The sequence below is a fragment of the Equus caballus genome, chromosome 1 (genome assembly GCF_041296265.1).
Source record: "Equus caballus isolate H_3958 breed thoroughbred chromosome 1, TB-T2T, whole genome shotgun sequence".
In the NCBI taxonomy this organism is placed as follows: Eukaryota; Metazoa; Chordata; class Mammalia; order Perissodactyla; family Equidae; genus Equus; species Equus caballus.
In genome coordinates, this window is record NC_091684.1 from 32841244 (window position 1) to 33129601 (window position 288358).

At 46.4% G+C, this 288358-nt stretch overlaps 2 protein-coding genes across 36 annotated transcripts in view; one reads left to right on the forward strand and one right to left on the reverse strand.

Annotated features, from left to right (window-relative positions):
• The first annotated feature begins 710 nt into the window (after positions 1–710).
• SLIT1 (slit guidance ligand 1) lies at positions 711–183204 on the forward strand. 2 transcript variants are annotated; one of them, XM_070223435.1, is made up of 38 exons: positions 711–1520; positions 22092–22163; positions 24331–24402; positions 29551–29622; positions 119512–119583; positions 120645–120716; positions 121371–121442; positions 121963–122126; positions 125239–125386; positions 125865–125936; positions 126485–126556; positions 128808–128879; positions 129619–129762; positions 135624–135787; positions 136505–136528; positions 136681–136825; positions 137394–137468; positions 137637–137780; positions 140500–140643; positions 140961–141127; positions 143916–144048; positions 146196–146264; positions 149039–149110; positions 151680–151751; positions 152617–152688; positions 167743–167906; positions 169750–169874; positions 170154–170251; positions 172940–173079; positions 173258–173351; positions 175863–176000; positions 177348–177585; positions 179196–179326; positions 179783–179937; positions 181036–181324; positions 181647–181858; positions 182705–182818; positions 183011–183204. In XM_070223435.1, the coding sequence occupies exons 1-38, from the start codon at positions 1324–1326 to the stop codon at positions 183175–183177; spliced, it is 4647 nt and encodes a 1548-aa protein (XP_070079536.1). In that variant the 5' UTR covers positions 711–1323; the 3' UTR covers positions 183178–183204. The 2 variants fall into 2 exon arrangements, with proteins under 2 accessions (XP_070079536.1, XP_023497469.2); XM_023641701.2 differs by having other exon boundaries at positions 182705–183204.
• Positions 183205–195576: 12372 nt separating this feature from the next.
• Positions 195577–288358, reverse strand: part of LCOR (ligand dependent nuclear receptor corepressor) — a 123680-nt gene continuing 30898 nt past the window's right edge. For 6 of the 34 annotated variants that reach the window (XM_023641625.2, XM_023641654.2, XM_023641668.2 and 3 more), the window contains 6 exons: positions 263841–263906; positions 263411–263490; positions 237035–237167; positions 232154–232441; positions 228960–229053; positions 195577–202440 (listed from right to left, as the gene is read on the reverse strand). In XM_023641625.2, the coding sequence (XP_023497393.2) occupies positions 197775–202440; positions 228960–229053; positions 232154–232441; positions 237035–237167; positions 263411–263490; positions 263841–263906 (5327 nt within the window). In that variant the 3' untranslated portion in view covers positions 195577–197774. Of the gene's footprint in view, positions 202441–216945; positions 226446–228959; positions 229054–232153; positions 232442–237034; positions 237168–263410; positions 263491–263840; positions 263907–287872; positions 287927–288358 lie in introns of those variants that run through there. The other 28 variants (XM_070223556.1, XM_070223530.1, XM_070223535.1 and 25 more) reach the window with 7 other exon arrangements.

Genomic DNA, 288358 nt, shown 5'->3' on the forward strand with positions numbered 1-288358 from the left:
TGTAAGTTCAGGGTCTGATGTGGGGACCCGGGGTGCTTCTCTCCCCAGCGGACCACCCAGCCCTTTTGCAGCCCTCTCTGCAGTCCTTTGATAACAGGACGGAATAGTCGTTTTCTTCTGTTTGCACCTGTCAGAAACGGAAGACTGCTGGTGAGAGAGGGGGAAGAGTGGCTGTATTTGCAACTTCCACTGATACCCTGCTCACCACCTCCTGGGAAGCCAGCAGAGCCCAACGGTTAGAAATAACATCTCCCACTGTGCAAATGGCCAAATCAGGGCCATTCTCATTCTGGGTGCAGCTAGCTTCGTCGTTCCCCTCGGAGGAGTGGGGTTGCTGCCATCTTGGTGGACACTGTATTGAGGGAGGGGAGGAGAAATACTTGGCCTAGGACTTTCATGTTCCCCACCCCGCCACCCCCGGCTCCAACCTCGAGGTCCCAGGCTAAGTAAGGTAGGTGGCTTGGAGACAGCCACCCGGGGCACGGAGCTTCCTTTCATCAAGAATTGACAAAACAAGTCTGATGGGGCTTGGTAGCTGGTTCTGCCGTCGGAGAGAGCCTGTCTGTGACCAGCGGTCCAAGCGGCAAAATAAGATGCCGTCCTCCTTCTGGACCAGCAGCTGAGGCTGCGGGTACCGGGTGCGTGCGTCTAAGTGTGCGCATCCTCGCCGTGTGTGTGTGTGTGTGTGTGTGTGTGTGTGTGTGTGTGTGTCTCGCTGGGACACGGCAGGCCGAACCTTGCCCCCCCTCCCCCCTGCGGCAGCCCCCTGACCGCAGCCCCCTGCTCCTCGGAGGTTCCACCTTTGAAACTGTACTCTGCTCCCAGCAGCCGCCAAGTGGTGGTCGGGAGGCGGGGGCGGGGGCGGGGGCGGAGGGGTGTGTGTGGGGAGGAGGGCGGGGAGGAGTCTGGCCCTGGATGTGTGCTTTTCGATTGATGGATGACTGCCGGGTGGGAGTGAGCGTGCGGGTGTGAGAGTGTGTGATTGTACGTGTGTGTGTGCGCGCGGGGTGCGTGCGTGCGCGGGGCCTGCCCATTTTCCTCCTCGCAGCAGTCAGTTGGGAGCTGGAGGGAGGGAGGGAGACGCAGCCGGAGAGAAACCGGAGAGGAGCCGAGCGCCCTCAGCCTAAGGCGCCCTCCCTGCGTCCGCGCATAGGCGCCGTCGCTTGGAGGAGCAAGGTGCCTCCCAGCCCGCAAGGGCGCAGCGCGCAAGCCCGCGGTCTCTTCGGTGGCTCTGCCCCGGGACCGCACCTGGAGGCCTCCCCGGACGGGGATGGTAAGCGGCTGCCGCCGTCTGGCACGCGAGCGGGACGCGGTGAGGGCACCATGGCGCTGACGCCCCGGAGGGGGCCCTCGGCGGGGCTGGCTCGGCCCGAGCTCTGGCTGCTGCTGTGGGCAGCCGCGTGGCGCCTGGGTGCCACGGCGTGCCCCGCCCTCTGCACCTGCACTGGCACCACGGTGGATTGCCACGGCACGGGGCTGCAGGCCATCCCCAAGAACATCCCACGGAACACCGAGCGCCTGTGAGTATGGCCCCCAACCTCGGCCCACAGGGGGCCCCAGGTTGCCCTCCCACCCCGACGCAATTCAGGGCTGGGGGTGGAGGGGGCAGGACCGTGGGGTCCGGGCTCGGCAGCCAAGAGACGCGTCAGTGCCTGCCAGGGTCCTTGTCGAGCCAGGAGCCAGAAGCGCGACTGTTTCCCTTTCCCGGGATTCAAAGGGCCCTCGGTGGGGCTGTCAGCTCCCATCCTCACACCTGCACCCTGCGCTCAGCACCGGCAGGCCCTTCCCACTGCGCCAGCACTTTATTCCTCCAGGGTGCCTGTGAATTGGTGCCAGCAAGCCTTCCTGGCACCCGAGGGGGAAGCTCCTCGCACTCGCCAGGCGCTGTCTCCTTCTGGGCCCACGAGGCTGGGGCTGTGTTCCGCGTGGGAGGTGTGGATTTGGCTCTGAGGGCTTGCAGGCTGGCGATGGGCAGCAGGATGGGATGGAGTTGAAGTTTCTAGTCTCCTGCTTCCTCCCCATTGTTTGCCCCAGAGCCTTAAGAATTCTTCCCCTGCGGATGCCACGCATTGGTCCTCTGCCTCACATCCAGCCATCCCCAACCCAGGCAGACAATGGGACCTGAGGGAGTTGGGTTTGGGGCTTGGGGTATGTTACAGTCAGCGTCCAGAGAGGGGTAGGTGTGACCTGGACCCGGAGCTCCAGGAATAATGCCAAGAAGTCAGGAGCTTGGAGTGGGAGACAGTAAGTTAAAGATATTGACCATGAAAAGTCATAAAAAACATCATTTCTCTTCCCCTGTTCTCTCTCACTTCTAAATTGGGTAAGGAAACTTGGCCCTTTCTAGACCCGCTGAGCTTTGGAGGGTGTGTGTGGGGATGGTTAGCGTGTGTTTATAGACCTATATAATTTGTTTTCCGAGATTCTCCTGCAGAATGTGTGTCTGTGAATTTCTAGTATCTGTGGTGTCATCTCAGCAGTGCGAGGCCGTGAGTCCCCGTGCATGGGCAGAGTGTGTAGATTTTTGGTCACATGCAGGGCCTTTGTGCTGCTTGCAGAGGTGGCTGCCTCCGGAGATTTTTGAACTGAACTTTGGAAAAGGCTGCTGGCTCCTTTGAAACCTGCCTCCTCCTCCCCACACTCCTGGGCCACTGCAGTGGCTCTCGGGAAAGGTGTACATATTTTGATAACTTTTGAGTACATTTCCATGGCTCCTAGCTGGTCAGAGGCAGAAATCTGACCCTGGGGAGAGCTGTCTCCTGGATCAAACTCTGTACCAAGGTCGGCAATTAGTGAGCATACATTTGCCCCAGACTATTCTTGGCTGAGTCTGGAAAAATTCCCATGGAGGTTTCAGAGAATTTGCAATCTAGACGCAATCTAGATGGCAATTGGTGTGTGTGTGTGAGCGTGTGTGAGCGCGTGTGTGTTGTGGGGCTGGGGAAAGATGCTGGCATGGGGACAGGTTGGACGGCACCATGTTTCCTTGGGGCAGCCTGTGCATTATCCTGTGTGGCCCTGGAGAGGGCCTGAGTGTCAGGATCCATCCAGAGAGCCCCTGTTGCAGGTCACCCTCCACACCTGTTCCTCCTCTCTGTTCCTTTGCCTGTGCACTGGGCATTTCTCCTGCAGCTGCTGCCCTAGGAGCAGCCTGGGTCTGAGACGCATTAGCCCCTCTCCTTTGCTTTTGGATCTGAATCTTGAAGTCACGTCATTCCTTGTTCTCTCTCCACCTTTAGTTTTGAGAACAGTGTCTGTTTGACTTTCGTGAACTCTTGAGCTCTTTTGCAATCACGGTGAGGTGGGAGTGTAATTTCCTACTGCAGAGGAAAGAGTTAGGGCTCTGGTTGCCTAGACTGGAGGCTCAGCTCAGTTAGTTATTTGCTGTGTGACTTTGGGCAAGTTACTTAACTTCTCTGAGCCTTAGTTGCTTTCCATCAGGGGCTGTTGATAGGTCAGTTCTCTGGTTCTTGTGAGGACCGAAGATAACAGAAAGGAAGTGTCTGGTACATTATGATGCTTGCTAAATGAGAGCTATTGTTGTGATACGATCAGGAGAAGAGTCTCGTTATTGCAAATGTTACAGAGCCTGGAACTGCCCTGGGTGCTGATGCTCCAGCCGGGAGTGAGCGAGTCCCTGCGCTCAGGGATGTACAGTTGAGAGGACCGGCAGGGGATACCTAACCGTAAGCTCTTAGGAGAGGGCCAGGCCGGCAGTGTGATGGGGCTGTGGGGGGCACAGTGGGCTAAGAAGCCCTTTTCTGGAGTAAAGGGGCTTCTCAGAGGATGGACCATTGTATCAGGCACTTTGGGACCCGACAGTGGTTGGGTCGGATTTTGCCAAGCAGAGAGGGCAGGCAGCCCAGACAGAGGGGACGCAGGAGCAAAAGGCCTGTGGGTACGAGCATGCCTGTCCTCATGGGCAGCTGGCCCAGCTTGGCCCCAGGCTGGAACATGCTGGTCCAGTGGGAGGTGACAGGACGCGAGGCTGGGAAGGTGGGAAGGGTCAGGAAGCCCTTTCTCTCTCTGATTCTTCCTTTGGGGGTTTCAGGGTTGGACTCCAGGGGGGAGTTATCACGGGCAGAGCGGGGGGACGTCCGATCTTTGCTGTGTGCACAACTTCTCGGATTGGCAATGATGTAGAGAGACGAGGGAGCCTGCCTTTTCAGCAGGCAGGCCTCGAAAGAGCCATTTGAAGACGAAAAGAACATCCTGAAAAGCGGCCTTGGTGAGAGCCGGGCGGGGTCAGAATAACGGTGGCAAACGCTCTCTCTAATCAATATGGGTGTCGTGCAGCATCAGAGCCTGGACCGGCGGCTCCTTCTGAGGCTGTGAAATTTTTATGGACTGCAGCTGTGCAGCCGCCTTTTGTCCTCTGGGCAGTTTCTGCAGCAGCCCGTGAGCCCCGGCAACTTTATGATCATGTGTTCCATAACTCTGGGTCCAGCCCTGTCCCCTCAAGTGGGAAGAAATTGTCATTGGTTTGCTGCGGATCTTCTGGGAATGGGCTGTGCAGGCCCCAGAGCTGGTGAGGAAATTGGTTCAGCCAGACGGGCTGTGGGGCTGGTGGGCCAGGTGGGGAAGGGATGCTGAATAATTCACGGCAATGGAAGGCCTCTGGAAGCTTCCTCTCTTCATAGGGCCAGGCTCAGAGGGATCCGGCCATGGCCACTATTAATTGGCTTTTCTCCCACTCAAGGACATTGACTTTCAGTTGGATTTTTTTTTAAATTAAAAAATTCTTTTGGACTAGAGTGTCCAGGAGAGAGTGATGACACAGTGCAGGATGTGGGGACACTGCTTCTGCCCTCCGCCCTGGGCACTTGTATTCTAGGCCTGCTGCAGATTCCCCTTTGGGTGCAGGTGCAGAGAGGGGAGAGGCCGGAGGATGGAGAGGCGGGGAAGGGCCCTGAGAAGGCCCATGGCTTCCGTTTGTCCCCAGGCCCACCTAGCACGTTCTGCTGCTCGTCAGGCCATGGGGTTCCGCTCTCTTGTGTTCCTCGATATGTCCCCTTGCCTCCTGGCCAGTGTGCCCACTGCCCTACCTCCCTGGCCCCTGCAGGGGCCTGAGGGGCCTGTGTCTTCTCCTGGCTTGGCTCCCTGAGTCTGGAGGCTGCATTCCACAGGGCTGGGTGGTCGTGCCCAAGGAAGACTGCCCAGGGCACCCTGGGCTGATTGGGAGCCTGTTTGGAATTCCAAATAACAATTAGATGGTGGCTGTGGTGAGAAGGGTCAGGGGGCCAGACCGAAGCCATGTCTGCCAGCGGGGCTTGGCCAGCCTGAGCTCTCTGAGCAGGGCACTGTGGTCACCTACAGTGGAGACCTGCACGCTGCAGGGAGCGTTGCCCCCTGGCGGGGCTGGGTCTCCAGTATCAGGTGCACGGGGCTTATTGCTGGGCTCTGAATGACTGGTGGTAGGGCCCCAGCGCTGTCACTCCATCTGCTCTGAGACCGTGTCCCCATGGATAAAAGGGCACAATGACAGCTTTGCAGGTTGATGGCAAGGATTAAGTGAGTGAATGCGTATAGAGGGTCTGGTGGCATGCTTGGCGCATGGCTGGTGTTCTCCTGTCCCATGGCCTCTGGGGATAGTCACACTTACTACTGTATAGGGCCTTTGCCAGGATTCACTCACGCTATGTGTGTGAAAACGCTATGCTTTCTGATTCAATTAGATGATGTTATTATTATTTTTATTTGAGGAGGTGGAGTTAAGGGTTTAGGGGTTCAAGCAGGGCAGGAGAGTAAGCATTTGAGTGGTGGCCACGATGCAGGCTGCTCTCCTGGGTCTGGCTGCTCAGGGGGGCTCCTTCCCTGTACCTGGGCATCTTGGCACCACATCCTGGGGTTTGGAGACAGAGCAGGGCGGTGCTGTGCAGGGTCTTTCTGCAAGGGGGACCGCATGATGGCATGGCTCTGGAGCCAGACGGCCTGGGTTTTGTGCCCCGCTCTGCCACTCAGCAGCTGGGAGGACCTGGGGCCAGTTCTGGGGTTTCATTCACTCATTCAACAGATAGCTATCTATTGAACATCTGCATCATGTGGAATGAATAGTGCCAGACGGAACCTGAAACCCCCTCCCTGAGTGTTAGTCCAGCAGGGGAGATAGCAATGAATGACAATATGAACATAAACGCATAATTGCAACTGGGATAAGTGCTCTGGAGGCAAGTGTGACTTTTCGGACCCCATTTCTTTGCCTGTAAAGTGGGGATGATGACAGGACCTGCTTCCAAGTGTGGTGGTGAAGATTAAATGCGGTAATGCTGGGAGAGGCACTCTGGGCCTGGCACACAGCAAGTGACCAAGAAATGGTAGTGTTATTATGGTTATTAAGGTGACAGAATTGCAGGGATGTGAAAGGAGCTTGGGCACCACTCAGTGCTGGATCCCAGGGTGGCCCTGCTCTCTCCTCCATCACCGGCAGCCACCGGTGCTCCGCATCCCCTGGGCACCCTGGAGCCCGCGGAGTCGGGGCTGCCCCTTCCCGGTGCCCCCTCGCCGGGCCGGGGGCTGGCTGTGGCGGCCCAGGCTGCGCGAGGCTGCCGGCAGGGGCGCCGTGCTCCTTTGGGGCCGGGAGAGGGGCGGCGGGGCCACGCAGCTCCTGCCTTGCTGGGAGCAGACGGGAGCTTGGCGGAGTTGCCGCCTCCAGTTCTGTGCCGGCTTAGCAGCTCGGCGGGGCTCTCGCTTAATGGGATTTTCTTCCCAAATGCTGTAATTATCGCCATACAAATACTTATTACCCGGAGCAGATGACGGCCGGGCCTTGGGCGGCAGCCAGGGAGCTGGGCTGTGGTGGGCGGGGGCGGAATTGGCTCTCTTTTCGATGGCGCTCGAGCCCCCCTCCTCCTCCCTCTGGAAGCCAGCCTGTGGCGGACAAACAGCTGTTGGGCACCTGCCGCGGGCGGAGTGTCGAGAAAGGTCCTCGGGGAGCTCGCGGCCTGGTCGGAGAGAAAGGTCCGCCTGCAAAGGAACAGATGTGTGAGGACGTCTGTGGGGCCGGAGACACCCCGGCAGCCGGCGCAGGCTTTGGTGTGAGAACGGCGCCGTTTGAATCCTGGCTCCATCCACTCCCACCTGAGAGATCTGGGCCGGCTCACTTGTGACTCGATTTCCTTGTCTGTCAAATGGGGCCACCGATAGGACTTACCTGCACCTACCTCAGAGGGCTGTGAGTGCAAATGAAATACAGAAGTTTGCGCCTTATCCGCGGTTTCGCTTTCCTCGGTTTCAGTGGTAATCAACCAGTCTGAAAATATTAAATAGAAAATTCCAGAAATAAACAATTCCTACGTTTTAAATTGCTTGCCATTCTGAGCAGCATGAAGAAATCTCCTGCTGTCTCACTCTGTCCTGCCCTGGACGTGAGTCATCCCTTTGTCCAGCGTATCCACGCTGTATTCGCTATCTGCCCATTAGTCCCTCTGCCCACTCCATTATCAGATCGACGGTCACGATATCGCAGTGCTTGTGTTCAAGTCACCCTTATTTTACTTACTAATGGCCCCAAAGTGCAAGAGCAGTGATGCTGGCAATTCTCATAAACCAAAGAGAAGCCTTAAAGTGCTTCCTTTAAGTTGAAAAGGTGGAAGTTTTTGACTTAACAAGAAGAGAAAAAAAATCGTATGCTGAGTTTACTAAGATGTACGGTAAGAACAAATCTCCTGTCTGTGAAATTTGAAGGAAAAAGAAATTCGTGCTAGTTTTGCTGTTGCATCTCAAATATGTATGTATAGGAAAAAAACGTAGTGAATTTAGGATTTGGTACTGTCTTCAGTTTCAGGCCTCCACTGGGGGGTCTTGGAACACATCCCTTGGATGAGGGGGACTGCTGTATTCCGTGTAACGCAGTATGTACATATGTAAGTGTAACACGTATTCCATTTGTAATACATATTCCAAGTGCCTGGACTAATGTCTGGCAGGTAGGAAGTGCCCCATTGTCCTTAGAGAGGAGGAGATGGGAGTAAAGATCAGGAGTCGGATCCCTGCGGTGACTGGGGAGGTGGGTTTACACCGGGCCTTGACGTTGTGCGTGGCTTAGGTAAGGAGAGAGGTCAAGCGAGGGTAAGGGGACCTGAGGACCTTCAGAAGGGGGTGCCGTATGTTTGGGAAAAAGAGTGAGGAGTAGACCCAGCTGAGGGGTGAACATCTGTGTTGCTGAGTTCTGAGAGGCGATTGCAGAAATGGCTGGACATTGGGCCGTGGGGCTGGGAAATGGGGAGCCATCAGAGGGGGTGTGTGTAAAACTTTTTATTATTATTCAATGATGTTTACTAAATCTACATCGCCACAATCCAATTTTAGAATATTTTCGTCATCCAAAAAGATCTCTTGTGCTTATTATAACTTTTTATTTTGTTGTAATTTCAAACTTACAGGAAAGTTGCAACAAAAATATAAGGAACTCCTGTATATCTGTTATCCAGATTTAATTGTTTATATTTTGCTCCATTTGCTTTCTCATATATTACACACATACACACACACGTGCACACACACTTTTTTCTGAACCATTTAAGAATAAGATGGAGACATTATCACTTTTTCTCCCTAAATGCTTTGGTGTGTACTTTTTTTTTTTTTTAAGATTTTTAAATTTTTTCCTTTTTCTCCCCAAAGCCCCCCAGTACATAGTTGTATATTCTTCGTTGTGGGTCCTTCTAGTTGTGGTATGTGGGACGCTGCCTCAGCGTGGTTTGATGAGCAGTGCCATGTCCGCGCCCAGGATTCGAACCAACGAAACACTGGGTCGCCTGCAGCGGAGCGCGTGAACTTAACCACTCGGCCACGGGGCCAGCCCTTGGTGTGTACTTTTAAGAACAATAAGGCTATCAAAATCAGAAAATTTAACATTGATACAACACTATTATCTCCTCCGTGGTTCATAGTGAAATTTCATCAATTGTCCCAATAATGTCTTTTGTGGCTATCTTTTTTCCAGGTCCAGAAGCCTGTCCAGGATCACACATGGCATCTACTTGTCATGGCTCTTATTCTCCCTTAATTTGGACTAGTTCCTTGGCATTTCTTTGTTTTTCTTGACCTTAACATTTGTAGAGAATACAGACCAGGTAATTTGTAGAATCTCCCTCAATTTGGCTTCATCTGCTCTTTCCTCATGACTCCATTCAGGTTATGCATTTGGGCAGGAATGCTAATAGATGATGTTGTGGCCTCTCAGTGGGTCATGTCAGAAGACACGGGACGTCAACTTGTCCCAATATTGGTGATTTTAGCTTTGATTACTTGCTAAGTTGGTGTCTGCCAGGCTTCTTTGCTGAAAAGTTACTGTTTTCCCCTTTGTTATTAATAAGTAATTTGTAGGGAGATGTTTTGAGGCTCCGTGAATATCCTATTCCTCATTGAACTGTCACCCACTAGTTTTAGTGCCCACTGATGGGAAATTTTTAACTCCATTATCTCTTCTCTATTTATTAGTTGGCATTCTACCTTAAGAAAGATCTTTCCGTTCTCCTCCATCTGTTTGTCTGTTTATTACAGCATGGACTCCTGGATTATTATTGTGTTCTTTGGGTTATAATTTGTTGCTATCGTTATTTATTAAGATGTTCAGAGCATCCCGCATTTGGCCAGTGGGAGCCCCTTCAAGCTGCTCCTGTGTCCTTTTGACAAGACCATTCGAGCACATGCCCCCTGGGGTTCTGAGTGGAGAGTGACAAGTGCAAGATGGTGTTTAAGACATTCTGTCGCCTGGCTTTGGTGTGGAGAATGAATGGAGGGAGAGACCAACTAGCGGTGAGGAGACCAGTTGGTTATGGTGACTGGTTTCTGGCTTTTCTGTGACAGTGGTTTTGCTGTCCTTGTTTTATTTTTATCCTTTTTTAAAAAATTTAAAACTTCTATTTTAAAATAATTTTAGGCTTACAGAAAAGTTGTAAAAAGAGTAGAGAGAGAGTTCCCATACACTCTTCACCCAGCTTCCCCTCGTGTTAACATCTTACTTAACCATAGACGATGATCAAAACTAAGAAACCTAGTTTTCTATTAGCCAGGCTACAGCCTTTATTCGAATTTCACCAGTTTTTCCACTCACGTCCTTTCTGTGTTCCAGGATCCAATCCAGGATTCCGCATTGTGTTTAGTTGTCATTTCTCCTCCGTCTCCTTCAATCTGTGACAGTTTCTTCGTCTTCCTTTGTCTTTTACAACCTCGACACTTTTGAAAAGGACTGGTCAGTTATTTTGTAGAATGTTCTTCAGTTTGGCTTTGTCTGCTGTTTTTCATGATTGGATTGAGGTTACACATTTTTGACAAGAATGACACAGAGGCGATGTGTCCTTCTCAGAACATCCTATCGGGGGGTCGATGACGTCGACACGTCTCATTGCTGGTGATGTTAACCTTGATCTCTTGGTTAAGGTGGTGTTTGGCGGGTTTCTCCACTGTAACGTTATTGTCCTTCCATTTGCCTTTGGAATTGCAAATTGCAATTGCAGTATTTGGAGGGAGAGACTTTGAGACTGTGTAAGGTCCTTTTTGTCCTCAAATTCTCACCTACTAATTTTAGCATCCATTAATGGATCTTGCCTGCAACCATTATTATCCAATTTTGACTTTCTGTTTCCCTCATTTCTTCTACATTCATTAATTGGAATTCTTCTGGAGGGAAGAGACTTTTAATCCTTTTTAAGCAGGGAGTTTGTTTGATGGGCACCTTGGGTTTTGAGTTTCCTGAGGGCAGGGACTGTGTCCTCCTGGTCTTTAGTAGGTGCGCAAAAGATGTGTTTGATGAGTTTTTTTTTTAACTTTTGGTAAGAGGTTTCATAGTTCTGATCTTTGCTTTAGAAAATAGGGTCATTGTAGTAGTGTGAATAATGGTCCCCAAAGATGTCCACATCATAATCCCTGGAAGAATATGTTACCTCACAGGGTGAAAAGGACTTTGCAGATGTGATTGAATTAAGGCTCTTGAGGTGGGAGATGATCCTGGATTATCTGGGTGGGCCCAATGTTGTCACAGGGTCCCTATAGGCAGGAGGTCAGTGTCAGTAGTAGGAAATACGTGAGGACAGAAGCAAGAGGTTGCAGTGATGCAGAGAAGGGGCCACAAGCCAAAGAATGCAGGCGACCTCTGGAAGCTGGAAAGGCAAGAAATGGGTTCTCTCCTGGAGCCTCCGGAAAGGAATGCAACCCTGCCCATACCTTGACTTGAACCTTGTGAGACTGATTTTGGATATTTCATCTCTGGAACTATGAGAGCATAAGTCTGTGTTGTTTTAAGCCACTGAGCGTGTAGCAATATGTTATAGCAGCAGCAGGAAATGCTACAGTCCTTGTAGAATTAGGAGGCTGCTGCAGAGGCCACAGCATGAGGGGAAGCAGACCTGGAGCAAGGCAGAGGGCGCAGAGGGCGCAAGGTCATGGGGGACCCTCTGGCTCGAGCCTGGGAGAACGAGCTTGTAAATGGAGCGAAGCTGGGAGGGAGACTGATGCTGGAGGAGAAGCCATGAACTTGGGTTTTGCCTGTCTTATTTGAATCGCCAATAAACAGCCACGTGGAAAAGATGACCCTCGAGGTAGGAATGGGGGATGGTTACTCTGCAGAGCGTTCAGGCTGGAGAGACAGTTGGAGAGACGGTGGCGGGGGCCTCCTGGGGAAATGGTTGAGGACAGTGGAACAGACGCTTCAATGGTAATAAGAATCTCCTGGGAAGTTGCTATAAAATGCAGATTTCCAGGCCTGTCTGAGAGATGCTGAGTCAGCTGGTTTTTGGCAAAGACAATTGAGGTGATTCGGATGTGGCAGGTGCCCAGGACACAATCTGAGAGACACTGCTTGGTGCTGGGGTTTCCTGGTGAGGCAAGCACATCCTTCCAAGACTCCTGAGGATTGCCTTCAGCTCCCGCCCACAGTAAGAGGGCAGGAGGAAGGGAAGGTGACACAGGAGGAGATGGTGGAGAGGCGAGAGGGGCTCCTGCCCTGTTTTGCACAGGGGAGCACCAGCTGAACATTTGTGGATTGGAACCTGGGCGAGCAGTTACTGCCGAAGCCAAAGGAGGAGTCTCGGGTTGGGGAGGAAGGCCGACAGTGTGGAGGGCAGCCAGTCTGTCTGAGGCTGAGGGCCAAGGAAAGCTTCTGGAACTGTGATGGGGGTCACTGGTGAAGCAGGGCAGAATGGTTTCCTGGGAGAATGGCAGGCGGAAGGCAGATGGTCGGGGAGTGAGTAGGTGGTGAGGAAGTTTTGGGGAGGAGAGAACAAGCACAGGCGCTCAGAGGCGGGTGGGCTCGGGACCGAGTTGTTTGCAGCGTAGGGGCCGGGGCCGGTGAACTGGAGACCCCTTTGGGGCAGAGGGAGTCGAGGGCGATTGTGGAAGGGAGGAACCAGAGCCCTTGGGGATAGGGGGAGACAGAGAAGATGTCCTGTGACAGGTCAGAGAAGAACTGAGGAGGACAGCAGTGAAGGGGGAGTTTTGATGGTGTTGGTGGTCACCATTTAGAGCCCCCCAACCCTGTGCCAGGCCCGGAGTGGGATGCTTTACCCACGTCCGCCCTTTTTCTCCTCCTTCATCTTGGGATGAAGGTATTACTTACTGCTACTTTGCAGATGAGGAGAAAGTTCAGAGAGGTGGAGTCATCTGCTCTGGGTCAAACAGCTGGCTAGTAAGTGGTGCGCTGAGGGTCCTTGAATCTTGAGGCTCTGAGATGTGTTTGTGTTTAGTTCTTAAACTTAACTACCACTCCACACGTCTTAATAAGGCCTGACTTCTTTCACTCATTCATTCATTTACTCATTCATTCATTCATTCATCAGACATTCATTGAGCATCTACAAAACCCCTGTCAGGCTTAGCACTGGGGCCATAAAGGCAAACTGGCCACAACTGATTCCCGCTTGCACGTTTTTACAGGGTGGACCCCAGTTGCAGGCTGGCATAGGGAGGGGTGTCCAGCCTGAGGGTGGGATGGTGAGCAGCAATGAGGGGATGCAGGGAGGTGGTGGTGCAGGTGGAGGTCAGTGGTCAGTGTCAGGGAGCTGGCTGCCAGACGGCCTCTCAGGGGCCTGGGGTGGGCAGTGAGTGGATTGCTGGCAGGCAATGGACGTGGAGGCTTGGTGGCTGGCAGTGGGGTCCTGGCTGCAGGGTTGTGGTTTTGGGGTGGGCCCCAGACCTGGGAAGGGGATTGGCACGGGCAAAGCTGGGCCTCAGTGATGAAGGGACTGGGGTGCAGTCTGGGCCTCAGAACAGAATCCACCATCAAGTTGGGGTTAAGAGCTGGGGTCTGACCACCTTACACCCATTAGGATGGCTACTGTAAAAAAAATGGGTAATGACAAGGGTAGGCGAGGATGTGGAGAAATTGGAACCCCTGTGCACTGTTTCTGGGAATGTAAGATGGTGCAGCCACTATGGAAAACAGTATGATGATTCCTTAAAAAATTAAACATAGAATTACCATATGATCCAGCAATTCCACTTCTAGGTATGTGCCCAAAAGAAGTGAAAGTAGGATCTCAAAGATATTGTTACTGTGCCAAGGGCACAATCTGCTTACCGCTAGACAAAAGTCAATCCGTCAATAGGCAAGATGGTGGCAGAGAAAGGGCGTTTTGTTAAGCCATAAGCTGGCAAATCGGAAGATGGTCAATTAGCATCCTAAAGAACCGTCTTAAGGAGCCGCAAATCTTGAAGCCGTTAGTCTTGAACCCAGACCCGTGCGTTACAGGGGAGGGATTAGGAATGTTGACCCTCTGGTGTTACAGACTGGGAGTTGCCATGCTAGATCTTTCAGTTGTCATGGATATCAGCACATCCATGATGACCCCTCCATCTAAGGGTTGTCACATTCCTAGAGACTCAAACGAGCAACGTTATCAACTTCTGGCAGCTAGGAGGGGCCGTTAAATCTACAGAGCATGCACGTCTCCTGGAGGGTGCACGTCCAGCTGTGCTACTTAATCAGAGGTCATTCAAAGTTACAATATGGTCTCTTTTCTACAATATGGCTTCCCTTATGTCAACCTTGTGTTGAGCCAGTGTCAATATTTGTACAACCATGTTCACGACATAATTCACAATAGCTAAAGGGTGGAAGCAACCCAAGTATCCGTCGATGGATGAATGGATAAACAAATATGGTACATACATACAATGGAATATTATTCACCCTTAAAAAGGAGGAGAATTCTGACACATGCTACAGCATGAATGAAACTTGAGGACATTATGCTAAATAAAAATAAGCCAGTCACAAAAGGACGAATACTGTATAATTTTGCTATGTGAGGTACCTGGGGTAATCAAAATCATAGAGACAGAAAGCAGAATGCTGGTTGCCCGGGTCAAGGGGGAAGGAGGAAAGGGGAGTCATTGTTTAATGGGTACAGAGTTTCAGTTTTGCAAGATGTAAAAGTTCTGGAGATCTGCTGTACAACAATATGAATATACGTAACACTGCTGAACCGTGCACTTAAAAATGATTAAAATGGTAAATTTTATATTTGTGTATTTTAGCGCAATTAAGAATTAAAATTTAAAAAAAAGAGCTCGGCCTTGGAGTCAGACTGGCTAGGGTTCAAGTCTTAACCTCCTCAATGTACTTACCAGCTGGTTGGTCTTGAATAAGTTACTGAAATTCTTTGTGCCTCAGTTTCCTCCTCTGTAAGTGGAGACTGATAATGAACCTTTGAGCCAGGTGCTACTATGAGGCTGAAACGAGCTGGTTTGGTTGTGACAGTTTGTATGGATATTGCTGTTACTCAAGCCAAGGAGACAAGATGGGTTCCTGGGAGGCCAGGCAGAGTGGGATCCGGAGCAAATCTGCCCTGATGCGGGCCCCTGACTACTGAGCCCTGGGGCTTCTTGACTTGTCACATGGAGGGCGGTCCCAGCACTGGGGTTGGGGCCAGGCCTGTGGGCTCTGCTGGGGGGCTGGAGGAGCCTTCGGATCAGGACCCGCGGAGGCGTGAAGACCGTGGGAAAGGCTTGGTTGGCTGACGGGAGCATGTCCCTGCAGCAGCCGGGCTCAGCGGGCAGGACTGCTCATTCAGCTTCTATTTAGTGAGCACCTAGTGTGTGCCAGGCCCCCTCCCACGTGCCGGGCATCCAGCAGTGAGCAAACTAGATGTGGCCTCTGCCCCTCCCAGCCTGGCAGGGGAGACTGGCCTTTAACAAAGGACCTCACACAACTCCGAATCAAAATCCTGGCTCTGGAGGAGAGCTAAGTGGACATCTGCTTGGGGAGGCTGGTTTAGAGGGTGGGGGACATTTACATTGAGGCCTGAAGGATGCTAGGAGTGAGCCAGCTGCATGTGTTGGTGGGCAGGTGAGGAGGAGAGGCTGTTCAGAGCTGAGGGAGCAACATGGGCAAAGGCCCTGAGGCAGCGGAAGTGGAGGAGCAGAGCCGCTGAAGCCCTGGGGGCTGGTATTTTCCTACGAAAGGAGCTGAGGAGAAATTAGTCTTTTAACCCGCGCGCTGCGAAGGGGTTGTCCATACAGCAGCAGCGTCCTCTGTGTGTGGAGCTTCTCTTGGCTGATGTCCATTGGGGGAGAGCATTTCTTAATGAGTGTAGGTGTTTTTAAAATTTTTTTATTTTTTTGAGTTGGGGAGCCGGGAAGCATGGAAAACCCTCAACCCAATGCTATTTGGAATGTGTCGGGTTTAATAGAAATTTATTCATGCATTCAGGAAATGCTTCCTGAAACATCTATCAGGTGCCATGTACGGTGTTAGGCTCCGGGGCTACAATAATGAGAAAAACTGCCCCTTTCCATGCCCTCAAGGAGTTTATAATCTCACGTTGGGTAAGGGGCTGAGACATCTGTCAAGGAAGCCCCCACATGCATATAAAACTGCCCCCTGCTCTGTGCTGCCGAGGAGAGGGCTGGGGTGGTGGGGAGGTTTGATCACTGGAAGGAAAAGTTGAAATTATTAGGCAAAGAGGAAGGAGGGTGCGTTCAAAGACCCCATGGCAGGAGGGAGCGGATCAGAACAGGGAGGAGGGGGCAGGCCAGCGGGCCTTGTAGCTCCTGTTAAGCAGAGTTTTGTGTTGATTCCAAGGGCGATGGGGATTCATGGAAGGGCTTAAGTGGGGAGCAACATGATCAGATTTGCATCTTGAAAAGATCACTCTGGCTGTGACTTGGAGAGCAGATTGGAGGGGAGCCAGAGTGAACGTGGGGTGCCTGGTTAGGTGGCTCTGCGGGCCGCCCTGGCGGAGAGTCGTGGGGTTCAGCATGGCAGCTTCTCTACTGCTGTTGGGTGGCGGCCGGGCAGGGCAATTCTTCCCTCATGCAGCTCCCCGTCTGCCTCTGCAGACGCTCAGCGCTGTGGGTTTGGCGAGGGGAGGATTTCAAAGGCCAGCACGGAGGCGTGCAGCTCCCCAGCCGGAGGCCTGGCTCGGCCACAGTCAGAGTGGGCGTGTGTACTTTTTGGAGACTGGGCAGGAAGGGGTTCGGAGGGCAGCCCGGGTCTCTGCATCGCCGCTGCAGGCTTGGGGTGCCACGGGAATGTCTGGGTCCTCTGGGAACCAGCACCAGGAGCGACTGGAGCTCTGGCTGAGAAATGCTTGCAGAGCGCGTGGAGCCCCCAGAACACCCCTTGAGGGGCCCAGGCTGTTTATTCCTGAAGCTCTAGGAAATCGAGGGTTTCTTTCGGTTTATCACAAACACTTAGATGCTGAGGATCAGATTCTTGTTTCCTGAGAGGATTCAAGAAATCCTGGTGTGTTTTTGTTTTTTCCTTGGTAACTTTGCTTCAGAGGATTTTCTCCAAGGTCTTTTACCACCAAGGTTTTCCTTTCAGGTTAGGACCACACAGGAACGGATGGAAATCAGGGCCATTTGCTGCTGGCCTGTGTTTCCTCCTGCGGGAGAAGGGTGGTGCAGACTCATCGCTTTGGAAGAGAGAGAATGGTCTCAGGGTGTCTTCCCTGGGCCTTGGCATCCTGGGACCTGCAGGGCGTGAGTAGCTGACTCCTGTCGCTCAGCGTGGCCCAGCCAGTCCAGCACCAGCCTGAGCTGAGCCTGGGACACCACCTTCCTGGTGGAGCCATGGTTTTTGAGGAAAACAACAACAACAACAGCAGCAGTAGTAGTAAAAATAATCGCGGCAGATAATGCTGAAATAGAGAGCACTTATGTGTGCCAAGCACTGCTTTTGGTGCCCCACTGTGTCCTATCCAGAGCATCCAGGTTGTTCCTCAGCTCTGTCCAAGGCATGACCCTCAGGGTGAGGGGTGCACTCGACAGGGTCCAGTGACATGAGGCTTTGTGATGTAGGGGAAAGAACGTGGAATCACATGGCCTGGTCTCGTCCCCCCCCCCACCACTTATTAGCTGTGTGGCATTGGACAAATTGCTTCACCAGTCCGTGCCTTGGTTTCCTCATCAGCAAGGTGGGGAGAATGTGACTCACTTCATAGGTTGCTGGGAGGGTGAAATGAGATGAAGCATTGCTGGGAGTTAGGCTTGGAGCCTGCACACAGTAGGTGCTCAATAAGGAGAAGTGGTGGATGTGGGCTTTGGTGGCAAGAGCCTCAGGGAGGCCAGGGTAGCTCTGTATCCTGGGTTCTTCCTGAGAAACGGAGGCTGGGAACTGCCCCAGAAGGCCCACCCCGCTTGGCTGCTCCAGCTGCAAAGGTCTTAAGGTGGAAGCAGCTTCTGCCATTTATCCCAGGTGGCTTGCTGGGCAGGGGGGTCTCCATGGCAACACTCGGGGACTACCTGATGGAGGAAACAGGTGCTGGAGAAAAATGACCTCCGTGCCTCGTTCCAGCAGCCTCCGGTGAGGGTTCGGAGGGAAGTGGCTGGGCCAGGTTGGACACTCCATCCTAGTGGGCCGCCCTGCTAAGGGGGAGGGGGCCGGCTACCCACAGGAGGTCATTCTCTCGGCCTGAGTGGCGATAATGCCTCCTTAAACTGCAGCCTCAGACCCGGGCGCCTGATGAGGGCTGCCTCTGCCTCCCAGGCTGCCTTCTTGAGGGCTCTCCCCCAGAGGAGGCACTTAGCTCCGGGCTTAGAGAGCAGGGCTGATGGGGGAGGTTGGGGGCTGGTGGGGCTTGGGCCTCCATGGACATTCTTGCCTGGAAGCCACCAGCAGGGCCTCCGGAAAGAGAGAGGCTGTGTCTGCTCCAGTGCCTGCACCATCGTCCTCTTCTACCTGCCTGTCCCGGGTCTTGTCTTGAGCAGGGGTGGGGTGGGGTGTGGGAATCGAGGAGGAGGGGTTGGAATCGACTGAGGACGGGCTAAGGAATGTCCTGGAGTCTGCACAGTGGAGCCTGCTGCACAAGGGTAAGAAGAGAGGCAGGTAAATGTGAGCCCTCCACCCACCCCTCCCCACCCTGTGGGAATTCCATCCTAAGGGATTCCCGACTTCCACATTGGGCCCTGCCTTGTCCAGACAAGTCTTCATGTTTGTTTTTGCCTCAGTTTTGCTGTCTGTGAAATGGATAATTGGAGTCAATTGCCTTGTAAACCATGTTTACCATGAGAAGGCATGAGTGAACGATTGTAAAATTCATCAGATTTTTTGTGACCTCTGACTGAGTCATTCCGTTTCTAGGAACGTATGCCCCCCGCATGCCCACCAAGCTTTATGGAGTACTGTTTATAAATGAACAGTATCAAAACAGCCCAGCTCTTCCAGCAGCAGGGAACTGGGGACTGCCCCCGTAGCTGGCCAGTCAGAATCCTGGGTGGAGAGCAAACAGGCTGTCACATTCTAGAAGGAGAGCATGCCATTTATGTCTCATTCAGCCTCGGATCTTCAGAACCTTGCAAAATGCTTTGCAAATAGTAAGTCTTCAATAAATATTTGTTGAATTATCCCAACTATATAAAAATTGTATCTAAAGGAAAGAGGCTTGAGAGAAAGTATTCCAGAATATTAACGAGGGTTCCTTCTGATCATGAGTTTATGTGTGATTTTTTTTTCTTTATTCTTCGGGAAACTGAAAAAATTCAATAATGTGCATATATTACTTTTATTTCTAAATCAATAACTTGAATATTATGTTGGCTTATAAAAATATAGATGTCCATAAAAAAACAATTCAAACAAGGGCCGGCCCTGTGGCGTAGTGAAGTTTGGCGCTCTCTGCTTCAGTGGCTGGGGCTCACGGCTTCAGATACTGGGCAGGACCTATCCCACTCGTCAGCCATGCTGAGGCAGCAACTCACATACGACGTGGAAGAAGAATGGCACAGAGGTTGGCTCAGGGCTAATCTTCCTCAAGCGAAAAAAAAAAAAAGAGGAAGATTGGCAGTGAATGTTAGCTCAGGGTGAATCTTCCTCACTCATACACAAAAATTCAAACAATGCAGAAAAGTATCAAAAAGAAACTAAAATCACTTCAAGTCCCACCACTCAGCAGTTACAGGCATTAACATTCATCGAACAGCCGTAGTGAGCTCTTTCTGCTCATGTACCTGTGTGGATGTGCGTGTGAGTTTTCACATAAGCTGGCTCATAGAATATGAGCTGTCTGTCAACCCTTTTCCCACATCCTGTGTCTTGAACAGCTTTCCTTGTCAAGACAAACGGATGATTTCAAATGGCTGCATGTGTTCAGTTTCATGGATGTGCTGAAAGTCAATGCTCTGTTGATGTCCATTTAACGTTTTTGCTCTTATAATCAGTGCTGACGTATCTTTATACAGTCATATGCTGCATAACAACGTTTTGGTCAACAATGGACCGCATATAGGATGGTGGTCTCTTCAGATGAGCGCCATATAGCGTAAGTGTGTAGCAGGCTGTGCCATCCGGGTTTGTGTTAGTGACCCCTATGACGTTCGCACAGTGAGGAAATCGCCTAACGATATGTTTATCAGAATGTGTCCCCGTCATTAAGCAACACATGACAGTAATGAAAAAATAAGACAACCGAAGTTTCCTTGGGGCTTTAGTTTTGGGATGAAAACTTCAGTAGGATAGCCCAAGGGAAACCAGCCCTGCTCGCGGAGGAACCAGTTTTAGGGGCTTCGTGTTGACGTTCTCAGTGTTTGAAGAGCGGTCGTGTTGCACAAGGAGCACATTGGGGTGCAACACGAGCGAGGCTCAGAGGTGGCTGCTGCAGGGAAGAATAGTTCAACGAAAAAAGACCTTTACTTGAAAGGGGCCTGTCTACGCGGAGAAGGCATCCTCACAGCGTTTAGACCGGGAAGTGGTTCAGTCTGGGGCTGTCACCAATGCCCTGTTACCTTGGGGCGACCTCAGGCCCCTCTGAGAGATCCTGTTAGGAAAGAGATGGGGAGCAGGGAGTGAGTTTTCCCAGCTGCTCTGAGGATCAGAAGCCAGGCCCAGAGGAAGGGCAGAGAGAGAGTTGAATGGATTATTGTCAACTTGGGGAGACAGCCTGGCCTGGTGGAAGAGGGATCAGACGGCCACGGTCCAGATCCCTGCTCTGTCATTTACCGACTGGTGACCCCAGGAAGGCGTCTAACCTTGTCCAACCACTCTTTCCTCGTCTGTAAGGTGGGCACAGTAACTACTTTCCAGCGTCTCTCGAGGACGGACGCAAAGCCCAGTTCCCAGAGTGTGTGAAAACTGACAACAAGTTGTTCTTGGTGGAAGCAACTCAAGAGCATCATCAGGCCAAACACGCTTCTGAAACACTTTTAGGAAAGGGAACTTGCTGTTTTTCAAAGTAACTTGGACTTGGGTCTGGCTGGTGCCTGTACCTGGAACCTTTGACCCAAGTTGGTCAGTGAGGAGACTGGGCTGCAGTTGAACATGGTGTGTGTGTGTGTGTGTGTGTTGGGATGGGAGCACTTAGGTTGTTGCCAAACACTCGGGTGACTGTGACAGTGGTGAGAAAGAGGAGGAGGCCGTGTGGCTGTGAACGCGGAGCTGCTACATGGAGACAGGTTGGATGCGGTGGTGACAGCTGAGTTTGGAGCTGGGCCCGAGTGAGATTCTGCCATGTGTGGCTCAATGGAGAAACTTTCTGGGGATGGAGTGCCTGCCTCCTGGTGTGGCCCACCTTTCTGAGGCTGCGCTGGCCCCCTGTGAGGAGGAGCTGCCCCGTAGAGGCTGAGGGAGCTTGCCTGAGAGGCTAGGCAGGGAGCGGGGGCCAGACGCCCTCTAGGATGGTGTCTTTCTAAGGTGGTGTCCACGTCTACGGTGCCCAGGGATGATTGGGAGGGCTGAGGGAGAAGCACATGTGGCCTTGGAAGGGAGGAAGGGCCAGAGGCAGGGGTGGTGTGAGGGGAGGAGCCACTGTAGTTGTAGGCCTGGCCCTGGGTTGGATGTGGACAGTGGGCTCGGCCTCCCCTCCTCGGCTCTGCCCTGCTGCCCCCTGCAGGACTGACCTCATGGCAGGCTCCTGCCGGAGGCCTCACTGGCTCCCTGCCTCTCCTCGCTTGCTTTCTCAGGCCCTCTGTGATCTGGACCCACCTTCCCCGACCCTGTTTACCATGACTTCTGACGGTCAGCTTGTCTCCCCCGACCCCATCCTCCAGGGGGTTCTCCTTCCCTGGATCGTCTGCTCCATGCCACTTGCTGCAGATCTGCCTTGTCTTTTGGGCCTCAGCTTGAGTCCCACTTCCTCAGTTCCCTGAAATGGCATGGCCCTCCCTGTTCTCTCCTGCTCAGGATACGGACAGCTCGTTGGCACCAGTGGCACCAGATGATAGCATGTGTAACTCCAAGGGGGGCTTTTCCGAGCGCAGGCCCTGCTCCTTACTTGTTGATGCCTCATACTAACCGTATGAAGTAGACACAGTTATTACTCCCATTATATAGATGAGGAAACTGAGGCTCAGTGAGGATTCCACCTGAATAGCCTCTCCAATTGGCTAGTTTCCAAATTCTTTCCTGTGTGAATGTCTTATCTCTCCAACAAGACTGAGCTCTTTTAGGGCAAAGCCGTATTTCAGGTTTCCACAGCTTTCCCAGCAGTGAATCCATGCCCTGTGAGTTCTTGCTGGTGGACATCTGCTGCAAAGACGCCTCGGCTTATTGGGTCTTGACACAGACTTGGGGGTCCAGGGCTTGGCTGGGAGGCTTGCAGCCCCGTTGGTGAGATGACTGGCTTGAGCCAGGTGGAGAGGGAGCCTGGAGCTGAGCCGCTGGCCTGGGGGCCCACCCCGGGCCTCTCACCATCTCCTTCTCTGCTTTCCTCCACCAGGGAGCTCAATGGCAACAACATCACTCGGATCCATAAGAATGACTTTGCGGGGCTCAAGCAGCTACGAGTGCTGTGAGTATGGGATTCTGCCTCCTCATAACCTCCCTCCTGCCCCCACCGTCAGCAACGGCTTTGTGGGTCCCAGGCAGAGCCCCGGCTGTGGTGTGTATGGTTGTAGGCCAGCTGGGCCCCTCCCCTATGGAGTCAGTTTGGGATGCCCTGAGTGGGGTAGGGTGGAAGTGATGGTGAGTTCTGACCTGGAGTGGCCACTGCTTCCTGCATGGCTGGAGAATTGGATGAAGAATTGGGCATGGCGTGGGCACCAGTTGTCGCTGCCTTGCAGGGCCTGGGCTGGGCACATGGGGCTGTCTCGTCCATTGGCTCTCTCCTGGGGTGGGGGAAGCCCGGGTCTGCTCAGGCTGCTGTAACCAAAGACCACAGACTGAATGGCTCAAACAACAGAAATTTATTTCTCCCAGTTCTGGAGGCTGGAAGTCCAAAATCAAGGTGCTGGCAGGGCAGGTTTTGGCGAGGCCTCTCTTCCTGGCTTGCAGATGGCCACCTCCTTGCATGTGTCCTCATGTGGCCTTTTCTCTGTGTGCACAGGGAGAGATCTCTGGGGTCCCTGTCTCTTATAAAGACACCAGTCCCGTCAGATTAGGGCCTCACCCTTATGACCCCATTTCACCTTAATCACTTCCCTAAAGGCCCCCTCTCCAAATACAGTCACAATGGAGGGGGGTAGAGCTTCAACAGATGAATTCTGGGGGGACACAAGTCAGTCCATAACAGCCTCCACAGTTCTTTTGAACCTGAAAGACTCCCCAGCAAGGCCCCAGCCCCCCTGACTTGAGAGGGAGGAGAGTCTGGGCAGTTGAGGACGGAAGTGACTCCTCTTGGGTGCCTGACAGATGCGATATTGGAAGTGCTGGGTGTGGCTCTGTTGGGCTTGGCCACTAGCTAGCAAAGGAGCCATCGTCAGAAGTACCCATGAGGCTGGGCAGGGGTGAGGAGTGAGGGGCAGGTTAGATCCCTTCATCCCCTCCTACTCTCCGGGTATCTACTCACTTTTGACTCTGAGCCCGCATCCCACCTGGCTGGCAGGAAATTCAACATCAGACAATCATAGGATTCCCAGGGTAGTGCAAGGGTCCTGGGGCCTCAGTTCTTTCAGAACTACTGACTTTGTAGCTCTGAAAGTCTTTGAGGGATCTGGGGGAGCTTGTGGCTGCTCTTTTCTCTGGTCATAACTGTCAACTGCTGGGCAGAGGTCTCTGCTGCTCCAGAACTCACTGACCTCTGACCCCTTCCCAGGCTCTAGGAACCTCTTCTGAGTCTGGGGAAGCCCTCCCTCCTGGCATTCCTTGCCCCCACCCCGCCCCCAGGCCTCCAGCAGGAGATCCTCAACAGTGCAGACTTTTGGAAACAAAGCAGAGGAAGAGAAGTGTCTAGTGGCAGCTTCTGCCCCCTGCCCTGCCCGCAACCTCATCTGAGGCCCTTGCGGGAGCACATAAGCCACTTGCTTCAGCGGGGAGAGGGGAAAACGCAGGGAGAAAAACATACTTGATGATCTCAAAAATTAGCATGCAAAAAGTGATCTGTCGGTGAACAGTGCTGCCTGCCCGCCGGACGCCCTGGGTTTCGGGGCATGTTGGTGGTGAAGAGGTGCAGAGTTCCACGGAGCCAGGTGGTTCTGTGGGCAGCAGATGGGGGCAGGCGGAGTGGGGTGCAGGCAGGGTGGTGTTGTCTGCCAACTGTAGCATGGGTTTGCTGCATGTGTGGGCTTTGCCCAGTTGGCACGGGTTCCCCTCCCCCAACTACTGGCCAACTCCCCTTGCTCTGCCCCTTGGACACCTGCCCTCCGGGTCAAAGCAGGGCATGTGCGCCAGCAGCCCATAGCCAGCCCCTGCTGCCTGCTGCCTGGGTCTGGGCTTCCCCGAGCATGCCTTTGGAGCGATGATCTGGTGCTCTGGTGCCCCCTGGCCTTCTGCCATGCAGGCGGCTTCAGACGGGTCAGCATGGGGCTGGGGCCAGAAGCGCATCTTACTGTTGGGCTGGGTGTGCTGTGGAGTCCATGCCAGGAAATTTGCAAAGTTGCAAGAAAATTTTGTTGGCTCAGGCCAGGACGTGGGTCTGTGTGCATCACTGGCACTGCTCCTGTTTCACTCCCCCGTGCCAGCTGTTTCTACGAGTCCTTGTCCAACATCCTGTAGCTGTCCTCGTCTCTTTGCTTCCCCAGGCAGCTGATGGAGAACCAGATTGGAGTGGTGGAACGAGGGGCTTTCGACGACATGAAGGAGCTGGAGCGGCTGTGAGTATCCATAGGTGCAGGCTCAGGAGGGCGGTGGGGTCTCATGCTGAGGGGACATCAAGGAGGGGCTGCTCAGGGACAGGCCTGCACGCCCAGCCTGCCTCCTGCCCACTGATGGGAGCCAGGGGCAGCTGTGGCCCTGGAATCGGTCACAGAGTCATCGTGGGATGATGGCGAAGAGGAAGCTGGAGAGTGTCCTCCCCCCACATTCTAAATGCAGCTGTCTTTGTTGTTTTCCCCTGAAAATACATTATGGCAAAAAATCCACACAGAACAGAGGAAGTGAAATTTCCTCCTATAATCTCATACCCCAGGCGTAACCACTATGCATCGATTTGTGTGGCCTCAAAAGAAGCACTGGCATTCCGAGGGGACCGTCAGGGACGCCCCAGCAGAGGCCTGTCTTGGGTGGCCGGGGCCACAGCACATCCAGGCCTTAAAGTGGTGGCATGTTTCTGATTTGCATGGTTTGTATGGTTTGTTCCTTACAGGGCTTTCGAGTTTGAAAATAGATCTTGGTCAATTTTTGCATTACAGATTGGCAATAATGAAAAAAAGAGGAATGAGGTTTAAATGAGGTGGGGCTGGACACTCACATTCACCGTGGTCACTAATCTCATTTCTCTGCTTTGGTTTGGCTGTAGGTGTCAAGACTCCTAAAGTTCATGCCCTTCGAACCAGGAAGTCCATTTTATTTTAAGGAAATAATCAGAGACATGGCTAAAAATTTATATATCAGGATATTCATTGCACATTATTTAAATACAATAAAGTTGGAAACAGCCATTCTGATGGAGACATAAGATATAAAATCACATTTTTGATGAACAATTAAGGCCATGGGAATGTGCTCATAATGTAATAAGTGGAAAAGGCAGGAAGTGACATTTGTGTAAATAAAGTCGACTGATATGTGTACAGAATACAGGGGGAGAAAAATAACTGAGAATACTAACTCTCATTACATTGAGTGGTGGGATAATAGGTAACTTTAATTTTATTCTTTGTGCTTTTCATTTTTGTAGATTTTCTTACAGCGAGTTTGTAATCATGATTATAGTTTCTATTGACTGCCTTACTCTGCTGGGCACTGAGATAAGCTCTCTGCCCGCCAATATCTCATTTACTCCTTAAAGCAACACTATGGTCAGTGATATCTTCCAGAGGAGAAGCGGAGGTGGACAGAAGTTAAGGCACTTGCCTTATTAAGTGATTATTAAGTGATTAAGTGCAGAAGAGGGGATTAGAGCCTGAATCATTTTGCCTCCACAGCCTGAGCTTTTAATGACTATGACTTAATACTTCACGTTTCTCTGTTATATCAAAGAAAATAAGGTATTAAATAAAAGGGAAAGAATGTGGTTGTCTCATTGCCTTCCTGCAGCCTGGAGGAAAATCAAGGTGATCTTTCTTTGGCATTCCCCATCCAGGCCTAAAATGGAGCGATGAGGGGCCCCATTAGTCTTGTTTGTTTTCTTTAAAAGGCTCAGAACAAAATACATATTCATGACCTGGCTTTGAGAGGCCAATGTGGATCCAACCCATTCCCACTCCTGCTCTGGTGCTGCCATGCCCTGGGGGAGGAGAAGAGCTGGGTGGGGGTCTAGACACCACCCAGACCCAGGTGGCCCCCGTCACACCTGCTGCTGCCAGTCAAGGCGGGGCAGGGCCCTCTGTTTTGAGTCACTCCTTGTCCCTGCAGACTTTGTCCCTTCTCCAGTCTGTCTCTTTTCCAGTTTCTTTCTTCCGGGGTGGGTCACCAGTAACTTCACAGGGGGCAGTTATTTTTGGGGCGTGGGACTGCTCTGTCCCTGGGGGCGTCTGCTGCTCGCTGTGGATGGCCAGCACACTCTCCTCTGGCTGGTCAGAGCCCAGGGGTGGATCAGTTAATCGTAAAAGTTGGATACAATGGGGAGTCATAAACACCATATGTACCCTAAACATTTCATCTTAAGTTAAAATATATAAACATGTGTTTGTTGATCTTCTCTCTCCCCTCCCCATCCCTTTTTTTTTTGCCAAGGGCTAGCTTTTTGGTATGAGATGCTGCTTGGAGTCCTGTTTTTTGTCCTTGCCTAAACCGCACGCATACTTTGTCTATGATTCTTGGTTTTGTTTTCTGTAGGGTGGAGGGAGATTTTGAAAGGCCCTTGGAAGCAATCTGGGTGGAGAATTCTGAATTTCTTTCATGACCCTCCTGTGCTCCAGTCTTATTTAATCCAATGGCTCTTTACTTACCAGCTTTTGAAAAATTTTTAAATTTTTTGAAATTTGTTTTTTAAGATTGGCTCCTAAGCTAACAACTGTTGCCAATCTTTGTTTTTTTCTGCCTTTTTCCCCCAAAGCCCCCCGGTATATAGTTGTATATTTTAGTTGTGGGTCCTTCTAGTTGTGGCATGTGGGAGGCCATCTCAACGTGGCCTGACGAGCGGTGCCATGTCCGCGCCCAGGATCTGAACCAGTGAAACCCTGGCCCGCCAAAGCGGAGTGGGCGAACTTAACCGCTCAGCCACGGGGCTGGCCCCTCCACCAGTTTTTTTTAATGGACCCTTTCCAAAACATTCAACTTAGTTTTCAAAGAGACGACTCTCTCTTTTCACACATGTTTCGTTCATTTCTGTAATAGTTAATTACATTATATAATTATAATTATAAGTACCTCTGGCATAAACCGGTTTGGGAACAGACTTAACTGGTTCTTGTAAGCAGTTGCAAACGAGGGCAGAAGCAGAAGTGTGCTGTCCTGCCGGCTGTGAGGACTGGCGTGCCCTGGGTGTCAGTCGGTCTGATATCGGGAGGGAGTGGAGCACTCAGTCACCCTGGGCTGGTGGAGTGGGGGTCGATGTGTCGCGTGGAGGCAGCCAGGATGGGGAGTCGGGCAAGGCAGGCTTCCCAAGCCCGCCTCTATCACCTGGCAGTGACTTGGGTGAGTTGCTCACCTGTAGGCATCCCAGTTCCCTCAACTATCAAAGCGACAACCCCACAAAGTCAACACACGTATCCCGAGCCAAGCCGTGTGTAGGATGGTGGTGGTAAAGCTTCCCTGTGGGCTTGTTGCCAGGAGGAGATGGGAGGGGGTGTGCGTGGATGCAAGGCCTTGTTGTCAGGCCCAAGAGAAAGAAACTAGCCTTTTCCTTCTGCTTCCCTCCGATGGTGAGGTATCCTGGCGCCTGGCCCCTGGTAAGGCTAACAGGGACTGCTAGCCGCTACTGCTCCTCCTCCTAGCCGCCTGCAGGTCCCTCACCGTGCTGGGTCCCTCCTTCGCTGTCCTGTGGTTTTCCACTTTAAAATTGCTATCAACTCCTTTTTCCCCTTAAGAGTTTTTCAGAAGTTGAAGCTGGAAAATTGAGAAAGTCTGGGGGGGAAAACAAAACAGAACCCAAACCAATGATTACCAGGCAGTGTAAATACAGCCTTGAGGTACTGGATGAGGTTAGGGACTTGGAGCGATCTTGCGTCCGCTCCTGTGGCTTGAAGGATTGTATTGGTGGCCCCTGTTATTCGGAGGCAACAGTGCATTGCCCCAGAGCCTGCCCTTTGGAGTGAACTTCTCCCAGCTGGTCTAGAGTTGCAGCTCTGACTGTCTGCACCGCGCTAGAGAAGGGAACCTTTCTCACATATCAGCGAAGGCGACCTCCAGGAGGGAACCACAGGCCGGTTACTGCTGGCCACATAGAATTATGTTTCCTCCCTTCCCCTGCAAAGGAAAGCATTTGCCGAGCTGGTTTATCGTTGTCTAGAACCATTAAAGGAGATCCTTGTGTGAAGCTCAAACTGTGCTGTGGACCGGAGACCAGGGGCTGCATTTTACACCGGTGCTTCTCCCACCTTGAGGTGCACAGGTCCTCCGGGGACCCTTGTTGAATCGCAGATTCTGTGCCAGGTCTGGGGTAGAGCCTGCAATATTGCAGCTCTTACCAACTTCCAGGTGATGCCCCTGCAGGTGGTCACGGACACCGTGTGGGTGCCAAGCTTCCACACTTTATTAGTTCACATCCCCTGCTGGGCTGGAGCCCTACACTCCAGTGTCAGAGAGTTGGTGGCCTCAGGTGGCAAGCTGAGTCTGGTTACACTTCGCTGCCTTCCTAGGACAAGTCCAAGTGCTTCCCTTGTTGTCTCCTTGTCAGGCCACATTCCAGAACCAGACTTTCCACTCCTGCCTGTGTTTATAGTACTGAAACGTTATCTGTCCATCAGTAGAGGAATTAAAAATGACAGAGGCCGGCCCTGTGGCCAGGTGGTTAAGTTCAGTGTGCTCTGCTTTGGTGGCCCAGTTTCAGTTCCCAGGTGAGGACCTATGCCACTTGTTGGTGGCCATGCTGTGGTGGTAACCCACATACAAAATAGAGGAGGATTGGCATGGATGTTAGCTCAGGGTGAATCTTCCTCAAGCAATAAGAAGAAGAGTGGCAACAGATGTTAGCTCAGGATGAATCTTCCTCAGCAAAAACAAAACAAAACAAAAGACACATGTACTATTCAGTCATTAAAAATAAAAGGGTCGTTCTCTCTTGTTTGGCATGGAAGGACATCCACAAATTGTTGACTGAGAACAATGCAGGTAGCTGAATACATTTTCTTCTATTATTTGAGGCTTTTTTTTTTTTTACTAAGCATGCATTTTCATCAATAATAAAAAAAATCAATAGAACTATTTTCATTTTGAAAAAAGACCTAAAGCAAACAATAAAAAAAGTAAGTTGCCACTGAGCCAAATGTGGATGAAAGCAGTGAAGAATCAGAACTTACAGCGATGGAGTATATTTCACAAACTGAGACATTTGAATCAGTGCCTTATGTATTATTAAGGGTCTGCACATGTAAAGTGCTGATGACAATGGGTGTGGGAGGAGATGAGGGAAGGAAAGACCCTCTGTTTACTGACTGCCCAGTGCACATCAGGTCCTCAGGGAGGGGCTTTCACAGATATTCTGTTCTTATCCTTCCCAAGTGTTAGATGGCAAAATTCCCACTTTATAGATGAAGAAACTGAGGCCCAGAGAAGGTGATTTCCCTGGGGTTACAGAGTGACCCTGTTAGGATTTGAACCCCAGGCCCTCTGACGCTGAATCCAGTGCTTTCTAAAAAGTCTGTTGATCTCCTGGATAGCTGGGCGATTTCCAACTCTTCCTCTCTTCTCTTTTTCAGACGACTGAACCGGAACCTGCTGCACACGTTACCAGAGCTGCTGTTCCAGAATAACCAGGCTCTGTCGAGGCTGTGAGTGATGCTCCCTGCCCAGGAAGCTCCCTGTGGTCCTATCCTCACCCTGTGAGAGGGGTGTGTTTGGTCACTGGGGCCTGGACTTTCCTCTGACCGTGACTCCCATGCTGCTCACCTGGCAGGAATCGTTCAGGAGGTCAAAGGCCAGGCCCTTTCTGTAGGAGGGAGCTGTGGGGGGCATTTCTCCACGGCAAGCGCTTGACAGAATCCACAGTTCATCCAGCTCCCTGCACTGCCTCTGACAGTCCTGGTGTGAGGACGTTCTGGGGTTGGAGGGGGGTGCTTGTTACCGTGTTGCCGGACTTTAGGGGAGAACTGTTCTGAGGCCTCTCTCGCTGCCTTTGGGAACTCGTCTGGGGTCGAGTATTTACTCATTCAGCTAAGCCCTTCTCAAACTGCTTCTATTTTCAGTTTGGAGTAACGAGGTCTGTAAGCTTATTCACCGTGGCATAAAGTCACACTTTGATTTGCTGTAAATGTACTTCTTTCATGTTTAAAGGGTAGTGGCCAATTCTGCTGCTCAGCGATTTACCAAATGTGTCTGTAATTGTTCCACTGTATATTTCATCTTGTGGGATCTTGGGTTGGACAGGACCTTAGAGATTATCTAAGGAATCTCTCCTGCAGCTCCTTGGCATATGGTCCTTCAGTCTTTGCTTGGCTACCTCTAGTGGTGGGGAGTTCACCACCTCCCCGGCTAATCAGCTCCATTATTGGACAGATCTGCATGTTAGAAACATTTTCTTAACTTTGAGCTCTAAGTCTGCTTTTTAATGATTTATGATTTTCTAGCTCTGCTTTCTGTAAGGCCCTAGAAGAACCATGTCCTCTTGTTAGATTTTTGAAGGGCTGTCTGGTTTTTGAATTTTGAGTTGGGAGGGAGGTTTGGTTGTCATTAACAACCTGAAAACCGTTGGTTGGGACCTTCTGCGGGCCCAGCAAAGCGCTGTGTGAGCCTCTGGGGCTGGTTCTCCCCTAAAGAAGCTCAGAGGACAGCACCTAGGTGGAGGTGCGGGTAAGACGGAGGGGTGGGGGCACGGAGGGAGACGGCACCCGGGGCTGCCTGAGTGCTGAGGGGCCTGCCTGCGGCCTCCTGGCGTCTGGAGCTTGATCTCTTCCCCTCTGATTAAACAGGGCCAGTTCTTTCCACCTCTGCCGTGATTTCCAGACCTCTTGGTTAGCCCAGGGGTCCCAGGCCGCTCCAGGATTTGTGTGGATCCTGCTGTCAAGTTTTTGTCTTTAAGGTGGAACTCTAATTTTTGTCCTCCTCCTGGCCTGGAGGCCTCTCTGCAGTGACTCTCAGTGACGTTCCCTCCTGCTGGCCTTTGCCACCTTGGGCTGGAGCTGGGCCTTCTCCTTCAGTCCCCTGTAACCCACCCGTCATTTGGTGCCAGGTGCAAATTCATCCTGAACATCTCTCTTGGTTTCCTTCTGTCCTTTTCTTTTCCTTCTCCTAAGCCCTCTGAGCCTTTCAAGCTCTTGCCCGCCCTCTCCCTGCAGTATTGACCTGCTCGAGTTCCCTTCCCCTTGGCTGTGTTGATCCTCTGCCCTCCAGTACCCAGGGCTCAGAGCGTGGGTGCAGTGGACGGCTGCCTTCAAGCTCTGGATGCCCACTTTGACCCTCCCTCATTTATTTTATGTTATTAAAATTTATGTGTTTATTTTTAAATTTCAGTTTTATTGAGGTATAATTGACAAATAAAATTGGAAGATATTTAAAGTGTGCATTGTGGTGAACTGATAAACATATACATTGTGAATGGATCCCTCTATCAGGGTAATTAACACATCCATCACCTTGTATATTTGTCTTTTTTCTTGGTGAGAACATTTAAGTTCTACTCTCTTAGCAAATTTCCATTATACAATACAGTCTTATCAACTTCGGTCAGCATGTTATACATCAGATCCTCAGACCTTACTCATCTTATAGCTGAAAGTTTGTGCCCTTTACCAGCCTGTCCCCCAGCCCCCAGTTCTTGGCAGCCACTTTTCCACTCTCTGTTTCTATGAGTTTGATTTTTTTTTAGATTGCACGTACAAGTGACGCCATGCAGCGTTTGTCTTTCTTTGTTTGGCTTACTTCACTTAGCTTAATGCCCTCTAGATCCATCCATGTTTTCACAAATGGCGGGATTTCCTTCTCTGTCATGGCTGAGTAGTACTCCATTCTTTATCTTCTTTATCTATGGATGGACACTTTGGTTGTTTCCATCTGTCATTTATTTTAAAATGTCCAAGACCCTCATGTGAATCTAAATGCACAACCTCCAGCCTTTTGCTTGAGGTCACCTCCAGCCCTGTTCGCTTTTTTGGGGGCTGACATCTTTTGCCATAGCCTTCCACCAGCTCTGGGGCCTGAAGGGGAGAGATCAGCTCTACAGGGGTCTCTGTCTCCCTCCAGCACTTAAGTGTACCTTCCGCCAGCAGCACTGGTGCCCCCATGTCCCTGGGCTCCCTCTTGAGAGCAGTGACAGTGTGGAGCCAGCTTGGCTGCCTTCCTGGCCTGTGTCTGAGGAGCTTGGATCCCTAGTGCAATCGGAAGTATCCTGGAGGAGTAGAAAATCAAGAGTCAGGTGGTCCTGGGTTTTTCAGGGTCCCACTCTGGCTGGTCTGACTTCTCAGAGCCTCTTTGTCTTCCCTGTACACTGTTGGGCTATCATGAGGCTGAAATGAGATTGTGTACATAAAGCATCCAGGCCCGCGGTTGGCCCGCAACAGATGTTCGTTGTGTCCATGACAACGTGGGTGACTGAACGGCCCTGCAGTGGGGCTGGCGCTCCTGTGTGCGCTGTCTCGTCTGATGCCTGTGACCCTGTGAGGCAGGCGGTGTCTCCCGATTTTACTACTGATGGGAGTTAAAATGAAAGTCAAGGTTGGAGAGGTGAAGTGACCTCCTCAGGGTCAGTACTGATGCCCCTTTGGACTCCCCACCCAGCGCTCTTCATGGCTCATAATTTAACAGGAGTCCTGGAGAAAAGGACTTCTATGCTTTAAGGAATATTAAATAACTGGGGTCTGTAGCCAAAGGCTGGCACACGGAACTCCATTCAAGGAATGGCAGAGCCATTGAAGAAGACAGGAGTCTGCCTGACTCCTGCTCTTGGCGCCCTGTGGGGCGGGGAGCCTTGGGGGGACAGTGGCCTCCAGAAACATTGGATGTTCTCACCCCAGCGACCTTGGGCTGGCTGCCTTGGGGAGAGGAGCAGTCAGCGGTCAACAGAGTGGCTTCCAGAAGAAGGCCCCTCCTGATGGAAGGCTTCTAGCCCTTTGGGGAATTTTCCAGGCTCTAGAGCCAGAACCTTTCCCGAACACTTACTGCCTTTTCTTTCCAGGCATTGGGTCCCTAACTTGGCAGGAGAGGTTTCTCATCCAGGAGTGTGGCCGCACCCAGGTGAAGGGAGGTTCTTTTCTTTAGCTCTCCTCTTGAGATCTCCTAAGCTCATCTATAAGCACAGATGGGTGAGCCGGCAGGACTTTGAGGAGGACTCCCGTGCAGCGTGCCCCTGCTTAGGTCAGCCTAGGACTTGAGTTCATGACTAGGGCCAGTGCAACCTGGTGTCCTTCCAATTCAGGCCATTCAAAAAGGACCCGTTCTGGGGGAGATGATTAAACAGGGCTTTTTATTCACCTGGTTGTTTGTGCCTGGTGTCTGGGCTCGCTGAGTTTTTCATCTTGGTGATGATTTTAGGGAGAGATACAAGAGCAAGTGCTTAAAGACTTATTTGCTAATATCCTTTGCCCCACCTCCATCCCTAATCGATTGACCTGAGCATCTGTCATTCCAGAACATCTCTGTTAACTCTCCCAGTTGACCTGGCCAAGGAGCACTTGGGCACTCTTGGTTCCAGGAACAGAAACCCCCACAGGCAGGTGACGGGAAGCACAGGGTGGGATATTGTAAGGGCACAACCAGCAGACTCCAGGGCTCCCCAAGGCAGGAAGTGAGGCACAGCTAGGACCAAGACTGAGATGTGAAGGGCATTTCTAGTTCTTTCTAAATATCTACCTTATTGTCCTTCTCCTCCTTGCAAACCAGTGTCCTGGGCTCCTCGGCGACGTCTCAGTTCCACCACGACTTTGGTTAGCCGCAGTGCTGACTCCCTGCTACTTCCTGCACCTCTGGAGCTCAGATCCCCCCAGTGTCTCAGATCCCAACTCCAGATGTCTGGGGAAACGACCTGATTGGCCCACTTAGTTCAGGAGATCACCCCTGGGCCTCGGGGCTGTGTTGGGGGCTTTGTGGGGTCCCCTGGTACCATCATACTCGGGAGCCCGCCCTCCTCCAGCAGCCGGAGCGGGGCCGCATTCCCCCAGGAGGCGGGTGAGAGGGGAGGCAGAGCCTGGCGTTCTGATCTCTCACCTGTTGACCTCCCCTCAGCTTTGAGGGATCCGTTACTAATTCTTTTCATCTGGAGCAGATCACGGACTTTCATGCAGCGGCCGTTATGCTAAATCAGCATGAAAACGAGTTTGAGAGAGACCACATGTGCCGGGCAAGGTGCGGGCACACAGCGAGTCAGGCGGTGCCTTTCAGTCTATTTTGTCTGTGTAGCTTCCAGGAGTTAAATCCTGTTATTGGTTATTCTTTGCTAATCTGTCCCCCGGTGTTGGAGTACTCCGTCCATTTCTTTTCACATGTGGGGACTGTGGCCCAGAGAGGTGATTTGCCTTGGACCACAGAGCAGTTTGGTGATAGGGCTGGAATTAAGACACCAGGCCTTCAAGCGGCCATGAAGAGCCTGAAAATAGGCTTAAACCTTGACCTAGAAATTGCATGTTTGGGGATCTACCCTAAGGAAATAATAAAACACGAGTGCGGGGCCTGGCTTGTGATATAGTGGTTAAGTTCATGTGCTCTGCTTTGGTGGCCCAGGGTTCAGGGGTTTGGATCCTGAGCACCGACTTACACACCACTTATCAAGCCACACTGTGGCAGCATCCCACATACAAAATAGGGGAGAATTGGCATAGATGTTACCTCTGCAGCAGTCTTCCTTAAGCAAAAGGAGGAAGGTTGGTAACAGATGTGAGCTCAGGGCCAATCTTCCTCACCAAAAACACACACAAAAATCCCCTTGAAGTAAACACATGAGCACAAACATGTTCATTGCAGCATTACTTAGAATATTGAAGTATCAAATATTAAAAAGAATATAGAAATAATCAGCATTGGGGGAATGGTTAAGTAAATTATGGTATGTTTACTCAATGGAATATTTGTTGTCATCAAAAGCGGCCTTTGTGTCCCAGTGGCATAGTGGCTAAGTTCACATACTCTGCTTTGGTGGCCCCAGGTTCATGGATTTGGATCCTGAGCATGGACATACACACTGCTCATTAAGCCATGCTGTGGTGGCATCTCACATACAAAATAGAAGAAGACTGGCATGGATGTTAGCTCAGGGCCAATCTTCCTCACCAAAAAAAAAAAAAAAAAAAAGGTGGCCTTTATGAAAGACATAAAGTAATACAGACACATGTTTGTGATATAAAAAGCCAGGATGCAAACTTGTATTGATAACGTGATCACTAAATAAATAACTTTAGATAAGGCACAGAAAAAATGACTGCCAAATGCCAACAGGGTTTGTCTTGGGTGACCTTTTTCTGTTCTATGTTTCCCAGATGTATAAGAAGCTTGTATTATTTTCATGGTAGGAAACCTTCCAGTGTTTAAAAGCAATGAAAAGCCTCTATAGTAGGAGTTGAAATGAATGCTGGATAGGTGATGTTGGAGCCCTTCCTTCAACCCTCCTGGGCCTTGTTTGCTCTTCTGTCAGATAAGGATGCTAACATCTACCTCACAGGCTGTGGTGGGGATTAAAGAGAGGTGTAACCACTCTCGCGTCAGGTATAAACTTCACGGCACATAGTAGGTGCTCAGGGAACACTAGGTGACTCCACATGCGAATTGCTTCAGAGGCACCACAGTCCCCAAGTTGACGCTGCCCTCGAGCCTTTGTGCACTGCCGTCATTGGTCCCCCACCCCTGTGGTGATTCGGCCTCACCTCTCTTAATTCAGAATCAGCCCCTGCCTTTCAGGGACTTCCTCTATCAGGCATCCGACTGGCTGGCCGCGGAGAAAGGCTGGTGTGCTGTCCTGCAGAAGGGGCCCTGCAGGCAGCAGCTGGAGTTGGGTTTGGGACAATGGTTGCGTAGGTTCAGGAAGTTGACAAAGGGAATCTGCCTTTTGTACTCTGGGGTACTTTCCTGAGTACCTGGAGCAAGAAGGTGAGGCTGCCCCTGGAAGTGCTTCTGAGTGCCCTGAAGTTCCAGTGTGTTCTCTGCCTCCTTGGGGATGCCCCCGTTTCGGGTAGGCCTGGAGTTCCTGCTCAGTACCCACCCCCATCTCTTTAGAAGATAGCACCCGCCACTCCTTGTCTACAGTGAGAGGGAGTCAGAGCCTCTGCAGAAACGCCCCTGTCCTGAGACATCCTCTCAGTGCCTCAGTCTCCCAGGACCGTTGTGTAAGGTCTCAGAAACTGTAGTTGTTAGGGTACTGGTTAGGACGAACGGAAGGTTATTCTGCCCCAGGCTCATGCTGAACAACCTGAAAAATGATCTGATTTCATCATCAGAATGTCTTTCTGAGGTCAGCATTTTCCCCATTTTACAGATGAAGATTTGCAAGCTCAGGGGGTTTGTGACATGCCCAAGGGGCTGAGCCCAATTTGAACCCTGGTCTGTCTGATGCTAAAGCTCATCCTTACATATCGTCCATCCACCTGCCTCACCCATTCGTCCTCTACCCACCACCTATCCACCTTCTACACTCATCTTCCTACCCACCTACCTGTCTCCCCCTCCCCATCCACCCCTCTATCACCTAGCTACCACCCAGCCAGCCTCCCACTCATCTGTGCTCCTAGTTACCCGTCTACCAACCCACCAGTCAATCCATCCATCCACCCGTCTATCTCCCACTCCTTACCCATCCTTCCATCCTTCATCTCTTCCCACCCGTTCTCCCACCTAACACCCTCCCACCCACCTGTCCATGTGCCCACCTGTCCACTCTTGCACTCATTTACCCACCAACCCCCCATCCAGTCTCCATCCATTCACCCTCCACTTTCCCATCTACTAACCCCCTATAAACCTATCCATATACCCATCCTTTCCCCGACTCCTTACCCATCCTCCCGTCCCCTATCCCTTCCCCACATCCAGCCACCCCCTCACCTTCTGTCTGCCTTCCCATCCACCCTCCCACCCATTTATCCAACAGTTACCGAGGGACTCCTGTGGGCAGGTACTGTTCTAGGTGCTGAGAACACTGGGAGTGGCAGACAAGCGGGGCACTGTCTCCCCAGGAGGTGAAGGGGGTTACCATTCGTGCTTTCAGAGAGCAGTCTGCCCTCCTCTGATGGACCAGCAGGTTGGAGTAGGAGGGGGAGATGCTTCACTGGCTGGCCCTTGTCCCCTGCCAGGGGCAGTTATAACCTAGTGGCAGCTTACCTGGATTTGGGGTCAGCTCCATCACCTGACAGTCAGCCACCAGAGGCTGTGGAGATGTTGCCCCATGGATGCACACAGGGATCACACATGTTTGAACCTGCCTGCTTCTCTTACAGCAGTAAAACCCAGTCCTCACCCACGTTCGGGTGGGGAGCACAGTGAGTGTCAGCTCCCCTCGTCTCTGTCCACCCGGGTCTGGGGAGAGGTCTCTCCCGCTGCCTTCAATCCATCCTCTTACTGGTTGCCTTTCCTTCCTCATCTGGAAGCCGCTTCTGATACCTAGTTCCTCTGGGCTGCTTTTTAGCCTTGAAACCAATATGTGTCCTGACAAGATCGACCTTTTGTGTCTCTGTTGGGCGTGGGAGGGGAGGGGGTGGGGGATTAAGGGCAGCCCAGGGCGTTTATTTCCCCTCATTTATATCCCTGCTGTAAGGACCAGGATAACTCATTACCAGGGCCCTGGTGGCCATAGGCTGGGATGTGATGTTCTGCAGGAGCCCTGTTGGAGAATGCCTGACCCTGCCGACCCCGTCTCGAGCTGAGTTTAATTAAACTGTCAGCACTGGTCAGAAGAACAAAGCCCCCCTTGCTGTCCTAGTCCCAAGCCCCCATCAGAGGCAGGAGGGCGTTCTCTGCTGAAATGAAGAGCTGTTAAAAATGCATCTGTCTTGCCTCTAAGGGAAATTATCCGAAGCTGGAAGGTGACCTCGCTTTTGTGACGCGTCCACTCCTGGCAGCAGATCTGTGGAACTGAACCAGCCTTGCCGTCACCGAGGCCCCTGAGCACGGGGAATGGGGCTCCCGTGGCCGCCCCTCTCCCAGATTGGGGCTAGGGGCTCCTTCCCGCCAGAACAACCTCGAGCGGCTTTAAAATGCCGTCCCTCACTCCCTAGACTTCCCTCTTCCCAGGAAAGAATTTCACGAGCTTTGAGAGATATTAAGTCTGTGAGAGGTTTTGGCATTAATGATAGACAGCAGCTTCCTTGTTAGATGGTTCAGGGAAGTGCTGGGTCAAGCAGGGTTCTTTGTGGAGGGCTTTTTAGCCCCTTTAATCTGCTCATGTGCATAATAAAGCCCCCAGGGGACACGTAGGGTGAGGCATCCTCCAAACTGATTTGACGGAAACTCTTGAAAATTTCTTTTTAGGGAATACCTGGATCTTTTGGGTCCAATGTTGGGTAACTTGCTAAGGTCTCAGACAATAAGGATCAGAGCTGAGACTGGAAGCCAGGTCCCCTGGACCTCAAACCCATGCACCTACCTCTAAACCATCAGCATTCAAATTAGTGTGCGTGAGAGTCGGCTAGGGGAGTTCATTACAGTGCAGATTCCCGGGGCACTGTCATCAGAGCTCCTAAGCATCTGCATTCTTGTCAAGCCCCTCTTGGCCTGGGCCACATTTTGGGAAGCCCTGCTCCCCAGCACGCTTGCTGAGTCTTACATGGGTGCTCCTCTCTGGTCAGAGCCCCTGTTTGTCTCTGCCCGGCCTGCTTCTGGTGTGAGAGCCACACTAACAAGGACCCTCCCAAGGGCAGACGCCTCACCTCCCACGGCTGAGCAGGGAACAATTTGGGGATTATGAGTTGGCAATTATGGAGCACTCTGGATTCTCAAAGTGCCTTCCAGTCATTAAATCTGCCTGCTGTCAGGGCTCAAGTGGAAAGGCCAGTGTCCCACTGGGCCCAGGAGCCTCTGCCGGAGAGGGCAGCCAGCCCGAGATTGACAGCCGCGTGCCAGGGTGGGCTGACATGCCCAGCATGGATTAGTGTCCTAAACACAGCCCCGGCCCCTGGCTCTGCCCTCACTGTCTCAGAACCACACAGGCCTTCACAAATGCGAACAGCCGAGGGAACCCAGGGCTGGAGGAGGGCTGGAGGAAGAGCAGTCTCTGGGTCACCTGCTGGGGACGTTTTCCAGGGGCTCAAAGGAATGAAAAGCCGCTGGTCCTCTCCTACAGCATTACAAAAATCAGCATGGAACAAACTGAGTTTCTAAGCATCAAGAAGATTCTGAAAAGAGAGGAGTGCACACAGGAGGGGGCTGTTGTGAATAACTTTTAAGGGGGTGAGGATTTTTTTTAAACCATTTCAAAATTATATAAATAATTTTGCTATGATATCAAACATTTGGAAAATAGAGAAAAGCAAAGAAAGACAAGAGATAAGGGGTTTAGTTTTTTTCCAATTAAATAAGGTATTTAAAAGTGTTTGAGCTATCATTCAAATATTTTCTTTTTAAATAAAGGTTAGGGCTATCCCTGTGGACTAGCAGTTAAGTTTGGCGCACTCCACTTTGGCGGCCCAGGGTTGGTTTCCAGGCATGGACCCACACCACTTAGTGGTGGCCATGCTGTGGCGGCAACCCACATACAAAATAGAAGAAGGTTGACACAGATGCTAGCTCAGGGTGAATCTTCCTCAGCAAAAAAATAAATAAAATAAAGTTTAATACCAAAGTGATATGTAATTGTTACAATAATAATTACCTTTGTTAAGCACTTATATGCCACATATTTTATGTGCGTTTTCTCATTTTGTTACAGTCCTATGCGATGGGTGCTATTATTATCCCCATTTTACAGTTGGGAGAATTGAGGCACAGAGAGTTAAGTAAATTGGTCACATAGCTAGTGGTTGGCAGATCCAGGCTTTGAATGCAGGACATATGCTTGCCCACCATGCTGTAGGGCCTTTTGTTATAGAAAATAGAGAAACTTGGAAGAAGAAGGCGATTGCCCAGGAGTCTTCCAGGGAAGTGGGTTCCAAGTTAGGTGTTGAAGGATGTGGGAGACACAGGTGGATGGAGAGGATGTGGTTGCCCCATGAGCAGGGTCCCACAGTTCTAGAGTATTGAGTGGATCCCGGCCCAGAGGGAGGTAAAGACTGGCTCTGTCTTTTAGAAAGGGGATCCTGGAATGGGTGATAGGCAGAGGGGGCCAGTGACAGAGGGTTCTTGAAGAGCAGAGTGACTGAGCAGGGGTGAAAGCCGTCCTTCCCCAACCCCTGCTCCCCCCAAGACCTCCTCTCCTTCCTCCTGCTCTCTGTACCTGAGATGTGAGCAGCAGGGACAGATGGCCCCACGTGTCTCCCTTGGTTGCCAGAAAGGCTTCCTCCCCGTCACAGCTCCTCAGTTCCTCCCTAACAGGCAGAATTAACTGTTGCCGCCTCAGTGCCCTCTTTTCTTTATAACTATTTTTTATTGTGGTAAAATATACATAGCCTACTATTTCTCATTTTAACCATTCGTAAGTGTACAATTCAGAGGCGTTAACTCCATTCACAGTGTTGGGTCACCATCAGCACCATCTTATGCCCAAAACTTTTTCATCGTCCCAGCAGAAACTCTGTACCCCTTAAACACCAACTCCCCATCTCTCCCTCTCCCCCAGCCCTGGTAATCATTCTGTCTCTATGAATTTGCCTATTCTAAGTGCCTCATATACATGGAATCATACAATATTTGCCATTCTGTGACTGGCTCATTTCACTCAGTATTTTCCAGGTCTATCTGTGTTGCAGTATATATCAAAGTTTCACTCTCTTTTATGACTGAGTAATATTCCATTATATGGATATACCACATTTTTTCTACCCATTCAGCTGGGATGGATGCTTGGGTTGTTTCTGCCTCTCAGTGGTTGCTCACATGTCTGTCAGAGCCCCCACAGCATTCCTCATCACCTTTTCCCTGCTTCCCCTACCAGACTGCGCAGGGACCCAGGCCTGCCCATTCTTGTTTCCCCAGCATGAGTGGGTTTAGTCGGTAAGTTGTGTCTTTCTGGTGGCAGAGATTGTTCCGAAGGCTGAGGGAGGAGAGTAAACCTTCTGCTGTTCATATGGGGCTCCCCAGTTCCTCCCTCCTGTCTCTGATTTCAGGGCTTTGCAGGTCTGTGTGGGGCCTCGGCTTCACGGATTTGGTGGACTCAGTACTTGCTGGCTGCCCCTATTCTACTTGACCTGTGGTTGGCCTTGACTCGTGGCCTAGAAACATGAAGCCAGTTGTTCAAGAGCTCAGTGCTGCTTCATAGGACAAATAAAATCTGTTGGGGGTGGGTTAGCTGGAGTCTCTGGAGAGGTGGGCAGGGTCCCCTGGGGTGTGGAGGGTGGTTACAGGGAGTCCTTGCTTCCTGGGAGGCCAGAAGAGCTTGAGCTGGGAGTGATGGGAGGAGAGAATCAAGGAGGAGACACGGACCTTTAGTTGGTGGAAATGGATGTGAGTAGGCGAGAGGCTGACTCAGGTGATGCGATGGTGACTTGCATACAGTGAGGTTTGACTGACTCCGTTTTTGCTTAGGGTGGGCCAGGACGCCGTCTCTCCTAGTCAGACCTTCCCCTCAGGCTGAACACTATGGCGCAGGTTTTTCTATTTTCTACTTGGGATTACCAGCTAGGTGTCCATAGGTCTTGAGAAGCTCAAAGAAGATATGATGGTTCTCCTCAAGCCCTTTGCAGTGTGTGTGGTAAAGGCCAAACGTGCTAACTCAACTGTGTTTTCTTTGTTTTTTGGGGTGGAATCATCTATCAGTTTGGTGGTGCAACACTGGCTTTCTGATGCGAATGAGAAGCTCCACCTGGCAGTTGATTCATTGACTCTTTAATAGTAAAAATGTGGAAAGATATATTACTAATAGAGGTGTGTTAATGGCTCAGATCTTTCAAATGTTAGGTTTGGGGGGTATCATCGGGGAGATATCAAAATCCATCTTTTTGGTGAAATGGCCGGGAACCGTTGCCTTGTGCGTTTGGACGTGTTCCTGTGTCCCACCCCTCCCCCCTGTGCTGTAGGGCAAGGAGCCCTGGCTGTTTGCCTCCATGGTAGTCTGGCTTTGCTCCCAGTGTGAATGTGGGGAGTCTGCGCTGGGTCTCCTGCTCCTGCGGAGGTCCTTGGAGTGGGGTGGGTGAAGGAGAGGTAAGGAGCTGATAAACCTGTCCCTAAGTCTTTCCCAAATCTCTAGCTCTTTTCCCCATAATTCTGTGGGGTCCAGACCTTTGCTGAGGAGATGCAGGCCTCCATCTGGCCAGGTGTTGGTGCCGACAAGTGGCCCCGTGTGAGCTGATCCTCATGCAGGTCCTGGATGAGAGATCTCCTGCCCAGCCAAGAGAGGTCGGGCTTCTCACATCCAGAATTGGGGCTGACCAGAGCTTGCTGAGGTGGGCACTAACCTGAAAGGAAGTTCTTGTCTTTTAGGGAAAAAGGGCAGCATAAAAATAATACTGCACATCCTTAGACGACTTAAAAGTTTGCAAAAAACTTCTGCGAAAAACTCTTGGAGTTTGGTATATGGTGTATTTTTTCACATTTTAATGAGGCAGCTTAAGATTTGCTAATGTCTGCTGTCTCCCCTGAGCTGATGGAGAACATGTACCCCATTTTTCCACACTGCCTTGTCACAGTTTAACGGACCAGGAACCATTTTTGCCTTCAAGGATGCTGACTCACTGATTTTCCTCCTCTGGCCGGGATCCCGTGCTGGGCCGTGGGCGTGCCTGCCGTCAGGGTTGTCCTTGCTGACTGTATTCGTTTCCTATTGATGCAGTGAGAAACTGTCACAAACTTGGTGGCTTAAAACCACATAAATATGTTTTCCGACAGTTCTGGAGAGCAGAAGTCTGAAATAGGTCTCACAGGGCTTAAATCAAGGTTCCTTAAATCTGTGCCTTCCCTTTTCCAGCTTCTAGGGGCTGCCCGCATTCCTTGGCCTGTGGCCGCATCACTCACGCCAACTTCTACTTCGGCGGCTACATCTGCTTCTCTGACTCTGTGTCTCATGCCTCCTTCTTTCCCTGATAAGGGCACCTTGTGATTATGTTGTGCTCACCTAAATAATCTAGGTTAACCTCCTCATCTCAAGATTGTCGATGTAATCACGTCTGTAAAACTCCTTTTGCCATGTAAGGTAATATTCATAGGTTCCAGGGGTTAGGATGTGGATGTCTTTGGGGGACCTTATTCTGTCTGCCACATTATGTCTTCCCTGTGGAGGACAGCAACCCTCAGTGACCAGCAGCCCAGCCCAGCCCCTCCCCGGTTGGGGTTATGGAGTTATGTACACACACCATCCTAGCTCCAGGAGCCCACCCAGGAAGAGCCCCTCTGGGCTGCTCTCCCGGCTCTTCCATGTTGTAGTTAAGCTTCTCAGAATTGAGTCCTCTCTTTTCCTCCACTGATCATGGGGGCTGATTAGCTGTGGGACTCTGGGCAAGTTACTTAACCCCTCTATATCTCTTTCTTTGTCTGTAAAATGAGGGGCAGGGAACCAGCCCTGCTGGCCCAGTGGTTCATTGGTGCTTTCACCACCGTGGCCCAGGTTCATTTCCTGGTGAGGGAACCACACCACCTGTCTGTCGGGTGTTATACTGTGGCAGTTGCGTATTGCTGTGATGCTGAAAGCTATGCCATTGTTGTTTCAAATACCAGGAGGGTCACCTATGGTGGACAGATTTCAGTGAAGCTTCCAGATTAAGACAGTCTAGGAAGAAGGACCTGGCCACCCACTTCTGAAAAAATTGGCCCTGAAAACCCTATGAAAAGCAGCAGAGCGTTGTCTGATGTAGTGATCCGAAAGGTGAGAGGATGGCACAAAAAGACCGGGCAGGGTTCTGCTCTTCTGCACACAGAGTCGCTAGGAGTCAAAATGGACTTGATGGCACTAACAACAAAAAATGAGGGGATGTTGTGAGGATTAGGGGTGATTTGTATGGACCAGTACAGGTGCTCTGGGTACCATTATCACCCAAACCATCATTCTGGAAGTGAGGGAGGGAGGTGGGTGGGCACGCCCCATCCAGCTGCTTTTGGACATAGAGGACAATCTGCTACCTTGGAAGTCTTCATGGGCCGCCCCAGGCTGGTGGGCTTGTCTGGCTCCTCTGTCATCATGGTCTCAGCAGGAGGTCCCAGGTTAGCCCCAGTTGATCGCCTCCTTGTCTCGAGCAGGGCCTGCCCTGTTCCACCGCCCATCTTCTCTGTGGGGGACAGAGCTTCTTACCTCCCGGTGCATCTTGCCTCAGCTCGCTCTGGATTCGGCAGCTTAGCTGCTGCCTGAGAGTTTTACTCATGCGGTCTCTTCCTCTTTGGTTTTATAGACTGGAAATGAGACAGTGACTTCAGACAAATGGAAGAAGAATTTCTACAGCTCTTTCTTGAATGCTTTCCCGGGAGATGACTATAATGTAGAGCTCTCTATTAGATTAACTTGGCGGGAATATTCACACATATTGCCACTCATTACATTTAAATTTGTGATCTATAATAGTCCAAGATTTAAAGAAATAAACACCTGGATACGGTGCATTCCCTTTTTCATTAATTCTTGACTGGTATTGACCTTTGCTTAATCTAATCTTCACTCTAATGTTGAGCCTCTTAGCATCAAAAGTCCTTCCTAGAACATACACATGGGTTTGGTTACTTTGGGACTTTATTACTTTGGCATCAAAAGTCCACAGGGGCAGCGGAGGTTGTCACATGTAAATAAAGGGTAGGTATTAATATTCTAAAAGGCTCCTTGGCTTTCACTAATGTACCTGTAGCTCAGTTCTGCTTCTTTGAAACCCAAGTTTCTATTTGTCCTTCCCAGTTTAACGCTGTCCTGCCGCTCGTCATTGATGGCTTTTAAAAAAAATTGTGATTAAAAACACGTAACGTAAAATTTACTGTATTAACCATTTAAGTGTGCAGTTCAGTAGTGTGAAGTGTATTTACATTGTCGTGAAACAGATCTCCAGACACTTTCACCTTGCAGATCTGAAACTCTCTACATGGTGAACAACTCTCCATTCTCCCTTCCCCCCAGTCCCTGGTAACCACCTTTCCTTTCTACTTTCTGTCTCTATGAATTTGACTACTATAGGTACCTCATAAGTGGAATCATACCGTATCTGTCTTTTTGTCACTGGCGTATTTCACTTAGCATAATGTCCTCAAGGTTCATCTATGTTGTAGCATCTGTCAGAATTTCCTTCCTTTTTAAGGCTGAATAATATTCCATGTGTATGCATATATGGTGTGTGTATACCACATTTGGTTTATCCATTTATATGTTGATGGACACTTGGGTTGCTTCCACTTCTTGGCTATTCTGAATAACGCTGCTCTGAACATGGATGTACAAATATCTGTTCAAGACTCTGCTTTCAGTTCTTTTGGACATATCCCCCGGAGTGGGACTGCTGGATCATATGGTAGTTCTGTTTATAGTTTTTTGAGGAATCATCATACTGTTTTCCATAGTGGTTGCATCCTTTCACCATCGTTTGTTGTTTTTTGGTGGTAGCCATCCTAATGGGTGTGAGGTGACATGTCACTGTGTATTTGACTTGCATTTCTCTGATAATTAGTGATGTTGAACATCTTTTCATATGCTTGTTGGCCATTTGCATATCATCTTTGGAGAAATGCCCATTCAAGTCCTTTGTCCCTTTTTACCCCGTTGGGTGATGTGAAGTCCTCTCCCTCGGGTTTGGATGTGGCAGAGGATACCAAAGTAAAAGTTCCCATTCAGAAACAGGAGAATGCTAAATTCCACATCCTAACCAGTATCAAGTCATTCTGAACAGGAAGAGTGAAGCTTCCTTGCCTTGGCTGTAGAGTAAATTCCTTGCTTAGCCCATCTGGCAGCCCTTGAAATCTTTGAAATCGTCTGGGAGGACTTCCCTTGTCCACTGCTCTCTGTTTTACCTGATTCTGCTTTCGCATAGTTCTTCCTTGTCCATTATCCTCCTGGTTACATCTGAGCTCAGCTTTGTCGAGGATGTCCTTTCTGGAAGCCACATAGCTTTGGGCAACTTGCTTCTTTTTGATGCAGGATGATTGAGTTTAACAGTCACAGACTGTTCCAGTCAGGCTTGGGATATTTTTGGCAATATATTGCCTCAAAGTTTAGTAGATTTTTAACATATTTCTTTCTAATCAGTCCATGTGTGAGTAGCCTCAGCCAAGGATCTTTTCTAGACCAATTCTACTTAGAGTTCCAGACTGTGACAAGACAAGATGTTTGCACCAGAATGCAAATGAACATACTACTTCCTTCACTGGAAAAGTCTTGACATAAAAAAATCAGCTGAACTAAATGGTGATCTTAGTGTCAAAGTTGATTCACATTTTAGCTCAAGCATCTCTTCTCAGACCAGTGCCAAAAATTCATGAACCGACAGCCAATCAGTGGACCACACTTTGAGTACCACTGGTTCAGACAAACTTTCCAAACCTGAGAATTTTGGGCTTTTAGCTGCTTTTCTTTGCACTCTATCCGTTCTCCTCTTCTTTAACTTAATGGCCACCACCTTCAGGACATTTGAAACAATCAGCTTTGTCAAGAGGAAAACACTATTAATTTGACCAGAGAATTTTTCCAACAAAGCATCAATCTTATTTCCTACTAAGGCTGCAGCTTTGTTCTCACCACTGTCAGTGGCTTCCTTTGGAGTACAGAAGCCTTTAGCTTTCTCAAGCCTAAAAGGCTGCAAATTACAGGAATCTCAGTAAACTTAATTGTAAGCCAAAGGCTGAAAGCACTTCTCTTAGTACATATATCTTTCCTTCTGTTCTGCAGCCTGAGTTCATCACTTTTTTTTTTTTTTTTACTTATTTTCACCAACTTTAAAAAAAGTATTTTGTTTCTTCTGTCTCCACCCTGCTACCCTGGCAACCACCAGTCTATTTTCTGTATCTATGAACTTGATTTTTTTTTCTTTTAGGTTCCACATATAAGAGACATCATATGGTATTTGTCTTTCTCTGACTTATTTCTCTTAGCTTAATGCCCTCGGGGTCCATCCATCTTGTCACAAATGGCAAGATTTCATTCTTTTTTATGGCTGAATAATATTTCATTACGTATAGATATACCGCAATTTCTTTATCCATTCATCCATCGAAGGACACTTAGGCCACTTCTACGTCTTGGCTGTTGTAAATAATGCTGCAGTGAACATGAGGGTGCACATATCTTTTTGAGTTGGTATTTTCATTTTCTTCAGATAAATACCCAGATGTGGAATTGCTGGATCATATGGTAGTTGTAGTTTTAATTTTGGGGGAACTTCCATACCGTTTTCCATAGTGGCTGCACCAAACTACATTCCCACAACAGTGCACAAGGGTTCCCTTTTCTCCGCATCCTTGCAAACACTTGTTATTTCTTATCTTTTTGATAATGGCCATTCTGACGGGTGTGAGGTGACAACTCAGTGTGGTTTTGATTTGCATTTCCCTGATGATTAGTGATGTTAAGCATCTTTACATGTACCTGTTGGTCCTCTGTATGTCTTGTTTGGAAAAGTGTCTATTCAGATCTTCTGCCCATTTTTTAATCATTTTTTTTTTTTTGCCATTGAGTTGTATGAGTTCTTTATATATTTTGCATATTAGACTCTTATCAGATATATGGTTTGCAAATGTTTTCTCCTATTCAATAGGTTGCTTTTCATTTTGTTGATGATTTCCTTTGCTGTGCAGAAGCTTTTCAGAATGAGGTAGTCCTACTTATTTATTTTTGCTTTTATTGCTTTTGTTTTTGGTGTCAGATTAAAAAACTCATGACCAAGACCTATGTTAAGGAGCTTACCACCTATAAAACTCTTCTAGGAGTTTTATGGTTTCAGGTCTTATGTTCAAGTCTAATCCATTTTGAGTTAATTTTTGTATATGGCGTAAGACAGTGGTTGAGTTTCATTCTTTTGCATGTGGCTGTCCGTTTTCCCCAGCACCATTTATTTATTTTTCTCCCCAAAGCCCCAGTACATAGTTGTATATTTTAGTTGTAAGTCCTTCTAGTTCTTCTATGTGAGCCACTACCACAGTATGGCTACTGACAGACAAGTAGTGTGATTCTGTGCCTGGGAACCGAACCCAGGCCACCAAAGTGGAGTGTGCCAAATTTTAACTGCTAGGTCATCAGGGCTGGCTCCTGGCACCACTTATTGAAGAGACTTTCTTTTCCCCATTGTCTATTTTTGGCTCCTTTGTCATAAATTAATTGACCATATATGCATGGGTTTATTTCTGAGCTCTCTATTGTCTTCCATTGATCTATGTGTTTTTCTGTTAGTTTATTTGTTTTGGTGAGGAAGATTGGCCCTGAGCTAACTTCTGTTGTCAATCTTCCTCTTTTCGCTTGAGGAAGATTGTCTCTGAGATAATATCTGTGCCAGTCTTCCTCTATTTTGTATATGAGACACTGCCACAGCATGGCTTGATGACCAGTGTGTATGTCTGTGCTGGGGATCTGAACCCATGGACCCCCGGCTGCCCAAGCAGAGTGTGCAAAATTAACCACTATGCCATTGAGCTGGCACCTATGTGTCTGTTTTTATGCCAGTGCTATACTGTTTCAATTACTATGGCTTTGTAATGTAGGAAAGCAGGGAGCATGATGCCCCAGCTTTGTTTTTCTTTCTCAAGATTGCTTTGGCTATTCACGGCTTTTTGTGGTTCCATATAAATTTTAGGATTATTTGTTCTATTTCTTTGAAAAATGCCATTGGAATTTTGATAGAGATTGCATTGACTCTATAGATTGCTTTGGGTAGTATTGACATTTTAATAATATTGATTCTTCCAATTCATGAGCACAGAATATATTTCCATTTATTTGCATCTTCTTCAATTTCTTTCAATAATGTCTTATAATTTTCAGTATACAGGTCTTTCACTTCCTTGGTTAAATTTATCCCTACATATTTTATTCTTTTTGATGCAGTTATAAGTGGCATTACTTTCTTTATTTCTCTTTCTGATTGCTCAGTATTAGTGTATAGAGATGTGACAGATTTTTTTGTATGTTGATTTTGTATCCTGCAACTTTACTGAATTTGTCTATTAGTTCTTACAGTTTTTTGGTGGAGTCTTTAGGGTTTTCTCTATATAACCTAATGTTGTCTGCAAATGGTGACAGTTTTACTTCTTCTTTTCCAATTTAGATGCCTTTTATTTCCTTTTCTTGCCTAATCGCTCTGGCTAGGACTTCTAATAGTATGTTGAATAAAAGTGGTGAGAGTGGGCCTCCTTGTCTTGTTTCTGATCTTAGAGGAAAAGCTTTCAACTGTTCACTGTTGAGTATGATGTTAGCTGTGGGCTTGTCATATATGGGCTTTATTATGTTGAGGTTTGTTCCCTCTATACCCACTTTATTGAGAGTTTTTATCACAAATGGATGTTGAATTTTGTCAAATGCTTTTTCTGATCTGTTGAGCTGATCATATCATTTTTATTCTTCATTTTGTTAATGTGAGGTATTGCATTGACTGATTTGTGGATGTTGAACTATCCTGGCATCCCTGGAATAAATCCCATTTGATTGTGGTGTATGATCCTTTTAATGTATTGCTGAATTTAGTTTGCTAATATTTTGTTAAGGATTTTTGAATCTGTGTTCATCAGGGTTACTTTGTCCATTTTTTAATCAGGTTATTAAATTTTTTATTGTTGAGTTGTAGGAGTTCCTTAAATATTCTGGATATTAACCCCTTATCAGATATATGACTTGCAAATATTTTCTCCTATTCCTTAGGTTGCCTTTTTATTCTGTTGATTGTGTCCTTTGATGGTCAGAATATTTTAAGTTTGATGTAGTCCTATTTGTCTATTTTTGCTTTTGTTGCCTGTGTTATATCCAAGTCCAGTCTCATGAAGCTTTTCCCTTGTGTTTTCTTCTAGGAGTTGTATAGTTTTGTGTCTTATGTTTAGTTCTTTGATCTATTTTGAGTTAATTTTCAAATATGGTGTAAGATAAGGTCCAAGTTCCTTCTTTTGCATATGGACATCCAGTTTTCTGCACACCAGTTGTTGGAGAGACTGTCCTTTCACTGTTGAATGGTCTTGGCACCCTTGTCAAAGATCATTTGACTGATAGGTGAGGGTGTATCTCTGGGCTTTCTAGTCTATTCCGTTGGTCCACTTGTTTGTCTTTATGGCAGTATCACACTGTTTTGATTACTGTATCTTTATGTTTTGAAATCAGGAAGTGTGAGTCCTCCAACTTTGTTCTACTTTTTAAAAATTGTTTTGACTATTTGGGGTCCAACGATGGCTTTTTACTTTGAATCACAAGGGACCTGTCACAGCAGAAAGAGGGTACAGGAACTTAGATCTCTGGAATCAAATGGGACAAAAGTCATCTACTCCAGCCTCTGCTTAAACACATCGGTGGCGGGGAGCTCACTACTTCACAAGACATCTGGTCTTATTGGTTAGTATCTCTGATTATTAGGAATCCTCATACTAACCTTGACCTGTTTTCTAGGCATGTTCATCCAGTGATCTTAGTGTTGCTCTCTAGAGTTATACTCAGAGCAAGGATATGTGCTGCGGGTCAACCTTTTAACTGGCCATTATCTTTGGCAGATTCTTCAAGAGACCCTACATGTTTCTAGGACAGATCTGTGAGAATTGTTTGTAAGAGGGCTGAAGCTATCTGTAAGTGACTGTCATAGTATAGATTCTTTCCAAGGTTCAGAGCTATCCCCAGAATCTCTCTAAGCCGCTTGTTCTATCTCATTTATCCCAGGCAGCTTTATGAAGGAGTACCCCAGGACCTTCTCGCCCTCCCAGCCCTGCTTGTCCTGGTCTGTTGGGTGGGCAGCTCCAGAGACTCCCTTGAGAAGCACAGAGCCGTAGCTGCAGAAAGCTGGTACAATTTAACCAACCAGGATCCTTCAGCCAGGGGGTAGTTTCCCCATCTTCTTCCCAGGAAGCCAGCCCATACCAGACTTTCCTGCCTATGATCAGGGCCACTTGGGATGGACCAGTAGGGAGATGGGGGTGGTAGAGGGCTGGAGAGCCAGCTGTCTGAGGGGTCCTGGGGACTTTTTGACACAGTGCGATAGATATGAGCACTGGACTAGGAGTCAGGACATTTGAATTCTGGATCTGGCTCTGTCCTCATCTGGCTGTGACACCTTAGACAAGTCATTAGTGTTTCTGGACCCTGCTTTATCGTTTTCATTAATGAGTTGGATGAGCACACAGAAAGGATGCTCAACAGCTTTGCAGGTAGCATAAAACTGCCAAAGATGGCCATTATACCCAAGCTGACAGAAGCAAGAGTGAAAAAGATCTCCACGAACGAGGCTGGAATCAATGAGGAGAAATTAAACACTGATAAATATGAAGATGACTGTGAAAGCGCCGAATGGGAGAGTCCTAGTTTGGCAGCACTTGTTATGAAAAAGGCCTGCAACTTCAAGCTGAGGATGAGTCAAGAATGCAGTAAGGTGACTGAAAGAATATGGTGTTAAGCTGAATTAATAGAGGCAGGGTGTCCTCTCCAGGGGAGGGGATAGGCTGTTCTAGTCTGTGCTCATCTGAGCACATGCAGAGCACAGTGTTCAGTACTAGGATTTGTGTTTTATTGTGGGTGGCAGCGGGGAGAACACGAAACATCCTCAGAGGAGGGTGGCTAACATCGGGAGCCATCTGGAAACCATCTCGCATGAGAGATTGTCAAGGGGCCTGGGGCTGTGTGGCGTGATGAAAACAACTGTAGAGGAACTCTGAGAGTAGTTTTCAAATCTATGTAAAGGGCTGTCATGAGGACAAGGGAGTCGATTTATTCTAGAAGCAGAACTGGGAAGAGCAGGCGGAAGGTGTGGGGAAGTGGATTTTGTTCTGCACGAGGCAGGCTTCCTGAAGTACTGGCTGCCGAGGGGTGGGCTGCCCTGCTGTCGCCTCATCCCTGGGAGAGTTCAAGGAGGGACTGAATCCACATCTGTCAGGACTGCGCACCCAGGATGCTGGGGGAGCCTGGGTTTGACGGCCTCGGGGGCCCTTTGAGATGCAGAGCCGGTAAACCAGGGACACACGGAGGATATGTGAGCAGGGGATAGGCTGGTCTAAATGGTGTTTGGGATGGTTTGTCTGCTGGCAGACACAGGAAACTGGCAGCCGGTGGGAGCCCGGAGGCCCCTCATCTGAGCCTCCCTGTTGGAAGTTATCCTTCACAGCAAAGTGCTTCCAGCGAGCTGTGTAACAAAATATTTACCAGATCTTGAATTCTGGCTCATGTTTTGGAGTCAAATTTAGAACAATAATAATCAACGAATAGCTCCAGAAATGGGGTCTTATCTGTAAAAAGACACGGAAGGTTTGTCCTCAGGAAGAGTCTGGTCCTAGAGGTGCCCAGAGGAGCTGCTGTCCCTGGGTCCCCCAGCAAGGACTCCTTTCCCTTTTGAAGTCCATTCGTTGTCTTCGGAGCCCTGGTGTTTGTACCCTCGGCTCCTTCAACAAAGGCCCTTCTGTCGGCAGGTCTCGGAGGCCAAGCAGGGAAGGGTCAGAAAAGGTATTGACTGAATACCAATAAGGAGGGGAAGTGTGTTCATGGAGGACGAGGGGCACCGGGCGGCTGGGGGCCCACTCGTGCTGTGCAAACAGCGGAGAATGCCCTTTGGCGGGTTTGTTTTGCTAAAGGCTCTGAGGCCCAGAGGAGGCGGCGGGAAGAGGGGACAGGACAGAGGGAGGAAATACTTCACAATGTGGAGTTTAAGCTCAGCCCCTTGCTGGGGAGGGGCCGGCCCCAGAGCTGCGGGGTAACAAAGAGGCAGTGTGGGCTGGTGACAGTTAGGGGAATGCACATGGCTACTAATGGGGTAGTAATGGGTAGGGAGGTAATCTGGGAAAAGCTGGTACAAGGAAAGTTGTCACATAAATTCTGGTGGCGTGACATTCCCCTTGGCCGCGAGACAGGGGCCACTCTTTCACCCGCCCCAAAGCTAAGCCGGAGATGTTCCCGCTCCCAGGGCTGAGGCCGGGGTGAGGGATGGCTGGAAGGGGAAAAGCCGTGTTGGGGTTTCCTCGCCCTGCAGGGCCCGGGAAAGGACGGAGAGGAAGCGGAGAGCCTTTCTCTTCAGAAGCCAGAGCCGCAGGCTGAGTGCCAGCAATCAGTGCAAAGAACTGGTTTCCACCGCTGGCGCTGCGTGTGCATTTGGTGGGGTGATGCGCCTGGTGCCCAGACCTTGTGGTTGGTACCACCCCAGGGCACTCACCTATGAGAGGCTTTGCACCCTCCGCCAAATTTCCAGAGTTCCCACCCGGCCAGTGGGAGCCCAGGGCCTGAGGCACCGTGTGCACTTGGAGACCAGCCCCGGGGCCAAGGCTGCCTGAGCACACCCCGGAACTCTGCCCACATTTTTCGGAGAATGCTTTGAACATGTCAGCTCTCAAAGGGGGCCATATTTATTGCCTGGGGCTTTTGGAGAAAGCCATTTAGCAGTTGGTATTTGGACTTTTATGGCTTCCATGAGCTTCCCAAAACAACCAGGCGCATCCTCGCATCCAGAATAGTGGCTTGTCGGTGGAGGTTTTAGTTCTCTGTCACAGACCAGCCATTTTTGATCACATTAATATTCTTTCCTTACAAAACAAAACAGCAAAATGACATTTATCTATTTATTTATGTGTGACCAACTCTCTTCTTTGTAAGCTTTAGGAAACATTTAGGAAAGAAGAAGAGAAGAGCCGGGGCATCTGCCCCCAGGTGCGGGTCTAGAGCATTATTAAAGGGGCGCCACATTGGATGGGGGCACGTTGGGAGCCTCTCCTCCTAGGCTTCTACTGTGGGCGGGAATCCTTAATGCGATTCCTGGTTGATGTTTGCAAAGCAGCAGCTGTTCTTAGGCTCCTGGGTGCTTGCGGTTTCCCTGAAGGAGATGGGAATTCTGGGGATGCCCCTTGCCTTGCCGCCTGGCTGAGAGGCAGCCCTGCCTTCCCCAGCTGGTGGTGGGTACCCTGGGCCCCGCTTGCCCCACTGGATGGATGGATGGAGTCATTCACTCAACCATTCATTACAAGCCTGCTGTGTGCCGTGATTTGTCTGGCTGAGGAATATTGGGATGAATTAGATGTGGTCTAGGGCCCCGGCTGGAGCGTTCGCTGGTGGTTCTGCGAGGGCTGATTTCTCAAGTGGGTGGCGGGGGTAAGCTGTGAGAAGTTGACGGCTGATATGTAGCCTGACATCTTCCCTCCCAGTGCCCATGAAATGAAAAAAAAAAAAAAAAGGAATGTGAAAGAAAACGAATAGAAGTGAAAAATCGTATTTCGCAGGGACAAATGCACATATAAGTTACATAGCTGTTCAAACATAAGCTTCCCCATGCCATTCATCTTCTGTCTCAGATATATTGAAATGTGGTCACTACACCTGGGCATTTGAATGTCTTATTCCTCTAAAGGCAAGTGGAAAAAACAAACCAGTTTCTTGCAAGTCATCAACTCCACTGATAGGAAACAAAGGACAAGAAATCATTTTTGGCAGGTCCTTACAGAAAGCTGTTGTGAACAAAGGCCAGAACTCATTAACTGATGATTTTTAATAGCATCTTTCACAGCCAGCTGGACATGGCATGAGCCCTCAGTTGTCTCTAGGAGAAGGCTGAGGGCATTTGAGCATTGACCACAGACTGCTAATGGCTCTGTCCCCTGGGATCCCTGCAGAAGTGCATCCCTGCTGATAAGTGCCATCTGTTGATGGTGGAGGTGCAGGCAGGTGTCACTTGTGCATTTCTGAAGGCAGGGGTGACCCGGAGGCCCTTATGTGGGGAGGCCATTGTACAGCTTCCATTTGGACTTTCTCCCTATCCTCTGATGCTGCCAAAATAACCAGAGCTGGGGATCAGGCATAACATGGAAGTTACGGGTTTGGACTCTGGAATTCACAGCTCTGCTATGTACTAGTTGACCTGGGCAAGTGGCTAAATCTTGCTGAGACTGAGTTTTCTCATCTGGGAAAAGGGCATAATGAAGACCTATCTCAAACAGCTGAGCAGAGATTAAATAAGATGACGCCAGTGATGGGGCTTGGGATTCTGGCCCGAGTTTTTCGTGTGGTCAACCATCAAGGAAGCAAAGCTTGTCTTTCTCTTGATAGCTAAGTCCTCTAACAGTAGGAAATGCAGGGAACAAAAGAAACCAGTTCTATTTCCATTTCCAAAAAACCGGCATCTTATGCTCGTTCTATACTTAGAATATGTTGCAGCGAAATTTTTCAGAGGTGGTTTTTTGATGATTTGTTGTTTGATTTGTTTGTTTCAAACAAAGATAAAAAGGCAACCAAATGTGGCTGAGATTCTGGGAATTTGGCCTGAGATTCTGGAAATTCTCTCTTTCCAGCAAGAAAGAAGTGAGCCGTAAACACAATGCCTCTCCAAAGCATTTCAGTTAATACCTCATGTTTCCTGTCTGTAGAGGCTCTGTAAAGAGTTTCGTTTATTATTTAGGAGGAGGAAAATATTCTTTTTAAAGAAATAAAGTAAAAATGCATTTGTTTTTAATGCTGACCAAAGGGACTGGAGCTTAATCAGCAAAAAGTTTCCTTTCCCTCTTTGTTGACTTCTTGGGGCATCGGCTCAGCCCAGCTTGGAAGGATGCTCGTCTCTACAGCTCATTTAACTGGGAGAGCATCAGCATCAGCCTTTGTTGAGGTGTGGGCCTTGACAGTTATGCGTTTTGACTCTAGGAGGGACGACTTGGCCCTGTTCAGTCTGTTCCAATCCCTGTCCCCATTGTGAATATCAGCTCACACCCTGGGGGGATGCCATGTGACTCGGCCACTGCCCCCAGGCATGTCACATCGTGCCCCAAGGATGCGGTGTTATAGACCAAGAACGTGCCTCCAAATCTTGCAAGCTTGAAATTAGGCGCTTTGTTAACACGGGAGCATCACTCCTTTCTGCTCGTTTCACGGCTGTAGCGGTGCTTCAGGGTGAGCAGGTCATGCCCGTCAGCCCTCTGGAAAACGTCCGGCAGAGATAGTTGGCTTTTCATTTTCGTTGAGGAAGGAGACGGTTGGTTTTTCAGAGGATGGTTTCATTAGCGTGTCTCCATTCTTTACTTATCATCAATGCCAAATGCAGATGCTGACGCCTCGGCTAGTCAGCCCTAGGGTCCCGACCAATGTTAAATTCCATGATCACCTCAAGGACCCCGGAAGTTCAGGAGCACGCCCGGGGATCTGGAGTGCCTTGCCAGCCACCACTCCTTCTTTACGCCTCCCCAGGGTGTGGCGGGTCAGGTCATGGGCTGTTTTTTTTAAGGGCAGGCACAGTAGGATTATGTGTTAACCATGCCTAGGGGAAAGATTTGCAACTGAAGACCCACCCCGACCTGGTCCTAGTCATTGCTGTTTTGGGACGGAAGGGAGGAAGCATCAATGGTGTTTAAGTGTGCTTCTGGAGCCCTCCCTGCTCTTGGATGAGCTGCCCCTCTGGGGAGGGAGCCCAGTGGTGCTAGGCCCTGAGCACGGCATCCAGGGAGAGCTGCCGAGGGGCTGAAGGAGCTCCGAGCTAGGGTGCTGACTGCGTCCCACCTGGATTTACGTCTGCTCAGGTTTCCGGTTCGAGGCCTTTTTCCTCCCAAGGCCTCACTGCTGCCCGGCAAGAAGTCGCCGCCACCTGGGCATCTTCACTGTCTCTCCAGTTCCTGAGGCATCCAACTTGCTCTGTCACCCTTGAGGATTCCAGTTTGTCACGAGAGTTCTGCTTCTCCCTCTCTGCCTCCTTAGGGAGTCCTGTGTTGAAGCCCAGTGCACTGGGGTTGTGAGAGATGGCTTTGGATTCACGTTCTGCGGCTGCCACTCTGGCTACACGACCGTGGACCAGCGATGCATCCCCAGAGCCTATTTCCTTGTCTGTAAAACGGGGGTAATAACAGACCTCCATCATGGGGCTGCAGTGAGGGTTAGGGGCTGCGGTGCACGGGCGCACTCTGCAGTGCCCGCGTCTTGTCTGCATCGGGTCTGTTGTTGCCTTGGCCCTTCACGCCCATCGCTGGCTTTAAGGGTCTTCCCCTCTAGGGAGGAGGATGGAACTGTGCAGTCTCTTCCATTCTCTCCTGGGGAGAAGCTGATGGGGTCATACAGTACCTGGACATTGGGCCTCAGAATTTTGGAACCGCATGTTAGCTGACTGACCTGTTACCATCAGATGAAGACATAGGCACACACTTAAGGGATGGGGAAGGGAACAAAATCTCAAGCCAGTTCCGTAAACAATGTGCTCCCCAGGCTGCTTGGCCATCTGCCATGGATGCCGTTCATGAAGTTCTTGCCTATGAGTCTGGGGGCACAGGCATCCGCCTCAGGCTGGCTGTCCGCCTCTGGCTTTTCTTGGGTCTGATCTGTAATCTTTTATTTGTAGTGCACTCCGCAAATATTTCTGTGCCTGCGTCATTCCAGTCTCCGGGGAGTACAGTGGTGAGAAGAAAAGGATGTGGTCTCTGCTTTCCAGAGCTGATAGGTCCTGTTGGGGATGGGAGTCAACGTGAGCTGGAGAAAAAGAGTTTTATTCAGAACTTCTGATGGCCGATGAAGCAGGACTTAACTGCGTCACGAGGGGCAGAGACAGAAAGAGAGCTTCCAGCGCTCTAATCAGTAATGAAGCAGCTATGAGGGCCGTGAAGGGAAGGACTGGGGGTCTCTGGGAGCCATACCAGAGGCACTGGCGCTGGGTGGGGCAGGGCTGGAGGGAGGTTCCAGGGGGCCTCCTGGGGCGGGAGTGCCTGAGCCCTGCCCTCTGCCCTTCTGTTCACTGGAGCTGCTCCGTCTGACTCTGTGCTTGCCCATCCAGCCTTGGGAGCTGGTGGTCTTGTCCCTGTCCCTCGTGACCCTGAGGTCTTGTCCCCCCTTCACCAGCACCTCAGTTAGCCCTCTGGCTTCACTCCATCCTTGGCGTCTTCGAACTGTTGTGCTTTCGCTGCACATCTTCTCCCGTGTCTGTCATTTGGACTTAGGCTTGCTCCTCTGGACCAGGTGCCTGCTGGCCCCTCTAACCAGTCCTCTGGGCTCCTGCCTCTGCTGCTGGCGTCCTTTGCCAATGGGATGGCCAAGCTGTGTGTGCACGGTCGCCTCCTGGTCCCAGCTGTGACATTACCCCTCCTTGACTCTGCTGGCCTTGAGTCTCTTCTATTCAGGTATCCCATCCCGTAAAGTAGGAGCCACACCCTTCCTCCCTTCCTGTCCCCCTGGGGATGGGTGGCAACATGGAGTCCCAACAGCTAAAACAAAAAGGCCACAGACGAAGAACATTCCTCAAAATTCAGTTAGCTGGTGTTGCAGGAGTTGCCGTGTGGGTTTCAATCAGAAGGAATTTTTTAGATGAACAAGACTTGAGTGAATTTAAAAAAAAACAAATGTGATCCCCTTTTCCTAGCATGTAGGCAGGAGTTACTTCACAAATGGGGACCCTGGGGGCTGTGACTCTGCACCCATGCAGTTCAGCCCTCCTGGATGCCTGCAGTGTGAGGGGTGTACGGTGAAAGGCACAGGTCAGCCTGGGGCCTCCTCAGTCTCTTTCAGGTCACTGTGGTTCTCTGCTTCCGTTGGGAAAGAGGTGATGGGCCAGAACCCAGAAAGTGGTCTTGGTGACGGCTGCTGTGTATTGAGCACCTGCTGTGCACGTGAGCTCTTGTTAATCCTCCCAACACCCTTTGAGGGTGTTCAAAGGGGAAGGAGAGTGTCATTTCTGCAGGCAAAAGGTGACACTGGGCGTCACCACAACAGAAGTCTGAATGCCTCGAGTTGGCTCGGGAACGAAGTACAACTTAGGCTTGAAGAGAAGTGCGGAGGGGAAGGAGGGCAGTGAGTCTGCTCAAAGGGGCTTTTGTCCCGCTAGGAGGCAGCTAAGAAAACCCCAGGTGGGTGAGCTCCAGCTCGCCTGGGAGACTTCCTGCAGCTCAGGATTAGGGTGGGGAGGTGGGCACGGGAGGTCCGAATACCCTCATGGCTTGAATTTCCCTCCAGATTCTGCAGAAGTAGAGCGTTCCCCATCCTACCCAGGGGCGCAGAGAAAAAAGGCTGCCCTTTCCCAAACTGTGTGTGCTTTTCCCAGGGGCCATTGTTCCTGGTTGCCAGGAAACTGGGGCCTTCAGGTGTCACCCGGGAGACTGGGGCCTGGGTATTTGGGTTTAGGTCAGGCACAATAATGCCTGCAGAATGAAATGGCGTCCCCAGGACCTCCTCAGTCATTTGTCACGCAACTGCAGTTCCCAACGACAGTGGAGAGATGAGGGCTCGGGAGAGGAGGTGGGCGGGGGCAGGATGGGGCAAGGGGCACGAGATGGGCCAAGCTAACGATCCCCCCACCAAAGCAGAGCAAACACACCCCTTTGGGGAGAGGAAGTGAGGCCACCTTGGCCTCTTGGGGACTTCAGAAGGCCAGTGAGGGGTCTGACCAAGGTTCAGGACCACCTGCTGGGAGCTGGGGGCCCACCAGGCCTCAGGATTGATAATGCTCCAGGAAATACTCGACAGTATAATTGGATATCTACTCGCAGGCCAGATAGCCCAGAGGCACCGTTTGAGCAAAGAGACTGTCCAGATCTAAAATAGCAAGGACACTAGGCTGTCCAAAAATGATGGCAAATCTGAGTGAATCAGGGGACCCTGCAGAGAGCAGAGGGGGCAGGATGCCTGGGGATAGAGCAGGGGCACCCTTTTATGGGCCCTAGATATCCAGATCCTTCCTTCCCCAAACCCTTAAGCACAGCTTCTCATAAATGCGATTTAGAGTGAATGGAGAGGAAATAGATTATGTGTAATCTACTCAAAATAGCTCTCTCCACTTTTCTTTTTTAGATTTTTAATTATGGCAAAATACATACAACATAAAGATTATCATCTTAACCATTTTCAAGCATACAGTTCAGTAATGTTAGGGATAGTCACCTTATTTTGCACCTAGTCTCCAGAATTTTTTCATCTTGCAAAACTGAAACTCCTTACCATTAAGTCAAAATTCTCTATTCTCCCCTGCCCCCAGCCCCTGGCAATGACCATTCTATTTTCTGTCTCTATGAATTTAACTACTCCCAGTACCTCATGTGAGGGGAATCATTCAATATTTGTCTTTTTGTGACCGGCTTATTTCACTTAGCAAATGTCCTCAAGGTTCCCCCACGTTGGAGCATGTGTCAGAATGTCCTCCCTTTTCAGGTGGATTAATATTCCGTTGTGTGTACACCGCATTTTGTTTGTCCATTCAGCTGCCGGTGGGTTGCTCCACCTCTCGGCTAATGCGAATGATGCTGCTGTGAACGTGCCTCTCCCCCCTTTGAGGCTCACTCTGATTTCCTCTATGACCTGGGGACATGAGCTGGTGACTGTTGTCCTTGTTCCTTATCCAAACACTCAAGGCCTCCTGGAAGTGGGACTGCCAGTGATTCCTTCCGTGCCCACCAAAGGTGCTCATCTGGCTGGTTCCTCCTGCTTGACAGCATGGCCGTTCTCTCTTGTGAGGCAGGTCTTAATTCAGGCAGGGAAAGGGGTGGGCTGGGAGCTGGGAGGGCTGGCCCAGCTGATGCTGGGGATGTAGGCAGGTCGATAAGGCGCAGGGTCTCAGAGGCACAGGAGTCTCCAGCATGTTCTGGCAGGTCCTGGAGAGCCCAGTGGTGGCTCGGCCCCCACTAGGTATAGGAGTGCACAGTGAAAAATTGGGACGTGTGACCCTTGGAAATACAGTGAGGGCGCATTTGGCCTTTTAGGTCCTGCCGAATCATAGTATGGAGTTTAAGGATAGGACTTGGAGCTCAGACAAGGAAGGGGGGAAGGCCTAGTAACTGGATTTGTAGTCTGGGGTGGGAGCCAAGGTGGAGCTCAGATGGGCAGTTCAGGTATGGCCATGGGACTGTGACACGCGCACCTGTTATATGGGGGCAACTCTGGAGGTGGCCTGAGACTCAGGGAACCAAGGGGGTCACAGGAGTCTAGGCTGGGCATCCTAGGAAATGTAAGGGTCAGCTGTGGGACCTCTAAGAGGGCAAGCAAACAAGGCATACTACAGTTCTAACTTCTCTCGCCACGGCGGTGGGGAGAGGGGGACTGAGATGGCAGGGGTACCTCAAGTCACCTTTCTTGGGGAACTGGGTTTACCTGAGCCTGCAGAGGGGCCAGACTGGAGCCTGCAGAGGGAAGGGTCTGGGAAGCCAGAGGAGGGGGATGTGGTTGGCAGAGGGGCCCCTCAGGTCGCAGTGCCTAGAACCTGAACTTCAAAGAGTTTGGATGCCCTGCGGGCCAGGTCAGTGAGCCAATCTGGGCATGCAGCCACGGGGCTAAACGAGGCACTCATCCTGGAGCTTCAGTTTTACTTAAAAACTGAGGTGGGGGGATGGGCATTTATGTGATTAGAGGGTTTCCGTATTACATTTAGATAGCAGTTGATGGAGTGCGCTTGGGGGTCAGGCTGGGCTCCTGACCCCAGGTCTGCCATTTGCAAGATATGTAACCTTGGGCGTGTTGCTTAACTTCTCTTTGCCTCAGTTTCCTCATCTGTAACATAAGAGCTCTAATAGTACCTACTCAGAGGCTTGTCACAGCAAGTGGAGTGATATATTCGAAGAGCTCAGACAGTGCCTGAAACAAGGCAAGTTCTCACTATATATCGGTGGCTGTTATTATCAGGACTATTGATAAAACAAAAAATGGGATGTTAAGGAGAATGCAAAATGGACCAGGATGTGTAAGATAAAACAAGAGACCCGCAGGAAGTGCTGCCTTGGGGACCTCTGTGGAGAGTTTGGATGCCCTGCGTCTCCGGAGGACATGGCACAGTCTCCGGAGGACAGAATTCGCACCTGCTGCTCGCAGGGGGTCTCCAGTGCCTGGCTCATAGATGGGGGCCAGAAATGCTTGCTGAAGGTGGGCAGGGTGTCACTGGCCCTGCGTGGGCCTGCACGCTTTGAGGACCGCTGCTCAGCCCTCCTGCCCCGGCCAGCGCTGGGTGGGCACGGCCTGAAAAGAGGCCTTGTTTGCATTGTCCTGTCCACCAGGAGCGGTCAGCGCTGGGCGGAATTTATTTGAATTAGCTGCTCAAATGGGCCTGTTTGTGACGAGAGCGTGTGTGTGAGAGGTGTTGGCAGAATTTGAAAAGGGTGTTAGGTGGTGCCTCGTGGACCCCGGATGGACAGCTGCACAGAAAGCGCAAGGCTGTTTCTGGCTGAGCAGCCCTTTGGGGCAGAAGGAAGTGCGCTGCTTTGGCGCTGACCGATGGGGAAGGTCACGGTCACCCACACTGCCCTCACTTGGCCTGTTCTGTGCTGCGGTCCTCACCCGTCAGGGTCTGCCTGGGCTTCACAGACTCCATTCAATGTCCCGGCCGCCCAGCATCTGATGACCAAGAATGGTCCACGTGGCCAAGGTGCCATCCTTACAGGGAACTTGGGCTCCTTGATGGGTCCAGACCACAGCGCATGTTCCCTGAGCAAATCCAGGTAAGAAGGAAGACAGAAATGTCCTTAGAAATCCAGACTCCAGAGAGAATAGCCAGGACACCACCCTCAGCACCACTGATACTAGCAGTGCTGGTGCCGTGTTTCCATGTGCCCCATGTTGTTCCAAATGCTTGATCTATCTCAACTGACTTAGTCCTCCCAGTCACCCTCGGAAGTGAGTGCAATTATCCTTATTCTACAGGTGGGGAAACTGAGGCACAGACAGATTAAGAACTTGCCCGAGGTCATATAGCTGGAAAGTGAAGAGTCAGTGTTTGAACTCAGGCAGTCCGGCTCCAGAGTTTGTGCTCTTTACCATTACATTATGTGTTCTCTCATTTCTTTAATCTTCTTAACACTTCCACAGAGTTGGGATTATTATCGCTGGTGTTTCTGATGAGAACGCTAAGCCACAGAGTAACTGATCTGTGAGGTCATGCAGCTGGGGGTATTGGAGCCCCAGCATGGGCTCTTTCTGCAGACACTCAGAGCGCTGTCTGCACCAGACCTCCTGGTGGCCCCGGTGCCCCCGCACCCACACCGCTCCCTCAGAGAATGATCTGTGGTCTCCCCCTGCTTCCTGTCTCCCCATCAGCAGCCGAGGATGCGTGCTTCCTGGCTCAGCCGCTCTGGGGCACGTGGGACTTGAGGGTGGGCCCCCTGTGAGCTTAATTCAAAGGATGTTTCCTGGAAGTTCCCATTTCACAGGTGGCAACTCAGCCTCCTAGATTTTCCATGCTGCTCCAAATATCTTGTTATTCAATCCTTTCAAGGAGGGTCCTGTGCTACGTGTGTAGCTAAATGTCCTCGTGTCGGAAACTTTTGCCAGACTTTTTTTTGTGTGTGGTATATATATGATAGAAAACTTAACCATTTTAACCATTTTAAGTGTAAAGTTCGGTAGCATGAAGTATTTTCACATTGTGCAATGGTCACCACCATCCATCTCTAGAACTTTTTCATCTTCCCCAACAGAAACTGAGTAGCCATTAGACAGTAACTCCCCACATCCCCCGTCCCCTCGCCCGGCAACCAGCGTTCTACCTTCTGCCTCTGTGAATTTGGCTACTTCAGGTGCCTCATGGCGGTGGCATCGCACAGTGTTTGTACTTTTCTGACTGGCTTATTTCACTGAGCATAATGTCTTCACAGTTCATCCAGACTGCAGCACGTGACGAGATTTCCTTGCCGTCTAAGGCTGAATCGCGTTCCCTTGTGCGTCAGTACCGCATTTTGCTTATCCATTCATCTACCGATGGACACTTGGGTTGCTTCTGCCTTTTGGCTATTGTGAAGAATGCTGCTGTGAACATGGGTGGACAGATCTGTTTGAGTCTCTGCTTTCGGTTCCTGTGGATATCTACTCAGAAGTGGAATTGCTGGATCAAATGGTAATTCTGTGGGGTTTTTTTGAGGGACCACCATACTGTGCCAGACTTTTTGCACAAATAGATCCGTGCATCAGAGCACATGCCTGATCTAGGATTTAGAAGTTTCGCTCACCCACCCGCGGGGGGTGCTGTCCAAAATGTCTCCTTTTCCTCTGATGTCCCCTTTCCCTGGACCGGCCTCCTGCTCTGCCGGGAGAGTTTGTTTCCTTCTGATTTTCCTCTTCTCGTTGCCTTCACCCTCTTTAGGATCTAGGGGCCACGCCAGGGCCTGGGTGAGGAGAGAGGTGGCCTTAGTCCTGGCCGAGGGTCTGACTGGGGGCGCTGGAAGGGGCTGAGTCTGCATCTGGCTGTGAAGGGACATGTGTGGGCTTCGTTAGTGGTAAGCTGGGGGTGGGAACAGGACTGTGTCACGTTGTTCTTGTGCCATGCCCGCGGCCTGGTGTGGTGCCAGCCAGGCGGAGGGGCTCAAGACCTATGCCCTGGATGAAGGAATGAAGAGAGCAGAGCAGGCTGTGGTGACAGTGGCTCAGGGTTACCTTCTTGGGAGGCCGGGGAGATGGGAGGAGAGAGACGGGATGGTGGAGAGGCATGGAAATGACCCCCTCTTCTCTCACCCAACTTGCGTCAGTCACAGGACTCCTGGTTTGGACTAGGAGCTCAGATTCCTCGTCGTGGAATAAGGGAGCCCTGGATGATCTAGCTCTGACAATCCACATTTAGTTAAAGGAAACATCTGTGGGTCCTAACTGAGAACCAGGCACTGTGCTGAGTACCTTACATGGCTTACAGGGCTCCACCTTCACAACACCCTATAAGAAACTTAGATTAGCTTCATCCTACTTATGTGAAAACTGAGGCACAGATGGCTTAAGCGATTTGCCCAAAGACACACAGCAGTAAGCAGAGAAGCTAGGATTGAAGGGAGACCATCTGAGCCCACAGATGGGACTTGAAACTGCTCCTTGACAGCAGGGCACCTTACAGAATAGAATGACTTTTATCCTCTCCTAGGATTTTTTTTTGGCTTAGTTTTTCAGGGCATATATTTAAGGAATAGAGAAAGACTGGAACTTACAGCTTTCTCTGCTGCCAGAAGGCTGGAGAGACTGGACATCGTTGGGTATATTTGTAAGTGAGATCTTTTCTCCGTCCAGCAGGGTCTGGTGGAGGCTGAAAGTGATCACAGCAAACACGTCCTCTCCTTCTCTCTTCATCTTGCGCTTGCACAAACAAGAAACCTCAGTCACGATTCCAGCTGGGCATCCTCTGTCTCTTAGCAACCGCCATCAGCCCCAGGCTTTGGGCTCTGGGCTCCAGGCGTGCCTTTCTTTGCTGCAATACTCTCTGTGGATCCTACACACACAATGCAGGTTGTGGGCATTGGGGAGGAGGGGCATGTTAACCCCGAACTCCCAGAGTCGCGGTGGGGGGGGCCCTCTCTGTAAGTTAGGACGAAGAGCTTTGGGAGAGGAGCACACTCTTTGCTGAAGAGGAGCGGGATTTGGGGAGTGTGTGTGTGTGTGTGTGTGTGTGTTTAGCTATGATGGACCCGGGCTGCCTGAGGCAGGCATTGTGCCAGGTGAGAGATGAGCACTCCTGGTTATCCTGCTGGGCCCATCTTTAGATTACACATGTTTGTTCAAAAGGCTTGTTTCTCAAATGCAATGAAGAGCCCCCTGGGACTCTCTGGCTCAGGCTTTTGGTGGAAGGGGAGGGACGGGGCCGAGACTACGGAGGTCCAGTAAGAGAGGGCAGCGTAGATCGAGAACTGAAAGAAAGAGCCAGGGCTGAGGCCAGCTTTACTCATGAGAGGTGGTGGGGCAGAGGAGCTGACTCAGGAAGGGCGGGAAGCAGGTGTTGACTGGGAGGCCCGGAGCAGAGTGGTCCAGCGTGTGGCTCTTCCTGACACCGTATGGTGGGTTCCAGGGGGCTTCTTTGTTTGGCTGGCTTAGGAGGCTGGTGTGGGAGCCGCTCTGTTCGGGGCTGTTGCCTGTCACTTCCTTGAAAATCTTTGCCTTTGGGGTTTCCACTTCTCGTCCCCGAGGAATCATTGCTTTAGTGTTATATGAACTGGAAAGAATCTGAGAGAGGCTCTAAAACACATCTCGACTTTACAGATGAGGACACTGAGGCCTGGAGAGGTGGCAGGAGTTACCCGGAGTCTCCCAGCTGTGGGAGCAGGGCTGGGAGCCGCAGCCTGGCCCCTCGTTTCCACGACAGGGCGTGGTTCTTGGTGAAGTGGAACTTTATACATGGAAGTGAGCCGATGGGGCCCCTGGGCCTCAGGTTTGTGCTGAGGACATGGTTTCTGGTGAGGCCTCCAGGGTTGCTTCTGTACATCTGACCCTGCGGGGGAGACAGCTTGAGTCCCCTCCTAAGGAGACGGTGAGCCGCACCTTCGTGGCATCTTGCAGGGACTGGATAGACATCGCCCTGACGAATGTACAGCACATGGCAGTGAGAGGCCTTTTCTTTCCTTTTCTGTTTTAAATTACAAGGCTGGGTTGATGGCGCTGGTGGGTCTGGATGCTTTACAAAAATGTCAGACTGGAGACCAACTTAAAGATGCTTTAAAGGCTGAGAATGGTGTAGACAGAGGGATCTGGAACAATGTCACTTCTGTGCACGCTCGAGAAACATGCAGGGCAGGAAGCACGAGGCGAGAGTCACAGGTCTTGCGTTTGAGTCTTGCCTCTATCCCTTCTGGCCGTGGGCCTTGAGCAAGTCACATCTGTAGGTGGGGTTCAGGGGCTTCCAGAAAGTTGTTCTGGATCTGACAGTCTGTGAGCTCCTGGGCAGGGTGCCCATTCACGGCCACTCATTCATCTATTCCACAGACGTTTGCTGAGTGGGTCCTGTGGGCCTGGTAGCAGGCGGGGTGTTAGGGAGACAGGAATGATGCCTGCTGCAGCTGTAAGGTGGCTCTCGCAGACAGCCTGGTGTTGGCATCTGTCAGTTGGCAAGACAAAACTCTCAGGCCTCCTTTAGCCCTACTTTTTGAGAGCCAGCCTCTGGCCTTGAAGTGGGTTCATCAGATAAAATATATCCCTGAAGCGGTGTTTGTTCCCCAGCCCCACCCTGAACTTCTTGCGTCAAGGCCAATTCAGACCCTGTCCTTTTCAATGGCTCCTGAAACACCTGAATGTGGTGTGACTGCTAGGAAGCAGGGAGCACCCCATCCCGATCCATCGCTCACCCGGACCTTCAAGAAGCACCTGCGTTGCATGTGGGAATTCGTACGTGTGTGCAGACTAGCAACGCTTTGCACGTGTGTGGTCCTTTGTAGTTTCCAAAACGCTCTCGCATCGACTGCATGTAATTTTCACACAGGCAGGATGTTCTCCGTCTAAACAAAACAAAACCCTAGTGTCTTAAAGTTATTGAAAATTTAATGCCTGGTTTAAAAATTAATTAGGACAAAAGCATACAGAGTGAAGAGAAATGTCTGTCCCGCCCCAGAGCTCCTGGTCCCCTTCAGATGCAGCTACCGAGACAGCTTCCTGGGGAGACTTCCAGAAATATTCTCTGCACAAAAAACATAGCTGTGCTCGTCTCCACTTCTCTCTCTTCTCTCTCCCCTAAGTGGGAGCACGGCCTGTTCTTCTCCCTCCGTAGCAGCACATTTAGAGCTGCCCGTTCATTTTCTCAGCACCAGGCTCTCATTGTATGTTTCATCGAGGGTCATTCAATTGTTTTTAGTATTTTTTGCTTTGAAAAGCGTTACTACAAAATAATATCTTTGTCCATCTGACTCTTGCACTTATATTGAGAGGTCTATAGGACAAACTCCTGGAAGTGGAAGTGCTAACTCAGAATACGTTTTATTTTATGATGGCTGTTGCCATCCAGAAGGGCTGTACCATCCTCACAGCACACGAGAATCTCTGTTTTTCCATACTTTTTTCAGTATTGGGCATTATTAATGTTTTTCATTTTTCCCAATTTGATGGGCTAAAAAAAGCATCTTGTTTTAACTTGTATTTCTTTAATTATGAGTCTGGTTGAGCATCTCTTTTTTTTATTATTATTATTTTTTTTCCCTTTTTCTTCCCGAAGCCCCCTTTTACATAGTTGTATATTCTTAGTTGTGGGTCCTTCTAGTTGTGGCATGTGGGATGCTGCCTCAGCGTGGTTTGATGAGCAGTGCCATGTCCGCACCCAGGATTCAAACCAGCGAAACCCTGGGCTGCCTGCAGCGAAGCACGCAAACTTAACCACTCCGCCAGGGGGCCAGCCCCTGAGCATCTCTTTTTAATGTTTGTAAGGCTTTTTTGTGTTCCTTTTTTTGTTAAACTATCTGTCTGAGTCCTTCCCCCATTTTTCTATTCCATCTCCATTTTATATAGGAGTATTCTGAAGCTCAGAGAAGTGAGGCCAGTTATCTTAGGTCACACAGCGGGCACATGGCAGAGCTGGGACCCAGTCTTTGGATTCCTAGTTTAGTGGTCCTGTTAGTGCCCAGGCTGCCTCCTTATACAAGGGCTGGACTGTCCATACCTAGTGCTCCTGGGGGGTGAATGGACCTCGTGCTGGGTATTCCTGGGAATCCCATTGCCCTGAGAAGAATGTGGGGGGCCTTTAAGAGTGTTTCCAAAGCTAAGCCCTCTCAGGCTGGAACTTGACTCGTTTTTTTGGAGATGGAGGGGAAGATTAGCCCTCAGCTAACATCCCCCGCCAATCCTCCTCCTTTTGCTGAGGAAGACTGTCCCTGAGCTAACATCTGTGCCCATCTTCCTCTACTTTATATGTGGGATGCCTACCACAGCATGGCTTGATAAGCGGTGCCGTGTCTCCACCTGGGATCTGAACCAGTGATCCCCGGGCCGCCGAAGCGGAACATGTGAACTTAACCACTGTGCCACTGGGCCGGCCCCTGGAACTTGACTCTTAAAGTGCTTCCAGGTCCTGTCTCTTTCTGGTAGGCTGGGTGGGCACATGGTGGATGTTTGCTTCTAGAAGGTCAGAGGTTTCTCCCGCCATCCTCCTCAGAGGCCCCTCCCCCTGACAGAGGCTATCCAGCTGGCAATATTGTTTGTACCCGTGAATTATTAATAAGGCATAAAATGGCCTCAGCCTTGGAACAGCAGGGCCCGAGGGAGGGCAGCACCATGCTGAGCGGGAGCACAAGGCTGGAAGGCCCCCATCCCGAGGGCCCAACCTTCCCAAGGCCGGTGGTCCCTTCTGAATGTCAAAAGAATCATAGACCCGGCTCCACTGCCCTGGGGTCGTATCTGGACTTTGAGAGTGTCTCATTTGAGAAAATGCACAGGGACGAGATACCACGAACTTAAGACCACTTTCACTTACATTATTTACGAATTTATAGAGGTTATACATACCCGTTATAAAAATGCAAACATCCCAGAACTGTATCCTGTAGAAAGCGAACTCCGGTGCGGTCTCCCCCGAGGCTTCCACTGCAGGAATGCTTTTAAGGGAGTTTGTTTTTGACTCATCCCCCTGAGTCTACAGACATGCCAAAGGCCGCTGTTTATTCAGGCGACAGTGCTGAATGGAGCGATGCTGAGGACCCCCTGGGATACCTCCTGCGCCGCCTGGGGGCTGGCGAACCTGGCGGAGAACTGAGGCTTTAGGACTTTGCTTTGGCATGTCAATATTTCTTGTGGCTCGGTTACTAACTGTTAACTCCTCGTGAACAGGGACCCTGCACTTGGTTTTTTCTTTGTCTCCAAATGTGCCTGGAGCTGAGCTTGGCACATAGTAGGTGCTTGTTCTGAATGGTCCAGGCATAGTCCAGACCATCTGGAGAAGTCTGATTGTCTGGGCTCGCCATGGATCGTTACGTTCTTTGCTGAGTGAAGGGCAGTCTCTCCATTTCCCCTCTGCTGGATGGCTCACACTTTTCCACCTCACGGAAGTTTGAAAGGAATCTGTTTGCTTTGCTGAAGTGTGGCATGCTGATAAAAGATGTCAGGTTTTTAGGGAGAAGCTGCTCAACGTTTGTGACTTTCTGACAATCCTTCAGGGAGGACAGAACGCTGACTTTGGAAGATCATTTCTTGGGGAAGAAAGGAGCAAGGAATGCTGGGAAGAGCATGACCAGCTCTGTGATGTGGGACACATGTCACGCAGTTCCCTGAGCCTCAGTTTCTTTGTCTGTAAAATGGGGATAATAGCAGAACTTATAGAGGTGTTGTTTGGGTTCATTGGAGGGTGTGTGAAGGCACCTGGGGCAGGGCTGGCTTCAACAAACCTTGGCTCCTTTCCCTTCCCCGATTAGGTGGGCTGTTGCATGGTTGACGGGGACCAGAGCTGAAATGTTAGGAGGGCTGGAGGGGGTGAGCCCTGAGATAGAGGCGGATGAAACAAACTTCCGGGAGAGCTGGGGAGCGGGCGAGGCGTGGACTCGGAGACTATCCGAGGAGCCCAGAAAACGAGGCAGCTGCAGGACTGACTTGCAGAGCAGGGCAGATTTGCTGGCCTCGCAGAGCAGCTGCAGATAAGGAAATCCCAGGGAGCGTCACAGGCACTCACTAAACATTTGTTCGACAAATGAGTCACCTGCTGCTTCCCAGGTGGTACCAGCCTCTCTGAGTTCCTCCGCTGTGCCATCCCCCTGCTCACCTCTGGGCTTGCACATGCTGTTCTCTCAGCCCAGGACAAACATCTCCCTGGGGAGATGCACATGCGTGTGTGGGCACTCACATACACACGGGCACACACACACATACACATCATCTGGACAGTTTCTGTCATCCTCCGGATCTCAGCTGAGATGCTGCTTCCTCTGCGAAGCCTTCCCTTCTCCTCGTGGGCTGGATGGGGTTTCTCTGCCATGTGCTCCCTTGATTCACCTCTTCGTAACATGCATCAGGCCTCTGGGTTCTTGTAATGATCTCTTCAGAGTCTGGCTCCTGAAGACTGGGGTACACATCTGTGGTGCTCTCAGTGTCCGCAGTACCTGGCACGGCCCTTGAGACCTAGCAGGTGTTCAGTAAATGTTTCTTGCATGAATGTTCTAAGAATCATCTTCCCTACAGGTTATTCTTCTCTTGAAAACAGGGTTTCACTTGCCTAAAATGGAGCTGTGGGCATCTGTCTACACTCGCCTCCTGACGTGCTAGACCCATCGTCCGTGTGGTTGGTGTCCTTACGTGTGTGGCGGCCTCTCTGGGACATAGTTCGCTCTTTCCCTGTGAGGGAGGATGGCTCAGTAGACTCTGGAGTCAGGGTGCCTGGGTTCAAATCTTGCTTCTGTAAGTTACTCACTGGGTGACCAAGGGCTCAATCTCTCTGTCCCTCGGTCTCCCTTCTATAAAGTGGGTATGACAATTCCCATAGTTCCCTTCCTTATAAAAGGGTTGTGTGGGTTCACTGAGAAAATCTAGGCATTTAGCAGTTATCACATAGTGAGTGCTCAGTAAGTATAATCCGTCCTTCATATCGTTTCACCTGAGTCCACCCTGTGAAGAACCTGACGCCTGTAAAGCCCCGGGGCTGAGCTGGCCTGTAACGGATCGGGCAGGAACGGGCAGATGAAATGGAGCTCAGCGAAGGACGACCCCTCTGACGGGGCCTGTAGCGGAGGCAGGGGGGAATCAGCGAAAAGGCTGGGGGTGGCCTTGTAGGATCATGCTGCACTCAGCCTGAGGTTTTTGTGGTGTCAGCTGAGGACTTGGGTTCAAATCTTAGGCTCCACTCCTTGAAAATTATGCATTATTTTGGGCAAGCTGCTTCCTCCATCTGAAGCTCAGTTTCCTCATCTGCAGATGCATTAATGATGATAACCTCCCAGAATTACTGTGGGGCAAATACAAGGATGTATAAACCGCACCTACACTGGACCTGGCGTGTAGTATGGTTCAGTAAGTGCTTAAGAAGAGAAGGATGGTGGGGGTTCTGCACATGTCTGAAGGGATGGCGGCTCCAAGAGCAGCAGACAGATCCTCTGGTCCTGGTAAGGGACTGTGCCCATCTGAAGAAATGATGGGGATGCCGAATGTGTGCAGCGTGGCTTCACAGGGTGACCCCGCTTATTGTGTAATTACGGAACAACTCGCATAGAAATGAGACGACGGGTCCAGATGGCAGGCCTTCCGTGCTGTTGAGAGGCAGAGCTAATGAACTTAACAAATCACTGATAATTAATTTTCAAAAGCCAGAGGAAACCGGGGAGCCATGACTAGGTCTACAGAAGGAGAGAATGCCGAGGAGTGCCAACTGTCAGCCGGGAGAAAGGCGTGAGATGCTGGCACTTCCAGGCCGCCGAGACGGACGGCTCTGGATGTCTCGTAGTCATGGAGGGGCGGGAGCAGAGAAGGCTTCCGGGGAATATCCTAACAGTCACGACAATATTGGCCGACCTTGACTGAGCTCTTCTCATGCCAGGGACTGTGTTCGTGTTTTTTGGATCGGCTCTCATTTCAGATAGGCAGCTTCCCCCTTGGGCGGGGATGGGAGGAGAGGGAGGACCAGAGTCCAGGGACGGCTGGGAGCCTTCTCGGCACTGTGGAGCAGTGAGGCGAAGCAGTAACAATAGTTACTGTTGATGGAGCGTGTGCGTGTACCAGGCACACTGCCGAGCACGCCTGGGTGTTGGCCACTTAGAATTACGACATCCCAGCCGGGAGGCACTTGCCCCGTGCTCTTAGCGGATGCAAAGCCTGAGAGAACATGGTGCCCGGGAAGGACCACGCCTCATTCTGAGCTGCCCGCTGGACACAGTGTGAAGCGTGAGGACTGGGCTTGGGAAAGCTGGGTTTCAGCTCCGTCCTCCGGACCAGTTACCACACCTGCCTGGAGTTTTGTTTCTTTAGCTCTAAGATGTGAGTGGTGGATTTGAGTCAGCAGGGCACAGATTTTACAGGCAGCAGTCTGTTTATTCAAAATAAGTCTCACAGCAAACCTGGTGCTGTAAATGGACACGGGGCAGAGAGGGTGCCTGTCCACTTGCTCGCTGCCCCTCGGCCTCAGGCTGCTTCCAGAGCCAGCGGGGATGTACTTTGACAGTCGATGATGATCTCAGGGCTTCCTTGGCCCTAATCATCAGAGATTCTGTGACTCCAGCACTCCTGCCCCAAACAGTCACACTGAAATGGTTATAGGGAGTGGGGGGCAGGAGGGGAGGGTGTGGAGAGCTACCTGTGCTAACCGGGGGCCTGGTACACTGTCCTCATTTGCTCAATCCTGGGCTGGAGTCTGGCTCTGCACTTGCTAGCTGTGCAATCGTAGGCAACTAGTTTAACCTCTCTGGGCCTCGTCTGGCTCAACTATAAGATGGAGATAACACTTCATTGGGTTAGCGTAAGGATTAAATGTAACGTGTGTAAAGTCTTAGTTCCATGTGCAGTGCCTAGTAAGGGGTCAACTATAAAGGTGACTTATTGATAAGTAATTGTTAAATGGATAGGTCCTTTTGTATATGTATATAAATTTTTTGTCCTTTTGTATGTATATATATATATATATATATATATATATATATAATTTTTTTTTCACTTTCAAGATGATATGAGGAAGAATTTGAAGCCAGGAAGATGTGCCAGCATTGGGCCAGGTGGGAACAAAATGACCCATCTGGCTGATAGGGCTGAAATGTTTGGGCCCCTTTGTCTCTTCCTAGCTGGCTGCTGACTCAGACCAGGCGTCAGCCCTGCCCCTCCCAGCCGCTGCTGGGCCACCTCCCACTTGTCCTCTGGGGGTCAGATGACAAAGCCAGGGAGGATGGGTGAACCCAAGGCGCCATCTCCAAGTCCTCCCGGACACTCCCAGTGACCTCCACGCGCCGCCTGCCGCACACCACCGTCTGTTCACGGCCCATCAGCCGGCTTTCCCCCTGACTGCGCTCAGATTTGAGCCTTTGTCAATTCACGTCTCCAGATTAATTAGCGAGGCCCCATGTCAGATGCTAACTGAAACCCAGATGTCGGCTTGGTTCCTCTCATCAAATCATTTTGTACCAGTAATTGAAGAACACAGAGGCGGCGGTTCGGCTGGCCAGGAGCGGCTCACTCCCCCTCCCCTTTCCATTAGAGATGGACAGACCGACCCCGCCTCAAAGGATCACGGAAAGGGGATTTGCCTGCCATCTTGTGTGATGATAAAGATGGTGATGAGCCGACCTCCTGACCTTCATGGTGAGGGCGGGCTTCCCCAGAGAAGTCCCTGTGGGTTTACAAGAGGGTGGGAGGGGCGGTGGGGAAGGGGCGCTCTTCCCAGTCTAGGAAGCTGGTCCTCTGGGAGAACAGATGTGAGTCTAGCATGGTGCCTGCCCCCAACGGTCCCCAGTGAGCATCAGTGGTGGGTGCACGGCCCCTTCCAGCTTCTGGGTGATCCTGTGCATGTCTGGGTGAGATGGACAGCTCAGAGCAGAGAGTTACTTCCATTTCTTTCTAAGCCGTATGTTGTGAAAGTGTGTGAATACATTTTTTTAAAAGCTACCATTATCGAGTGCTTAAAATATCCCAGTCATGGTGCTTAACACCTTACATGTATTATCTCATTTAATCCTTACAGCAACCCTATAAGGTGAGGACTTTTTATCCCCACTTTTCCAAGGAGGAAATGCTAGCTCAGAGAGGTAAAGTAGCTTACCCAAGGTTACACAGCTGGTATGTGACAGAGCTGAGGTTTGAATCATTCAGCGTGTTGCTCTTGTCTGTTAGGTGGAAGTAGCGGTTACAGGAGAGACTGGCCGCCTTTTCTTCCTCCTGAAGAAACGTGTGTGCTCCTGGCAGATGAGAGGAGCACAGGTTTTGGTTCTAGCTTCGCCTTTCTTGGTTGAACGTCAAAGCCCACAATGACCATTTTAGAGCTGGAGGAGCGCTTTGACGGGTGACACGGGATGACACGGGATGACAAGGGATGACACGGGGTGCTGATCCCCTGTTAGTGTGGCTGGAGTTGGAAGTACGTCCCGCAAGGCTGAAGAAGGCCCTTGACAGCTGGGAGCGGGCCCTGAACTCCGTGGCTTTGTGGGAAGCCCAGCCCCACCGCACCGAGAAGTGGAGGGTGGAGTCAAGAAGGCTCTGGATCTTTGGGGAGTTGATGGGCATTCCGAAAATGAGGGTTCAGACACAGCCACAGTTTACTCAGCCTGTGATCTTGGGCTGTTCATGTCACTGTTTTAAGCCTCAGTTTCCCCATCATCAAAATGGGCCTAAAACCTCCTTACACCCTGGGTCCTTGTGAAGCTGCGTTGGGTGTTGTGTGATATGCAGGCCCTCAGGAAATGTTCGGGCGCCCTGATGGGCCAGACGCCTCAACACTTCTGGGTCTAATAAAGCAGCATCTTAGATATGACATTCAAGGCCTTGGGATGGCCATTCTCAACCATTAGAAAGATAAGAACCTGCTTGTTAAAAATGTGGATTCAGAGCCCTTCCTGAGACATTCTAATTCAGAATCTGAGACTGGAGCCAGAAATCTGCCTTTTTTTTTTTTTTTTTTTTTTTGGTGAGCAAGATTGGCCCTGAGCAAATATCCGTTGCCAATCTTCCTCTTTTGTTTACTTATTTATTTGGCTTGAGGAAGATTGTTGCTAAGTTAACATCCGTGCCAATCTTCCTCTATTTTGTATGTGGGACGCTGCTACAGCATGGATTGATGAGTGGTGTGCAGGTCTGTGTCCAGGATCCGAATCGGCAAACCCCAGGCCTCCAAAGCGGAGCATGTGAACTCAACCACTCGGCCCCGGGGCTGGCCCACAAGGTCCCTTTTCTGCTTACAGAGGTTGAGAAACTCAAGGTACCTAATTATTATTATTATTATTTTTCTCCCCAAAGCCCCAGTACATAGTTGTATATCCTGGTTGTAAGTCCTTCTAGTTCTTCCGTGTGGGACTCCGCCACAGCATGGCTTCATGAGTGGTGTGTAGGTCTACGCCCAGGATCCAAACTGGTGAACCCCAGGCTGCCGAAGCAGAGCAGCAAACTTAACCACTTGGCTGTGGGGCCGGCCCCAGAAATCTGCATTTTGACAGACACCCCTGGGGGTTCTGAAATACGTTCATAGAACTTTCAAATGTCAAGCCAGCAGCGAGCTCAGAGATCTTTTAGGCCCCTTCCCTTCATTTCATAGGGAACAAAAAGGTTAGATTGCAATTCAGAAATGAGTTGCCTTCAAGTAGGGTTGGGAATAGACCTTAGTTCACTGATTTTTCAAAATAGTTGCTGGTAACTGAGGAGCGACCTGCATGTGGGTGATGTGGACAAAGCCTCATGGCGTTTTTCAGCTTCAGCAACCAGAGACTTGTATAAGTACTTCTCAAATTCTATCCCTCCAATTTGGGCACACCGTCACCAGGTGGCAGTGATGTCCTATAGCCCCTTGAGGGTTAAGTTCCTGGAAATCCACACCCTCATGGGTTTACACCTTGAATAGTCACATTCTTCTTTTTTTTAACACAAAGATAAATAGCTTTATTAAGCTAGCTAAATGCAAGCAAGCATAAATATTGAAGTAGAGTATGTTTAGAGCAAATTTTATAAGCAAATAAATTATTAGAGGCAAGAAGCCGTCTTTCCTTATGATTTTTTAATAGATGTTATTTCTCGTCCTTCTCTTCTCTGTATTTGGTTCCTTTTTTACCTACTTAAGTTTTTGCACATCCCCTTCATGCGCTCGTTCTCAGACCTTCCAGGGTAGCGTTCCTCGATGTCAGAGCCTCTGTAACCTTTTTCCATGTCAAGCGTTTTTCTTTCGTCTCTCTCTCAGAAGCACAGAGATAAAATTGCATGTGTGTGTGTGTTACTGATTCCATCTTCTCCCTCTGTGAAGTGAGGTATCAGGTGTTTCTGCCACCCACGCTAAACACGGATGGGAGGGGAAGAGGGAAAACCAGCATGTGACTGGGGGCTGACTGGGGACTAAGTCCCAAGCCAGGCGCCTTCACGTCAGCTTCCGACCAAGTGAAGCAGAGCGTGGTGTCATTTTACAGACAAGTAATCAGCGGGAGGCCAGCAGTGAATCGCAGGTCTTTCTAGTTCTGGAGCCCACCCATCCTCTTGTCTCCATGGTGTGCAGGTCACGGAGGGGACGTGGGCTGCCAGATGCTCCCCCACCTTTACCAAGGAAGCCCAGATGTCCTAGGGTGGGCTGGGCCTGGTGGCAGGCTCTCGGCAGGCACCCTGCCTCCCCAACCCCTTTGCAGCTCCTGGGCCCTCCCCCGGCCTGCACAGGAGAGGAGGCAGGAACACCTGGGCCCGTCCCCCTGGGGAGCCCGACTGCCACCGCAGCTGCCTCCCTGGCATTCTTGAGAGTGTTAATTGGGCAGGGCGCCCAGCCCCTGGCCCCACTGTCTCCAGAAATGAACGAGGCCAAGGAGACAAGCCTCATTGCCTGCCGTGCGTCAAGGAGCTAGGACATGCTCCTGCTCAGCAGACTGCAGAGAGAGTCCAGGAGGCCTGGCCAGGCCTGTGGAAGGCGGGCACCCCCTTGTCAGGGGCCTCCACTCTTCCTGCCTCTGTAAGGTGGGAAAGGGGTGCTGATCCGAGGCCTCAGCACAGATAGGGAGGAGGACCCTGGAATGCACTTGCAGTGGGCTTCCAACAGTTCAGGAAGGCCGTCCTCTCCAGTGAGGAGGAGGAAGTGGTGTGGTGTGGTGATTAACCATTATTTCTCCTCCTCCTTCTTGTTCATCACCATCATCATCATCATCATAGAAGACTATTACTCAGTACCTGCCCTGACCCAGGCCAGCTAATGTCTCTCTCTATACGTTATTTCATTGTATTCTTGCAAGAGCCCTGTGAGGTATGTTTTGTTGATTCTTTTTTCACATTAAAGCTCAGAGAGGTCAGGCAGTTTGCCCAAGGGCACACAGCAGGTGAGTTGACACAGTCAAGGCTTGTATGCAGGTGTGACTCCAGAGCCTACCCTTGGTCCACTCCGCCATGTCCCCTGTACTCTGCCTGACAAGGACGGAGCCCTCGACCTTACGGCAAGGCTCCCTTTTCCCCAGCTGCCCCTTAGTCCTTGTGGGAGGAGTATATGTTTCCTTAGTTTGCAGAAGACTTGGAATCTGACACAGGCTTCCTCTCTGAGCCTGGAAGGAAGGGCAGAGAAATACTGTTTCTCTAGTGCCCTGGGAGGTCGGGATGGTTCATCAGTGGGAACTGGATTTCTAGAGGAGAAGGACCCAGCACACCCAGGTGCCCAGTGATGGGCTGGGCTCCACACGCCTCACCTGCAGAAAAGTTTGCCAAATGCACGAGCACACAGCATCGACCTGTGAGGGGTCAGTGAAGAGACTGGACGGGTTTGAGCCAATGAAGAGAAGGCTGGGGGTGGTCCCCGGAGCTGCTGCGAGCTCTGAAGAAAGGGGTCAAGTACGGGAGGGAGTGGCTCACTCCACGTTCTCCGGAAGTGGGACCCGCACTGGGCAGACTTCAGGTCACTTCTAAAGCAGAAGGGCCTGAGAGTGGATGCCGGCCCTCTGGTGGTAGTGAGCACCTTGGCCCTGGGCGTGTGCAAGCAGCACGTGGGTGGGCAGCCCATAAACCAGCCTTGCAGGGAAGCCAGGAAGGGGCTCCTGAGCTGGGCCAGCCCCACATTCTGTCATCCATGCATTTCCTCCCAGGCCAAATGGCCTCAGCTGTTTGCTGAGCACCTGCTCTGTGACCGGGTATCCGATGGTGACAACACGGACAGGGTCCCCGTTCTCAGGCAGCATGTGGCTAAGGCTCTTGCATGTAGCAGCAGAACCTTCGAACAGGAGATGCCATTTATCAGGTGCCTCCTATGCGCTGAGGGGTTTATATACTTCGTCTTATTTAATCCTCTCAACAACCTTATGAGGTTGGAATTATTTTCTCCATTTTACAGAGGAGAAAACTGAGAGTCAGAGAAGCCAAGGGTTGGCGTAAGATCCCACAGCTCAGGAGGGCTCAGAGGAGGCTGGGAAGACGAGCTGCCTTGGGACTCTTCCTGTGGCTCCAGGTGTCCCGGGCCTTTGAGGTCCTTCTTGGGAAGACTTGGGAGTGGGCAATCATGATTCTCCCTCTGTTTCTGGGCTCACTCAGGCCCCCTGTAGGCTGAGTTGTCCCCCTTGGGCAGACCCCAGAGTTGGTGCTTCTGAGGTAGACACCCCCCACCTCCCAGCCCTAATGTACCCTATGCCCAGCCCCATTTATTCTGGGGGGGACTCGGGGCCTCCTTGGCTGCCCCACGTTGGCCCTGAGGGTTGGGGTGAATTGTTGTTCTCACTCATCCCTTTGGTCTCCTGGCTTATAACACGGCCGCTGTGGACAGTCGCCCGGTGGAGAAGTGGTCAGAAACTGGGCAGACGATGCTCCTTTGCTGGGTCACTCATCTCCACTTCCTGCCCTGCTGGGGAGGTGCTGTGTCCTGAAGGCCTGGGAGAGGTGGGAGTGGCCACGGGCAGCACCAAGGGTCCAGCAGGTGGGGGGGGGGTTGAGGGGTGGGGGGGTGGGGGCTGTCCTCCTCCTGGCCTCCCCCCCCCCCGACTCCCCTGCCCTGCCTGGGGCCAGTGAGACTCTTCACACATCTGTGGGAAAGTCTTTGGACCAGGTCAGGCCACCCTGGGGACAACCCATGAAACCCACCTTAAAAATCCTAAAAGGGAAATTTTCAGAAAAATCGATTTAGATGGAAAATCCTTTGAAATTGCAAGGGGCTGTACAAAATCTAAGATGTTGTCATTAGTGCATCTTTGCAGATGGTTTAAAAAAAAAAACTCTCAGGGACACAAAAATGACCTCTGAAAGTTGTTGTTGCTTCCCAAGATGCTTTTCAGGTCTAATGTCCTCTGATTTCCAGATTCTGAGAGTATTCAATGGTTTATTCAAAAAGTTAATCACAGGTCATGGACTTTGGAGTCAGACAGGCATGGGGGACGGCTGGCGTGATTCTGTTCCTGTCGCTGGCTTTCCTAGAGCTCAGTTCCTCCTCTGTGAAAGGGGGGGCGCAGTGCCTCACCATGTGGTTCTGAGGATTAAGTCAGATAATGCTGTGGAGGCTCAGCACAGGCTGGCACATATGCGTGAACGTGGATCGTCTATCCTGGCCCACTGTTGTTTGATGTGGCCCTGGGATGTGAGATGCTGGTGACAACACGCATTTATTTATAGTGAGCTCTGAGTTCATGTCTATCCAGCCTACAGGCTGGGGATGCAGAAAGGGGAGCTCGAGGTCTGTAGGGAGAACAGAGCAGAAAACGGAGAGAGCTGGTATGGAGCGCTGGGTACCAGGGGGCCTGGCAGTGATGCACGGCAAAGCTCCCTGGAGGAGGAGGCACCACTGCTGGGCTCTGAGCATCCAGTAGGCATTAGCCAGGGCAGGAGAGAGGTGAAGAGAGGAAGGGCAGAGGGAACAGCCTGTGCAAGGGCAGGCAGCGAGAAGGAGCACGATGCATCCGAGAACCTGCGGGCAGAACTGAGCCTTCGGGTCGGGATGTGGGTGTGAGCTGCGAGTGGGAAGATGGGAGCTTGGGGAGTTCGGCCAGGACGTGTCACTCTGCTGAGGGGTTTGGATTTCATCCTGAAAGTGATGGGGAGCCTCTGGCAGAGAAGCACGAATTCCCTCACAAACATAGCATCCTGTGGTCCCTGAGCGCCCAAGTCTTATTTTCACGGTGTGTTAAATTAATGACGATGAGTGAGGGGTGGTGGGCCATCTGGATACGGATGTGAGCGCAGATGTAAGTGTGTGTGTTCATGGAAACGAGCGAACGTTCCCAGGTGAGCCACAGCCTACTCCCGCAGAAAAAGCCCTGTTTGTCTGACGCCAGGCACTTCAGAGAATAGGCCTTATCAAAGCAAAGCATTTGCTTATAAATATTTATAAATATATGTTGGATTGAATTGCGCTTTGGTTCATTCACCATTTATGTCTATAAATATTTGAGCGGCTGCTTGGCATTGTGGAAAGACGCAGTCTTTGCTGGCGTGGACACACAGGGGGCATTTGGTTTCCCACTGAGTGGCAGGACCAGCTTGGTGACCCTGGCCTTGTCCCTTCACCGTACTTTCCATGGCAGTAACGACACCTGTCTTGCACAGATGAGAATTAGAATAATCTATATGAGGAGTCTAGCCTGTGCTGATGACACGATGGGCCCTCAGTTATTACTGTTATTTGTCTCTGTGGTTTTCAATAACCGGAACTCTCAGCAGGCAGGACGTTAGTGGTCATCCGGTTTGGCTTCAGCAGAATTGTGGCTCCTCAGAATTCCAGCCCCTTTTTGCCTTCAGATGCCCCTACCGGTATTATTGCCAGCCCTCTTTTTGAAAATACTTTTTTAAGTGAATTCTTGATAAGTATATGTTAGTGGCGGAGCAGAATAATGAGATGAGTATCCATGAATTTACCACCTAATTCAAGCAAAAGAGCGTCACAGGGCTGCTGGATGGCCCCTGCCCCTCCCTGGTCCCCTCCCCACCCCAACCACAGCAACAGAGGGAGCTACCAGACTTATTTTCATGTTTGTTATTTCCTTTGTAGTATAATTACATGTATATGTAAGCATTTGTTTAAGTTTTGCTTATTCTCTAACTTTTATAAAAGGAACCAAACTGTGTACATTCTTCGGCAATATGGTTTGTTTTTATAACTCAGCCTTATGTTCCTGAAATTCGTCCCTGATGATGTGGGTGGCTGTGGCTTGTGCATTATCACCATGGTATAGAGTTCTCACAATGTATCCATTTTCTTGCCAGTGCACATTTGGATTGTTTCCAGGTTTTTTGGCTGCAAACGATGCTGCTGGGAACATCCTGAGGCGTGCTTCCGGGTGCCCGTTTGGGAGCGTTTCTTAGGTGAATACCTGGGAGTGGGCTTGCCAGGTAATGGGCATGTGCATCATCAACTTTACTGGCTCTTACAAACTGTTTTACAAAATGGTTGTACCAGTTTGTCCATCCCTTTTCCCCCGTGCCCTTCTCAAGGCTCTCAGGAGAGTCTGTCACCATGACTGTTTCGACCATGCCCTGAGTGAGGGCTGACTGGTCCTGTGTATGGTTATGGGCCATGGAATTGTCTGTGCCTTCTCCATGGGCGTGACCCCCTGTCAGGCAGAGAATGAGCCAACAAATATTTCGCAAGGAAAAGCCGGTTTCAGTGGTTGTTGGATGGACTGTGGGTCAATGGATAAGTGATGGACGCTTTTCTGTGCTTCATTTGGGCCAGTCTGGGAGGTCAGTAGCTGTCTGAACTAATCCTGCTTGGATGGGTATCTGAGTTAACCGGGCTGAGCACAATGTTCTCTCCCCTCAAATTCTGGCCCATCTGGGCTCATGGGGATCTGCAAGAGGAGAGGAGGCCAAAAGTTTCTCCATCTCTTCCCGAGCAGGGAGGGCCGGGCTGTGTCTGAACGCCGGCGCAGCTTGTCTGCGGCAGGTTTGTTGGCGATGTTTCTCTTTAATGTGCTACAGAAGGAAAATGAGAGACGACTGATCAAGCACAAAAGCTGTGGGGATCGCACATGCCAGATCCGCCCCGAAACCCTCCTCTGTGCTGGGGCTCCCGCACGTGCCACTCAGGGAGCTCATGGCAGCGCCCGTCCAATATTGACTTTGAAATGTTAATTTCCACACTCCATCCTTTCATGCCTCCCTCTCTGTGTGACAAGGCTCACGTGTGAGGAGGGAAGACGGCCGAGTTGGAGAGGAGATGCAGGGAGCAGCAGGGGCCCACAGCTTCTCACTGGGAAGGGTCCCTGCCAGGATGTTTCCAGAACCTTCTTCTGATCAGGGCCCTGAGTGGGAAGGCACTTCTCCCCCAGCATCTCAGAGGTGATCCTCCTTCCATTCTGCTTTCTTTCTTTAAGTCACTCTTGAGAGAGTGGCTGTGACTGCAAATGGCCTCAGGGTGCTCACTGTTTATTATTGATAGTAATGCCAGCATTATTATTACTAAAATGACAGAACCTGTTGTGTTTATTGAGATTTACCGTGTGCCGGGTACTGTGCTAAACTCCTTAGAAACATCCTCTCATTTACTCCTTGCAACAACACTGTGAGGTTGTCATTTTTATCTCAGGTTTACAGATGAGGAAACTGAGGGACAGGGAGGTTAAATGATTTGGTTAAAGTGACAAAGTGGCAGAGGTGGGATGTAAACCCAGGCAGCCAAGGAGAGTCCACGCTCTTACCGCTGCTTTCTCCCTTCCAGAAAGTGCTTCACGCAGGCACCTGCCGGGAGCTGATACATCCCCCAGGGGACTGTTGTGGAGGGGCGGGGTGGGTGGAGAGAAGAGGAGGAGGGTGGGAGTCAGGAGGACTTCCCCAAGGAGGCGTCTCCCGGGCAAATGGGGGAGGAGGGCAGTGCCTGGAGGCAGGAAGGATCCGGCACAGGGTGCCTCAGTTAGACTCCTTGTTTCCTCCCAGACCAGAGCCTCAGCTTTGCTCTCTCTTCACGCAGCGACCTCTGCCCTGTCCTCATACTAGTGACCCTCAGGCAGGGGGCCTTTCTCCTCCTCTTCCCTGTGGGTGAAATGGGCAGGGAATGTGGGAGGGTGCACAGGGCCCCCTCTGAGTGGGCTGGCACCTTGCTGCCTCCAGCCCTGGCTCTGCTTTATCCCTCCCAGGGGGCTCCCCGCCTCCACCAGCCCACCCACTCTTAGCCGGGCTGGCAGCATATGGGCGGGCGAGGTCTCCCAGACTTTGGGGGAGCCCAGCAGGTTGGGGGCCTGAGCTTCCCCAGCCAGGCCTTGGAGGAGGCTCCCTGTACGTGTCCTGGCTATTTCCTTAATTTTCTTCGTTAGTATTTCCTGCCATCCTTGCATCCTCCTCTCTGGGCAGTGAAGAGCCGTGTCTGGAGAGTGGGCACTGATCCACGACCAAATGGGCTTCAAAGGCAAGGGAATCAGCAGACTTTGGGTCCTGTGTGGTCCAGTTAGGATGTGAGGTGCCCAGAGGGAAGGGAGACCCGAGCTGCCTTGCCCTCCCTGGGGAAAGACCAGGGTTTCATTTTAACAGAGGAGGCCCAGACCAAGTAGAGTTAAAATAATGCGACAGCTTCGCATTTTGAAACACACGGCCACTGGCATTTCATTCACCCTCAGAGCAGCAGCGTGGCCTGAGGGCAGGGATGAGCATCTCCAGTAGCAGCGAGTGCTTTCTCCCTGACGTCCCTTGCTGTTCTTTGTTTCTGACACCTTCCTGATGGTGTCACTGCCTTGTACCTTTTCTGGCTTCGGCCTGTGTCCTTGGCAATCCCCCTGGAGGACTCTCGGGGCTGCCTCTGGCGTTATAGCTGATGGCTCAGAGTCGCTGCTGTTCAAAAAGTTCAGGCTGTTGCCCGCTCGTATGGATTACCCAGGATGACTGTGTGCGCTGACATTTATCAGCTGCTCTTCTGCAGGTTTCTGTGGCCCTGAGAGATCTTCCTGACGCATATCCCAGCAGACGTGGCATTTCTCTCCCCAAGAATATTCTGTCTGTTAGTCCCTCGGCAGCCATTCCGTTCCGCGGGCAGCCCTCCTCTGGCTCCATTATCAAAAGGTGAACTCCCGGGCCCCGGCCCTCTCTGGAGCTCTGGCCTCTTCGCCCAGGGGTGGAGCCACACAGCTCAAAGGTCAGAGCCTGGGGGTGACCCCTGGTTGCGGTTTCACTTCTTGTGAATCTGCCTCTTTAAGCTCGGTTTCCTTGTTTACAAATCAAGGGGGAAGTAAAGCCTGCCTCACAGGGTTCTCGTGGGGATTAAATGCAATGGCAGGTGCATCGTGCCCAGCAATAAACACTCAATACCCTCCTTTGGGGTCAAGCAGACCTGAGTTTGAAACAGATGACGCCTGAGCAGGGGCTCAAATGATGATACCAGGGCCGGATTCATTCATTCATTCATCCATCCATTCATTCTCTCTCTGCCTCCTTCCCTTAATCTCTTCCACCTCAACCCCATTCTCAGCACTTTCTCCATTCATGTTCCACAGTGGCTACAGAGGCGCCAGCCTTTAGCTCCAAGTCCACCAGGAAAGAATGTTAGCCTCTGTCCCCAAAGTCTCACACCATCATATTGACTTTGATGGGTTCTGTGGCCATTTCCAACTGATCATCATGACCATGGAAATAATGAGGTGGCCCCAGAGCTGGGAGTGGAGTCCTGTCCACCTGACCACGAGAGCAGAGTGGTCAACAAAACAAAACGACTGAGGTTATCGCTGGGAAGTAGGGTGAGCAGCTGCTGCAGACAGCAAGAAGACAGAAGCGCCACCACTGGAAGTCCATGGAAGGTGCCATTGTGGGACCTGGGAGCCAACTGAGTATGCCTCTGGCAAAGGCCTGGCTGCCGGCCGCCTCTCTAGCTGGCTGCCTGTCTGCTGGGTTCTTGGCCCTGAGCAGGGACTAGCCTGGTGAAATGGCTTGAGAGAGAGGAGCCAGAGCGTCCCCAAGAGGCCCGGGGAACAGCAGTTCATGAGTCCTGGCCCTATTTGCACCATGAGCTCCTTAATTCAGACCCTCCGGAGGCTGCTCTGTGGTCCTGTGATTTGTCTGCATCAGGCTAAGCAGTCATCTAGAAGATTCTGACCCCCGTTTGATCTGGCATCTCTTCTGCCTGCTTCAGAAAACCACGTGGGGTTCAGTGCTCTTTAACGTGTCTTCTGTGAAGACGGGGTGGTGAGTTACATCCCCCACCCTCCTCCCACCTCGGTCCCTGGAGGCCTCTGTGAGGTGGGTAAAGGGCTCCCCGCTGCTGACTTTGCAAGAACAGCCTCAGTGCCTTCTCGTCTGGTTCGTGCCTGGTGGCTGCTCCAGGACCTCCTGGTGTGTGAAGGATGCCCTTTCTCCAGATGCGAGGATGTGAATGTGGCCGCGCCGCCACGCTGGGCTTTTGTGTGTGTGTGGTGTTGGGCGTCTCCTCCTCCTCTTTGTCGTGGCTGTTTTTATCTTGTGAGATACCTGCATCTATGCTCACAGAGGGGCTCAAGCCTTTGGGCTTAACCTGGATGGAACTGAGCAGTCATTAGATTCGTCTGTTGAGTTTCTCGATGTGAAAGAAGAGGAATGCCGCCCCTTCCATTTATAATTGCACGGGCCCCGTGGACAGGCTGGGAGAGGCCAACGCCGCCCCCTCACAGCTTGGCTGAGTCTTAGCTGGGTCTCTGCCAAGTGGATGGGGGCAAATAGGGACTGTGCGTTTATTGTGTTATTCCGCTCATTTTCATAACGGCTTATTTGGTGCCTTGGCCAGGCCCTGCAGAGGAGCTTCATAAGTCACTTCCTCACAGGTGACAATGGGGGCCAGAGGTGGGGTTCGGTAGGGGATGAGACCAACACCAAGGATGAGAAAGTCCATGAGTGGCATGGTGTGCTTGGCTAAGAGTGGACATATGACATCCATCTGGGGGTGCATAATGGAAGCCTTCATGGAGGAGGTGGCCTTTGAGATGGGTGTGACTTTGGGTAGGATGATAGGAGGTGCTGAAAGAAGAGGGCCTCTAGGAGGAAGGGAATTGCACAGGCGAAAGTGAAGAAGAGGGAAGATATGCAGGTTTAGGGAGAACGAGTCTGGAGGGGGCACGTGTGTTGGGGTGGTGGCTAGAAGGGTGCATTGGACCTTGTCATAGAGGGGCTTGAATCTCAGATGGAATGATCTGGGGCCCCTCAGTAGGTAGAGGGGTGTTGCTGAGGGCTTTGAGTGGTGTGTGCATTTGCATATGCGGGGTGACCAGATAGAAGTCCAGGGGGTGGTGTATAACAACGGCTAATGTTAAATGAGCACTTACTCTGTGCAAAGTACTGTCCGTAGTGCCTTAAGTGCATCGTCTTCTAAATCTAAGTTGCTGTTCTGTTCAGATCCCTCTGATGGCTTCTTGCTTCCTTCAGTGTGATATCCAAAATCCATACCCTCCTACCTCTCTCTCCCTTCCCACTCCAGTCGCCCTGATGTCTTTGCTCTTCCTGGAACCACCATGCATGCTCCTGCCTCAGGACCTTTGTACTGGCCATCCCCTCTGCCTAGAATACTCTTTCTTCCAGATACCCACATGGCTTGCTCCCTCCTTCCTTTAGTAGCCAAGAATGGCTGGAGCCTGCTTGAATGTGAGCCGTCACTGTAGCCGCCACTGTGCACACCCCCTGTCGGTTGTGACTGGGTGACAAACGTTTAGGGGTTGTGTGAGGTTTTTTCCGGCTTTATTTTTAATGGTGTCTTTGTCAGAAAGAACTTCAGTCCCAGAGGGTTCATTAATCGAGGGCGTTGCACTTTGTGAATAAATCACTGTCTGGCTTGGTTTGGAAATCACATTGTGTTCTGTTCAAATGTGCTAAAATGGATGTTTAGAAGAGAAGAGTATGATTGTTATAAAAATTAAGCAGTTTGGGGAGAGAGCTGGAAGCTTGTGAAAATCATTACCGAGGGGCCTTGGAAGTGGTTACTAAGGAGACCAGTGGCGCCTTCCTTTTTGGTTACCTGGTGGGGGTTGCTTGGAAGCTGCTGCTGGGAACAAGAGTGTGGGGGGCTTTTGGCGGGTCCTTGGCGTCCACTCCGGTGCAGCTTCGTCTGTCCTGCTGCAGGGAGAGAGGAAGCGGCAGATGCCTGTTTGGATCTTGGGAGAGGCTGGAACCCCCACCTTACAGCAGCAGAAACGAGGAGAGGATCTCACTCTCCATCTCCTCCTTCCTCCAGCCGATGCAGCGCTTGTGCCTACCCTTGCTGAGCAGTGACCGTTTGGGAGCTCCCTGCCCACGGTCCTTCCATGTACTAAGGCCAAGCCGCTGTCCTGGGATGTGCAACCACTGCTCACCCGGCCCGGGTCTGCCCCCTGAGGATATTGGGAGGAACAGTCAGTCTCCTCACTCCCCCAGTTCACAGTCCCAGCTGTTACTGCTAACAGCACCTGCCAGGGACCCAGCCAGTGCCCACTGTTTACACCCAGGATCTCCTCGCGTCCTGACATCACAGTGAGTTGCGGAAATGCATCCTGGAGACCTTAGCGGACTTGCGGCAGATCCCAGAGCTAGCAGATGAAGAGCAGGCATGCAGACCCAGGTCTGCAGGACCCCAGAGCCTGGACTCCCCAGACACTATGTAGAGCAGCTTCCTAACTTGGTGGCTGGCTGCGTCATGACGTCTCACCCTGGAGCACAACAAGCTTGCCATCCTCTGAAACTCAGAACCTCTCCCCCTGCGCTGTGTCTGAGCCCAGCTGTTCCCATCCTCTCCTGTGTGAGAGCAGAGCAATGGTGGCACCATGTCACACCCACCCTGAGATGGACAGTCTGTGATGGTCTCTGATGATGTACAGAGCATTGGCCTCTCTCCAAGGTCATCAGCTTTGGGTGTCCCCACAGTGTCCTAGACCAGTGCCTCCCAAGCTTGAATGTGCATCGGAATCACCCGTGGGTCTTGTGTCACTGCAGCTCCTGATCCAGCAGGTCCAGGAGGGGCTTGAGATTCTGCTTTTCCGACAAGCCCCCAGTGAGGTGGACGCTGCTGGTCCACAGCCCGCGGTGAGAGGCACAGGTTGAACCCACTGGAACCAGAACACCTTGAGGGTAGGCTCACAACTCAGGCAGGCGCAGTGAGTGTTTGCCGAGATCCTCGATGCTCCAGAATTTAATGATAGTCCAGGCCAGTTTTAACGGTCATCAGACTGAGTCCCAGATAGACTTAGTCTTACTGGCTGTGACTCAAGGGGTGTTGTGACTCAAGCACCCCAGAAATGCAAAGTCATAGCCACCCCCAGAGCAGGGCTGGTGCTGTGTGGTGCTGGGCGCTGTTCGGCGGCTCGTGGTCAGTCTAGCCGCCAGCCCAGGCTGTTGTCCGAGGCCAGGAAGCCTGTGTGGTGTGTCCCCACGTTGCATGGCTGTAAGAGGAGAGCAGGGTCTGAACCCACAGCTTACTGCCTGCAAAGCCCTGTGATGCTGTAGTGCTTCCCAACAGCATGGTGGGCAGAGGGGATGGAAGGAGCACCAGCTAACCAGCTGGGTGACTCTAGAGAAGTCACTTGACCTCTCTGGGCTTTTTACATCTGTCAGAAGAGAGAGTTGAACTAGGTCATGTTTAAATTCTCTTCCAGATCTTATTCCTTTGAATGTGTACTCTCAGGGATTTCACTGGCTCCTTTGGATGGTGAGAGAAACTTCCAGAAGGGGAGATGGAAGTGCAGCCTTGTGCTCTCAGAGAGGCTGTCCCGGAGAAGGGGAGAAGCAGTGCTTGGGGTGTCCTGGGAGGAGAGCGCCAATCAAACAGCGGAGGATGCGGGAAGCCTCCCTCTCTTATTTTCTCCAGCTGCTCCATCTGGGTCCCAAACTGGAATCTCCATGACTCTCTCCCGCCTGAAGCTGGTTTCCTTTTTGAGGCTTCCTCCTGTTCCTTTGGTGTTTACCCATCCCCCATAGCTCTGCACAGCCGCCACAGCCCTCGTGGGGGCACTGGCGACATTACGGCCCCTACTGCTGGCAGGGTGGAGTGCAGGTTCCTTGGACCACACAGAGGTCCCCTCCCTCGTCATCTCCTGCTCCTGCAGGTTGGGCAGAGCATGCCTGGGGGCCCAAACCGGCCTGTGTCTGTCTGTCCCTTTAAACATGTGGCACACCTTTCTTTTCCTCCCTCTAAGCAGATTTCTCTGCTTTGGCCTCCTCCTCCCTCCCCAATGGGCCCTGTGGCTTCCCGGCTGTGGCAGTGGCCCAGAGAGGGGTAGGGGGAGCCTCCTTGTTAGCGCGCAGCAGTAGTTTCTCACTGACACTGTTTAGAACTGCCTCTGCATAGTGGTAATGAAAAGTGGACTGACTTTTCTTCTTATTTTCATAAATGAATACTGTGTTATTTATTTTGTTATTTTAAAGATTCTATTCTTGCTTTACAGACAATGCGCTCCTTTTGGCTACGCTCAGCCGAGCTGACCCCACTGCCCCTCCCTGTGCCCCACTAGGCTGAGGGTCCCCTCACCCACCCCTTGCCTGTCCGGTCGCAGCTCAGTGGCTTGTGAAGGGACATATTTGTGTCGAGCTTGTTTCTGAGCCAGAGTCTCTGTGCTGCCTCAATCCGAGAGCCGGGAGGAAGAGCTCCCCGACGCTGGAGCGCTCCCGATACAAACCGAGCCACATGATGTCACTTGGGGAGGATGCCTGGATTCAAATACTGTGTCTTATAGAATGATGGAAGTGAGAAAATGGGTTCTCTGGCCACACTCTAAGTATATATTGTCAGAGGAATTTAAATACAGATAAGACGTTTAATTATTAAGTGGCTTTTCAATGCAAGGCTCAAATGGAGCTGTCTAATTAGCTGTCAGTTCCGTCAGAGCTCTGACTGGGGTGCCCCGGCCGCTTCTCTCCCGATTTCCACAAATAAATTCCATTTCATGGCAACCAGACACTGCAGGGCCCCCTCGGGGTCTACTGCCTCCCCAAGGCGGGAAGTTGCCGTGGTTCCCCTCTCCTTCCGGGACCGCCTGTCCCCACACCTGGGTCAGGGCAGCTGCCCAGGGACCATCAAACTGGACTTGCTTAAAAGGAAAAGTGAAGGAAAAGATTGGAAGCGACCCTACCCCCAAATACCAACATGTGTCCATGTGTGCGCAGACAGAGGGCCAGGGCCCAGCCACAGGCAGAGGTGGAAATGGGTGAGCCAGCGGCAGCCAGAGACAGACAGATGGACACCTGACCAGACGCACAACAGATCCAGTAACTTCTGGCCCCTACCCCTGGAGAATCTCATTCCCTTTGTGCAACTTTTGCTTTTGGGAACTCCCAGGTGGCAGTGGCCCCATCGGCTGTTCTTGAACCTGCTGCTCTGGGGGGCCCGTGTGCCGTGCTCGCTCCCAAGCCCTGTGGGGACATCTCACGCCCTCCTGTGACTCAAGCCTTCGCTCTCCGCTGAGACTCCCAAATCCAGGCTGCTGGCCCTGACTCCTCTCCTTAGCCCTATCTCTCACTCCCAGGTAGCCTCATGGAGATGCAGTCACAGCGCCTCCCAGGACCTCCCGCCAGCTCCGTGTTTCTTTAATGTTAGTTATGACAGCTGATGGCGGGTGGGACTGTGAGCCAGGTGCTGGGCTGAGCACTTCACGCACATGGGCTTGTGTAGCCCTTCAGCAGAGCCACGTGGGCATCTAGTATTATCCCTGTTTCATCGCCCGGGAACTGGGGACAAGAGGGGCTAAGTGTCTTGCCCAGGGCCCCTCGGCCAGACTGCCTCCAGAGCTCATGCTCACGGCCGCGTTGATCTACCTCTCCGGATACTTTTCACATCTGGGAGAAGCCAGGTCCTCCGAGTTGGGATCCCCATCACTAGCGCTTTAAGGAGTGGTGTGGCTTCCCAAGTGGTCCCACCTCCCTCCTTTGCCCTTTCCCCCTTCCAGCCATCCTTTTGGGGCACCAGGCATCATCTTCCTAAGGCATCATGGATCTGGTCGCTTTCATTTTCAAAACTCTGCAGGGGTCCTCATGCTGTTGGCTCAAGTCCGCCTTCCTCACGGTGGCTTTCAAGGGCCCCTTGGCACCAGGCTCCTTCCAAGCTGGCTTCTCCCCACATGCCATGAGGGCAGCCAGGCTTTTCAGCCCCACCACATGCTCAGGACTGTCTTTCTGAATCCGCCCTCTCCTCTAGAGGCCCTCACCTCGCATCCTGATGAGCTCCCAGGCTCTAGGCCAGGGGTGTTCTTCTCTCTGACGTCCCCTCAATCTTCGGGTCATTTGGGTAGCCCTGTCTGAGAGGCTGTTAAGTGCTTGACCTACTCACTCACTCATGGTCTGTCTCTCACTCAGGGACTGTCTCTCTCAGGTCCTGTCTCTCTCAGGTCCTTTCTCTCTCACCATCCTGTCTCTCTCAGAGTCTGTCTCACAGGATCTGTCTCTCTCAGGATCTGTCTCTATCAGAGTCTGTCTCTCTCAGGTCCTATCTGTCTCAGGTCCTGTCTCTCTCACGATCCTGTCTCTCTCAGGCTCTGACTGTCTCAGGTCCTTTCTCTCTCAGGTCTGTCTCTCTCAGGGTCTGTCGCTCTCAGGTCCTGTCTCTCTCAGGGTCTGTCTCTCTCAGGTCCTGTCTCCCTCCGGTCCTGTCTCTCTCAGGTCCTGTCTTTCTCAGGCTCTGTCTCTCTCAGAGTCTGTCTCTCTCAAGTCCTATCTCTCTCAGGGTCTGTCTCTCTCAGGGTCTGTCGCTCTCAGGTCCTGTCTCTCTTAGGTCCTGTCTCTCTCAGGCTCTGTCTCTCTCAGGTCCTGTCTCTCTCAGGATCTGTCTCTCAGGGTCTGTCTCTCTCAGGTCCTGTCTCTCTCAGGATCTGTCTCTCTCACGATCATGTCTCTCTCAGGCTCTGTCTCTCTCAGGGTCTGTCTCTCTCCAGTCCTGTCTCTCTCAGGTCCTGTCTCTCTCAGGTCCTGTCTCTCTCAGGTCCTGTCTCTGTCAGAGTCTGTCTCTCTCGGGCTCTGTCTCTCTCAGGGTCTGTCTCTCTCAGGTCCTGTCTCTCTCAGGTCCTGTGTCTCTCAGGCTCTGTCTCTCTCAGGATCTGTCTCTCAGGGTCTGTCTCTCTCTCCAGTCCTGTCTCTCTCAGGTCCTGTCTCTCTCAGGGTCTGTCTCTCTCAGGCTCTGTCTCTCTCAGGCTCTGTCTCTCTCAGAGTCTGTCTCTCTCAGGTCCTGTCTCTCTCAGGTCCTGTCTCTCTCAGGTCCTGTCTCTCTCAGGCTTTGTCTCTCTCAGGTCCTGTCTCTCTCAGGTCCTGTCTCTCTCAGGTCCTGTCTCTCTCAGGCTCTGTCTCTCTCAGAGTCTGTCTCTCTCAGGTCCTGTCTCTCTCAGGTCCTGTCTCTCTCAGGCTCTGTCTCTCTCAGGTCCTGTCTCTCTCAGGACTGTGTCTCTCAGAGTCTGTCTCTCTCAAGTCCTGTCTCTCTCAGGGTCTGTCTCTCTCAGGTCCTGTCTCTCTCAGGGTCTGTCTCTCTCAGGTCCTGTCTCCCTCCGGTCCTGTCTCTCTCCGGGTCTGAGGTGGTAGAGTTGGCCTCATTGTTAAGACTTAGGTTCTAGAGTCAGAATATCGGATTGGAAACCTGGCCCCTGCCTCCTAGCAGTGCGACCACCTGTGGTCCAAGCGGCCACCATCTAAGCCTCCCTCCCCAGCTCTGACCTGGGGCCGCAGTAGCACTGAGCTGTAGGGCTTCTGTGAAGGTGACATGTGATGATGTGTAGCACAGAGAGAGTTCTGGAACTCTTAGCCATCGGTATCGTCACTGTTATTGTTTCTCAGTGCCAGGCTGTGAGCTCCCTGAGGGCCTGGCCCGTGGCTGCATGCACGCTGCACCCCCACACTGTCTGGCCGCTGTTTTTTATGTGGAAGGCCCTGGGGAGTCGTTGTCCCAGCTGTGACAGTTCAAGGCTGTTGGTTTTGCCGACGCTTGATAGCTGGCAGCGTGATCAGAATTTTGCAAACCGAGCCATCAGCTGGGCTCCTGATTCTCTTGGCATGTTCGTATCAGAACGGTGACATTAACCAAGTCATTAGGCTGGTGATCACAGCTGTGTGTGTGGAAGTGGAGGGCAGTCAGTGCACTGAACAAGCCAACCGCGGCCTGCTACCTCTCTCCACAGGAAATGGCAGCGAAGGACGAGGCGAGTGGCTGCCCATGGACAGGGTACATGGCTGGCAAAGGCCTTTCCTGGATGCTGGAAACAAGAGAAGTGCAGTGATTTGCCTAACGTGCAGTGGATTGCAGACCAGACCGTATAGCCAAGTGCTGCAAGATTGCAAAGTAATCGTGAATGATCAGAGTGGGGTGAATCAGGGAAGACTTCCTGGAGGGGGCTCCTTGAGATGGATGGGGCTTTTTATTATTTTAAGATCTCTTTCAAAAATTTTAGATTGTTTGCTTTCGTGTTAGTATCCATCTAGTCAAGGCAAGACATCTGTGATAAAGAAACCAACAAGAAATCTAGACGGTGGTTGTTCTTTCTGTGCTTTAATAGCTAATTTCTCCTCCCAACGGAAGCGTTATGTCACCCTGATTCTTACCTCTAAACCCCACCCCACCTCCACCATCTTAATGAACTGACATTTTCGTGTATTGAGTTGGAAATGCTTTCTCTGTAAAAATTATTGCCTCTTTGACCCAGGAGTACATTATTTGGTGGTCCCCGAGACCTTCTACAACTGGAGTTTCAAAACGAATCAGACACGTTCCCGTGAACTCTGACCCTGCTGAGCAGACATAAAACACCACCACGAATTTCTTCGGAGGCAGAGCAGCATCAGACGCTCCGTGCTCTCCCCTCTCTTCTTGCCGAGGCGCAGCAGTTCCGTAGCTTGAAGGATGAGAAGCGGTGGCAGCATTTGACGTCTGATGGGCAGGAGGAGGGAGGTCCTGGGGGAGACGACCGGCTGTGGACACGGCTGGCGGGGCGCTGGCGTGAGCAGGGGGCCAGCACCTGCCTCTGCTGGGGGCCTGGTGCTGCCTCTTCTCATCTCGTCCTCCCAGGAAGCGTCTGAGGACGGGGAGGGTCACCCCTGTGTTAGAGATGAGAAAGCGGGAGCTCTGGATCTTCCAGAACTCAAGAGAGGACAGGAAGCTGTAAGCTCAGCAGAGCCATGGTTGGGCGGTTTCTGTTTGTCTAAATGAGAAGGCTGCCCAGGAGCGGCCTGTTGGTGGCTCTCATTAAATACGCAACTAAATGGGATTTAATTTTTCTGCCTCTGTAAGTCTTTTCACATCCGTGCCTTTCTAAATCACACCACGTGTCCTGATTCTTGGGGGAGAAAATGTGGTGGTGAGAACAAGAAGCCGCTGGCTGCTGGGGGCCGGGCTGTGGGGGTGGGGGCTCTGCGCCTCCCCCGTCTCCCGGTCAGGCTGCTGCTGGTGGGCTGTGCCCAGGCAGGTGATGAGACAGCTCCGCAAGAGGCAGGAGCCCCGAGCCGCTGACATTTCCTTCCCAGCCCCTCCTGCTCCGCGAAGCCTTTTTAGCTTGGCTGCTGGAAGCTTCAAACTGATAATGATGAGGGAGTGTAAATGTCAGCGGGATCCTAGTTTCAATCAGAGCTGTTAAAAATAAGCCTGGCAAGCCAGCTCTGCCAGAGGTGAGCCCAGAGAGCAGTGGGGAGGGCCGGAGCAGTGGGGGGACCCTGTGAGACGAGGGTGATGGTGTGGGGGCTGGGACCGATGACGGCAAGATATCAAGGCTGGTTTCTGGCAAGTGGTGAGTTGGGGTGGGAAGCAGAGATGGATGTGGAGGAAATACTTGTTTTCTTTTCTCAGCTGTTCTGTGATTTTAAAAAAAGTGATATCTCAAATTTTGTTTGGAAAGGGAAAAGCAGAAGACAGCTGGCTGGGTCCCTGGGCTCTGTCCGCAGCTGGCTGTTTTGTCTGCTGGGCTGAAATGCTAACGGGTGCCAGAGTGGAGCAGGAGGGGCCAGCTGCCAGCCGCACTCCGGGCGAGGGATTCTCTCTGCTTGATTGTTGGGGAGGTGCCAAAGCACCAGGCCGGGTCCAGGAGGGACCTCTGGGCTTGTCGGAAATCCAGACCCACCCCAGACTCTCCAAGTCAGAATCTTCATGGGAACAAGTCTCCAGGGGACTGCGTGCACATTACAGCTTGAGAGGCACTGCCTTAGAGGTGATCGGCAGGACCTTTATTTTGCAGGTGGGGACACTGTGGCCCAGAGTGGCAGAGGGACTCCCCCAAGGTCACCCAGCTAGTGCAGAAAACAAAGGCCTCGGCCTCTGAATCAGAGTCCGGAGCATTCTTCCCCATCAGCGTCACATCCATTATGGTGCCCAGAACAAATGCAAGTTCAACAAGTACCGCGTCACTTCTCTTCCTGCCAAGGCGCGGTGGCTCGCCTCTGCCCCGGGGACTGGTTTCAGGAACCCACGGGCATTGTAGGCGGACTCCACTTCTTCTCATTAAGAATCCCACTGGCGCTTGACTCAGCCCCACCCCTTCCTTCATGTGGGACATGCTAATTTCCCCTCTCTTGTCCCTGAGCTGGCGTCTGAAGGTGTGAAGGGCAACGGGCTTGTGGAGGGTGTGGAGGGCCCCAAGCAGGGGGACCTTACGCAGGAAACAGTGGGTGGTCTGCAAGAACGGCGCGTTAAGATGTGGTGACATCAGCAGCTGGACCCTGGCTGGAAAGCAGGCGTGAAGTTTAATTAGGGTGGGTTTTGCGGGCAGTTGGGGCAGGGTGGGGAATTAAGGTTGGAATAATTTATTTATTGAGGTATACTCATTTGCATTTAGTTTTTTAAAATAATTCCATAAATTGTAAACGTTCTTTCTTCTCTCCAAGGGGGAAAAAGCACAGTAAAATGACATAAAGTAGCTTTAATTAATTATAATAAAATTCAGAGCTATCATGCTCCCATTCCTTTTGTCATACATTGACGCAGTCCACAAATTCCTGTTAGATGGATTTCTCCCTGGGCACTGTGCTGGGTCCTTATCACACTCGTGGACAAGAGATACGTAACTTCTGGTCTTAGTATAGCTGTTGCCTGCTCCACACAGCTGCATTTTCCTTATAAGTGACATTTAACCCAGGTGCCCAAACTCGACATTGCATCTTTTTTTAGGGTAGAAATCTCTCCTGTCTTCTTAACCAGGAACTACATGTCCTCACATAATTGTCACTCAATAAGGCTAGGACATCCTTAGGAGCATAGCATTCAGCCAGTTTTGGAGCCAGGCAGTCGATGCAGGTGTGGTGGGACCAGATAGATATGCAAAGTCATTGTGTACAGTTGTGCAGGCTGTGCACTGTCCAAGGGCGCCACCTCTAAGGAACACCATTCACACATCATAGATGTAGATTTGTATATTTATTTTGACAATTTCCAAGTAAATGAAAGTGTCTTGAAGAAGGGGCAGCTTTTTCTAGTTTCCACAAGGGTTCCCCGTGGCCTGGCAGTGGTCCTGGAGGTTCTGGCTCCAGCATTAGCCCAGGAACTTGCTGCCTAGAATATTCCCACAGATCCACATGCTTTGGGGGCCGTGGCCTTTCTTCTGGATGGGATGAAGAGGACCTCTGGGGTGCTGAACCCAGCTGCCTTTCTGCAAAGCGAGTGACAGTCTCAGCACTGGAACAGTCTTCTCCCAGGTGGTTTTTGTGTCACCTTCTGAAAATCCCTATCTTTACGGTCCTCAGCTTCTCTGGCATTCTGTCATTTAGCGTCACTTTTGTTGTGGCCCCCTGCCTTCCTTTGTTACCTGCCCCAAGAGACAGCCTCTGGTGAAGGAGGCCTGTCCCCCTCATCTCAGGACTTTGCTTCTCTGCTGCAGTCAGGCCCAGTGTCAAGGCCTGCAGCTCCTCCGTCTGCTGTTTCTGCAGATGTGGTGCTGGGTGCTCCACAGCTCTGCTGCTTTCCTCCTCCAAGTTGATTTCTGTGCCAGTTGGGAGGATTGGGTTTGGCCCTATATAACAGAAAGCTAAAAAAAAAAAAAAAAATTAAAGGGTCACTGAAACTAGATATAGGATTTTCTCTTTCACATAAAAGTATGACAGCTCCAGAGTCAGCTAGGAGCCAGGGTCCCAGGATCTTTCTATCTTTTGCTCCAACTTTCTTTGTCTTCCATCTTTAAGGTCACCTCATGGTTCAAGATGGCTGCTGGAGCTCCAGTCATCTCATATCAGTTCTAGGCAGGAAAAAGGAGGAAAGAGGGGAAGGATGGATAAAACGGCACCTCTATCAACTAAGTCAGTCTCTTTAACACAGATTTTCTGGAAGCTTTTTCATTCAGCAACTTCCGCTTACCTCTTGTTGCTACTCCTATATGCGAAGGAGGTAGAAAATGTAAATTTTTATCTGGGCACATGGGGCAAAATAAAAGCCACAGTTCTAGTAGAAGGAAAAAGAGGAGACTGGCTTTTGGCTGGGGACAGCTGGCAGCCTCTGCTGCATCTTGCTGCTTCTCCCTTCGCCTTTCCTGTCCCCTCCCAGGGTCTCGTCAGTGCTGTCCCAGCGGAGCCGTGCAGCCTGGGTCCCATCTTCTGACTGCGGCCCTCTCCTCCCCCACTTCACGTTTTCTGTCTCTCTTCGCTGGCTCCTTCCTCTGCCCCTTCTCCCAGGAATCCAGGGAGGGCAGGGTTTGTGCAATGGTTCAGGTTTGGGTTAAGACAGACCTGATCCAGGTTGGGGATTGGGCTCCCCAGCTCTGTGCCCTTGGGCATGTCCCTGAACCTCTTTGAACCTCTTTGAACCTCACTTTCCTCGCATGTGAAATGGAGCTGACAGTAGTGAACGACCCTGGGGAGCTGCTGTGAGGAATGGAGAGGGGGCCAGGGAAGGCCCTGAGCCCAGAGCCTGGTGCACAGGAAAAGCTCAGGGCATGTTAGTTGCTGTTCATCTTATTATCATTTGGGTGCTGCCCTTGGCCTGGCTTTCAGAGGTATCATCAGTCAGGGACGTGTCTCTTACCTCCTGGACAATTCTCCTTCAGTCCACGGATACTTATTGAGCATCTGCGATATACTCAGCTCTCTTCTAGGTCTGGGGATAATTGGCCAACAAAACAGACAAGAATCCATCCCTGAGGGATCTGACGTCCCGTCGTGCTGGGGGAGACGCTCTGGCCCTTGGCTGCTCTGGTGCCACCAGCGGTGGCATCCGTGTGGGTGTCTGTGTCTCTAGGCCCCAGCCTCTCACATGCAATCTTACAGCTTCAGAGCCTCCCAGGTGCCTCAACGATGAAGTGCCCCCATTCAGGAATGCCCTCGATCTCATCGTCCAGCACCCCGGGGCCCGTCTCAGCAGGCCACTTGCCAGCGCTTGGGGAGTCACGTGTTCTCCTTCTCAGGCGGCTCTCGTGCTCCCAGCAGGGCCTTCTGCAGACAGTCTCTCAGAGGAGGGTGCGCTGTCTTACGGAGTCAGATCCCTTTGAGAATCTGATGCACATGCATGTGGGCACAATTTGCACATAGTTCCAGTGGATGCACAGACTTCGGACAGCCCCTCTGTGGCCCCCCAGGGCCTCCATGGGCTCTGGGTCAGAGTCCTGCTTGACACTGAGGAGAGGTGCCCCTGCTCCAGCAGGTGGGGGAGATCGCCGTGCGGCAGGTGCCCTTTCTTGCTCCCGGTGGGGGTCCTGGGTTGAGCAGAGACCTGAGCCAAGTGTATGAGACGAGGCAGTCGTTAAAGGAGAGACGTCTTTTCAGCTGAAATTGCCCTCAGCCCCTTCCCTGTGCGTGATTGTGAGCAAGACTCCTCGCCCCTCTTGGTGTCAGGGCCTCTCCTGTGAAACACAGCAGTCTGATCAGATCTTCTAGGCCTGTCACCTCAGACGACCTGTGAGACCTGCTGGCGCAGTGAGACCGTGGGCTTTGGCCTCAGCCCGAGGGGCGTCCGATCCTGCCTTGGCACCTGCTGGCTCCACGCCCTTCAGCTGGTCCACCGGCTTCGCTTAGCCCCAGTGGTCTCGTCTGCAAGATGCAGATAATACCACTGCCACGGCGTAATTGTGAAAAGTTAGAAACACTATTCTCGTACCAATCTCGAGTGACCGTGTGCCAAAGGTTTATTTAACTCCTTAATGAGAAAACCAGCAGGATGGTACAGTGGTTTCAAGGCGAATTTGAGGCGCTGAGAGCTTATAATCAATGACAGACAGAGAATGTTGAAATAAAATTACAGTTAGATACAAAGCTGCTTAATGTCCTACAGGGCGATCACTAACCCTTGAGGTTATCTCTTCTACCAGACAGTAATAATCTGCTACTCTCCCACACAAAAATCTACAAGTTCACGTGTCACTTCACAGAATAGAGGCCCTGATCGCTAGTAGAATGAAAAAGGAAGTTCTCTGGGGAACCTGGCTAGCTTCATGGAAAGACATCAGGAGAAGCTCCTTTCCGTGGAGAAGATGGTAGAAAGAATGCACGAAACATGTCTGAACAGGCCTACACCAATGGGTTTTCTGATGCGGTTGCAAAGTGAATGTTAAGTGAAAAAAAAATCAAAACAAATCCGTGCTTTGAGACACTTTTTTTTTTTTTTTTTTGCTGGGGAAGATTCACCCTGAGCTAATATCTGTTGCCAATCTTCCTCTTTTTTTTCTCCTCAAAGCCCCCATGCATAGTTGTGTATCCTAGTTGCAAGTCCTTCTAGTTCTTCTATTTGAGCTGCCACCACGGCATGGCTACTGACAGACAGGTGGTGTGGTTCCATGACTGGGAACAACCTTGGGCCACTGAAGTGGTGAGAGCACAGAACTTTAACCACTAGGCCATCAGGGCTGACTCTAAACCTGTGATTTGAATCTCTAGCACTTGCCTTCTGTAAAAGACAGATTCTGAGTTCTGGGGATAAGTGATAGAATTATATCAAACCAGAGTGAACCTTTGGTAGGGCCACAGTTTGATAGCACAAGGAGGTATCCTCTCGATGTAGGTAAATGATCTCAGCACATTATAAAGGGTTTGCCTCCACCACCACCTCCGCCCTTGGACGGACCTCCTCCCCTCAGGGTGGAGAGCTGCCACCTATGCAGTAGGCAGAGGGGCTGCGATTGGAGCTGGACAGAGCCCTGCACACGTTCAGACCCAGGGCCCCTCAGGGGTCTTCTCCACCCCTCAGCACCCACAGAGCGCCAGCCTCAGTGTGCAAGGGCGCGGGCTTTGGGGTCAGCTGGACCTGGGGCCTAGCCACGCTCCAGCACTGGCTGGACGGCCTCAGGTTCCCAATTTAACCTCTTCTGTAAATGGCGACGGTGAAAGTACCGAGGCGCGAGCCTGGGGAGACGTAAGCACTCAGGAAATGGTGGCCATGTGGCCCTTCTTTGTACCCCTTTCATTCTGCAGCACCTGTCTGAGCCTCAGTTTCCTCCTCTTCAAAAACCCCACCTCCCAAGGATGTCAAGAGGGCTGGGCTCTTGCTTTCCCTGTCCCCCGCCCAACGCCTCCGTAATTCAGCCTCCTCCCAGCAGCCAGCTCTTCTTGAAAAATCCCGATCAGATCCTGCCTCTCCTGCTTGACACCCTCTAACTCATGCCAAGTCCAGCCCATGAGGCCCTCTCTGCTGGGTCCCTGCCTACCTTCCCAGCCGCGTCTCCTCCCTCCCTCATGGCACCCTGGCCACGCTGGCCTCCTTTCTGTCCCCTGACACTTCAAGCTCATTCCCACTTCACAGTCTTTCCCCTGCTGCTTCCTCTGCCTCCACCGCTCTTCCCCAGGACTCTGCGTGGCTCCCTCCTTCTCACCGTTTGGCTTCCCCTTAGGCAGACAGGGCCGCCCTCCCTGACCTCCTTGGCCACAGAAGCCCCTCCTCCTGGTCACTCTCCAGCGTGGTGCCCTGCTCGGGGTCCTTCACGGCACTCATCTGTCTCTGACATCAGCTTCCTGGTCTTTTTGGTTGTGCTTTTTATTGACTCTCTCCGCCCCACCTAGGGAAGCATGGACCTCATCTGTCTTGGTCACTGCTGTGCCTGAGCCCCAGCCTCAGTGCCCGTTTACAGGGGGCTGCGTGGACAACAGCAGCAAGGATGGTGACAGCTAACACACCCGGCACTCACCACGAGCCAGTGGGGACTGGTCTGAAGGCGCTTCACACCTATTCACTCGCTGAATCCTCGAAACAGCCTGTGAGCCAGATACAGTCACGCATTGCTTAATGATGGGGACACGCTTTGAGAAATACACCGTTAGGCGATTTTGTCGTTGTGTAAACATCATGGAGTATACTTACATGAACCTAGACTACACACCTGGGCTGTATGGTACTAATCTTACGGGACCACTGTCATACATGCGGTCCGTTGTTGACCAAAACATCCTTGACTGTATAGTTATTATTTATTCCCATTCTACAGAAGAAAGTGAGGCACAGAGAGGTTGGGCAACAAGCTCAGAGTCACCCAGCTAGTAAGAGGCAGAGCCAGGATTCAAACCCAGACAGTCTCGTAACTTCCATGTAAAGTATTTGTTGGAATGGTGGCGGGTGAGAGAAAACATGAACTGTGCACCCAGGGCCCCACTGTTCCCCAGTGCCCCCACCGCTCCATGATGGCAGCCTTCCCCTACTCGCCTTGTCCCCCAGCCTACAGCCATCCGAGCTGCAGGTCCTTCTTGCTCCAGAAACCTTCCCTTCCCAGCCACAGTGCAGACAAGAAGCACCCCCCAACCACACACACACCCAGGGATTTGATTCTGCCCGGAAGGGGCTGCCGTGGCCGGAACTCCATTGCCACCTCTGCCCGGTGATTAGACACACAGGGTGTGTCCTCACAGGCAGGTCACCTGCAGGCTTCACACTCATCATCAGAGCCTGACACCTCCAGCTGTGGTGGCCGGCCGGCCTGAGAGAGGCAGGGGCCCAGCAGGCTCCACGCTGCGTGCTTTCCATTTGCACCTTAGCTGGTTGTCAGGCGCGGCGTGGACTCGCTGCCGCCTCCCGCTGCTGTGAAGCCAGTGCCCCATCTCCCGCTTCAGCGCCTCATCCCCCCAATGGGGGTCTTGGCCTCTCTCTCTCCTCTCTTTTTGTCTGCCTCCTTTGTCTTTTTCCTCATTTAGCGTCTCTCTTCCTTCTCTCTCTGCTTGTGTCTCTGTGTTGGGCTCTCATCCCTAGCTTTCTGTCTCTGGCTCCCTTGCCTGTCCACTGATGGCTTTGCCAGATAGCCTGAGCCTGACTGTTGGCTGCTGCTCCCCCAGGGCCACAGCCCAGTGCTTTCCTGCAGTTTCTCCCTCCGGGGTACAAGCCAAGGGTGCCCTGGGGGGCTGGGAGCATGTGACCTGAGATTCTGGCTGCTGTCCAGGCCTCTGCTGCTCATCTGATAAACAAGCCTGGTCTGATCTCTGGCCTCTCCCCATGGCAGCCTGTGAGGATGAGGGGAGCATCTTTGTGCAGGGACATTGACGCCAGAGTTACCACGAAGGCGTGGCAGCTGTGGTGCTTCGTTCCTTTCATGGAGGCGCTCACCTTCTGATCCTGTACCTGCAGCGTTGGCCTCCAGCCCCTACTCCTGGCTTCTGAGGTCCCGTTTCTTCTCTCTCCCTCCTACCAAAAATGTCCTGGGACAGCTCAGTAGGAGGCAGAAAATTGGGCAAATATGCACAGATAAGCACAGAAGTGTCTTTGCTCAACCATCTTATTTTAGTAGCAGACTTTCCACTGTGCTATAAAAACCTCTTTTCCTGAATAGTAAGTTTGGCTGAATAGAAAAGGTGAATTTCAAGGCTACCAGGAAGGCCCTCTCTGCTCAAAATGTTTCCTTTACATTCCTCAGACTGATCAGATGTCACCAATGATGAAGGCTGAGTCAGGAATCCTCCTCTTTTTAAAATGCATATACTTTGTGGAAGTTGGGGCTATCAGTCATTCACCTGCTAGTATGAACTACTCCACTGGGCCCACTTTCCTTAACACCTGATTAGCGCCAGTCATCTTGGGGGATTGGAAATACTGAGAGAGAAAGGGCTGGAGAAGGAAGTATCACTGGAAGTGGGGCACTGGGTGGCGGACGACAAGATGAGGAGCCTGAGGGGCAGAGCCGACAGTGTTAAAGTTCACCTGCATAGAAAGGATTCTCTATCCTGGCTGCACTTGGGAATCCCCTGAGGAGCTTTGAAAAATCTCAATGTCCAGGCTCCACCCCTGACCAATGAAACCAGAATCTCTGGGGTGGGGTCCAGGCATCAGTATTTTTAAACCTCCCCAGGTGGTTGCAATGTGCAGCCAACTTTGAGAACCTCTGCTCTCTCCAGTGCTTCACAACTTTACTGTGCACACCAGTCCCCTTATGAAATGCAAATTCTGATTCTGCAGTCTGGGATGGGCCCGAGAGGCCCTATTTCTCTGGAGGTCAGTTCTGCACATCTTCTGATCACACTTTGAGTAACAAGGCTCTAGTTTCCACCTCTTGTTCTCCAACCTGGCTTTGTTCTCCAACAGTGAAAGACGAAAACTGGGAAATACTGACTGGGCCTTTCGGCACGCAGTCCACCCAGGGCCGAGCTCTGGTGATCCTGAGTTGGAGCACGAGGTTAGACTGGAGGGATCAGATCCAGGGTGTTAGCGCCTCTGGCTGGACACTCGGTACAGGAACCGCGAGCAGTGGACAGCGGCTTCAGGCAGGTGTTTGGGGAGCGAGGAGAGGGTGTGTTTGTGTGCCTGCCGCGCCATCGAGGCGTGGCTGTGCCCACTTTAGGTGTGGCTCAGGTGATGGCCTGTCCCCTCATTCTTGTTGGTGTGCCTTCCTCCAGGAGGCAGGCAGGGGGCAGATGAGTCCTTCTCACACCTGCGCTGTCGTTATTATCAGAAGGCAAGAGACACACAGACGTGCGATGTGACGGGTGCAGCGACGGAGATGGCAGAGGCTACTGTGAGACACCGAGGAGGGGGATGTGCGAGGAGAGGGCGGAACAGCGAGGTGGGCTGGGAGCACAGCAAGAGGGCAGTCTAAGTGGATGCTCAGCTTTTCTTCCCAGGGGCTGTGGCCCTCCCCAGCCAACGCGGTCACAAAGGCAGTCTGGATCCAGTTCGGAGCCGTTGTCTTTTGCAGAACAACTGAGCCCTGAGAGGAACAACAGCTGTGTGTGTGTGTGTGTGTGGGGGGGGTCACAGGCAGGGGACCCCGTATACCTGACAGTCCCCAAGGGGGACCTGTCTTTAATGTCAACACATCACAGACCCCCTCCCGAATGCTAGTTTGACCTTCTGAGTAGCGAAAATAATCATCCAATATTTACTGAATCTCACCTCTTTGCCAGGCCTGCAGTGAACAGACATGGCCCTTGCCTCATGGAAGGCATACTTTAATTGAGGGGATAAACATTAATTAAATAATTCCATGGATAATCGATTGAGTAAAGCTATGGTAAGTGCTCAGAAGAAAACAGCATGGGCCCAGTTCTGCGGTGCCTGAGAAAACACATGGCATGTTTGAGGAAGACCTTATGAATCCAGCAGCACTTCTAATTGAATCCGTGTCTTAGCTATCACAACAGCATCCACACCCGTGTGGGAGGACTAGGAAGACCAGCAACGGCAATAGCTCCCATCCTTGGGCCTTGAACTGGCCGCCCACCTACCTGATCCTCGTGGCACCTCTCTGAGATCATGACTGTCTGTCCCCATTTTACAGACATGGACAATAAGGCTCAGAGAGGTGAAGCCCAAGGTTCTACATGTCTCTCATTCAGTCTGCAGACAATGCTAGGTGTGCATGAGGATGCCCAGGTGTTGCAACCGCTGTATGGTCCTTGAGTCTCTGTAGCCCCTGGCTGGGGGCCCGTGGTCTGGGGTGCGGAGGGGATGAGGCAGGACAGCAGGGTGCCTGGCAGTGCCAGCCATTCCCTGGGGTGGGCAGGGCTGCTGGGGCCAGCCTCCTGGAAGTTGGAGGGTGTTTCTGTCCCTTCTAGAGAATCAGAAATTGGACCGACTTGGATGCTGAGGTGAAGGCTCCTGAGCCTGAACATCAGTTTCTGCTGTTCACACTGGTGGTCAGAGACAACCCCCCCCCCCATCCTCTGCCTGTCTCTCCTAGAAGCTGGCCTCAGCCACCATGCCAGGAGGTCTGGGCACCCTCTGTGTTCCAGGTTTTGCGGAGTTAGTCTCATTTCCACACCTAGGTGAAGACTGAGGGCAGGAGCCCTGAGGATCATTCATTCTGCTGGGGGCTCTTGCATGGTGGCCCAGGGGCTGTGCCAGAGGCTCTGTGAGAAGCCAGTGGCTGATGGTCTTGGGTCCTCCCTCCAGGCTCCCCTCACCAGCACCCCTTCATTCTCAGAGGCGCAGGGGATGCCACCTGTCTGTACTGACTTGTGATTGAAGCCTCTCACCACGGGACTCCAAAGCTCGCCTCTTTGTCTTTCAAACCTGAAGGGGTTTGGAAGGAGTGACAGTTTCTGAGATACCTATGGGAAGCCAGGTGCAAGCAGAAGTCCCCGGGCAGTGTTCATCCCAGGCAGGGGCTGGCATTCTGCTCTCCCACGGCACAGCTGCTCAGGGAAAACGTGGGAAGCTCATGCCATTTTTGATGAGATATGTCTAAAATTTATTATACAATTATGCAAGTTCTAAAACAGAGAGTCCTGAACAGAGTTTCACCTTTTCTTGATGACTCAGTGTCAACATTATGAATGTTCATTATCATACTGTGCTTTTTAGGCTCTCACCTCCTCCCTCCAGGTTCATCTATCAAGTGTCACTGCTGACATGTGTATGCTTCTAGATGCCTCCCCACCCACCTGTCCATCACTTTGATGATTCTAGTGTGTGAGCCAGTGTAGCGTGGTGGGTTAGCTTGTGGGCTCTGCAGTCAGACAGCCTGGGAAAGTTACTATGCCTCAATTACGTTATCTGGAAAACAGGTATGGTGAGAGTATTTTTTTTTAATAGACTTTATTTTTTAGAGCAGTTTTAGGTTCACAGCAAAATTGAGTGATTGACTGGAAAGCATGGAGTGTTCCCATATGCTCTTTACCCCCACCCCATGCCCCGCCCCATGGGGGACATGCCTAACCTCTCCCACTGTTCCCATCCACACCAGAGTGATGGGACTATTTATCTCAGAAGGTTGTTTCAAGGATTAAATGAGATAACATATACAAAACATATAAAATACCTACCACAGTGCTAGGCACATAATACTCAATTTTTGCAGCTATCATCCTCATTAATAATAGTTGTGTCTTCTACAAGAGTCAGTGATGATAATTAAGTCTTAAGGTTTAAAGTGGGTGGCTTTTGTGTGAGGATCTGGGGGTAGTTTTTTGGGGCATGGCCAGACGGCTTCTCAGCGCCTCTCTGTGCTTGGGTCTGTGTCCAGGCAGTGGGAGGTCGGACTTCTGAAGAAGTGGATGAAGGTCGAGCTTCACCTCCATCTAGAAGTAGCTCAGTGACATGGATGGTACTCAGCACATGCCTCTCCTAAGAGTCTAAGCGTGGGTCCCTTGAGGCTCATAATACTGCTCTCCAAACCCTCTGTGTGTATGTTATGAGCTAGACTCCCTGTGGGCTTGTGAAAACAGAAAAGCTGAGTAGACAAGGTCTGGAGTGGGGGCTGTATGGGTAAGGTTGGAGGTGGCTAGGCTCCAAGGTGTGTGTTTAGTCCTGCCCAGAGGTAGAGCTGCTGAGAGGGTTCAGGACCACGGACAGCTCCTCAGACAGCTTCTCCTCCTGGCTCCTCTGAGCTCTCCTGGCTGTGACCACCTGCAGGTCACACTCAGCCGGGCCTAGAAACCTTCCTTGCCCCATAACATGGCAGGGCTCTGTCTTTCTGCCTACCAGGGAGGGAGTTGGGGTCTTTTGGACTAGAGACAATGGCAAGGTCTTTGGTAAAGAAATGGGCCGCAGTTTCCCTTGGGGGCCAGGGAAGAGAGGGTTGGGAATGCCCCCGGGGCTCAGTGGTACTCTATTGGCCTCCTTGGTGGATTGCTCCTGCCACAGGCTTCAATGAGACATCTGTTCTGGCATGGGCTGCCCTGCCAGGGCCTCAGAATTTTCTCTGGGGAAGCTCACACTGGGAACTTGGTCACTTGCCCTGAGTGGAGGCCCCTTCCCCAGCACAGCCTGGATTCTACTTGCCCAGCCCTGTTGCCCCTCTCCTTGGTTCTCTATCTTCCCAAACCACATTGAATCCTGCCCATCCTACTCCCACATCCTTATCAGGGAGAACACACAGAGTCTGCCCACAGAGTCTAGATGAGCTTAACAAAACGAGACAGATGAAGGATGGCCTGCACGCTGTGCAGGGCATGCATCCCTCAAAATATTCTGAAATCAACCCTGGCTTAAACCAGTCCAGTGGAGAGCAGTGTCCTAGATGGTGTGGGGTTGACCCGTCTGCAGAATGACTTCTCTGAGCTCTGGTACCAGGCCGTGAGTCTGGACTGGGAGTGTGTGAGTAATTGCCCTGTGAAACACATTGCTGTGTCAGAAGCAGACCAATTTACCAAATGTCATTTTGCTAAAAGCCAGTTTGCCAAAAGTCAATTCACTGAATGGCCAATTTGTCAAATGACCAATTCATCAAATTGACTTACTTCCTTTAACTATTTGGTGTGAGTCAACTGGTTTGCATTTTGTCTTTATCATAGCCATTTTAAGGACTGTCCCATTTGTCTCTGCCCTGGTGTGTAAATTAGTGAAGTCCCTGTCCTGGTCTCTTCCTGTAACTGCGGGGAGCTGGGGCAGGGGTAACCCAACTGCCCCTAACAGGTCGTTGTGAAGACAAATGGAAAGCAACCCAATTAAAACCAAATTGGTAAAGGAAACAAAGAAATTTGGCAAATTAACCCTTTGGAGAACTGGCTGATCTGTGACTGGGCTTCTGGGGAAGTGACTCAGAAGGAGGTGACCTAGCGTCCTTGGGCCTCCTCTGGGGATGCTGGTGAGGGTCTTGCCTTTCCATGCTATGGCTGCCTCTTCATAGGGACCCGTGGGAGGCCTCCATGCTTGGTTTTAGAACCAGGAAAGGTCACGCCTCTCCCAAGCTTGTTTTCATGTACGGACCTGGTAAATTGCTCATCAGTCTTGACGTCCCCTAGGCTGGGAGAAGCCCAGCGCCCATTTGTAGCAGATGCAAAGTCTTTTGTAGGGCGTGCTTCTCTTTCTCATTTGGTATTTCTACTCATTTCTTTCTTTCTTTTCTTTTTTTTTTTTTTTACTCTTCCTCTGGTTCCTGTTATCTTGCTCCATTTTATAATGTATTCTTAAAACTGCCTTAACCCCTACCTGAAACAAGGTGGAAAAGGAATCCAGACCTGCTCAGAAGGCCCTTCTGTTGGTTCGTTTTCCCTACTTCTGCCCTGGTTTCCCCCAAGTCCTCGCCTCTCCAGCCCGCCCCCCCCCCCCCCCCCCCCCGCCTGGCTTGATCCTGAGGTCTAGACGCCTCGTCCTTGGGATGCAGCATCCTCCCCCAGCAGTCAGCATGCGCATGCACCCCGGTGCCCACTCTCTCCCTCCGCAGCTGTTGGAAGTTGGTCCCCAGCCCCTCGTCACTTTGGGGTGGGCGTTGTTTCCCCTGAAGTGTCCACTGGGCAGTTTCCCCTCAGCCTGGAATTTCCCCACCACCTACAATTGTAAGCCCCAGTTCTTCGAGTGTTTGTCACCTCGGAAGATTTTTTCTCCATTTGTCTCCTCCAGGGGGGATCAGGGAGGCGGGGCACTGGCATTTGTTGAATTCTTGCAAAGCGCCGCACACGGAATTACTGCTTTACATGTTATTTTAGAAAACTTTTCATTGAAGTATAACATACCTACAGAAAAGTGCAACTTTTCTCTCTCTGTGTTATGTATCTTCATATCTATAACTCGCTGAATTTTCACAAAGTGAACACTCTCGTGTAGCCAGCCCCAGATCAGGAAGGAAAACATCATGGGCACCTGGAAGCCCCGTGTACCTCCTTCCAGTCGTTAATCCCCACCCCGTGGGTGACCACCATCCAGACTTCTAACAGCATAGATTCGTTTTGCTTGTTTTTGTGCTTTATGTAAATGCACATGTGGTATTCAGTCCTCACCACAACCCAGCAAAAGGGAGCTGAGATTAACTCTCTTTACACATGATTCAGATTCAGAGAGGTTGAGTAACTTGCCCAAGGCCACACAGGCTGTAAATGGTGGAGCTTGGAATCAAACCCAGGGTTGTCTGACTCATGTTCTTTCCTCTTTATTTTGATTCTGTCTCCTGCTGCATCCTCATCATTGTGCCTCTAGGCTGGGACTCTCTGAAGTTATTGGTCCTAACAACTTGTAGGTGTCTAGGACAAGAGCCTTGTCTCCCCCAGTGCACCCCCGCTTAGGACTCAGCAGAGCACCTGGGGCTTCCTGGGGCTCTGTGCGTGGTGGTTGAGTACAGTGACGGCCTCCTTGCCTGTCACTCAAATGCGGAGCGGCCTGCATTCCCCCTGCCTGCTTCAGCCGACCTTTTGCCATCACTCTGTTCTTGCTGTGGTGGCTGAGACCTGGGCCTGCTGGTTCTGTTTCCTGTTTTTCCCCGAGCAGCTCGCTCCTGACTGGGACTCTGAGCAGCTTTTCCTTGGCAAGGCTCCGTGGTCTTTGTGGGCTGCATGCATCTCCTCTGATGACTCTATTGTGGGAATTGACTGGCAGTGATGCTCAGTGGCTGCATAGCAAACAGCCCGGTTCAAGGAAACGCTCCCCAGGCTGGTTTTATGGCACAGGGATCCGGGGCTGCTTAATGTCTCTTCCTAATGAGGTTTCTGCAACATTAACTCTGCGGGGCTGGAGGGAGGGGGCCGGCCCCCGGAGGATGTGCAGGTTTCCGGCTGTATGGTCAGCGGGGAAGGGAGGGCACCTCTCCAGCCGACAGCGCCTGGCACACACTGGGTACTCAGACCAGCCCTTTTCTCCTCAAACCTCCAACCCCACCATCCATGGTGTCAGCCTCCAAAACCACCTGCAGGAGCTCCCTGGGGGAAGGGGGTGTTCAACATTCTTTAAAACCTGAAAACCTCACAGAGCATGCATGTATTTTGATTCCATGTATCTTATAGCTGCCTCAGGAGGGAGGAGGAGAGGGGACAGAGCTGGACCGCCCAGCAACGAGTCGGGGTAGTTGGAAGCCTTACCAAAGTACAATTGATTGTCACTTACAGAGTGCCAGATGGTCTTCTGGATTTTTTCACATACCTTCCCTTATTTACTCCCCTTGTAAGCTCATGTTACAGAAGAGGAAACTGAGGCACAAAGAGGCAGCCAGTTGGGGCTGAGCTTCCTTTTTTTTTTTTGAGGAAGATTAGCCCTGAGCTAACTGCTGCCAATCCTCCTCTTTTTGCTGAGGAAGACTGGCCCTGAGCTAACATCCATGCCTATCTTCCTCTACTTTATATGTGGGATGCCTGCCACAGCATGGCTTGCCTAGCGGTGCCATGTCCCCACCCGGGATCTGAACCAGCCAACCCCGGGCCGCTGAAGCAGAACGTGTGCACTTAACCGCTGTGCCACCGGGCCGGCCCCTGAGCTTCCTTTTGAACCCAGGTCACCTGGCTGCCCTCCCAGACCAGCTACTGGCTGATCAGAGCCTCACCCTCACTGAGGCTTCCTTTGGGGACACTGGCTTCTCAGCCGCTTACTCCAGCTGGCCTGACTCTGGCATCAGGGGAGCAGAGGAGAGGGGTCGGGAGAGCACACAAGGATGAGCAAGGGGAACTGGGGACCGGCCACTTCAGAGGAGGAGGGAGGGGCAGCTCCCTGGGGTCTTTCCTTTGTTTGGACCATGGCAGGGGGGCAGGGCCCAAGACCAAAGGAAAGTAGGTCTTTGGCCAGGGGACCAGTTCCTCCTTCACCTCACCCATGTGTCCCTTTGACACTGCTCCCTGGTCTCTTCAGCACCCTCCCCTGTCCCCTACCCAAACTTGACTTCTGGAGGTGATGAAACAAACTCATTCACACAGAGAACCAGCCATGGAGAAGCTGTGAGTCTGCATCTCCTGGGAGGACCTGAGATGTGGGAGTGACAAAGCCCTGGTCCCTGCCCTGAGGTCGCAGCCTGAGGCGGCAGGTTCAGGTCCTTATCACCAAATGCCTCTCAACAACCTACCTTGAAGGGCACCTGGGGACCTGTGCACACACATGTAATACGCCCACACAACGTGGATCTGGGGCACCTGAATGTCCCGCCATGGGCTGGGGAGAGCAGGGCGGGGAGGGGAAATCGCAGAATTTGTTTCCCTCCTGGGTGGGAAGAGTGGGATTTGAGGGAGGGCTGGAAGGACAGGCAGAGACAGGGGAGGGACGCTCCCGCCAGATCCCAGGAGCCCCTCGGCATCCCACTAGGGGGCGCCACCAACTTCTGCCCTGGGAGCTCATCCTGCAGCGGGGGCCTGGGTGCAGAGCAGCCCAGGGGGCTCTGTCTCCCAGCCCAGGCCTGGGGCCCGGAGCTGGAGCGGTGACTCCTGAGCTCCTCAGAGGAGCTGAGTACCACAGCCTGGTTCTTACCAATGCTCTCAGACAGTGTCCACCTGCCCCAGCCCCAGCAGGAATGCATGGGGGGCAGTGTGCCAATGCAGTGGCCATCATTGCTGCCCTCTCTTCCATTCCCCATGAAGGTGGGCAGTGGCACGCCACAGGGGATGGGTCACAGGCTGCTTTTCCCTCTCTCTGCCCACGGGGGGTGTCTGTGTTCAAGGCCCCCCACCCTGCTCCAAAGAAGAGGAGGTGGTGCCTGTGCCCCTTGCTTTGAAACGCTGGTCAGGTACAGGGGCTGCAGCCCAGTGTGTTCTCCCCCTATCTGGGGACAGAAAACATTTTTAGACTTCCTTCTGTTAGATGCTGCACTTTTCAAACTTTAATATGCATATGAATCGCCCAGGGGTCTTGCTAAACTGCAGATTCTGATTCAGTAAGTGGGGCCAGAAAGTTCGTATTTCTAACAAACTCCCAGGTGGCTCCGCCAACGCTGGTCCAGGTGCCTGAGACATGGGTGCTGAGTCACCCGCTGTGGGGCTCCTGGTGTGCCCACCAGCAGCAGCAGTGTGAGGCTGCCCATGCTGGGTGTGGAGGGCGTGACCCCCACAGTGTGCAATTCAATCCTCCCCACCTCGCTGGGAGTCAGTGCTGTTGGAAGGCGAGACTGAGATCATGTAGCGGCTGGTGGCGGAGCTGACCTCAAGCCTCACCCTCCTGATTCCCAGTCCTGGATTTTTCAAGCCTGGCCGCCCCCCACCCACCCGAACACAGAGCCCCATAAGGACAATTATAAAGTACAAGCAATGGCAACCGACTCTGCCAGCCCTGACCCAGAGCGCCACACATAGCCTCGGTTAGGCCCCACCACCCCTAGATTATTCCCACCGGACAGAGGAGGAGACTGAGGCTCAGGGGGTATGAAACTTGCATGAGGCCCCTTGGTGGGGACACAGCTGGTTTTGTTTGCTCTGGGGCTGAGTCCTTAATCCAACAGTGAGGTGAGGTGGCCCAGTTCCCTGCCAGTCAGGCCCCTTGTTTGGTGGGCTCAGGGTAACCAGACAGGCTGCAGAGGGACGAGGGGACAGGCCAGGTGGCCCAGATCCTCTGTGTGGCTTGAGGCAGCTGGACAGGCTCCGAGCTCTGCAGTGGGAGTAGGTGGGCCAGCAGGCGGCAGGAACCCTGTGCCGAGTGGGGCTTTGGCTGGTCCCCAGCGGTCCCCAGCAGGGCCCCTCACTGATCCCCTGGGAGGCTGGTCTGCCAGCAGGGCCCAATCTGGTTAGAGCGTGAAGGGGGATTAGCCGCGAGAACATGGGGTCCCGACCCCGGCTTCCCAGCCGTGCTTCAGCAGCCCTGGCAGAGGCTGGAGGGCTTGACAAGTGTGCCGGAGGCGGCGCGGCAGGAGCAGGGCCCTGGGACGGTGCCTGAGTCGGGCATGGGCCTGGCTGCCCTCTTCGGACCCAGCTGGGGTCACTGGGATGCTCCCAGGCCCAGGGGCTGCCGCTCGGGGCCCTTGAGCTTGGGCTTCAGGCTGGGGGACCTTTGCTGGCAGGACCCTAACCTTGAACCCCCAAGGGTGGACTCTCAGGGGCCCCAGTTCCCTCTCTTCCTGTGGGGTCCTGGGAGAGTTGCTCACCTTCCTTAGAGGCCACCCAAAGCACCTGCTCATGCTCATAATAAACCGAAGTGGGTTAGTCATATGCCCTGAGGACAGGGGAGGAGAGCCTGAGTGGACTGAACAGCATCGACGACCAGTGCTGCTTTCTCCAGCGCCGCCCTCGTCTCAGAGCCCACATCCCACTGGATCCGTGCCCATCAGGCAGAGCAGGTGCCAGTGTCCTCTCACGGTGATGACGCCAAGCCAGCCTGTCCCGCTCCAAGCCCCCGCCTCCCCATCTCAGCCACACAGCCTGTCCTAATTCCTTGTTTTGTTCAGGAAAATGCAGAAGGATTGGAGCAAGACAGTCATATAAGGAGCTACTCCACTTCAATTCAGCTAAGATTTACTGAGCCCGTGCAGTGTGCCAGGTCCAGGGTTGCATTAGGGGAGAAAAGACACAGTGCCCTGGGGAGATTATGGTCTGGAGGGGGAGAGGGATGTTAACCGAAACTCAGTATTTCAGTCTAACCCTGGATTAGTGCTGAGAAGGAAAAGCACGTGGGTCCTGGGAGCCCGGAGCAGAGGGATCATCAGGGGAAGTGTCTATAGATTGAAGTGTGAAGGATGAATAGGAGTTTACTGGGTGAAGAGTGGAGGAAGAATATTCTAGGCAGAGGGACAGCAAGTGCAAAGGTCCTTAGGCAGGAGGGATTTGAAGAACTGGGGAAATCAGTACAAGTGGAATAGTAGGCAAAGGTGAGAACACAGCACTTGTCACATAAGATCCTGCGAGGTGGGTGCCACTTCTCACCTTCATTTTACAGATGAGAAAACTGAGGTCAGAGAGGTTAAGTGACTTACCCAAGGCCACATGATTTCAGTGCGCGAGCCAGGGCTTGTGAACCCAAGTCACTGTTGTGTCACTCAGCTGTGGGCTTTCTCCTGTACGCCCTGGCCTCCCAGTGTGTACTTCCTGCACCTGCAGCATCCGTATCCCCTGGGAGCTTGTCAGAAATCCAGGACCTCATCCTCACGCTTAGAATCTGTCCCCAGGCCTGTGTTTATCTCCCCAGTCCTGTCCATGGGCTGGCTGCTGCGTCCTTGTCCTGGGAACCTGCTTTTCGCTGTCTGCCCGGGACTTCCTTCTGCACCCCTGTCTGCCCCATGGCTCTGCGCCTCTGCTTCCTTCTGGGGCCAGGATCAGCCCACCAGCTATTCCCGGTTTTGGTTTGTCCTTCCAGTTCCAGAATCCTCCCTCTTCTGGGATGGCCTCTCTCCGTGTATCTCGTTCTCCCCGACACCCCCCAGGCCATGCTCCTCACCTCGGGGCCTGTGACAAGGTCACTGTGGAGGAGGATGGGGCAAAAATGAACAAGTTTGAGGGAGGTAAAGGAGGCTCAGGACCCGGGAAAATGCGGTGAGGAAGGATGGAGGTGGTGCCTTTTGGGTTTGCATGTCAACCTGGTGGAAATGGAGATGAGAAACTTTATTTCAGAGAGGTTTGGGAAGACAAGACAATTGTTGACCACGTAGGAGGTCAGCTGGAGCAAAACCAGTAAGAATAGCTTTCTTTCCTTTGGGATGTGGCTGGGAAGACATCGAGTCCAGGGAAGGCTTCTGGCGCAGCCTAGTGAGCAAACTGGAAACAGCAGGCAAGACCTTAGGAAAGGGTTTGGCTGGCATTTAAGGCGGGAGGAAAGCCAGCATTTCTTAAATATTGCCAGATGGAGGTACTAGGACAGAAGCTTAATACACGAACTCATTTAATCTTCTCCAAACCCCTGTGTGGTAGGTTTTTCTATCGTCATTTTACAAATAGGGAAACTGAAGCCCCCTGGTGTGTTCCTTCCGGGCCCCATGGCTGATAAATGGTAGAAGCAGGAATCGAATCTGGATCCTTCTCAATGGGGAGTTCAGGCTCTCTCCACACCCTCTCTGTGGCCAGCATGCCACATTTTCCTCAGACTTCCAAGGTGCACCCATCTGGTCCAGAGGCTGGCCTCTTCCAGTGTCTCTAATTCATTTTCCTTTACTCATTTTAACAGTGTGAGCTGCTCACTGCTGTGGGCTGGACCTGAGTGGGTCCACACACACCCCTGGACCCTCACCTTATGGGTTGGGTCTTGGTGTCCCATCACCTGCCTGCCTGGGGGCAGTATCTTTCCTCTGTAAGCGCTGGTGCCCCAGAGTCAAGTCTAAAAGGCCATCGGAGCACACCCCTCTCTGGTATAAGCTGTCACCTTCTCTGGCCTGCAAAGCCTTTTCCTGCCCACATCCTCTTTCGCTCCAGGCAAACCTGAGTGACTCCTCCTGGATCGTGCCCTCTGTGAGGGCTCCTGCCCTCGCACAGACTGTCCCTTCCGCTCCCTTCCCCACTTAGCCCCCATGTGAGTCCTTATAAAATTGCTTCTCCTGCATCATACCTTGATGCAAAGCTGTTATAACAAACAGACACTTGGAACCCTTTTGTTATAAGGTTCTAGTGTTAGTGATTAGGCCACACTGTTATTTTTTTATGAAAACCACTGGAGAAATTCTTGTCTCATCTTAGTGCCCAAATCCGCTATACTCCTGAGAAACTGGTCCATTTACATTTATACGGATATTGAGGACGCTGTTAACTGGCCATTTCCCCCTTTCCACCTCTGCTTTCAGAAAGCCCAGAGCCCACACTCTGCCCGGACCTAGCAGGGGTGTGGGTCACGTGGTGCTGCCTTCTTGGTATCTGCTATTGATTTTTCTTCTTCTCTTTGCCCTACTTTTCACTCCTGCTCTCTTGCTGTTTTATAAATCCCTATAAGCTGCCTTAAAGCCTTTCTGGAACAAGGTTGGCCTCAATCAATAAACTAATCAATGCAAATAAAAAACTTTCCTTGCAGGGTTGTGGTAAGGATTAAACGGAATAATGGATGTGAGTTGCTGGTGCAGCGTTCCCTCCCAGGCGTGGCAGAAGGGCAGACTGCCGGCTGGGGACCGGATGAGGGTCCCGCTGGAGGTCCCCACCCTCTGTGTGTTCATCTTCCTGACTTGGCAGAAGTCTCCAGTCCACTGCCCCTCCCTGCCCTCCTCTTGCCCTCACCATACATGCCCCATTCTCCCTGACTCCCTGCAGGTAGGAGAAGGCAGGTGGCCGGGTCCATCCTCTCTCATCCCACTCCTCATTAGCAATGGGCTCCCCTCTCCCTCCCCTCCACCTCCCCTCCCCCGGGACCTCAGATGCCCTAAGAAGCGACTGCCTCACTTGTTATGTCTTGGAGTCCTCCGCATGTGGTGGGCCCACGTGCTCAAGATCATCTGTTCTGGCCTACGCATTTGACAATTGAGGAAACTGAGGCCCAAAGAGGGAAATGATGGAGCCAAGTCTCCAACATATTTCAGTTCATTCACATCCGGTCTAAGCATGGCCTTGCCATCCTCAAAGGCTCTCAGGGGTCCTCATGCCCTCGGGCAGCACTATGCTTTCCAGCACAACTTCCAAGCCTCTGATCTCCCCGACCATTCCCCCCAACACCACTGTTTTTGTCATTGATTGTTCTGTAGCCAATTACCTCGAAATGTGGTGCCTAAAAGAACAATAAATATTTATTATCTCACACTTTCTTAGGTGGCTGGGTGGTTCTGGCTGGCGGTCTTTCATGAGATTGCTGCCAAGATGTTGGCTGTGGCTGTGCCTTAGTCTGTTCAGGCTGCTATAACAAAAATACCATAAATTGGGGGCGCAGCGGTTAAGTTCGCATGTTCTGCTGTGGTCAAGCCATGCTGTGGCAGGCGTCTCACATATAAAGTAGAGGAAGATGGGCACGGATGTTAGCTCAGGGCCAGTCTTCCTGAAAAAAAAAAAAAGAAAAAAACATAAATTGGGTAGCTTATAGACAAGAAATACTTATTTTTCACAGTCCTGGAGGCTGGGAAGTCCAGGATCATGGTGCTGGCAGGTTCGGTGTTTGGTGAGGGCCCGCTTCCTGGCTCGTAGCCATGTCCTCATGTGGCAGAAAGACAAGGGGGCTCTCTCAGACCTCTTTCATGGGGCACTAATCCCATTCACGAGGGTTCCCCCTTCATGACCAAAGCACCCCCCCCAATGCCCCACTTCCTAGTACCATCATGTTGGGCATTAGGATTTCAACACCTGAATTTTGGGGGAACACAGACATTCCCATAATAGCAGGCGGCATCATCTTAAGGCTGGACTGGGGCTGGAGCACCTGCTTTCCTGACGGCTCCCTCACATGGCTGGCAAACGGTGCTGGCTCAGCAGGAGGCCTCAGTTCCTCTCCCTGTGGGCCTCTCCAGAGAGCTGCTTGAGTGTCCTTGTGACATGGCGGCTGGCTTCCCCCAGAGGGAGTGATATGAGAGAGAGTAAGGACGAAGCTGCGTGTCTCACGATCTAGTCTCAGAAGTTATTCCGTCATATTCTCTTCTTTGGAATTGAGTTACTAAGTCCCTTCCACACTCAAGGGGAGGAGAGTTAGGCTCCGTCTTTGGAAGGGAAGAATGTCAGAGAATGTGTGGACATGTTTTAAAACCACCAAAAGCTGCCCGCTGGGAGGAAGAGGCAGCAGTTCACCTGCGGGAGCCTGGTGCTTCTGTTGCATTAACGTGGTTGCACTAAGGGGCGCAGACAGGCCGGTGAGAGTGGAGGAGGACACAGGCTGGAATGGAAGACTGTTCAGTTTGGGAGCAGAGAGAGGTATCTGTGTCACAGGCTTGGGACGCCTTCCTTCAGAGAGAGAGAGGACAGGGAACGGGGGGTGTTGATGGCCACAAAGCCCCTTTGGACCACAGGTGCCTGGGGTCAGGTGGGCGGCTAGGGGACAGGAAGGCTGGGGTGTGGAGAGGAGGGAGCTTACAGACGTTGGTTCCTGCTCTGTGAAGGGCTGGGGGCCTGGGGCCAGTCGTTGCCGGGCTTGTATTCCCCTGCTTGGCATATGAGGAAATAGGCTCAGGAGGGAAAAGGGCTGCCCTACAGACACACAGCCAGGAGGTGGGGCAGCCGGGATTCGAAGTGGCCTTTCTGAGTTCAGGGCCCCCTGCGCTCTGCTGTGGCGCTTCTGTTTTGTTGTCTCAGCAGGAAAACCCAGACAGAGGGGGAACAGCTCCCACAGCTCAGGGACGGTGCGCTTGGGGACCTTGGGGGCCGTGTTCTCGTGGCTCAGAGTGAACCCTGGGACCTGTGGGGTGAATGGCTGAAAGGGATGACTAGACCCCCATGGGCCAGGCCCAGGAGAAGGGGCTGGGGCTCCTCCAAACTGCCTGGCATTGGGTCTCACGTCAGGACAGTCAGCCCCTGGCTGCCGGATGTGTCCGATGCAGGGCTCTCCAGCAGACTGCCTGGGCCCCATCCTGGTCTAACCTTGGGTAAGTTACTTAGCTTCCTGAGGTCAGTTCCCTCCTCTGCAAAATGGGCGAGGTAACAGTTCCCACTCCACCTCCCACTCCCGGGGCTGCCGTGCAAGGGGAGGCTCTGGGACCTGACTGCCTGGGTTCAAATTCTGGGGTCACCACCCACCAGCTGGGAACACCAGCTGTGTTCCCTCGAAGAAGCTGCTTAACTTCTCTGAGCCTCCCTTTCCTCCTTTGTGAACTGGGCATGGGAACAGTATTTGCCCCACAGTTAGTGTGAGGGTCAAGTTCTCACGCGTGTGAAGTGCTGGGCTATGCAGCTGGGGAGCTGTGCTCGGAACACGGCAGCAGTCGCTACGTCCTCTGTTGGAAGGAAAAGCTCCCCCGGAAAGGGGCGTTTGTTAAAGTCTGTAGGGAGGGTGTTGAGAGAGGGAGGGACAGACAGGGGGACAGGTGCCAGAGGCCCAGTCCTGCCTGGGAGTGGAAGCTGGCCTGGGGCTCGCAGAGGCCCGGGATTTGCAGAGTCCCTGCAATGCATCCTCCCTCACATGAGGACGTTAATAATGGGGAGGTGACGAAGCCGCAGGGCAGGGGTGCTGCACTGAGCCCCTGGGCCAGCCTGCTCTAGACCCCGCTGTGGGCCCAGGCTCTCAGTGGTGGCTCTGCTCCCTGCAGTCCCCGGGAGCACAGGATCTGGAGTCAGACTAGCCTGGAGTTCAGACCTGGGTTGGCCACCTTCTGGCTGGGTTACCTGGGATCCAGTCGTGCCTTCTTCTGGAGACTCCGTTCCTGATCAGTAAAACACAGAGTGAGATGCCGGTACACCCGCCCCAGGTCCCAGGGCGGCTGCGGGCCGTCAAGAAGCCCCTCCTTTGCTTGCCCCTCTGCATCTCTGGATGATGCCCCAGGGACGAGCTGACCTCTGTGGGTCTGGCAGGCAGGGTTGGGGTCACCAGTGTCCCAGGCTTCTCCCTCCAGCTGCAACCCTTCTGCCCAGAGAAGGGGAGTGACTTGGGACGAGCTGCAGCTCATTCATTCATTCAGCGCATGCGTACCAGGTGTGTCCAGCCCTGGCCCATGTACTGGGATGCAGCTGAGACTGGTCTGGGTGCTGTGTGGCCCACCGAGCTCCCTGACTCAGCAGGGCACTCTGGAGAAATCTTTTCTGACCAATGTTTTCTCTCCCTCTGGCTTTATCCTCCCAGGGACCTGAGTGAGAACACCATCCAGGCCATCCCCAGGAAAGCTTTTCGCGGAGCTACAGATCTCAAAAATTTGTGAGTACAGGCCTGGGAGGGAGAGGGGCTCGGGGGCTGCAGGGCCGCCCCTGGCATCGTCCTTGAGGGTCTCCCTGTGCTCTGTGGTCCAGGCAGCCAAGGAGCTGGTCTGAGTTCTGAGATGGCTGGTGCCAGCAAAGTCTTCTGGAACATTCTGGGGTCCTAGGAAACAGGCAACCTTTGGGGACTGGAAGTGTCATGAACTGTGGGGTGCTTGGGTGATGTTCTCCGTCCGTTTAAATGGATAGTCTCTGTGCCCTTGCCCTCCAGTGGTTTGGGAGGGCTGGGTTTGAATCTCTTCTTCCAGGTACATGTGGTATAAGCTGCTGCAAGTCAGTTAACTTCACTGGCCCTTGATATGTTGTTCTGTAAAATGGGGATATCATAGTTACCTCACAGGCTTGTTCTGAGGTTTAAATGAGATATGGAAATAAATACACTTTGCCAAATGCTATTTAAATGTAATGGTTTATTTCTCATATTCAAATTTATTCTGGTCCAGGCTTCCCACCTTCCCGAAGTCTAGCTGCCGCAGAGATGACAAATGCCTGGCGTGTTTTTCACCCCTCCCCTCCGCCCCCCAGAGCCTGTAGTAGACCTTGGTGATGAATCACTGCCTTCCTTCCCAGGGGGCCCCCATCGCAGCTGCGGTTTACTCCAGGTAGCCGCACTCGTCAGTCGCCCTTGGCGCTCAGGCTAAAATCAGTCTGCCAGCTCTGGCTGCCCCCGCTCCTGTGACAGCCTCATTTTTCAGCTGCCAGCACCCTTGTAGGTGGTCTCCAAAATGGGAAGTTGAGGGGTGGTTCCTGCTCCCCAGGAGATATGCAAGGTTGGGTAGAGGAATATAATGTAACTTTTCTTTATATTTATTGTTTTAACTAAAAATAAGAAATAGTTTAAGCTTTTATCGTTCACTATTGGGATAGACATGCATGTGCTGCACAAATGACTGGGGTCAGGCCTCTCGTTTTTTAAACTAATGGAATGCGTGATCAAAACGTGCAGACATGCCTGCCCTGGGCCACGTGCCCTCTGCTCTACAACTTTCCTTTGCTTCACAGACAGCTGGACAAGAACCAGATCAGCTGCATCGAGGAAGGGGCCTTCCGAGCTCTGCGGGGGCTGGAGGTGCTGTAAGTAAAGTCTGGGAAGGGAGGCAGAAGCATGGAGAGCCCCCCTAACGCAGGGGCCAAGGCCCAGGTGGCTGGAGTCGGGGCCTGGGAGCAGTGCAGGAGGCAGGAGACCGGGGAGGCGGGTTCCAGGCCCAGGGCGGAGGCCATGCTCTCTGCTCTCCCAGACGTGCCACCAAGGATGGGAGGACACACGCTCCTGGGGTCACTGCCACAGCAGCGTGACCCAGGCCTTCCCCGCTCTTGATGTGGCCCAGGGCGAGTGGCTGTGTCTTCAAGGAGTTTCTGACACCTGAGGCAGGAATGCCTCCCCCTTCTCCCTCTGTCTGTCTAAACCCTCCAACCTTTCTCCCAAGTCAGCCCAAGCCTGCACGCATCCCCTCCCTCTCCTTGCTCCATCTCCCCTGTCCTGCCTGACTCAGAGCCTGTGATGCAGCTGCCCCATAATCACTGTCTCAGGTCGGGGTTTTCCCTGTGGGTGGCTTGGTGTCTGCTGGTCTCCGGCATAGCCCCCGTGTCCAGCCCAGTGCTGCTCCCCGTCAAGGGCAGACCATGGAACACGGTTTGAGAGTCTGCCCGTTTGTCAGAGTGAAGCGCTGTCCCTTCCCACGTAACTTCCTGTGGGGCAGACTCGAAATGACTCTGGTTCCCATTCAGGACCCTGAACAACAATAACATCAGCACCATCCCTGTGTCCAGCTTCAACCACATGCCCAAGCTACGGACCTTGTGAGTGAGCCTGGGGGCACCCGTGCCGGGGTGGTGGGGAGAGGGGGCAAAGGCTTCCGCTGGCAGTGGGGGAGCTCGTTCTCCTCTGCACCCTCAGCGGCCAGCCCAGGGTGGGGGCTGACTGGAGTCGGAGGGGAGGGAGGTGATCTAAAATACAAGGCCGTTGAATGTCATTTATATTTGACTTTTCCTTGGGAGACAAATGATTTGTCTTTGTGTTTGGAAAAGAGTTGTGTGATTTGGGGCATGGGTCTGGGTGAGCTCAGTGAGGTGAACCGATATCCTCTGGGCACACTCCAGCCCAGGGGTACCCCCGAGCGTGCTGGCAGGGAGGGGGCAGCTGCCGGGAAGCCTCCCGCTGCTCAGATAATCCCCAAGTTGGGGCTGAGCTGTGCAGCTGACGGTGTAGACCGGGCCTGGGCCCAGTGCAGCTCAGCCCTTGCCCAGGTGGAGGAGTTCCCACTATTTGGCTGGGGGCTGGGGACCCAGGTGGGTTGTGAGCCACCCTGTCCCCCTGCAGCCGCCTGCACTCCAACCACCTATTCTGTGACTGCCACCTGGCCTGGCTCTCGCAGTGGCTCAGGCAGCGGCCGACTATCGGGCTCTTCACCCAGTGCTCAGGCCCCGCCAGCCTGCGCGGCCTCAACGTGGCCGAGGTCCAGAAGAGCGAGTTCAGCTGCTCAGGTGGGTGTAGGCCCAGCTGGGGCTCTTGGCTGCCTGTCAACTGCCTCCTGTCACCTCCCTCCACCCCTCTTGTTCCTTCCCATTACATCCTGTCACCATACATTAAATCTGGCCCACCCCTGACCTCCTGTCTTCACCCTTCACCTCCTTTTTCCACCCATCACCTCCTGTCCTTATCTATCACTTTCTGGACCACCCACCACCTCTGGTCCCCATCTATCACCTCCTGTCCCTACTCATCACCTCCTGTCCCCTCCCATCTCCCAATCCTGCCCTTTCCATTATCTCCTGTTCTCATCTATCACCTTTGTCCCTATGTATCACTTCTTGCCTCCACTCTTTTATCCCTCCTGCCCCTCTACCTCTCCTGGCCCCCACCCATTGCCTCCTCCACCATCGTCCCCTCTGCCCCACGCTTTAGTTTGTTTGCTGCCATCCAATGCTTCCTCCCATCTCCTCCCACCCTCCTCCACCCTCTCACCTCCCCCCTCCTTGCCCCTCCCATTCCCACCTCTCCCCTCCTCCCATTGCCTCACCTGCTACCTGGAAGAGTCATTGAGTTGGGCCTTCTAGCCTCGGTTTGAGGTAAGGTGGACTCCAGACTTTGTGCCCTCCATCTCCCACCTGGGGGCCCGTGAGAGCCTCCCCACTGGCCACCCCACTTCCTCTCCCGCTCCTGCGATCTCCATGCTGCACCAGAAAGACCTAAAAGGACCTACAAGTCTGCACAGGTCACTGCTGCTTTATACTCGGGGCCCCGTGCTTGGAGAGTCCAAACTGCCCTCCAGCTCTGCAAGGCTGGGGCCAGCTCATCTCGGCCTCCCCCTACCCGGTGCCTCCTCACTCCCTGCATCCTGGCCATGCCCACCTCTGCCCTTCCTGGAGCAGGTGCCTCCCATCCTGGCCTTCTCACAGGCTGTGCCCCTGTTGGGCACTCCCTTCCCACCTTGTTGCCCGCCAACTCCTCTTTACCCTCCAGAGCCCAGGGAGCCTTCTCTGACCTGGGGGAGGTCCCCGATAGACTGGAAGCTCCATGAGCACGTGGAGTACGCGTGTTGGGGTTTCCGGCGATCTCCTCAGCACTTGGCCCATGCTTGGCACAGAAATGCTCAAGGAATCTTTGCTGAGTGAATGAATGGGTTTTGTTTTTGTTTTTGTTTTTGTTTTTTGAGGAAGATTAGCCCTGAGCTAACATCCATGTCCATCTTCCTCTACTTTATATGTGGGACGCCTACCACAGCATGGCTTGCCACGCAGTCCCATGTCCACACCCGGGATCCGAACTGGCGAACCCGGGGCCGCCGAAGCAGAACGTGCACACTTAACCGCTGCACCACCGAGCCGGCCCCAAATGAAAGGTTTTCAGATTCACAACAGAGGATGAGGGGCTGCCCATTTTTCCCAAGTCTGTGGACTCTGAGCCTGCCAGCCACGTGCAGCTGAAGGGGAAGCACCTACTGGGCTCGGCCTCCTCTCCTCAATGTGAGGCTCTGGGGAGGGGGCGGCTGTCACCTCCTCCACAGCACTGGCAGCGCCCGAGACTGTGCTTGAACACTGCAGTGTTCTGGGCTTCTGTGAGTGTGAGTGTGTGAGTGTGTACAAGAGTATATGAGTGTGTGAGTATGTCTGTGTGAGTGTGTATGAGAGTGTGTGAGAAAGTGTGTGTGTGAGAGTGAGTCTGTGTGAATGTGTATTGAGAGAACGAGTGTGTGAAGGCGAGTGTGCAAGCGTGTGAGTGTCTGAGTGTGAGCACACATGGGTAGGTACTCGCGTGTGAGGAGAGCTGGGGCTGAGGCTGCCCCTCTGAGCCATCACAGCTGCTGCAGGTTTTGGGGTTGGACAATTTTCATTTTGAAATGGAGCCTTTCGCTTTGCATCTGGAGGGCCTCGGTCTCTAGCTTCAGGCATCTTTTCTCCTTGGAGTCTGTTCACCCTGGCATCCCCTTTCCTTCGAAGGGCACTTTCACAGTCTGCCAGAAGTTCTCGTAGCTTTGTCTCCTTTGATCTGGGCACCCACCTTCAGGGTAGCCAAGGGAAGGATTCAAGGTGGCAATGCTGGTAGGAGTGTAAATGGGATTGCACCTTGCAGAAGTGTCTGACAGAAACTTCAAAAGCTTGATATTTGTCTACCCCATGACCCTGTGACTCCACTGCTGGGTACATGCACATGCTTTGCAAAAATGCCTCCAGGAGTATCCTGGGCTTCTCCTAACAGCCCAGGGCTGGAGACAACCCACATGTCCACCGACAAGAGAACGGATCCACTAATCGTCCATACACTAGACTACTACTCAGCAATGACAAAGAACAAACCACTGAAACACACACCACCACAAGCGACTCTACGAGCTAATGTTGAGCAGAAGAAGCCAGACCCCAGAGAAGCTGCTGTCTGATCTCGTTTATGTGAAGCCCACAAACAAGCAGAACAAATCTTGGTGATAGATCTCAGAATAGTGGTGACCTTGGGGAAGGGGCGGGGGAGCCTTCTTGGGTGACGGAAATGTTCCGTGTCTGGGGCACGGTTCCGTGAGTGTATCTGTAAGTAGAAATTCAGCCAGTTATACACTTAGGATAGTGCACTTTATATAATTTATACTTCAATTAAAATGTTTATATGCAAATGAACGAATATCAAGGACTCAGTTTTCTCACCTTTAAAATGGCCCCAATAATGTCATGCTCCTCATGAGCTGAGCAGGGGGATTAAATGAGATGCTGCATGTACAACACTTATCCCAGCATGTGGCACAGAGTGAGCACTCAAAAAACATAGTCCTTGTCATCCCTGGTGACAGACAAGGAGACTCAGGCTCAGAAGTGTTGAGTGACTTGGACTAGGACCCGGAGCTCCAGAATCTAGACAGGAGTTCCTAGTGTGTGACTCACAGTGTCTTGCAGCCCTGTTAGGTTCAGATTCAAGATCAGCAAACTTCAAACAAGTACCGGCGAAGTGCTGGGCACCCACAGTTACAGCGTGGTTCTTGGTGACCTCAGCTGGTTCATCCTCATCAAGAAAAGCACCGTGTCCCCTGTCCCCACCCATCAGTGTGCAGCTGGGGACAGAGGTGCTGACATGGGACACCCAGGTCACAGCCTGCTGTTTCCGCAGGCCAGGGGGAGGCTGGGCGCGTGCCCTCCTGCACCCTCTCCTCGGGCTCCTGCCCAGCCATGTGCACCTGCAGCAATGGCATCGTGGACTGTCGTGGCAAAGGCCTCACCGCCATCCCCGCCAACCTGCCCGAGACCATGACGGAGATGTGAGTACAGGGTGGGGCAGGTGCTGGGACACAGGCCCCCGGGCTAGGCCAGGCCCTGCTGGTCCTGTGAAGGGTTGGAACAGGCACCACCCCAGGGCTTGCTGAGGCCCCTCAGCAAATGGAGAAGACACAGTTTGCCTTGGCTGGGCTGAGCTCTCTGCCTAAGCCTGGGCAACTCTGGAGGGTTAGGGAAGGGTGTCCCTCTGTGGTCCATCTGTCCAGCCGAGCTGGGTGAGTCTGCTAGAATCAGTCAGCATTAGCATCAGTCGTAGCCACTGTCAGCCACAGCAGCCTGGGATGATGGATCCTGACTCACAGTAGCCCCTTTCTCTGCCTGTACCAGCCCATCTACTCCACATGGAGGTGGGAGCGGGCGCAGCAGGGGCAAAGGGCCTGGTTTGGGTGGGCGAGCCCAGCAGGCAACAGCTGGGGCTGGGGCGACCTGACCCTGGGCTTCCTCTGTGTTCTCTCTCTGCAGCCGCCTGGAGCTCAACGGGATCAAGTCCATCCCCCCAGGAGCCTTCTCTCCCTACAGAAAGCTTCGGAGGATGTGAGTGCCTCCCGCTGCCCCCTGGGAGTCAGCCTGGGGCAGGAGAACGGGCCTAGACCAACCGTGCCACAGCCCCGGGCAGGTCTCACTCTGATTCCTACTGCTGAGTGGCCCTGGGCAAGCCTCCGCCAGGCTCATCTGTGATGTGTGGATGGTGGCCATGTGGCCTCCTCACAGGGCTGTTGTGAGGCCTAAATGGGGTGCTGAGCCCGATCTGGCACATGACCAGAGCTGACTGTCATCCTCTCATTTCAGCTCAGGCACCAATAGGAGCAATTGTGGATGCGAGAGGGGTTCTAGGCAACAGCTGGGATGCAGGGTGAAGCCTTGTCAGGAATGGACCGAGGCTGGAGCTCCCTGCCCTGCCTGACTGCACGGGGAAATTAGTGGCCGTGGGTTTTTCAGATGGACGGGAGAACTGGTCCCTTATTTCTAATTTCAAAGAAAGCCCTGCCCTCCCATGGCCTCTGGGAGTTAGAGGGGGCCAGTCAGGGCCTGGTGGCCCCTGAAGGATTCAGCCACCCTCTCTCCTTCTGCTCACCTTGCAGAGACCTGAGCAACAACCAGATCGCAGAGATCGCCCCCGATGCCTTCCAGGGCCTCCGCTCCCTGAACTCGCTGTGAGTAGCAGCACCAGGGCTCCCACAAGGGTCCAGGGCGTCCCCAGGGAGGCCGGCAGGGCCCAGGGTCCCTCTGATGGGTGCTGGAGGGGGACCACAGCCCTTGCCCACCCTGGCCTCAGTGGGTCTCCTTCTGGCTGCAAAGTCCAGGGTTGCTGTGCCCAGCTCCCTCTTCCTCACTGGTGGACCCTCTGCAGCTGGAAGGGCTAGAGGGAATCAAGGGCCAAGTGCATGGGAAAGCTAGGCAGAACAGTTGCCCCTGGCAACTGTGGTGCTCTCCCAGCCATGGGGATTTTCCCAGCATTCTTTGCAGCAGTCATCTGATTTGGCCCAGCCTTCATGTTGGCCTTGTCTCCCCACAGAGGAGCTTTTCCCAGGTCACCCACAAGGGCAGCGGCCACCAGCTCCAGTTGTGACATTTGCCACACCTTGTATCTTTTATCCCAAACGTGCTCTGATCCCAAGTTGTGGTGGGTGATGTGAAGTTTGTGTTTTTCTTCACCTGTCTCCAGTACTTCCCTTCTCTTTCCTTCAAGGGTTTATTGGGGGGGCCTGTCAATCTATGAAATGTTGTGCAGCATCAAAAATTCATCTCAGAACTGTTACTTCATCTCTCTTTTTCCAAGAACCCTTCCTTGTACCCCCAGGGTCACCAAGCCCTTCACTCTCTGCGGTCCCACGGCACTTTGTCTCTACAGGGAGTGCGCTCAGGGCACCCTGTGGTCGGGCAAGCTCCCCGACAGTAGGGGCCATTTGTTACTCTTAAGAATGAGTGTTTTTACCTGTCCCTCAGCAGCACTGGACACATGCCTCTCAGAGATTAGGGCCTTGGGAAGTGGAACAGAATGGAACTCCCCCTTGGGGAGTGCAGGAGACTGCCAGCTCAGCGCCTTCTGTGTGCACTCTCTTCTCTGGGAGTAGAGTCTGAGGTAGTGGGTGGGGCCAATTGTGAATGGCACCCTTTAAGTTGTGCAGTGTACAACCTACACAGCTGTACCTAACAGGCTGGAGATGGGTCACCATCGTTGACCAAGGCGATCAGACCCTGGAGGTGGCGTGCCAAAATGCAGGGCTCTTCCTCTGAGAAGTGAATGAAACTCCTCCTAAATGGGAACATGACAATAACCCATTTCAGTGGGTTCCTGATGCTCCTGGGTACCTGGTCGAAGCCACCTCTCCACCGATGTCAGGCACACAGATCTCATTGACAGCGTCCATCTCGCAGGTCCTGATCTTGCCTCACTGCTGCATCTCCTGCCCCCTCCTACCCGCTCTCCACGCAGCCCACTGAGGGATCTTTCCAAAGGCAGATCTGATCACGTCTCAGAGGCTTCCTGGCACTGACTGGGTACAATCCAAGCTGTGGTCCCATGGTTGCCTCCACTCAAGCCACCCGGAGCTCCCCATGCGGGCTGGCCTGACCCCCCTGCAGGGCCTCCGCTCCTGCGCTCCCCTTCAGGAAAGATCTTGAAGCTGCATTTGAAGAGACAGCTCTCGGTCTGTTTTACTCAGACCGAATGTTGACCGGGGTGGCATGTAGGGGCTATTGGTGATATCGGGAATGGAATACACCCCCCGAACCCTTGATGCTGTCACCGTCTGCCTGAACCATCCTGCCTGCATGCCTTTGGCAAACCTTTGCCTTTTTTCTAATTATATGCAGAATTCATGCTCACTGTAGAAAACTGAAAATACTACAGGATCAAAACCCCACTTGCAATCCCACCACCCAGGTCTCAGCATGGCTAGCTCTTGGGTCTGTTTCCTTCTGGTGTTTCTGGAAAGACTTGCTTGGCGTGCTGGAGCTCATACCGCTCGCTCGTGCCGTCTGGCCTTCAAGTGTTTTGCTGTAATTCTTTGAAAATATGTTAATTATCCCTGCTGGTGGGATTCTCCCCTCTTTGAACAGATTCCTTTTGGATCCAGGTTAATTTCCCATGAGGTTTCCTGAAGGGCCGCTTTGCAGCTGCTGTGGGATCCGTGCGTGAGGGCAGCGTTGGGAGAGTGCTCCTGCAGGAGTGGGGGTCCCGGCGCCACTAGCCACTGGGTACCTTTGTGCAAGCTGGAAAGAGGCCACCCTTTCCTAGTGATCTTTACTGCCCTCTGCTGGCAACTTCTTACAACGCACCTACACCAGTACAATGTGGGGCATGGGTGGCTTAGAGGTGGTGTCATTGTGTGTGCAGGAGTTACAGAGCGATGCCCCATCCGGAGGGCTGCCCTCTCACTCTCTCTTTCTGCTTCTCTCCAGAGTCCTCTATGGGAACAAGATCACAGACCTCCCCCGGGGTGTGTTTGGAGGCCTGTACACCCTGCAGCTCCTGTAAGGACCTGTCCGTGGGTGTCCTTTGGGGGGCCCAAGGAGGGGGCCAGTCTTCCTCTGGCCTCTCAGACTGGCCTTTTCCGTCTCTTTGGGGTGTGGGACTTACTCGAAGCAATGAGCTGGGAGGAAGGCAGACCTGGCAAAGCTGTGAGAGGCTGTGGGGTCCTGCAGAGGCCAGAGAGGGAGGGAGAGGGACACTCAGAGCTGATCGCCTGAGCTGAGAGGCTCCTGAGAGCAGCCTGCATTCCTGAGGAGCTCAGCCTGGCTGGGGACAGAGTTGTTTGCTGCACGGGGACAACCAGGCCCAGCTCAGCCTCCTAGAGCCCTGAGAGTTCACGCAAGAGTTCTCTCCCGGGATCCAAGAGGCACAGAACCCAAAGGCTCCCTCTGGGCTGCCTGGGGGACCCAAGAGAACTCCGAGAGGGAAGAAGAGCCCTGGAATGCCTTTGGGAGACGGCCTTATGCTGTGGCCCCTGCTTCCCCAGAATCCTGGGGCACCTCTAGTGGCTCCTGGAAGGAGGGAAGACTGGGTGGACTAAGATGGTCCCTGTGCACGAAGAGGCAGTCAGAGTTCTCGGCTCCTCTGCATGGAGTGGGCATCCAGAGGGCCAGATGCTCTGGGCTCGCTCCCGGGGACTTCTCCCTGAGATGATGCATGCCTGGTGCCGAGGAAGGTGCCCCGGGCGTCTTGATGAGTCCCATTCTGTGCCTCTCTCCTCCCGCCTGGCTCTGCCCACAGGCTCTTGAACGCCAACAAGATCAACTGCATCCGGCCCGATGCCTTCCAGGACCTGCAGAACCTCTCTCTTCTCTCCCTGTACGACAACAAGATCCAGAGTCTCGCCAAGGGCACCTTCACCTCCCTGCGGGCCATCCAGACCCTGTGAGTGTCCTCTTGTGCTCCTCCCCTCCACCCCAGCAGCAAACCCAGGGGGAGGAAACAGCCTGCAGGTACAGGCAACTGTCTTGCTGTACCTGCTTACCAGAGTGGCCTTTTTTACAGGAAAGAGCAAAGACTCTGGGTAAGACAATCCTGGGTTCGAATCCCAGCTACACCTCTTATTGGCTGTGTGACGCTGGGCAAGTTAATTCTCTTCTCTGGGCCTCAGTTTACTCATTCGTAAATTGAGGGTATCATCTTCATAGGGTTGTTCTGAGACTAAAGGGGATGTTTGCACAGAGCTTAGCTCATTGTAACTGCTTCTTAAGTGCTGGCTACAGTTAATAATAATATTATTATGGCCCATTGATTCTAAAACACACATTATTTTTACATTAACAGCTCTGAAATTGGGCTGCATATTACAATCGACGAAGTATTTAATTGGCAGCATTGTTTTCTTTCTTCATAATACATAAGATAATAGTACATCTTGCAACTGATAATGTCTTAAATCACATGAAATATAGTAACAGCAATGATGATTATAAAGTAAAAATTAGAGAGCAACAGCTCTAGGAATTTGTTTTAATCTCTTATAGAAAATTATAAGCATATGAGAAGTCGCACAGTGAACTTTCCAGGGTTCATCCCCCAGCTGTAGCTCCTGGCCCGTCTTCCCCTCCTCGATGCCTCCCAAACTACTTTAAGTAAATCCCAGATAATCACTTATCATCTACACAGACTTCGTACATATTTATAAAAGGCAAGCATTCTTTAAAAACACAACCGCAACACTATTAGTACATCTAAAAACTTAACAATTCTTTAATATCATCAAGTATCTAATTAGTGTTCAAATTCCCAAGCATCTCATGCATGTTACACAGTTTTTGAAACAATTTGTTTGAGTCAGGATTTAAAGAAGGCCTGTGCATACTACTGGCTGCCATGGGTTGATGCATCACTTGAGCTGTTTTAAATCCATAGGGGTCCTCTCCATCTCGTCTTCCTTGCAATTTATCTGTTGAGGACACTGCATTACTGGATCTGTGGAGATCCCCTCAGCTGGACTTTGCTGACTGCCTTCCCCGTGGAGTAGTCCCACACCGTCCTGTGTCCTGTGTCCTGCACAGGAAATGTCATCTAGGAGCTTGGGCAGGATCAGATTTTTTTTCTTTTTTTTTGGCAAGATGACTTCACGGGTAGGATTGTGTGCTTCCATCAGGAGACACACGATGGCTGGTTGTCTCTCTTTTTGTAATAAACACAGCCATTGATTTCAGTGCCTGGACCCATTCATACATTAGGAACCCTGAAATGGTGATATTTGAATCCCAACATTCCTTCTTCATTTGATAATGCTGCTGTGGTTATGCTTTCAAAAAAAAGTCCTTGTCTTTTAGCTGGAATGCTTCTGTATAGGGAAACTTCTCCTCTGCTGTTTGGTTAAACTCTGGCACTTGCGTGGTCTCCTCCATTCTGCGTCTTTAGCTCTGAGCCTGGAGTTTGACTCGATGCCCTGACCCATGGGTCCTGTGATGCATGCTTAATGGGCCTTAATTATTAATATTGTTGTGGTCATCGCTGTTGTTGCCATCCCTGCCACCGTATCTGCTGGGCAGTGCTCTCCGTCAGATAATATTTTCAGGGAGTACCGGGACAGGTGCAAAAAGGTCCAGTAGAAGGCACAGCTCCTGCTCCCTGGGGACCCTGCACGTCAGCAGGGACGTCAGCCAGGAAACTCACTAAGGCCCACGCACTTGCCTGCAGCCCACTCCTGCTAATTAGTTTACTTATAGCCGGGGAAGGGGAGCACCACAGGGACATCTTGCCAAATACATATGTGAAAGCAGAGATTATAGGAAGACATTGGCAAGGTAGATTATTTTATGCAGCTGGCGGAGCGTCCAAGAGAAACACACTAAGGAGATTTCATGGGGACCCACACATGGGAAAGCCTTGGGGATGGGGAATGGGACTGAAGGTCTCATGCGAGGAGCCGTCTCCCTCTTGAGGGGGAAGGAGAGTGAATAAATCAAACAGATCGTGCTCGCTGCGGGTGGCCTCTGTCTGTGTCCATTTACCTGGCGTGATTTCAGACAGTGCTTCTGCCCACCAAGTACTGTCCCTGGGATCTTGGCCACTGCCACCAGGGTGATAGTGGAGCAGAATGTTAGAACAGAAAGGTCAGATAGTCGTGGTAGTAATACTGAGAACAGTGACAGCCATTATGTCTATCGAGCTCTTCCTGAATGCCCACCCCTGTTCTTTGTGTGTATTATCTTAGTTAATACTTACACTGGCTTGTGGAGGTAGAGCCTATCATCCTTGACTTGACTTATAAGGAAGCTGAGGCAGAGGGAAGTTACGTCACTCACCCAAGGTCACCCAGCATCTAGTAGAGCAAGGATCTGGTCTCAGGCATCTCTTCACCATCACTGAGAAATCAGTTAGCTTCCTCCTCAATTGTGCTTTTTCCGTAAGAATGGACCTCGTTATTTAAGGCTGTAAAGCAAAAGTGAACTTTCATGAACAACTATTATATATTAACAACTGAAGTACAAGTTGGAGCAAGAATAAAAGAAATGCAAATCCAAAGTGTGGTCGGATATTCTTATTCCAGCCTCAGGTGGTTAAACCCCTTGACTGGGTCTGTGTGAGACCCCAGCAGGTTTAAACTCACCAGCTCTTGTCTTATTTGTCTACAGCTCCACCATCTGTGGCTGAGGGCCCTGGGTCATAGTATTGATTTTGCTGCAGTTTAATTTGGCCCAAGAGATTAAGAAATCTTTTTTAAAACAGCTTTCATGAGGTATAACTTCCATACCATGGAATTCACCTATTCTAAGTGTACAATTCAATGATTTCTAGTAAATTTATAGTTGTTCAACTATCACCACAATCCAATTTTGGAACATTTCCATCACCCCTCAAAAATCCCTCGTGCCCATTTACAATCAATGCTTGTTTCCAGCCCATCCCCAGGCGACCACTTATCTAATTTCTGTCCCTATAGATTTGCTTCTTCTGGACATTTCATAAAAACGGAATCATACCATATATCGTCTTTCGTGACTGACTTCTTTCACTTAGCATAATGTTTCAGAGGTCCATCCACATTGCAGGATGTAAGAGTGCTTCGTTCCTTTTTATTGCCAAATGATTTTCCATGGTATGGATAGACCACATTTTGTTTATCCGTTTTAGTTGATGGACGTTTGGATTTTCACTTTGGGACCATCATGAATAAATGATGCTATGAATATTCACTTACAAATCTTTGTGTGGACAAATGTTTTCATTTCTCTTGGAACTTCTGGGTAGCATGGGAAATTTATGTTTAACGTTTTAAGAAACTGCCACTGTTTTCCAAAGTGACTGCCCCATTTTGCATTCCTACCAGCCATGTATTAAGAGGGTTCCAATTTCTCTACTTCCTTGCCAACACTTGGCGTCATTTGTCTTTTTGATTATAGCCATCCTAGCAGGGGTGAAGTAGTGTCTTCATTGTGGGTTTAATTTGACTAATGATGTTGAGCATCTGCCCCCAAAGATTTTTGGTGTGACTTGTTAATGTCTATTCCAAGAAAGACACCAGGATCAGTCTTGTTTCTGCCTTCCACGATTGGAACTGTTCGTGGAGATAACTGCATGGCCACATGGGTGGCACGTTTCTGGCTGTGCCTCTAACATGACTATCTTTTCCCCAACAGATTTTTTTTCCTTCCTCCTGAGCATTTTCCCTCCCCAGCTCCTTGCCCTTTGCAACTGTTAAACATTCTAATTTGTATCAAATACTTAAGTTTGTACAGAAGCCACCTGACTCTCTGTGGGTGGTTTAAGTTTTCATAGGTTGGTTTAGACAGAAATAGCCTGTTCCTAAAAAAGATGTTTTCTACTCCACACCCCTTGAACATTTTAATACATTTCTAAACGATATAATTGAATTGATTTTAAACAGAGTTTTCTACTAAGATTGTGACAAAGGGAAGCAGTTAGTTCAGGCAGAGGCCAGGCACTAAGGCACAGACAGATGTGGATGGGCCGCTGGGAGGATCCCAGAGCAGTCCCTGAATCCTAGTGTATTTTAAATTCGCTACAAACTCTGCCCTGGGGAGTCAGCAAACACATTCTTTCGCTGTGCAAATTGACAGTTTAAATTGGCAAACAAATGTCAGACTGGATGCAGAAGGGGTGGGAGGTGCCCAGCCTACCTGGTGAGGCTCAGAGGAGCTGAGACTCAGGGGGAAGCGGGGGGGGGGGGGGGGGGGGGGGGGGGGCGGGGGGGCGGGCGCTGCAAAGGGGAGTGGCAGAGACGGCTGGGGAGGAATGGTTCTGAGCAAGCACCCCCATCAGGAGCCAGAGGGCAGAGCCCAGGAGGTGATGGACAGGAGAGAGAGCGGCCAAGGTCTGCACTGAGCTGGGCGCAGACCCTGGCAGGCTTCTTGCCTCTGCTGGGAGAGCTCTGCAGCCCCAGCAGAGGGGCTGGGCCGAGGCTAGTAGATGGTCTGAACTGATGACATTAGACAAAGCAAACATGGCCGAGGCATGGCAAGTGCTCTGAGCTGGCCCCTGTTCTGTCTCCCTGTATTTCTGTGCTGAAGCATTGGCTCTCAGGTACGTAGCCAGGACAGGTGCTGGAATATTCTTCCCTGGCTGTCTTGGTTTGGAACACAGGGTATGCCCTGTGCTGTGGTGGCCCAGACGCAGGTGGGTAAGCTGGCTGCTGGGGCGGTTCAGGTGTGGCTGGTCTGAGCCTGCTGGGGCAGTCAGGACCCAAGAGTGGGAAAGCCACCCATGTGGTCTCTCACAGCAACCCAGGTTGCATCAGTTGGTGTCGCCTGTCAGCTGCCCCTGCCCCGTATTTTTCCTGCTGATAGCACAGCCACCCCAGGAAGAGAATATGAGTGGTTCCCCAATGAGTAGCTACTCAGTGATGTTTTTTGAGTTTCCCGTGTATCAAGAGACAGCCTGTAGGGGCCTGCCCAGTGGTGCAGTGGTTAAGTTTACGCGCTTCACTTTGTTGGCCCAGAGTTTATAGGTTCAGATCCTGGACACGGACCTACACCCTGCTTATCAGGCCATGCTGTGGCAGAGTCCCACATACAAAATAGAGGAAGATTGGCTCAGGTACAATGTTCCTCAAGCAAAAAGAAGAGGATTGGCAACAGATGTTATCTCAGGGCCAATCTTCCTCACCCAAAAAAGAGAGACTGCCTGTAAAATGGTCAAGGGGAGGTAGCCGCTATGGCTAGGATGGGAATGGAGCTTGCAGGTAAAGCTGAGGTTCTGCAGCAGGAGCTTTGAGACCCTCCCACCCAGCTGCAGGCCCAGCCTTGCCACCCCTGGCCCCATCCCCATCCTGACTGAGGCCGTGAGAGAGAGACTGCTGCTGCTCGAGGCCACAGGGAGGGGACAACCCATGACTTGTGGCGCTGTGGTGTCTAAGGACCTCTGAGCATTGATGGTCCTGGGTTCTAGTGCCCGTTCTGTCCCCGCACCTGTGGGAGGACAAGGGTGCTCTGACCAGTCCCCAGATCGCCCTGCATTCACTCATGCTTGTGAAGTGTCCCAGGGCAGAGGGAGGGACAGGTGAGTAGAAAGACAGGGGACACAGTGAGGCCTGAAGGGGGCTTGTGGCAGGGACAGCTGGAAGCTCCAGAGCCGTGCGCAGACCCTCCCTGCTGCGATGCTCTGGCAGCACTCCTGTGTGGTTGGTGGCTGCCCCCAGGTGGTGCACATCTCCCCAGGGACAGCGCAGGTTTCAGGCCACGAGCAAGCAGCGAGGCCCCATCCAGGTGGAGGTCAGTGCAGCGTTGCAGCCCTTGCCTCTGATCCCCCATCCTGCCCTGTTTGGACAGGCACCTGGCCCAGAACCCTTTCATCTGCGACTGTAACCTCAAGTGGCTGGCGGACTTCCTGCGCACCAACCCCATCGAGACGAGCGGGGCCCGCTGCGCCAGCCCCCGGCGCCTCGCCAACAAGCGCATCGCGCAGATCAAGAGCAAGAAGTTTCGGTGCTCAGGTAGCTGCTCCCCCGCCTGTCTGTCTGTCCACCTGCCTGTCTGTCTTCAGTCTGCTCAGGGACCCCGTGATGTTTCCTGGATGACTCCAACAAGGGTGTCTTAGGCCACTCTGGACCCACCTGGAGGGAGTCGGCCCCAGTTCTAGACTTGGGTCTGAGCAGTTGTTTTGTCCTAATCTCGTTTTCCCGAGACTGAGGGATGAGTAGGGCTTGCTGAAGGTCCCCAGGGAGGTCCTAGACTGGGACCCAGGTCCCTCTACGCCCAGGCCAGTTCTCTTTCTTGCTGCTGCTTTCAAGCCTTCCAGGACATTCATGGGGCCTGAGGACCCTCCTCAGGGAGATAGCCTCCTCTGGGCTCTGGGGCAGCAGAAACAGCATCTGGATGGGGACAGTGTGGGTCAGCTTCTGAGCCCGGATCCTGGTCAGGAGCCTGCAGCCTCCCTGCCCTGTCCCCATCCTGTGCCTTTGCAAGTGAGAGTGCCCAGGGTTTTGTGCTTCCTAAGAGGTTTAACTGATGATCGTCCCAGGCAGGGAACATCTGTGCTTGTAGCAAGGCCTTCTCCACCCAGGGGCTGGGCGGATGGGCTCTGGGGCCCTGATCTGGGACCCCAGCGTTGTCCCTGAGGTGCTTTCACCCCGGCAGTGGGGCGGGGGCCTGGGCTCTTCCCACAGGTCCTGGGCAGTCTCGGCATCATGCGTTTCTGCTTCTTTCCCCAGCCAAAGAGCAATACTTCATTCCAGGTAGGAGAGGGGACCAAGGCCAGCCTCAGTGGGATGGTGGCAGTGGGTGGGCAGGGGGCTGGGGCGGCGGGCTGCAGGGGCCTGGGAGACTCAAGGCTGCTTGGAGCCTTCCCAGGACCCCTCAGCTCCCCCACCCTTCCCTCCCACCGCAGGCACGGAGGATTACCAGCTGAACAGCGAATGCAACAGCGATGTGGTGTGTCCCCACAAGTGCCGCTGCGAGGCCAGCATGGTGGAGTGCTCCAGCCTGAAGCTCACCAAGCTCCCGGAGCGTGTCCCCCAGTCCACAGCCGAGCTGTGAGGGCCACCGCCCCTCCATGCCCCTCCCCTGCCCCCAGTTCCCACTAACCTTCCTGGGCCTTCTCTGGGTTTCCCTCTGATCTTGCTCCATTTAGGGACCATGGGAGACACCAGCATGGCAGCTGCTGGCTTTGGCAGGAAGCAGCTCCCCACCCCTGCAGCCCCTCTGCTTCTGACTCACAGCCCTACACGCCCTTGGAGCAGTCTCTGGCCCCCGGGCAGGTCACCAGGATGACGTGGTTCCATTAGATCAAGTTGAGGCTTAAGCCATCCTTTAACTATTACTTTTCTTTCCCTAAAAATATAAATTTGCGCACATATAAATGCACGTGTGTAAATACCTACACATATCTGTCACTTATGTATGTCAATTTTCATGGCATTTTTAGTGTTAAAAGTATCCCCACTCACCCCCTAGCCTTCCTTTGAAGTAGGATCAATTTACCCTTCCAGTTAAATTCTTCTGGGAGCACCCTTTGTTTCAGTCCCAAATATTCTCAGGTTGGAAGACGCTTTGATGTTTGTCATTGATGGCTGTGTACGTTCTCTTCATTGCCTCTTACAGACGATTAAACAACAATGAGATTTCCATTCTGGAGGCCACTGGGATGTTTAAAAAACTCAATCATCTGAAGAAAATGTGAGTTACCATTGGTGGGAAGGTTGCAGTTAGGACGCTGGCCCGGGAAGGAGAAGGAAAATACCGGATGTGGGGGAGCTCGCCTGGAGAGGCAGGGCCCCCGTGCATGGGGTGGGGTGCAGAAGAGGGCTCCTGAGCTCCATCCTCCTCCCATGCCTTGTCTCCCAGCAATCTGAGCAACAACAAGGTGTCGGAAATCGAAGACGGGGCCTTTGAGGGGGCGGCGTCCGTGAGCGAGCTGCACCTGACCGCCAACCAGCTGGAGTCCATCCGGAGTGGCATGTTCCGGGGCCTGGATGGCTTGAGGACCCTGTGAGTGTACGGGCCGGGGAGCAGAATGGGCGGCCAGACTGCGGTAGGCAAAAGCCAAGGCAGATGTGGGTGTCCGCATTAAAGGGAAAGGAGGAGAGAGAGTGAGAGACCCCCTCCCCCAGCTCCAGCTGGCAGGGTGGGTACAGCTGAGGACCCTAACTGCAGTGGGCCAAGTATCAGGTGTTAGTGACTGTGGTGAGGCCTGCTTTCTTGGTCCCCGGGGTGTGAGGCTGACGCCTGGTGAAGGGGTGGAGGGAGGTTCCCTTTCATTGCCCTGGGGTCAGGCTGCAGCAGCACCACACGTGTGTTCAGTTCAGGAGTGGCCAGCACTGCTGCAGGCAGGAGGGGCTGGATGGCCCCATGGAGGGGACATTGCAGAGGTGACTCAAGTGGGTGTAGATGGGGGAGCAGGGATAGCCCACCATCCCTGGGATTCTGGGATCCCATGCCCCAGAGCCCAGCCATAGCTAACCAGACTTTGGGACTCAGTAGGACCCTGGGGTCATCCACCCCACCCCCACCCCTGCGAAGGCTGCAGGGAACCCCCTCTCTGCTCAGGCAGCACCAGCTCTTCAGATGGGCATGTAGACCCTTAGGGTGTCCAAGAGCCAGTGCTGTCCAGTCGGACTTCCCACGGTGACAGAAATGTCCCATATCTGCACTGTCCAATCCGATAGCCTCACGTGGCTATGGTGTACTTGACCTGTGGCTAGTGCTACTGAGGCACTAAATTGTAGAATTCATTTTAATTAATTTAAATCTAAACAGCTACACATGGCTAGCAGCTACTCTGCTGGCAACACGGCTCTAGAAGCCACCTGCTTGGGTTTAGATCCCAGCCCTGTCCTGGGCTGCGCATTTGTCTTCCGAGCACGTATCATGGAATCTGTGTAAGGTCAATGAATGGGTGGAGGGATTCCCTGGGGATTTTTGTTTGTTTTACGGAAAGGGAATTTTGTTATTCGCTGTGTTTTGCAGCTTGCCTTTTTTCATTTGCGAATACAGCGTGGCCATCTTTCCAGGCTGTTCATATAGGGCTGCCTCCTTCTTCTTTACACCTGCCTAGGATTACTGTGAGCTATTCATCCACTTAGGTCCTTTCTGAGGAAGACTTGGACAGGGGCCGAGAGGGGAGGGGCTGGTGCTGGTCAGAGCCAGCAAGAGGGCACGAGTGACGGCGCAGGCACAGGAAGAGAGATGCCCGTCACCCTTCCACCATGCAGAAACAACTGTGTTAATTGTTGATCGAAACAGCTATCCTTCCAGTCTCTCATATATATACAGAGACTGGCACACACATAACATATGCTTGCATCCATACAGATATTTTTGAATGGAATCCTTTAATACATTTTATTTAGTAACCTGCTTTTTCTTTTAACACAATGTGAGCACTTTTACGTATTATTAAAATTTCTTTGATGACATCATTTTGAATGACTATATATTACATAATTATTGGAAATTTAGGCTATTTCTAATTTTTAAACAATACTGTGATTAATATCATTATTGTGAAATCCTGTGCCTGTCCAGGATTGTTCCCTTCTGATAAATTCCTAAGAGTAGACTTGCTGGGTGGAAGCATAAAGTGCTGAAAAGGATGTTACCAAACACACTTCTGGGTGGGTCCCAAATTGTCCTCCTGCCAGCCCATGTGGAAGTGCCCATTCACTCCCACTCTTGCTGAGCTTGGGCATTATTATTATTGTTATTGTTATTATTATATTTATTTATTTATTTATCTTTTGAGGAAGATTAGCCCTGAGCTAACATCTGCTGCCACTCCTCCTCTTTTTGCTGAGGAAGACTGGTCCTGAGCTAACATCCATGCCCATCTTCCTCTACTTTATATGTGGGATGCCCACCACAGCATGGCTTGCCAAGTGGTGCCATGTCCGCACCTGGGATCCGAAACTGTGAACCTCAGGCCACCGAAGTGGCACGTGCAAACTTAACTGCTGTGCCACCAGACCGGCCCCTATTATTATATTTTTAATTGTTTGGCAGGCAAAGATTCAATATTGCTTAAATGTCCTTGATTCCTAGTAAGTTTGCACATTTTTCATGAACGTTCATAAACCATTTTAATTTCTTTCACAAGCTGCCTATTCTGTGTCAGGCTTGGTTTTTGTTTTTGGTTGGGGAGGGGAATTGAGCCAGATTTTTGAGGGTGAACAGAGACTTTGCAGATATAAAAGAGGAAGAAGGTCATTCTAGAAGGAAGTCATGGGTGGGGAAGGCCATGGCGATGTGGCTGTGCAGCCTGCCTGAAGGACAGGGATGTTGAGGGTGTGTCGCCCTGTGTGGGGAGGGGACAGGTGCTGGGCTGGGGCTGAGTTGGCTCCCGTAGGTCACAGTAAAAAGTTTAAACGTGATTCTGTGGGCAATGTGGAGGCTGCTGTGGGCTTTACACGGGAGAGGGACATGACCGGGTTTAGGTTTTAGGAAAGTCTGTCGGGCATTGATGTGGAGTGTGGCCTGGAGGTGGGCAAGGCGCTGGGCATCCAAGGAGTGAAGGTGATGGTTGGCGTGGGGGCCGGGCAGGCAGGATGGAGAGGAGGGCGTCTCAGAGGCAGGAGGGCCTGGAGGGGGGCACAGGTGTGTACAAGTCTGGTGCTGTGGCTCCCCTCCCTGTGGCTCAAGGCCACGGGCACAGCGCAGGCAGACGGCTGCAGGGCACAGCATGGCTCTCCCCTCCTCTGCCCGCCCTCCCCAGGATGCTGAGGAACAATCGCATCAGCTGCATCCACAACGACAGCTTCACGGGCCTGCGCAACGTCCGACTCCTCTCGCTCTATGACAACCAGATTGCCACCATCTCCCCTGGAGCCTTCGACACCCTCCAGGCCCTCTCCACACTGTAAGTCCAGCCCTCAGAGGACAGGCAGGCCCGGGCCCCGACATCAGCCATCTGAACCCTGGGAACCCCCCCACCCCTCGCCATCCCAAGGGTACAGTCTTGTCGAGTGGTTACTTAAAAGGACTCACTTGGGGATGTCTGGGGCATCATGGTTTGCTGAGACGTGGGTCCTGCCATCTTAGAATGCTGCCTCTTGGTAGCTGTTGGGTGTCTGAGAAAGAGTGTTGGGTGGTTGTGTGGCCAGTACGTGGCGGGCGGGACAGGGCTTTGCGGGGACAACCCAGACAATTCGTGGTCACGCAGCCTGCCTCTTCCAGAAACCTTCTGGCCAACCCTTTCAACTGCAACTGCCAGCTGGCCTGGTTGGGCGACTGGCTGCGGAAGAGGAAGATCGTGACGGGGAACCCGCGGTGCCAGCAACCAGACTTCCTGCGGCAGATTCCCCTGCAGGACGTGGCCTTCCCTGACTTCAGGTGTGAGGAAGGTAACTCATGAGCCCCTGGGCGGTGGGGGAGAGGGCAGGCGGGCCAGGTCCGGGGGGTGGGGAGGGGGCGGGCAGCGCCTCTTGACCTGCCCTTTGGAGGGGTCCCGTGGGGAGGGGAGGCGCTGTAGAGGGGAGGGGCAAGGAGCAGGGAGACCCCTCTTAGTCCTCCACCTACCCCTCCATAGTGGTGTCTTTGTGTGTTTAGAAGAGCAATACTGTGCTTGTTATTAAGAAAAAAAAGGGAAAATATGGATAAAAGAAGGAAATAAACATTACCTATTAGCCCATCACTCAGAGAAAATCATAGTTCACGTTGTAGTGTGTTTTCTTCATATATGTACATTTAACCCAGAGATCCGCCTCCTGGCTGTTCCTAAGTGCTCCAGACTCCTGGAGTCACCCTGTGCATCATATGTAATGGGACCCTCTTGGGCCCCCATCCTCCATGGGGGAAAGCTTGGTCATTTCTTGTGCCAATGTTCCTGTTTCCTCTGAATTCTCAATCTCTCTTCTGTGGCCACTCCCTTCTTTCCCTACACGTGCAGAAGGTCACCCCATCTCTCATTTTCCCTCAGAGCATGACCCACACAAGGCAGCGGTTGAAGCAGATTTTTACTGAAGGTGACGGAGCAAAGCTGCATCTCGGCCCAGCCGGCCTTGATCTGAGCCCTGCTACAGGGGATTTCTCCCCACTGCCTACGGCTTCCAGCCCCCATCCCTGCTCCCTGGGCTCCTCCTACCTCGGCCCCCTCCTGCCCTCTCCAGTCTGCTTCCAGGGCCAGTTCAGCTCTCAGGCTGGCCCATCCAGGCCAGGGGAGGGTGGGACTGGGTGGGGACCTTCAGGTCCCCAGATAAGACTGTCAGGGTATTTTTCTAAACAAAATCAACGGATTTTCTAAGAGCAATTTTGCTTTCAATTTAAAAAGAAAAATTCCATGGGGCCAGCCCCGTGGCCAAGTTCACGCGCTCTGCTTCAGCGGCCCAGGGTTTCGCCGGTTCGGATCCTGGGTGCGGACATGGCACCGCTCATCAGGCCATGCTGAGGTGGTGTCCCACATGTCACAACCGGAGGCACTCACAACTAGAATATACAACTATGTACTGGGGGGATTTGGGGGGAAGAAGAAGAAGAAGAAGAAGGAAAAAAGAAGATTGGTAACAGATATTAGCTCAGGTGCCAATCTTTAAAAGAAAAAGAAAAAAGAAAAAGAAAAACTCCATACTATTCACATATATATTTTTATATCATTTTATATAATAGTAACTTGCTAGTCTTTTAAAAAAATTCTGGTTTTTTTAACCTAACTATATATTTTGGGCATAGTCGTATGCCGTTAAGTATCCTTCTAAAGCATTATTTTTTCCAAGGCACAGTTTCTTTTTATTTTTCTTATTATGAAGTGACGCATCATCATTTCTTTAAAAACAACCACCACAACAGACAATCCAGAAGGAGAATAAAAAGGTCACCATGTGAAGACCCTCCCGCTTCCCAACCCTGGGTGACTCCGGTCAACATTCCGCTGTGTGACCTTCCCCATCTTTGCTGTGCGTCTCTGTGCATGTGGGTGACACACGTGGACCTTGCAGCACCGCCTGTGCAAACCTTTTTAAGCTGATGGTCTGTTGTCTGGAGGACACCACGACGGACACAACCCGCGGTCTCCCGCTTGGCGTTTAGGGACTTCCAAAGTTCTGGTGTCATGACTCAGGCCATCAGGAACATCCTGGAAGATAACTCTCCACGCGTCTACGTGGTTTTCCCCTTAGAATGACTTCGTAGAAGTGAAAGGATGTGAATGTTTTAGAGATGTTGCTGCCAAGAGGCAGGAGAGTGTAGTGGTCAAGAGGGCAGGAGCCCGAGGCAGCTGGCTTGGATTCCAGTCCTGGTGCCACCTCTTCCAGCTGGGGGACCTCGGGCAGGTAGCTTAACCACTCCACCCTTAGCTTCCTCGTCTCTAGAGCAGGCTGATAGCACGTCCCCCAGAGAGAGATTTTGAGGACTCAGTTCATCCTTATCACACAGGCCTGCACGTGACTGCCCTCCATAACCGACAGTCACTGTCACCAGCTTCCTGGGGCTCTCAGCAACTGTGACCATGATGTTCTTATTGTCCCTCCTACACCCACTCAGAAGAAAGGAAGGCACACAGCCAGTGCTCAGTAACATTTATTGAATAAATGAGTGAATCAATGAAGGATATTGTGATAGATGAACTCAGATTCTGCCAGACCTGGGTGTAGACCCTGTGTTGCCTCTGACCAGCCTTCTGACCTGAGCAAATTATTAACTTCTCCAGATCTCAGTGAAATAGGAATCCAGGCATTCATTCATTCAGGGGATCTATTTTGAGGGCTCCTGCGTGCCAGGCCCTGCACTAGGAGCTGGGCTCCTGGAGTGAACAAAGAAGAGGAAGACACAAGTCTCTGTCCTCGTGGTGCTTGCATTCTAGGGGTGATAGTGGCACCCCTCACTGCATTGTCAGGGAGATTATGGGAGATACGGTGTCCGGCACATAGTGGGTCCTCAAGAAATGGTATGGCTGCCGTCCCCCTTCCCTGCTGTGCCTGGGTCCACCTTGGATCTGAGGCAGAAGAAAACCTCAAAATGGGTCCAGGGGGCTTTGCCCCTGGTGGGGAGGGGTGCAGCCAGGAAGAGACTGACTGGGGCATGAGGTAGGGTCAGAGAGGGGCTTCCGTTCTGAGGCGTCCCAGAGCGGGGCCCTGGCTTAGGAGGCCCTAAGAAGGCCTGTCCCCTCATGGACGTGGCTTCCTCCTTCCTCCCCAGGCCGAGAGGAGGGGGGCTGCCTGCCCCGCCCGCAGTGCCCCCAGGAATGTGCCTGCCTGGACACCGTGGTCCGATGCAGCAATAAGCACCTCCAGGCCCTGCCCAAGGGCATCCCCAAGAATGTCACCGAACTGTGAGTACCCCACAGCCTGGTGTCGGGAGGAGAAGGTGACCGAGAGCAGACATTAGGTGACTAGGGGCTTGGAGCTGGGGCTTCGCAGGGGACGCTGGTCTGAGAGGCTGTGAGCTTCTCCTTGACCTCCGTCTGCGGTCACCCGATGGCGCGGTCACCCATGGCGGGCACTTTATCCCTTTAAACTAAGCTCTGCCCTTAAAATAAGAAATAATGTTACTTTTTCTACTTCACATCATCTCACGAGCATTCCCCTCTGTCAAAAACTCTCTCACTAAAGCTATTTTTACTGGTTGCATAATATCCCATGACATAATCGACTGTGATCTGTATGACAAATCCTTCTTTGTTGGCTGTTTAAGTTGTTTCCAGTTTTTCACTATGGTAAATAGCATCAAAGTGGACATCCCTCTGGTGACACTGCTGGTCAAAGAGCAGGGGTAGTTAGGACTCCTGCGGCCTTTCGCCTGATGCCTTCCAAAAAAGCTTTTCCTTTGTGCTCCCACGGCCGCGTGTGAGATGGCCTTCTTGCCCCTACCCCCGCCCTTCAACACTGGGCGTCGTGCAGCTAAAATCTTTGTTGATTTGGCTTTGGTATCTGAGCTCGTGTCGGGGGGCGGGGGTGGACGTCAACGTGTCCGGCAGACAGACGGGTGGAGAGCTGGTCTTCTTTGACGGACACCTCCAGAGGGAAGGCTTGTCCTTCCTCCTGTCCCTGGATTGGTCCCTCCCGGCGGCCTCTGTACTGGAGCCTTTCTTCTCCCTGTGAGGAGTGCACGAGGTTTTCGTTTGTGTTTCTTTCGTTACCTGCAAGCCTGGCCATTTCTTCACAAGCACATCAACCACTGCAGTCCTTGTCCTGTGACTCACCTTCCCCGTCCCTTGCGTAGTTTTCTGTCGCAGTGTTAGTGTCCCCGTTTCCTCCTTGGTGCCTCCTCGCAACCCTGGGGGTCACGGGACGGGTGGGACAGCCTGCCTTCTTAGACTGAAGAGGCTGAAGTGCAGAGGCTGGGAAAACCACTTGACTTTTCTGAGCCTCAGTTTCCTCGGCTGTAAAATGGGGCTACTTGGGCATATTGACAAGGGCCACTGAGAGGATCAAATGCGAAGGGCGGGCAGCCCCTTTGAATGACACAGGTTGATGGTCAGGGGGAGTCAAGCCTGAGGTTGCTGCTCTCTGGACCCTTGAGGGGAGGGGGAGGCCGCCGTCGGTGGGTCCTGTGCGGGGAGCCCAGCAGGGGCTTCAGCTCCCGGCGCTTGGGTCGCTGCTTAGCAAGGATGGATGGCTGGTGGCGGTGGGGGGAGGGGCGGGCAGGTCGCATCTTGAAGCCCAAGCTCTACCCTGTAGACATGGGGAAACTTGAGACTCTTTGGGGAGATTCTTGCTGGGCTTGGCTTGAAGGACAATGACTAGGGTGGCAGTGTACGTAGTGGGTCTCAGAAGGGAGGCCAAGGTGGGGAGAAGGAGGCTGCTGCGGGAGCCCAGGCACGGGTGATGGTGCGCAGTCAGGGGTGATGCGAGAGCAGAACAGAAGCAAATGGGGACAGACCAGTGGGCAGGAGAAGCCAGCAGCTGTGGGACTGGCTGCCGAGGGAGGTGGAGAATCACGTCAGCGTCCTGAGCCTGGGTGGTTAGGAACATGGACTGTGATGCTGATAGAGTTGGAGGAAGCCGGTTTGGGTGTGAAAACACCAAGCTCAGGTTTGGAGATGTTTGGATCTGGGGCTTCCACAGGACTGGCCTCATGCACCTTCCCCGCGGGTAGAAAGGGGCCGTAGTAGCTGGTGAGGGGCCTGGCAGGGGTGCCTGGGAGGTGTGAACATGCAGACCCATCTGTTTGGCCAGAAGTGCAGAGCAGAGGGGGAAGGGCAGGGGGCCCGGGATTGAGCCCTGAGTAGTGCCCACAGACAGGGAGGAGGCCGAGAGGGTGAGACTGGGGGGCGGGAAGGAAGCCAAGAGAGGCTTCACGTCTCAGTGGCTTTTACCAAGTTCTTTGTATGGCATCTACCCAAACAGCCTAAGAAATTTACATGTTTTCTCCTCCCATAAGTGATTCCGGGCTGGCTGTGTGGTCTACATGTACCCAGCGCCAGGCACCGCCAGAGGCCGAGATGGTGGCACTAACTGCTTGTGTTCTCTCCTGTAGCTACCTGGATGGCAATCAGTTCACACTGGTTCCAGGACAGCTGTCCACCTTCAAGTACCTGCAGCTTGTGTGAGTATCCAGGCCACTTGAGGATCCCAGACCTGCCTCCGAGGACAGGAGGGCCATCAGCATCTAAATGTGGAGGGTCCCTACAGACCCCACTTCTGGCTGACTTTGTTTTTTTAATCTCACCCCTTCCCTCTGGGAGCATCCGTGCATAGAGCTGTTTTGCCACCTAGTGGCCATGCTTGGGAATTGCATTGTTCCAGGCTCCCTTGGGTTGGACCCTGTCTGCTTCTGCCCAGCCATCTCCCCAAGCCTCCCTCTTGGCTGGTGATTATTGTTAATGTGGGTCATCCTTGCAAAGGTGGGAGCCAGAGCAGAAGTACAGGGTGATGGAAAACAGTCCGCCCTTGGCCCCCAAGCCAAATATGAAATACGGCAGCTATGATGTACATCTATAACTAAGTTTTTCTTTAGGCTAACATCTGCTTTTTTGTTATTTCCACCTTTCACTCTTTCCGCCCCATGAAAATAGACAAGCCTGAGAATAAGTTCAGCTCCTCTGAGCCTTCCAGCCTAATTAACACCTCACTTCAATTGTCTTTATCTGCTCATTGGCCAGATTCTAACAAAAAGAAGTCCAGAGAACATTCCATCTTAGTTTTGCTTGAAGCAGTGCTACTCACAATTTGGTCTGTGGACCAGTGGCAGCCCGAGAACCGTCGGTAGTGGGTCGGCAATTAGATAAGGAACTTGCGCCAGAATGTAAATCATCCTACTGCCTCCTTCGTTGAGAACGTCTTGCTGTGACAAAAACGTTAGCTAAGCTAGCTGTGTGTTTCGTGTCATAGGTGACTGCATTTAGGCTCAGGTTCCTTGTTCAGACATCCAGTTCAAGGACTGGATATTTTGAGTCGCCTTGGCTTACAGAATTTTGAAGCTCCAGCTTTCTGTCTTTGCTGATGACCTAGCAAATGTGTTTCGACTGTGCCAGAGAGGGGCTGCGTAGTGATTTGGTGGCTGGTGACCGAGTGCCAAAGAGAGAGACAACCCTTCTTTGGTCTAATCTGAGGCAGCTCGGATAAACTTGAGGAGGAAAGGAGGGAAAGAGGGCTAACGTCGGGCCAGTTCTTACTGGAAACAGCCTGTCAGGGGTCAGGATACCACCCCCTCCTCATCACGAGGAGGGACCACACAGTGTACGGACTGTTCGTGAAGCACTCACATGTGTATCTCGGAACAATGAATGATTCTGAGTGAGACTGGTTGGAGGAAGTTTACTAAGAGAAAATGAAGGCAGGGCACGGGGTTTCCTTTTACGAACATTTGCTGAGCCAAGAGCTGCGTGAAGCGAGCAGATGTGAATGCCCATAAGCCCTGGTTCCTCCTCCCGAATGTCACGGTCTGGGGGACAGGCAGAAGGGAGAAGCGGGAGCATGTGACGTCGTGTGGAGTGTGAGTGCTCCAGCAGAGGAAAATGCAGATCAGGGCTGTGGCTCAAAGGTGGGCAAGTGATGAACTCAGGGTGCGGGGCTCGGGGAGAGCCAGAGTTCACCACATGGGCGGAGGGAACAGGATATCCAGGGGCAAATCCATGCAAGATGTGTGGGGAGTAATGAGGGAGAGGTGAGGCCAGACCCTGGAGGCCCTGGCAGGTGACCGGGCTAAAGGGTCTGGAGTTGGTGCTTTAGGTTTTTGGTGGGGAAGTGACCTGGTCAGATCTGTGTCATAGAGAGATTGCTCAGGTGCCCACCCCTGTGGAAGATGGATCGAAATGGGGCCAAGCTGTGGGTGAGAGATGAGGTGAGGGTTGGAGGCACAGTGTGAGGACAGAGATGACAGTGGCTTGACATAAGCAGAAGCTTAGGGGGAGGGGACAGATGTGACAGATGAACAGAGGTACAAGCCAGTGATGGATAAGACGAGGGATGGAGAGGGTATGTGGAGGTGGATATGAGTGGATAGGGCGGGGTTTCTAGGTTGTCGGAGTTGTTGACCAGGATGCGAGGTGCAGCACGGGGCACGGGGGTGGGAGAAAGCACAAGATCTGGAGGCAAGTTTCAGTGTCTGTGGGACATCAGGCCTGGGGGAAATTCATGAGAGAGGGCCGGCTGGGGCCACAGAGGAGGGCACCGTCAGCACACGATGGTGACAGAAGCAGGAGCATCCCCGAGAGCACCCAGAGTGGACTAAAGGAAGAGGAAGAGAGAGGTAGGGCCTTAGCGATCCCCATGCCTGAGGGTGGGTGAGAAAGAAGCACTTGCCCAGAGACGGAGGAGGCTCAGCTAGGGAGGAGGGGAGAGCGGGAAGACGTCAGGGGTCTGAGGAAAGATGGGGAGGTGAAAGGTTTGAGAAGAGGGCAGGATAGAGTAGAGGGCTGGGATGCTGCTAAACATCCTGCAAGGTGCAAGGCAGCCCCTCAAGAATCCCAAAGGATTGTAGGGAGGTCTAGTGAACCAGCCTGCATAGAGTGCTAGCAAGAGAGAAAGGAGAGCACCCACTAGATCTGGCAGTTGAGGCGGCCCGTGCCCTTGGTGGGAGCATGTCCATGTTGGAAGGGGGCGGGAACAAGGCTATACTTGCCTGGGGCAGGGGGTGAGGAAATGGAGATATGAAGCCTGGGGGACCTAGCGAGTTCAGGGAGCAGGGTAGAGGGCTGTAGCTAATTGTGAATCACGTGCCTCTCTCCACCCCTCCCCACACCCTTGGAGTGGCAGCTGGAGCCGCTGGCCCACCTGGCTGGGGGGTGGCCGTGGGCAGAGAGGGGGAGGTTGAGGAGCCGTAAGAGAGCCAGGGTTGAGTTATTTCTTTCTAAACGATGATGCTTTTGTCTTTTCCAGGGACCTGAGTAACAACAAGATCAGTTCCTTAAGCAATTCCTCCTTCACCAACATGAGCCAGCTGACCACTCTGTGAGTCCCAGGGCGGGGGAGGTGGGGGAGGCACGCGGCCGCTGCCACAGAGACTTTCCCCAAGCCTGGCGGTTGCTCGCAGCCTGCAGACTCCCTCACCCTCCAGGGAGTGTGGCAGGGCTGCCAGCTGAAGAGACTTGTAAAAACATTTTTTATTGTGAAATACAGCACATGTACGGAAAAGTGCAAAAAATATAAATGTCCAGTTTAATAAATAATCATAAAGCTAGCACATGTGTAAACACTTAAGGCAAAAAATAGAACACAGCTAGCACCCCAAAAGTCCCCCTATCCCTTCCTGGGCATTATTCCTCCCTCCCCCACCCTGAGGCAGTCCCCACCCTGACTTGTAAGATGAGATCTTGTTTGTAGTGTTGCCATCTCCATATGCATTTCTGCACAATGAAGTGTAATTGTGCCCATCTTTGAACCTTATATAAATTGAATCATACAGCATATATTCTTTTATTTGCCATTATGTGTGTGAGATCCACCCATCTTGTGTGAAGCTGTGGTCTGTTGATATTCACTGCCACATACTATTCCTTCTAGGAACAGGCCATACCTTCCTTATCCGTTCTACTCTCCATGGATATTTGGGTTGTTTCCAGTTTGGACTATTGTGGACAGTGACCCTCTGAACACTTTTATGCCCATATTCTAAGATATTTTACTGACTGCTTTAATTATTTTCCAAGTGACTGGCTGGAAAGTATTAACAAACATGGCTTATATATGTCTGGAGCTTAAGAGTGTATCTCATTCACCTTCTCCACACTTCATTTTACAGAAAATGTGCCAAGAACTTAAAATTTTCCATTAGGTTCTGCTGCAGTCCAACACTAGAGCCAGGACGGGGTCCTGACCCAGCCAGGCCTGCAGGAGCAGCATGCCGGCCCGAGGCCACGAAGTGCGGGTTCCAGTTTCTCACCTGCACTTATCTGCCCCAGGCTCTGCTAGTCAGCTGGTTCCTGTTCCAAAGTCTTCAGGAGCCTGGTGTGAACCTGCTGTGGTCTAGGGCAGTGGTTCTCAACCAGGGACCATTCTGCCCTCCAGGGGACATTTGGCAATGTCACAGCTGGAAAAGGGTGGGGCTAGCTACTGGCATCTCATGCGTAGAGGCCAGGGATGCTGCTCAACATCCTGCAAGGCACGAGGCAGCCCCTTAAGAAAGAATTGTCAGTAGTGCTGAGGCTGAGACATCCTGGTCTAAGCGACCCTGCAGCTGCGAGGGAAACAGAGCCTTTTCCTGTGACAGGAACGTCTTCTTTCTCTTATTACTTTAGCAATAGCTTTACTGAGGTGTAATTAACATATGATAAACTACACATACTTAACATGCACAATTTGATACATTTTGACTTGTGTTCACACCTGTGGAACCATCACCGCGATCAAGATAGTGACCACTTCCATCACCTGGCAGAAGTCTCCTCGTGCCCCTTGATAATCAACCCCACCCCGCCCCTCCCAGCACCCAGCCTCAGGCAAACACCAAGCTGCTTTCTATAGATGAGTTCACATTTTCTAGAGTTTTACGTAAACGGAATCATACAATAGCACCCCTTTTTGGTTTGGCTTCTTTCAGCCAGCATAATTATTTTGACATTCTTCCAGGTTGTTGCATGTACTGGTCATTCCTTCCTTTTCATCCATGAGAGGTATTCCATTGTACGGATGTCCCGCAGTTTTGTTTATCCATTCGTCCATTGATGGACATTTGGGCTCTTTCCACTTGGGGCTACTACAAGTATCGTTTCCCTTATTGTCAGGCTGCCTGTCTGCCCTTGATGGGTTCATTTATTTGGAAGCATTTGGGGAGAGTGGTTTAGCCTGTGGGCTCTGGAGACTGAAAAACTGATGAAAACCCAGTCTACCAACTTAATAACATGGCCCTGGGCAAGTTCTTTCACCTCACGGAGCCTGTCTCCTCGTCTGTATGACGGGGCTCGTGATGGCCCCTCCCTCATCATCACAGCTTCCTAATGGTAAATTACGATACATGCCCAGCCTGCCCCTGTCCCCTCTGGAGGTGATGCACTGAGATGGTATGTTCCCCGGGCAGGTGCTTGTCAGGGTCAACTTCACAGGGCCTGCACCTGTGCCCCTTGCTGGTGCAGCCTCCACAAGGGGATGTCCTCAGTCCTCCTAATAGTGGCTCCCCGTTACTGAGCCGTTATTGGGAGCCAGGCACTGAGCTGGGAGCTTCCCCTGGGGGGTCTCCTTTAACCCGCAGAAGAGCCTATCAAGTTGGCATTGTTTTTGTCCCTATTCTATTGCCGAGGGAGCTGATTAAGGCATAAAGGGGCGAGGGGACATGCTGGAGATCACTGGTTTACTAGGCCAGAGCCTCAGCCCATGCTCTCATCCACTGCTTGGCCTCCCCCACAGAGCTGCTGAGCAAAACTGCCCCTGTGTCCTGAGCACTTCCCTGGGCCTGCAGGGGCCTGGGCGGCACTGTGGTGCCTCCCGCCTCATTCTTCCCCTCTCCCCCACTTCCTCCTCTCTCCCTTCCTCCACCTCTCCCCTTTTCCTCCCTCCCTCCTCTCTCCCTCCCTCCCTTCCACAGGATCCTCAGCTACAACGCCCTCCAGTGCATCCCTCCTCTGGCCTTCCAGGGCCTGCGCTCCCTGCGCCTACTGTAAGTCTCCCCGCTCTTCATTCCTCCAGGGAAATCTGCCCCACTGAGGGCCCTGCCACCCACCCAGTGGGCAGTAAGGTCCCCACATCTGGGGCCCCAGCGGGGCCAACTATGTCCAAAGGTGGGAGGCCAGTCCGCTCTTATTCAAGCCTCTGACAGAGACTGAGGAATGAATGGGACACTATCTGAGAAATGGGGGTTGCTGTCTGGCCCCAAGTCGTGTTAGGGGTGAGTGTTGGGGGAGGATGTTATGGGGCAGCATCCAAGATAATCTAGCCCTTCATTTGTGAGTCTCCTGTTCAGATGGAGAATGCTTGTTTGCAAGAGATTCGTGAACCTTTTCTAAGAGTTCCCACTGTGAGGTTTTTGCCCTGTGATCAAAGCCCTCTGTCACGCCTGTTGTGATGGCCTCTCATGTATCTATGCATGAGAGTGGTCTGGCAGCCCCTCCTGGGGCAAGGTGACATTCTTCACCCCCAGCCTATGGCTTCCCAGAGTAACTTCCTTACCAAAAAGATGCCTACTCCCTCACGTTCCTGGCCCAAGTGAGGGAGGGCACACGGTTGCACACGTTCCATGTGTTATATAAACAGAAATGGTGCTTGAGTTATTTATGATGGCAAAAACAGAGTCATCCAGAAGGGCCAAGGGGCAGGGTGGTCTATGTGGATTATTAGGGGCTCCCACTCACTTGCTGGTGGCCAAGAGGACAGGGTCTCTGAGCTGGGGGCCATCTCCCCCATAGACTGAGACATCTGAGGGGTAAGACGCCAAGTCCCTCTCAGCAGAGGGCCACGCCCATCCCTCCATCAGTGCTCACGTGTCTCTCTCTAGGTGAGGCACTGACGGCTTCTTCTCTCCTCAGATCCCTGCATGGCAATGACATCTCTACCCTCCGAGAGGGCATCTTCGCAGACGTGACCTCCTTGTCTCACCTGTAAGTAACTCTGGCCCAATTCTCAGGGCCTCTTTGGATTTAAACAGAACTTGGATTCCAGGAAAGACCTCACCTCCTGAGACTGTCAGAGTTTGTTGCTTTTACCTGAAACTAATTAAGGTTGTGAACTTCACGTGCTCCCCATCTCAGGCTCTTACACATTCTGTCTTTCATCAGTCGCAACAACGGAATTTGAGAACAGTTCTTCACAAGCAGTAATAAAAGTAGTAATGACCATTTATTGATTGCCAAGCACTCCACCTGCATCACCTAATTTAATCCTCACAGCAATCCTACAACCTAGGTAGTGCTATTCCCATTTTACACGTGAGGACACAGGACCAGAAAATGTGAGAAGCTCACCCAAAGTTGTGTAGCTGGTAGGGCTGGAGTCTTCTGTCTCTGTTTCAAAAGCCCGTGCTCATAAGCATGACACCAGTATTGTGCCTCTGACATCACATGGTGGGGGATAAGCTCCAGAAATTTCCTGACCCCAAGAAGTGGTATAATTGGATATAGAATTGCTTCCAAAACCATTTAGCTGACAGCATCATGAGGATTCTTAAAAAATAGTAAGCTCAATTCCTCTAAAAGCTAAAAGTAGAATTCCCATATGACCCAGTGTTTCCATTCCTAGGTATATGCCCAAAATAATTGAAAGCAGGGACTCAAATAGAAACTTGTATACCAATGTTCATAGCATTATTTACACTATAGCCAAAAACTGGAAACAACCCAAGTGTCCATTGACCGATGAATGGATAAACAAAATAAGGTGTATACATACAATGGGATATTATTCAGCCATAAAAAGGAATGCAGTTCTGATATGTGCTACAGCATGGAGGAACCTTGAAAACATGCTAAGTGAAATAATCCAGACATAAAAGGACAAATATCGTCTGGTTCCACTGATATGAGATACCCAGAATAGTCAAAATCATAGCTACAGAAAGGAGAATGGTGGTTTCCAGGGGCTGGGAGCAGGGGAAAGTGGAGAATTTTTGTTTAATGCATACAGAGTTTCTGTTTGGGGTCATGAAAGAGTTTGGAAAGAGATAGTGGTAATGGTTGCACCATGCTGTGAATATAATCGAGGCCACTGAATTGTACACTTAAAAGGGTCAAAATGGCAAACTTTGTGTTATACATTTTTTACTACAATAAAAAAAAAGAAAAAAGCAATGAGAAGAGTGATGTCAACAACATGGCAGAATGAGTTGTTCCCTTTGTCTCTCACCCTTCCAACTAAAACTAAATGGACATTCATTGATCAGTGGAGGATACACACACAGCACATCAGGACGCCTGAGAGACCCATGCAGCTATACATCTGAAGGGGGATGGAGGGGCCAGGCCGGTGGTGCAGTGGTTAAGTTTGCACATTCCACTTTGGCAGCCCAGGGTTTGCCAGTTTGGATCCCGGGTGTGGACATGGCACCGCATGGCAAGCCATGCTGTGGTAGGCATCCCACATAGAAAGTAGAGGAAGATGGGCATGGATGTTAGCTCAGGGCCAGTCTTCCTCAGCAAAAAGAGGAGGATTTGTGGCAGTTAGCTCAGGGCTAATCTTCCTCAAAAAAAAAAAAAAAAGGAAAGAAAAGAAAAGAAAATGAAGGGGGATGGACTACCCAGAGGGAGGTGGTGGAGATAGGTGAGCACTCTCCAGCCCCCTGGCAGCCCTGTACATGTGTGCGACTGCTCTCCCAGCTGGAGTGCTCATAGCGCTGCTGCGACCCCAAGGGTGGGAGTGCACCTCGGCATGACTGTGGGAACAGTTGATGGCAGCCCTGAGCCGCCACATGATCACTTTCCCATCTGGTGAGAGGGCCCACAGTGTTGCCACAGTCTCTAGGGAGTGGGCCAGGCTTGGACCCAGTGGGGAGGCCCAGCCCACCAAACACAATGGCTAGTGTGACCTAGAAAGAGGTGGCAGATCTGCTTTCCCAGGGGAACAAGTTTCCAGCTTCTGTGAACACCTTTAGTACTGCTGTGGCCCCAAAGTGGGGAGCACATCTCGGCAGCACTGTGGGAGCAGGTGGCAGCAGCCCTGAGCCTCCGCATGATTGCTTTCTCATCCAAGGGGATTGCCCACAGGGCCACTGTGGTCCCAAGGAGTGGCCCAGGCTTGGGCAGGCATAGCTGACAAGGATCATAGCAGGCTCAGATCACACAGCTTTTGACCCCCACCCAGTGACAGCAGGTGGAAGCTGCAACCAGATACTATCACTATGCAGAGGCACAAATCCATGCAATCAAACAGTATGAAAAAATAATATTAAATCTCCATACAAGAAGGAAAATGACAAGCACCCAGAAATCAACCCTGAAGGCACAGAAATCTGTAATCTAAATGACAGAGAATTCAAAATAGCTGTCACGAAAGACTCAGCGAGTTACAAGAGAGTCAGAAAGAACTGTCAGAAAGACAGTTCAATGAAATCAGGATCAAAATTAATGAACAGAAGGAGTTCATCACAAAAGAGATTAAAACTATAAAGAAAAACCAATCAGAAATGTTGGAGGTGGAAAACATAATGAATGAGATAAAGAAAAATTTGGAGTCCTTAAATAACACAGCTGATATTATGGAGGTTAGAATCAGCAATTTAGAGGACAGGAATATAGAAATGCTTTAGATGGAGGAGGAGAGAGAACTAAGACTAAAAAGAGATAAATTCTCCAAGAAATATCTGACTCAATTAAGAAATGCAAGATAAGGATTATAGGTATTCCAAAGGGAGACGACAGGGAGAAAGGAGGAGAGAGCTTCTTCAAAGAAATAATAGCTGAGACCTTCCCAAACATGGGGAAGGAGCTGGAATTACAAGTAAAAGAAGCTAATAGAACTCTTAATTATATCAATGTGAAAAAACCTTCTCCAAGGCATATATTAGTGAAACTGGCAAAAATAAATGACAAAGAAAAATACTAAGGGCAGCAAGGCAGAAGAAAATAACTTACAAAGGCACCCCATTAGGCTTTCAGTGGATTTCTCAGCAGAAACCTTCCAGGCTGGGAGAGGGTGGAATGATATATTCAAAATTCTGAAAGACAAAAACTTTCAGCCAAGAATACTCTATCCAGCAAAAATATCCTTCAGATATGATGGAGAAATAAAAACTTTCCCAGATAAACAAAAGCTGAGGGAGTTCCTTGCCACAAGATCCCCCCTGCAAGATATAATCAAGCAAGCCCTCATACCTGAAAGAAAAGAAAGGGTTTACAAAGCCTTGAGCAAGGAGATAAATAGGCAGACACAATCAGAAAATTACAACTCTCTATCAGAACAGATTAGCAAACAATTATGACATTAGAGACAGAGGGAAGGAACGCATCAAGAATAAATATAATCACTTCATTTTAAGCACAAACTCACAACACAAAATAGAATAAGTTGTGACAATAGTACCTTAGAAGAGGAAGAGGAAAAGGATGGGATCTGCTTAGACTAAGGGAATAAGGAGCTATCAGGAAATGGACTATCTCATTCGTGAGATCTTTCATACAAACCTCACAGTAACCACTAATTAAAAAATCAGAACAGAGAAATAAATGATAAATAAAGAGAAAACTGAGAAAACCATCATAGAGAGCCACCAAACTGAATTGTCAGTCTGAAATACACAGAACAAGAAACAAGGGAAATATGGAACAACTGGAAAACAAGTGATAACATGGCAGCATTAAGCCCTCATATATCAGTAATCACTGATGGAAATAAGAGGCTATCAGAAAATGGACTGTCTCATCTATGAGATCTTTTTATTTTGAGGAAGATTAGCCCTGAGCTAACATCTGCCACCAATCCTCCTCTTTTTGCTGAGGAAGATTGGCCTTGAACTAACATCCATGCCCATCTTTCTTGACTTTATATGTGAGATGCCTGCCACAGTAAGGCTTGCCAAGTGGTATGTAGGTCCATGCCTGGGATCTGAACTGGAGGACCTTGGGCTGCTGAAGCAGAGCATGCAAACTAAACCACTATGCAGCCAGGCCAGCCCCTATGAGATCTTTTAAACAAACCTTGTGGTAACCACCAAACAAAAAATCAGAACAGAGCCACAAATCTTAAGTAAAGAGAAACCTGAGAAAACCATCACAGAAAACCACCAAATTGAAATGTCAGTCAGAAATACAAGAGAAAAGAAACAATGGAAATATAGAACACCCAGAAGACAAGAGATAACATGGCAGTATTAAGCCCTCAGTAATCACTCTAAATGTAAATGGATTGAATCTCCAATCAAAAGACACAGAGTTGCTGGCTGGATTAAAAAACAAGACCCAACAATATTCTGCCTCCAGGAAACCCATCTCAGCTCTAAAGACAAATACAGGCTTAGAGTGAAGAGATAGAGGATGATACCCCAAGCTAATGGAAAACAAAAGAAAGCAGGTGTTGCCATACTTGTATCAGACAAAGTAGACTTCAAGATAAAAAAGACAATGAGAGACAAAGAGGGGCAGTATATAATGATAAAAGGGACACTCCACCAAGAGGACATAACACTTATAAATATACGTGCACCCAACACAGGAGCATCAAAGTACATAAAGCAACTATTAATTGACCTAAAAGGAGTTATTAACAGCAACACAATAATATTAGGGGACCTTAACACCCCACTTTCATCAATGGATAGATCATCCAGACTGAAAGTCAACAAGGAAATAGTGGAACTAAATGAAAAACTAGACCAGATGGACTTAATATATATATATATAGAACACTCCAACCGAAGTCAGCAGAATACACATTCTTCTCAAGCACACATGGAACAGTTTCAAAGAGAGACCATATGTTGGGAAACAAGGCAAGCCTCAAGAAATGTAAGAAGACTGAAATCATATCAAGCATCTTTTCCAACCATAATGCTATGAAACTAGAAATCAAGTAAAGAAAATGCTGGGAAAATGACAAACATGTGGAGACTAAACAACAGGGTACTGAACAACAAATAGATCATTGAAGAAGTTAAAGGAGAAATAAAAAAAATCTAGAGACAACTGAAAATGAAAATACACCATACCAACTCATATGGGATGCAGCAAAAGCAGTCCTAACAGGGAAATTCATAGCAATACAACCCCACCTTAACAAACAAGAAAAAACTCAAATCAGCAATCAAACTACTCCTAACAGAAATAGAAAAAGAAGAACAAACAAAGCCCAAAGTCAGCAAGGGAGGGAAATAATAAAAATTATGGCAGAAATAAATGAAACTGAAACCCAAAAAAACAGTAGAAAGGATCAATGAAAGAGTTGGTTCTTTGAGAAGATACAAAAAATTGACAAGCCCTCAGCCAGATTCACTAAGAAAAAACAAAGGCTCAAATAAATAAAATTAGAAATGAAAGAGGAGAAATTATAATGGATACCACAGAAATACAAAGGATTATAAGAGAATACTATGAACAATTATATGCCAACAAATTGGACAATCTAGAAGAAATGGATAAATTCTTAGACTCATACAACTTCCCAAAACTGAATCAAGGTGAAATAGAGAATCTGAGTAGACCAATCACAAGAGATTGAAACAGTAATCAAAAATCTCCTAAAAAATAAAAGTCCAGTACCAGATGGCTTCTCTGGAGAATTCTACCAAACATTCAAAGATTTAATACCTATCCTTCTCAAACTATTCCAAAAAATTGAGGAAGTTGGAACACTTCCTAAGACATTCTACGAGGTCAACATCACCCTGATACTAAAGCCAGACAAAGGAAACACAAAGAAGGAAAATTACAGGCCAATATCGCTGATGAACATAGACGCAAAAGTCCTCAATAAAATACTGGCAAATCAAATACAGCAATACATGAAAAGGATCATACACCACGATTAAGTGAGATTTATACCAGGGACACAGGGATGGTTCAACATCCACAAATCAATCAATGTGATACACCACATTAACAAAATGAGGAATAAAAGCCACATGATCATCTCTATAGATGCAGAGAAAGCATTTGACAAGATCCAACATCACTTATGATAAAAACTGTCAATAAAATGGGTATAGAAGGAAATACTTCAACATGATAAAGGCCATATGTGACAAACCCACAGCCAACATCATACTCAACCAGGATAAACTGAAAGCCATCCATCTGAGAACAGGAACAAGACAAGGGTGCCCACTCTCACTACTCATATTCAACATAGTACTAGAGGTTTTGGCCAGAGAAGTTAGGCAAGAAAAAGAAATAAAAGGAATCCAATTAGGCAGTGAAGAAGTGAAATTCTCGCTGTTCACAGACGACATGATTTTATATCTAGAAAACGCTAAAGAATCCATTGGAAAACTGTTAGAAATAATCAACAACTACAGCAAAGTTGCAGGGTACAAAATCAACTTACAAAAATCAATTGCATTTCTATATGCTAATAATGAGCTAACAGAAAGAGAACTCAGGAATACAATCCCATTTACAATCACAACAAAAAGAATTAAATATCTAGGAATAAATTTAACCAAGGAGGTGAAAGACCTAGACAATGAAAAGTATAAGACATTACAGTAAGAAATCAATGATGACATAAAGAAATGGGAAGATATTCCATGCACATGGACTGGAAGAACAAACATAGTAAAAATGTCCATACTACCTAAAGCAATCTACAGATTCAGTGCAATCCCAATCAGAATCCCAATGACATTCTCATGGAAATAAAGCAAAGAACCTAAAATTCATATGGGGCAACAAAAGACTGCAAATAGCTAAAGCAATCCTGAGAAAAAAGAACAAAGCTGGAGGCATCACAATCCCTGACTTCAGAATATACTACAAAGCTACAGTAATCAAAACAGCATGGTGCTGGTACAAAAACAGGTGCACAGATCAAAGGAACAGAATTGAAAGCCCAGAAATAAAACCACACATCTATGGACAGCTAATCTTCAACAAAGGAGCTGAGAACAGAGAATGGAGAAAGGAAAGTCTCTTTAATAAATAGTCTTGGGAAAACTGGACAGCCACATGCAAAAGAATGAAAGTAGACCATTACCTTTCGCCATACACAAAAATGAACTCAAAATGGATTGAAGACTTGAAGGTAAGATGTGAAACCATTAAACTCCTAGAGAAAAATATAGACAGTACACTCTTTGACATGGATCTTAGAAGGATCTTTTTGAATACCATGTCTACTCGGGCAAGGGAAACAAAAGAAAAAATAAGCAAGTGGGACTTCATCAGACTAAAGAGCTTCTGCAAGGCAAAGGAAACCAGGAATAAAATGAAAAGACAACCCTCCAACTGGGAGAAAATATTTGCAAATCATATATCTGACAAAATATATAAAGAATTCACACAACTCAACAACAAAAAAACAAACTGCCCGATCAAAAAATGGGCAGAGGACATGAACAGACATTTTTTCCAAAGAAGATATACAGATGGCCAACAGGCCCATGAAAAGATGTTCAACATCACTAATCCTTAGGGAAATGAAAATCAAAACTACAATGAGATATCATCTTAGCCATTAGAATGGCTTTAATTACCAAGACAAAAAAATAACATGTTGGAGAGGATGTGGAGAAAAGGGAACGCTCATACACTGCTGGTAGGAATGCAAACTGGTGCAGCCACTATGGAAAACAGTATGGAGATTCCTCAAAAAGTTAAAAATAGAAATACCTTATGACCCAGCCATTCCACTACTCGGTATTTATCCAAAGAACTTGAAATCAACAATTCAAAGAGATATATGCACCCCTATGTTCACTGCAGCATTATTCACAGTAGCCAAGATGTGGAAGCAATCCAAGTGCCCATCGACTGATGATGGGATACAGAAGATATGGTCTATATATACAATGGAATACTCCTCAGCCATAAGAAAGACAAAATCATCCCATTTGCAACAACATGGATGGAACTTGAGGGTATTATGTTGAGCAAAATAAGTCAGACAGAGGAAGACAAACGCTGCATACTTTCACTCATATGTGGAAGATAAACAAGCACATGAACAAAGACAACAGATTAGTGGTTACCAGAGGGGAAGGGGGTTGGGGGTGAGCATAAGGGGTAAAGGGGCACATATATCTGGTCACTGACAAATAGTAACATACAACTGAAATTTCACAATGTTATAAACTATTATGACCTCCATAAAATGAAAAAGCAATGGGTCATGGCAGCGCCATCCTAATTCTGGAGGTTGGGCCGGACACAGAGGACACATTCAGGCAGTGTTCGGGCCTGGTGGACTGCAGTTGGGCCTCTGAGTATTACTGCATCCTCCTTCTCTCTGCCCCACAGCCCAGGGCCCAGGGCCTGAGAGGGCTGGCCCACCCAGATCAGAGAGTCTTTTGGGGTCCAAGCACCTCTACTTTAAGGTCCTTCACTCAACAATTTCACTGAATTTTCTCAGTTCTAAGACTCACCTTTTCCACATTTTTAATCTCTAAAATCAGAATGTATCTTACAAATGATCTGTATATTTAATATGGTAATATCTTTCTACCCTTCCCAAAGCATGTTAAATCAGTAGTACATCTAACAATCTTAGTCTTGAAGAAATAGAAAAGTAATAGGAGCCACTTCTTGAGGGTCTGCTTGGGACAAATACTTTACTATGTGTGAATGCTTTATCTGTGGTGTCATGTTTACTTCATGACCAAAATGGGAAGTAGGTTTTGTGCTATGCACTGGCTCCACAAACTTGACAGAGACTGCCATGAGCCTGCAATGAAGATTCCAGGGCCAGTCTGGACTCGCTGGGAAGAGTGCAGTGATTGATTAGCGATGTCTGCCAGGGGAGTGGATTGGGTAAGAGGCGCTGTCCTAGGTGGTAAGATTTATTATTTCTGTTTTACAATCCCAGATTCTGAAAAGTTAAGCAGCTTCTCTAGGTCATAAAGCTAGGAAATGACAGAGACAGGATTTCAACTTAGGTGTGTCTGATTCCAAAGCTCTTTATTTATTCTTTATTGCCTCAATAAATATGTCCTGAGTAACCAGAGTGAGTCAAGTGCTGAAGAATTTACTAACACAAGGTTTCTGCCCTCTGTGATATTCTGAGATATTATAAAATGAATTCAAAGGCAGCAGTGACTAACTCTGGGGAAGTCTGAGGAGCTTCACAGAGGAGATGCCATTTATGCTGCCATTGGAAAGGCACTAGGTGTTTGCCATTTGGAGAAGATAGGGAAAGACATTCTAGGAAGAAGGAACAGCATGTGTAAGGGCGTGGAGGCAAGAAAGTAAATGACGTATTCAGGGATGCCATGTTGTCTAGCATAGGATATAGGAGGTTTGGTTGGGTAAGGAGTGTGAGGTGGGAAGAGATGAATCTGGAAAGGGACATTGGAATTCCAATGTGAAGGCCTCTTGTGCCATGCTAAGGAGTTTGGACTTTATTCTATAGACAGAAGGGAATCGTGGAAGAATTAAGTTGTAGAAACGGGTGGAAAGCCATGGTGACACGTGAAGGCTGGATGGGATGGGATGAGGCAGGAGGGAGCCTGGCTGGAGATAGTTCCTCAGGCAGGGACAGCGTTGTTCATTGCTCTTGATGACACTCATTCCTAGGGGCTTCTTGCCATCTGTGTTTGATAATTTTTGGTTTTGAGCTCATTTTTTTGCTGACGTTGGGAATTCTGAGGACCAAAATTGGAGATACTTCTCCCCAGAGAGTATTTGCACTCGTCTTTGCTGGGCACCAGGTTTGGTGCTGCTCTGGGCCCATGCAGCTTCCTTGGCTTACCCTGGGCTGTGCCGAGCATCTGCTTCAGCTCTCTACCTGGCAGGCAAGGCCTTTGCAAGCATCTGGTCCACCTTTCCTGCCTTAGGATTCCCGCTTTGTGTATCTCTTATGCTTGGGGTTTAAATGTACAGTTGGCTACCTTTCCTCCTTCCCTGTGAAAACTGAACGATACCCATATACATTCTGACCTTGTCTCCAGCTCAAAATTGAAAGGCTTTGAGTTTCAAATGGGAGATGAACAAACAACATATGTTTTATACAACCAAAAAACCAAAGCTGCAAAAACAAATTTTGAGCCCATGCCTATCTATAAATTCAGACTTTCTTTGGGAGATCAGTGACAACAGCCCAGAAGTCAGATCCAATTTGTAAGCAATAAACCAATAAGTAAAGATCAATTAAGCAGTAACTGTAGAAGAGGGCATCAGTATTACTGATTAGGTGTGTTTGTTAATTGCATTGAAGCCCCATTTCTCTACAAGACAGCATCTATGTGAAAGAAATCTTCCATTATTATGAAACAGCCTTGTGAATAAACTCTGCCCTTTATACCCAGGGTTTCAAATGGAACTAGGCAGTAGTGTGGGAGATGTGCATATGATGTATTCAGGTGTGTGCACATGCAATGCTGATGGAACATACGTGCATGTGCACACGTGTATCCATTATCTCCTCTGCACGGAAGAGCTGCCACTATTCCATAAGGATTTCTTGAGCACTTACAGGGAGTCAAGGAATAGTAAAAGGATGACAGACACTCACCATATTCACTCTGGCCTTCACAAAGGCCACATGCAATCTGAAGGGAGGGATGCGCCCATGACTCCGTTAACAAGTCAGGGGTTTCCCAAGATTTAGCACCCAGTGTTCCTGGCCCCTGGAGGTGCCCTCTGTTCCTACTGTGACTCTGGCCTGGGCCTCTCCTCTTCACCAGCAGTGTGCAGAAGAGTGGGTGGGGGGGCCAAGGGTGTGGTGGAGGGTGAGGTCTGCCATGTTTTAACCCCTTGAACTGGTGTTACGTCCTTGTTCTGCCATCAACTTGCAGTGGGATCTCACACAATTCATTCATCTCTTTAGGCCTCTTTCCTCACCTGTAGAAAGGTTATTTCTAAGGTCTGCTATGGTTCGAACATGCCATAATAATTGTGAGTGCTCATCACTGCCCTGGGCTTCAATACCCTGCACATCTCTCTGCTGCTGTTTGCTTTTATATTGTTAGTTCATCTTTTGCCATTTCTCTGTCCATCCATCCATCCATCCATCCATCCATCAGCACATATTTACTATGTGCCAGATCCTGTGCCAAGGTTCCCCAATGTCATCCTTCATTTCTATAATCTGGCATTTTGTTGCCTCTAATCTGTCACACTGGAAGGTTAGATTTACGAATTCATTAAGGATTTAGTGTGAAAAGTGAGGATGGAATGATTAAGTAAATCATGGTATGCCCATATGACAGAATAGTCAGGAGTTAATTATGATAATTATGGCACGGTAATTTATTACTTGTTGAAAACACAGAATAAAGAAGATAGTACATTCTGATTTCATTGATGTACACGTATGAGCATAAGCACTGGAAGGGAATACATGAAAGTTAAATTAGTTACATTTATGGGATGATAGGTGATTCTTTTCTTTTTTGGGTTTCCTTTGCTTTCATACTGAGGCTTGTGCATTTCTCATGCTTTTAAGCAGGAGTTCATTCATCAAACGTTTACAGGATGCCTGCTGGTGTCAGGCACTGTGGGGGATTTATGGTTCCGGCTCTCAAGAAGCTTTGGTCGAGTAGAAGGAGACTGATGCACACACATAAATTCCCTGGGAGGAGGACAGGCAGAGGAGGTACAGATCAGGTGAAGGGGATTTTGAAGTTTTAGTATTTGCTAAACTCTATAGTCGGCGCCTCTGTGAAGCAGCCGCAGGAAAGCTATTTTGGTCCTGGTTACATTAATAGAAGCCCAGTGGGGCCTTGGCAGGAACACACCGAATATCTACTGTTTCAACTATTTCCAAGTTATCCCAACGACCAACAACGCAGGGCTATTTATACTTGTGTTGGAGTATGAACCTGAATCCGCAGTCCTTTTGGACGGATGAGTGGCCTGGCTGCCATCCCCACCCCTGCGTCTCAGCTGGGCCTGTGCGTCTCCACTCCCCACTGAGTTCACAGGAGCTGGGAAAACAGTCCCCAGGTGAAAGTGAATGACTAGTGCTACTGAAGCAGCCACAGAAAACTGGACTTTGGATAAAGTAAAGCTTGAAATGTTGAATTCAGGAGCAGCTCAGTCTGCACTGCACAGAAACAAGGAAAGCATGTATTGGTCAAGCCAGAATTTAAAGTTTTGAATAGCTTTATATTGACTTTGGTAGTTTTTCTTCTTTTTTATTATTATTTTTATATTAAGAGTCAGAAAGGGACACTTACATTCGAGGTGCAACTTTGCTACCATTCAAGGGGGAATTGAAATTGGGGAGGTCCTAAGAGATGTCAAAGGCCTCCACATTCATAATGGCCTCAAGTTAGTCTTTTTGTCATTTTCTATGAAAAAGCTACAGGGCTGAAAGAAGACGCCATTCATAATAAACTTTAAACTTGTGGCTTATTGCCAGACCACACTCCTGCAGTATACTCTAAAAAATATTTTAAAATAAATTCTGTATTTATCTTTTGAATAACATAATTACATTTCCTGGCACTTTTTATGTTAAAAATATTAATCTGGTGAATGTAAACATTTTAAATATACCATCATTTTTGTATTCCTGTTATTTAAAAAAAAAAGTCTTTGTGTGTTAACACACTGAAGCTTCAAAAAATCAAAGCCTCTGAGCGTCCTCTGCCTCTGACAAGCGCTGGCCCTGCTCAGTGGAAGGAGGGAGGTGTCTGCCCCGTCCCATTAGCCAGGATGGATGCTGGCAGCAAATCAGGACAGAAAAAAATTAAATACATGTCGAGGTTCAACTGGCTTTCTTTTCCAAGCTGTATTATTCCCTTGGTGCTCATTTTAGGTTATATGTGCTTCTCTTTCTCCCCTCTCCAGATTGCAGCCTCTTTATCGAATCATAAAGTGAGCCCCAGAGATGTTAAGCGAGCTGCTCAAGGTCACCCGGGCAGTGAGCAGCTGCGCTGGGGCCGGAGTCCAAGTCATGTTCAGCCTGCTTTATAAGATCGCACAGTCATCAGCTGTGCTATTTCGGGGAATTCCTGCTCAGAGTCGATGCTGCTCTCATCACACCGCATGCGTCTCAGGGGGAACCACCTCCTCTCTGTTGCCCAGTTAAAACAGGTGGAAAATGGCAGTGCATCCCTGGGTTGCTTAATAAATCTACCCGTTCTCATTAACATTATACAGCCTTATATTTTCGAAATAAGGTTGATATAAATGTGCTTCAGACAGGATGCTCTGATTTTCCTGTTTGCTGGGTCTAAGAGCTCTGGCTCCTCCATGCCCCCAAATCCGTGCCTTGTTCATCTCTAAATCTCTCACTGTGGTTTAGTGAGAAGATTATGAGCTTGCACACCGCATTGGTAAAACGTTAAGAGGCTGGCCGTATACGGTGTTGGTTGAGGATGTGAAGAAGCAGGCGTGGCCTCACACTGCCCGCGAGTGTAAGCTGATACAACCTTTTTTGAAGGGCAGCTGTTAACATTTGTTTACATGTACTTCCTCTGTGACCTGAATCCTACCTCTAGGCATCTGTTCTAGGGAAATGCTCAAACATCACAAAGCGGCACGTACAAGAGTGTCCACTGCCGTTGTGGACCAGATGTCTGACAACAGGGAACTGCCTCAGTAAGCTATGAGATATCCATTATTTAGGATGCTGTGAAGCAGTATGATAAAATGAGGGGGATCCAGATATGCTGCCTGGAAAAATCTCCAAGACATGCTGTTTAGCAACAAGCAAGCTGCTCAGTAATGATGTGTGGTGGATGGATTTAATTTATGTGTAAATATGGGAAAGGACTGGAAGGCTGCATGCCTGAGCATGGTGACCATGTGGCCATGTGTCCTGTGGTTGGCAGCAACAGTGGGTGTAGACATTTTTTGGTAATATGGATATATTGTCGTTTATTTACTCACTCCCTCATTCATGAACATGGGGGTTTCCAGGCTTTCTATTGCAAACAATGCTGCAATCAATACCATCACACACATGTCTTTACACACTTGTGCAGGTACAGCTGTGAGAGAAACTCCCAGAAACAGAATTGTTGAATCAAAGGCAACTGCACTGTTGACTTGATAGAGAGCACAAAATTCCCCTCCCTAGGAGTTGTACCATTTTGCACTCCTGTCAGTAACACAGGAATGTGCCTTTTTTTCTTTTTGAGGAAGATTAGCTCTGAGCTAACATCTGCTGCCAATCCTCCTCTTTTTTGCTGAGGAAGACTGGCCCTGAGCTAACATCTGTGCCCATCTTCCTCTATTTTATGTGGGACACCTGCCACAGCATGGCTTGCCAAGTGGTGCGTAGGTCTGGCACCCGGGATCCGAACTGGCGAATCCTGGGCCACCAAAGTGGAACGTGTGAACTTAACTGCTGTGCCACTGGGCCAGCCCCAGGAATGTGCCTTTTTTAAAAAATCAAGGTGAAATTCACGTAATATAAAATCAACCATTTTAATGCGTACGATTCAGTGGTACTTCGTACCTTCATGTTGTTGCGTGAGGTGAAGACTTTTGTCTGCAATGTCTGAAAATGATTTATGGTGACAACACATTCATGTGCTCCTTATTTAATTAAAAATGAAAAGAAAAAGAGTATAGGCTTCAGAGTCAGACAGTTCTGGGTCTGGGTCCAGGGGCTGCCCTTCACTAGTTGTGTGACCCCGGGGAAATTACTTGTTCCACGTGAGGCTCAGTTCCCACGTCTTTGAGATGGAGAAAAGCACACTAACACTGTGGGGCTGAGAGGTTAGATATACTATCGTGGGAAAAGCAGCTGGTTCATCGCAGTGGTAAATGGTGGTTCCTTTCTCCCTGGGTCACTCTGGAGGCACAGCATCTGTAGGCTCTGGCCTCGATGGCACAGGTTCAAATCCCGCCTCCCCTCTTTCTCTGTGAAATCTTAGGCAAGTGCCTCCACTATTTTGAGCCTTGGTTTCAACATGTAAAATGGGGATAGTAGGTTGTGGTGAGAACTAAGTAAGATAGGACATATGAAGTGCGTAGAACAGAGCTTGTTACACAGTAAATGCTCATGAAGTGGGGCTACTGGATTTGAAGTGGGGGTACTGGCATAGTGCCCAGCACCCTAGGTGCCCAGTGGATGAAGGACCCCATGAAGCTGTAACGCCTGCTTCTCTCTGCTCTCTGACCCAGGGCCATTGGTGCCAACCCTCTGTACTGTGACTGCCACCTCCGCTGGCTGTCCAGCTGGGTGAAGACAGGCTACAAGGAGCCGGGCATTGCCCGCTGTGCCGGGCCCCCAGACATGGAGGGCAAGCTGCTCCTCACCACGCCTGCCAAGAAGTTTGAATGCCAAGGTGAGCCCAGGAGTGCGAGAAACGTTGGTGGCTAGTGGGTTGCATCCCCCCTTCCTGCTGCTGGGGGTCCAGGACCTGCCCAACCCTGGCAGGGCCTTCCAGACACTCCCATGTCTCTGCAGGGACCGGCTGGGTGGGGTCAGGTGGCAGGAGCGAGGCACCTGCTGCCTGTTAGCATGGCTGCCCTCTAGTCCTGATGTCCAAGGAACGAAAAAGCCAGGCAGAAAATCTCAGGCTGTGAGGGCTTTAATCCCTCCCGGGGGTTATGTAAGGAACATAAAAATAGCAGCAGTGTTTCTGGAAGCCCCAAGCCTCTCAGCAGTGCGAGCACTCAGGCCTCCCTTTGGTAGGAATTGTGCTCAGCAATTAGCTTAAAGCCCTGAGCACCGGACCCAGCTGCCACTCTCCTGACATTTGCAGAAACACAGGGCCTGAGTGTGATTGCAGGCACCTCACCCTGGGCTTCTGTAAATGCCCCTTCAGGGATGGATTGACTGATGGACCGACGGCCCAAGTGCCAGGAGCCCTGCTGAGCAGAGGGAGGTGGCCAAGTGCCTGCCTCAGGCCCAGCTTTGTGTGCAGGGGGACAGCTGGGGGAGGGCACCGGAGGCCATGGGGCACGGCCTCTGCCCTCTGCGAGCTCGAGGACCATCCTCGGAAATGAAACTGACAGCCATAGGTTAATGAGGAGGCCCCGGGCCACCCTGTGTGCAGGATGCTGTCACAGGCGACACAGTTCAGAGGGGCTCCATCTGTGGCTCGGCTGTTGGCTGTTGGGAGCGGGCCAATTTACGTTGAAACATTTGCTCAGTATTTATTTAACGGAGTGGGGTGGAACTGGTGAGAAGTTTTTCGTTATTTTTTTTTTTAACTTTTTATTGAAATATAACACGTATAACAGAAAAGGACACAGATCCTAAGTAAATGGCTCTCTGAATTTTCACAAACTGAATGCACGGAGTAACCAGCGCCCGGATCACGGAACAGAGCCCGCCCCTGCCTGTACCGAGAAGGCCCCTGACGCTTCCCTCACTTGTCACTGAAAAGTGTTGTTTTTTCATACTCATGCCTTTGCAGCAGAGCCGAGATTTCTCCACTTCTAGAAGGAGTCTTAAGTGGAAACCGGAGTTCACTGGCTGGTCTTACTATGTATTCTTGTAAGGTCTTCATGTCCCTTATTGGTGACGCCCTAAGCAGCCTGGCTGCCAGCTCATCCACCTCCAAGTTCAGGGAAGAGCGACCAGGGAGTCCTCAAAGGGCCGGAGAAGGTCTTGCCCAGAGCTGGAGAGGTGATGGGAAAGGTCCTTCCCGCATCAGCCTGGGAGAGAAATAACTTCAAGGCAAAGGGACCTTTTTCCCCTTAAGCACGGCCTCCTCGCAAAGCTGCGTCTCCAGCCTGCTGAGGAGGACCCCTCGTTATCCTGGTCGGCGGGTGACAGGGCTGGGGAGGCTGCCTCCAAGGGGTGTGAGGGGATGGGGAGCCAACGTCAATAATAGTGACTGTGACACTCGCATGCCGATGGCCCTGCCCTGGCCATCAGCTGGGGGCCTCCTTAGGTGTCCAGCGCCCATTAGCACTTTTTGTGGATTGGCTCCTTAGTTCTTACAGCCCCGGAGGCAGGGGCTGTTATTAACCCCCTTTTACAGAGGCGGGTCCAGAGGCCCTGGAGGTGGACTGCGAAAGGAGAGTATGAACACAACCCAGAGAAAATACAGCGAGGGGCAAAAATCTCCTTGGGGAGAGGGCTTCTGGCAGGTCCCTGCAGGGCTGGGGTGCTCGGCATCAGGGGCTCTATGCCAGCCCTGCCTTCCGCCTGCACTGACGCCCTCCCCCTGGCCGCAGGTCCCCCCACCTTGGCTGTCCAGGCCAAGTGTGATCCCTGCTTGTCCAGCCCATGCCAGAACCAGGGCACCTGCCATGACGACCCCCTGGAGGTGTACAGGTGTGCCTGCCCCAGCGGCTATAAGGTGAGTGGAGGCTGCGCCGGGAGGAGGAGGGCTGCTCGTGTGCAGGGTGGGCAAGGCTGGGTCTGTCTTGTTTGCTACTCTGTCCCCAGTGCCCAGAGCAGTGCCTGGCCCAGAGCAGGCTTGAGGGGATGTTTAATTAATGACCGCACATATGAATTAATGAATGAACAAGTAACTCCCCGGACAGGCAGGCTAAGCTGCTGAGGGGGTGGCTGTCTCTGTTGGCTCACTCTGGCCCCTGGGTCTCCCTGGGATCCCATCACTGACTTTTCTCCCCAGGGTCGAGACTGTGAGGTGTCCCTGGACAGCTGTTCCAGCGGCCCCTGTGGAAACGGTGGGACCTGCCACCCACAAGAGGGTGAAGAGGCCGGCTTCACGTGAGTTGCCTGGAGGGGCTGGAACCTGATACGCAGGGTGCTGATGAGGTCCAGCACCCAAGCCTCGGTGCCCTCCTCCTCCGAATGGGATGGCCCAGGTCCCCCTGTGCTCTGGGAGGAGATGGAGGGCAGGCTCAGGGGGAGCAGGCCCTCACTAGAGGTCTCTCCATGCCCACCCAGGCCAAGACCCTGTTGCCCAGAGGCAGTGGAAGCCCAGAGAGATTAGGGTCTGCCCCAGGCACACAACAGGCTGGGGCTTGGAGCTGCGCTGCCCACTTCTGCTCCAGGCCTCTTCCTGCTCTTGCCAGGTGCCAGGAGGGTCTTTTGATGGTACTGGGAACCATGGCCAAGGGCATATGCAGTGGCAGTGCCAAGGAGCAGTTTGGGGGTGTTTGAAACCCCTATAATCTCCACTAACCCATAAGGCCTCCAATCAAAGTGAAATGTCTACTTGTTGGGCCAATTTGCCTGAAGGTGGGGCGCCCAGCCAGCTCCTTCCTATCCAGCCACCACCCTGAGCCTGCCTGAGGTGGGGCCTCCCCCCAACAACTCACAGTCACACTGGTTGCACATGGGCAGCTCATTTCCCACCGCTCCGTGAGGGGCCGGCCCTCATGACTCTTCTCTGCTATCGCCATGCAAGCCCCTCCACAGACCCTGCTTCCCCTGGACCCCTCAACACGCCCCCCCACCTTCCCAGAGGCTCCCGGACCCAGAACTTTCTGAAGGAATACCTAGTATTTAGTTGCTGAAAATAAATTGCCAGTCGAACAAATTGGCTCTTCAGAAAATGAGGTTGAGTCTACGGGCAGAAAATGGCCAAACCTGTCTCTGCAAACCCATATTAGCAGATGTAAAAAAGAAAGCACTCAAAGGCCTCTCTTCCCGTCATCACCTTGGAAACAGTGTCCTTCCCATAGGCTCGGTCCTCCTCTGGGCTTTGGCAGCGGCTCCGTCAAAGCCCCCTACTCCTTCGCTAGATTCCTGGGGGGAGTCTGTGGAGAGTGGGGGCCTGAGAGGGCACCCCCAATGAACTCCCCCTGCTGGGCAGAGAGGGGGTGCAGCTGGGGGGTTGTGGAAGCTCCCCTCACATCTAGCAGCCCTACAGAGTCGGGGGCCGTCAGGGTGGGCCCTTTAGGTAGAAGGGGGTGCCCCCTTGAGCTGTCCCTCCACCCTGAGGCTTACAAGGGCCTCCTGGGTTACCCTCCGTCTGTGCCCACCACGCCCACTGCCCTGCCCCCAACCCCCAGCAGGGGGAACCTTCTGAAATGCAAGGCTGATCCCATCGTCCCCGCTTAAAACCCCCCAAGCCTTCTTGGGGAAAAAAAATTCAACTTTAGGACGTGCCTTGCAACAGTGGGCTTCAAACCTTTTTGTATCAATAGTCTACTGTACACTTGATCAAAGCAACATAACTGTACTACAAAACTTGATTGATAATCATTTCACCCAAAAGTAAAATTTTGTTAGACCGTATCTCTTACTAAGATAGATGGAGCTTCTTTTTGGTGTTCTTTTCTCCTCATCAGTTCCTGTTTCCAGGAGTGAATATTACAGAATGAAAGAGGGCTCAGCAGCCAATCAGTTCCTTTTTAATATGTATATACATAGCTGTAAATGCTGGGAAAGTTGGTTCACATATATAAATCAATGGGATCAGAAGTTTTATTGTAGCCATGTCATTTAATTATTTTGAAATCCTTCCGAGTTTATATGCCAAAATCCCAGAGTGATCTGTCATCAAAAATTATTTTTAATGCTCTATCAGCTGACAGTTCCGTGAGGTCTTCCTTAGTGATTTTTAATGCACGGAACTGGAGACCTTTTGAGTTGCAAAAGCATTTGTTCATTCACTTGGGGAACATCGATATTCCTTGCTGTCCCCTTATTTGGCACCTGAGGATTTTAGCCCCAGGCCTGTCCCTCCTTGGACTCGGGCGGGGAGAGGCACGCACGCCTTTCTGGAGCTCTGGGGATGATCAATTTAGGGAGGAGTTTGTGCAGAACTTGAAGATCTGGAAATTAATTTCTCAGACCTCTGTGACCCACATACCCCTTGGAATGGGTGCCCCAGGGGACAGTGTACCCCGGTTTGAGGATCACTGATCTCCAGGGCCCTCCACCACCTGACTCCTGCTCACTCTGCAGCCCCGTTCTCACCCCATCCCGGAAGTGTGTGCTCCCCAAATCCTGAACTATTTGGATGAGTAGGTCCCCTCCAATAGGACGGTGAAAGGCTCTCTCCTCCAGGCTTTTGCATATGCCTCTGCCCCAAGGCCTTCCCTCCTCTTCCTGCTCTCTCCTGTCGGGGTCCTTGGCTAATGCATCAGCTCCTCCAGGAAGCCTGCCTTGACCGTTCCCCCTGAAGAAGAAGTTAGGTGTCCTCTGCTCTTTTGTCCACCTTCCCCAGCCTCACTATTGCACTATCCTGATACCCACCACCTCTCCTCTGGTCACCTGTCTCCTCATTGTCTCCCCCCCTAGACTGTGAGTGAGTCCCACGAGTGTAGGGCCAGTCTGGTTCACCTCTAACCCCTAGCACCTAGCAAGGGCCTGGCCTGGAGTAGGGACCAAAGCTCAGGGATAATCGTATTGACTGGTGGCCCCAGGCTTCCACCACTGCCTCAGGAAGGCTGCCTACCTGGGTGTGGGCCCACCCACCTCGCCCTCCTCCCCTGCCCCGCCCAGGTGCTCCTGTCCTACCGGCTTTGAAGGACCGACCTGCGGGGTGAATACAGATGACTGCGTGGAGCACGCATGTGCCAACGGGGGCATCTGTGTAGACGGCGTGGGCAACTACACCTGCCAGTGCCCCCTGCTGTACTCGGGTAAGCCTGGCAGGGTTTGAGCATCTGCGGGGAGGCCAGGGCCCACGCACACCCCGTTCCCGTGGGCGGAACACCCGGGGACCTGCCTCAGTGTCTGCAGGAGGTTTCTGCTGGGCCGGCTGCCTGGAACAGCACAGAGAACAGCTTCTCCCCTGCTTCTCCCTCCTTCTTCCCCCAGGAAGGGCCTGTGAGCAGCTGGTGGACTTCTGCTCCCCGGATTTGAACCCGTGTCAGCATGAGGCCCAGTGTGTGGGCACCCCAGATGGGCCCAGGTCAGTGGTGCCCGTTTCCAGGGCCAGGGAAGGTCATGGACAGCAAGCTCCCTCCCCTCCACCACCTCCCCATCCCCATGCTAACTCCTCACCTGTCGAGGTCTCGGCTGTGCAGGTTCCTGCCAGTCAGTGCAGGAGGTGGTGGTGGGCACAGCTTTGCGGCCAGACACGCCTGGGTTATAGCATGACCCTGAATGGATGCCTTGATTGCTCTGTGCCTCGTTTTTCTCATCTGCAAACTGGGCGTACCAGGAGCTTCCTCCTGGGGTGGCTGTGAGGATCGCATGAGCAAATGCATGGAGAGTACTTGGCTCCAGGTCCGACATCTGATAAGTGCTCCACAAATAGCTGTTATCATTCCAGATCCACAGTTCCTCATCTCCAGTTACAAAGTTTACAAAACTCTGAAAACCAAAACCCCATTTGATAGTAAAATCTAACCTGAACTGAACAGATCTGGAATAAAAGCTGAGCTGCACTGATGGAGATTACTCAGCCATTATTCATCCCACGTATGTGAATGTACAGAGATTTCGAAGCAGAAATGTGGCCATGTTTGATCAAGGGGCCGCCCCAGATCCCACTGGCATGGTACCTAGTACACAGTTGTAGGAACTCTTACCTTTCCAAAATCCAAAAAATTCTGAATTTCCCAACCTATCTGGCCCCAGCAGGTTTGGGTAAGGGGTCATTGACTGTTGTCACCATTATTATTACTGGCATATGTGGAAGTGCTTTGTCACCTGAAGACGGCTGTTTGAAAGTTTTAGGTTTTAAATGGGTTTTAAAAATGTTGCTCTCATCTGCAGCGTTGCATCCACTGGTCAGGGCAGCACAGGTGGTCAGGGCAGGGCTTCTTAGGGTCTGTGGCTGAGGAAGCTGGCCAGGGCGGGGGGTGGAGTCCCCCAGGGAGCCCATGGTGCACAGGAGCCGCCCAAGGCCCAGGGGCATGAAGCAAGAGCTGGGGGATTATCGAGGCCCAGATCCGAGGTCGAGGGGCTGCACAGGGGCCTCCGTCCACGTGGTGGACAGACACTGCACTTCTGGGTGAGCTGCTGGGTGGCTTTGGTGCGGGAGACCAAGAGGCAGTGGCACATCAAGTGGCATACCCGCTCTTCAGAGGGGCTGGGCCTCAGAGGGGAATAAAGCAGGACTGCACGTCGTCCAGTTTGGAGGTACTGGGATAGGCCCTCGCCCCACAAGAAGACGAGCACACCGCAGGTTATAGTGCGTGTTCTCTCAGCTTCCTGTCTCGGCGGGAAGATGGAACTAACAGACACTCAGCTGCGCCTAGCATTGCACCTGAGAGCCAGCGAGTATTCAGCACACATTCACTGAATGAATGAAAGAATGAGTGTAAACGAGTGAGTGGGTGGTGGCTTAGCTACTGTGACATTTTCAGACTGCAGCCCGGGCCCCACTAGTGGATTGTGATCAGTCAGGTGGGTCAAGATGAATGTGAAAAAATAAAACAGACAATATCAATGAGCATCACGCCATTTTATACAGTAAGGACAAGTATGGCGGCAGGAAACTGGTTCACGGGGGGGGGGGGTGGTGTGTGCGTGCGTGTGTGTGTACTGGGTAGAAAGGTATTTCTTACAGCTTGAAAAACACTGGGAATGAGTGAAAAGTCCAGGCAGGAGCGCGTACCTGCAAGGTTCTGTGGTGGACCCTTGGAGTTTGCAGTTTGGAAGGGTTTCCGGCAAGGGATTGCTCAGTGACAGCTGGGGTGTTCACCAGAGGCTTCCTGGAGGAGGTGAGGTGTTGGCTTGGCTGCACTGCGGCTGGGAGAGAGAAGAGGGTATTCCAGAATCAACAGGGGTGAAGGCAGAGAGCCGCTGGGGTGGGCCTGCTGTAGGGGGAGCAGGATGGGGAGAATCTGGCAAAAAAAAAGAGGGTCACTGAAAAGGGGGTGGAGGGACGTGCTCTTTCTTTGATAGGCAGATGGTTGGCAGAGCTGGACAGACTCAGGCAAGCAGTGAGGCCCAGCAGGAGCCGGCCTGGAGTCAGGAGTTCACAGAGAGGCAGGCACTGGCCCTTCTGAGAGCCAAGAGGCCTGCCCACTGGAGTTGGGGAGGGCAGGGAAAAGGGATGGTGGGCCCCGTGTGACGCAGGGCCATGCGCAGGGGGAGCAGCCGCGCAGATTGAGAAGGGGCTGGAGTTTGGCTTTGGTGTGCTGTTGCTGGTGAGGGTGGGTCCTCCATGACAAGAGTCCCATCTCCTCCAGCCCCTGGTGTCCACCCTCCCAGCCCGGAGCCCGCCCCCTGGCCTCTCGCCCCTGCCAAGCCCACACAAGTTCTCTCATTTTACTAGAAAAGGGTCCCAGGATGGGCTGGGGCATCTTTATATCTAGGGCTCTGTTTCACCTCCTGGGGGACCCCATAGACCTACAGGGCCTTGAGGTTCTCTGTCGCACACACACACCCAGCCCCTGGGCCCCACAGGCTCCTGGCTGAGCTCTGGGCTGAGTGTGGGGCTGACTGCCCACCACTGCCCCCTGCCCCCTAGGTGTGAGTGTGCCCCAGGCTACACAGGTGACAACTGCAGTGAGAACCAGGATGACTGCAGGGATCATGGCTGCCAAAATGGGGCCCAGTGCATGGACGAAGTCAACAGCTACTCCTGCGTCTGTGCTGAGGGCTACAGGTGAGTGGCCTCTGGACGCACCATGAGTAACCAACTCCTCCTAGCCATCAGCCCCGGGCTGGCAGGAGCCCCCAGGCATGGCTAGCCTGGGAGTTGGGTCCTGGGGTTTTAACCATGGCTATGCCAGTCACCAGCTGTGTGGCCTTGGGAGCGTTGCTTAGCTGCTCAGAGCATAGGCAGAGGGTCCCTAACCTGTTTGGTGGAGGGAGGAGCGGGGGGGCACAGATTACTGGGCAGTGCGCCATCACTTACCTGCCCAGAGAACCTCTGATGATATGTCCTGCCGTTAAGGACATTTACCTTTGCATCTTGGTTCCTCTGGGAGGTTGGGAGGGGAGGGCACCTGCCCTCCTTCTGCCCCCCACCTCCCAGGATCTTTTTTTTTTTAACAGTTTTATTGAGGTACGATGCACATACCATATACTTCACCCAGTTAAAGTGTACAACCCAGTGGTTTTTAGTATATTCCCAGAGTTGTGCATCCATTACCACAATCAATCTTAGAATGTTTTCATTACCCCAGAAAGAAACTCCACACCTCTTATCTGTCACCCCAACCCCGCTCCCTCCCAGCTCTAGGCAACCACTAATCTACTAACATCTATGTCTATAGATTTGCTTATTCTGGATATTTCATATAAATGGGATCATATAATCTGTGGTCCTTTGTGACTGGCTTTCACTTAGCATCATGTTTTCGAGGTTCATCCATGTGGTAGCATGTATTGGAACTTTGTTCCTTTGTACAACTGAGTAACAGTCCATTGTTTGACTAGACCACATTTGTTTATCCATTCATCCATTGATAGATGTTTGGGTCGTTTCCACTTTTTGGCTACTGTGAATACTTGCTGCCACAGAGTGCTGTAGCCTGTACTGGAACCAGCTGTTGGTAGTAATGTCCCCTCTTATTTCTTTAGTAATATGAGCCTTTTCTCTTTTGCTTGTGTCTTTAGTCTCAGTTTTCTTTTCTGTAAAATGGGTATAGTCAAACTTGCTAGCAGTCTAGCAACACGAGGAGTGAGTGCTTCTTAAACTTTAATATGCACACGAGTCACCTGGAATCTTGTTAAAGTGCAGACGCAGGAGGTTTTCCATTTCTGACAAGTGCCCAGGTGATATAGCTGCTGCTGGTTCAGGGACCACACTTGTTTCTCATCTGGTTTCCTAGTATCCTTCTGGCTCGTAATTCTCTCAGGAGAACTGTTCATTGGGAGCATCTTCGGTTGCTTTAAGGATCCAGTTTCCCGAGATGTTCAGTGAGTGTCTCTCCAGGACTGTGGGAGAGGAAGACGCCCGCTTGCTCCTTTGCCTTGCTCCCTCTGACCTGTGTCCTTTCCCTCTCAGTGGGCAGCTCTGCGAGACCCCTCCCCGCCCGCCTGCCCCCAGGAGCCCCTGTGAGGGGACCGAGTGCCAGAACGGGGCCGACTGTGTGGACCAGGGCAGCCGGCCGGTGTGTCAGTGTCTCCCGGGCTTTGGTGGCCCCGAATGTGAGAAGTTGCTCAGTGTCAACTTCGTGGATCGGGACACTTACCTGCAGTTCACCGACCTGCAGAACTGGCCGCGGGCCAACATCACACTGCAGGTGCGTGCCCTGGCGCCCGGTCACAGAGGGGAGCCGGGCAGCAGGGGACCCCCCGGGTCAGAGCATCAAGATGCATCCCTGCCCAGGTATCAGTCAAAGCTCTTTGGATGTGGGTGTCAGGATCTGAGCTTGAACTAGTTAAAGCACAGTTGGAGAGGTTATGGGGTCACACAACCAACCTCAGAGAAGGGCGGAGGTGGACGTGGTTTCATGGGTGACTGGATGCAGAAAACCAAACTGACCAGGATCCTCTCCCACCCTCCCTTGTCTCAACTGCTCCTCAGCTTCAGCTCCTAATGTTGCAGATGGCGTTTCTCCACGTGGCTCGAACACAGCCAGAGTTAGCTCTGGGTTTATATCTTTAACCAAATGTCCCTGGGGTCCCTTATTTTGCCATTTCCTGTCTTGAATTCCACCTCAGAACATCACTATGTTGCCCTCAAAAAAAGCAAATCCCACTTCAACAGATTGTTTGCTAAATATTTCTTGGGGAGGGAGAGGAGAGTAGATTATATCGTACATCACATGATAAAAAATTTAAAACTCCTCTTTAGTCATCTCTCTCTTTTCCCAAAATTCCATTCCCTATCCCAAATGCCACATCTCTCCTCTCTCCTTTTTTTTGTCCTCCTCTCTTTTTTTCTCAGAACCCTTCAGCCTCTCAAACATGCTCACTCTGCTCTCCTTCCCTTTATCAGCTCCCCAGAATCCTATCCGCTCACACTGCCCACACAGCAAGACCACAGCCAGCCTAACTGCTCCATAAAGTAAAACTTGCCCAACCCCTACGCAGCTGTTGCCTCTGGCACAATCTTAGGTAGACTCAGTTTATCCTGCTGGCCCCATGGCTGCCTCTTCCCTGCCAGCTCTCATTGGACAACCGTCAACAACCTCAGGGAAGACCTCTCATTGGCCTGCCTTCAGTCACATGACCATCCCTGGACCAACCACTGAGTCCAGCGAGATGGGGTGCCATGATTGGTCCAGCCTGGGCCATGTGCCAGCTCTACAGACCAGGGAGTCAGTTCTTTACAGGGAGAAAGAGGGGAAAGGGGACAAGACAGGAAGAAAGATCATGGCTCCTACAGCATCCTAGAGGGATCTCCCTCCCAAGGCACTACTCCAGCTTTTGCTTGCATGGCTACAGTGACAGGCACTTTGTCCTGAGGGGCTCCTTCCAGGTTTGGTGGCTCAGGTGGTTAGAGAGTCTTCCTGGATCTCCTCTGCAGGTCCCACTCTGGCCCCAAGGCAGCTCCCTGAGGCCCACAGAACAGCTACGGCACATCTAGTCTAACTTTCCTCTCTGGGCAGATGGTCCCAAGGTCTCTTACCTACTCCTCCTAGCACTTAGTTTCTGGGCCTCAGCTGGCCCATCTGCTGTGCCTGTCCCAACCCTGGCCAGACTGGCAGTGGATGGGCTATGAACCAGGGGCTGCCAGCCTCTGTCAGCACCCCCTTGATGTGTCACCTGGGCTGGCTGGGCAGCCAGGGGAGGACAGTTCTGCACACAGCATCTCTCTTCCAATTGTGGGTCCCCCAACTGCCCCACCTACCAGCCTGTGTCTCTGCTGTGTGGGGTTGGGTAGAAGGAAAGTGCCATTGCCCATCAGGTCTCCACGGCAGAGGACAATGGGATCCTGCTGTACAACGGGGACAACGACCACATCGCAGTGGAGCTGTACCAGGGCCATGTGCGTGTCAGCTACGACCCAGGCAGCTACCCCAGCTCTGCCATCTACAGGTAGGGCTTCCTCGTGCCCACCAGCAGCCCTCAGGCATCTCCTGGGCCAAGAGCAGGTGGTTCCTGGCACCACCAGAAACCTGGGCTGCTTGAGCGGAAATGGCATTCAAACCATCTAGTCCAGCCCCTGCTTGGGTCTGAGGCTTTCTGGGGCCTGAGCAGTGGTCCCACCCTTCCCCATCCCACCACCACCTCTCAGGGGGCTCCTTAGTGGGGAAGCGGAGACTGATAACTTGGACACCCCTGCCCCAAACTTCTCACTTTCCCCAGAGAGTCCCCAGAGGGAAGCATCAGGGACCAGGCCATAGGTCACTGAGTCCCCAGGTCCCCTCCCTTAGAGATTTGGTCCTTTGGGAAGAAGCTGCTGGTCCAGTGGCCTTTCTGGGGAAGTGCCCTGGAAGGGATGGGCCAAACTGAAGCTCATTCCCTGGGGTGGGGCACCCCGTTTTTTTCCAGTGCCGAGACGATTAATGATGGGCAGTTCCACACAGTCGAGCTGGTCACTCTTGACCAGATGGTGAATCTCTCCATTGATGGCGGCAGTCCCATGACCATGGACAACTTCGGCAAACACTACACGCTAAACAGCGAGGCCCCCCTCTATGTGGGAGGTGAGGACCTGGCCTGGGTGGAGCTGCAGCTGGCCCCCCTAGGCCTCTCCATCAGGAGATGGTGACAGTCATTCCAGGTGGGGCCTCTGTTGCTCTCTGGTCTGAGGCTTTCCAAGAGAGCTGGTGTCCAGGGCACTGGACTATGGGGGGCAGTCCAGGATGGTGGGGGAGGGCCCTAGTCAATGGCCAAGCTGCTGATGGATTGTCCTCCCCTGCCCAGAGCCCATGCTGCTCTCTGCCCAGTCCAGACTGACCAGGAGGGATGGGTGCCTGGGTTGGGTCTGAGGCCTGGCCTGGAGGACAGCAGGTGTCGGGGCCTGGGACTTTCCTAGCTGTCTTCTGCCTTGTGGGCACCTTTCCTCTTGGCTTTAGGCCAGAAGGAGCTTGTCACTTGTTCAGGGTCCATTCCCAGTCTCGGGGCCTTAGAGGCCTGGAGCTGCTGCAAGCTTACAGGCTTTGTGGCTAAACGACACAGTCCACGATCTAGAATATTTCTAGGTCCAGACGAGGCAGGTTTCCAGAGGCAGTGGGGCCATCTCAGCGCTGCAGAGGGCCTTGCCGAGACTTTGGACCCCTGGGTTCCACCCCAGCTGCTTATTAGTTGTGCAACTTCGGGCAAGTCACTGAGCACCAACTGTCAAATGGGGTTTGGCGATGTCTACCTCACAGGGTTGCTGTGAAGTGATGACTATAGAAGTGGGTGACAAAGTGCCATCCATCCACATGAGCTCTAGGCCCAGGTCCTTTGCTGCTTTGGGGTCTCTGGGAGGTAAAGGCTGGTGTCCCAGAGGGAAGGAAGGAGCCCTGGGCGAGGGCAGCCAGACGTCAGGCACCCAGAGCCTCACTTATCAGCTGGCTGCTGCCAGGCCTGGCACCCTTGGGCTCTGATCACAGAGGAAGCAGCTTTTCCATTTCTTCTGGGAAAGGAGTCTGGACCCTCTAAGGTGGCAAAGGACCTTGGCTCAGGGTTGCAGAGACAGAAGGACAGAGGCCGAGGGCAAGAGGGAACACTGTGGAGATGCCAGCAGACCTCAGAGGTGGGTGCCAGGCACGGTCTGCGCCTGACTCAGCTCAGCTCTGCCCCCGCCCCCACCCCAGGGATGCCCGTGGACGTGAACTCGGCCGCCTTCCGCCTGTGGCAGATCCTCAACGGCAGCAGCTTCCACGGTTGCATCCGAAACTTGTACATCAACAATGAGCTTCAGGACTTCACCAAGACGCGGATGAAGCCAGGCGTGGTTCCGGGCTGCGAGCCCTGTCGAAAGCTCTACTGCCTGCATGGCATCTGCCAGCCCAACGCCACCCCGGGGCCCGTGTGCCACTGTGAGGCCGGCTGGGGAGGCCTGCACTGCGACCAGCCAGCTGATGGCCCCTGTCATGGCCACAAGTGAGCCCTCGCCCCTGCCCACCTGCAGGTTCCCTTCCTTGCAAGTGCCACTCTCCCCTGGTGAGGAAAGACTGTACTATAAGCCCCCAAATTGGAACATGTGGCCTAACACAGGGTTTTATTAGTTTTTTCTGGTTTTCAGTTTTTATTGAGGAAAAGGTCCCTAGGGTTAGTCACAGACTCACATTTTGCTCCTTTCCCCTTAATCGTGAGAAGAGGATAACATCCCATGAAGCCAAGACTGGGGGTGTGGGGCACCCTTAGGTGGGCCTTGGATTGGCTCCAGTCTGTCCTCACAGTGCCTTTTCTCTGTCCCCTCCAGGTGTGTCCACGGGAAATGTGTGCCTCTCGATGCTCTTTCCTACAGCTGCCAGTGCCAGGATGGGTACTCAGGGGCCCTGTGCAACCAAGCTGGGGCACCCGCGGACCCCTGCGGGGGCCTGCAGTGCCTGCACGGCCACTGCCAGGCCTCGGCCACCAAGGGGGCACACTGTGTGTGTGACCCTGGCTTTTCGGGCGAGCTGTGTGAGCAAGGTCAGGGGCCCCCCTCCTGACATGCCCCCTCCAGGGCCCCTCCCCACAACTTTCTGTAGTGACTTGACTTTTCTTCCTTCCAACCCCAGCGACCCCTCTGTGCCCCTCCCCACTCCTGCACTGTGGGCTGCTACTGGGCTTTAGTGCCCTCCAGCCTCTGGGCTCTGAGCCCCACCCCCAGACAGATGCCCCTTTCTCCCTGGCCCTGTTTGCCCTGCAGCCCCCTTATCCTGGGTAAGTGCTCCTTCTGGCTGGGGTCTCTCTTTATAGAAGAGACCACCCAGGGTTAACAACTCCTGCCCGAGCCTCTACATCTTGGCCCCATCACCTTGGGACCAGGGGAGCAGCAGGAAGTCTGAGGGTTGGGGAAATTTTCCCAGGCCCTCCATGGCCCGCGTGACCAAGATGCTTTTGCTGGAATCAAGACTGCTGAGGAGGGCAGGGGGACCCTGAGAAATCCAGGCCTCAGCCACCTTCAGGGTCCCCTAGGCCACACCCTCTGGGCACGAATTTCTTCTCTAACATTGTTCCCTCCCAGGCCTCTAGCCACCTCTTGCACTTCTCTAGCAACCGGGAGCTCACCTTAGCCTGGCCACCCAATCTGTCCTGGAGGGCCCTGGCAGCTAGAAAGTTCTTCTTTCCCACCGACCCCACCACTGTGGGCCCAGGAGGAAGCGAGTGCATGTGCATGTCGGGCAGGGAGGATGCCGGGGACAGAGGCGGGTCTGAGAGCTAGAGGACCCGTCCAAGGATGCTGCCCTCCTTCTCCTCCTCCTGCCTCCCCCGGGGGCAGCGCTGGCCCATGGGTGTGCCCTGAGGCTTTCTCTTGGTGTCTGTCCCATCCAGAGTCCGAGTGCCGGGGGGACCCTGTCCGGGACTTTCACCAGGTCCAGAGGGGCTATGCCATCTGCCAGACCACGCGCCCGCTGTCGTGGGTGGAGTGCCGGGGCTCCTGCCCAGGCCAGGGCTGCTGCCAGGGCCTGCGGCTGAAGCGGAGGAAGTTCACCTTTGAGTGCAGCGACGGGACCTCTTTTGCTGAGGAGGTGGAGAAGCCCACCAAGTGTGGCTGTGCCCTCTGCGCGTAGCGCCTGGCGTGGACGGGGAGGGCGAGGGCGAGCGAGGGGCACGGCCGCAGCGGAGCCTGAGCAGCAGCCGCTGGGCCTGGGTGGGGCCATCAGCAGGACGCTCCTGGGCGGCGGGGCCGGCCTCACCCCGGCCGCGCCGCCTTCCTACAGCAAAAGGCGCGCAGGTGGGGGTGGAGCGGGTGGGCGTGGCTCGGGCTGAGGACCGCCCTCTCCGGAAGTGCCTTGCACAAATAGGCGCTTAATAAATATTTGTTGAATGAATGTGTGCGTGAGGTCAGGCCAAGAAGTGCAGATATTGACACACCCGTCCTTGCCTGCTACCTGGGTCTGAAGAAGGGACTGGCTCCTCCCAAAGCAGCCTGTCCCTCTCACCTGGCCCAGGCTGGCCCCAGAAGCCCCTTGCCCCCTGCAGATAACCTTGAAGTACCCTCAGCCCGCCCTGGGGCAGCCAGCCTGGCTCTCAGCTCCTTCTGCTGCTGCAGCGTCTAATGACAGTGGGCCAAGCTGCGGGGGGAAGGGCCCCCTCTTGCTGGCCAGGGAGGGAGTGACCCTTGCTCCCTGAGCTGACTGGCAGCGCTGCAGCCACTGCTCGCTCCGCTCCGGAAGGCGGCTGGGGGTGGAGGTGGGTCTTAGAACCAGACCTCTGAATCCTAAAGTTATGGGATGACCATTGTAACTTCAAGGAGGAGGCTCATGTGGGGGAAACGGCTACTGGGGCTGCATGGGGTGGGGACCCATCAAAAAGACAGGGGATTCTTGGTTTCAGTTGAATAAACATCACCACCTCCAGTCACTAGCCACGAAAGGGGCATTGGTCCCAGGATTCCTCAGCCACTAGCCAGCCACAGTTGCTGGCGAGCCACTGGCAGAAGGACGGGGTGTAAGGGGCTTGGGCTCGGCTGCTTGGCCTGGTGGGCGGGGGAGGTGGGGGGGGGGGGCATCTCCTCCAGTGGAGACTGGGTTCAGATCCCCTCACATACAGACCAGTAGGGAGCAGTGGTCCAGGCAGCAGGAAACCCGGCTCTGTCACTCTGGGCAAACTTCTCCATGGGCCTCGGTTTCCTCAGCTATCAAATGGGAAGGTGGGATAACTGAATGAGCAATGTGGACCCTCCCTACTACGGCTCCTGGAGGGAGGCTGGAAGAGTTAGAAGATCCATTTTCATTCATCCCATCATCAAGTATTTATGTGCCTAACAGGCTGGGTACTGTGGGTGCTCATGGACAGATGTGAACTAATCACAGAGCGTCACAGGAGCAACCAGGAGGCCTTGGGAAGAGAGCTGAGCCGCTGAGCACCCCAAAAACAGACCTGGCTCAGGCTGGAACTGCTCACCAGAGGTGTTTGCAAGGAAGCACTCAGTGTTTGAAGTCACTGAATACCTGACCCTGCGACTACAAATGCTTCTCTTCCATGCAGAATGAAAGTGTAGAAAGACTATCTTTGAGCCTAAATAGTGAGCTGGCTGGAAGATAGGTCATGCTCTTCTGTCCCAGATGTCTCCCCAGGAGAGTGCACCCCTGGGGTTGTGGGCAAGGGGGGGTGGTGAGCATGTCCCTTTCCTGGCTCTTTCTGTCTGCAAGCAGAAGGCCAGATTGGGGGAGTGTGTTGCCGTGAGGTTGAGGTGGCGTTGTGCCTGTGTCCTCAGCCACTGTGGGCAGCGTTGGGGAGCTCCTGATGCTGAATAGTAGGGGGCTGGGGCCTCCTGTGGCTGTGGGAGGCTGGCACACACTACACTGGGACTCAGGCCAGCGAGTTTCAGTCTTGAGACCTCTGAAATGGGAAGAGGATCCTGCCCTGCCCAACTCAGGAGGTGTCCTCATGGCTGGATCTGCCCTGCACCAGGGGCCGGACTCTATTTTCTTGTAGCTCTGAGCAAGGCCACAGGGTCTCTCTCCACTGTGGACCACAGCCTGGGCCTTGCAGGGCTTCTCCTAGGGGTACACGGCATCTCTCTTTTACCTGGAGTTTCTGGGCCACGGTGGGAGCCCGGAGAGCAGCTAGCACCAGGCTGGATAGGCAGGAAAGCTCAAGTGCAGCTAGCTTGCCCCTCCCATGGAAGAGAGGTGTTCTGGGACCCACCAACCCTGAGCCACGTACCTTCCCCTGGTCACCACCATTCCCCACTGCCCTGGAGAAGCAGCTCCCAGGCTCGAGGGGCAAGGACTGGCAGGAGCCTCTTCACTCTGCAGAAAGTGGAAAGGGCACCTGCAGACATGCAATGGCTGCCAGGAGTCCTGCACTCCCAGTGCCATGGGGCTGGGAGGGCAGAGGATGAAGTTTGTTCACAGGGAACACCCTGTGAGCTTGTCGCTGCCCCCACCTGCCCCTCCACAATGCCCCATGCCCCCTGCCTGCTCCACACTCACCCTCGGTCGAGCTGGAAAACTGGGATCCACCACAAGGGTGAGGGCAGCAAGGGGCCGAGAGAGCCGTGTACCCCAGGATCAACTTTTCCTCCAACTTAGCCACCACTCTGCAAGTTGCTAAGGAACTGGATCACCGCTCATCTTGTTTGTTCACATGTGGGCCCGCTGAGTCCCAGGCGGCTACCACGACCTCATCTCTCTGAGAAATCATCTCCACACCTTGCCACCCCTTTGGTAAAGACCTTCAGTTTGCTTTGACGTCGCCATTGGCCATTTCCGCACTGAACAGACACAAGCAGGGCAAGTCCCCAGGTTGCTGTGCTTTGGCAGCATGGCTGGTGAGTGGCCTGGGGACCCTGTGAAGGTGTCAGGAAAAGGAAAAGGCCGGACTTCGTCTCCTCTTTGCCTGCTGTTAGCCTAACCACGAAAGTATCTCTTTATACAGAATACTTAACAGATTCTAATATATATTTGTATTTCATTTTGTTATAGTATTTTTATATGTTAAAGTCAACATCCAATGTCTCGTTTGATTATGTGGTTGTGAGACTTTGTTTGGGGGTTCCTGTAGTATTGTTTGGATCACTCTTAGAGAGACTGCTTAGAACAGGCCCGTGAGGGAGCCACGCCTGCCCTTTTCCTGTAAGTGTTGTTTTAGAACATGTTGGATATTGTCTGTTGTCTTCCATGTGAACATGACATTGATTCACTCAGGTTCTGCCTTGTTGATCTCTTTTTCTCTATCAAGGATGAGCCTGGGGCTGCTGACACATCCTCCCAGGGTGCCCACACAGCAGCCACAATCAGGGACAGCTCTAGGTGCAGCACATGTAGGATGTCTGCCCTCGGTACTCTCTGGTCTTCCTGAAGTGGCAAAGGAGGTCGGCTCCTCCTGAAGAGGGAAGGGGAGGTCTGGGGGACAGCTCAGTCATGGCTCCCTGGGGATGTCAGTCTGAGGGCAGAGGCTGGCACAGCACAGCACACACGACCTGGGGAGGCTGCTCATCCTCATTTCCCTCCAAGTGTCTGCTGTCACACCCATAATTTGTAAGCTTGTGCACAGAGCCATACCCACATTTAACCTGGCTCTGAAGGTTTCAGAGTGTCAGGGCAACAGATTAGAAAGCAGTGGGGCTTCTCAAACTGTCCTGTAAGGTTAACCTGCCTGTTTCCAGAACAGCGGTTCTTAGGGATCAGTGGAGAAAGGGGGCTAACATACTTCTACGTTGGTTCTACTATGATTTCAGACTATAAAACTGCACTCAGGAGTTTTGTAGGATGCATGACCTGAGCAACTAGGTGAGGCCAGACCCTGGCAGTCAGGCTGGACAAGGTTCCCGACACCAAGGGCATCTGGCTGGTCCTCCCCTGATGCCCGCACCATAGACTAATTTCCCACTAGAGGACGAAGTCATAGTGATGGTCACACAAACCACATCTTAACAAACAGCACGTGGTCACCTTGAAAGTGGGCAGTGATGGTAACTGCAATGCCTTCAGAGCAATTAGGGATTTTGGAGGAAATGTAATGAACCAGGTAAAGCAGAGAAAATGGGTTAAAATAGGGCTGTAAGCTCAAGTGTCCGGGGTGGCCAGTAGGTTACCTAGGAAAGTCACGTGGGCACGCCCCCTTCCAGCCCATCATCTGTAGTGCCACTCCTGACAAAGCAGAGGTACAGAGACCTATTTTCCTACCATAGAGAAAAAGGGAAAAATGGAACTGACAGAACTGTGGTGACCTGAAGTACACATTTTCCAATCTTCTAAGCAACAGCTGATTCTTCCCAGGTACTAGTTTTGTCAGATCTTCATTATCTTTTTTTTTTTTAAGAGAAGCCAGAAATCAATTTTTATGTAAACACTCATAGTTTTTAAATATCTTATTTTTTTTAAACACTAGGCGAAATACAACACAACTGTGAGCCACCAGTTTGCAAACTCTGAGTTAAAGTAAAGTAAGTAGCAAACTTCACAGTTAAAAGGAAACCCCCAGCCAGGGGAATGGGCACAGCAGGGCTTGGCTGTGGGGTGGAGGCAAGGCAAGGCAAGGATCGTCCAGGTGTCCAACCAGAGGGGCCGTGTTTTCTTGACATTGGGGATAACGCATCTTTATTATCCCTACACCCTGAGGCCTCAGAGTTGACTTCAGAGATGTCCCCTCACCCCAAGCCAGTCAGTCTGCACCTCTCAGGTCATATTCTAGGTATTCTGTCTAATAAACACTAGAGGCAAAGAGGTCTGTTTTAACAATGAAAAGTCCTAATCTGGAACAAGATAATTCTCCAAATTCAAATTAAGAAGGGGTGGCCCATCTGCCAGCTGAGGGGTTCCTGTCACTGGGTGTAGTTCTGCATGTCAATGGCCACTGCCAGATGAACTTGTTAATGAAATCAGGGCTGGTTCCACAGCAATCACTGGCCCACTGGATCCTTAAATAGACCTATCTCAAGCAGAGTTGAAAGAATATAATGAAACAGGTCATGAGGCTAGTAAATGGAAGGATTTCCTGCCAACTTTCTGCCATACCCCAACATAGGCCAAAGAGAGCTGGGGCAGCCCTCCCGGGTGGCTGTGCACATTGCCCCCTTATTGAACAGTGGCTCACCTGAGATCAGGAGCATGAATTCAATAGCTCCATGCCCCTCAGGATGAAGCACGGGCACCTCTCCAACTCTGCCATGGGACTTTCCCAGGATCCATCCTGTTTCTTTTCCCTGAAGTTAGACACATCTCACAAAATGGCCACAGATATAGCAGGCAATGTTCCTTTAAGTCTTGACATGGTGGCAGAGGCAGAAGTATTAAGAAGTATTGCTTTTTGGTTCCTTCTGGCAACTTACCGACTTTGTCATAGGCTACAAGTGGAATGCTGGGCTTCAATGCATTCTGTACCCTCTCCAGTAACTACACAAACACACTTTCATATCAAAGAAGTTTAATACGCTGCAATAAAATAAGCGCCTAGAAAAAGCTCATGGAATAGATGTCAATGTTAGAGAAATCCCTCCCACACATCCTCTAGCTCCATCCCCCATCCCTCAAAACCAAACAAGAAAATCCAGAACAACAGAGGAAATCCTTCCAAGCTTGGATTTCAGCGAGGGCCCCTTCACCAAGAACAAGAACACAGTTTCCTACATGGCCTAATAGGAAAGTAAAACACAGGAGCACAAAAAGTCCACAAGATTTCAATATTTAAGAGACTTGGTACATATTCAAAGTTAAAATAACTCCAACTTTTATAGCTATACATATGGTTTTAAAGCAACTTAATATATTTTTAAATTTCATATATACACTCTCAAAGGTTCTTCAGGTGAGGTATGTAAACATTGTCTAATGAAAAACTTTCAATGTTTCAAACCAACAAATTCACAGCATACATTGAATTTTCATCCATTAAAGACACAGTATTTTCCTACACTCACTAACACAGTGGAAATCCAGGCCCAAGAGAGACACGCTGATCATCTGGATTACCATTTGCAGAATTTCTCATTTCCCTGCTTTTGGAAAGACCACCTTCACACAGGCCAGGAGCACATCTTGGCATCTGGAAGGGGCTAGGCCCTCCAGAGACTGTCTCCTTGGGCATCTGGATCACTGGCTAAGACTCACAAGACAGTAAAAAGGAGCACATCTGAACAACTACGAGATTGACCTCGGCAGGACAACACTGGGAGGAACCAGAAAGACCTTTAAAGGAACGGCAGAGATTCATCTTAGAGCTCCCTGGATCCACACCCGGATCAGCAGCCCCTAAACTCATTCTGAAAGGTGGTGGCCTAAAAAGAATAAAAATCCAACACGGCACCTGAGCTTCAGTTAAATTGCATGGGCCTCCTACGACCCCCTGGCCCCTCAAAGGCATTAACTCTAGCCTGAAGTAGGACCCTGGGCTGTGCTTTTCATACAGGTTAGGGTTGAATTTCTTAATATCATAATGCATACGGGAAAATAATGCCATGAGTTCACAAAGATGACCAATGTCTGCAGACAGGCACTGGCCAATGACCTTGGAGGAGCTCAATTTTGAAAACTACTTGTTCCCTGAGGGTAAACAGCAGGCTTCTATTGAGATTAAGTGAGGCTAATAAGGGGATTATTTATTACAAGGTAATAAGACTTGGGGAGCCTCAGGCCAGAATTCTATTTTACCCCCACATAACCTATGACACCCCCTCCCCGCCCTCCCACCACCACAAGAAGTAGTCACCTTCCCAATGACACAATATAGGTCAGTTTCTTTCCTCTTGCTTGCTTTCAGGCTCAGCAATGGAAAGTTTTATCCTAATGCATCCACTTCAATCTAAAAAAACACTAGTGAAAAATTCCAAACACCATCATAAATACAAAAGAGAAGACATAGTCCAAAAGTCTAAAAAACTACATTATTCTATTCATGGTTATTTGGGTGTGGGGTATTTTTCATAAAGTTTAGGACGGTCACAAGGAGAGGCTGCTAAACAGCTTAGAAACCTGTTGAACTGGACACGCTGGGAGACTCGGAGGGGCAACTGCCCTCTTTGCACTGACCTCAATGGTTTAACCCCAGACATGAAGGGGGCTTCAGACATTTCAAACCCAGGCACAGAGAAGGATTACAGGAAATGGGCTAGCTTTCAAATGCAGGTCAGATATAGTCAAAGGACTTTTAATTGGCCATTTAAATTTCTAATGTAAAAACTTCTTACATTTACTTTACAGCCAAATGAGCTTTGCCTCAACTAGATTCTGAAAACCCTACAAATCTATAGAAAATTGATAATTTTTCAATCTCTATGCCCAATTTTTGATGTGTCTGGGGCTGGCAGATTTCTCATCCATTGTTAGAGTTGGATTACATGAAAGAGCGTGCAGACAAACAGAAGCAAAAATTCAAGTACAGCAACCTCTCCAGCAAAGGCAAGAGGTCTTAGCAAGAGCTGCTCTACCCCCACCCTATCCTCTGAGACAAGGGCCAACACGGAGCCCGGAATAAAGGTTATTACCTAGGATCTTATTGCTTATGGGCAACACTTCAGAGAGAACACCTGGAAATCTGCTCTGCAGATCTGGGGACTGACCACTGACCAGTTTATCATACATACGTATATATATAATATATAACATAACCAGATGAGAAGAGGGGCAATTAAAGCTTGGATTTGATGTAACTTTACAGATCAAAGGCCCCAAACAGCTCTCAACCTGCTGGTTTTTGTTTTCTCCATGTGTGAACTGTGTCATGAAAGGAAGTCCACTGCTCAAAATATATTCCTCTACAATACTACAATGCGAACCAACATCACTCAGAACATGAATCTGTATACAGCACATGTAATAAATATTTTTAAAAACTATTTACAACATTACTTCTTGTGAACACTTAGATGAGAGCAAAATTTATTTCTTCCTGCAAAGGTTAAAAAAGTTTTGACTGTCTAGTTCAGTGCTAAATTCCCTGGCACCTAGTTACCCATTCACATTTCATCTTAAAATCAGATTTGCTTACAAATAGTATCTTAGAAAAAACATTCTCCAGCATTACTGTTCAAGTGTCCTCCTCACTTGTTCAGAAAAGACAAAGGGAGGCCATAAGTAAATATGCAAATTATGGTTCAACGGATGACAAAATCCCTGTGTGTCGGGTGCCAGCTCGCTGCAGTCCTGGAGCTGCAGTTCTCAGTCCAGCCAGCTGGGCAGAATGAGAGTCATGACTTGGACAGGGGTGCCCAGGAATGGGGCACAGGGAAGAGGAACATGACCATAAAGCATCAGTTCTGTTACATCTAGGGGTGCTCTGAACTGCCGACCAGGACTCCTGAGAAGCAAAGCTGCACACATCTTAGAACAGATGGTCTCCTTCTGTAACCTTCGGTTGGGGGGCTGGCCCCCACCTGCACAGATGCTTGCTGAGACGGGGTGGGGGGAGGTGAGCTGAGGTGCTCAGGAGTATGGTCAAGGTGCAGAAGGAAACATGCTTATCTCCCATGGTTAATGACAGTGAGACTAGTGTCTTTCACAAACGTGAGAAAGACTAACATAATCTTAATGCTTTCTTTAGGCAACCAGCAGTTTCTCCATCTCCCACAGGCATGGGTTTGGATTTCCTTGGGGTTACAACTAAGGCTCATTTCCCTGCACAGCCTGTTGAAGTGTACAGTTGAATGTACCAACTGTGCATGCAAAAAGCGGGCTGCGTGAGGCAGGTCCCCATGCCATGCCTGGCACAGCCATACCGACTATGGGAGACCCACTTTGTTCTGGGATGGGGTGACAGTGGTGGGATGTGCTCAGGTTCCCAATCCACATTGCATCTGCCCAAATACAGTGAGGGTTTCCAGGCCTCGCCCTTCTGCCTTCACTGTGGTGTTTGGGGGTTCAATGGCTGAGCATGGTAGTTGAGGAGAAGAGTGGCTAGAAAGAACACTTTTTTGGAAAGCCCTTTGACAATTAATTTTTTTGTTAAAATAAATACTTTCTGTGGAAGCATTTGAACAATTGAAGAGGAAAATATTACTTACACAGTGAAATAAATTCCACAGTGGTGTGTATAAATATGTATTATATATATGTATTTGAAACCAGTTCCCTGGAGCGACAGAGAACGCAGAAACCACCAGTGAAACTAACAACCTTAAGCTACAGTGGCTCTAAAACTAACCCCTACCTGTCGTATAAAGATACAAAATTATGCAAATCTTGTTTGTATAGCATCTTTTCCACAAACTAGCTCCCAAATGCTACAGCTTCAGCTAAAGACAACACGAGGTACAGATTACAGAAAGCAATTGGGGTGAAAAAGTTGATAAATCGAGTATCATTTGGACCCAATGGCTAAATACTAGAAGAAAACTAAAGAGTGGTGAAAAGAGAAATGCTTCTGACATATGTGTGTTCAGTGAAGCACTTGGGAGGCAGGACTCTTCCAGAGAGGATGCCGCCAGGGAGCTGGTGGCAGAAGCCGAAGCGGGAAGAGGCAAAGTGCCAAGGGTGGCTCCTCCAAATGAGGTCAGTGAGGCCTGACCAGGGCCGAGCTTCCCGGGCCAGGCAAGAGCCCTCTGAACTTCCTCAGTCTAAAGCTGCTGGTGTGCTGACGGGGTGCCAGCGACGTGCTGGTATTTTTAAAAGAGCTGAGAATAGGTGGTCTGGCTTGGAGGTTCAAACAGGCAAAGACCAGCCACTTACGTTCACAAGTAATGAGTGAAGCGTGGGGAGTGACAAACTTGCAAATATACTGTACTTGAAAACGTAAAGGGGCTCAAGGGGTAAAAGCACCCGCCCTGTGCTTGCCGGGAGAGGCACTGGGGTCATCAGTACATCCATTTAGCTTGAGCACTGCCATAGAGGACCGTCTCTCCACAAGAGTCAAGTTTACTCTAATTCATAAAGATGAAGAAGACTACTACTTTTAGTTTTAACTACTTATCCTAATAGGATAAGTAGTTATGTGAGATTGTATGTCCATGATTCAACAAATATTCAATCAACAAAGGAGGGATATTTTCTTTTTCTTTAATGCACAAGCATTACTCACAAATAAGGTGCAACAGCAGCTGTGTGCTGAGACGAACAGGGACGATTCCCTAAAATCTAAAAGGAAAGAAATGTTGCAATTCTGGACTACCTGAAAAAATATGTTTGTGCCTAACTGTCCATACAATTTGATCTTGAATGACATATTGCAAGGGTCCATAAACCTTTTCTGTAAAGGGCCAGGTAGTAAATATTTTTTATTTTAGGCTGTGTGAGCCACATATGGTTTCTGTTTTATATACATATATATATATATATATATATATATATATATATATATATATGTATATATATATGAACATAATCCTTTAAAAAAAAAGGTAAAATGCATTCCTCCAACCTCTGGCACATTATAAAACTCTGAGCACCAATTTTATTTTTTAATGGGCAGTTTATACTTCCATGTGGCTTGCCTACTGAGCACCTTATGTTAAGTGGAATGGTCCCGGGCAGGTGAGAAAGCCTGTGTGTCACTGTGTTCACCAGATGAGCATAACTGCATAATGGCCCCTCTCTGAAGGACAGAGCAAAGGATGCTTCCTGAGCACTGAGCGGAAGCCATGTGGGCTCTGGGAAAAGGAAGATGGGACTGAGAGGACATAATGGAAGGAACTGACCAGCTTTGGCTCAATTCTAGGGCAAAAGCAGGAGCAAGGACACTCTCCTCAAAGTACCCAAGGTGGCCTCATTTTGGCTGTTGATCACAGCCAAATGACTTGGGTGATTCTAGAAGGAGGATGTGAGGCTAAGGTAGCTCCACTTTCAGGAGACGGTATTCGATGTGCTAGAGCAATCCAATGTGTCTCTTTTCTAGCAAGCAGAAATAAAGAAATGTAACAGGAAGCACAAAACTGAGGTAAGATAAGGAAGAAGGAGAAGAAAAGAGGAGCACAGAGAGGAAGAGACAGAAGAAAGGAGAAGATGAATCAGGGAAGATTTGTTCCTGAAAAAGGATTATTTTCTCAAGCAGGGGTCAGCAAACTTTTGTGGGCCATACGGTCTCGGTTGCAGATACTCGATTCTGCTAGAAAGTGGCCAGAGACAATACATACACAATCGAGGGTGGCCATGTCCCAACAAAATTTTATTTACAAAAGATTGACCAGCCCAGTCTGCAAGCCAAAAGATAGCCCGCACAACTGACCTAAAATCAAAAGGAGCAGTTGTGGCTCTGTGGGCCAGTGCCTTGGGAAATTCCAGCCTGGTGCCAGATGCATTGACGAGACGCCACACATGTGATGGTGACACTATAGCATCTCCAGCTTGTATCGCATAGCATGTTGTCTTTTCCTACTTGGCTCTTAGGTCCACTAATCAATAGGAACGCTGCCCATAAATGAGAGTGACAGCTTTAGCCCTCACCACAGAATCCATCACAAGGCAGGAAAGAGCCCAAATTTCAATTCAAAGTAACTGTCTTGAAGTTGTGTCTTACTGATGACCTCTCTGAAGAGCGAGAAGTTCACCTGCACAGTATGTGATGCATAGAGGATCCCATCAGAAGCACCACGTGTGTGAAGGGCTGACTGACTGCACCTCATCTATCAGTACTCCTGCAGGGACAGTGAGGCATACAGCCCACAGCCTGATTATTGTTCTAGATAAGGCTTGTGCAGGAGGCTTAAGGAAATACAGACACCACAGGATGGGCCCACCTAAGGGATCTGAGGGACCAGTAATTGCAGATGGACAGACCCCAATCCCATTCCTATGTAGGAAGCCTCAAGAGCAGAACAAAGGTTCCTGGCTGCCTGCTGCGCTGCAAGATTGCTGCGTGTCTGAAGAAGAGCTAGGAGCAGGACTCCAGACCCCACCTGGGGGGCTGTCTCCATGCTGTCCTCCCAAACCGGGGAGCCTCATGGGATATAAAATGGGAGACAGAAAATGGGTCTCCTGAAGACAGCCCAGCTCTGGGGAACTACAGTAGGCTTCAGCGATTGCTTCCCAGGCATCTCCAGCTCCTCCAGAAGCTGAGAGGTAAAACCAGTGTTCTCTGGTCATCAACTTCAGCTCCAACATTGCGACAGTCACTGCACTGAGTATTGGCCCAGGAGCAGAACTCCTTTACGATTTGGAATCCAGAATGTGGGACAGACTGCCTTTGCATCTGGTGGCAAGTCACACTGAAGATGGCTACTGGAAGGAGGTCTTTGCAAGAGAGGGAAAACAAGGGGAGACTTGAGTCTAGACGAGGCCTGGGCGTGGAGGTGTCTAGGGGACGGGCTTGCCAGCATCGGCTCTAAGGGCCTTCTAGAGTTGGCCCTCAAGATTTTCTTTCTTCTATTAGCAGAATTAACTGAAAAATGAGGTCAACACATAAAAAATAAGACTAAACTTTTAAGTGTCTAATTATGTAGAATCCCAGTCTATTTAAATGTAGTCACTACCATAAAGTGTAAGTTGATTTTAAAGACGATCCATTGCATTGTGAGGTGTATAAAATAAATACATACACATTGATACCTATTCTCAAATGCTGCCTAGAATGGGAGAGAAGGCTATTACCTTGAAATAAGCTTTTAAAAATGAAAAAGAACTTCGAAAAGGAATGGAATGAATTATAAACCTGAAACTGGGAAAGTTCCACCCACTTACTGCCTCACACCTCCCCCTTACCTGATCCAAGCATCCTTCCAAGGTAGTCTATATGCAGCTAAGGGGGCACCTTGAACACATGTACAGGAATCAGCACACCTGACATCGGCAAACCTCAGCTGTTTAAGTCACCACAAAAACAACATCCAGTGACGACTATTTGAAAAGATTTCTTTTAAACTTTAAAACCACTTTTTAAAGATTAAATGAACCCACTCAAAACATATTAATGCTTCTGTGCAACTTAATGCTGAGAAAGGGTTGCCAACATACACACTCAGCAGTTTCATTAACATAGGTAGCTCTTGAATGGCCAAAGTCAAAGATAGTAAAAAGAAAAAAAAAGACTCATGGGATAGAGGAGACATTACAAAAAAACAAAAACAAAAGGAAACAAAAAGCAAGGCTTCATTGAAGATAGTAAGCTTCACTATCTATGAAATTCAACACAATTCTCAATTTCCCATGAATCAAACACTTTTCTCCAGTCCGATCCAATCATCAGAAGTTGTCATTATATACAGCAAACATTTAACAGAATGGGTAGAAGGCCTGTTTTTATCATGATCAGAATGAACTAATGCATGAGAAAAAGTCCATCTGGATTTATCTAAACAGATCTGAAAGAATCTAAACTGAAAAATTTTTAGTAAGAAGGACAGTGTAGCAGCTGTCCATATAAACCTATTTCAGTGACAGATCATGTTAGAGAAGGTGGTTGCGGGTTTAACAACCAAGCCTTTTTTGTAGAGTGACCCAATGGAAATGTTGAGTACACACAGTTTTACAATGGAGCAATGTTATAGGCACCAAGGCAAAGCCAACACACTCATCTCAGGCTTCACTTGGGAAAGGCAAACAACACCAGTTGCAAATATTGCAGCTCTCACTCTTGAGCCATGGAACAGAGCCCGACATGATAGAGGCAGGAGTAATACTACAAGCATTAACTACTAGTACAGTGCTAACCAATGAGAATGGACACCCACTCTAAACATGTACGTTCACGTTGGAACATGCCAGCCTAACATCAGCTCTGGGTGTAGGGCCCACTACGAAATGTTGGAGCTGCTTCCTCCAACTGCAAAATTGTTTGGACCTTTACATAACTCTGTGCTGTTTACACTTTTCTGAGTGTGGTGCCAAAGTGGTTTGAGGGATGCTCACAGAGACCCTGGGCCACATTTAAACCATCCGGCATGTGCTAATTAGGCAGCTCATGAACATCCTAGCACACTGCATAAGGAGGAAAAATTTTACTTCCCTCCTGTAGAACTGGGGTTGGGAGACATTTGTGGCTGATAACCACACGCAAATGCACCCAAACACACACGCACACACACACTCTTAAACTTTTCTATTACTGGAAATATTATTTTGGCTTTCTTTGAATATGGAAGTTCTCAGGGTAAAACAGAATATCAGAACAGTCACTTTTATCCTAATTGTCAAATTACAGCTCAAGAGGAAAAAAATAATCCTAGACTTTTTCTCCCCAAGTAGGAGGAAAACCTTGTCAGAGTGCTAGCAAGCTTGCAAGGCCAAACATGAAAAGGATGGTAAGAATCAGTAATGTAAATAATCCGGGGGATGTGAGTAATTTTTAGAGGTCATAAACCAATACTAACACCTTGTGACACACCTTTTGTCCCGTGTGCACATAATTTGGAATACATTTTTTCAAATGACAAAAGATCAAAGGTGAGAGAAGTGACCAACAATGAAAATGATTTTTTAAAAAGGGATAACAGAAACATTGATCTTTTATAATAATTATAAATTCCCTCTGCATTTTCATGTACCATAAAAATGATTTGGTTTAGCTTTCAAATATCATTTAAACAAACAAACAAGACAGAGAGGGAAGTTCACTGCTGGGGTTTGCAAAGAGGAGCATCTGTTCACGTACAGACACTGCAGGGTGGCTGCTGAAAAGCTACTTTTATGTGCATGATGGTGGTCTTCTCGGCTACAGTACAAGTGCTTGTGCATCAAGTATAAAATACAAGCCTTTAATCACATAGATCAGCTTTTTAGCTTCTGTAAATTTAAAAACAAAAAGGATAAATAAGGCACTGTACTTTTAAAAACTAAAACTGCTTAGTTCCAAGTTTAAAACCCAAGGAACAACCAGAATATAATATATAACTTCCCTTACTCAGCCTCAGAGAAAGACTCTGCAAGTTCCCTTCTCCATCTGAGACGCATTTGCTGACATCTTAAATTGTGGTGTTCTCCATTAACTGCAGATTTGAAAGGCTTGATAAGCTTATAAAAGCAGAATTCAGTTAATGCAAAATAAAGGGTTACTTCTATAGAACAGTTTTACTCTTCTACCACCCTCTCAATCACTTTGCATCCAGCCGCCTCCGTTTGCTGTGGGAAGAGTCCAGCTTGGCCTTCAGCTTTCGCTTTCTCTGGGCTGCACTGTTCTCTGGGGTTTTTGTCAAGGGTCTGGCCCGAGTCTTTCCACTGCTTTGCTTCCTGTTTGCGGCTTTCTGTGGTCTTGAAGAGGATTCACCTGCTCCTTTTTGCTTTGCAGGTTTCGTCACTGTCTCTGAGGCTGTAGGCTGGGTAGATCTTTTATTTGTATTCTCTTTTTCTTTCCTGGAGGGAGGGCAGCTCTTCCCAGGGGACTTTTTAGGAATCTTCACTTTATTCTCTTTCAAAGACTTTCTGGGCAGTTGGCTGATTCTGTCCTTTGCAGTTGGCTTCTTGGCGGCAGGGGTTTTGGTAGATCCATCAATATGCTTTTCTTTGCTGGCTTTCATTGCAGGCCCCTTGTCCTTTCTGTCCTGAGTGCTGCCGCCTTCTGTTCTCTTGCGTTTATTCTGAACCTCTGTTTTCGGCAAGATTTCAGACATTTGCTTCCCTTTCCTCCCCTTCATTCCATCAGTACTCTTGGGCTTAATGGGAAACCCATCTGCATCTACTTGCAGGGCAAGCTTGGGGGACATCAGAGGGTTGATGCACACACTCTTACAACTCTGTTTATTTTCCACAGCCAGACCAAGTGGGCTTTCCGTTTTCTCGTTCTTGATCAAACGTTGCTGGGCTCTGAGCTTTCCTCGAATATTGGAATATTTTCTAAGGATCCGGGTACTGGCTGGAGTGGGTGAGTTTGTGGGAGGATGGCTATTTCTACCTTCCTTGACTTCCTCTATGCTGTCTTCCGAATTGGGGTTGAGGGTGATGTCACTGCCGTCCTCTGGATCCACTTGGTCAGGATTCTCTCGAAATTTAGCCCAGAGCTTCTGTGTTTTCCAATTGTTCCTAGCAGGAGTAGCTCCAGGAAATTTCTTCAAGTGTTTTTTCAAGCGTTCAGCCTGTAGTGAACTGGGATACAGGCTAGAAGGAGAGTACTTCTGAAGAGGATGCTTGACAGGGGGGATGTCTCCTGGAAGACGAGTATTGAGCTTCTTCACAATTACTAGAGACCGGGTTTCAGTTGTCTCTAAGAACCATTTACAAACATTAGATAATTTAAAGTTTGTCATAAACAGCATCTGAACAGGAGAAAACTTTTGACCTTCCAGGGAACCCCTACATTTCCGTGACCTTTTCTTGCTTTTCCAAATCTCCTTTAGTTTATCTGACTTGTTCCTTGCTCTTGGTGTTGGCTGGGATTCTTTCTCCAACTGGATCCAGCCCTTCTGGACTCTCACGTACTGGGCATTGAAGTTAGCAATAAGCTCTTGGTTCTCCTCCTCAGCACACCATTCCACAAACTTTGGCTGGTCATCTACCACTGTGTCCACATCATCCTCATCTAAGGGATCTCCACTCTCTGAAGCTTCATTTTCCTTTGGCATTGGGTTTCCTTGTGCCACTTCCTTTTCGGAAATCACTTTTGTAGTATCCAAAGAGTCCAGAGAATGAGCATGTCTTAGGTTGTAGGTTGAAGAGGTCAGTCTTGTAAGCCTTGGTACCCATTTTGGGGACTCAGTAGCATCACCACTTCCACTACTTGACAACCCAAGTGTGCCAGATGGCACGTCACTATCATCATCTTTATGCTGGGTGTTTGCACTGTCTACCTCATTTACAACCTCCTTGATATCCTGTGTAGGAATAGGTCCTGGCTTCTCTTTTGGTTGTTCTGGGAAAGTACATGGAATACTTTCTGAGGGATCATGAGCATTTTTCTCGCCTAACTTAGACTGAACATAGATTTCCAGTCTCTCTCCAGGCAAGGGCTGGTCAACTGTAGTTATGGGATCACTGCTGGGGAAAATATCTCCTTCTTCCCCCTTGACTTCTTTTGCCAGCATGTTTTTAAAAGTCTGCCTAGTGATGATCCCACCTCCTTCACCCTCCTGCTCAGTCTCTTTCTCAGAGGGATTTTCACTGACATTTGAGTTTTCTGTGTCCTCCAGAGTTTTTGTATGGAAACTGTCAGGCAGAAAGGCCTCAGGTGTTGTCCCACCAGGGTACCCTTCCTTTTTAGAACGTTTTGCACCAGAATTTTTAGAAACTTTGATCTCAGGACAAGTAGAGGAAGTTTCTAGTCTCTCTCCAGGCAGAGGCTGGCCAACTGTGGTTATGGGATCACTGCTGGGAAAAATATCTCCTTCTTCCCCTTTGACTTCTTTTGCCAGCATGTTTTTAAAAGTCTGCCGCGTGATGATTCCACCTCCTCCTTCACCTTCCTGCTGCTCAGCGTCTTTCTCAGAGGGACTTTCATCAACATTTGGGTTTCCAGTGTCCTCCAGAGCTTTTGTACGGAAACCAACAGTCAGAAAGGCCTCAGGTGTTGTCCCACCAGGGGCCCCTTCTTTTTTAGAACGTTTTGCACCAGGATTTTTAGAAACCTTAATCTCAGAACAAGCAGAGGAAGAATCTGAACTTTGATTTCTTAGGCACCTATCAGCAGAGGAAGAATCTGAAAGTTGACTTCTTAGGCACCTATCAGAGGCCTCAGGTAATTTTTTACCTTTCTTCTTCTTGTCCAAATTCTCTTCAGGTAAGTCAAGGTTTTGATCACACATATCTTTTTCTGAAGGATGTTTTACATTACTGCCCTCTCCCTCTAATTTTCCTGTACCACCTGCTGCTTCACCTTCCTCAGTTTCACCAGGATTTTCATTAGTAAAAGTGCTGCTTTCCTGCAAGAGTGGGTCAGTGTCTAGCTCCTGAGTGTCTTCAGTCTCAGCCTCAGTACTGATGCTTTGGTTGTCCTCAGCCTTTCCCAGGCTCAGGGGAGGCTCCGAGCCCACTGTGGGACTTTGATTTTCTGAACACAGAGGACCTTCCTCTCTACTGACTATTTCAGGAGAAGAACAAGGCCTAGAAACAACATCTTCACTGTCTCCCTCAGAAACGCTCTCAGTAGAGGGAACCAGGTGACAGTCTTGGGGTACACTCATCTCCTTTGCATCCAGCAGTTCAACTGGTTGTTGGTCTCCTTTGGGGGAAGGTATGCCACCTGCTGTGGTAGCTGAGACCATGGAGCTGCCTTCTGGCATGTCCTCTTCAGGAGGATGAGCAGGGAGAGGCGTCCCTGGGCTGGAGGCTGACACGTCCTTTGACCTGGGGGAGCTGCTCGGATTCAGTTTATTTGTTATGGGGCAAACCTCAGACTCTTGTGAGTCCTTTTCAGAAGAAACATCTCTGTCTCCTTCTTTGAGGGAGGTTATTTCTTTAATAGGTTCTTCAGGGTTGTCTTCTCTGGGATGCTGCACATCTACTGTCGGTCTAGGGGCTGAAATTATAAGGGTCTGTTTGGGAGTGACCACTGACTCTGATGCTAGTGTTGAGCAGCTTGCTTTTTCTTGGGAGTGTAAATTTCTGGCCAGTGTGCGAACAGTTGGTAGTTCACAACAATCACCATTGAAAAAGTATCCTCGAGTACTCTTTCTGGCTGTTTTCCGAGAGGATAATACAGATCTTTGATTCTCAAAGTGGCATTCTGTTATTGGCTGACTGATATAAACAACATCACACTGGTTATCATAATCGTTTATCCTCAACCCTGATGCCCTTTTACTTTTCCGAGCTGTCTTAATGGAGGTTGATATCATCTTGGTTCGTGAATGTCCATTAGATGCTTTGTGTACAGCTGGCATGGGGCTGGGGGCTAACCAACCATCTTTGGAATGATCAAACTGGCCCTTATCACTGGGATGTAAATGGTAACCCACCTTATTTCTTCCTAGTGAGTGAAGATGGTTCTCCTGCTTTGGCCTTGAATCTTGTTCACCTGCCTCTAAATCCTGGCACAAAGGTGTTTTTGAGCTACACTGTAAAGCATTCTCTTTGTCAGCAGTTCTAGATGAATTCCCCATAAACCCTGAGTCCCAAGCCTCTTCTGATAAAGCTTTGAACGAATTTCTTTGAGAAACAATACAGCTGTTGCTCTCCTCACTATTCTCAGCTGCCACTTTTACTGCAATTAGACTTTCTACTAAAGCTGAATTCTGCATATGGTCTTTACCATCCTCACATATTTTCACATTTGTGTCTTGCGCCTGTCCAGTGGTTTGCCCCTCCAAGCTCTTAGAGATGTGGTGGAAGTTTAATGAGGAAGAATTAGATGCAGTGAGGTATCCCAGAGTGGAACTATCCACTGAACTACCAGAATTAGGTTTAGTGGTTGGAAGTTCAGAGGAATCTTTCTGGACAACAGTCAAGGCATTCTCTCTTCCATCTACAGAGTTTGTCTCAGGCAGAGGCTCCTTCAGGGCCTGTTCTGTCAAGTGGAGAGGGCTATGAGAACCCGATGAGTCTACAAACAAATCCGCAGAAGTAGGAGACTTCATATTGAGACACAGAGCATCCTTTTCCTTATGTTTGGTGCCTAGCTGGGCACAGCTGGCATTGCAAGTGGATGCATCCATTGCTCCAGAATCAGAAGCTCGCAGGTCCTCAGTGCCTGGCTGAGATTCAGTGTACAGATCGTTCAGTACACGAATGAACTGCTTCTGATGATGAGTGCACAGCTTGACCATAAACTTCTCCAGTGGGGACTTCGACTGACTGTTAGAATCTACTGCTATTGCCTCGGATGAATTCTCACTAGACAGACAAAGAGAAAGAAAGAATTAGTATGGTCATTTTCTAAAGAACCATTTTTACATTATAAAATTCACCAGATGTTACTCATGTTGTAGAGAGTGGACACTCCGGCCAAAACTGCTTCTGAGTGCCCATACAGATTAGATTCAATAAATGAGGAGTATTTACCTCATTAAAATATAAGGCCAGCTCTGTTACAGTCTCAATTTTTAGTGGCAATATCCTTCATACTTTTTAAGTGATCATTCACAAATAATTTTTATCTTATAGAGAAAAAAAATCATTAAATTTTTTTTTCCAAAAAATAAAACTCTGGCCACATTATTAACTCTAGCTGGTCAACATATACTTTTGTTTTAGGCCTGGATATTCCTGTTTATTAGTTTATAAGCCCACAATACTGACAATTCAGACACACTATATTACAAATCTTAGTTTAAAAACACTTAGAGACAATATAGTTTTAACATGGTTCCTTAGCATGATCAATTGGCTGGACTTTATAATTCTGCCAACAGTAATGCAGGAATCCTTCTACCCTTTCCTGGGGCATAGAGGAAGAGAGATCAATAACTTCACATTTCAGACAGACTGAAGGATGGAATGACAAGCAATTCCTGATTCCTAGCTTCTAAGTGAAGAAACATATGAAATCACATTATAAACTGTAAGGCTCTGTCAATGCAAGGTAACAGTATCATGTCTTCAGTCACACCTCAGTCTTTACATTCTCCTAGAGCTCCAACAAACACTTTACAATAATCCACAGGAAGTCATTCTACATTAAAGAACCCTTTTCAATCATTTCCTTAAGTTCTCCAGCACAACTCTTAGAGTTTAACCTGGATAGTGGGGGTGGTGGGAAAGGATGATACTAGATTCAAGACAGGCTAGAGGCAATTCCTGCTTAGACAGCCATTGTTTTCAGAGCTGCCTTGAGTTTCTGGATCTGCGTGTTTTACTAACCCCATGCAGTGGGAATGCCCCAATTTTCCGGAGTTTGATACAATCTCTCTCTCTCGGGATGGTGTTTCCCCAAGAGCCTATTATCTGGCTTTCTCTGTAATGTAGCAGAGTACTGAGGGCAGCTTAATAAATGTGTGTTAACAGGTGTTGTTTGATGTCTTCCAGCTAATTCTTCTTTTCTTTACTCTTTGACGTTATCACCCAGTCATGAGGTGCCTTCACAGGCAAGCTTACCCCAGGCAGCCCACATCAGCCTCCTACTTCCCCACTCTGCTCTGGCCTCTGAAGCAGTGTGGTTTTAATGGAAAGAGCACAGATTGTGGCATATGAAAACTTATATTCTACTTCCAGCTCTGACATTTACTTTCTACAGGATCTTAGGCAAATTACTTAACCTCTCTGAACCTTGGTTTCCTCATCTGTAAGTCGGAACTGATTATCAATATTTCAAAGGACTGTTGTTCAATATTAGATAACGTACATAAAGCACAAAGCACAAAACCGCAGGTGCTCAATTTCAGTTTCTCTGTTCCTGACTCACGGAAAATTTGAAGACCAAGTGGTGAATAAAGCTGCTGAGACATGTCTAAATACAAAACAAAACAAAACTAAGAAACCATTAGTCAAATCTGTTGTTTAAACTGCTTTACGAGAGAAAAGGTTACACTGTGTTTTTTTCACAACTAGCAAGAGGGCAGTTTTATTAAGTGGTGCCACAGGCATCTGAAAGGGCCTACAGTAGACTACAGATTAGAAAGATGAAAAATGTCTTAGAAAATGCCTATACCAAACTTGAAACTCATCACTGAATTATGAATAAACCAAGAAAAAAGACCATTACAGAAGTATTATAACAGGTACATGGGGATGGTGAACTTTAAAAGTACATGTGGGCAACAGGGCCAAAATCTAACAAAAAGAAAAGACCAAAAGAAACTAGGAAAAAACTCATGGAGCAGTATACTAATGATGTGTATATTTTCTGTACAGTGTCCTTCAATAAAAAGTTTTAAAAAGGTAACATCTAGGGCCAGCCTTGTGGCACAGCTGTTAAGTACACATGTTCCGGTTCAGGGGCCCGGGGTTCGCCGGTTCGGATCCCAGGTGTGGACATGCCAACGCCTGGTGAGCCATGCTGTGGTAGGCGTCCCCCATATAAAGTAGAGGAAGATGGGCACGGATGTTAGCTCAGGGCCAGTCTTCCTCAGCAAAAAGAGGAGGATTGGTAGCATATGTTAACTCAGGGCTAATCTTCCTCAAAAAAAAAAAAAGGTAACATCTGGAAGGTCAACAGGAAGAAGCTCCCTCTGCTGTGTGAGAAAGGCAAATAGTATCTCCTTCCTTCAGAATAGGTGAGACACCAGTGACTCCCCTGGGTTAGTGACTGTTCAGTCATTTCCAACTCTTGCACTCAACAAGACGTACACGGGAGCTTAACAAACTCCTCATGCAGCTGCGTGAGACTTTATGGCTCAGGGAGAAGTCAGAAGGCCCCTGCTGAAGGACCCCTCCAAGAGGTACCTTGTGGCTATGCCTATCAGGTGATGCGAAAGCACAATGTGTGTTATAGGATACAGTACTGTGAGACGGTGGAGAGCAGTCTGCCACTTACTAGCTATGTGACCTTCGCCAAAACACTTAACCATTTTGGGTCTTAGTAGATTACCCATCCCATCTACCACTTAGGATTGCTGCAAAGGAAAACCTACAAAGTTTATGAAAATATCAGTTACCATTATTGTCAGCCAATCACATCAAACGTGCGTCAAAAAAAACAATGCAGAGCTCAGGAAAGTTTATGAAGCTTTCTTACAACTGAAAAAAATGAATTTTCTAGATAATTAAAGGTTACCCTTCAAGTACCAAACACTTTAAAAGTATAAAATATTTTTGATGGAAGTCTTTTAAGAATTATAACCTCCTCTGAACACAATTTATTCTTTCTTAATGACTCAGGGTCACTACCATGTGCACTATTATTGAACTTTGGCTATTAATTTTATTGTACTCAACTGAAACATATTGATAGTTTTGAGGGCTACTCAATTAAGTAAATTTGCCGAAACACAAAAAAGTTACAGTGGCAGTTGGCATTTTATAAAATCTTTCTCCTTATTGGCTTGCAAATAGCAGCTGTGTTTAGGCGTCCCACTTCTATGTTTAGCAGTGCACCTCTGCTCACTGGCTGAGAAATCCTAACTCAAGTGCTGGACTGGTACTTTAGCCTCTGAAAGAAGGCGTGAGGAATAGTTTTCTGAGTAAAGCACAGGGGTTTTCTAACAACAACTTCAACTACTCAGAGGCCTTTACTCCTCAGTTTTTGGTTCTTGGATGTGTTCCTGAGGCTTCTGAGATAGGTGACTATAAATAAGTGGGATATTACTGCCTTTTCAATGCATCAAAGACTATACTATAAGTACATTTTAACAATACACAAAAAAGGGTGACAAAGGTCTACAAGAAAGATTAAGAAATATCACGGCATCTTATTGTACAAGAACTGAAGAGATAAATGGTTCCTCCCAACTCAAGAAGCACAACCATCGCCACAGTCTGAAAGTCTTCTGGACTGCTTCATGCCTGAGGCTGTGCTCCAGCAGGCGGCTTCAGTGTTTGGGATGAACAACGTGCCTGGAGATTAATGAAATCAAGGTGTGTGCCCAATAAGAGGACTGAGTGCTCTGAGGGAAACTGAGGAAGTGCTTTCTTCTAAAATGATGCTCACACAGAATAAAAAACCGAACAATAATTAATCCATAGGTGTTATCTAACTTCCTTTATGGTTGTGAGATTTGGATCTGCTGCTGTCCCATATGTTTCAATAATTTAGTAGTGCTTCAATATTTTAATTACCCTCAACTAACGTAAGGTCTTCCAAAGGGCCGTGCAATCAGCCCTAAAGCAATGACTGTGGCAATATGGCTCAGCTAGTCTTTTTCACAGCATGATGGTAAGGTGGCGCCTTCACAACTAAGGCATACCGAAGAAACATTATTAGTATGCACTGAACTCTAACCTGGAACAATGCAGTACCACATTCAGATGCTGAAAAATAGCATCAGAGAGGCTGACACAGGCTACACCAACCTTTAGAGTCATTTACAGCAGTGGTTTGCGGAAGCTCAGGAGATGAAAAGATTAAAACTGCAAATGGCAACCTTGCTTGAGAGAGAGACATGAACCAAGGGTCATTTGTGTGTTTTCCTGGTAAAAAGGATCAGGAACAATGTACTGGTGAACCACAGGTCTTTAGAGCAAGTGTGGGGTGCTCTTCATCAGTTGCCTCTTGGGCCGTCTCAAAACTATCTGAACCTGGAGTCAGTGTATCCTTTCCTGAAATCCTAAGCCATAGTGGTTTGTAAAATTCATTGGCAATTATAAAGGATCTTGCATATTTACCCAATAATTTGTATCTTTTACTGACTTAATTTGTCTTGTCTTTGTCTCAGCTTTCAAAGCAGACGTAAGCTTCCTGAGTGTAAGGATGAGCTGCATTTCATGTTTTCTGTTTTCTCTCAGCAAAAGAGCAGAGAGGGAAAGGGCGTACCGAGGATGCTTCCTGGGTTTCCCTCCTGAGCAGCACCATTTACTGAGATAGGAAAACAGGGGATAAAGCCGGCAGCTGGTGATTGCTGGGGTGTGTATGTGTCTCATGAGTTGTGTTCTGTGCATACTGAGTTGAGTGTTCATAAGGTGCAGAATCTGAGATGTCTGGTAGGCAACTGGACACACAGGCACGAGCCCGCCAGAAGCTTCACTTGGATCTGGGAACCCTCACATTAATACTAACCTTTGTTCAGGTGTCATTAAACGGCCCTGTTATAATAGCTAACTTTATAACTATAGTAATAAAATCACTTTTGACTGTGCCTCTAAATTATCCAGCCTACCTTGTTTGATTTTCTCTAGAAATTTGCTCAATAAGACCTAAGTTTAGATGAATTTTAATTTCATATCATTTGAATATTTAATTTTTAAAATTAACTTCAAATTGCTGAAGTTTAATTCTATTACTATTTCTTTATGTTTTGAAAAAAATGGATGCTGGCCACTTTTAAACAGCTGGTCTGTACCTTTGCTTCTAGTTATTTAAGTTTTCCAATAGCCTTAGGCCTTTCATAGAGCCTAAACATACCATTTGCCCTGACTCACAATACTCTCAGGCAGGGAGCAGGGAGACCAGAGAGGGACGAGTTCTGTCCTGCAGACCAGCTCGACCTAAGCGCAAGCACTGTCTTTCAGTTCAGTGATTACAGTTGGTATCATGGTACGTCCTTCCCATCTGACTGTATCAGATTGTTACAAGCACAATACTTCATCACAGATTTTGAAATCACTTGTTTGATTTCATGTTTCTTCCGCTCAACAACTGGATTCCCTGTGGTAGGTAAGTGAACTTCTTATCAACCAGAAATACTTCACCACCACCATTAAAAAGGAGTAAGATTCTAGGAACTGGTAAATGGAGGAAAGAGCTGTAGAAGAGGGAAACTTGACTTCCAACTACCTGGATTAGTTTCGAGCTTCTCTCCTTAGTGAGAAATGGCCTACATGACCTTGACCATTTTGTCTTTCCATCCCCAGTTCAATGCCTAATTCTTAAGGGTGTAGCAAAAGGATAAGATAATATTCATAAAAACTTTGAAAGGCACAATTTAAGAACATACGTTGTTTCACAACCCTGTCTTTAATGATTTACTCAATGAAGTTTTTCTAGATCAGAGGTTAGACACAGCTAAACTCACCTACTTTGTCAATACTGCAGTACTTAAATTCCCAAAGGAAAGCATTCCTGTGCTTAATATAAATGGTGGATGGTCAATGCTTATGTCATGTTAGGATAAAAAGAGCAAATAGAGAAGAGATCTGGCAGAGAGCTGAGATGACAATTTTAGGAGTAGAATTTGGGATTGCAGGATTCAAGAAGTCTCTCTAATATATGCTCTCTAACCACCACTAAAACTGCTTTGGCAAATGCAACATCACTGATGATCAAAATATATTCTTGTTGACTGAAAAATGTGAACGATGTTTGGATGGGAGCTAATCTTTGTAGCAGAAAAAGGTAGTCCCAGGAAAACAGATGAGGAGAGAAAGCTACAGACAACACTTTAGACAGAGTAAACCAAATTAAGAGTTGTAAATTAATTTGGCCTGATTGTGTTCTTTAAATACAAGAAAACATGAAAATGCATCATCAGCTCCCATTCAAGGCAATAAGAGTTGTATTTTTTTGTCAGACAATCTGAAATTAGGTTCCCTAATTCCTTACTTCTGGTCCTCTACATACACACAAAAAAAACTCTGCTAGCTTTTCTGTATCTCAGGGCTTAATATCCCTGATAAAAGGCTATTATTCAGAGTAGATCTAAATATTATAGAAGCCGTTTAAGGCTTCTCTATTGTATCTCCTGTTTCTCTACAATTTAACCAAACTGTCAAATCTATTAAATTATAATATAAAATATAATTATCAAAGAGATTCTCATGTTCGCTATTTAACATATTTTCACCCTATAGGCAAACGTACCTGGGAAGCTAAAATATAATCAGAAAGTTACTTGGTGAGTAGAAAGTCAGAGCAAGAGGTTATTAAGCACAATAGTACAATGCTTCCATCTCCTAAGAATGTCATGGGCTCACAAAAAAGACAGTTCTGTCAAAAACTGAACAAGTTTTCACCAAACTGATTTTTGTTTCTATCATTCCAAGTAAGACTACACATGCAAGACCAAATACATTACATTTGGTGTTAATTAATTTAAAGAAAAGGAGCAAGGATTCAAAGGCTATGAAAGACATAAGATTTTGGACTGAATGGCATAAATTTAAAAAATGATAGTTTCTGGAAGTGGAGGAAGAAACAGCCCTAAGTGAAAAAAGCTAATGCTGATTTGTGGGAGTACAAACCTAAATTATTAATCTAATGAGTATTATAACTAAGAATTCTTAGAAAACACTTTGAAATAGACTTCAGGAAATAACACAATTTCAAACAAAGAGGACAGACTTCCACCCAGGGCTGATTTGAACTGAGTGTCTGCCATTAGCCTCACTGAGTTAGTGAAACCAGATTAAAGAAAGATCTGGATGTTAAAGGCAAAACTGACATTTTAGAAGGTCAGGATTACCTGAGAGCTCATGACAAGACAGTGAGACTGGCCTTTTCTTGTTTTTGTCTGTCTGGTGGGGGATTAAAATTTATGTTGTTCTTTGGGGGAAACTGGCCTTTATTTCCCAATTTAAATGACCAGGACAATGATGGGCTAAAAAAATACTACTGCTTAAGCAAAATACAGAGGCGCTCATTCCTCAAGTGAGAGAAAATGCACCATATCCTGATGTTCTTTTAAAGGAGGGTGAGGGGAAAGAAACATTTGTCAAGGCTGAACAGAGGCCAAGGACTGTCCATGGTCTCCCTGGAGTGGGACTGAGAGGAGTCAGAGTTCAGGCAAGAGTTCACTACAATGGAAATTGTTTCTTTTGTAATAAGAATAATGATAAACTCAACAAAAACCCATAGCACCACCTTGCAGGGCAGTGTGTATACAGAGGGTTGACCTAAAGGAGGCATGGGGAGCTGACACAAGTATACAAAAACACAAACAAAAGGACATTTAATAGTTCACATGACAGATCCCAGCAACACAGTCTTTTCCTCTCAAGAAATAAAGTGATATGTTTTTCGGGGGTTTTTTTGAGGACTAGCCCTGAGCTAACATCCGCTGCCAATCCTCTTCTTCTTGTTGAGGAAGATTGGCCCTGAACTAACATCTGCGCCCATCTTCCTCTATTTTATATGGGGTATGCCTGCCATAGCATGGCTTGATGAGCGGTGCGTAGGTCAGTGCTGGGGATCCAAACCGGTGAAACTCAGGCTGCCAAAGCGGAGCGTGAGAACTCAACTGCTACGCCACTGGGCCGCGCGTAAAGTGCTTTGTTTTTGACAAATATTTCTAGTTTCTTTTTGGGTGAAAGGAAGTGAGAGACTAGCAGATTATATATCTAAATAAGCAGATATTTGATACTGTTCAGCGTTTTTTGTGATTTTTATGGGATCTTCTATATCCTAACTTTTCTCCTGTTTTCTTGAGGTTCTTCATCTCTATTCCTGAAATCATACAAATCTTTGGCATAATCCTTAAAAGTGGCAAATTCTACTTTTATTGTCATATATATAGTAAATCACTTAAAATTGACACAATGACAGCAGTCCTAATAATTGTAATTAAAGGACTTAGACTACTTTGTAAAAGGTAAAACATTAAAAAAGGATTTTTATGGAACCTTATAAAGATTTAATGTTATTTCTCACTTGTTCACCTCATGAATGTTAGAGGAGGTATGTATATTTTAAAATGGGGCACTCTTGGAATTAACAGTCCTTTATAACCATTCCCCACTCCACCTCTCTCTGGAAACACTCAAGGCTACTGTTGGAGATATACTGGAGTGGGGTGAACTAAGCAGAATTATCTACACTCAAGTTTTTACTCAGATATACTGGAAGACAAAACATAACTAAATGCATAAACACATGCACATTCATACACACACATACTCAACTTAAGTATTTATTCCACCTCAATTCTTACCCCTACTTCCATCACTTCTCTCACTTCCAATACACTAGCTAGTCCAACTACACTGACTCAACTTCCCTTGGAGAATACAACATTCTAAGCTCCCTACCACTAGTTTCTGCCCATTTTAGAATTTGCTTCGCATTATCCAGAACTGTCATATTCCTGTAGCCCAATTCTGATCTTAATTTTTTGGCATCAAACTTCTGTCAACTTCCCACTGTTCACACTCCATCCTCCACAGCAGGGGGCTGTGTTAGATATTTCTTCTAACTTTATTCTCAAGGTTTCTATCTTTTATTAAATAGCACTTATGCTGCATGGTAACAGTCGACATGGTTATCTCCTCCACTGGATTGTGAACCTTCTCTAGGTCCAGCACTTTGTCCTTTTTAACTTGGTAGCTTCACTACCTAAAACTTGGGGTCCAGCTCATCTCTTCTCAGGGATAAGTGATGAATAAACTAACCAAATAAATTACTATTAGTGAAAATAATTTTCCCAAGACATTTTTCATGGGAATTGAAAAGGGGAGAAGAAACATTTTGACATATAATCAGAAGGGAAAAGAAAGCTTTCAACAAAAATGAATTCAAATCAACAAGGCAGGGAAAGGGAGAAACGAATTTTGAAGGTCAGACAGTAGGAGTATAGGCTACTAACTCTAAGCACACAGGAGGTTGCTGGTATGCTCTTCAAGGTAACAGAAATACTGGGATGAAAAACTATGGTTTACATAATGGTTTTCAAAAGCCATAGAATTTTTGACTGCAACACAGAACAAGAAATACTTTTTCACAAAGTGACCCAGTACATATATCCCAGTTTGTATGTATATGATGACACACAAATTTCAATGAAATAGTATTTATCCTTATTATATGCTATGTTCTCTGATTCTCTCTCTTTTTCTTTTTAAAATGCTGGTTAGGACCTATTAAATTGATCTTACAACTGATTAATAGGTCACAACTGGTTGATCCGGTTTGAAAAACTGGTCTACACAGACTCACCAATTCCTAGACCCTCATCAGAATCTGCTATCCTGGTTATTTTCTTTTTAATTCCTCTCTCTCTAGCTAAAGCTACACTGACAGGTTTTCCTGGCAAAAATGTCTCAAGTCAGTTTAACAGACGCTGGAATGAACATCTCTAAACTGTGCTAGCCATGATCTGATTTATCTGTTTGAAATGCACAGAACATTTGATGAGAGTGTTAACTAAAATCACAAACAGGCAGAAGATTCTCCAAATTCTTTCACTGGAATACTAAAGGTTTGATGATTAAACACATATGCACGCACACATTCCCACACTCCCATGCTTAGTTCTTACATTCTGTTATTCAAACTCCATCACCACATAAAAAGAAAAATCTACAGATTTAAAGCATGTAAAATTTCAACCTTGAACATACAAAAACCTCTGTATACAATGGAAATGCAAATAAATTCTACCTAACTTTATAATATTTCATCTTAAACATCTACTTTCCAAATAACTTTTATTGTATCTAGTCTTTGAAAAGAAACAAAGAATGATTAATAGTTTGATAATAATCCCCTGTGACAGGATCAAGAAATGCAGAAAAGCAGCATTCCAGGTTTCAATTGTAGTTCCAACATTTTCATGTCTTTGACTGAAGAGCTAAAGCAAGATTGGCTGCCCAGTGTCTCAGTCTAATACAAACTCATCTGCCTCGAAGTTCTAATCAATATAAACAGCTTCCTCTACAACTTTTAATCTGATTTTCTCACTCTCCCTACCCCTCATGCTAAATCAATTCCTGCCAGGTGCTTCATTCCCAGCTTTCATTTATTGAGCACTTGCAAAAAGCGTGGACGTGGTGTTAAGTATTCTACATAGAGTATCTCATTTAAGCCTCAGAGCAAATCTCTGAGGTAGGTAGTTTAAACTCCCTTTTACAGATAAGAAAACTGAGCCTCATAATGGTTCAATAACTTGCTCAAGATCAAGTACTAGGAAAGAAGAAGGGCTGGGATTTTAAGCCAGGCTCATCAAATTCTGTCTTGTAAACTCAGATATTCTCTCCCCTCCATAGATGCTTTACCTACTCTTCAAGATTCACCTCCTCCAGCACTGAGTTAACAATGCTGACTTCTATTTAACAATGACGTTTTATATGCTTCAAGTGTAATTTGTTTACTGGTAATTTCATAATATAGATTTAATTCTCTTCCTAAAAAACCATGTAAGTTCATTCAAGAGGGAAGCTAAATTAATAGTTGAGATTTAATTAGTTAAAAGTGAAACAGAAAATTATTAGTAGATAAAAACCCTCATTCTAATTCTAGGTTTACTCAAGAGCACCAAAGCGGTATAGCGATAAGTATAATGGTTTGCAATCATGAGTATTAAGGGCAACTCATTATGTGAGGAGGGCAAGTCCCCCAAACTCCCCCAAGTTCCTTTTTTATTATTTAAAAAATTAAAGGTTAGAATGGGACCGACAGCATTTAATTCAGTGGGTTAATCAAAACCTCCTATGGTCACAACAATGTGAAAATATTTAACACTATTGAACTATACACTTAAAAATGGTTAAGATGGTAAATTTAACGTTATGTGTCTTGCTGAATAAACAAACTTCAAAAACGGGAAAAAAAAGGGGGTACCCCAAACCAAGAACCTTCCTGTGTTGCATTTTGAAAATATATAACATGTTAAAGCCTTACAGTCTTGAACAGTCATGTGCTGCATAACAGCATTTGGTCAACGACGAACTGCATATACAACAGTGGTCACATCAGAACAGTACCACATAGCCTAGATGTGTAGTAGGCTATACCATCTAGGTTTGTTAAGTACACTCTATGATGTTCACACAATGATGAAATCACCTAAGGACACCTTTCTCAGAGGTATCACTATCATTAAGCGACGCATGACTGTAAACTGATTCAGTGGATCTACTGTAGGTCCCAGGCACCTGCATTCTTAAAAGACTGTTTCTGACTGACACAGATTATATCCAATGATCCCCAGAACTCTCTGTGCTCTGACATTCAAGGTAGAACTAGTCTGCACACAACAGAAATAGAAATCATGAATAATATACCTTAAAATTAATCAGAATAAAAAGTAACTTGGGCTGGCCCCGTGGCCAAGTGGTTAAATTTGCGTGCTCCACATCAGTGGCCCAGGGTTTCACCAGTTTAGATCCTGGGCACAGACCTAGCACTACTCATCAAGCTATGCTGAGGTGGTATCCCACAGAGCAGAACCAGAAGGACCTACAACTCGAATATATAATTATGTACCGGGGGTCTTTGGGGAGGAGAAGAAGAAGAAGAAGAAAAGACTGGCATCAGATGTTAGATCAGGGTCAATCTTAAAAAAAAAAAAAAAGTAACTGCTCAAGCTAATTTTTGCAAAAGTATCGTCAGATTCATATAGTTCATAATAAAAACTGAAAATGGATTTGTTTTAAATAAAAGTCATCTAAAATGACATTCAGATGTATTTTTTTTTCCTTTAGGAAATGCTGCAATATAAAGTCGAGACTTAAGGTTTTAAGACCTTATTATCCAATAAAGGGATGCTACTTTATTTCCCAATGTTTAAACAGATATAATTAATGCTATTTACTTGACATTTAATATAAAATTGCATTTTTAATAGACTCAGAGTTGAAATGAGGCCTAAAAAGCATTCAGCCCAACACTCTCACTTTACAGATGAAAAAACAAATGATCTTTCTAGTATACCAAGTTGAAAGAAATTTACAGTACCAAATAACCCTTATCACTCCATATTGCTGATAAATAAACTTGGCAAGAAGAGCACAATCAACACTTTAAAACTACTAGTCAACAAACAATAGTATTCTTACGTCTATAAAAAGCTCCAGACTCAAGAAGATTTAATACTTAAGTGTTTTGATATATTTTTGCTTACTCTCAAGTTAAACTCTAACCAAATCATGGCTTAAACCATTAATTATATACCCATCAACCTTTTTAAATAACATTTTGTTTTGAGAACATTTCTTTTCCACTAACCTCTGAATACGAGCCTGTCTACTCCAGCTGTAAACGCAGTTTGATACTCACACTACCATTTCCCCCAAAACACCAAAAATCTAACAACATATAAGCTGAGTACGAGGAATAAAGTTCTGTGTTAAAATGCTTACCATTTGGAGAAGCAAATAATGATAAAGCGGACATTCTGAATACAAGAATAGTTATCTACTATGGTATTTAATAAATACTTCCTATTAAAAAAAGGATTTTTCACTCATTTCAGCTACAAAATCTAAGACCATATGACTTGGGTATATGTCTTTACATTTGAATACAAGTGTCCAGGGAGAGAAAGTCACAGTCCTTGGCGAAAAAATAACTCCACAATTCAGGAAATGGCAGGAAGTTATACTATTTTCCATTTTTTCCACTCCATTTCCCTGATTCTTACACCTTCTTAAGACATAAGGATCCCTGAATTAATTCCAAGTATCAGCAGAATCAGAGAAGAATATTCTGGATTAGAAGAAATAAATCCTTTTTTAAAACAAGGTCACAAGAATTGAAGAGAAAGTATCAACTAGATCACTAAAATAAATTCATTTATGAGTTGCCAAATTATAATCAGACTACACTGATCTGGCCACCAGTTTAGAATGGATAATGACAAGAAACAAGGAGCTACAGCTCCAGTGCGTGCATGTGTGTTTTGCATGTGCTGGCTAAACATTTACGCATTTTTTTTAAATACACTGTTAACAGGAACCCCCATATTATCTGCTCAGTAGTAATAACTGAATATATAGAATGCCACTATAAGAGTGTGAGGCACCGTGTGCTGGAGAGTTATATGCAGCTTTAAAATCTGTTTGGCTGAGTTATACCTGGATACCTGAACTGAGTTTTTAAGTTGACATTCATCAAGGATGTGCTACCAGCACGTTGAAATAAAAGCAAAACAGAAAAATACAAAGAAAGAATAATTAGGTTTCCAGAAAAATGTTCTATAAACTTAATCAGCATAACTGATTAAGGAGAACAACTGAACCAGTGAATAAGCCTGTAGCAGCAACAAAAATTTCCAATACTATCAACGTTGAACCAAAAGGAGAAATAGCTAGACATCCAAGCAAATAAGACAAAAAATATTAACTAAAAGATAATCTAGACCAACTACCAACACATCATTTTTGAATATCAAATGCCATTAGAAGTGATCAGAAATCACTTCAACCACCCTGCATTAATTACATGTGTATCATGAGCTTGAAAAACCAGCTTTCTAAAATATTTTGCTCTCATTTTTAAACTTTATCACTATAATCCAGCTGTTCCCTAACCACCTTACAACAGGAATCACTTTATAATACAAAACTTCTTTCGAGACTTAGTTTCTAAAAACTACAATATAAATGTTGAGCAACATATATGCTGTTCTTTCATTTGTCCTGGTAAAAGAAAACACCAGCACCCTCCCAAGAACCAGAACTACTATAATTAAGTGATTGACAATGTTGCTTTCATACTTATGCCTCAAGAAAAGAGCACACAAAAATTACTAAATCATTATTCTTTTTAGCAAGCAATCTCAGCATAAAGTTTTACGCTAAGAAAATTAACAAAAACTAAGTCTAGCAAGCAGGTATTATGAAAATATCATTGTATCTTATTTAGCAGAAAATATTTTTTTTAGGTGAATAATCCAATGAAGAAAACTGAGGTAGAGAAGTATCAAATTAGTAAAGGCACAGAGCTACAGGGCAGTACTGCATCCAAATACTGAAGCACAACTGGGAAGGAGCAACTTCTACATTATCTAAGAGACTTCATCTGGACAAGAATTCATCATAAAAAATTACCAACTTTGATTACCACGTGCATTTACAGTACACTTCAAAACCTTATCCCTTTTGTGGATTTTTAAAAGAATCAAAATCTTAGGAAGTAGAAACCAAGCTTTTAAAACAGTCTTTCACAACAAAATTTATTAGAAGAATAGTGGTTTTGAAAAGTCTAGCATCCAGTGAGAACTACCATACACAACATTACAGCTGGGAATGTTTCTTCAAAATGTCATGGTCAAATAATACAATGGAACCATTAAATCTTACACATGCACGAAAGAACTAGCGCTTTTGACATACAATGCAAAAAAAAGGGGACCACATGGATTAAAGTTTTAAGTACTCATCACATACATTAAGACACAGCTTATTTTAGTCCAGTCAAAAATCAGAACTGTATTAAAAAATTTAATGTAGTGCAATCAAACCAAAAAACTTAATTTGTGATCATAAGTGCTCTACTACATAAACATTGATCATAGCAAGGAACAAAAAGTTCAAATCACACAGTACAAAAAATCTGTAAATAAATATAAACTACAGTACAAGAGAAATATTAAATTATACAATTCCGTTAAACTGTAAACAGTATATTGAAATGAGGTCCATAAGAGTAAAGGGGGTTCCTGTTTTGTTGCATGATACTTGAATTTCTAGAAATCTGAAAGATGCCATTTTCCATATCTTCAAAGCCTATGGGTTTTATATACGGAGAATTCTTTTTAGATGTAAGATATCAAATATTAAAGCAGAGGAATAATCTATTTTGTTAACCACAGACAACACTGAGGAAAACAAAAGGAGTTTTAAAGAATAAAGACCTCTAGTAGACAAGTCTTAACATTAAAGATGCAAAGGGCTAAAACACTGGAATTAGAACTTCACATCTTAAGACACCTGTCACTGAGGACTTCAAGGCTACAAAATATACTGACAAAATCATCTGCTGATATGCAGACCTACACCTCTGCTAAGTTTTTGATATTTACATACTCATGTTACAACACCAACTTTGGCAGAATCACTACTAATAAACTCAGAGCACTCCTGGCCCAACGGTTCCATCACAGTGGCCAGTGCACAGAATTCTCTAAAGACATTGCATAAACTAGAATGTAGAGGTCAGACACCCAAGGACCAGTGCTTGAATTTAGTAGTAGTATGGTGAAGAAGCAAGAGCCACATTGAGGAGGAACTGCATCTGTTAGGTTTACAGAAGCAGCAAGGAATGTCATTTAATTGTGCTGGCTATTAGTGGCATTTAAAAATATATAGTTTAACTCTGTGTGTGTGTGTGTGTGTGTGTGTCTGCGCGTGCGTGCATGTGTGTTTTGCATGTGCTGGCTAAACATTTACGCATTTTTTTTAAATACACTGTTAACAGGAACCCCCATATTATCTGCTCAGTAGTAATAACTGAATATATAGAATGCCACTATAAGAGTGTGAGGCACCGTGTGCTGGAGAGTTATATGCAGCTTTAAAATCTGTTTGGCTGAGTTATACCTGGATACCTGAACTGAGTTTTTAAGTTGACATTCATCAAGGATGTGCTACCAGCACGTTGAAATAAAAGCAAAACAGAAAAATACAAGTCACTGTTAGGTTTAAGAATAGCATCAAAGTACCTGAATTGAATGAGAATAGTGTGTAAACTGTCCCTGAGGGTTTTTAAACAGTGTGTACAAGTTGGATTCCTAAGAACATTAGTTTTATTTAGCAGTGTGGACTGATAAAATACCAATGTCTGACAGTTTAAAGTAGAGGTTATAAAGAATTATATGCAAACACTCCAAATGTATAGTTTATACATTTCTTCCCAAAGCAGCAACAAGCTGCTGTAAAGTATACATCCCATCAGAACAAGCAACATGTGGGAGTCAGATAAAGGTTTCTATCTTAGTCTGGTTTTCTGACAGCACAGCATACCAATATCCATGACTATATCTTTCCTAGATCAGAATGTAACTAATTTCGACTAGCAATATAGGATTAGACTTTTAATCAAACACCTTGCTATTACATACTAAAATTCCTTAAACTTACTAATGCTGGTATACTAACCTAGTTAATTATCCCCCCCTCATTTTAGAAATATACCCTTCCACAACTTAAAAACATTAAGATCCATTTTCAGTCCTCTGATGTAAAAAGCATGTCAGTGAATTAATATTAAAAATTTACACAGTAAAAAGGCTTGAATTTCAGCCAAAGATTCTAAATACTGCTCATTCCCTGAAGACTTAAAGGGAGAGAGAATCCCTACCCATTTTCCTAGTGATTTATTTTTCTAAAATGGTCTGACACAACTTTTCATTTTGGGGAATTTTCCCCTCACCTCCTCTCAAATTCCAAATTCTTAAGCCTGAAATGCTTAATGAAACGGGAAAAATGAGGCAATCACTTGGAATTGCTTGAAAGGTACAAAATGTTATTGTCTTTTTTAATAAGACAAGAATTATTTATATTAATGTGATCTGACCCCATATTATGTAGTTATGCTTTATATTTTTAAATAATCACCCTAAAACTTACAGTACCTAAGACTCTGAAGATAAATTAAGACTTTTAGTGTTGTAACAGAAAAAGTGCTGAATTATCCCTTTTCTAGTACTTTAAACATTTCGGACAAGTGCCTTCCTAGTGACAGTAAAGTTTACTATATACCCTTCCACCAAGCAGGAAAAAAAAAAAAGTCACCTGGATGAAAGAAAAGACTTTTAGGAGTGTAGCACCAGGTATTTACCAAATAACAGATGTTGTTTCACTCATTCTGAGGGGGTAAAAATATTCTAGATTGAAATTCTATTTGGCTATTGAATGTTAAAAATCCCTGCTCTACTGTGTCAGTGTCCTGTGTCCAACCCCCCGCCCCAGTCCCCTTACACACTATCCACTGAGAATCTAATCTCTAAAGAGATTATTTTAAAATTTATGTTTTCAGGACATACCTGAGAAAGGGTGCAATTATGCAGAACAAGGAACCCAAGACTGCACTAATACTGGTTATAGGTTCATAAATTCTTTCCCAAGACAAATCTAAAAGTCTAAGAGGTATGGATCTTCAAATATGCCTTACTGCTTGAGATTTTTTTGGTATGTGTGTAGGGTCATTTCCAGTGTTGAAAAGATCATCTTGAGCCTGTTCAATGACAGTTCAAGATGGGGTAAAGAGTTCATTTTCATATTCAAACAATAAAGATTAAATATTATAACATTTGCTACATCCAATAAATCTATGATTAACTAAAAGTGCTTGTTTTTCGGCTTTTATTGATACAGCTCTAAATGAACTGGAAACCTTAAAATTACTCCCCAAATAGTTGCAGAGTTAACTCATGTTTTATTGTTTGACAAATCAACATTAACTAGCCTTGATTCTCATTTTCAAACAATCTAAAAGATTTTCCTGACTATCAAATGAAGATGGCCCAACTTTAACCACACTATCTATCCTGCGACTCATTTTTAGGATTGTAGGACAGAATCTTTAGCCTTTTCTCAAGTCTACATACTTTCCCATCCTACTTCCCACCCCCCTCCCAATCTCCTTCATAACACTTAGGGCACACAGCTACAGGGCTAACGTCTGCTTCTTTAAAAGGCAACTGCAAGGTTATTTGGGAATAAGAGACAGAGGATATACAAAGAATTTCCTCTATTTTCCCTTCAGTCACCAAGTTCACAAATCCTACTCAAGTCTCAAGGACAGAATGAATCCAGAAAAATGAAGATTTCTTTGGAGGTCTGCATTCCTTGTACCACAATTATACTTTTTTCCTTCTCAGTAGAGCTTGAAAGCAATCAGATTTTTAAAGAAAATTCCTATATAGCTTAAGAGTCTCCTAAATGGGCTGTTTGGCTAAAGCCATTAAGTTTTTAAAAACACTGGCTTGACCACAGTATTAACGAAGACCTAATGGAAAGGTAACAAGGAAAACAATCTTTGATCTCTTCATGAAGGTCAAAATTTAACCTATAACTTCAATGTCTCCTATAAAAGATTAAGTGGAGCAATTCAGTCTATTGCCATATTCTATCACCAATGACAGCAACCTGAATACATAGATAAGGGTGGTTCACGTGAAAACAACCTCTGGCATTTAGTTAAAGAAATAATAATTACAAAAGCAAAAATGTGTGGTTTTAAAATTACATCTACAGGGATAAGAGCTCTTAAAATGATACTGAACTGTCATATATCTGCTGTAACTACTCAAAATAATTTCAGGTTCTGACATTGGCCTGACTCATTAATTTGCTTTATAAAAATAACTAACTGAATCCAAGCTTCACTATTACGGGTCAATGAAATGTAAGAGAATCACAAAGGCTTAGAACCAGGCCTCACAACATGTGCTTACTTGGGGCAGAGGGAGAACACATTGCTCACTAGCAGCTCAAAGGTTGCTGTGTACTGCCTAATGAGAGAAGGTAGTTATGATATGGGCCTTGCAGGTAGTCATTTTTAGCCTAATTTAGAGTTCTCTCCAGAAAATTGGGAACTAAACTTCTCATTGTGCCTTATTTGTTTTACTATCTGATCCCATATAGCTCATATTATAGCTCAGGTAAAATGTTGGGGAATGGAAATGCCAATTGGTTGAGGTAATGGTTTATATACGATAACCAGAGTTCTAAAAGCACTTCAATATTGTAAAGTAAAAGTGTACCAAATAAAGCTAATACACACTTCACACTTGTCAAGCTTGCTCACCAGAACTGAACAGTAATTAACTTCACATAAGGACCCCTATTATCACACAAAGCCTTACTCATATTCATGATCTGCTGCAGCAAAGGTTTATCAAGCAACATCTAAACTTCAGAATAACAACAAACTTAATATTAAAAAGTATTATACACAAATATAAATTATTTTTCCTGAAAGAGAGACCTTGTCCTTCATGGTATTGGGAGAAGAGAAAAAGCATATAGCTCATCACAAACACAGTTCAGAGTCACCTGCAAGCCTAATGAACAAAGTAATATAATACAATACATTGCTGTCAAGCTTGATGATTCTCCTGTCTCAGAAATGAGAAAGCTAATGATAAAAATACCAACTATCCTCCACAGAATTATTCAGTGTTCTTGATTTTTATAGTGCCACAGCTTATCTATTCTATCAATGTTTTCTCATAAAAAATGCAAGAACTGACTTTAAATACATTATCTCCTAACATTAGTTTGACTAATATCATATTGTTTGAGTAATGTCATCATCCGCCTACTGGAAAATGCAAGGAGAAAGGCTTTTGTGACAAAAACAGTTGTGAACTATACCTTCCCATACCACAAAAATGGTCAACTGTTGTTTGGGCCATGCAAAACTCTGAGTAGCAGAAATTAAGCATGCGAATAGACCAATCTCTATTACACATTTATGAGGACGTCCCCCAACTAGAATATCTACACTGAAAGTGCCAATACAGAATAGTGGCAAATCAAGAGAGAAATCAAATATTAAGGGATCACTGCGGCACCAAGACTGACAGCCAGCCATGTGATGAGCCACCTCCGAGAAATACATGGTATAATGGAACTCTGAACACAAAATTTAACATTAAAAGTGCACCTGAATATTACAAACTAACTTTACAAAACCTACAATAAGGTAAAATATATATCTTTTGAAATATTCAGCAGCTTTCTGTATTTTTTTTAAAGTTTTTTTTTTGAGAGGCTCATGAAATTTAAAAGGGACCACTATCTAATTTCAACCATGCTTCACAAAACAATAATGGCTATTTTATATTGCAGTTACCAATGTAATGCAATTAGTGCTTTAAAATAATCTACACTCAAAAAAGTAAAAAGAGAGAGACCGACCGACCTTTGGAGGAAATATGCTTATTCAAAAGCTTCTTGGAAAAGAAAATTTACCTGAATATCAAGTCATGACTGATCTCAAGTGTAATGTTTAAAAGCTTCACAGATATGAATATTACAATCTTCAGGTCTCAGGACTTTTAATCTGAGAAAAGTTTAGAGTTTGGTTTGTTTTTTAAATTCACTTTCTAACCAAAACAAATAATAGAAGTACTCAAATTTTCACTATTTACAACTCTCAGCCTACAATCTGAAATGACACAATACAAGTTCTCTTATTTAAACTGCAGCATTAAAGGGTAGGCACACCATTCTTCTGCTGCTCGATTGTCATCCACTGAAACACACATAGAAAATATTTATGTTAGTAAAATGATCACTCCATGTACACTACAATGACAAAATTTACATAACTCAACTCATCATCACTTTATAGACTACCACATAGGATTAAACCTCTCTGAATAGTAAAACTCTACAAGTTGAACTTTTAGGGCCAGATTTTTAAATGGGCCTTTAAATGATGCCTTTTTGAGAGGGGATAAAAACAAGCACAAATTAATTGCTCCAAGGACCTTTTCACAATAATCTTGGGCTACTTAATACCCCAAATATCATGAAAAAAGGTACCATGACTGCAATTAATTGTGTGTGACAAATTATTGAATGTGGAACAAAGGACGCATTCCTTCATAAGCTTAGCCTTTTGCTTTCAGCAAACTTTCTACAACTTCCTTCAACTGCAGATGAAAACCATACATTTCATAAAGTATTTTTATTGCAACTTCCAGCTAGGCTAGAAAATATTGCAGAGTCATATACTGCTCTGAATCCAAACTGCCTTTTCTGTTGAGAAGACTACAAAGCTAAGAGGAAACAGGCTCAGTCATCCACTGATTAAACAAAATAACCAAACCAAAAGAGGAACTCAAGCTCAGGCTAGGTCAAGAATGAGCAGTGCATGTATTTTAATAACAGCAATGGTGTGCCTAACCTTTGAAAACATAGGATGCTGAGGGAAAATTACATTTAGCCTAATTAACTGCTCCAAAGTTTCCAGGCGAGAATTTATGCCTTGGAAACATCTGGACCTACTTCTCTTCAAACTGTTAGTATCCATCTGAAATCATCAGCCTCAATTTATAACACTCCAAGTTTGATTTTATTTTGTACAAAAACTCCAATGATTTTTTGGGGGTGTTTTTGGTTAAGCATTTAAAAGGGCCTGACTACCTTTCTCAGCAGATTTGAATACATCGAGTGTATGTAACGTGGATTTTGTTTTGCACAAACAGTAACTTTAATTTGGTCACACTGCAAAATTAAATTTCATGGGCTTTATTTATCAGTTATTCTTGCAAAAAATTGTAAAAAATAAAGATTCCAAACTTAATTACTGTAATTTTAAAAGCCCACCTCAAAAAAAAGCTTAGATGTTCTTTAAGGAGTGCTTATACAAATATGATCTGAAAGGTCATGAACTGTGTGCTAAACAACCATAAAGATCAGCTAAATATCAGAAAAAGTGAAGGAGGGGATATTACGTAGGATGCCAAAAAAAATTCAAACCTACAAATTAAATAAAAACTAAAAACCAACCCCTCCCTCATTATACTAGTATCTGGATTGGTTAAAAAAGAAACTAATGAGCTTGATTTATGATTGAATTATTCTTAGAACTGAAATGCAACCTAAATCATATTAGGTTACCTTGAGGTTGTTTTTTTCTCTCACCACAAACATGGATCCTTCATTCATGTGGATATTTGGGCAGACTACTGAGGCTGTAAAATCTAGATACCACTTTTGTAATATTATAATTTCTTATACACATTTCTTTCCCTATTTCTCCTATTCCCCAATAAAGAGATCTTGAATATTTTAAACTTGTTGCATTCAGTCATTAGTTAGCACATGATCAAATCTGTAAAAAGATTTCAAAATACAAAGAAACTTAGTTTGCTAAAATGAGGCATCCTCTATTGTTTTATGTAATGTACCCTGACTGCTCCTGAGTAAGAACGGAGCTCGTCCTCCATGAGATAAGGCTATATATCCTCACTTGTTGGTGAGACCAAATTCTACCCTTAGAAAATCCCAAATGAAATTACAGCAAAGGTAGTGTTACAAAGTAATTAACCGAAGCATTTCTGAAGGTAGTGTGTGCACATTTTCCACCTCCTTCCCCTCTGGGTGAGCACTAAATAGATTGCTCATTTGTTAAGTAAATTTAATAGTGAGAAGAAAATCATAAAATGTAAATTGACCCAAATAATTATTTATCACTGAAAAACCAAATTTCTCAAATTCAAAGGTTCATTGTTCTTAAAGTTTTTTGTTGTTGTTGTTTAATCCTTCATTTAGTTGAACTGCAGAAGAAAAAAACATGAATAATTTTATAAGATGGCTTTCCAATTTGCAATGGTAAAGCTCCCAGTATGACAGAGGTGGTTTCTAAAAGGGGGCTTTTTTCCTTTTTTTTTTTTTTAAATAAAGGCAAATATAACTTAAAAAAACAAAGAAAAGCATGCAGGCTCTACAGGCAAGGAGTCCACTTCCATGTATCTGTTTTCTGTGAGGTAACTCAATTCTCTTTTGTAGAGAAACATGCAAAAGGCCAAACAATATCCCGAGCCATACTGCACATGAAAATTTTAAAATATGCAACATTCAGAATGCACCTTTCACCTCTGTGCACACAAGTCAATGCAAAAACTGCAAAGAAACAAGTGTCACAGTAATGAAGTTAGGTACAAGCAATGATAGCTGAACAATGCAGTAGTGCTCACCCAGTTTGTACAGTAATTGGCACTCTACAGTATTCCTACTCATTTTTTGATTCATTTGCACTTTGTGCTGCCTCTCCCTGGGGATCTAATTCAATCTTTACAGAAACATCTGGCCCCTCCGACCTCATTAATTTCATCTTTTTCTTTGGAGGGTTTTTCAAAGTGCCCAGCCTCTCCTTTACTTTGTACTCCAGTGTACTGTGGGGAATCCCATAAATACTCTGAGCTTTGGAAACACTCATTTTTCCACTCATAACCACTGAGATTGCTTCCTCCAGTATCTCACTGTTGTACTGTCTGTAACGCCCTCTTTTCTTCCGAGGCTGCTTGGAGCCAGGGTCTCCTTCTTGATCCGATGTGGGATATGGCTGTCCAGAGGTAGACTGCTCAGCATCTGAGCCCCAAGAATCGGGTCCAGCATCTAACATGCTTTTTCTATTTTGTTTTGGAAGAATAGCCCTTAATTTTTTACTAAGCGCGCTCTCCGTTTGTGAACCCATTACCAAAGAGCTATAGCTGTACTGATCACCAGTGCGAGACTCCCAAGAAAGATCCATTCCTCGAACTTGTGGTATCTTTAAATCTACAGGAGATGAATGGCTCGCATCCTTTTTTCCATCTTGTTTTGCTTGAAGTGCCATTTTTGGAAAGGGAGAGTTTTCTGCAAGAAAAGGAAGGTCACTGATGTTGCTGAGTGCACCATTTCCCCTGAACTTCATACGGCTGAGGTTGAACTCATAATGTGGTTTTGCCCAAGAGGCTTCCCTGGATAATATTAAGTGTTGTCCATGATTCTGTAATCCAGATGGTCCAAGGCTGGCAGCTGTGGACAATTGGTTTCTGCTCAGTAGTTCTTCACTAATCTGCAGGGATCGAGCCAATGGAACTTTGAGTGATGTGGAGTGTCCAAAACCTTCCCTGGTTCCATCCTGTAAGCTTCTTGGAGGTACCCCATCACCACTCCGAAGTCCGTCTGGGCGGTACTGGCTGGGTCTCCCAGGTCGCCTAATTGGATGGAAGGAAACTGATGTGAGCAGGACTTGCACAGGTAGGGAGGGGTGGGTGAGGGGACCACTCCTTTATTAGAAGGCCTTGCTTGGGTAACATCACTTTGTGTTATTTATTTATTTTTCTCTAAAATTAAAAAAAAATAGTCTCAGCAGTTAGTTTTAAAACTTGTTCACAAAAAAAGAAAAGAAAAAAGAAAAAAAACCAGGAGCTTTTTGGGCAAAGAAAAATTAAACCTGTCAGCTGGTCTCTGGCTGGGTTCACAAATTTTCGGAGAAAAAGTTTCGCGCAACTGTCTGAAAATAGCACCTTAATTATTAATTACAAAGTAATCATCAAGTCTCCATAGATCTACACAGAATTGTGTTACCAATGTGACGTTACCACTAAACAAGTACAGTAATAAAAGAGTAAGCCAAATTATTTATTTTAATGCAACATATTCAACATTCATGACAACCAGCTATAAAACTGGAAACATTTACATTGGTGGAACCCATAGATGATTATCACTTATCCCACAAACAATTTGATGTTCATTATCAAAAATTAAACAATTCCAAATAACATTTCTTATTTGGCTTGGGGAAAAAAAATATGGCTACTGGCCCCAAGGAGGAAAAAACCCCAAACCAAAACAAACCAAAATACCCATCGCATTATAACTTACCACACTTCTTCCTTTTAAAACACTATTACTTGCAGATATATGAATACCACTGATTCTCCATTTGAAATAGTCCAAACTTTAAAGAAACTGCCCTTATTTTCCCCAAAACTTTATTTCTTATGTTCTAGTCAAAGTAATTATTGTCAAAGGTATACACACAATTTTGTAGCAGTTTCCTTTAGTTAAAAAACGTCTTCAAATACCAAACATCAATTTTGAAATTTTAAGTGGATAGCTTTCAATGTTTAAAAAGTCAACTATTTTACAAAGTTAATTAATACGGTTTTCATTTTCACAATAGAGAAAGATTATCAATGATAAAACTGGCAACTGGTAAAGCATGCCCAAGGGGAATAATTACACTAACTAGGCACAAAAGTGGAACTCTGCAGAAGCGATGATAAACCAGCTATGTTCTCCAAAATGGAGACTCTGTGCTGTTATCAATAAATAACATAAAAAGGATAACAATGAATATTCAACTAAAAGATGGGCAGTACTGTCGGTGCTTTTGTCTTCCAGAAAACAATACCACATAGAAAACTCTTTCCACTCATAAGGATAAACACAGCAACTTCAACCATATAATACACGCACCTGGTGGTCAAGTTTAAAGTGAATCTTAAGCAAGGGATTTATTTATGCAAACCACACTTAAGCTTCTCCTACACGTGTCCTTAATTATTCAACTCAAGTTTTTTGATATATAAATGGAACCCAATGATTTGGGACCATGATGACTTACATCTAGCATAAACTATAGTGAAAAGAAGGCCTTAAGGAAACAAAGATTAGTAAACTACGCAAAATGGATTAAATGTTATTTTTAGAGTGAATACAGGAGGTAAGAAAAAGGAAAATGACAGAATTTTAGAGAAAATAAAGGGAGCATTTTAGAAGTCAGTGAAGTAATCCTTCAATTTGAAGGTAATTAAGAGTAAGTTGAAAAAGATTAGTCCATTTAGTTTCTACTTATTCCTTTAATATCTAAACAACTTCCCCATGTTGATATTCTAAAAGTTAAATAAACCTAAATATTAACTAACTTACCAAAATTATTTTTCATACCTAGATGAAGTTGATTTATGGTCACAACAGTTTTGTGGAAATGCCTTTCCAATTTGGCAGTTAAATATCCTCACTGATACCTGACTTTTCTAAATGGTTACTATGTGCACACAGAGGGAGAATTAGACAATTCTTACACTATAAAATTAGGTGGTCAGAAAATTCACTTTAGTCTGCTAAGAATTATCAAAACTGAGCATGTAATAATGTCTTGGCAGCATAAGATGGTTATCCATCAACATCTACAACCAGTCTTACCTACTTAAAAACAAAAATTACATACAATTACATTTTCTGAACTGCCACACAGTTAAAATTGCAGTTCAAATCAACAAACAAAACAAAACAAACAAGAAAAAAACGAACAGCCCCCACTGACCCATACACTCCATTAGAGATACCAAGTTAAATACTGGAGCCCAATTTTCATTCAAAAACTTCAGCACACTAATACTGCCTTGATATCTGAACTCTGGAATTATTTAGGTTGGGTTTCACACTCCTAAACACTCAACAACAAAGTCCAAAGACATTCTTGCCATATTCCTGATTATTTACTATTTGTATTAAACCGGCAAAATTGATCTATACTAGCCAATTCTAGACTTTACAGATTGTTTGATTGACAGACTAAAACTCATTTTACTAAAGTCGCACTTATAAGGGTGTTACTCTGAAGGATTAATTTTTAAAACATACAAGGGAGATTGGCATCAATCTTTGATAAACTGTCCCCTCTACAACTGTGGAAGGCTACAAATATTTTCCCTTACCCGTTCCCTTGAGTACTGGAGCAGCCTGGAGAATGGCTCAGGGAAGTGCTGCCAGCACATGGACTTTTCTTAGTGGACAGATCAAGTACACCGTCTGTAGAGACACAAAGAAACACCTGAGGATATTAAAAACTAGGAGCAAATGTGAACTGGATAGGCTAAAAATGACAAAGCAGTAGGTAGAGTCAACTAAGCAGACATACTAGCCATATATTTGAGTTATGAAATCCATTCATTAATAAAATTAGGATATTGTTCCTCCAGAAGCAACATAAATTTAGCAAAGCTTGTTATATCTAATATCTCTAAGAGTTAAGTATTTTATTAATAGGGCAAAAGAAAGGTAAAGCGTATCACTAAAGATGTTAAAATATAGTGAGATATAAGAAATAGCAGTATACACAGTATGAGGTTCTGCAATAGAACTATTAGACTCCATTTTCTAAATTTCCTTGACTAAAGCATATGAGTTTTCAATGCCACAATTTCATTCAAATTGTAAAACCAAACTCCTCAAGAGCTAAGTCTATCTAAAAGATGAAAAGTATATAAAAGTTTGATTTAGCAAATTTTATTTATTTAAATTTTTTATTTATTTTTTTTTCCATATTCTCCCCAAAGCCCCCCAGTACATAGTTGTAGGTCTTTCTAGTTCTGCTATGTGGGACATCACCTCAGCACGGCTTGATGAGCGGTGCTAGGTCTGTGCCCAGGATCCGAACAAGCAAAACCATGGGCCACCAAAGCAGAGCTTAAAGTACTCAGCCATGGGAACGGCCTGAGAAAATTTTAAATAATACAAAAGTCACTTTAAAGTACAAGCCTAAAAGTCAATTTACATACACACACACACACACACACACACACACACAATACAAGATAATCTGTAAGATGAATCAATTGTTAACTATTTATAATTTGCATGTGTCCTCATTACTTTTTTGGACACATCTGAAAAAAATTGTATATGTGGATTCAATCGTTTGGAAAAAACCTGCAGAGATTCAGAATTCACTTGCTGATCTTTATAAACAAGGTTTTTTGATTAATAAGCTATTATAAATTGGTGGGCAAATTTTAAGGAAAGAAAGAAGGAAATAGTCTTGATACTGACAACAGCCTAGAGGTTTAACCATTTTCTTACTGAAGCTAAATTCATGTTCTTAGAACATAAAATTAGAACTTACTTTCCCCACAAAGACTTTTTCCCCCTTACAGACGTGTCTAGCAAAGAAAATTCATAGTCTGGACAACTTTTAAAGCTGCCATTTTGTCCAAAATCAACTGAGTAAGATAATACTCAACGTCTGTGATTTTCAACTGGCCAGCAAAGAGGTCTTGCTATCTAGTTATGTTAAAAACCACCCCAATATAGAACCCACTTAGGACTTGTCTGGGGACATTTTACCTCCCTATTTTTAGGCTGTTAGAAATAAATACGTAACTGAGCTTATAAACCAAAAAAGCCCACATTGATACAAAATAAGTGTTGTCTCATGAATATTTCTAAAAACATAATTGTAAACTTACAGAACCAAGCATCCTATTAGACATCTAACTCAATTAGATATCTAACAAGCAAATGTACTGCTTGTAAAATATTTCCAAGCAAAGATAATATTATTTAAAGACTTCTAAGTCTGTCTAATCAAATAGGCAACCTATTTTAAGTCTACCACTAAAAATGTGATTTAAGTTGAAAACACACTAAAATCCATTTAGGAAATATAATTTTAAAAAGTTTGTTCATCTTAATCTTATCATCTAGTTCAAATTTCTCTTGTTAAGTGCATGCTGTAAACACAACATACCTCTTAAGCATAACACTAGCTGTAACAAGTTAAATTAGACTAAGTGGTATTTTTGTATGTTAATCTCCATTACTAATACTTTAAATACAACCTCCATGCTGTCATTTTCCTACTGTAAATCTGAAGCTTTTAACGCAATATTTAAAGAGAGTTTTAATGAAAGCTACCAATCTATGGTAAAGAAAACAATCCTCAATAAAACAGAAGAGAAGAACTTGGCAAATACAGTAACCAAAGGGAGACTGATCAATGTGAACACAGGACAACTAGGAGGTCTCCTGCTAGGTAATCTCTCACGACTTATGAGATTTTGATTGCTGTTCACTACATAGAAACAGGAAAAAGCAAAGGAAAACTATTCAAAAAAAATTCTTTAAGAAGCAACTAAAGCCCCTCAATTAAGTGTAAATCTTTGATAAATTACTTGCAATAGGCAAAAAAAAGTCTTTTTGGTTCTAATAAGAATTAAAATTTATTTTGCAAAATAAACATGTACTCATTTCCAATAAATCCACATCTCATAACCTTTCTGCATACTCAAGATTTCTATGACAATAAAATATTAGTACACACATCACCAATTTACAATTTGTAGTGGTTTAAACAATGGCAGAGTTGAAATGCTCATTTCATCTTTGTGAAATTAAAGGTAAAACGAGATCGCAAAGCAACAGGAATATTTTATGTACTTGAGAGTAAACTTTCCAAAGATTCAAGAAATATTTCCTAAGTAAAATTGATAACCTCTTAACCTTTTCACTAAATTAGGATCCTCACCAACCAATTACCATTTGGGAATACTCTAAGGTTAATTCATAATATACTGCATGTATGTATGTGCTTGTCTATTTATAAAACACTGAAGACACTTAACAAGCTGAAGCGTGTCTACTGTCTTCTCAATACTTCTAACCCTAGGAATTTCTCTTTTAAAAATGCAAATAATATGTATTTTTGTCTTATTTTCAGAGTATAATTTCTTTTACTTAACATGACATATTTATTTCTCAAATAGGTACTAATCCTAGAACGTTGACGGATAAGGGGAAAAACAATTTTTCATAGGGGTCTTAAAAACAATGGATATGACAATGCTTTGGAAAGTATAAAATGCTTACATAAATACCAAGTAACTTAAAGATCAGGAACAACTGTAACCATCTAACTTTCCTGAGTGGTGCATCAATCATGACTATGAACTACTGAAAGGTAAGACTGTCACTTTATCTGTACTTTTCTATCACCGCATAGTCAGGAATAATTAAGAATCACATTAGTTTTTATCCTATTATTACATCTGGCATCCTACTTGCCAATAATTTTTTTTCTCCCCAAATTAAAGTATTCTGATTGGACAGAGGAGATCTTGACATCAAACCATACCTTGTTCGCTAGGTTCTGACTGAGACTTTCTGACAGTAAGGTCCAGAGGTGAGTCTTGGTCAGCCATGAGAAGTTTGCTGAGCACAGGGTTCTGAGCAGTTGCAGCCGTGGGAGAGGTGGTGACTGGAGATGCTTTCGGCAGGCTTTGGTTCTTTGTGCTATTGGGCTGGCTGGGGTCCTGAGTAGAGCTATTTTTTGAGGTATATTCAGCAGCAAATTGTTGGATCATTCGCTGCATGATCTCACGGGCCACTAGGGGAATATTGGGGTCGGAGACCCAGGGACTGTCTGTAAACAAAGATTTATTAACTTTTAAAGTGGGACAATGTACTAAAAAAGACAGCTTTCAAGCAAACATAAAATTTCATTTTTTTCTTAAAATGCAATATCCTAAAAATAGTATTCCCTCAGTTATATTTTTAATCTCACATCTTATGAATATCAGATTTATAAAAATAAAATTTTCATAAAATTATTTCTAAACATCCCCCCATCCACACCCCAGGATCATGAAAGCACATAAAGGGATAACAAAAGGGATAACAAATAGTATATCTTATGGGCAAGAATCACTTACCTGATACAGAAATCCCAAAACCCTTCTTTCATGAAATAATTACTCCCCTGTTTATCACCTACTGGTCACATCTGGTTTCCCCAAGATTTTTCCTCAGCTATCTCTTCCTAAATTGTTGAAGAATGGATTACTCAATTCATGAGTGCTTAATTTACCTTTTGTTAAAGATTGAAGGCACACCAAGATTGTAAATGGAGATCTTTAAAATTAAGATCCACGACAGGCTACGGCAATAGTTCTCACACTTTAATGTTCATCAGAATCACTTTGAGGTCTTGTAAAAACAGATTGCTGAGTCCTAGTCCCAGTGTTACTGATTCAGCAGTTCTAGGGTGAGCTCAAAAACTGGTATTTCTAACAAGTTTCTAGATGTTGCTGGTCGGGGACCATAATTTTAGAACCTAATTTTAGGCTAGGAATTTAAATGCCAAATCTCAAAAGCCTGAGGCCATGTATCTTCCATAAGTTATTTAAATACACTGTCAACTATTAAACACAATAGCTAGGGAAGTAATGAAATAAATATCTAAGTTATCAATTTCTAATCAGTATTAATTTTAAAATAAAGACGATAGGAATTCATTAACTCATTCAGCGCTGGAGGGACCTTGAAGGTCAAATGGGGTAAAATAAAGGGAATATGTTTTATATTAAATATATTATCATCATTTCTCTATCATCACCAGACTATCAGGGACACTAAGATTCTTGAGAACAGAGATTATGTTTGCCTATCTCTGTATTCTCAGCACCTAATCTTGCCTAGTGTAAAGTATGCATTCTTATTAGTTGAGTATTAAGTGGATCAGTGAACTCAACCAACATCAAACAGTTCTTTTTTTTTTTTAAACAAATGAGGGAAATGTGATCTAAAGAGTAAGTGGCCTCTTCAAATTTGTATAGATGGTCAGTGGTACACCCTTGATTAAAACTCTCCCCCTAATCTTAATGTTCCACCTGTGATCTTCACCATCCTACCACACTTCTGAGGCTTTAGAAGACTGTTCTCAGAACACCTGAGTTTCATTGGTCTTTTAAAAATTAACTACACAAGGTAAATTACTTTATCCCTAGTATTTTGGAGCTATAAGGAACTTAGGTTGATTTATAAACTTTGAGAAAAACTGACTCGTTACTATTAAAATCTAAAATCTCCACAAAAAACCAAACACACCATCAAAACTTCATAGGACTTCTAAGAACACACAATTTTTTTCTGAAGGACAATATTCAATACCACAAGATGGTTATAAAGTCAGAACACTTATTTAATTCTCTGGAGTTTAATGAAGTTTGCTCTACCAATACTGATATTTCTGTTCTACTAAAGTATTTCTAACTCTAAGTTTCCTCTATTAAGAGAGACTGTGAGTAAGCTGGATGGTTTAAGAATAAAGGTATTCAATTAGGTAAGGTTCAGAAGTTACTACAATCACTAACAATGGTTCCTTAAATGTTTTAATAAACATTTTAGCCATACATTGTTTTTTAAAATCTCTCTACTGAGTTTTCTTATTAACATTCGTTTACCTTTCCACTTAAGATCTATTTTTTCCTTATATAGCATACAATCCTCCAAATGAGACTGTATATAATTTCAAGTTTTAATGTATTAGCTATCTTTTTATCTCCTGAAAAGTTGGAGAATATCTAACAGAGGAAAGTTTCCAAATAGGAAGCAAAATGAAGTTAGTTATGAGATGTCTTTGTGTTTAACTACATTGATAAATATAATTAAAAAGATTTGTGAAGAGTCAAAGATTTTAGGATAAAGACCATAAATTGCTACCTTTGAGCTTTAAACGCCTGCAGCATATTTTGTCTTTGTTGAATGAATGACTAATGTAATCATGAAACACAATTCATGTTTATGAATCAATGACATCTCTGCCATTTGAATTTCTGCATCATTTGAAACTTTCTTGAACACATTTCATTCTTTCACTTACTTAAAACAACATCTATAAACCTAGCTATGCCTAGGGAAACATGCACAATTGTGTCAAATGAAAACTATAGAAAAACATGTAAATGCTACATCACAGCCACCTGTATGTTCAAAAAATGCAAATCTAACTTTTAGAAAAATGTCAAATTTTTCAACACAAGTGACAAAGAAAGCTGAAAAGAAATATGATTATGATAGTTGGGGAAGGCATATTGTTCTTAAACTGGAATTAGAGTCCATAATACAAAAGCCTACTTTTATTGCATCTGTGGTTCAACCTACCTATGTATAACCTTTTCATACTCAATTATTTAAAACATACAATTTTCAATATTTGGAAACAAAGGACTAAATTCAAATAGCCGAATTATTTATTAAATACAAAATAGTCTCTTCAGGCTAAATTGCCTGTCATATCTCTGGATATTGAACATTTTTGGTATTAATTTGAAGAGTACTAATGCCCATCTTTGAGATGTTTCCAAGATGATTAATAAAATATCTAAAAATAACAATATTAACACATAAAGCAAAGGGGAAGACCTCCACTTGCAAAAAAAACAGTTCTTTTTCTGAGCATCATATCCCAGTATATAGACAAAAACACAACTTAACTCTACATAAAATTTCAGAGGATTCTCTCAAGGTCTCTCTTGAGCCTGATTCCAAGGCAAGAATTTCTCCCCTAAAGTTTATGTGCCCAAAAGTTTAATTTCTAAACAAGAAAACTTAAAAGAACTTTACCATAAATTATTCCTACATGACAAAGGGATGGGAATAGTAGAGAAGCAAGCTACAACTCTCTCTACGAATCTGCTTATGATGACCTTATTAACTCCCTCTAGGCAAAGAGTGGATGAAAAGTGCTTCCTCCAAGTAAATTAGGAAGTTTGCTGCAGATTAGACCCATGACTCAGTACACATTCTAAAGGAGAGGAGCAGCAGAGAGAGGAAGTGTAAGGTTATTTTATTTAGTTAATAAACTGACAGAACAGATCTATCAGTCATTTATACTTTGTGAATTACTTTAATAAAACAATCAAATGATCATAACACTAAGAAAATTACTATTTTTGAACATAATTTTGGAATTCAGGGTATTTTATGGGGATGGTAAGGTGAGCATGGGAGCCTCAGTCGAGAGCTTTAGGTCAGAGGATGCAGGAGGGTATTAGAAGAGAAGTGAGGATGTACTAAAAGATTTAATTTTGCCTAGGCATCTGATCAAAGAAATTTTTTTTAAGTGTCACTGAAAACAATAATCTTGTGCATTCCTTAACTTTATATGACACTTCACCTCATATTCCCTTTTGAAAATATTGATCTCATTACAGAGAAGCTCAGCTGGTCTCCAACTATAACCAACCCACTAGAATCAGCACTTATCAGACTTAACCAGTGTACAGGCAAAAATCACCCTTCAAACTTCAGAGGGAATTTCTAGAGGAATGAGAGGTATAAACTAGAACATATGAAGAAATATCAAAGAAAGTGGAATCACTAAGTCTCCTTAAGATTAAATAAGAATTTCAGGATTATCAGAAGTTCGTAGAAAACTTCTAAAGAATCTATCATAGTAACCCCATCTTGGAATTAGAGGAAAGGCGTAACTAAAGAATACAAATCCATTTAGAAAGAATTTCTTGAAGGTAAAGACTCTTCACTAGAAAAGATCATGAAGGGAAGCTTCCTGAAGGTCTTTGCTGATGGCAATTATGCTTTGTGGACACAGAAAACAAATGTAAAACTAGCCTACAAAAGTTTCAAGGAGAAAGACAAACTGAGAAATGCAAGCAGTGGAGCTATTAAATGCCACCTCAAATGTACAGGGGAAAGTTTTCATATATAATAATGAATTTCTTTCTCTAATCTGAATAATTTAAAAAGTTTTAGGGAAACAAGACTATATCAAGAAGAAAAAAATGCTTGCAAATCTAATTTTAAGATATAACTTTACATTTTCTCCCCAAATGAAATTTCAGTGAGGACTTACTAAAATTTCACATAGTTGGCTTTATGGTTATAAGTGATTAAAACAGTGACTGCTTATGTAAGAAAATTTGTCTAGCAAAATACAGAACTACTGAGACCTTACAATTTTTAGACTTTCATAATAATTTTAAGAACTGTTTAACTAAAACTTACATGGCACCATCACTTGAGTGAAAAGGAGAGAGAGGAGTTGCCTTACCCTACTCCAAATTTAACTTGACCAAAGAAATATAGAGAATTATAAAGTGTATTATCAATAAAGAAAAATATTTTTTAAAGTAACTCTTTTTAAAAATGACACTGAAATTAAGGAGATTAATTTAAGACAAGCAGATGCTAAATGTCATTCTTCACTGGAACCAACCTTTTCTATAAAAGACTGCATTGAGGAACTCTTCTGCTTGTCTCTCGAATCGAATGATTTTTGCTTGCTCTTGTTTAAGCAGAGCTTCTTGCCCAGCTCCCGAAGCTGGTTCATCCAGACCGACTAAGTGTCCCTGCAAAAATATGTGATGAAATATTTGCACAAAAATCTTTCCCCTTTCAATATCAAAAGCACAGATGCAAAATCAAAGACAAATGTTAATAACAGATAAGACAAATAGGTTTACAATACAATTAAAATACTTCAAAACTTTACATCAGGATAAGATTTATCTTCACAAAACTATAAAAGCGAAGTGAATATATAAATATACTTTGGGTGTTTATCCATGTTTTTTGATCGTGAGTTTTATTTAAAACTTACAGGTAAACTCTAAACTATAACTACTAAAGGGAAAATTTCCTTGAGGATTCAAATATATTGGTTCTTATTACACTACAGCAATAATTCAGACAACTAAGACAAAAAGATACCTTAAATCCCATGTCTCATTTGAGAATCATGTCTGCCCTCCTAGTATGAGATCTATTTTCCCCAGATACAAAACAAACACTTTTAAAGGACAATTAGGAGGAAAAATTCGGAGAATATATTTGACTGCATAATTCTGTCCCTAGAGTACTATTTTACAAACTGTATCTTTCAAATCATTAGTGGGCTGTGAAATTAACAGGTCAAAACTAGCATTTAGAAAAGAACTGAAAAATAGAGTGCATTGCATGTTCTAAGGGTAAACGTTTCAGTATCTTAGGGAAACACCTCACTATCATATATATCCTCGACCAGGTTTGCAATACAAAGTGGATCCTGATCAGAAAGTCTGCACTAGAATGAGGAAAATGCTGCACTACAGTCATGTCACCGACCCTGAATCTGCTCTCAGACTGCACGAGCACTGGACTAGGTCAACAATGCTTTGCATTTACTTCCACTCTTGTAGCTAATAAACAAACAGGAATCTATGATAACAGAAAATAAGAGTATAAAGAAAAGCAAAGTACATCTTTTAAGTGTTAAGTGCTAGTGCATATAATTTACTTTGAATCATGGGAATGTATCAACACATGCATTTACTTATATCATGGAAAACTTAAAAGTGCTCTAAACTTAAAAATGGGCACATAACTTGGCACAATGAAAAGAAAGAACAAGACATTGAAGGCATGTTATGATCCATAAATGACTTCCTCAAAGATTTTTAAATACACCCAGAATATTTGCAACCAGCTTTCTATGATTTCCCCATCAACCGAATTGTCAGCAGTACAACCAAAATATGTATTTTGCAAATAGTTTTCTAATATGAAGAACTCACAATGATCCCTTAACATTTCTGTATAAGACATAAGTTTGCCACAAAATTTGTTTAAAAAATTTTAAATAAAATATTTCAAGTGTTATAAATCATTAAGAAAACCTTTATCACAGCTGTATTTGCCGACATTCTTTTTTATGGACTAAAGAAATTATTAAGAATAACTTTTTGAAATGAATCACAAATAAAATAATCTAATTTTGATAGAGATTTAACATTTAAAAGGTATTAGGAACAAGTATTAGAGTCCAATAAAATCCTCAATTGTATTATACTTTAATGTCATTTCATTGTTTAGTGATTTTTAAAAGTCAGACATCACATGGCATACATTGTACTTAACTCCTTAGTCCTACATTCAGTCACTTCAGTCAGACTTTGAACACAGTATCTACACTTAAACTACGTTTAATATAGCATTCAGGCTACTTTCTAATCTGAACCAACACAGAACAACTAATCTAGCCGTACTCAGTAAGGCAGGTGCCACGCGTTCTTTCTTGAATCAAATAATTACCAATTTTATCAACATGGACTCTGTAATATACAGATTACTTTTAGTTGGCTCACATCAATTACAGTCACACCTATTTGTTGTGTTTTCCAAGAATTTTACTGAGATATAATACACATACCATACAATTCACCCATTTAAAGTGTAAAATTCAATGATTATTTTAGTATATTCAGAGAGGTATGGGTCCATCGCCATGATCTAATTCATACCCCAAAAGGAAATCCTGTATCTATTAACAGTCACTCCCCATTCTCCCACTTGCCCCAAACCTAGGCGACGACCATACTACTTTTTGTCTCTACAGACCTGCCTATTCTAAACATTTCATATAAATGGAATCATACAATATTCAGGTTTTTAGCGACTGACTTCTGTCACCTAGAAGTTTTCAAGGCTCATCTAAGTTGCAGCATGCATCAGTACTTACTTCCCTTTTACTGCCAAATAGTATTTCATTGCATGGATATACCATATTTTACCCATTCATTGGTTGATAAACGTGAGATGTTTTTACTTTTTTGGCTACTACGATATGAATAGCTACTTTTAATATTTGTGTGTAAGTTTTTGTGTGGACGTATATTTTCATTTCTCTTGGATATATACTTATGAGAGGAATTTTGGGATTATATGTTAACTATGTTAACCACTTTGAGGAAGTGCCAAACCATTTTCCAAAGTAGCTGCACCATTTTATTGTATTTCCAACAGCAATGAGGGTTCTGATTTCTCCACACTTATGAACACTTGTTATCTTTTTGATTATACCCATCCTAGTACATGAGAAGTAATATCTCATGACTTATATTTACATTTCCCTAATGACAAATGATACTGAGCATCTTTTTATGTGCTTATTGGCCAAATATCTTCTTCCAAGAAATGTCTTTTCATATGCTTTGCCCAGTTTTTAATTGGGATATTTACCTTTTTAGTGTTAAGTTCTAAGAATTCTTGATATACTCTGGCTGCAAGTCCATTATCAGATATATGATTTACAAATATTTCTCTCATCTTTGAGCTTTCTTATGACTTCACTGATTCTACTGTACAAAATTTTTGAATTTCAATGAATTCCAATTTATCATTTTTTTCTTTTGTCAACTATGCTTTTGGTATTGTATCTGAAAAACTAGTGGCTAACTCAAGGTGATGAAGATTTACTCCTGTATTTTCTTCTAAAAGTTTCATAGTTTTAGGACTTACTTTTAGGTCTATGATCCATTTCAAGCAAATTTTTGTGTATGTATAAGAAAGGGATCTAACTTGCTTTGTGAAAAGTCATTGGCCATAAATTTTACTTCTGGGCACTCAACTATATTCCACTGATCTATGCATCTATCTTTACGTGACTATCACACTATGTTATCATTGTAGTTTTAGTAAATTTTAAAATTGGGAAGTGTGAGTCCTCCCAATTTGTTCTTTTATAAGACTGTTTTGGCTATTTGGGCGGGGGGGGGGGGTCTCCTATATTCTCATATGAATTTTAGGATCAGCTTGTTAATTTCTGAAAAAAAAGGAAGCTGGGGTCTTGATACAGAATGCAGTAATCTGCAGGTCATTTGGGGGAGTAATGCCATCTTCGTAATATTGTCTTCCTTTCCATGAGCATGGGATATCTTCCCATTTACTTAGATCTTCTTTAATTTCTTTCAAGAATGTTTTGTAATTTACAGTGGATGAGATTTACACTTTTGTTAAATTTATTTCTAAGTATTTTATTCTTTTTGATGAGACTGTAAACGGAGCTGTTTCCTTAATTTCATGTTCAAATTGTTCATTGCTAGTGTATACAAATACAACTAAATTTTTTTAAGTGCTGTATTCTGTAACCTCATTGAACTTACTTATTTCACTCTAATAGTGTTTTGTAGATTCCTTAGGATTTTTTCTCCCCAAACCCCCCTGGTACATAGTTGTATATTATAGTTGTGGGTCCTTCTAGTTGTGGCATGTGGGATGCTGCCTCAGCATGGCTCGATGAACGGTGCCATGTCTGCGCCCAGGATCCGAACCAGCGAAACCCCGGGCCACCAAAGCGGAGTGCATGAACTTAACCACAGGGCCAGCCCCAGGATTTTCTATACACAACATCATGTCATCAACAAACTCAGATACTTTTACTTCTTCTTTTGCAATCTGGGTAACTTTGGTTTCTTTTTATTGCCTAATTTCCAAGGCTAGAACCTCTTGTACAATGCTGAATATAAGTAGTGAGAGTGAACATCCTTATCCTCGTTCCTGTTTCAGGGGGGAACTGTTCAGTCTTTTACCATTAAGTATGTTAGCTGTGTATTTTTGTAGGTCAGGTTGAGGAAGTTTCCTTCTATTCCTAACTTGTTGGTTGTTTTTATCCTGAAAAGATGTTGGCTTTGGTCAAATGCTTTTTTGGGAGGGCACCTATTAGAGATGATCATGTGGTTCCTGTCACTTATTCTATTAATACATTGTATTACATTAACTGATTTGGGGTGTTAAACCCACCTTGCATTCCTGAGAAAAATCTCATTTGGTAACAATGTACATAGTTTTTACACGTTGCTAGAGTTGGTTTGCTAGTATTTTGTTGGAATTTTTGTGTTGGTATTTAAAGTGATACTGGTCTGTGGTTTTCTTTTCTTGTGATGTCTTTGTCTGGTTTTGGTATTCAAGCAATACGGGCCCAACAATATGAGGAAGTCTTTCTTCCTCTCTACATTATAGAAAAGTTAGTGAAGAAACGGTATATTACTTCTCTTAAAAATATCTGGTAGAATCACTGGTGAAGACATCTGGCCATAGGCTTTTCTTTGATGGAAGTTTTAAAATCACTAATTCAATCTCTTTACTTGTTCTAAGTTGTACCAGTTTCCTAGGGCTACTGGAACATACTACCACAAACTAGATGGCTTAAAACAGCAGAAACTTACACTCTTACATCTCTGTAATCTAGAAGTCTGAAGTCAAGATGTCAGTAGGGCCATTCTCTTTCTGAAAGCTCTAAAAAAGAGCCTTCCTTGCCTCTTCGCAGCTTCTGGTGCTCTCCCCAGCAATCGCTGGTCTTTCTTGGTTTATGACAGCATAACTCCAATTTCTTCCTCCATCATTACATGGCATTGTTCCCTGTGTGTCTGTCTGTGTTTCCAACTCTCTCTCCTTAGAAAGACACCAGTCATTGGACTTAGGACCCACTCTAATTTACTATAACCTCATCTTAACTTGATTACATCTACAAAGACTTTATTTCCAAATAAGGTCACATTCACAGGTAACCAGGGGTTAGAATTTCAATATATCTTTTTGGGGGACACAATTCAACCTGCAAAATGTATGTCTGTTCAGATTTCTATTTCTCTTTAGGTTAGTTTCGGTAGTTTGTCTTTCTAGGCATTTGCCTATTTCACTAAATTATCTAATCTCTTGGCAAATATACTGTTCACAGTATTCCCTTTAAAATCGTTTTATTTCTGTAAAATCAGTAGTGATTTCTCCTACATCATTTGTGATTTAGTAATTTGAGTCACCTCTCTTTTTTTCTGGATCAGCACAGGATAAAGGTTTATCAATTTCGTCGATATTTTCAAAGGACCAACTTTTGGTTTTGCTAATTTTCTCTATTTTTCTATACTATTTCATTTATTTCTGCTAACAGGAAGGAAGTAATCATTATTAGTTCCTTCTCTCTGCTTGCTTTAGATTTAGTTCACTCCTCTTTTTCTAGACTCTTAAGGTGGACAGTTAGGGTATTGACTTGACATATGTAATACAGGCTTTTACAGCTATAAATTACCTTCTAAGTGCTGTTAGCTACATCTCATAAGATTTGGTTTTGTTTTAATTCATCTCAAACTATATTCCAACTTCCTTTGTGATTTCTTCTTTGATATATTGATTACTTAGAAGTACGTTAATTTCCACATATTTGTGAATTCCTCACATTTTCTCTGTAATTGATTTCTAATTTCATTCCACTGTGGTTGGAAAACATATTTTTGTATGACTGCAATCCTTTAAAATTCCCTTTTTTATGGCCTAGCATATGGTCTCTTCCTGGAGAATGTTGCATGTACACTTGAGAAGAATGAGTAATTTGCTCTTGTTGGGTGGAGTGTAGATGTCTGTTAGGTCCGGTTGATTCAGAGTGTTGTTGAAGTCTTTCATCTTTGTTGATCTCCTGCCTAGATGCTCTATCTATTACTGAAAGTGGGGTATTGATGTGTCCAACCATTACTGTGTAATTGTTTACTTTCCCCTCCAATTCTGTTGAATTTTGCTTCATGCATTTTCAGGCTCTGTTGTTAGGATGTAATTTATGTTTTCCTGACAGACTGACCCTTTTATCACTAGAGAATGTCCCTCTTTATCTCTAGGTTTATTGAAGTCTATTTCCCTGGCAGTGCGCAGCCTCAGATATCACTTCACAGGAGGCTGTCTTGAGCAGGTGCACTCCCTCTGTCTACTAGGAACGACTGTGGGTTCAGGTGGGCTCACTGGAAATTATACTTTCTTGGGAATTATTCTCAGCCTACTGTGCCTGGAGTAGACCTCCACTCTGAGTAAAGGCTGAGTGAGGGAAGCGAGCCCTAGGCCTTTAGACCTCTCCTGACTGGAAGAAAGCATCTGCAACAAGAAGCTAGAAGGCATGAGAGATGCCTAGTCAGACCTTCTTCCTCAGAGCAGAGCTTCCTTTAAGCTGAGCTCAGGGAGGTGGTCAGAGAAAGTGACCAGTCAAATGCCAAACTCTTGTTTTTACTGAGATTTAGATTTTTTTTTAAACAAATGATTCTCCATTTGCTGTGTGCCCTTAAGATAATTATTTCCAGAGTTTAAATGATTGTTTTAAAATAAGTTTCAACAGTTAAATGGTTGTTTTACTTACTTGTTTTTATCTAGAATAATAACCAAAGATAAAAACTATACACAAAAATCATACACTTTTTTCAAGTGCATCTTGTTACCAAGTTAAAAATTTATAGCAATGATGTATAAACAAAACATAGCTCATCCTCCGTCACTATACATACACATACCAAAATTAAATGAACCAACAAGAACAAACAAGTTCATATGACATAGAACTAATAAAGCTAATGTAATAGCCAGTAGATAGAAAGTAAAACAATTCATGTTATTTCTCCTTCCCTGTATCTGAATTCTAAAGAGAGTCATAAATGATGCACGGTATGGCAAAAAAAAATAAATAAAATGAAGTGACATATTCTTCTGTAAATCAAAAACCACTGTTCTTCTTTGCATTTATTATCCCTACTTATTAAAGAACAGCTTGTTTGCCCAGAACTAAATAGGAATAAAGTGGGAGATTTGAACTGTAATTTATGTGTCCTAGGAGTTGGTTCCTTCAGGATTCAGGAATTTGTCCACCTAGACTGGTTGGTTCATAGCTGGAGGTGATTCTGTCATATCAGAATCTACTGTGAACTTCTTAAAAGTATATACCTAGAACTTACTCCCAGAGCTTTTGATTCTGTAGCTCTCGAGCAGGGAGTAGTCATTATGTTTTTTAAAAGCTCTCCCACTAATAAAGAACTAAAAAAAGCATCAGTATCATACCTTTAAAATTATTATTTATTTAGAACAAGTCTTAGTATTTGGGAAAGCAAATCCTCACTTGTTATTTACATTTTAAAAATGTCTTGGCCATTCTACCTTTATTCTTTCAGATTATATTTAAAATCACTTAGTCAATTCTGCTCCCACCACCACAAGCTCCCCAAAGACGCTATGTTTTGATGTAAATAGCATTATAGCCATACGCTGCATAATGACATTTAGATCAACGACAGACCACATATACAATGGTGGTCCCATAAGATTAGTACCATATAGCCTATGGGTGTAGTAGGCTGTATCATCTAGGTTTGTGTAAGTACACTCTATGACATTTGTATAATGACAAAACACCTAACAACACACTTCACAGAATGTATCCCTGTCATTAAGTGGCACATGACTATACTTAGAAAATAATTCAGGAAGAAGTAACATCTTTAAAAATATTCTAGGGGGCTGGCCCCGTGGCCGAGTGGTTAAGTTTGTGTGCTCCGCTGCAGGTGGCCCAGTGTTTCGTTGGTTTGAATCCTGGGCGCGGGACATGGCACTGCTCATCAAACCACGCTGGGCGGCGTCCCACATGCCACAACTAGAAGGACCCACAACGAAGAATATACAACTATGTACTGGGGGGCTTTGGGGAGAAAAAGAAAAAAAATAAAATCTTTAAAAATAAATAAATAAATAAATAAAAATATTCTGGGCGGGGGGCCGGCCTGGTGGCGCAGCGGTTAAGTTTACATGTTCTGCTTTGGCGACCCGGGGTTTGCCAGTTTGGATCCTGGGTGCAAACCTATGCACTGCTTATCAAGCTATGCTGTGGCAGGTGTCCCACATATAAAGTACAGGAAGATGGGTACGGATGTTAGCTCAGGGACAGTCTTCCTGAGCAAAAAGAGGAGGATTGGCAGCAGATGTTAGCTCAGGGCTAATCTTCCTCAAAAAAACCCCCAAAAAACAATTACCCTGGGCCGGTCTGGTGGTACAGTAGTTAAGTTCACGTGCTCCGTTTTGGTGGCCCACAGTTTACAGATCCTGGGCAGTGACCTACACATCGCTCATCAAGCCATGCTGCAGTCGTGTCCCACGTACAAAATAGAGGAAGATTGGCACAGATGTTAGCTCAGGGACAATTGTCCTCAAGCAAAGAGAGGAAAATTAGCAACAGATGTCAGCTCAGGGACAATTTTTCTCACCAAAAAGAAAAAATTCATTCTTCTTTTTCAGGAACTGCTTTATATTTACCCAAGTAGGCTTTAATTGATCTCAATTAAAATTCTGTTTATTCATATAGTTCCCATATATTTATTATTTTACACTTTTATTGTCATTATCAAAAGAATGTTTCCTTTATTTTCTACTGCTATTGCTGGCATAAATAAAGAATACGTGTATGTGAAACTTAATTTTGTATACAGCTTTCAGAGGAAAGTATAGGTCATCTATCTTCAGTTGCTATGTTCTCTGCTTGTGTCAATTTTCCAATATCCTAAGGTAATTTCTTTTAAGGGAGCTGTGAGAGTTATAGGGAGAGGTAGAGGAAAAGAGAGGTGCAGAAGCCACCAACACTTTGTGGTCTGATGATCCATCACCCAAAGCAAGCAAGGAGATATAATACTGAACGGGTTGGAATCTTCTTCAACAGAAAAGACTTCAAGTTCTTTATGAAGCTTTTGGTTATCTTTAGCTACACAACATATATAACATACATACTCTTTTATCATCTTTCACTACTTTTTTTGGAATGGCAATAAAACAAATATCCAAAAGATGTTTTCAAATAAGGAGTTTACTCTTTCCTTTTCTCTACAATTTGAAGCAGCTCTCTCTCTGTAATACTAGAAATGCTAAAGGAAATTCTTCAGGATGAAGGGAAATGACACTACAAAACGCTGCTGAGAGAAAATAAAGGCAGCACAAATAAAAATGAGATAAACCATGATCATAAATTGAAAGACTCAATATTGTTAACATGGCAATCCTCTCCAAATTGAATCCATAGATTCAATGCAATCCTAATTAAAATTCTAAAAGGCTTTTTTGAAGAACTGATGTTGGTTTTATAATTTATATAGAAAGGTCAAGGACCTAGATTAGCAAAACAAGTTTGAAAAAGAAAACAAACTCGGAGGACTCACACTACTTGATTTCCAGATATACAGTAATCAAGGCTGACACCGTGGTATTGGCATAGAACAATGGCATAGAACAGAGTACACAAATATACATATGTATATATGGTCAACTAACAAAAATGCCAAGGTAATTCAATGAGGGGAAAGGAGGTTTTTTTTAAACAAATGGTGCTAGAACAAATGGATTATCTTACAAAATATAATAAACCTAAACACTTAACTCACATTATACACTCAAACTAGAAATGGATCAGATATCAAACTATAAGAGTTAATACTACTAAACTTCTGGAAGAAAATATGAGATTTTCTGGTGAGTTTGATATTGGATTAGGTAAAGATTTCTGGGACAGGATATTAAAAAAACTAATTTTAAGAGAAAAGATGGACAAACGGTTTTATACAAAATATATAAAAAACTACAACAGCTTAACAGTAAGTTTTCAAAAATGGGCAAAAGATTCAAACAAATGATTCACAGATATGCATAGAGAAACATGCTCAACATCACTAATCATCAGGGAAATGAGAATTAAAATCACGACATACCACTACAGACCCACTAGAATGTCTAAAGTTTTTTAGACCAACAATATCAAATGTTGGCAAGATATGGAAAACTGGAACTCCCATACATTGCTGATGCAAAGGCAAAATGGTTCAGTCACTTTGCTGAATCATATAGTAGTATCTTATAAAGTTAAATATACAACTACAACACTATCCAGTAATTCCAATCATACGTATTTATCCCAGAGAAATGAAAATATATGCTGAAAGACTTATACGTAAATAAGTCTAATAACCAACATCTGGAAACAATTCAGAAGTTCATAAAAAAGTGAATGGATAAGCAAATAGTGGTACCTCCATGCTACGGAGACCAATTCAGCAATAAAAAGGAAAAAAAGATTATATTCAAGACCAAGAATGAATATCAAAAAAGTATGCTAAGTGAAAAAAGTCAAATACAAAAGACCACATACTATATGACTCCTATTTATAAAATTCTAGAAAAGGTAAAACTACAGTGATGGCCTAGTCTGGGGGTCCAAGAAAAGGACTGACTATAAAGAGGCATGAGAAAACTTTTTAGGGTGAGGGAACTGTCCTGTACCTTGACTGTGCTGACAGTTATACAACTATACACATTTACCCAAACCCATTAATCTGTTCTCTTAAATGGATCAATTTTATTGTATATAAATATTACCTTAATAAAAATCATTAAAAATTGGTTCAGCATATTAAAGATACAAGATTCTAAATGTATCACTGAATTTCAAATCTTGAACTAATCACGAGATCAAAGAAACGATCTTTACTCATATTTTCAGAGTGACGTAGAAATGTGACACATATTTTCAAAACCTCATGTGACTCTCTCCTCAAGCAAACATACTTTTAGGTTGGAAAACAGTATCTTTTACTCATCATTCATTTCTTTGCATGGTATGCTGAATAGATACACTGTCAGTGGCTACAAATTCATGGCATTTCACCATTTTTGCTATACCCTTAGATATAAATCAAGACAAAGAGGCTGGCTGTGTCTCTGTTAATGAAGTTGTATGCAGATTGGCCAAAAAAGGGCGTGTGTACCTCAACAATTTCTCACCAAAGGCATCAGATCCCCTTAGAAAAATGGAATCCAGTACTGGAGCAGCAAAAGACAAGCTGAACTTAGAATATCTTTTATTAGAGAGTAAAAAAGTGCTCAAAAGCCAACTAAAAAATGTAGAAGGAATAATGGAGTTAGAAAAATCATCATTTTTCAAACTATCAGCAAAATAACTGATTCCAGCAAAAAATTACCATCAATACTAGAACTAAAATGGATGAAAGTTTGATGAGGAAAAGATATTTACATAGTCTCAAAGTATCTCTCCACAAATTACTTGTTAATTACAAGGGAAAAAATAGTAACAGTTCAGTGGAGAAACCTAGCAGACATCTTTGCCAAGTCATCAAAGTTAATACCACCTACTAAACTGGCATTGTGTACTTCATGCGATGCACTGACAAGGATACATTACTTATTTAATATTCCTGCTAAAAGATTATGACCTGAATTTAATGACAAAGAAACATCAGAAAACCTAAACTGAGAGACATTCTACAAAACAACTGGCCTGTACTCTTAAAAATAAAGTCAATGTCATTAAAAATAAATAAAGGCTGAGGAACCATTCTAGATTAAAGGAGACTAAAGAGTACTGAAAATCAAATTCAATGAGTGATCCTAAATTGGATTTTGCACTAAAGGGGAGGAGGGATAAAAAGCTATAAAGTCATTGGGAAAATCTGAATGAGATTCATATATTAGATAATATATCAACGTTAACTTTCCTGAATTTTGGTAACTGTAATGTGTACTTAAGTAAGTGCATCTCCCTATTCTTAGGAAATGTATATGGAAATATTTAGGAGTAAAGAGGTATAAGGAGTATGTCTATAAATTTCTTCTCCTATGGTTCAGGAAAATGTGTTATATGTAATACCTATGAGAGAAAGAATGAGAATGAATAATAAGGCAAATGTGGCAAAATGTTAACAATTAGTGAATCGAGCTGAAGGCTATATAACAGTTTTTGTACTATTCTTATAAAATTTCTATAAATGTGAAATTATTTCAAAGTAAAAAGTTACAAAAAAGTAGAGTGGACAAATGCTGAATCCTACTTTTGTCCCATAAGCCAGATCTCCTCTGTCTCTTCTTCTACCTTCTCCATAATCCCAGCTGTTTTGCCATTAAATTATATCTGGCTTATGTTATGGGTTGCTCTGATACAGTTCAGAGGAAGAGGAGCAAAGAGAATGGTAAGCAGGATACGGAAGTAACAACTTTCACGCTTGTCTCAATATCTCAAAGACCTGATGAAGGTATTCAAGACAAAATAAGAAATTTTCTGTCAAGGGCCAGACAGTAAATATTTTAGGCTTTGCAGGCCTCATACAGTCTCTGTTGCATCTCTCCATTTATTTTTTCTTAACCAAAAAACCCAACTCTTTAGTCTGAAGGCATTACAAAAACAGGCTGTGGGCTGGATTTGGAGACAGGCCATACTTTGCTGACCCCTGATAGAATTATTAAATTTCTCCAAGAATTGTAACAAAAACAGCTCCACTGGTCTCTAAAATAGCAAGGACATCACTGAATAAATAAAGCAACAAAATTATGGCAGTGTGGAAGTCAGTTCTTAGGGCAATAAACAGTTAATAAAGCTAAACTTTAAACAAAAATAAATATTACCATTTCTTACAGTTTCTTTTGTAACTAATATTTGTCACCTTATGAGTTTGAATGTTTTGAGGGGGGTAAGAACAGGGGAGGACGCTTACATAGGTGTTTATTTTCTTTTTAAGAGACAACACCTCAGGAAAGGAAATGGAAGAAATAATGACAAGTTTCACTTGGAAAAGGTAAGATGGCCTAGATTTCAGGAGTGTGATATAAAACTGAAGGGGCAACATTTTTAGAGCCATTCCTGTCTAAATTCAAGATCATTCCCACTCTGTACCTGGATTCTACAAATTTAAATGATATATATTTTCTTAATTCATAGCATGTGGTATAGACAATCTGGATATTAGAAGTATTTGTATGCATGCAGGTTTTGTAATAATTATGTTAGAAAGGCATACCTGAGTAGATCATGGGCCTATAGCTACAGCCATGTCCGCTACCCATGGCTTACTGACATTTCAAGCAATGAGCTAAAAAAAGAGCTGACAAGATGCAACTCATTGATTTAAATGCCACTCTCCTATGTCTTATTATTTTAAATGCCAGCAAAGCTTAGGGAAAATGGCTCCAGCATTTTAAATGCTCATACACAGCATAAACTGACCTCTTTAAGGTCATTTATCTGAAAAGAAACCTTCTTACCTCGTGTAAATTATCGCTTTTTACATTAACAAAATACGAATTGTTGTGCTTAATGAAATTTTTAAGGTATGTCAATGTTACCTTCAATTTTGTTAAGCAGACCAACAAGTTAAAGATAGCAAAACAACAAAGTTTGAAGCCTGAATACACAATCAAGAGTTAATATGGTATTCAAAACGTACAACAAACCTACCATTAACAACTCTTACTAGTATATCTAATTGCTATTACTGTTCATGAAAATTAAGTCTAAAATGTAAGTGACAAATGACTATTATTACCGTTATACTTAATTCGCCAGTATCTACAATCAGCATTTGCTGTTATAGTTTTTCTTCCATTATGCCCATACAGTTATCAAAAACATTAAAACACAAATGCAAGCCAATCCCCACAGTCAATGGCAAGGGTTTCTTATAACCTTCCACTGGTTGGAAATTAAGTTTATACTCCCCCAATTCTCATCCAGAACCCAATCTTGATCAGAAGACTTCCCGAATTTCTATCTGTTCTCCATAATGACTGTGGATATCCCTAGATACCCAAGACCATTATAAACACAAAGATATCCAACTGAACATTTGAGGCAACAGTATTATAAAGCCCAGCTGAGGGTACTCTTGCCTTTGTCTAGACTCTCACAGCACGTTATCTATACTGCTCTGACGGTACTAGTTTTATAACTTGTATTATGTTTACTTATACGTATATTTCTTACCTCCTCCACTAGACTATAGTTTCTTGAAAACAGCAACTGTGGCTAAAATTTCTTTCTAATCACTCACAGCACCTCTCTTTCGACCACAGTGCCTGGCACTTCTGACACAGTAAGAGCGAAATACATACATATTATTGATTTTAACTTTAGAAATAAGGTTAAAAGAAAACATTAAAAGAAATAAAAAGGCAAAGATTTAGTATTGTTGTCGATACTACCCAAAATGATCCACAAATTTAATGTAACTTCTAGTAAAATCCCAATGGCACTCTTTGCAGAAATATAAAAATCCATCCTAAAATTCATGTAGAATCTCAAGGGACCCCAAGTAGTCAAAAGAATCTTGCAAAAAAAACCCAACAAAGTTGCAAGTATCACACTTCTTAACTTCAACTTACTACAAAGCTACAATAATCAAAACAATATGGTACTGGCATAAAGACAGACACATAGAATAATGGAATCGAATAGACAGCCCAGAAATAAACCTTCACATATATAGTCAAATGATTTTTGACAAGGGTGCCAAGATCATTCAATGAGGGAAAAGACATTCTTTTCAACAAATGGTGTTGGGAAACTGGATATCCACATGCAAAAGCATCAGGTTGGATCCTTACCTTATATCATACACAAAAATTAACTCAAAATGGATTAAAGACTTAAAACTAGAAAACCCTTAAAAGAAAACAGGGGGAAAAGCTTTGTAACATTGGATTTGGCAATGATTTTTTGGCTATGACACCAAAAGAACAGACAACAAAAGTAAAAATAGATAAACTGGACTACATCAAATTTTTTTCAGTGAGGAAGACTGGCCCTGAGCTAACATCTGTTGCCAATCTTTCTCTTTTTGCGTGAGGAGGACTGGCCCTGAGCTAACATCTGTGCCAATTTTCCTCTACTTTGTATGTGGGACACTGCCACAGCATGGCTTGACAAGCAGTGTGTAGGTCCATGTTTGGGATCCAAACATGTGAACCCTGGGCTGCCAAAGTAGAGCAAATATTTGCAAATCATATATCTGATAAGGGTTTAATATTCAGAAAGAACTACAATTCAACAATAAAAGAGCAACTTGATTTAAAAATAAGCAAAGGACTTGATAAATATTTCTCCAAAGAACATATTTAAATGGCCAATACGCACGTGAAAAGATGCTCAATCTCACTAATCATCAGCGAATGCAAATCAAAACCACAACGAGAAACCACCCCACACCCATTATAGGATGGCTACTATAAAACAAAAAACAAAAAATAAGAAACGTCAGCAAGAATGTGGATAAATTTGAATCCTTATGCATTGTTTGTGGGAATGTAAAATGGTGCAGCAGAAGTAGAAAAAGAGTTTGGTGATCCCTCAAAAAATTAAAAATAGAACTAACGTAGGATCCACCAATTCCACTTCTGGTTATACAATCAAAACAATTGAAAGCATGCTCTTGAAGAAATATTTGTACACTAATATGCACAGAAGTATTATTTACAAAAGGTGAAAGCGACCCAAGAGTCCACTGTTGGATGAGTGGATAAACAAAATGTGGCATATACACACATGGAATATTTCTGCCTTAAAAAAGAAGGAAATTCCGACACATCCTAGAATATGGCTAAACCTTGAGAACATTTTGTTAAGTGAAATAAGCCAGTCACAAAATAACAAATACTGTATGATTCCTCTCTTGTGAGGTACCCAGAGTAGTCAAACTCAAAGGCACAAAAAGCAGAATGGTGGTTGCAGAAGGTGGGGGGATGGGGAAATGGAGAATTGGTTAATGGGTACAGAGCTTCAATTTTGTGAGATGAAAAGAGGTCTGCAGATTGGCTGTACAGCATTGTGAATGTAGTTAACACTACAGAACTGTACACTTAAAAATGATTAAGATAGTAAATTTTATGTTTTGTATATTTTATTACAATACTGAAATAAAAAACAGGGCACAATCTATGGCTAAATGGAAACAATTTCAAAACAGACAGAAACCTAAGAAAGAATAGGGGAAGAAGAAAGAACAACAAATATGCTCTCATAATAGAGGAGAAAAAACAAAGAGAAAGGCTGCCTAGTGCAAATATCAGTTCATAAGAAATGAAAGAAAAAAGTGAGACTCACACCAATGGCCAGAAAGAAATGAAAGACTGACTCAATACAAGACATTCAAATGAAACACCGAGGGGCTCAATATAATATGAGTCTTTCTAACCTAAATTTTCGTATAACTAGGCATATTCTAAACTTTTTCAGGGCTTTGATTAACTATAAGAAACTCAAGCAAGATTTCAAAAACAAAGTTTTCAGAGAATTATAGAATTTTAGAGTTGAAAATTAGCTCCATGTCTATCCATCTGAATTGCAAGTACAAAGCACAAAAAATACCAAAAAAAATTTTTACATTGATAAAATGTAAATGACATTGACAAGAATAAGATGTTTTTAAAAATCTAGACTTTACTGATTTTTTTCCTACTTAAAAATGCACAGCTGAGAAAGAAGAACAAACCTGGAGGCACCACGCTTCCTGATTTCAAACTACATTACTAATAAAAATAGTATGGAATTGGCATAAAAACAGACAAATAAATCAATGGAACAGAATAGAGACCCCAGAAATTAACCCACACATATGTGGTCAATTAATTTACAGCAAAGGAGCCAAGGATATACAAATGGGGAGAGGATAGTCTCTTCAATAAATGGTGTGGGGAAAACTGGACAGCCCACATGTAAAAGAATGAAACTGGACAACTATCTTATACCATACACAAAAATTAACTCAAAATGAATTAAAGGCTTGAATGTAAGATCTGACTATAAAACTCCTAAAAGAAAACATAGATGGTAATCCCCCGATATCAGTCTTGACAATAATTTTTTGGATTAGACACCAAAAGCAAAGGCAACAAAAACAAAAATAAACAATGGGACTACAACAAACTAAAAAGCTTTAGCACACAGTAGGAAACCATCAACAACAAAAAAGGCAATCTACCAAAAGGGAGAAAATACTTGCAAACCATATATCTGATCAGGGGTTAACATCCAAAATATATCAAGAACTCATACAACTCAATAGCAAAAAAAATAATTCAATTCAAAATGGGCAGAGGCTCTAAATAGACATTTTTCCAAAGACAACACACAGATGGCCAACAGGTAAACGAAAAGGTGCTTACCATCGCTAATCATCAGAGAAATGCAAATCAAAACCACAGTGAGCTACTACCTCACACCTGTTAGAATGGTTATTATCAAAAAGACAAGAAATAATAAGTGTTGGCAAGGATGTGGAGAAAAGGGAACCCTCATGCACTGTTGGTGGGAATGTAAATGGGTGCAGCCACTATGGAAAATAGTGTGGAGGTTTCTCAAAAAATTAAAAATAGAACTACCACATGATCCAGCAATTCTACTTTTGGGTACTTATCCAAAGGAAATGAAAATACTAACTCAAAGAGATATATACATCCCCATGTTCAGCGCAGCATTATTTACAAGAACCAAGATATGGAAGCAACCTAAGTGTCCCTAATGGATAAATGTGATCTATCTATCTATTTATACATACACTCGATGGAATATCATTCAGCCATTAAAAAAAAAAAGGAAATCTTGCCATTTGTGATAACATATATTGACCTTGAGGGCACTGTGCTAAGTGAAACAGAGAGAGAAAGACAAACACTGTATGATCTCACTTATATGTGGAATCAAAAAAACAAAACAAAAAACCGAACTCATAGATAGAACAGACTGGTGGTTGCCGGGGTGTGTGTGTGCGTATGTGTGTGCAAAAATGAGAGACGATGGTCAAAAGGTACAAACTTGCAGTTATAAAATAAGTCCTGGGAATGTGATGTACAGCATGGTGACTATAGTTAATAATGCTGTATTGTGTATCTGAAAGTTGCTAAGAGAGTAAATCTTAAAGGTTCTCATCACAAAAAAAAATGTGCCACTGCGTGGTGATGAATGTTAACTAGACATTGCGGTGATCATTTTGCAATACATACAAATACTGAGTCATTATGCTGTATGCCTGAAACTAACATGTTATATGTCAATTATATCTCAATTTAAAAAAAGAAAAAATAGTAATGATAAAAAAATGCCTTGCTGGACAAGGCAATCTTACCAACCAATTTTCTTGAAACTATCTTTTCCGCTGCTGGTACACCTAGAAAACTCCAAGCAGTAATTCAAGTGAGAGGAGTACGGTTACTATAGCCTATTTCCTCTGATTATTTTTTTAAACATCACCTTCCTATCTGAGAGTTCTTCACTGTTCTTTGCCCTCAGAGTGAGCAAGTCAGTCAGCTAGAGTTTTTATACTTAGGCAATTCTTTAATTGCCTATTCTTAGGCAAATGTTAACCCCTACAGTTACACTGACTGTATTCTAATTTCAATAGGAATTTCTCATCACTGTTCAGTAACTAATTTCTTGTTAGTTCTCTTACAATCTTGCTGCCTTCAACTGTTTCCTCCCTTTAAAAACTTTAATTTCTTCCTCTCCTCCAGATTCTTTTCTTCCAAGAGTATAAATCTTATGTAAGTTTGCCCTTCCTCCTCCAAAAATCTTTATTTAAACCAAGTGCCCATTCTTTCTTCCATGGTCCTGTTTTCCTCATTCCTGTCAATAACAATTTTTTGAACTAGTAGTTTACATCCATTTCTTAATTCCCACAATAACTATTTATTCATTAACCCTGTCAGACTTACAGTCTGGCTCCCACAACCAGTATTCTTGAGAAGCTATTCTCTGAAAGCCCATTGTACTATGTCTGGGGGTACTTGCTCAACCCGTTTAGGGCCCATTTCAGGAAATGGCATAGGAGTCCATATTAGTGCAACAACACAACAATCTATTCCCATACTCATCACGCAGCATGGGGCCAGGAAGATATCTGATGCAAAATGGGCAACTCATTTACTCTCTTCCTTCTGATCTGATTCCTCTTCCCACATCCTAAAATGCAGGTCTTCTTCAATTCTCAGTATTTTGTTATTTACCCCTCACCAAAGACTTCATCTGCTCAAATATTCCAATTACCACATGTATTCAGAAACCCTCCAAATACGTATTCAGCTCAGATCGCTCATTTAATTCAATTTCCACAACTCTAACTGTATACTGGACACTCCAATTAAATGTTCACTTCCACCACAAACTGCTTCCAGCTAATAACCTCATTATTATTACCACAAAAATTGGCCATTGTACCTTTCCCTTCTTACTTTTCAACTTCTACTAATTCACCATGCTAAGTCATACTGGCTTGGAAAGCCTGAGTATCACTTTCCCCTCCCTTATTTAAACAGTCACGTTAATCACTAAGTTTTGACAATTCTTTATTTCAGTTTCTCTACATACATCCCTTCCTTATGCATCTTCACAGCCACGACCCTAGTTCAGGCTCATTTTCTGGATTATAACAAGAGCCACCTATAATTTCACCACTATAAATTCCTCTCCATTACATCCTAAAAATGACTACCAAATCAATTGTTGTAAAACACAGATTTTCTTACGGTACACAATGAATTCCAACTCCTTGATTAAGCAACTCCACTGTCACCCACTGCACTTCTCAACTGCTATAGTATTTAGATTTTCTTTTATTATCTACTACCTTTTAAAGTATTATATATAAGAACGAAGGAGGAAAACTTTTTTTTTTTTTTGAGGAAGATTAGGCCCGAGCTAACAACTACTGCCAATCCTCCTATTTTTGCTGAGGAAGACTGGCCTTGAGCTAACATCCGTGCCCATCTTCCTCTACTTTATATGTGGGATGCCTACCACAGCACGGTTTGCCAAGCGGTGCCACGTCCATACACGGGATCTGAACCGGCGAACCCCGGGCCGCTGAAGCGGAACATGAGAACTTAACCGCTGCACCACCAGGCTGGCCCTGAAGAAGGAAATTTTACTGTATATATTTCCTACCTATATCAGAGCTTTGGTTCTGGGCGTGTAGGAAGGATGATTTAAATCTTCCTAATTTAAATCTCCTTTCATTGCATTAGTCACCCATGGCCTCACCAACGTTCCATAAGCAAGGAGGGGTCGGTCTTTTACTTCTTTGGTATACCCTCTGGCCTACCACAGAACCAGACATTTAATAAATTTGCCAAATGATTAGGGGTGGGGGATGGTGTGAACTCTTTGATATTTAATAGGATCTAAGACTGAGCAATGATTCACTGTGTCAAGTGGTTTTCCATAATCTTTTCAAATAATCTATATAAAAGACCTCTGGAAATACAAGGTCAGGTTTTGTAATTTCAATTTGTACAGTTAACCAAGTAGTTAATTAAACATGTACTAACTTAACTCTGCCCTGTATCTACTTAAATCTCATAAATAAATAACCTTTAATAACTTCTCATATTTGTTTCTTCTTTCTCACTCCTAATAGACAGGAACTATATTGATATATTTTTCTTCCACAGTTCCTTTTATATAATAGGTACTCTGAATACTTACTGATTTGTGTTACTCTGGGAGAAGATGACAGAAAAGTCATATCAAGCAGCACTGAATATGCCCAAGCTAATATATGCAGCATAAATATATGTTATAGAATACAATGAGATAATATTAACTAGATTTAGCATCTGCTCTTACTAAAAACTTTCAATGTGTTAAAAACAGCAACAAAAATCAAAATGTTCCAAGGATATAACTAAACTTCTAATTAATGTATACTTACAAAACAGAGGAAATTATGAAATGTTCAGAGTAAACACAACCTGATGCACTAATGATAAATATGAAAAGGATCTAGTTACATGATTCCTGGGCTGGCTGAGCACTGAAGGATATCTGGTTCCAACCTTATCACTGCTTACTTTCAAAAGTAAATGCTCTGCCCCACCTAGGATATGCCCCTCTCATCTCTGCCTATCTAGACCTATGTAGTCTTCAAAATTTCAGCTAAACTCCTAACTTCTTAAAATATTCTCCAAATATGCTAGTCAAATACTAAGTCTTTAATAATAAACTTCTTAAGAGCATAAACATTTTATATTTTGGTATAACATCCTATCCCCCATCATTTTAGTTACTAAAATATCCAAGCTCTTTACTCTACAACAGCTCTCTAACTCTATCTCAGCCACAGACAAGAGCAGCCATACCATAGATCAAGTCATCCCTTAGAATTACTCCAATTTTTAGCAATAGTAAATATTCAAAAGTAATTTTTTATTCTTCGCATCTCCCCAACACCCTCTCACTACTACAGGGTCAGCTCTTCATACTATCAACGCAATCCTGCAATTAACAGAAGCCTCATGACACGGTTTTTAATAGACAAAGTAAGAAATATAGATGAATGTGTATGCATATTTAAGTAAATATACATATTTTCTAGCTCAAACAACTGAGGAGGCCTAGAGTAATGAGGCTCTAGTACCAATGAATATAGCTAGTTCCCAGACCTTGCTTACTTACAGAAGTCTCCAAATAAAAGAAACTAAGTTCCTTGGAGAAATCCATGGTTAAGGAGGGAAAGCAAACGTAAGCCTGGAACAGTTTTTGGTGCCAAAAAGTAAAGAAGTGCTTAAAAAAAAGAGAGAATCATATCAAAAAGATGAAAAGTCAACTTTAAAGGGCTCTCAATGGCCAAATCTAGGACAATGTGAACCACATAATAAACAATGACTGTGAGGAATTATAATCCATCATAGAATGAAATAAGAATCCATGAAGCTATTGACAGGTAAACAAATAAACACATAAATGGAGGAGAAGGGAAAGTTCTTCCTTACAGTAGAATTCCAACTAATAGAGGTAGAAAAAATAAAAATAGAAAACCATCATTTGGTAAACACCAGAGCAGTAATTTTTTCAAGCAAAATTCATTAATGGATGCTAAAATCAGTGTATGATGAGAAACTAGCATGATGAGAAAAAGATACTTACAAAAATCTCCAAATACCTCTTCATGAGATACCTAGTAAGTACAAAAGGGAAGGGGACAGGGCCATGGCTGAGTGGTTACATTCATGTGCTCTGCTTTGGTGGCCCGGGGTTCTGCTGGTCAGGATCCTGGGTGTGGACACGGCACTGCTTGTTAGGCCATGCTGAGGCAACAACTCACACAGCAGAACCAGAGGCACTCACAACTAGAACATACAACTATGGGGGAGGGGGGCGTGCTTTGGGGATAAGAAGAAGGGGGAAAAAAAAGAAGAAGATTGGCAACAGATGTTAGCTCAGGTGCCAATCTTTTAAAAAAACAAAAAAGGGAAAAAAAAGTAGAAACTTTTACAGTAAAGAAAACTGGCAGACACCACCTTAACTAAGTGATCAAAGTAAACATCACCCTGTGCTTCCTGATATGGTGCACTAAGGAGGACACAACATCAATTCAGTGAATTCTTGACAAAAATGCACAATCTGAATAATGAGGAATCATAAGACAAATCTAAACTGAAGAACATTCTACAAATCAATTTGCCAGTATTCTTCAAAAATGTCAACATTATAGGGGCCGGCCCCATGGCGGAGTGGTTAAGTTCGAGTGCTCTGCTTTAGCGGCCCAGGGTTTCGCTGGTTTGGATCCTGGGCGCGGAAATGGCATCACTCATCAAGCCATGCTGAGGCAGCATCCCACATGCCACAACTAGAAGGACCCACAACTAAAATATATAACTATGTACTGGGGGGCTTTGGGAGAAAAAGGAAAAATAAAATCTTAAAAAAAAGTGTCAACATTATAAAAGGCAAAGAATAACTGAAAACTATTCTAGACTAAAGCAGACTAAGGAAACATGATAACCAAATACAAAGTGTGATCCTAGACCGGATCTTGGACCAGAAAAACGACATTACTGGGATAACTGGTGAATTTTGAAAGGTTCGCAGATTACATAATAGTATTGTATCAAGGTTAATTTCCTGATTTTTATAATTGCACTGTGGTTACACAAGATGTTAACATTTGGGGAATCTGGGTAAAGGGTATACAGGAATTCTTTTTATTATTTTTGCAACTGCTTTGTAAGTCTAAAATTATTTCAAAAAGAAGCTAAAAAAAAGTATGAAAGCCTCATGAGTGAATAATGCACAGAGAACTGTGTATATGTGCTTGACACATGTAAACACTCAAAACAATTAGCTATAAAGACTGTAATGCTCCAAGTTTATTAAGCCTCCTGACTTCTTAGTTCCTCATTTAGTAAATAATTTACAGAATGCCTACTATGTGCCCAACAAAGAGAAAAGGAAGGAGGAAAGAAAGAAGCCAGCCAGCCAGGCATTCACTCACTAACAAATTCATAGCAGAACTGAGATTAGTTATTTCAAATACACATATGTCCATTTACACATGTATTCACTTATTCTCTCCCTCTTTCAAATTGAGTAATTTCAAGTCCTCCTTAATTCTTACTCTCCACTTTCCATGTTCCTGCTCCTAGTTTTGTCATCAAAGTGCATGTATTCTAAAAATGTGAATCAAATCCCAGTTTTGTGACTTTTTTGCCCATAACTTAGTCTCTCTAACCCTTCCCATTTATTTGTAAAAGTGGAATGCCTTTAACCAATTTTATAGGGTTGTTGTGAGGATTAAAGGGGAACAAATAAAAGTAACTAGCACACTGTAGATGCTCAAAAAATATTAGTTGCCTTTCCCTTACAAATTATATTTTCTAACCAGTGTAAGTTCCTGAAGCGTAGATCAACAATTGTTTTACTAATCTCTAGGTGAATCCCTGTTCTACTTTCCAAAGAAGCTACTTTGTATTTTTCACCTACATATTTTAAAAAGTAAATATAAATAATGCATTTACTTTATGCATTCTAAAGGCGTCAGTATCTACTGAAAATTCAATTAACTAAGAAATATGCATAACCTCCATCTCTCTCTCAAGTATCAGACCAGTATTTCGAACAGCTTTTCCAAACATTATCCAGCTACCTCTACATACCAACCTCAAACTCAAGATTCCAATATTATGCTCTATGCTACCACCTCTTGGCTGTTACCATACTCTCCAGATATTTCCTTCTTTTTTGAAATTTCAAGCCAGCCCTGAAGTGGAAGCCTCAATGCAACAGATATATCTAATTTCCAGATTCTAGTCCTCCTCAGATGAGATGCTCCAAGTGCCTGCAAAGATTTCTAGCACAATCACTCTGAATCTAACACAATTAAAGATATATACTTAACAATTTACATTTTCTAGGCTCTCTCTTTTCCTATTTTCCACTATAGTGTTATGGCTGTCTCTGAAAAAAATAAAGGCCAAAGACGGTAGGGGAGTGTCTAATGGAGAAAAACAGATTTCCTAGAACTAGCTGAATTGTAAAATGGAAATATTCCAATTAGAAAACCAACTAAAAACTGTCGAACTACCAACAGTAAGAACAACTCCTTCAAATGCTACATGGTTCCATGCCTTGCTATTTCTGTATTTTCTTCTAAGAATATTCAAACAATATTTTAACCTCATATAGCAATGGAACACCCAATCATATGACAAGTATATACTGCACTCAACTATTGAAGGGCATTCTTCCGAACCCCACCCTGAAACAAAAGTAATTCACAGTTGCTTCTTCCATTCTATTAAATGACTTGGTCAATAGTCACAACACGCGAAAACACACAGAAACACAATCACAGTTTAAAATAATGAATTTCAACTTCATTGGCAGTTGCTTAATTTTCTGGTCTTTTTCAAACCACATTAAATTTCAAAACACTCCTAATTCAATGAAAACAGACCATCCTGGATAGTCACAGCAACAACTTTTTCAGGCAGTAAGGAAGAAAAAGACGCCACAAAAGAAGAACATTAAGAAGCTCTTAAACGGGCTTTCAGATTTTAAAGCAACTTGCCCACATTGGTAAAGAGTGGTACAGAATCTACATGCAGATGCAGAGGTAGAAAGAAGCACACAACATGGTTTATAGTCTTCTGAGGCTGACAATGTAGTCAGGGACATAAAATTCAAACACAGGAAAGGATGAACAAAATTAGCCAAAATATTAATTGACAAATAACTAGTATAGATAATATTTATTACAACACTGTGAAGGGTTGAAATGCAGTAAAAGCAGAGGTATAGCATTTATAGGAAGGGAAGGGTTTAAGCTAAGAGTAAGAACAAGGGAATTTCAAGCTACAGACAACAATGAGTATGCAATGCTGTAGCCCAAATGGTAAAACCATGTTGTTTAATACAAATGATGAGACCAGTTTAGCTGAAAGAAAACTTTATGTAAGACTGGTGGGGCAGCATTAGAAAGAGAAGCAGACTGAACTGTGGAGGATACTGAGGCACTGAGCCTCAGTCTAACGAATCCAGAAGACAATGAGAAAGTCACTGAAGACTGGGTATAGGGTAACATTTCCACACTATGTGAGAGGTGAGGCTTGGGGGGAACGAGTTTAATCTTGTAGCACTGTTTAACAGACGGAAGAAAACTGGGAGAGACCAATCATATTATTTCAGTAGTCCAGAAATAATGCTAATGGTCTAAACTACAATGATGACTGTGGAAAGAAAAAGAATGAAATTCACTATGAGGGAAGAACTGATAGAATATGGTCAATGATTTGAAGTTAGAAGTGTACAAGGGAGAAAAAGGAATTCAAAATGTTTCCAAAGCTTTAAAACAGGGAACAGAAGTATTATGAAAAAAACATAAGACTGTAAACCATTATTAATAAATGTTTCCAACAACTGAAGTGTTTCTAAACAAAAATTCTATTTACGTTTAACACAAAGCAATAAAATAGAAACCCAAAGGTACAATTTCTACAATCGAATAAAAACAGCATTCATACTCAAATATTATGAAGAAACATCTTATACTAATGCATAAACCATAGTCCATCATAAATCTACATGAATTAGTAACTACTTGATCCAGATCCATGTCACTGTTCTTTTCGTACAAATGACTCCCATTACTCGAATTACCATACATTTCATATTTAAAATAAACACAACAATTTGAGATCTAGTTAATTATTCTGCCTAGTGAACTACATAAATAAAGCAATGCATGTTGGGATATAGATTTCTCAATAGGCTAATCAACAGACTAGAAACAGTCTAAATTGCAAAACTGAGTTATTATCAAATCCTTTATAAACATGGAATCATACCTTCCTTTTCCTACAAATTCTCCAACAAAGTAATCAAATTTTGAAAAAATAAAAACTATAAAATATCACACTAGACAAGTTTCACAAGTTTCTTGGTTACCTTTACTTTATCTCTTCTCAAGCAACAAAACAGACAATTTGCATCAAAAGTCCAATCAGAAATGCTTTCAGGTTCACAGTCTGCAAAAATAGTAGGAATAACAAATTAATAGTCACAAAGAAAATTTTTCAGCAAACAAATGAGAACTAGTTTCAGAAATATTATTTATCTTAGCAACTCCTTCCCCTCAACTAAGCAGTAGACAGGTTCCTTATTTGTGTTACAATTCTTAACAATAACGGCTCACTAGTTAATATACTTATTCATACGTATACTTGCATTATCAAGTAAACACAAAAAGATGCTTACATGGATATAGCTTTAACCCACATAAAACTGTGAATAAAAAAGAGGAGGCTGAGGCTTAAATCACCAACATATCATATGTCACCAGAAAGAATCTGAAATACCAAAAGAAGATTTTAAGTACCTTTAAATAAACTGAGATCTTTTAATAATGCAGGTCCAAACAGCCCTTCAAGAATACTTTCAAATCCTGAAAAGATGGAAAAAAAAAATCCTGTATTACAATAATATTCCCTATAGTAATTTAATATTAATCTGTTGCATGAAAAAACGATGGTATTTTCTTCCAGTTCTCAAGGATCCCCAGATTATTACTGAAGCGATGCTGAGGAAAGAAAGTCAATGACAAATCTAAAAGCATTTGTATTTTTGTCAATGGTTAACATTCAAACAAATTCAGAGTACGTTCAAGAACAATACAAAACAGCACTAGGAATAACCAACGAAGCAGTGGAAATTCACAGGTTCTCTTACGATCTTACAAGATCCCAAATACCTTTTTACATAAACTTTAAAATTCCATTTTAAAAGGTCCCTTTCCCAGTGAAAGAGTCAAACTGCTTCAAAATTTCCACAATGTTCTGGATTAATTTAAATCTAAACAGCATATTTCTCAATATCAACTGAGATAAGAGATTTATCAAGCTAACAGTTTTCTGAAGAAGAAAAATCTTCACTGAGAACATCTGTATCACTAAAGAAAGACCCATAACAATACTTGAAACCAAAAAGACCTTTGTAATTATTTCACATTGCCATGTAACTTCTTTGCTGCTTCCTTTATGAAAGTAGAATCCACTAATTATACATACAAAAAAAAAAAAGCATGAGAAAAAATTCAAATACCTCTGTATATAAATGTTTAAACTATTATCACCTTCTACCACTATAAAGCAGAAAATGAAAAACAAAAAACTTTTCTCATTTATTACCTCAAGTACTGATCAACTCAAAGAAAAAAAATTAAAAATATCTTTGTTTTCTTGCTGTTTTCTATGGGTGCTTAAGAGAGTAAGGAGGAAAAAGAGAAAGGGAATCAGATTGTGCCTTTATACAACATAACAGAAATAATGGATTACAGCAGTGATTCCCAAACTATGTGTCACGGACCTCACTGGGAACTCAAATAGTTACAAGGGGGCCATGAATCCATATTTACTTTAAGCACGACCTGTAGAAAAAATTAGTATGTCTTGCACATTCAGTGTACATACTATTTTTGAAATGCAGAGAAATATTACTGTAATTAAGAAAATACAAAAAGTATAACTGAATTCCTAGTAATTCGGGGCAGTATGTATTTTGTTACAGAATTTACCATCACCTAAGGGTTTATAAACTTGAATTGTGAAAAAGTACTCATGTTCAAAAGGGAGGGAATCACTATTTTAAAATACTGTAAGTAGCATTTCCTTACCACAGTCATCATAAAGGGTTTGGAAGGTAAGGGGGGTAGAAAAGGTGGTCCCTAGAAACAGTATGTTATCTGGTTATAGGAATAATTTTGTAATGTCCCTAGTATTAAGCCACCATTTTCAACAGAGTAATCTCTAGGGTTTGTGTTATTTACGTTATAGTTAGAGAGTTGATTCTTTTCCACTATTTTCTAGATTTCTAGATTTTTCATTTATTAGTTAGGAACAATTATTTTAACTCTCCTTCGTTCTTCCCATCAAAATTATTCCAAGGACATTAGCAAAAGAAAAAAAAAAAAACAACCAGTACCCATTCAAGCAAATGGGAGGTATCTATGCCTGTTTATTATTTGCACACTATAATTTAAAGCATTTTCCACTAAATCACTATGACCTCTCTAAGGAGGCGAAGGATTGAGCTGGAGGTTTTGAGGGTGGAGAGATGGTGCTAAGAGAATGATAAGGAATTACTAGATTCTATCTTGGGCCTGCAAACTAAATATTCCCAGCACTAGCACCCCCTCCCCGAAATAAATCCCATTGCCTGCCTCCTACTCTAAAGGCCTCCAACCCACCTCAAAAGAAATTCTGATTTCACAAATATTAATGAAAGCACCCAATATCTTGAAAGGACCAAGTACACACTGCAAAGAACTAAAGGAGATTACAGGTGGCACTTATCCCAAAGAGCAAACCTAATACGCTTTTACCTGGGTTTATATGAAATTATGATAAATTCCAAATTTGCAGGCCAAGAATAAATTCTTGAAAATGAAAAATGTTAATATAACAAGAAATAATACTGAGAAAGAAAAAAGCAAATAAAAGCTTTGGGAAATAAAATTTTTAAAAATACAAAAGATAATACAATTTGAAAGAATAAGAAAACAGAATAGAAACTTCACCAATATCACACAGACACTAACAAAACCAAATTACACATCAAAAAGCAGCGAAAGGGAAAGACCAAAAGGAATCAAACAAAAACAAAATCTGGTCATGAATGCAAAGCCTTAACCACAACCAATTTTGACCAAAATAGTAACTGTAAACAAGTCACTCCTCTTTTGCTCATTATCTGCAACAGTACGTTAAACCTTAGAAATATGATTAATTGGGCACTGTAAAGCTGTATTTTGCTACCCTCTGTTAACTGAATTTAATGCCACTCAATTTTATTAATATTAAATATTGAATTTAGCAGTTGCATAGCAACAAGGAATGTCTCATGTGCTGTGCTTGACATTAACAAAAGGCAAATAAGGAAAGAAAAAATGTATTCAAAATTTATACCATGATCTCACAGAAAAGCCATGAAGATGAATAACAAAATGCCATGGAAAATTAAATAAAATACTGAAAAAGACAGCCATGTCATTATGTTCAATCACAAGGGCTTAAAAAGCACTTCTATGTAATATATTATAAAGAAATATTAATAAAATTATTGCACATGACTACTTTCCAAAGAATTCTTAACCAACATCACGACTGGTCTCAAAGCTGGTCTCCACGCTCTTCCTCACTACGACCTGCACTGTCTTCAGACTGTACTCCTAAAACATTGCTTTGACTATGTCACTATCTGTTCAGAAAAATTCCACTTTGTTTAAAAAACAAATCCCAAAATCTAGAGTCCAGTAATCAGAGCTGCTTGTAATTTAACCCCAACCTATTGTCAACAGCCTTATTTCCCAGAACTTTCCTGCTCATTCTTAGTGCTCCAGTCAGGTTGGTATTCTCTTGTATTCGGTCATCATTTCTACCTCCTAATATTTTCTCAAGCCTTTGTATCTGACCTCTGCCCATATAAATTATGTCCTTCAAGGCACTCTTCGATTTGTTCAACAAATACATTTTTGCTTATTCAACATACATTAAGTGACAGCCTGCCATCTACCAGGAACAGACGTTGGCACCGAGGAGGCAGTGGTGAACAGATGTGGTGCCTGCCCTCATGGAGCTGTGGTTTCCAGCTTTCTCACCCTCAGAATTCACATAACACTTCTGATCCTTTCAAATAAATGTCAATTGCCTTATGTTTTCTGTCATGTGCAAAGCACTGTCTATGCAAGTATCCTGGAAAATAAAATGTCACAGGCTATCTAAATCCTGGTTTATTTCTTTTCATACATTTATGTCTTATCTCCTCAAGGAGATTTAATGCTCCAGGAACGCTAGGAAGGTGTTCCTGTTTCCCGCAACGTTTCTCTCATACCGACATGCCTGGTTTTTAGCTTCTGATTTAATCACATAGCTCTCAAAAACAAAAGCTAGAAGATCAAAATTTCTCACAAATTTCCCTCTTCAATCTAAATCACAACCTCTACTCTCTTTATTTCTAACCAAAAGGGGAAAGGCGGGTTATGATAAGTAACAGGACAGGAACATATCAAATACATAGCCAACTAAGATAAGCAATTTAGCCTGTACTTTTGAAATAAAGAAAAATATTATGGATGGAATGAAAAAATGGCTCATGGGTCCTGGGAACCTTTCCTCTGAGATAAGCAGTACAGAAATTAGCAGTTTGAGAGACAAAGAGGTATTGAAGGAAAATTAGGAGCCTATCAAAAAATTAGCAATTTTTACATCAAGGTCCCTTGGATATCTTGTAAAACTTGGTGCTTGGTATAAAAGAGCTCAATCTTCAATAGAGTATTATAATTTTATAAAATATTAGTTCAAAGGTGCTTGCTGATAAGTCATCAACTAATGTCCTAATAAACAAAGAGGGGACTTACAGCATCTGGAGTTCTTTGCTTAAAACTCAGGGTGTATAACTTGCCAACACCACACTGAACTTCACTACAAGTAAGCCCCCAAATGAAAGTAATTTAAAAGCACCTGACTACATAATCTTTTATATTCTATCCAAGGTAATATAAGGTAATTAATCCCCTTTTATTGATGTTCCAGCTATCTCATTGTGTCATAAAACCAAAGTAGTCTGGATGAACTTCTATAGGCAATAAACAAAAACCAGGCTCCTCATTACTAAGCAGTGCACTTCGCTGCTAGATAACTACATTCACTGAGAGTTCTTCCTCACTCCGTGAGCATCTGCTCCTGGCCCACGCACTCTCAGGAGCCCATTTGCTGGCCCATTTACAACTCTCAGCACAGGAACTGATGAAGAAATTTCACCATATATACTGAAGAGAAACTATAATCTAATCATAACTAGTGGCCCAAACAAACACAATTAATGAAGAAAAAATACTACAACTTGAAGAAAAATTATAAATAGTATTCCTATTGAGAGCAAGAAGGAACCACATTAAAAAAAAAAACAGCAAGCTGCTCTGCAAAAAAGAGTGGAGAATATGGTTTTGGGGGAGGGGAAAAAAAGACAAAGAACTGCCAAAATAACCAAATAGCGGTCTTAAGTAGAAAAATATATAACAAATCAGTGATTTAGAAAACCAACTTAAGAAACATCCTCATAAGGTATAGTGAATCTGAAGGAAAAAACCATAAGATTAGAGATGAGGAGGTGGCCAGGAGATTCAAAATCTGTAAAACAGGATTTCCAGAACAAAGCAAAGAATATAAATTAAAAAAAAAAAGTTTAATTTATAAAAAAGGGGAAGGAGGAGGAGAAAAAGGAGAAGAAGAAAACTCCCTAATGTTGAATACTGTCTTGAGTCTTCGTATCTAATGGGCTCTGAGATGTACTCGGGCAGAATACTCAGGGGGGAAAAAGTATATACTTGTAGAACTCTCCTGGTAAAATATCTGAATTTCAAGAATAAAAGCTTAAAAGCTCAAAATAAGGGGAAATTTTTACTTAATTTTACTTAAAATAAGAGGAAAGAGATTTAGATCACCAATTATTTCATCAGTAAAAAGTAAATGCTAGGGCCAGCCCCGTGGCCGAGTGGTTAAGTTTGCACGTCCCGCTTCAGCGGCGCATGGTTTCGCCGGTTCGGATTCTGGGCACAGACATGGCACCGCTCATCAAGCCACACTGAGGCGGCGTCCCACATGCCACAACTAGAATGACCCACAACTAAAAATATACAACTATGTACCGGGGGTCTTTGGGGAGAAAAAGGAAAAATAAAATCTTTAAAAAAAAAAAAAAAGTATATGCTAAAAGCCAAAGGAGCTATGTCTACAAAATTCTGAGGGTAAAAAAAAATTTTGTAGTCAATCTATTATTTACAAATATGAGTAAAAGAAAGAAATTAAAGTCATGTGCGACATAATGTTTCAGTCAATGACAGACCGCATATCCAACAGTGGGCCCATAAGATTAGAACCATATAACCTAGGTGTGTAGTAGGCTATACTATCTAGGTTTGTGTAAGTATATTCTATGATGTTTGCACAATCACAGAATCACCTGACACATTTCTCAGAATCTCTCTCTGTCGTTCAGCAACGCACAACTGTACTAGAGATGCTCTGATTTGCAAAGTAGGATAGCCATTTACTTCAGGGCTAAGAGTTACTTAAAGTAGTTCAGCTAAATAAAACATAATTCAGAACAAAGACCTCCTAAAAAGGGAAACATTGTTTATATAAAAAATAATGGTAAGCAATATACCAGTAAAACTAATAGTTAAGGGTAAATAGTTGCTACTAACATAAGGGTTCAGCTTAATATAACAGATAAGAAAGTATTCTTTAAGTAGGTGAATGCAACATTATTTTAAAAATTAATGGTTTACGAATAACATCTCAAATTATTAGAACAAAATGTTATGTGAAGTAAGAGTAAAATATGCTTAAGTAAAGTATGCTAAGATAAGTGTTTATGTGGGGTGAGGGGGAAATTTGTTAAGAGTCATTAATCTTTGATGTTGATAAAGAAATATAGGCTTAAAATAAATTTGCTTAAAATGTATAGGTAAAGATGAAGAATTTCCAAATCACCAGAGGAAATAACAATAAAAAAAGTCAACTATAAAAGTAAATAAAATTAAAAATTAAACAAAAAGCAAGCAACTAAACAAGAAACACAAAAGTAATTTCAGGAATAATACCAAATGCTTACATGTTGCAATAAATGTTAACTGTTTAATTAACAAAGTAAAAGAGAAAAAATTGTCAGGGCACAGCACTATGCAATTCATAACAGCTTCAAAGTGATGACACAGGCATGTTGAAACTACATAAAATGTAAAAAAGGAACGAAAAGAGAAAGCAATGACATAGTTGGCAATAACAATATCAGACAGAAGAATTCAAGGATAAAAGTATAAAACAAAACAATGATTTTTTTCTATTACTAAAACGGTAATCTGTTTCATGAGTGAAATGGACCTATAATTTTTTTCTTATAATAGCTGTTTGGGTTTGGCATCTGACCTCACAGAAAGAGCTGGGATACATTCCCTCTTTTTCTATATTCTGGAAGAGGTGACAGAAAATTGGGAAGCTCTCTTCCTTAAAAGTTGGGATGAACTCACACGTAAAAACATCTGGGGTTATTTTCTTTTAGAGAAGAGTTTTAATTATTAAACTTTTCTGATATTTATAGAACCATTCAAGCTCTTTATTTCTTCTTGAGTTGGTTTTTGGCAAGTTATATTTTTCTTTAATTTCAAAATTATTGGCCTATGGATGTTGACGGTATTTTCCCTTATCTTTTTAAAAATGTGGTAAAATACACATAAATATAAAATTTACCATTTTAACCATTTTAAGTGTATCATTAAATATACTTACACTGTTTGTGCGACCAGCAATTTCCAGAACTTTTTTCATCTTGCAAAACTCAAACTCTATACCCATTAAACAATAACTCCCTGTTCCCTCCTACCCCTGTCAACCACCATTCTACTTTCTGTATGAATGTGACTACTCTAAGTATCTCTTAAGTGGAATCATACAGTATATGTCCTTTTTTGACTGGCTTATTTCACTTAGCATAATGTCCTCAAGAGTCACCCATGCTGCAGCATGTGACAGGATTTCCTTCCTTTTTAAGGCTGAAAAATATACCATAAACACATAGGTCATATTTTGTTCATCCATTCATCCATCGATGGACACCTGGGTTGCTTCCACCTTTTGGCTATTGTAAATAATGCTGCTATAAATCCCTTATCTTTTAAATCTCTTTATCTGTAGTCTTCATTTTCATATTATTTATCTGTGTCTTTTATTCCTTGATCAATCTTGCCAGGTTTGTTTTCTGAGTACCACCCCCCGCCCCCCCAAAAATCCACTTTTGACTTTTTTGATCTTCTACATCGTATCTTTGTTTTCTGTTTAATTAATTTTCACTCTAAGTTTATCTATTTTCTTTGGGTTTACTCTTTTGTTCTTTTTCTAACTTAAGACAGAAGCTTAGTTCACTTATTTTCAGGTTTCTCTTTTTTTTTTTTTAACAAAGAATTAAGTATAGGAATGATTTAAGAGAACTAAACCTTTAATTCTTTTGTATTAAGAAGTTACGTAGGGGATTGGCCCTGTGGCCGAGTGGTTAAGTTTGCGTGCTCTGCTTCGGTGGCCCAGGGTTTCGCTGGTTCGGATCCTGGGTGCAGACATGGCATCGATTATCAGGCCATGCTGAGGCGGCATCCCATATAGCACAACCAGAGGCACTCACAACTAGAAGATAGAACTATGTACTGGGGGGCTTTGGGGAGAAGAATAAAAATAAATAAATAAATAAAATAAAAGAAGATTGGCAACAGATGTTATGCAGGTTAATAATCTTTAAAAGAAAAGAAAAAAGTTATCTAGGACAGATAAACTGTAGTATGTATATCCACACAATGAAATATTATTATAATATAGATAAGTGAACTTCAAAACATTATGCTAAATGAAAAAGGTCAAAAATAAAAGACCCCATACCATATGATTCTATTTAAATGAAATATCCAGAAAAGACAAATCTATAGAGATAAAAAAGTAGATTAGTGGTTTTCCAGGGCTGAGAGTCAAATGGGAATGACTGAAAATGGACACATTTCTTTTTGAGGTGATGGAAATGTTCTAAAGTTAGATTTTGGTGATAGTTGAACAACTTTATATATAATAAAAATCACTGAATTGTACACTTAAAATGGGTGAATTTTAAGGTAAGTTATATCTCAATAAAGCTGTTAACAAAATAAGTCTACACATACATGGTAAATATTTGTAACATTTTTAAGAAAATTTGGCCTATTAGAAGCCAGCCCTGTAATTCTAATTTAAAATACAGAATTGAATAGCTGCTTTAGACTTGTGGTTTTAGGCTAAAATCTTAGTAAGTCTGCAGAGTGTATTTAAAAAGTTATACAATTTAAGAATCATCACCAAGTTTACACGATTAGATTTACAAGATTTATTTAAGCGTCTAAGAAGGTTTTGTTTGGTAAATCAATATTTAAAGATAAAATTTAAAAATTTTAATTTATAGTTATAAACTGTTTTAAGAAGTTAAACAAAAATACAGTCACACTTGCTTAATGACGGGGATACTTTCTGAGAAATACATCATTAGGCAATTTTGTCATTGTGCGAACATCAGAGTGTACTGAAAGGAAACAAAATTTGCCACCCCAAAATGTGTCTCTTTATCATGAGGATTATTTTAGGCTGATTATTTTAAAGAAACAAAAGACTCAGAAAGCTTTTCTTCTTACATCCCCTTTAACTGCCTAAAAGAATTGAGATTTAAAAAAGCTATCTTAGGAAGGGAGCTATCATCTTAGTATAATATGAAGTAGGCGGTATACAGGGAGGAATCTAGAAAAGTCTCTTTGTTGGGCTCCCCTCTGTGTTCTTTTGTTTCTGTGTAGCCAAACACTTGTTTTTCAAATGTGTGCTCCTTTTCACTTATATGTGAACTGCCTTCCTTGCATCTCAAGTCCTTGATTCTCCCCACCCCCAACATCATCTTCTGTCTTTAGCTAAGGATGGTATTTAAGGTGAGGGCTTCTGCCATTCTGGCTAGTTACTTGGTTTCCTTAGGTTTCTCTCATGTATATGTTACTAAACTTTTGTTTGCTTTTCTCCTGTTACTCTGTCTCCTGTCAATTTAATTCTTTGACCAGCCAGAAGAACCTAGACGGTCCCCTATCGTACTTGCACAAACCTAGGTGGTATAGCCTACTACATACCTAGGCTATATGGTATTAATCTTATGGGATCATGTGTGGTCATATATTCAGTCCATCATTGACTGAAAGGTGCTTATGTGGTGCATGACCGTACTTATTAAAAGTTTGTTAAAATTAGACTAAGATCTGTATTTTAGAACTAGATCTTAAATTTCCAAGTTTAAATAAAATGAACATTAAATTAGAAATCAAAGTTACTTGCATTACCTTTTCTATACACAAAGCCATCCTGAAGGATATTATTTTTAAAACCTCACCTTTAATAACAAAACACAATCAAGTATTTATACAGAGCTCACCAGTGTGAGGATACAGCAGATATGTTTAAAATATATCCCCTGCCGAGCCAGCCCCGATGGCCTAGTGGTTAAAGTTTGGCACTTGTTGCTTTGGCAGCCCAGGTTTGCTTCCTGGTTGTGGAAGCACACCACCTGTCTGTCAGCTCCCATGCTGTGGTGGTGACTTGCACAGAAGAACTAGAATGACTTATAACTAGGATATACAACCATGTACTGGGGCTTTGTGGAGGGGGTAAAAAAGAGGAAGAGTGGTGACAGATGTTAGTTCAAGGTGAATCTTTCAAAAAACGACGACAACAACAAAATATATATATATGTACCCTGCCATTAAGATTTATACACATTTCTGCTAAATGCATATACTGATAACTCTCCCATCTCTTATCTCTTGCCCCAGAACTTAATTATAATTGCCTGCTTTATATCATCACCAAGATATCCCAAATACCTCAAAAAGTCCAAATCAAAATCTTTCTATTCCTTTCCTTTCATCTCATCCAGTGACAACTCCTGTATTCTTTACCAGGAAAACGGCATCACTAACCCTATCCCCCCATCATTCGGGTCACAGATCTCAGCTGGTCATGATTCCACGCTTTCCCTAAGTCAGTCACCAACTCTTCCAGTCACTGAGACTTATTCCTTCTAATTCAGAAAGATCAATCCAAATCTATTCTCTCTTTCCATCCCTAAATTCAGGCCTTGACCATTTCTCATGTTAATAAGTACAATTACAGTACATATCATTCAGGTTGATAATTGTAGCAGTTATCATTAATTGAGCTCTCAGTGTCAGGCAAGCACTGTATCAGGTACTTCACATCCATTATAACAGAACCTTCAGAGGAACACTGTGAAACAGGTATTATTACTACCTAGTACAGCTAAGAAAACTGAAAATCTAAGCAGCTAATTTTTTCACACAACTAGAGTCACAGCCCAGGTTTAAAACCAGGCTTGTGATTCTAAAGCCTGTGATTCATCAAAGTACCTATTAATAACATCTCAACTTTTAATTCATCTTACTATTTGAACATCCCCCTACACCACCATCTCCACCAGAAGCCATCCTTCATACCACTGCTTACACTTCTTTCACCTTTTCTCGGTTTTAAAAACCTGTGATGACTGACAATATTGAAGACTTCAAATTCCTGAATGACATGCAAGATCACTGAGGGTCTGTCTAGTCCCAAACTACCTTTTCAGTCTCCCCTGCCACCATTTTCTGTCCACATACACTATGCTCAGGCCAGACTTATTTATCAATCATTAACAATGTCAATGCTTCCAAGGCTTATGAGTATAGCATGTCCTTTGCCTACAATGTTCTCCTGCAATCCTCAATGTAGTTAAATTCTAAGGCATCCTTTATCCCACAAGCCACAAGCAAAGTTAGGAACATCTTCATCGATGCTAAAGTTGTGCTACTTATAAATTATACCTTAATTAATTTCTTGGCACTTTATCCACTAGGATTTTGAGCAAAGAACTGGCGCCTATTCATCTTTTTCTTAACATCAGCCTATTCCTTAACCTGCAGTCAATAAATGTTTGTTGGATTAATGCAAACACACCATTCCTAATTCCTATATCCTTCTATTTACCTGAGTGGTTTGAGATTTTTAGAATGACACCATTTTGTGTGTCTGGTATGCTGAAAACCCAAAGAGACAGAAATAAAGTAAATAAAATAGAAGGGTAATTGACACTTGATGAAAAAAGGATGGTTTTCCACTCTACCTCAACCAAGTTCCCTGTATCTATGAACTAAAACCAAAACATAATTAATGGCTTGCTTTGCTAGTCCATGAACGGAGATGACAGGACACTTTTTTTGTGTAAAGCTATAATCACAGCAAAGACAGAAATAAATTGAGAGAGAAAGTTCTGAAAAATAGTGATATTAATATATTAAGGAGGGAAAAGGAATATATACTGAGTTTCTGGAATATTACCAAAATAATTTCATATAATTATATTTACATACATAATTCCAGAAATGAGATTCCAAGATGTTAAGTAACCAAAATCATAAAGGTAAAAGTAGCTAGGTCAGATGAATTTAGTTCTTTGGAAATCCAAGGGAAGTTTCTATTATATCAAACTATCTTGAGTATAGTGATTATGCTAAAAAGAAGCTATTTAAATGCAAATCTGAAGTAGATTAGGAATGAGTCAATTATACCAGGAGTTCACAATCTGCGGGCCACAATTCCTTAGAGGAACTCAGTCATTACCCAGTCAGTAAAACCATATAAGCACTGTTTGTAAATTAAATAAAAATGTGCCTATATATACAGCCACTACTTTTCTGAACATATTCTGCTGGGAACAAAACATTTACTTCTTTAAAAAGCATTACCGAATTTACAACAGCCTTTTGTCATTACATATTTTTCTTTCTTCTTTTTTGGTGAGGAAGACTGTCCATGAGCTAACATCTGTGTCAGTCTTCCTCTATATTGTATGTGGGACACCACCACAGCATGACTTGATGGACTGTGTATAGGTCTATGCCCAGGATCCGAACCTGTGAACTCCAGGCCGCCAAAGCAGTGCGTGTGAACTTAACCACTACGCCACCAGGCTAGCCCTTACATAGTTTTCAAAGATACTAAAAATAGAATATAATGTGGGAAATCAGAAATGTCTTTTGCTTTTTTTTGTTTTCGGTTAAGGTAAAAAGGTTTTCTATTGTTTCTGAGCCTCTTTTCCTGGGTGGTCTATAGATATTTATTGAGTATCTACTATAAGTGAGGCAGTAGGGATGCAGCTGTGAACAATACAGACAAAAGTTCCTATCTTGGAACTTTAATTCTGGTAGAGGAGACAAATGATACAAATAATGATGATGATGATGAGGACAATGATGATGATGACGATGACGATGATGATGATAAATAATGTGTGATAAGGGTAAGCAGAAGAAGCAGTGGCTGAAGAATAATATAGCAGAGTAGAAAGATAATAAGTCAGCCCTGATAAACCCTGACTGATAACATTGGGAAATGCTGGAGAGGGACTGAGTAGAGAGGAGAATTTTTAGAGAAATCAGGAAAAGACTCTAAGAGGCAACATGTTTGAGCACTGAATGAAGAGAGGGAATAAGCCATGTAGCTATCTGGGAAAGGAATGTTCTAGGCAAGGGGACAGCACTAAAGCAGTATATGGTATGAAGTATGGTATGTTTTATTAGGAGACTATTATTACAATAGCCTTGGCAAGAGATAATGGTAGCCTGAAATGGAGTGGCACTTATAGAAGTAGAGAGTAGTGTCGGTATACAGAGTATTTTTTGAAGATAAAATCAACTTGCTTTGATGATGCAATGTGGAATGTGAGGGAAAGGAGTTGAAAACAACACTTAGGCTTCTGGTCTGAGAACTGGGTGAATGGGATAGGATTTTCTAAGATGGAGAAGACCGGAGGAGAAACAGGTTGGGCAGACAGAAATCTAGTTCAGTTTTGGACGTGTTAAGTCTGACAAACCTCTTAGAAATCAAAGTGGAATATGCAGGAAGTAATTGGATAGGTGAGTCTGAAGTTTAAAGGAGACACTGGGATCACAAAGACAAAACTGGAAATCATCAAAGTACAGATAAAATTTAAAGCCTTAGAACTAGATGAGATCATATCAGCTAATTAGGGCACACAAAAAAGGAAAGGAAGGAGGAGGAGTGAATACTGGAGCATTTCAATGTTTACCAGTTAGGAAGAAAAAGAGATGAAAATATAACCAGGTCTTATTTAAGGTTTTATTTCCAGCATCTGGCAAACAACTTGGTTGTAAGCACTCAAAAAATACTAACTAATCTGAACTACTGTATACGGCACGTAATTAAAATAAATGCATATAATATCCCCCCACCTCTCATATAAGAGATGATGTTGAAAGAAAGCACATCCCTTTTGATATACTCAAACACGTTTTTTTAACTATATCTAATTTGCATATTTTAAAAACTATTAGTTTATAATACACCTCCAACCTACCTTAATATATGGCAATACAACAGATCAAACTTCAATCTGGCCCCCACTGGAATAAGCTTCAGGATGTTTTAGAAAATTTTAAATTACACTAAAGTTTAAGTTAGCCTTCGGACTTACATACATATTTATATATAAAGTAAACTGTTAATAGTTGTCCTCTGTTCAAAAATATTCAATGATTACCTACAGAATAAAAGCCAAACTATGAAGCCTGGTTTTTAAATCTTTCCGACAGTAAACCTTTTCAACACTCTCTCCCTTGCATTCTTTCAAGCACATTCAAACTATTGTTTCTTGAATATAACTTGCTTTTGCTTGTCTTGATCCCTATCCCTCTCCTCACCCTGTTCCTTCTGCCTAAAACGTTCTTCTCTCAAATCTCAACAGTCTTGACCCTGCTTGGTCTTCAAGGCCATAGATCACAAGTCCCTTCCAACTGTTCCCTTTCCTCCCAGTTGACTCCCAGTATCTTTCACTTCATCTGTCCTGAATTTTTGACATGAATGAATATTTTTTATGTATCCAACTGAATTTTACACTCAATGTTGTAATGTAATGGAAGGAACACTAGTACTCTAGGAAGAGACTAGTGATTAAGGGTATGGATCCTGGAGCCAGATTACCTGGTTTCAAGTTTCTGACATTATCTTTTTTTTTTTTTTTTTTTAAGATTTTATTTTTTCTCCCCAAAGCCCCCCAGTACATAGTTGTATATTCTTCGTTGTGGGTCCTTCTAGTTGTGGCATATGGGACGCTGCCTCAGCGTGGTTTGATGAGCAGTGCCATGTCCGTGACCAGGATTCGAACCAACGAAACACTGGGCCGCCTGCAGTGGAGCGCGCGAACTTAACCACTCGGCCACGGGGCCAGCCCCCTGACATTATCTTTTAATAGTTCTCTGGCCTTGGGCAAGTTACTGTCTTCTTTATGCTTCATCTTCCTTGACTATATGACTGATTTGATTTCAAAAAATTAAGACAATTAAATAAACACTTGCAAACTGTTTAGAATAATATCTGAAAACATGATAGAAGCACTCTATTATAAAGTATTTGAGAAAGAAAAGAAGGGAGGGAGGTTGTATTTTGGTTTCTAACTCCTATTCAAAAGACAACTACATACAACAATAATTATAAGTCTATGTTGACTGGCATATAATGTATAAAGCAATAAAACAATAAAAACATAAAGCAGGGGGACAGAGCTATATCAAAGTATTTGTATACTATTGAAACTAAGTTGTTATTAATTTGAAATGGTTGTTATCAATTAAAATGTTAATTATATATCCCCAGGGCAAACAGTAAGAAAATAACTAAAAATAATACAGCAAAAGAAATGAGATGGGAACCAAAATGGTACACTCGAAAATATTTACATAACACACAAAAAAAGGCAGTAATAGAGGACTTAAAAAACAAAATTGACATAGATCCTTCCATATCAGTAATTATGCTGCATAACAATGTTTCAGTCAACAACGGACCACATATACAAGAGTGGTCCCATAAGATTAGTACCGTATGGACTAAGTGTATAGTAGGCTATTTCCACCTAGGTTTGTGCAAGTATATCCTTTGATGTTTGCACAATGGTGAAATCACCTAATGATGCATGTCTCAGAATGTATGTCTCTTGCTAAGTGATGCATGACTGTACATTAAATGTAAATGGATTAAACTCTCCATTAAAACGGAGAGATGGCCAGAACAGATAAAAGAAACATGATCCAACTATATGGTGTCTACAAGAGACTCACTTTAGATCCAAAGACACAAAGAGGTTGAAAGTGAAAGAAAAGAAAAAGTCCATGAAAATAGCAACTGAAAGAGAAATGGAGTGGATATACTAATATCAGACGAAACATAAGTTAAGATAAAACTTGTTACAATAGACAACAAAGGACATTACAAAATTAAAGAGTCAATCTATCAAGAAGATTTAATGATTAAAAACACATATGCACCTAACAAGAGCCCCAAAATATATGAAGCAAAAAACGACAGAATTGAAGGAAGAAACAGCTCAAAAATAACAGTTGCAGACTTCAACATGCCACTTTCAATAACAAATGAAACAACTAGATAAAAGATAAATTGGAAACAGAAGACTTGAACAACACTATAAATCAACTAGACCCAACAGACTAATAGAAAATTCCACCCAACAAGAGCAGAAGATACATTCTTCTCAAGTATACATGGAACATTCTCCAGGGCAGAACATACGTTAGCCCACAAAAAAGTCTCAATAAATTTAACAAGCTGTAAATCATACAAAGTATTTTCTTCACCAATAATGTAATGAAATTAGAATCAATAACAGGAAAACTGAAAAATTCACAAATATGTGGAAATTAAACAACACATTCTTAACCAATGAGTCAAAGAAGTAATCACAATAACAATCAGAAAATACTTTGACAACAATGGAAAAAAAACAATATACAAAAACATATGGGATGCAGCAAAAGCATGGCACCGCTTAGCAAGCCATGCTGCAGCAGGTGTCCCACATATAAAGTAGAGGAAGATGGGCACGGATGTTAGCTCAGGGCCAGTCTTCCTCCGCAAAAAGAGGAGGATTAGTGGCAGATGTTAGCTCAGAGCTAATCTTCCTCAATTAATTAATTAATTAATAAGAATATCACAAATTGATAACCTAAACTTCCACCTTAAGGAAAATTAGAAAAAGAAACTAAATGTAAAACAAGCAGAAGAAAGGAAATAATAAAGATTAGGGCAGAGATTTATAAAAGATTAGAAAAATAGAGAAAATCAGTGAAACCAAAACTTCTTTGAAAAGATTAACAATACTGACAAACCTTTAGCTAGACTGACCACGAAATGAAAGAGAGAAGACTCAATTTACTAAAATCAGGAATGAAGGTGGGGACATCACTACTGACTAGAGAAATAAAAAGGATTACAAAAGAATACTATGGACAAGTGTAAGCCAACAAATAGATAACACAGATGAGATGGACAAATTCCTAGAAACTAACTTTCAAAACGGACTCAACAAGAAAAAAAAAAAATCTGACAAACCTATAACAAGTAAAGAGATTAAAACAAAATTAAAAAAAAAATCTGACAAAGAAAAGCCAAGGGCAATATGGCTTCACTGATGAATTCTACCAAATATTTAAAGAAGAAATAACATCAATTCTTCTCAAACTCTTCCAAAAAATAGAATAGGGATGAATACTTCCTAACTCACTCCATGAGGTTGGTGTTACTCTGATACCAAAGACAGACAAAGACACCACAAGAAAAGAAAACTACAAACTAATATCCTTCATGAATACAGATACAAGAATCCTCAACAAAACATTAGCAACCCAAATTCAGCAGCATATTAAGAGGACTATACATAATGGATTTATCCCAGGAATATATGGGTGATTCAAGATACAAAAATCAGTCAACTGAAAAAAATCAATCACCATATTAAGACAAAGAAAGGGAAAAAAATAACATCATCTCAATTGATACAGAAAGAACATTTGACAAATTCCAACACCCTTTCATGACAAAAACACTCAACAATCTAGGAATAGAAAGGAGCTTTCACAACCTGATACTGAGCATGTATGAAAAACTCACAACTAACACACTCAATGACGAAAGACTGAAAGCTTCCCACTAACATAAGGAACAAGACAAGGATGTGCACTCTTGCCACTTCTTTCAATATTGTCTGGCAGTTTTAGCCAAGGCAATTAGGTAAGAGAAAAAGAAAGAAAACACATCCAAACTGGAAAAGAAGTAAAACCACCTCTTTGTGCAAATGTCATGATCTCATATGTAGAAAAATCCTGAAGAATCCACAGGAAAACTATTACATCTAATAAGTTCAGCAAGGTTGCAGGATATAAGAATAACATACAAAAATCAGTTGTATTTTTAAACATTGGCAATGAACAATCTGAAATTAAGGAAACAATTACATTTATAATAGTATCAAAAAGCATAAAATACTTAGAAATAACTTTAACCAAGGAGATAGAGATGTGCACACTGAAAATTGCAAAACAGTGTTAAAAAAATTAAAGAAAACTTAAATAAATGGAAAGACACTGCATGTTCCTAGATCAGAAGACAACATTGTTAAGATGGCAATACTCCCAAACTGATCTACAGATTCAATGCAATCCATATCAAAATTCCAACTATGTTTTTTGCAGAAATTGACAGGCTGATCCTAAAATTCATATGGAATTGCAAGGGAGTCCAAACAGCCAAAACAATCTTGTTTTGAAACAAGTTGAACCAAAAGAAAAACAAAGCTGAAGGATTCACACATCCCAACCTCAAAAATTAGGACAAAGCCATAGTAATCAAAACAGTGTGCTGCTGGCACAAGGATAGAGATATCCACCAACAGAACAGAACTGAAAGTCCAGAAATAAATCCATACATCAACGGTCAACTGATTTTCAACCAGGATACCAAGACTATTCAGTGGGGAAGAACTGCCTTTTCAACAAATGATGCTGAGACTACTGAATAACCACATGCAAAAGAACAAAACTGGATTCTTACCTCAAACCATACATAAAAGTCAAATCAAAATGTATCAAAGACCTAAATATAAGAGAGAAAACTATAAAACTCTTAGGAAAAAACAGGGGTAAATCTTTGTGACTTTGGATGTAGCAATGGATTCTTAAATATGACACCAAAAGCATAAGCAAAAAACCCTGAAAATTTAAAAGTATTAAACTTCATAAAAATTAAAAACTTCCATGAATCAAAGAAAATTATACAGAAAGAGAAAAAACTCACAAAATAGGGGAGAATTTTTGCAAATCATAAATCTGAGAGTCTGGAATCCAGAATATATAAAGAACTCTTAGAACTCAACAAAAAAAACCAGACAACCCAATTTAACAATGGGCAAAGGACTTGAATTCAAATTTCTCTAAAGAAAATTTACAAATGGCCAACAAGCACATGAAAAGATGCTCCACATCATTAGTCACTAGGGAAATGCAAATCAAAACCACGAGCTACCGCTTCATATCCACTAGGATGGCTATAAAAACTAACAAACAAGGAAAATTAAGTGCTGACGAGGATGTGGAGAAATCAGAACCTCACATACTGCTGATGGGAATGCAAAATGGTGCAGACCCTGTGGAAAACAGTTTAGCGGTTCCTCAAAAAGTTAGACCTGGAATTACCATGTGACCCAGAAATTCTACACCCAAGTATATATCTAAGAGAAATGAATATGGGTGTTCAAACAAAAAGCTGTACATGAATGTTCATAGTGGCATTATTCTGTGGCATTATTCTTTTTTTTCTTTTTCTTTTTATTAAGATTATGATAGTTTACAACCTTGTGAAATTTCAGTTGTACATTATTGTTAGTCATGTTGTGGGTACACCACTTCACCCTTTGTGCCCTCCCCCCATCCCCCCTTTCCCCTGGTAACCTCCAATCAGTTCTCTTTGTCTATATGTCAACTTCCACCTATGAGTGGAGTCATACAGAATTTGTCTTTCTCTATCTGGCTTATTTCACTTAACATGATACCCTCAAGGTCCATCCATGTTGTTGTGAATGGGATGATTTTGTCCTTTTTTATGGCTGAGTAGTATTCCATTGTGTGTGTGTGTGTGTGTGTGTGTGTGTGTGTGTGTATACACCATATCTTCTTTATCCAATCATCAGTTGCACGGCACTTTGGTTGCTTCCACTTCTTGGCTATTGTAAATAATGCTGCGATGAACATAGGGGTGCATGGGACTTTTGGAATTGCTGATTTCAAGTTCTTTGGATAGATACCCAGTAGTGGGATGGCTGGGTCATAAGGTATTTCTATTTTTAATTTTTTGAGAAATCTCCATACTGTTTTCCATAGTGGCTGCACCAGTTTGCATTCCCACCAGCAGTGTATGAGGGTTCCTTTTTCTCCTGTGGCATTATTCTTAATAGCCAAAAAGGAGAAACACCCAAATGTCCGTTAACTGATGAATGGATAAACAAAATGGTGTATAAACATACAATGGAGTACTATTCAGCCATGAAAAGGAATTATTTTGGACTGTTTGTACCCCTGCCCCAATCCATATGTTGAAGCCCTAACTTCCAATGTAACTGTACTTTAATTAAGGTTAAATGAGGTCGAGGGAGGAGGGACTAAACTGATAGGATTAGTGTCCTTCTAAGAAGAGACATCAGAGAAGGGCCCTGCTGCACTCAAGCACAGAGGAAAGGCCGTGTGAGGACACAGTGAGAAGGTGTGCATCTACAAGCCAGGAAGAGTACTCACTAGAACCAACTGTGCTGGACCTTGAACTGAGGCTTCCAAGCCTTCAGAACTGTGAGAAAATAAATATCTCGTTTAAGCCATCTAACAGTTTGTTACGGCAGCCTGAGCTAATACAGGAATGAAATTCTGATGTGTGATATAACATGGATGAATCTAAAAAAATACTATGCTAAATAACAGAAGCCAGACACAAAAGGCCACATATTGTATGACTCATTTTATATGAAATGTCCAGAATAGGCAAATCCAAAAAGACAGAAAAGATAGTAGTGGCTGCCAGGGGATGAGAGAGGGGAAGTAGGGAGTGACTATGTAACGGGTTTCTTTAGTGCCATTAAGTCAATTTCAACTCCTGGCGACCCTGTGTATAGCAGAGCAGAACCATGGCCAGTCTTTTTGTGCCATCCTCTCACCTTTCGGATCACTATATCGTATAATACTCCTCCACTACTCATAGGTTTTTTTTTTTTTTAAAGATTGGCACCTGAGCTAACAACTGTTGCCAATCTTTTTTTCTTTCTTTCTTTCTGCTTTTTCTCCCCAAATCCCCCCAGTACATGGTTGTATATTTTAGTTGTGGGTCCTTCTAGTTGTGGCATGTGGGATGCCGCCTCAACATGGCCTGATGAGCAGTGCCATGCCTGTGCCCAGGATCCGAACCAGCAAAACCCTGGGGTGCCACAGCGGAGCGCGCGAACTTAACCACTCGGCCACTGGGCCAGCCCCACTCATAGGGTTTTCATGGCCAACTTTTTCGGAATTGGGTGGCTAGGTCCTTCTCTGTCTTAGTCTGGAATCTCTGCTGAAACCTGTCCACCATGAACGACCCTCCTGGTATTTGAAATACCATGGCATAGCTTTTAGCATCACAGCAACATGCATCCGCCACGGTGTGACAACCAGAAGACGGGTGGTGTGGTTCCCTGACCAAGAAAGGAACTTGAGCAATGGTGGTCACAGCACCAAACATTAGACCATCAGGGCTGGCTGTGTAATGGGTATGGGATATCTTTTGGGGTAATGAAAATACTACAAAACTTAACAGTGGTGATGGTTCTACACAACACTGTGAATGTACCAAAAGCTACTGAATTATACACATTAAAATGGTGAATTTTAATTTTTAAAAAAGAAATGAATTTTTTTTTTGAGGAATATTAGCCCTGTGCTAACTGCTGCCAATCCTCCTCTTTTTGCTGAGGAAGACTGGCCCTGAGCTAACATCCATGCCCATCTTCCTCTACTTTATATGAGGGACGCCTACCACAGCATGGTGTGCCAAGTAGTGCCATGTCTGTACCCGGGATCCAAACCGGCAAACCCCGGGCTGCTGAAGCAGAACGTGTGCACTTAACCACTGCGCCACTGGGCCGGCCCCAAAAAATGAATATTGATAGATGCAACTTAGATGACTCAAAGGCACTATGCTGAGTGAATGATGCCAGCCTCAAATAGCTTAATTCTGTATGATTCCAATTAAACGACATTCTCAAAAAGACAAAACTGCAATGATGAAGAACAGATCAAAGGTTGCCAGAGGTTTAGGGAGGGGTGATTATAACAGGAGAGCAAAAGGGAGTTGTTTGGGGTGATGGAACTATTCTGTATCTTGATTGGGGCCATGGGTACACGAATTTATACATGTAGTAAAATTCCTAGAACTGTACAAAAATGGTCAATTTGTATATATGTTAACTTAAAAATAAAATTTTTGCTACAAAAAAATCCACTGGTCTATTGATCCCTGACCAATGCTTGATTTGTAACACTAAGTACTAGCCATTTCAAAAGTATCAGTTCACTGAGTTATGTAGATCTTCAAAATGTTGACATGTTTCATTGTATAATTTCCGACCAAAAAAAATCACATTTGTTAATATCATACCAATCTCATCAGGCAGGTTTTTTAAGGGAAGTTGTCACACTCCCAGTGGTGAATAATATGTTTTCCAATATTCTAATTTTTTCTTGAAAGCTGCAATGTTATCCTTGGCAACAAATACTGTTATCTTTTTTCCTTGATGTGACAGGCTCACTTCAGATTTGCGAAAATGTCTGTCAATTACCGAAGTCTGAATAACCACAGTTTGTCAGACATTCTTCCAAGAAGAATGGTGTTCCAGGAAAAAAGCATCTCGTTTAGCTCACAACTCAATCAAATAAGTGTTTTACGCGTACTTCCCATTTCATTACACAGAATATCAATAAGACGTACTCAAGGGTTTTATCATTAAGTAGTTATTTTTACGAAATATGAAATATCATTACGAAAATAGTTTTGACCTTGCAGATCCCTAAAAGGGTCTCAAGAACCACAGGAGGGGGTGGGGGACGGTCCGTGGACCACACTTTGAGAACCTGAACAATCAAATCAATTCATCTTTGTCACAGTTTTCTTGCCCTGTTTATTACAGTTTGAATTAACTGTTTTATTTTCAGAATATGGTAGCATTTCTTTAGTTCTCCATCTACTGAGGAAAAGAATATAAGGTTATACAGCTAGTGTACTGGGTTAAAGATAGGAAATGGGTACTTTTTGACTGGAGAAGTGTAAGCAGTAGGATACTTCAGCATTTAATCTAATTATTACAAGTGATTATTACATCATCAGAAGGAGATACAGACGGGGAATTTCAGATGGCACAAAAGACTACATAAACAGTCCAGTAAAATCTCTTCAGACTGTGCAGAAAAGACTAGTACGGTTGAGTGCATAACTACAAGTTAATTTAAGGAAAAAAAACCAAATTATATTTATACAATGACTGATGCTAAGTAATCAGTAAGTACTAGACATCACTGTACAGTCTTCTCTGACTCTACAATTACTAAAAAGTGTGTTATTATAGCTAACAGAAAACACTAAAACTGCTAGATGTCTTTGGGAAGAGGACTACATACTACAGTATCCCTACTATACAGTGATGAAATGATCCTTGAAATTCTGTATGTAGTTCAAGAAGAGAAAATATAAAGAATGATATATAGGGGCCCGCCCGGTGGCGCAGTGGTTAAGTGTGCACGTTCGGCTTCAGTGGCCCAGGGTTCGCTGGTTCAGATCCCGGGTGCGGACATGGCAATGCTTAGCATGCCATGCTGTGCTAGGCATCCCACATATAAAGTAGAGGAAGATGGGCATGGATGTTAGCTCAGGGCCAGTCTTCCTCAGCAAAAAAGAGGAGGATTAGCAGCAGTTAGAGCAGGGCTAATCTTCCTCAAAAAAAAAAAATTAAAAAAAAAAGAATGATATATGATAAAGTCTTTAAAATCATTAAGGGGTACATGTCATATCAAGATCTTCTGACAAAAACGTGGAATAAATTTTAAAATATTCCATACTACAACTTTACGTAGAAATTAACCAACCCAAATCCTCAACTAAAATCGCTTGTAAGAAACATTTAACATTCTAATTCTAGGAGAGAAACAAATGACAAGTCAACAAACCATTAAGAATGTCATTTAAGGGGCTGGCCCCGTGGCCGAGTGGTTAAGTTCGCGTGCTCCGCTGCAGGCGGCCCAGTGTTTCGTTAGTTCGAATCCTGGGCGCGGACATGGCACTGCTCATCAGACCACGCTGAGGCAGCGTCCCACATGCCACAACTAGAAGAACCCACAACGAAGAATACACAACTATGTACCGGGGGGCTTTGGGGAGAAAAAGGAAAAAATAAAATCTTAAAAAAAAAAAAAAAAAGAATGTCATTTAAAAAAGATTTATTATTATATACTAAGCTCAAAACACAGTGAGTCCAATTTGGAAAGCTTTATATAACTATACAGATATTCAAATGAAAAGGGATATTCTAAATAACTGTAAAGCACTGCATTTCCTTAAATTAAGTATTGAAACCAAAATAATGTTGTATTTAAGGATGTTTTCCCAAAAGCCTATAAAGATTTATAGGAAACTTCCAGTTGCTCAGTAATTGGTTTATAAATGGGGCCAAACTATTGAGGGAAATACGTAAAGATAACTTACAAGTCCTGTAATTATAAATATCTAAATAGAATATAGGGATATTTTATCCATATAATGAGTAAAATTTGTATAAGCAGTACATACACTCATCTCTCACACACACTCTCTCAATGCATACCTAAGCTCAAAAGGTTGGTAGGAAAGGTCTCAAGTGCTGGCAATGAAGGAGAATCTGAAAGACAGAGGGGAGAGTGTGCTGATATACTGAATGGATGATGATTACAGTCATGCATCGCTTAACAACTGGGATACATTCTGAGAAATGCGTTGTTAGGTGGTTTCATTGTTGTGAGAACATCAGAGTATACTTACACAAACCTAGATGGTATAGCCTACTACACACCTAGGCTATATGGTACTAACCTCTGGGATCACCACTGTCTACGTGGTCAGTTGGTGACTAAAATGCTATGTGGCGCATGACCACAGTATGGGTAACCTAGGCACTTGGGTTTTAACACTTATGTAGGGACAAGAGAGGCCTTAAGGAGGGTGAAACTGAAACTCTTGCATAAAAGCTAAGACCCTTGAGCAATACTCAGCAAAAGTGTGGTCCACTGACCTGTCACATCAACATCTGGTAACCTGTTCCCTAGATATGTAA

Coding starts and splice junctions, on each gene's coding strand:
- SLIT1 (XM_070223435.1), top strand. CDS start 1,324: ATGGCGCTGACGCCCCGGAGGGGGCCCTCGGCGGGGCTGGCTCGGCCC. Junction 128,880..129,618: donor CTGTACACCCTGCAGCTCCT/GTAAGGACCTGT, acceptor CTCTGCCCACAG/GCTCTTGAACGCCAACAAGA. Junction 167,907..169,749: donor CAAGAAGTTTGAATGCCAAG/GTGAGCCCAGGA, acceptor CCCTGGCCGCAG/GTCCCCCCACCTTGGCTGTC.